Source organism: Dipodomys spectabilis, unplaced genomic scaffold (genome assembly GCF_019054845.1).
Source record: "Dipodomys spectabilis isolate Male_0828 unplaced genomic scaffold, ASM1905484v1 ptg000054l, whole genome shotgun sequence".
NCBI lineage: Eukaryota > Metazoa > Chordata > Mammalia > Rodentia > Heteromyidae > Dipodomys > Dipodomys spectabilis.
In genome coordinates this window covers 9,982,992-10,271,349 of record NW_024870731.1, presented here as the reverse complement: position 1 = coordinate 10,271,349, position 288,358 = coordinate 9,982,992, and the positions used below count along the sequence as shown (strand labels likewise).

Sequence of the window (288,358 nt, the reverse complement as noted above, 5' to 3'; positions counted from 1 at the left end):
GGTGAGTGCTCTACCACTTGAGCCATAGCGCCACTTCTGATTTTCTAGTGGTTTATTGGAGATAAAGAGTCTCATGGATTTTCCTGCCTGGACTGGCTTTGAACCGTGATCCTCAGATCTCAGTCTCCTAAGTAGCTAGGATTACAGGCATGAGACACCGGCACCCAGCCATGGGACTCTTTATCTCTAATAAACCACCAGAAAACTGGAAGTGGTGCTGTGCCTTGAGCTGAAGAGCTTGCAGACAGTGCCCAGGCCCAGAGTTCAAGCCCCATGACTCACAAAAAACAAAACCAAAAACAACTAGAAATGCATTAGGTAAGGTGAGTAAAACAACAATCAGGCTTTCCAAAAGCCTTGGGAATGCTGGTTCTTTGTCTGAGAGCTTTCATTGTCATTTTCTTCTGGAAATGTCACCTCCGGTTTGCTCTGTAAGGGAGAAAAGGTTGTGCAGTGACCCACATATGTGAGTCTCCCTCCTGTGGAACTGTCTGAGCCGCGATGGGCTTCCCCACAGAGCAGCGTTCTTTCTACCTGAGAGTCCAGTCCATGCTGCTACCCCTGCCTGACCTCACACACCATCACAAGACACTGACATCACAGACACTCCAGTGCCTCAGCCAGCTCCCTCCCCAGCCAGACCTGGAAATACTTGTGACTTTGCTCAAAAAGCATTCCAAGATGTTAATCAGGGAAACGTTAAAATCTATGTGACAAAACTCACAGTGAGTGAGCTGCTAAAATGGAAATAAACGCAGATGGTCTCTGATTGCTGTGTGGCTTCTAAAATGCACCCTACCCTCTCTGTGCACTCCTGCTTAGCTCTCCAGATACCTCTGTGTGCTTGCTTGCTCCCAGAATGCCCCAGGACCAAACTGTTCCAAGTGATGGTTCTAGAGCCACCACTGGAAAGAGATGGCACCTTTCACTTGGAAGCCTCACCTGGCATTCTTTGTCTAGGTTGGAGATTGCTCAAAGTGAAGCTCAAGGACTCAGCAGAAGGCACGTCCCCAGCAAGGTGAAAGAATGGTAAAGTAATACATGACTCATCTCCCCATGCTTCGGGAAGCTGGGCTCCCTCTTCATCCTCAAATAAGATGTCATCCACAAGAAAGTGGCAGACAGAGCCAGCCTTCAATGGCTCATGCCTGTAATCCAATCTACTCTAGAGTCTGAGATCTAGAAAACTGTGGTTCAAAGTCACCTTGGGGTTGGGGGAAAAAGACCCTGAGAGACTTCATTACCAAAAAATCCAGCAAAAAGCCAGGCTAGCCGGGTGCTGGTGGCTCATACCTGTCATCCTAGCTGCTCAGGAGGCTGAGAACTGAGGATCGCAGTTCCAAGCCAGCCATGGCAGGAAAGTCCATGAGACTCTTATCTCCAATTAACCACTAAAAAACCAGAAGTGCTGCTGTGGCTCAAGTGGTAGAGTGCTTTCCTTGAGCTAAAGAGCTCAGGACTAGCACCTAGGCCCAGAGTTCAAGTCACACAACCAACAAAAAAAGGCCAGGCTGGAGGCATGGTTCAAGTGGTAAAACACTAGCCAGGCAAGCTGAGTGAGCACAGGGCCCTAAGTTCAAAACCTGATACCTTAAAAAAAAGCGGAGGGGTGGGGGGAAGAAAACAGAGGAGAACCAACCATACTGGACATCTATTACATTGTCCACCACTGCCCTTACTTTTCTGGATTTTACTCTCCTGCACTCTAAAAACTAAGAGCCAGGGAGTGGCGTTATGGCTCAAATGGTAGAGCACTCTTGAGATGAAGAGCTCAGGGACAGTGCCCAGGCCCAGAGTTCAAGGTCCACAACCAAAAAAAAAAAAAGTAAAAACCAAGAGTTGGGGTTACTTTTTTTTTAATGTTTTTTATTGTAAAATTAGTGTACAGAGGGGTTACAATTACATGAGTAAGGTAATGAGTACATTTCCTATGGAGTATTGTTACCTCCACCTTTGTTTTTCCCCTACCATCCCTTCCCTCCCCACCTCCCCAATTTCCCCCTTCCCCACCCCCAAGAGCTGGTGTTTCTATAGGAGCATTCTGTAACACTGTCCAGTTGTCTAGCTATGCACCATCAACTTAGGAAACATCAGCTGAGCTTTATCCCCTAGAAGTGTGTGTGTGTGTGTGTGTGTGTGTGTGTGTGTGTGTGTGTGGTACTAGGGGTTGGAATTGGGACCTTGTGCTTGGCAGGCAATCACTGGCACTTGAACCACACCCCCAGCATTTTATGTTTCAGGTTATTTTTCAGATAAGGTCTCACATTTTGCCTGTCTTACCTACACTTCCCAAGCAGCTGGGATTACAGGCAAAAGTTACCATGCCCTGACCTTCCCCAAGATATTTTGACAATTTTCTACCTGGGCTGGTCTCTCACTTCAATCCTTTCTAGCTCAACCTCCACATAGTTAGGATGCCAGGCTTGGGCCATCAGCCCCTGGCTATGGATGGTATTCTTTATATGTTTACATTTTTACTGTGCAACTTCACTATGCAGGGGTCTATGCATGAGGTAAAATGAACCCCGCTGTTCTATCTGATCAAGGACATGAGTGGGAATGGCTTCTGCTGTTCTTTCAAGCAGTAGTTTTGTCTCTGTTCCTCCCAGCCCAGGAGCCTAGCGGCTTTCTTACAGATTACGTGGGAGCCTTGGGCTGTCCAGGTCTCCTCTCCCAGGGGCTAAAGGAAGACCAAGATTATCCACTCTGAACTCATTAAAGCCAAAGTTAGGCAGGGCCCCCAAGGGAAGGGGAAGCAGGGAAGTTTATTCTCTCCGGTGTAAGGGTTGCCTAAAGGAGACTTCCACGTGGTTCAGGCAGAAAAGAGTTTACGTGGGAGAGCTAAACTGCCAGGCAGGGTTCTAGAGTAGGGTGTAGCGTGTCGAGTGTAGCAGCTGGAACTAATGGTGGAGAGATTATATAGGGAGGAAAGAGGAGAAGGAAGTGTGAAAAGAGCAGATGAGGAAGTGACCTGAGAGGCTGGGAGATTGCCCACTGCCCCCAGGTGCACCACTTACCTGGGTTACAGGTGCTGGGCGGGGGGACTTCTAGAGAGGGGCACAGTGCAGTCTTGCACAAAGAGAGAACAAAGGGGAAAGGTCTGCTTGCGTGGAGAGAAAACAAAGAGAAAGGACCATCTTTGCCGGTTGGATCTAACAACTGTATTCTTCCTCTTACATCAAATGACTGGGCAAGACAACACTCTAGACCTGAGGGCCAAAGTAGCCCAGTAGATTACTTGTGGCTTCCTTCTTCCCTTCCAGCGAGCTGAAGAGTGTTGCCTGACCAGACATACTTTTGCAGTGAGAGATATAAGGGAGGCTTTCCTCTCTGGCCAGCACTCACAGCTTCTCCTCACAAGGTTTCAGGAGATGCTAATAAGCGCTATTCATTGGGGCCTAATTTGCATGCCTTATGTTTTATTTGTGCTTTGTATCTGTGAGAATCAAAGCTTGCCAGTACCACTCAGCCCTACCCATCCCTGCAGGGACTAAGATTACCCAATCTGCTCCTCTACGTTTAGGGAGCCTCGGGGGTAAAGGGTAACAGGTTTATATGATGCTGGGGCATCCCTGCCCCACCCCCAAGTCCTGCAGGACACAAAGAAAGGCCTTCCACAGTAAGTGCTAGGGAGGGCGGGGTACACTGAAGAGTCCACTGTGATTTAGTCAGTGGTGGGAGATTTCTGTTCCTCAGCCAGCAATCATAAACCAGCTGGCCTTAGAATTCTAAAGAGGGTTGGGTTTTGTTGTTGTTGTTGTTTGGGGGGCTGGTTACTGAAACCCTCAAGTACTTTGCATTTATCATTAGTCATAAACCCTGGGATATGCATGGCTTAATTCACATCTCTGCAGGAGCCCAGCCCCCTAGCTTACCCCTGGCTTGTTAATGAGGCCTGTAAAGACAGGCAGGCCTGATTGGCCTTGGCTTTGGCAAAAGCCTCCCAATCCTCTCTGCAACAAAGAAAACCCTCTTAATGTCTCGGCAGGCATTCTCCCTGTAGCCAGAGCCTCAGTTTTCCAACTGCCCTCGGCAAAGCTCACAGACTCAGGATGCACTTAGTGACTTTGAAGTGTTAGCGATAATGTTTGGGTCATGATTTATAAATCATACAGAGGAGATTACTACATTTGAGATTTGTCACAACTCTTGAGGAGGGACTGGATGGGGCCAGGAGCATTGGCTTTTATATGAAGAATGGGGTTAACCATTTGGAAAAGGGAAAGCCAGATCTGTTAGTATGGACACCCTGGCCCAAGGACATGTGCACATATGTCCCAAGTGTCCCCTAAAAGTGTGCTGTGCTGAAGAAACAGTCCAGGGAGTCCAGGCAGGGTTTTTGGGGGGAGGGAGGGAGGGGCATTGATAGGTTGAATTTCAGAAATGGAGGAGACACGATGCAGGCACATGGTAAAGGAAGGAGTCAGAAATCTCCAATGTCTGAGAGACAGACAGGCTCAGTAGGAAAGGATGGGATGTTGGAGGAAGACCAGAACTGCAGGCATTTAGAGAGAGTTGGGTGGGCTGTTGGAGACTTGTCTTTGCTTTGGCTTCTCAAAAAGGGACTCTTTTTGCCAACTAAACTGAACTTCAACTCCCGGGTAACTTCCCAGAAGTGTAGCAGGTGTTTCCCTGTGTCCACCCCCATTAAAACACTAGGCATGCCTAACTGTGCAGCTAGTGATAGCCCCACAGTGGATACTCCCATGTGTGACTAAAAGACATGTTGCATTACTTTCACTGGGACTAAACCACAAACGGGACACTATTCAGCAATAAGAACACAAACTACATTGAGTGCCCATGGCTCATACCTGTAATCTCAGCTGAGAGGCTAAGATCTGAGGATGGCAGTTCAAAGCCAGCAAGGGCAGGAAAGTCCATGAGCCTCTTATTTCCAATTAACCACCAAAAAGCCCAGGGACAGCTCCGAAGCCCTGAGTTCAAGCCCCCAAACTGGCATGCTCACACATACACACAAACACACATACACACAGAAAAAAAAACTACAACAAAATATGGATGAATCTTGACAATATAAAGTTGAGTAAGAGCTATATACCACTGAGAACATATTACATCATTCTATTTATATAAGAATAAAGTTGGCCCAAAGAAATCCATCTATTAGTCCATATTATGACTACAGAGGAGCAGTGGTATTGAGGGTTTCCTGGTAGCTGTCAGAATTCTGGTTTTTTATCTAAGGGGTAAACCTAAGAGTGCAGTACAGGAAAACTTACAGTTGTAATTTCTATATTTACTTCCTTGTGCGATTATTAGACTTCTTTAAACAGCATGTGTGTATGTGAGTGTGTGTGTGAGTGTATGTGTGTGCAAACACATTTGTACAAGGACTTGAACTCAGGACCTTGAGTTGGCTTTTGCAATCAAGGCTGGGCCTTTACCAATGGAGCTACATCTCTACTTCAGGCTTTTTGCTGGTTAGTTGAAGATAAGAGTCTCTTGGATGTATCTTGCTTGGACTGATTGAACTGCAATCCTCAGATTTCAGCCTCCTGAGTAGCTAGGATTACAGGTGTGAGCCACCAATGTCCCACAGCAAATAGATTTTTCATTCAGAAATTGGAGGAACAAGGTTGATTTTGCCTCCCTTGATCCTTGAGCCAGGCCTGGGATATGGTACCCTAGACAGAGAGCTGGGGTCTTTCAGCCACAGGCCATGGCTGTGAAAACTAAGAATCTTTCCTCTTAGGAAAGAATTCTAGAGAAGTTGTACATGAAGACTGTAACCTTGGGGTGGAAGTAGGGGAGGGGGTGGGAAAGCCAGGCATGGAGGCCAGATGGGATGTGCCTCCAAGCTAAATATGCTAACAGAGCTCCCCAAGCCCTAGGCTTCTAGGGGCCAGAGACTTAGAAGCATGTTGAAATCCTTTGAAAACCTCCAAGGGTTAAAAAAACTAAAAGTGTTGCCAGGCGTTGGTGGCTTACACTTGTAATCCTAGCTATTCTGGAGATCAAGATCTGAGGATCATGGTTTGAAACCAGCCTGGGCAGGAAAGCCTGGGAGCCTCTTATCTCCAATAAGTTACCAAAAAAGCCAGAAGGAAAGCTGTGGCTCAAGTGGTAGAATGCTAGCCTTGGGCAAAAGAAGATCAGGACAGAGCCCAGGCCCTGAGTTCAAGCCCTAGGATGTTAAAAAAAAAAAAAAGTGAAAATATAATGATTCTGAAATACAAAACAGAAGATTACATAATCAAAGTCAACAAAGGTTTCACTAAATGTTTACAAAATGTCAAGTACAGTGGGGGCAATCTACACATCTACCAAGTTTCCAGCTGATGCACATACTTCTTCTAGTCTATGGTCCTCCAATAGCAAAGAGTTAACTGAAACTCAACTTTTACAGTTATTCATGTAATATGTTCTGCATAACATTGCATAAATATTCTGCTTTTACAAAACTCAAGAATTTTATCATAGTAAAATCTGTATAATAAAAGTTATCATTTGAACCTTTTGTGTGTGTGTGTGTGTGTGTGTGTGTGTGTGTGTGTGTGTGTGTGTGTGTGTGTGTGTGTATAATGGTACCAGGGCCTGAACTAAGGGCCTTGCATTCTCAGTTGGCTTTTTCACTCATGTTTACACTCTACCACTTGGTCCATGCCTCCAGCCCAGTTTTTTGCTGGTTAATTGGAAATGAAGTCTAGTAGGCTTTTCTGCCTGAGCTGGCTTTGAACCATAATTGTCTAGGGCCTCCACCTCTAACTAGATTATAGGAGTGAGTCCCTTACTCTTGGCTCCCTTTGAATCATTTTTAAGTGTAAAGTGGGTTGATCCCATTCCCATGCTTGTGCAACCAACATTACTAGCCATCTTTCTGAGGGAAACTCTATCGCCATAAAAATCAGTTCCATTCCCTTCTCTCTTCAGTCCCTTGGAGCCAGTATTCCTGTCTCCATGATACTATTTGACTTCTCACATAACATATAATATTTATCCCTTTGTGTCAGGCTTATTTCACTTAGCTGAATGTCTTTCAAGTTCATTCATGTGGTTGTATGTGTCAGAATCCTGTTCATTTTTAAGACTGAATAATATTTCTCATTATGCACAATACTGCTGTGGTCTGAGCACTTGTATCCTCCACAGATTGAAATGCTAAATTCTAATACCCAAAGTGATAAATCAGTAGAAGGAGGGAGCTTAGGGAAGTGATTATCTCATAAGAGCCATGAGTTGAATTAGCGCCCTTATAAAAGACACCTTAGAGACTGCTCACCCCTATCCCATGTAAAGACACATTAAAATACAGAGAGTTCTCTTCAGCCACTCAATCTGCCAGTTCCTTGTTCTTGGACATGCCAGCCTCCAGAACTATGAAATAAACTTCTTCTGTGGTATTGTGTTATGGTCACCCAAACGGACTAAGACAATATCATACTTTGTTTATCCATTCACCCATCACTGGACACGTAGGTTGTTCTCCTGGAACATATACAACTTTGGCTATTGCCAAAGTTTCTATGAACATAGGTATGTCCCCCCCCCCCCTTTTAATTCCTTTGGGAATACACTGAGACTTGTTGAATGGTGTTGTGATTCTATTTTATTGAGTTAAATCACTGCATTCCCTGTGTTGGTCTCATCAGGCTTGCCACTGCTTTGACTAATGAAATATAGAGGAAGTGATACATTGCCCATTCCAATACTACCTCTTAATTGGCCTAGCAGCTTCTGTTTCCTCTTAAAATACTTCCCCTAAGAGTTCATTCCTGGAACACAGCCACTTTGGTGTGAGGCAGAGCAGACTCTGGACACCCAGACATTTCAACTCCAACTGGGTCCCTAGCCAAGCCTTCAGATGACTGCAGAGCCCATTGCCCCGGCTTCAAGCCGGAGATCCAACCCCATGAAAAACAATCCATTGTTATTTTAAGCCACATTGTGATTTTTGAGGCAATTGGTTACACAGCATTAGCTAACTGAAACAAACCCCTTTCAAACGTTTTACAGCAAGAGGAAAACACACGTGGGATGTGGAGATAACTTTACACTGAAGACTTGACTATCTCCGGATCTCCGTTTCAATGATGCAAGGTAGATGGTGGGAAATGGGCCTCAAATAACCCCAACTTCAAGCAGAAGCAACAATAGTAGGGTTTTTAACGATTATGGTGATGGTAGTTGTTTTGCTGGCCTAAAACTACATACTAGTTAGCTGTCACCATCCTGATACCAGAGCAGCAGGGGATTTTTCTACACAGGTGACTTGGCCATATGTCTTCTGAGGGATTCCAACTCTTAATTAGAAACTGCCTTTTACCCAGAAATAACTCTACAGCTGAGTGATAAGAATGAATTCAAGTCTGATCTCAGATTCCCACAGGCAAGGAGTTCATGGAGACTTAGAAGGGACAGCAGTTCACTCACAGTGCCTTAGTCCCCAGACTCTTCCTGCCAGACTGAGAAAACCAGTTCTGTCACCCTCTCATCTTCACTGATGGAGGCTCAGGGCCCACACCTGCTGGGACTGACCTGCCCTCAGACAGGAACACCAAAAGGCTCACAAGTTTCCACTGGCTCTCCTAATAGCCACTAAGCTGAAAAGCTGGGGTCATCAGAGAAGGTGGGTAGAGTTGCAGCCAGAAACGATGTAAACGGACATTTCATCCGGGTTCCTTACTCTGGATGAATGTGAAATAGCCAATGGGCATTTGGAAATCTTGAAAACAATACATTGGACCTTATTCCTGTTGTCACAACGTCCTAGCGGTTTGGTTGACTTGAAGACCTCCATCCAATGTGTTAGAATTCATGATCAAGTATTGCAAAGTCAGTGTCCATCCAGCCATCCAGGCAGCACCTAGCTGCCACATGTCAGCCAGCACTGAACTAGACCTGAGGGTATGAAGATGAACACAACATGGTCTCTGACCTCGAGTTGTATGTGTGTGTGCAGATGTGCATGTGTGTGCATCTGTGCGTGCATGTGTGTGACGCAATGAAGTTGCGGTAGAAACACACAGGTATATGCTCAAACTGAGTGAGCCAAAGTGGAGCCATGCTTAGTCAGGAGATGGGATGAGGACAGTTGGGTCTAGGGACAAGAAAGAGTGGGCCCAGGGGAGAAACAGCCTGAGTACCCAGACATCAGTGAGCTGCTCAGGCTGCTGTGGCTAAAAGGAAGGGCAAGGCAGAGGGAGAGGGTAGCCTGGCAGCAGTTAACAGCTTGCTACAATGCTGTCCCCAGTTCTAAAGATCAGATCCTTCTGTCCTCCCTGTCTTAATGACCCCCATCAAGACCTAGAAAGCTCTGGGATGCAAACTGGGGTCCAGATTTCTGAAGATGAGCAGGAACATTTTTGTTGCAATTGTTCATTTCTTCAGAAAGACTTTTTTTTCACTTTTGTTAGACAACCTAAAGCTCAGCGTTTTTCTCTTTTGCTTCTTGCCCGTAGGAACAGATAGATTGCTTTTTTTCAAAAATCAGCATATGTGTATTAACTTGGAGATGTTGCAAAGAGTCCAGGAAATTTCCACTATTCGGATAACTGGCAAAGATGACTCTACATAGTGGCTCTCTACATAGTGGCAATAATTTCAGCCCTACCAAAAATAGATATGAAGATGGAGAACCAATTAAGGAAGAGATCAGCTTTTAATGGCACCTGATTTTTTTTTTTTGGTTTATTAGAAACCCAAATTGTTTTCATTTGTTTTAATAAGGTTTGTTTGTTTATTTATTTATTTATTTATTTAGGTACTGGTTCTAGAGCTTGCACTCAGGGCCTGGGTGCATGCTATCCCTGGGCTTTTGTGCTCAAGGCTAACACTAGCACTCTACTACTTGAACCACAGCTCCACTTCTGGCTTTTTGGTAGTCAATTATAGATAAGAATCTCAAAGACTTTTCTGTCCAAGCTGACTTTGAACTACAATCTTTACATCTCAGCCACTTGCATAGCTAGGATCACAGGCATGAGCCACTAGTGCCCAACTAATGAAGTTTATTTTTTTTTTAATTTTTTATTGTGAAAATACTGTACAGAGGGGTTACAATTACATGGGCAAGGTAATGAGTACATTTCTTATCAAGCATTATTGCCTCCTCCTTTGTTTCCCCTTCCCATTCCTTCCCATCTCTCCCCCTCCCTCCCCCCCTCCTCGCCATGAAGTTTATTTTTAACTGATATATGCTAAGAGAAAAATTGTACCTATTAATGGGGTGCTATGTGATGCTTTGACATGTCCATATTATGGAATGCTTAAATTGAGTTAAACATATCTGTCTCCTCAAACATGTATTATTTCTGTTTTTAAATGGTATCTAAACGTAGATGATTACATATTTTGGGGGGAAACTACAGTGTTTCTCCAGAGTGCCTGTAGCTTGTGGTTTAGTTAATAGATAGTAGAAAAAGTACAAAGCAAACTATTCCTCATTCCAGTTTGGGCCAGCAGTGACATGTAAAAAACACTAAACACAAACAAACAACAAGAAACCTTAGGTCTGTATTATATCTATCTTGGGGGATATCTAGCCTGACAAGATATAACATATGATGATCTGATGGATAGATACTTTGTAATTTAAGTTCATAAATATTTCAGTGTGTAAAAAGTCTTTAGTTAAACTAGTTTTAAAATCAATAGGTTTAGGAATATAGAATATAGTTCAGTGAAAATGCTCGCTGAGCATGCCTAAAAATTCAATTACCAGCACTGAAAAACACATGCATTTTTTATGGTTTAAATATTAAAAACCCTTCTAGCTTTTTGGCATGTGCAGTAAATGATCATTTTCCATAGTCACCTTACTGTGCAATAGTCCACCAGAACTCCTTATTCCTATCCAAGTTAGTACCCATCCATCAGCCTTTCCCATCTCCTTCTTACCCCATCTCTCCTTAGTCTCTAGTAGTCACCATCCTAATCTCAACTTCTCTGAGATTCAACAGTCAGAAGAGTTTGTTTGTGATGGTTGTCTTTTTGTGGCTGACTTACTTCACTTAGCATAACATTCTCCACTTCACATAACGATCTCCATTTGTTGTAGCAAGTGATGGGATTCAGTTCTTTGTATGTCTGCATAGTATTCCATTGCCTATATGCACCAGATTTTTTAAAAATCTGCTCACCAGCTGATAGACCTGTAGGCTTGGACTAGGGCTGGTGTCTCTGCTCCCCTCTGAGACTGAGGTACCTGGCCTGGTTCTTTGGGATATGAGCTTAGCTATTGTGAATAGTGCTGTAATGAACCCAGGAGTGAAGATGTCTCTTTGGCATACTGAACTCATTTCCTTTCCATATACTCCCAACACTAGGATTGCTAGGTCATATGGTAGTCCTAGATTTAACTTTTTGAAGAACCTCAATACTAGTTTCCATAATGTCTGTACTCATTTATATTCCCATTGACCGTGTGCAATGGGTCTCCTTTTTCTACATCCTGCCAGCCCTTTTCTCTCTTTGCAATAACAATCTGACTACTGAGGTTTCATCTGCTTTGTTAACTAAAACACTTGACTAAATCAGGGCTGATGGTCCTATGAAACCTCAAAGAGAAGTTTGTAGAGAAGTTCAACTGCTTCCCAGGCTGCTTACAAGGGATAAACTAAATCTGCCCAGAAACAACTGTTCTGCAAACATTTGAACCTGTGCCTAGAGCCCACCATAGTTTCAAAACCTATCATGATAGATATACACACACTCATATCATGGGTGCTTAGAGACTTAGAGGTTAGGCACCTCTGATGTATGGAACGTCTGGAGCTAGGTGCTATTAAGTTTGAGATCCTGAGTTCAAACTCCAGTACCATCAAAAAGAAGAAGAAGAAGAAGGAGGAGGAGGAGGAGAAGGAGGAGGAGGAGGAGGAGGAGGAGGAGGAGGAGGAGAGGAGGAGGAGAGGAGGAGGAGGAGGAGGAGGAGGAGGAGGAGGAGGAGGAGGAGGAGGAGGAGGAGGAAGAAAAGAAAGTATAGGACTCTCAGTTAACTTTGAATTTCATGTAAACCATAATGTTTAGTATATTCCAACTACAGCATGGGATATACTTATGACACTTGGTCTCCAATTCAGATTTTTTCTCTTAGCATGTATTAATTATAAAAGGGTGTTTCCTTGTGATATGATTATGTTTTGATCAGCTTAATCCCTTTATTATTCTTTCTTGTCTCCTCCCTTTTATAATTTTAAATAGGTTTCAGTATTCTATTTTCACACATGCCTAGTAAATAATTCATATTCACTTCATATGCCATCACCCTCTCTTTTTGTCCTCTGTGTTCCTGCTGTTCTGGTTCTTCACCAACCATAAGACTCCCACTTTACATTTATGGTATTTTTTTTAGGTATAGAGTCCACATATGACAGAAAATGTGCAGTATTTGTCTTCTTGAGTCTCGCTTCTCTTGCTCAACATGATGATCTCCAGTTCCATCCATTTTCCTGTAAATGAAATAATTTTTTTTTAATGGCCAAGTAATACTCAGTTTTGTTTATAAACCACATTTCCTTTACTCAGTCATCAGTTAATGGCCATCTAGACAAATTGTATGGGCAAGTGTCTCCCTACAAAGCTTTATGATAATTCTATTTTTAGAGTTTTTTTTTTATTTTTTGTAAAAAGCAAAAAAGGGATCTCTCGCTCTGTGTGTGTGTGTGTGTGTGTGTGTGTGTGTGCGCGCGCGAGCGCGCCAGTACCAGGGCTTAAATTCAGTAACTTGCACTTTCCCTTGACTTTCTTACTTATAGCTGGCACTCTACTATTTGGGCCATACTTCCAGTCTGGCATTTTTCTGGATAATTAGCGATAAGGGCCTCTTAGATTTTCTGCTTGAACTGGTTTTTATTCTCGATCCTCATCTCTCAGCCTCTTAAACTGCAAGGATTATAGGTATGAGCTGCTATTTTTAGTTTAGTTTTTGTTTTTTGAGGAAACTCCATACTGATTCCCATAGTGGCTGCACTAATTTACATTCCCATCAATACTGTGTAAGGTTCCCTCCCTGCTCTCCATAATTTGTGGTTGTTTCTTGATGGTAGCTATTCTGACTGAGTGAAAAGGAATCTTTTAGTGTCAATTGTGTGTGGGGGGGGGTTAACAGTGATGGGGATTGAATTCAGGGTCTCTACCTGAGCTATACTCTACCACTGAGCTAGAATCCCAGCCTTTTTTTTTTTTATTGTGAAAATACTGTACAGAGGGGTTACAATTACATGGGCAAGGTAATGAGTACATTTCTTATCAAGCATTGTAGCCTCCTCCTTTGTTTCCCCTTCCCATCCCTTCCCATCCTCCCCGCCCCCACCAAAGTTGTAAAGTTTGTTTTCGACATAACAACTTGTACATCTCATTGTTGCAATGGGTCCACCTGTATCCCTATTTGTTTTTTCCCTTCCCCTCCACAAATTATAGTGAAAGCAGGGATTATACCGTGGGGGAGGGACATACATCCCAGCCCTTTTTGAGCTATGTATTTATATATTCTGGATATTAATCCTTTGCTCAATGACTAACTGGCAAAGATTTTTTTCCCCATTCTGTAGTCTACCTTATTGTGCAATTCTTTTCTGTGATGGGTAAAAGCCTGTTAATTTCTCAATTCTTGCTTTTATTTCCTGAGCTGTCTTACTCAGAAATATATGCCTATGCATATATTTCAAGTGTTTTCCCTATGTTCTTCTGTAGTAGTTTCAGAATTTCAGGTGTTACATTAAGACATTTGACCCATTTTTATACAGGATAATTGATAGGGATCTAGCTTCAATATTCCAGGTTTTCCAACACCACTACTTGTGGGTTTTTTTTCCTCTAATGTATGTTTCTGATATCTTTTTCAAAAATCAACTGGATGTCATTGTGTGGATTTATTTCTGGGTCTTCAGCTTATTTTCTGTTTATTTTTGCTAGTATCAGATACTGGATACATCCAATGTTTTGGACTTTTTTTCTTTTTGCTCAGGATTATGTTGGCTATTTCAGGTCTCTGTGCTCTGTGCTTCCATATGAATTTTAGGAATTGCTTTCTTATTTCTGTTAAAAATGACATTGAAGTATGGGGATTGCATTGAATCTAGATTGCTTTTGGTAGTATGGCCATTTTTACAATAATTCATTGTTACATAATTCTCTCCATGAACATGGGAGGTCTTTCCATTTTCTTATGTCTTCTTCAATTCCTTTCTTCAGTGTTTTATAGTTTTCATTCTAGAAGTCTTTCACCTCCTCAGTTAAATTTATCCTATGTGTTTTTTGGTGTTTGTTTGTTTGTTGGAGGCTATTGTGAATGAATTTGTTTTTATTTCTTTCTCAGTCTGTTCATTACTGGTGTATAGAAAAGCTACTTATTTATGTATGTGGATTTTGTATCCTGTTCTTTTGCTGAAGTATCAGATCTAACAGTGTCTCTGGTAGAGTCTGTAAAGTTTTTTAAAATCGTATCATCTTGCAAATGAGCATACTTTGACTTCTTTTCCTCCTGGTATTCTGGCACTACTCAGGAGTAGTGAAGGCTATGCTGCAGGAGGAGCACTCATGAAAGATCAGTTTGGTACATGTTGCGCCTTCTGCTCTAATCAAATTACACTTTATCACAAAGCTTTTTAAGGCCTCTATACTGGTGCTCCTAAATATTATGGCACCATATGGTAATTAGACATCCATGTGGTAGAATGCTCACCAAAATGATTGTAATTAGCATTACTTCTACACAGCCAAATCCAGTTAACTGTTGTTTTCCCATCATGTCGTATCTGTCCACATCCTCCACCTAGAGAGTTTTCTCCAACACTACCTATCACTCAATTATCCCCACACATGCAGACTAACAACAGAAAACAAAAATTTTAGAGAGTGCCATGCCTTAGTTGGGTGCTCTGCCCCTGCCCTGCTTTCCAGTATTTTCCATCTTCCAGGCTCTTAATGTGAAAGCTGCTGGAGGTTGGAGACCAAAATTCTTAGAATGATAGAATGCCAAGGAGAGTAGCCCAAAGGTGTCAGTATGTCCAAATGGTCTATGTCACCCTACTTCTCCCCTTACCAGCTGCAGGTTGCTTGGGGATAATTATAGTAGGAAATAAAGTCTTTGGGGTGGGGGTATTGGTACTGGGGCTTGAATGAAGAGCCTTATTATACTCTCTTTTCTACTCAAGGCTGACTCTCCATCACTTGAGACACACATGAACTTCCAGTCTAAGTCACCAGGATAGGCAGCCTGACTTCCTTGTATCTGTGCCTTTGTGCAGCCCTCAAGCCATTTGTACTCAGTGTGATAAAGGTTGCAAGCCAAGTTCTTGCTCTGTCAAGTCAGCAGCTCCCTACTGTAAAGGAGAAGAAAGGCCTACCTATTTCTTCCTGTTTGTTTCAATTTCTTTCTGTAGTCCTGGGGATCGAACCCAGAGTTTCATACATGCTGGGCACATGCTCTACCACTGGGCTATAAGCCAGCTCTGTATGCTTCTATTTCCAACTGTTCCTTTAAGCCTTAGTCAGCAGCAGCAGCAGCAGCAGCAACAGCAACGGTAGCAGCAACCATAGCAGCAGCAGCAGCATCTATAGCAACAGCTAGATCTACTTTGCTGTTTCTTCAACACTTGGAAAAGCAGCCTCAGATTGGTGTGTCACCTGAGCTACCAACTGAGTGGCTGTTCCTTCATGGTTTGGTCTCAACCCCTGACATCTTCCTCTGAATTTCTAAGTTCTCAGAATTGTAGCTGCTTCCTTATGGTCCTTGAGCCTAGGAATGGTGCTTCCTGAGAATTCCAGTTTGTATTTTCAGTTACTCCATTTATAATCATTTCTATTAAATATCCTTTGTTAAAAACTAACTGGTTCTGGGGGCTAGTGGCTCACATCTGTAATCCTAGCTACTCAGGAGGCTGAGATCTGAGGATTGTGCTTTAAAGCCAGCTGCAGCAGCCAGATCTGAAAATCTTATCTCTAATTAACCAACAAAAAGCTCGAAGTGAATATGTGTCTCAAGTGATAGAGAAGAGCCAGCCTTGAATGGAGAAGCAAAGCAAGAGCACTAGGCTCTGAGTTCAAGCCCCAATACTAGCACCAAAGGAGAAAAAAAACCAAATCAGTACAATTTATCTTCTGATTGAACCTTCCACTCCTGGCTAGGCTTGTCACCTCTGTGTTAACCCCCCCAAGGAGAGCTGCCACCTACACTTACGTATGATGGCACTCTCTTCCCTCCTGGGATCTAGGCTGTGACACTCATATCAAGCTCTTAATGGAATTAACTCTGCTTCAGATCCTTTGGGCCCATGAACAATCTTTTCTATGTCCCACCTCCATGCTAGGCAGTTAGGTCCCTTCTTCCTGGCCTCCATGTAGACTATCGAGGGAAATATTCCCCTGAATGGTTAGCCCGCGCAGGCCTTTACCTCACTTAGAGCCTGTGCACCACTATCAGCTATTGTAAACAACCAAAAACACTTATCTGGCCAGTTATTGCCAATCATTTATTTGCTGGCTGCCTGTCTTCCCACTCAAGTGTAGGGGATATGGTTTTGTTAATACCTATCTGTATGTATGGTGCAGTCTGCTGTGAACACTGATGATGTATTTGGAAAAGTCTGGTCTAGTGGGGAAATTGTATAAGTAGAAAAATAGTTACAACACAACATAGAAGTGCTATAATTGACATAGTTACTGAACTAGGTTTCCAGAGAAAAGTTTCAGAGGCTCATGATAAGGGAATGGCTCTCCGGGAGCAGCCCTGAAATGAACCAGTCCCAAAGTGGCCTGGGAAAGCAGGCAGGTGACAGCAAAATTCTCTAGGACGTTGAGGTAAGAAGACAATAAGACAGGGAGGCCATGCATGACCTGAGGCCCAGTACCAGTTTCCCTTCTGGAAACTCATTCCTCTGGATACTGGCTGGTGTTCACATGCAAAAACCTATGCACATGTGCTCACCCTGCATTGATAAAATGGCAGAAAACCTGAAGGAGGAAAAGAGATGAATAAAGAAAAGAACTTCCCTACTTCGAAAGACTTAAGATCAGACTCTATGTACCACTATGGAACAAAACACATGATATAATAGTCAATGAGAGAGATTATAGAACTGTAGGGACATGTTGGTACCCATGTTGTTCAAATGTACATGCACCTATGTGTACTTATACAAACAGGGACTATCACCAGAAAGAAACAGAATGGTTGAGGTGTTGAGAGGGGGTCTGTGGGATTGGAACAGACAAAGGGAGGCTTCACTTTGGGGTATTATATGCATTTGTTATAAGTAACAAGGGTTAACTTTCAAATGAAAGGAAAGAATCCAAGGGGCTATCATCATGGAGCATGAGGCAGGATAGGGTAAATCTGGGAAGGTCAGGATAATTGGTCAAAGCAAGTTACCAGAGTCCTTGTCTTGAATTAGCTTACCTTCTGGACTCCTGTCCCCAGCAGGGATTGGCTCTCCAAGGGCTAAGTGGTAGGGAGGGGCAGAAAGCTGATTCCAAGAGTGGCACTACTGACTCTTTGGCCTTCTAGCTTGGCCTACAGGCTTTAGAGCCATCTCAGTTACACTGTGACCACGGTGGAGACAGAAACGGCAGAGGTCAGGCAACAAGGAGCCAGAGCCTTCTAGTCCTCCCTCTATACCTTGCCTCTGCCTTTCCTCTCCAGCTCCTTTCAAAAACAAAGTCTTTGTTTCTTGCAAGTCCTTCCAGAGCCTTTATTTTTATTAATTTATTCATTCATTTATTTATTTTGATGCCAGGGCTTAAACTCAGGCCCTGGGCCCTCTCCCCAAGCTTCTTTTTGCTCAAGCTAGTGCCACTTGAACCACAGCTCCATTTCTGGCTTTTTAAGTAATTTACTGGAGATAAGAGTCTCATGGACTTTCCTGCCCAGATTGGCTTTGAATCACCATCCTTAGATCTCAGCCTTCTGAGTAGCTGAATAGTTTCCTCTCATAGTTTAGCAGGCTCCTCTCCTAGGCACACTAGCCCCATTTGGTAAAGGCAGTAAATAATCAGCCTACACCCCTTTTTACCTTGAAATGGTATTCCTTTGAGGGCAGTTACAACCATAGAAGGCAACAAGATCCCCTTAAAGTGACCTTCAGGTCTGGGCATCTGCAAGACCCCTTATTTGCTACTTGGGCAGCAGCCATAATTCCTAGCCCGCCATGATGAAGCCCCTGGTCCACATGTCCACACTGGGGTCTTTGCCTCCTAACTTTGTAGGTTATATAGGTCATCTCAGACAAAAGCTGACACTTCTCTCTTGTGAGAAGGGGATCTTGCTGGTCCCTTTGCTGGCAATAAACCTTTTCTTTGTTCTTTTTGCCTGGATGTCTGCGTGGTTTTCTGGCAAAGTCTAACAGCTAAGATTACAGGTGTGAGCCACCAGTGCCAAGCATTTTATTTTCTTTTAATTTTTCCTTCCAAGAGGAACCATATGCAGCATTTTCCAAAACTATTTCTCCTTAGATATTAGTTAATATAATCTAATTGCCATCAATTTTTTTTTGGGGTCCGGTCGTGGGGCCTGAACTCTGGGTCTGGGTGCTGTCCCTCAGCTCTTCAGCTCAAGGCTAGCGCTCTACCACTTGAGCCACAGCACTACTTCCGGCTTTTTTCTTTTTGCTTATGTGGTGCTGAGGAATCGAACCCAGGGCCTCGAGCATGCAAGGCAAGCGCTCTACCACTGAGCCACCTTCCCAGCCCCTTGCCATCAATTTTTAATTACACAAGGACTACATTGATGTTTTCCCCTTGAGAATAACTCCTGTGTGTCCTCTGTGTGTGGGGGGGGGGCGAGAAAGAGGGGGAGGGAGGGAAAGGTAGAGGGAGAGGGAAAAGGAGAGGGAGAGGGAGATAGAGAAGACCTAGAGAATGAGAAAGTATGTGAAGATTGACCGTGTGCAGAGACTGAGGCACCCCAGCCAATACATAGCCCCAAATGTCTAGCCTATGAATGAGGCCCAATGTGGTATTCCATGTGAACTTGAGTGATCTAGAAGGTTCATCAGGGAGCAGAGACAAGCCAGCCTCCTCTGAGCCTCACCTGAAGTCTTGACCCAGAGAATCCTGATCAATCACTGGTTTTATCTGAAATCACTAAATGTTGGAGTGGTTTGTGATAAAGCACTAGATAACTAATATATCACCTATCCCAACCCAGCCTCAGTCTCTCCTCCCAAGAAAATATTATCTTTCATTACTTTTCTTTTACTTTTCCCTCTCTCTTCTTTTTTATTCTTTTTCTTTATATGTGTGTGCACACATTTGCATGTTGGTCCCAGGGCTTGAATTCAGGGTTTCTTCCTTTGATCAGCTTTTACTATTAATGGCTGGCATTCTACCATTTTACTAAGCCTCCAGTCAGACGCTTTTGTTGGTTAATTGAAAATAAGAATCTTAGCCAGGTGATGGTGGCTCAGACCTGTAATCCTAACTACTCAGAAGGCTGAGATCTGAGGATCGCGGTTCAAAGTCAGCATGGGCAGGAAAGTTTGTGACACTCTTATCTCTAATAAACCACTCAGAAAACCGGAGGTAGCACTGTGGCTCAAGTGGTAGAGCACTAGCCTTGAGCTGAAGAGCTGAGGGACAGTGCCCAGGCCCAGAATTCAAGCCCCATGACTGACAAAAAAAAAAAGGAAAGAAAGAAAGAGAGAGAAAGGAAGGAAGGAAGGAAGGAAGGAAGAAAGAAAGAAAGAAAGAAAGAAAGAAAGAAAGAAAGAAAGAAAGAAAGAAAGAAAGAAAGAAAGAAAGAAAGAAAGAAAGAAAGGAAGGAAGAAAGAAAGAAAGAAAGGAAGAAAGAGAGAAAGAAAGAAAAGAAAAGAATCTTGAGGACTCTTCTGCTCAGGCTGGCTTCAAACCATGATCTTCAGATTTCAGCTGAGTAGCTGAGATTATAGATGAAAGCCACCAGTGCCTGGTTTGTCTATCAGTTTTAAACTCTATTTGTGAACATGTTTCTCAAGATTCAAACAATTCTTAGCATTTGTTTATGAGACACTTCATAAAATACATAAAAACTTTTAATAAATCCAGAAAAAAGACAATTTCAAAGAAAAATGGACCCAGAAATGTATGAGGTAAGCTAGGTACCAGTGGCTCATGCCTGTAATCCTAGCTACTCAGGAGGCTGAGATTTGAGGATTCCTGTTCAAAGTCAGCCGAGGAAGGAAAGTCCATAAGACTCTTATCTCCAACTAACCACCAGAAAACCAGAAGTAGCACTGTGGCTCAAAGTGGTAAAGCAGTAGCCTTGAACAAAAGAACCTCAGGCCCTGGGTTCAAGCCCCATGACCAACAAAAAACACCACCACCACCACCACTCCCCACCCCGCCCCACACACACACAAATTGAGAGACAAACCACACACTGAAAGGTACTAAAAAAAAAATGACAAATTACACAGGATCCATGATCTCTGGTCTGAAAATCCCAAAGGTCTGAGACTCAGTAGAACATAAGATGCCTTTTATACAAACCCACAGTTCAGAAGTACCTATTTCATATTTCCTTTACTACTGGGAGAAAAGGCATCTTCTACTGGAGAGATGGCCTCCTTTAGACTTTTCCTGGGCCTAGACCAGCAGATCACTGTCCTGCCCTACAGGGGCTGTATACAGCACTAAGGGAAAACAGACTCCTGGAGGCTCTGAGGAGTCACATTTCTTCCACTTAGGTGACTTGATAGGGCCATTATAGACTCAGATAAGACATTTGGGACTGCTTAATATCTGTCATATTCTGGTTCCTCTTCATTTATTAAAAGAAGATATCCATTATCAGGCATTATAGTATGTACTGTCAAGATGGGGGTTAAACTGTCCTCAATGGTTTAAGAAAAAAAATACTTTTTTCAAGAAAAAAAAAATTGTGTCATAAATTGCTCAGTGGGATAGGGCTTTTTCTCCGCCACAACCTTGCTAACCCTGCCCCCACTTCTATCCCCAAGAAATCAGACACTGCTCTTGCTGGTCGAGCATTTGTCCCTACCCCATGAGTCAGCTGTCACTCCAGTCTGTGGCCTCTCTAGTGGCAGGTCACTGTCCACAGGGAATAAATAAAAGCTCCTCAGGCTGTCCCAGTGAGGAACTAGCCCCACAACTAATTCTTCTTGCTCGGTCTCCATCCAAAGGAGGAAGTGGGCAGCGATGTCACTTCTCGCTTTGTAAACAATCTCATTTGAAGGGACTGCTGTTTTAGCACCAGGAAGCAAATTGCATTAGAGAAATTATCACCCTCCTGTAGCTCCAAAGTGAAACCACTGAAACTGATCTCCTTTCTGACCTTTCATTTGAAACACATGCTCTCTGAAAAATGCACAAGGGGTGGTTCAAAGGGGGTGGGGCAGTTGTTGTGGGGGTGGTGCTCTTGAGTCAAGCTTTCTGTGTAGCCTTAAAAAAAGAAATTAAAAAGCAAAGCACTTGAAGTTTAATTAGCGAATCTTCTACCCTTAAATCTGAGTCTATCTCCAGGTGTTATCTCCTCCCCCCCCCCCCCCACCAAGTGCTTATTTTAACAAGAATTCATAATTACCTCAGCTAAGATACCTTCAGCTGAAAGTAATAAAAAAATACCATTGGCTGTTGACTTGATCATGGCGTTTACTAAACAGTAAGTCTGAGGTGGGCAATTCCAAGCTTGGTTCAGTAGATCAGCAAAGGCCGCTGATGGTGTGGAGGTGGGGAGAGCACTGTCTGTCAGAGATCTCACTATGGCCACCCCAACCCCTGGATCCCATGCTCACCTGACAGGTTCATGTCTCTTTGGTTAAATTATCTATATTTAGGCAATTACTAACAGGAAACTCCATTTTGACTGCCTTATTCTAAAGGGGATTTATTAGTTCAGTTAACTGAAAAGGTCCAGATGCTAGGTATGTAGGCACCAGGTAATGATTCCATCAGCCTCCAACTCTGCCTTTCCATGACTTGCCTGTTCCCTCCTTTGGGGGATTAGCCACATTCTTAAGCTGATAGCAAGGTGACAGTAGCATTTCCTGACTTGACTTTGACTATTAAAACATTCCAGTAAAAGAGACTGTCTCATCCACTAATATCACTCGTGTGTGTGTGTGTGTGTGTGTGTGTGTGTGTGTGTGTGTGTATGTGTGTGTGTGTGTGTGTGTGTGCTGGTCCTGGTGCTTGAACTCAGGGCCTAAGTACTGTTCTTGAGCTGTTTTGCCACCTTAGCCACATCCCATTTTTTTGGTAGTTTAGTGGAGATAAGTGTCACAGACTTTCCTGTCCAAGCTGGCTTTGAACCATGCTCCTCAGATCTGAACCTTCTGGATAGCTAGGGTGACAATTATGAGGAGCCACCAGTGCCTGGAGTAACTTCACTCTTAAAGAGTAGGAGCACTCTTAATCGGATGCCAGTGGCTCACACCTGTCATCCTAGCTGTCTGGGAGGCAGGGAACAAGGAGGTCTCTGTTCCAGGCACAACTAGGCACAAGAGTCCATCTCAATGGAAAGAATCTAGTCATGGTGACACCTGCCATCTCAGCCACAGCAGGAAGCCTGAGATATAGACAGATGGAGGCCCAGGCAGAAGCCCAGGCAGGCAGATTCTACTCCAGAACAACCAGTGCAAAAAAGGGCTAGAATTGTGCAACAGCAGTACAGTGAACCTCTTTTTTTTTTTTTTTTTGGCCAGTCCTGAGGCTTGACCTCAAGTCCTGAGCACTGTCCTTCAGCTTCTTTTTTGCTCAAGGATAGCATTCTACCACACTTCCAGCTTTTTCGGTTTAGGTGGTACTGAGGAATCGAACCGAGCTTCCTGCATGCTAGGCAAGCACTCTACCACTAAGCCACATTCCCAGCCCTGAACTTCTTTTTGGAAACTCCTAATAAATACTTCCATTTCATTCAATTGGCCAGAATGGTCACAAATCCCTCCCAGAATCGATTCTGCAGGCCTGAGGAATGTCACTTAGTAAGTATCTAAGGTCTGGGTCTCTAAACTGAACTCTGGCAATGGAGTAGATTCTTCCCCATAGAAACAGGCTCTCTCTACATAGGCCCATCCTACTGCTGGAAGCAGGCCCAGCTTCCCTAAACTTCAGGTCTGCATGAGGTGCAGGTAGCCCTGGACAAAAATCAGAGTGCTGTAAGATGCTGAGTTGCTCTTTGAAGTTCATTCTGTACAAAACTGTAGAACGCACAACTTCATCTCAGAAGCCACTGAACAGGATGCAAGTAACGTCTGCTAACTGAAAATTAGAATGTTCACAAAGTCAGAGCCTCCCAGATCTTTATCTTACAGTCTAAGAATTTCCACAAGGAAATGAGAAACATGTAAACAATGACAGCTCTGCCAGGAGCTGTACCCCAGCATATGCAAAACCAATTGTCTCCATTGCACATGGTATACTAATCAGTTCAATTACATTATATGGAAAGAGAGGGGGAAAAAACCTTAAAAATAGACCATCTTTAAGTGGGAAAATGTTGGAAAGGGTCAATCTGAATCTGAAGTCAATCAGTCTTTAATTCCTACACTCACTTCAGGTGGGAAAGTAGGCATAAGCCTGAGTTGTAGAATTATAACTTCTTTGTACAACTACTTAATAACAAAATTTAAAGAAAAAATAGGCATGATATTGGGGAAAATATCATTTTTACTTTACTACTTTTTTTTTACTTGCTACTGTTAAGCAACAATTGGTAATAACTATTTTCATTCTGTCACCAAGTTCACCTTTAGATTTTACTTAATGTTTTCCAGTGGTATACTGACCAATTCTGTGGCCATGGTAGCTAGCCTGTCTACCCCTCCTAGCTTTGGGTTCAAACTGACATAGAAGTACAATTGACTCATTTCTACGGCATCTATTGAGGCCTCCGGGTTGCTGGCTCGCCTGCGCCTGTCACATGATCTCATGGTGAAGGTAGCCAGCTGCCTTCCTTCCCTTCTGGCAGGAGAGGGTGCCCTTGAGGCCATGTCCCTGGGGACCTTAGATCCTCCTTCCATGCAGCTGGGCCCCCGTCCGCTGACGTCAACTCAGATAGGTCACTGTACAAAAGGCTGTGTGGAGACGAAGCCACAGCTAGGTACAGTCATAGCTGGATTGTAGGAGCTTTGGAAGTCAGAGAGAGAATTAGACCAACAGCCCAGGAGAAAGATGCAAATGTCCCTCCCCAGCCCTCCAAAAGTTGCCTGTTGATGCCACCAATATGATGCATTGAGAAGAGGGAAGGGTTTGGTGTCAGATCAGGTACCAGTCACACAGCCCTGGGAAAATTACCTATCCTCTCTGAGCCTCAGTTTCCCATGTAAAAAAAGGATTAAGTCTGTATTCTCAAGTTGCACTGCCCATTGTGGCAGCCACTAGCTCATCCAGTGTCAAATGAGCTGTACATAGGAAATACTTGACTGGTTTGGGGACCCAAGTATTAAAAAAAAGAAAAGAAAAGAAAGGCTCATAATTTTATTCTTGGTGGTATTGAGGTACAAATTCAGGGCCCTGCATCTACTAGGCAGGCACTCTAGCAATGTTCTATCCCTTTTTGCTCTGGTTCTCTTTTGAATAGGGTCTCACTTTTTGCCTAGACCAGACTGGACCTTGATCCTCCTGTTTCTACTTCTCTTGAAGCTGGAATGAACAGCACTACCACCACACTCAGCTACTGGTTGAGATAGTGTCTTGAGAACTTTTTGCCTGAGCTGGCCTTGTACCTCCAGCCTACTGATCTCAGCCTCCCAAGTAGCTAGGATTACTAATAATTGGCAACTATGCCTATTCTTATAATTCTTTATAGTGATTTTATACTGGGATGACGGCATTCAATATATTGGGTTAAATAAAGTAATATGAAATCGAATTTCATTTATTTCTTTTTCCTTTGTTTCATACATCGCTATGAGAAAAGTTAAAATTACTTATCAGCCCCTGTTAGAGAAAGCAGAAAACAGTTCTTTTTCTATAATAGAAACTGAAAGGATTTATTCCCTACTGTCATTAACACCAGTATATGTGTGATTTTGTAATCACAGCCATAAGTTCCATCCATGATCTCACAATGGTTCTGGGCTGGGCTTGGCTCACTGGACATAAGGAAACCTGATACATGATGTCAATCTTGTCCATCGAGCCTGGGCTCTGCTGGCCATGAGAGCCTTGAGCAATCACCACGTGACTCAGTTCAAGCTTAGCCCACTGATAATAAAATGTACTTGGCCCCAGCTGATAGGGAGCTATCTAGTACCAGCTATGTAAATGAGGCGCTTCCAGACCATGTCAACCAAACTGTTCCCTCAACCCATAAAATCCTGAGAAATAATAACATTTAGTGTTTGATTGTGAATTTGGGGTGCCTGCGAGGCTGCCACTTCTGAGTGGTAGTAAAAATCACCTAGTCACCTGCACTCTTGTAGTTGTTTATTCGTATCTTTTTCTGAGGTTTAAACAGGGCTTTGAGTTTGCCGGGCAAGCACTGTACCACTTGAGTCATACTCCTAGTCCTTTTTGTTTTCAACAGTTATCAAGTAAGGTCTCATATTTTTGCCTCGGCTGGTCTGGGGCCTAGAGCTGTGATACTCCCAATCCCTGCTCTCAAGTAGGTGGGATTACAGGCATGAACCTGGCTTAATACGTCTTGATAAAGAACATGTACAATACCTATGGAGCCCTTGCTATTATGTGCATGACCTCACAAAACTGAAATGAAAGTGTCCTTCTTAGATGCATCAAGTAGGAAATGGTACAACTTCCTCTCAGGGCTGACTCAATCTTGAACTCAGAGCCTAGGTGCTATCCTTGTGTTTTTTTTTCTTCTCAACACTAGTACTCTACTACTTTAACCCATAGCTTCACTTCTATTTTTTAGGTGGTTAATTGGAGATAAGAGTCTCATGGGCTTTCCTGCCAGGGCTAACTTTGAGCTGTGATCCTCAGATCGCAGTATCCTGAGTAGCTAGGATTACAAGTGTGAGCTACCAGCACTCAATCTTAAAGGACAGATCAGAGTGATGACTAAATTCCTTTAGCCAAAGAACATTCCCTGTGACTGTGGGTTACCCTCGTGATCCAAAGATACCATGAGTTCAATAAGTATTCCAAATGAAATTGCCTGAATGAGTTTGAAAAATCGTTATTCTTTACAAAGATTTGGAGGTTGAGACAGATCAGACTTCTTTACCCTTCCCTCAGATCTAGTCCACAGCTGCGTGCAAACCATTCCAGGTTGGCCACAAAGAGACAGGTTCCAGGAGTCCACAGTGTCCCTCTATAGCCCAGCCTCCCAGTTCACAAGTGAGGAAGTGTGAGCACTGGGGGAGGAGTCAGATGGCACCTGCCACTTTGCTCCAACAAATAATCACACAATAAGGTGCTAAATGAATCCCCTCACATTTTGTTCACGCATATTTGACTGTGAGAAAGTCTATAAATGAAAATTTGTAACATGAAATTATGTTGATAATTTTAAATAATCTTTACCTTTAGCCAATTTTTCTTCCTCCCTCCCTCCCTCCCTCCCTCCCTCCTTCCCTCCCTCCCTCCCTCCCTTCCTTCCTTCCTTGCTTGCTTGCTTGCTTGCTTCCTTCCTTCCTTCCTTCCTTCTTTCCTTGCTTCCTTCCTTGCTTCCTTCCCTCTTTTCCTCCCTTCCTTTCCCTCTTTTCTTTCTTTTCTTTTGGGTAATATCAAGGCCTCATATTCTTATCAACTTACTTGCTCAGCTGGTGTTCTACCATTGGAGCTCTGACTTCAGTCTTAGCCAGGAGTTAATTTAGGTGCTTAAGTATCCAAGAATAACCACAATGTGCCACCTTAAAAACTGCTTCAAGCAGGTATGGTAGTGCACACTTTAATCCCAGCACTTTGGAAGCTGAGGCAAGAGGAGAGAATTTCAGGCCAGCCTGAGCTTGTCTAAAACAAACCAAAAAATCTCTGCTTCAATGTTTCAAGGGTTCCCCTAAGAGCAAATGTCCCAAAGATGGGGTGCAGGAACAGTAGCCTGTCACTCCTCTCCTCTAGTCAAATATGAAAACAGAGAACATTTTCCAACAGCACACCTTCATATTTGTTCATTGTTCTCTTGAAACTATGTGGTCTATGTTTATACATGGCATTCACTTTTTTTAAGCCACAAAACTTTTTAGTACTGGGGTTTGAACCCAGGGCTTGGCTTTTGCTTAACTTCCTTGCCCACAGCTGACACTCTACCATTTGAATTATGCCTCTAGCCTGACATTTTGCTGGTTATTTTGGAAATGGAATTTCACAGACTTGAATCCTCTAGATCTCAGCCTCCTGAGTAGCTGCGATTATAGGTATGAGCCATCAGTGCTCAGCTTTATGGAAAATTTTTTTTTGTTGGTTGGTTGTGGGACCTGAACTCTGGGCCTGGGCACTGTCCCCTCAGCTCTTCAGCTCAAGGCTAGTGCTCTACCACTTGAGCCACAGCGCCACTTCTGGCTTTTTCTGCTTATGTGGTGCTGAGGAATCGAACCCAGGGCCTCATGCATACAAGGCAAGCATTCTACCACTGAGCTACCTTCCCAGTCCTACAGAACTATTTTTAATTGTTAAAAATGAAATTGTTTTTCATAATAATATTGTTTCTAGGAAATGTATTATGCTTTTGCCTGCTTCAGAAATGGGGGAACTGGAAGACAGAGAGGGTATTGTGAAGTATTAGCACAACTAATCAGTTAAGAGCTCACTCAAGGCCTGCAGCTGCTTTAATCATGGCAAAAACAAACCACTGTTGTCCCATTCTCCATTCCCCATTCTGTTAACCCAATCCAGCATGCTTTGGTAAATGTTTAATAACCGGTCTCCAAGTGGAAAAGCTCTGATATAGAACACAATGTCCTACTTGCCCACCTCTTGTGGCTGATTTCCAGCTACCAAGTGATGAAATCCAGTACAGAGTTGGGACAAGATGTGAGTAATGCACTGCTTTTTGGAGGTTTACCATACAGGCACAACAGACATAGATAACCTCAAGAAAATGGTAGTAGGAAGTACAAGTGTGTCTCAAGGGGTAGATCACCAGCTATGAGCAAGAAAGCTAAGCACAGTCTCAAAGCTTTGAGTTCAAGCCCTGGTACTGCCTCTGTTTATTCCCCCAAATTAAAGTTAGTAGCCAGGCAGTGTCTCACACCTGGAATCTCACCAACTTGGGAGGCAAAGATCAGGAAGACTGAGGTTTTAATGCCATCCTGGGCAAAAAGTTAGTGAGACTCCCTCTCAACAAATAAAATGGGCATGGTGACATACATCTATAATCTCACTTACACATGAGGCACAAGCAGAAGGATCACAATCTGAGGTCAGTTTAAAGGGATGAGGGGAAATTAAGATTCTATCCAAAAAAATACCCTTGAGCAAAGAGGGCTAGATAATGGAGGTGTACCTGCCTGACAAATATAAGGCCCTAAATTCAAACTCTAGCCTTGCTACAGTTTGAGAAAAAAAAAAGTTAAAAACTAAAGATGCTTTGTTCCTTAATTATTTTACTTCACTTCACTTTATCTCTACCCTTGAGCTAATGTTCACGTCTTATCTGGTGGGGTAGGAACACTGTATAACCGGGTTTTTGTGTATCTTTCCCAGCACCATGCTCAGTGACACCATGCTACTGGCTGGAAACAAACTATGGTGAGACTATTCACTCCATGAAAATAAGTGAGTGTTGGTGGGGTGGGGGCGGTGGACAGAGGGTGTGTGTTGGACTGGGACCTGGGCACTGTCCTTGAGGATTTTTTCCCTCAAGGCTAGTTCTCTACTACTTGAGCCACAGCTCCCCTTCCTGCTTTTTGGTGGTTAATTGGAGATGAGAGTCTCACAGACTTGGCTAGCTTTGTACCACCATCCTCAGATTTCAGCCTCCTGAGTAGCTAGGATTATAGGCATGGGCCACCAGTGCCAACTCAGCAATTTCTACAAGTCAGGGCTCATCTACTTCTCAGGGAATCTTGTTAAACATCTACCACCACACCACAGTCCCCATACTACCCTGCAAGGAGCAACCTTTCTTTTGTAGGGCAGAAATCCCTCCAACTCCTGGGAGACTGTGGAGTCCTCTACACAGTGGAGTTAACTGAATTTCCCTTGCTTTCCCACCCATCTTTGATGGCATGCAGACAGCCAGGGCTCAGGGCCATCAATCAAATGGATTTCTACATCACAGGGATAGCCATTCCCCACTGGAGTGCCTCTTCCTCAGGGCTGTGCAGAGAAAATGTTTAAATGCATGAAAAAAAAAAAAAACCCACTGGTTATTTAACTGGATCCGCAGCTGAGCTAGTTGGGAACCATGTGTCTGGATTGGGAAGTGTGGCTGCCCAAGTTTAAAGAATTAGGTAAAGAGAATGGCAGGCCTGGAAAAGAGTAGGGTTGTTCCCAAGGAAAGATAGATTCCAGCTTCACCCTTTCCTGGTCCCTCCCCAACTCTCCCCACCTGAGTGCAGTATACTCTGGAGCTCAGGGAATACAAAGTCCCTTGTTTTTCAGCAAGCTGCTGCTTGGAAAACAGGAAGTAAGGCTTTTCTCCCCCAAGTAGGCAGATACTAGCCATGAAGGGCACCATGATTGCACCCCACTCTAGTCCTGAGAGAGAGGGGGAAGGTGCTTATCTACTCGTAACTCCATAAAGAGATTGACTTTTCGGTCCCCTCCTTCCTCCAAAGACAGCATACACCATAATGCTTTACCCCCTCCCCCCCCCTCCCTCAGTAGTTCTGAGGTTTGAATATTCAGGACCTCCTGGTTGCTAGGCAGACACTCTATCACTGGTACCACGCCCCCAACATCATAATGCAATGCCTTTTGAAGAGATGTACTCACTTGAAACCTAGCATTGTGGTATGTAGATTATTAAGTAATTCAACCTGTGCCATGTTTAGGATTTAATACCCGCCTCCCAGCTTATCAACAACCTGATGAGATAAATTCTTTTGATGCCCTTTAACAGATGAGTCAATAATGAGATGGGTGGGAAGGCACCAGCACTGGCCTGCCTAAATATTGGTTCTTTTCTCTCCTCCTCCCACTCTCTCTCTCTTCTTCCCTCCCTCCCTCCCCCTCTCCCTTCCACTCCCCTCCTCCCTCTCCTCTCATATGTTTACCTTGGGTTCCAGTACTGATGGGTGAACTGTGAGCCTCCCAGGACAGGTCACCCCTGCCTCATGGTGTGCTAAAGCTGCACCCCAGAGCAGGAATCATCCCATGGAGACTGGATTGCTCCCCAAAGCTGTGATAGCACTTAAAACTTCTGAACCCCTTGAAGAACTGGAACTGACAGAATGATCAGCCAGGCCACTGGCCTGACCAAAGATGCTGTTACAAAGCTCCTCTTAGCCCCCTGAAAAGATGAACTTAAGGTCTCTGGACCCCTTTATCTGTTCTTCCCAACATGACCGTTCACTACGATCCATCTCTTTAACTGATAATTGATACACGTGGCCAAGCCTAGTCTCTTAAGACTCCTGAAGCCTGGGCGTTTGCCCTAAAGCTCTAGTATCAAGATAAATGGACCAAGATCATTTTAGCTGAGACTGGATTTGAACCAATTTCTAATTCCAATACCAGGATTTCTATACATTTTGCTCCTTGCTGGTGATCCTGGCTCAGAGCAGGACCAAACAAGAGCTCCAAGCAGTTTCAGGCTTTTTAAATTTTTTTTAAAATTTTTTGTCGGTCGTGGGGCTTGAACTCTGGGCTTGGGCTTGGGCTTGGGCACTGTCCCTGCGCTCTTCAGCTCAAGGTGAGCGCTCTACCACTTGAGCCACAGCACCACTTCCGGTTTTCTAGTGGTTTTATTGGAGATAAGAGTCTCACGAACTTTCCTGCCTAAGCTGGCTTTGAACCGTAATCCTCAGACCTCAGCCTCCTGAGTAGCTAGGCATAAGCCATAGGTGCCCAGCCAGTTTCAGGCTTAATGGATGGCTCTCTCCTGAGGATAAATACATAGCCTGACAGGACAATGAGTTCCCTGATGGGGGATTGAGCAGAAGTTGAAAGAACATGGTAGGCTTCTTATGCTAAGGAGCATGGTGGTTCAAATCTGTTGCTTCTTCAAAATAATAATTCTTCACCAAAGAAATGGAGAACATTGTTCCCCAGAGCAAGTAAGGAAGAAGGCACAAGATGCAAAGATTTGGGCCATCATAAGGAAGAATTTTTTTCATTTATTTATTTTTTTTGTCGGTCGTGGGGCTTGAACTCTGGGCCTGGGCGCTGTCCCTCAGCTCTTCAGCTCAAGGCGAGCGCTCTACCACTTGAGCTACAGCGCCACTTCCAGTTTTCTGGTGGTTTATTGGAGATAAGAGTCTCACGGTCTCTCCTGCCCGGGCTGGCTTTGAACCGCGATCCTCAGATCTCAGCCTCCTGAGTAGCTAGGATTACAGGCATGAGCCACCAGCGCCCGGTTTCATTTATTTTTTAATTGACAATTGTATATACCAGCTATGGTGTACAACCAGATGTTCTGAAATAGGTAACATTATGGAGTGGCTAAACAGGATGAATTAACATACAATCTACCTTCCATGCTTAGCATTTTATGAGGCAAGAACCCTTAAAGTCTACTTTGTTAAAGACATGTCAAGAATACAACATACTGTTACTAGCTAAAGTCACCAAGTTGCACCTCAGGTCTTGTGAGCTTCTCCTAACTGCAATGTACCCTGGGAGCCACCACTGCCTGACCTCTGCTTTCCCACCCCAGGATCACCATTCTGCTCTCTGCTTCCACTTGTGAGTGAGATCATGCCATATTTTCTGTGCCTTATTTCACTTAACAGTACCATCCTCCAGATTCATCCATGTGGCCATAAATGTAGAATTTCTTTCTTTTCAAAGCTATATAATAGTCCACCCTTTCTTTATCCATTGATCCTGTGTTAGACACTGATGTTGACTTTATATCTTGGTTAGTTAGAATAATGCTGCAATGAATATGGGGTGCAGACATCTCTTTGCCAAATGGATTGTATTTCCTTAGACCCAGGAATGGGATTATCTGCTCATATGACAGTTCTGCTTTACTTTTAATTTTGGAAGGAACGTCTGTACTGTTTTCCACAGTAGCTGTAGTAAATCACATTTCCATCATCAGTGTTAAAGATTCTCCTCTCCCTACCTCCTTGCCAATACTTAGCTGGAATGTGTGTCCTGGGGTTGAACTCAGGGCCTGGGCACTGTCTCAGAGCTTTTGTGCTCAAGGATAGTGCTCTACCACTTGAGCCACAGCTCTATTTTCAGCCTCTGTGTGTGTGTGTGTGTGTGTGAGAGAGAGAGAGAGAGAGAGACTGGAATTAAGAGTCTCATAGACCTTCCTGCCTGGACTGGCTCTGAACCAGATCTCAGTCTCCCAAAGTAGTCTTTTGTCTTTTTAATGTCAGATTCAAAAAGGTATGAGGTGGTAGCTCACTGTGGCTTTAACTTATGGTTCTCTGATAATCAGTGATGTTGAGTATTTTGTTCCTTTACTCATTGGCCATTTATATGTCTATTTATATGTCTTATTTTGAGAAGAATCTGTTGAGGTCTTTTGCTCTTTAAAACAAAAACAAAAAGAATCCTTTTATTATTATTTTTAGTGGTACTGAGGTTTGAACTCTGTCTCAAGTATGCTCAGCGGGTACTTTATCTCTTGTGCCATGCTCCTGAATTTTGCTGCTTATTTTGCAGATAGGCTCTCTGTAATCTTTTTTTTAATGCTCAGGCTGGCCTTTTAATGTAGTCCTTCAGATCTCAGCCCCTGAGTAGTTAGGATTACAGGCAAGAGCCGCTGGCACTTGGTCTTTTTTTGCTCACTTTTAAATTGGATTGTTTTCTTGCTTTGATTTGTTTGAGTTCCTTACCCATATTGGGCATTAATGGGGCATTAGATTCCTCCCACCCCCCACATTCTGTTAGTCATCTCTTTACTTTGTTGCTGATTTCATTTACATAGAGAAGCACTTTACTTTGCTGTAATTTCATTTGACCATTTCCTTTTTGGGGTTCAGGAGGAAAGGCTGTTTACAATTAGCATGCTGTGGACCAGCCTCCTGTGGACCAGCCTCCTGTGGTGAGTTGAGTTCCCAGAGAAGGTGAATGAGGACAGAGACCAGAATGTGGGATTTATGGAGAGATTTGGGAGATAGATACCTATTAGAAGGTAGGGAAGGAGGCAGGATTAACTTCAGGGAGACGTTAGCTCCTAAATCATTGTAACAATGATTCAGGAAGCACGAGTTTCCTGCAACTGGTGTGTTCCCTACTCTCTGTAGACCATCATCAGATTCAAGATACCCTACAGAGCTGGCATGGACCAGGGCCAGGCATCCCCAAGTTTTCTTTATAGAGAAAGCAGGAATTCCAGAAGAGGAATCTTACTGCTAGTAAGGATCATCTGCAAGTAGCACTTTCTGGATCCAGGAGAACATGCTTTTCAGGAATGTAGACCAACTGGGGTGTCACATGGAGAAATGTGCATGGGGGACAGGAAAATACCTAGAACAGAGTGGAATGTGGAGGCAAACTAGGCACAGATGGGAATTGAAAAATAAAAGCCAAGCTGGTTAGTATTTCCAATTGGGGCAATTTTGAACAATACATGGAGAAAAAATAACCAATCAGAAAAGCCCATGACAAAGAAACAGCCAATCAGAAAAATCCCAAGTAATTTTACTCCAAGCCCATGTGGGTGCAGGAGCAACAGCAAAGCTATATTCCTTTGCCTAGTTGACCGCCCCTGTGTGTCTTTTGTACCAACACCCTAAAAATCTGTGTCCTCTTGCTCTCCTGTCTTCTTAAATTCCTTTTACCAATCCTCCAAAAATCCATAATACATGCCAGTAATCATTACGCTCCCCATACCAAGAGAGCATCACTGGCTCCTTAGGAAGAATTGCAAGGCTCTGCTGCACCTCCAACCATCCCCCACCCCAATGTTGTCTTCTCCTGCTTCTACCTAACACAGCCATGTGAAATTTCTCAAGGAATTCTTGAATGTGCAGCCATTGTCATTACTAAGATGTCCTTCCCTGCTATAGCACATCATCACAAAGCTGGTGGCTCTGTCTTGGCGGCTGGAAATCCAAAAACAGTTTCATTGAGCTAAAACTAAGGCCTCCGCAGGGCCTTGCTCCTTTCACAATCTCTCACAAAGAATTTCCTTTCCTTTCTCAACTTTTGGAACTGAATTCTTTGCATTCCTTGGCTCAGGGGCTCCTTCCCCATCTTCAAAGCCAGCCAGAGAGCCTCTGGCTTCACCATTATGTTCACTTCTGCTGCTGCTCCTGCTAACCCTACCTTTATGAGGATTTTTTGCCATTGCATTTAGGGTCCTCTTGGGTAATACTGATAATCTCTCTCTATCACAGTACATTAATCACATCTGTCAAATCTCTTTAGCCAAATATTCTCTGGCTCCTAAAATTAGGATGTGGGTATTTGGGGATGAGTGGGGGGGAGGGCATAATCACCTCCTCCCCGGACATCTCACCTTTAAGTCTCAGATGAATCTTGTGTGAAACTTTCCCTGACACTCCCAGGAGCCCAGTAGGACTGAGCCCCTTGTCACTTCCAGCACCAACTCCCTGTCTCTGTTCCTTGTGCCGTGCCTCATCTCTGGGACAGTGAGTTCATTCACTCACTCTGCTCTTTGTATGTGCCTGACACTGGTGTCAGTTCTTGGAGTTAGAGCAGTGAACAAATTGAACCAAAGCCCTACCCTTACCTCAGTGCTTTTTGTTTTGGTGTGTGTATGAGTGTGTGTTGGTACTAGGGCATGAACCAGGACCTGAGCACCGTCCCTTAGCTCTTTCTCTCAAAGCTGGCACTCCACCACTTGAGTCATATCTCCATTTCTGGCTTTTTGGTGGTTAAGTGCTTGGGTTGGTTTTGAACTGTGGTCCTCAGATTTCAGCCTCCTGACTAGCAAGGATTGTACTAGTGCCGAACTCTAACTTCAATTCTACTGAATAGACAAAATATATTTAAATGAGAAATAAATGCTCCATTGAAAAGAAAGCAGTGAATAGTGAAGCAAGTAGAGTAGGCATAGTTCAAGGAGGTAGCAGGAGAAGAGGGAGATCAGGATGGTCGGGAAAGGCCTGGATGAGATTAGATGAAGCCTTCAAGGAGATTAGGTTGGCTAACTGGTAAAGTACCTTTTAGAGAAAGGAAAGGAATGTCACTGCAAAGGCCCTGAGGTCCATATGTCAGAGACAGAAAGGGGATCTCCTGGGCAATTCAAGCAGAGCAATGACATGATCTGATTGGAAGGGCTCATTTTCCCAGGGTTCTCACATACAACCACGCAAAGTATGCATTCCATGACATAGCTTGAAGAGTTCCATTCTCATAGACTACACTGTGCAACAGTATACTCTACTGTCAATGAGGAAAATGGAGGCAAGGCCAGGGTGGAAGCAGGAAGAGCAGTTAAAAGGCCTTTATAGCAACCTAGGCAACCTGTCCAGCAGCACTCTGAAGCAACACCTGGCACATGGGTGGCTCACAGAGAATGAATGACTGCATTTTCCCACTGCAGCCTCTGTGAGACCTGAGAAACCAAACCTTTGCATTTCAGGGCATTGACCCATGACTCACTGGGTCATCGTTCATGGATGAAGGGGCAGAGGGATGGTTTTCTAATCTAAAATCCTGTCATCCCAACCTAATCTGGGCCTGTACAATAGCATCCACTGACCTCCCCAATATTACATGCTTAAAACTGCATTCATTTCTTTCTTTTTTTTTACATGGCTTCTCTTACCTGCTGATGAAGCAGTACTTGCCACTTATGTTGGGAATCTTCCCCCCCTCCCATTCTGGGTTTTGAATTCAGAGCCTCATCATGATTTTACTCAGCTTTCTTATAAGCTGGTGCTCTACCACTTGAGCAATATCTCCAGTCCAACTTTTTTGCTGGTTACCCCTGGGTGGCTTCAAACTTCCACCCTCACATCTCAGCCTCCTGTGTAGCTAAGATTACAGATGCAAGCCACTGGTACCCCATTGAACACTCATAATCGTCACCAATCTTGTCCCGCCTATGTGCTTGAGATACCTTCTCCTTTAATTCTACTGCCAAAAGTTGGCATTTTGACTTTCTCTACTGTTTTTATTACGTGTAGACAAATTGCTATTTCTAAATATACATTAGCAACACATTTTATCCAGACCACAACAGTCCAGATTAGAAAGTAAGCTTATGGGAAGCCTTTTCTTGGTAATTATTTCAAGTAATTGCATGACAGCCCTCCCTGGTGATTAAAATCACGTGGACAACTATTGGGACCAATACAGATTAAGTAAAACCATATTTAGAGGTGGAAATGTAGCTCAGTGGTAGAGCACCAGCCTAACAAAGCTTTATTCCATTCCCAGCCCCACAGAAACAGATAATTAAAAAGTAAACCTTACTTGAATATTTCTAAACACTCCACAGTTGAAGGGAATAGTATATGAACACCCATGTACCAGTTACCCACCTCTAGTAACAACTCTTGCTCAGTCTTGTTTTATTTGTTCTACCCTCTCAGCTTTTATTTCTGGAGTATTTTAAAGCAAATCTCCACTGTCATGTTGTTTGACTGATAAATAATTCAGCAGGTATCTCTGCTCTAAGAGCTTGTATTCACCAGTGCTCCATTAACAATACCACAGAGTGATGACTTGGGCCATAGAAATTTATTTTCTCATAGTTCCGGAGGCTCCTCCAGATCAAGAAGTAGCAGGGTTGGCCTCTCATCATCCTGCAGATAAATGGCTGTCTTTTGACTAGAACTTCACATGGCCTTTTCTCTGTGAGTGCCAACCTCCCTGTGGCCTTTCTCTTCTTATGAGGATACCAGACCTACAAGACTAGGGTATTCCCTTATAATCTCATGTTATATTAGTTACTTATTTACTTTTTTTTTTTTTTTGGTCCAAGACCAGGACTCAAACTCTGTACCTGATGCTTTTACTTATTGGCTAGCACTCTTATCAACTGAGCCATGCTCCCAACCCCAGTTACCTGGCTTACTATGGTTTGAAAAGGACCATGTGTTAGCCCTCGTCCTCAGAGTGGCACTACTGGCAAGGGGCTGAGGATCTTCTGGAGCTGGGACTTCTAATGGGAAGTTCTTGGATCATAGCCCCTGAAAGGAAGTCTGTCCTGATTCTCTGCTTCCTAGCTACTGAGATGGCTTCAACTTGTGTTCTTGCCATGATGGACTACACTTGCCAGAGGCCTAAATTATGAGGGCTGCCTGATTTTGGACTTGAACCTCCAGTCCCAGGAGCCAAAATAAATCTGTCTAATCTCATAAATAGCCTGTGTCAGGTATTTTGTTGTCATGATGCAAAGTTCAAACAAGACCTTCTCCAAACACAGTCACTTTGGCATGAAAGCATTCTTATATGGATTTGGGGAAAACAAATTTCAGTCTACAACAGGATTTCTTTTTCTGCTTATGTGGTGCTGAGGGACAGGATTTTTTTTTTAAATGACTGCTGGGCACTAGTGACTCATCTCTGTAATCCTAGCTATTTAAGAGGCTGAGAGCTGAGAATCATGACTCAAAGCCAGACCAGGCAGAAAAGTCTGTGAGACTCTTATTTCCAATGTACCAACAAAAAGCCAGAAATGGAGGTGTGACTTAAATGGTAAGAATGTTGGCCTTGAGCAAAAACCCTAAGACGCAGTGTTTAGGCCTGGGTTCAGGCCCTCGTACTGGTGCATGCACACACATAAGTACACACACACACACACACACACACACACACACACACACACACACACGCTCGTGTGCTTGCGCACGCGCGCGCGAGAGAGACTGAAATAATCTCATACTTAATCATCTGTGTGCAATTTTTTCTAGTTGTTCCCCAGCTTTTCATATTTGGTTTAGTGACTAGGGTTAAAAGGTGAAGCTCTTAAGTACAGATTTCTAAGTGCAGCACAGGTGGCAATTTAGTTTCTTGCTCTCTTCCGACAAACAGCCCCTTGGGGGCCACAGGAGGGTTCAGTGTTACTCTTCCCCAATGGGAATTCTGCTATAATCATTTCCTAGAATCATGCCAACACCAATAAATTACTATCAAGAAGATAGTCTCTAGAACAAATACCATTGAGGAAGAAGAGCACAGTTGGTTTCCAGTTTTCTATCATTTGTGTTCATTAATGTAGTGAAGTTATTTTCATTGGCATCAATTCTTTTTCCATTTAAATTTTACCACAAAAACTTGATTCGTTTTTCAAGCTTTAGTCTGTGACAAATTTGACCAATTACAACACCTGCTGTTGTAAGCTCTCTTTTGGGCCTATTTTGTCCATCATATCTAATTTTTTTTTCTTGATTCGATTTGGATTTCTCTGTTTTTTGGTTCAGGCAATTTTGCATCAATAACTATCCTTCCTTATATTCTTTAATACAATGAATCTTCTTATTTTCTGTTGACTATATCTACCAGTAATAGGCATTATTACTTTGATAAAAGGCTGAAAAGTGTGGATTTCTTTTTTCACGTATCCTTGAAAAACTGTTCAGTATCTAAGAGATGGCCAGGGAGGCACAGTGTGGGAGTGGCAGCATGACAATGGGGACATGGAAACAGACTGACAAAGAAGCCACAGCTGTCTTAGATGGTGTTTGCTAAACTCTCCAAGGGGCCAGATGTCTTAGGGAGTCAACCGGCAAGATTAAAACTATATGGTTGGTGAGAAGCACTGAACAAATAACTTAGGACTTTAAGTCCTGGGAAGTTAAACACACAGCTGTCATCTGGCCCCTCCTCCCCTGCTCCTCCTCCTTCCTCCTTCCCTTCTTGGCTCTTCATTTCCCTCCCATCCTTGCTCCTATCCATTCCCCTCCTTTCCCATGATCCATAAGATATCTGGCAGAGGTGATTCTGTGTCCTACATAGTGCCTTGCATTCAATGTGTGCTCATTAATTACTCGTAGTCCACTGGTTTATCTGAAAGAATCATATTTATTATTTAAACTTCACGGTAAGCAAAAGTTAGGCCTTGGTTAACAAATGAAAACAGATCAAACTTGACCTACTGCCTCCTGGTTGGAGGGGGGGGGGGGGAGTGGGTGGATGTAGCCAGATTCAGTGATTCTGAAGTGCTGAGAGGCCTCTCAATCTGTCTGTAGAATTGGAGCTTGGAAAGTTTTATTTTTTGCTGACTGTTCCCTAGCAAATGCCTGCCACACACCCACACACTTAGCCAGCAAGGGAAAAAAGAAGAACTGTGGGAAGAATTATTCCCTCTGGGGCCAATCATCACAGAAGCAGCCATCTCCAAAGCTCCCCATCGAACCTGGGTTCCTAGTTCCTCCAATCCTCACTCACAGTTGTCGAGGTTGAAGCAAGGAGGAGGGGGGCCTGGTAAGAAAGCTCAGAGAAGTGCTACAGATGATGGTCTGCCCCAGAGAGTGAGACCGCTGGGAGCTGACCCTGTGTTAGGGGAGTAGGACAGAGACCTAGCAAGGGACAAAGGGACCCTGCAGCTGGGTTAGACTAATGTCCTAGGTGGCAAGATGGCAGCACCCTGAGCACAATCTGTGTGGCTACCATGTTAAGACCTGAAGAACAGCAGAAAGAAAATGGAACAAGAGAAAGGTTTTGACCTTCAAGACAATGGAATCCACCAGGGAGAAAAAGGCTAGACCTAGTGTTTCCCTAATGTGGGTGCCAGTTGGTTCCAGCTAGGGTGCTTTAACACTGAAGTCTGGGTCCCCGCAGAGACTGATTGAGTTGGTATGGGGTGGGTTTGAATATTTTTTTAAGCTCCCTAGGGAGTTCTTTTTTTCTTTTTCTGTCAGTCATGGGGCTTGAACTCTGGGCCTGGGCGCTGTCCCTCAGCTCTTCAGCTCAAGGCGAGCGCTCTACTACTTGAGCTACAGCGTCACTTCCGGTTTTCTGGTGGTTTATTGGAGATAGGAGTCTCACGATCTTTCCTGCCCAGGCTGGCTTTGAACCACCAGTGCCCGGCCTCCCTAGGGAATTCTAATGCCCAGTAAGAGCCAAAAGTGATTGGGCTACATCATGGAAGATGAAAAAGGAAATGGTGCCCCAGACATGCGGAGTCTGACCGTGCTCTGGTGTTTCTGTGGCAAGTTGTGTGACTGGTGGGGGAGTTGGGTACATATGTATCTCAGGCCTGACTTCTAGTTTCAGACTGACTTTTTTTTTTTTTTTTTTTTTTGGGATCCAGTCGTGGGGCCTGAACTCTGGGCCTGGGTGCTGTCCCTCAGCTCTTCAGCTCAAGGCTAGCGCTCTACCACTTAAGCCACAGTGCCACTTCCGGCTTTTTTCTTTTTGCTTATGTGGTGCTAAGGAATCGAACCCAGGGCCTCAGGCATGCAAGGCAAGCCCTCTACCACTGAGCCAACTTCCCAGCCCTCAGACTGACTTTAACCCACTCAGTGAGCTTGGGACCTCTGGGCAGAGAAGGCCTGAATTTACTAGCTCACTTGGGCTACACTGGTCATTGTCTTTCTCTGTTTTCAATCCTCTTCCAAAAACTAATGGTGTTCATCTCCAGCTCTAAAACATGCCAGATCTCTACTTCCAATAAAATAGCCTAGTCACTTCTAGTTCAACAGATTTTTTTTTCATGAATTATTCAAACTTGAGAGTTGAATGTTGAGAGTTACATGTTCATGGTACCCTCATTAGGAAGCCTTAGAGAGCCTCTCCTTTCTTCCACCTTCTTCACAAAGCTCAATTTCTGCAATTTTGAGAGTAAAGGCAGTCAATCAGTTATCAAATCTTTAGAAAATGCCATGTGGAAATAAAGCAAACAGACCCACTTGATAGATAGTAGAATCAAGAGAGAAAGAAAGCCAGGATACTTGGAATTCTATCATCTGCAACAAGTCTCCTACCCAAATCTGCAGCTATCTATCCATGCCTACCTCCCACAAGGAGAACTAGGCAGACATTCTGACCCTGAGGAGCTAGATCTGGGGAATTGAAGCTGAGTACTGGTGGCTCATACCTTAATCCTAGCTACTTAGGAGGCTGGATCTGAAGATCGTGGTTCAAAGCCAGCAAGAGCAGACAAATCTGAATAATTAAATAAAATCCAACTAATCAGCAAGTCCCTAATTTCAAGCCCCAATACTGGAACCAATTTAAAAATCTGGGACACTCAAGCATACCCAAAACAATCAAAGACAACAGAGTATATGAACAAAAGGCTGAATATGATGCTTGACATTTTCCAAACAGGGAATTCAAAATGGGCAGAAGATGGGACAGAGTAAGGACCCTCTGAAGGGCCCAAGGACAACACAGGTCTGCACTGTGACTGTTTGTAGAGATGGGAGTATAAAAGTGTGGAACTCAGAACCTTGGGATTTTTGTCATTTGACTTAGAAATGCATTATAGCAAATAGCATTATAGCTCTACAGAAAGGTATTTGTAATGACTGCAAGTTAGAGAAGATTCTTTAGTGTGCAGTCTTTCTCCCATAGCTCTTCTTCATAATAAGCAATCACCATGCCAGGCAGTTTGGGAATCTATGCCTGGTGGCTGTGTTCTCTGCACCAACTGGAACACAGTAATATCTAGGAACTTTCACAATATGCACATCAGGGAGGTAAGGAATTTATTTATTTATTTACCTATCTATTTATTTATTTATTTTAATTTTTTGCCAGTCCTGGGGCTTGAACGCAGGGTCTGGGCACTGTCTCTGAGCTTCTTTTGCTCAAGGCTAGCACAGCGCTACTTCCAGCTTTTTCTGTTTATGCGGTACTGAGAAATCAAACCCAGGGCTTCATGTGTGCTAGGTAAGCACTCTACCACTAAGCAGCATTCCCAGCCAAGGTAAGGTATTCAAAAGGCTAACACAGGGCTGGGAAGGTGGCTCAGTGGTAGAGTGCTTGCCTTGCATGCATGAGGCCCTGGGTTCAATTCCTCAGCACCACATAAGCAAAAAGAAAAAAAAAAGCCGGAAGTGGCGCTGTGGCTCAAGTGGTAGAGTGCCAGCCTTGAGCTGAAGAGCTGAGGGACAGCGCCCAGGCCCAGAGTTCAGGCTCCACAACCGGACCCCAAAAGGCTAACACAGGCCAGGCACTCATGGCCCAGGTCTGTAATTCTAACTACTCAGGAAGCTGAGATCTGAGGATCTCAATTCAAAGTCAACCCAAGCAGGAAAGTCCCTGAGACTCTAATCTCACTTGAGCTGTGCAGCTCTAGTAGTAGAGCATGAATGTTAAGCAAAAGAAGCTCAGGCCCTGAGTTCAAGCCCCAGGATAGGCAAAAAAAAAAAAAAAAGGCTAAAACATCTGTGATTTCCTCTTACTTTCCACTGGAAAAGATAGTTATAAGCTGTTCTAGTGTGAACTAATCTTTCCCAAACTCTAGTATGAATAGGGTTTGCTCAAAGCCTTACTCCAAGGGTTTTAGGGTTCAAGGGTTCAGACTGGAGAAGACTAGGGTGGAGCTAGAGAATTTGCATCTCTAACAAGTTCCCAGGCTTGCTGATACTGCTGCTCAGGAACCACACTTGAAAACCAATGCTCCTAACACTTCATTTTCACTATTCTAAATACTGTTCATATAGCCTATACAGGGACACCTCCCTACCTCTTGGCTAAGTTTCCATCCAGTATCTGATCTGTTACCTAGGTAACTGGCTGACCTAGAAGCAGTCACCTTCCCCACCTGCTAGTCACATCTTGGGCTACCTCTGGACACAAGCCTTCTATCTGACCTTAGGAGGGTCCCAGACCATGAGGTCACATCCGGATCCAGTGTGGCCACACTTTTCCCCCACCTGGCCATACCTCTTCCTGTCCCTGGCCTAGGTAAGTCCTAGCCCAGGAGTGGATCGGCCCTTCCTTTACAGCCATGTCTCTCCACCAGCACCACGGGGGCAGCAGTTCGGTAAATAAACTTCTTTTCCTGCCTGAATAGGGCATAGTGTTCATCATCGGCTACCTAATGAAACCTACCTATTTAATATACCGTACACTGTTCAAAGCAGCTAATAAAGATAGTCAATGACTCAATGTCATGTCTCTCTGCTCTATAATATTATCTCTCCTTATCTATTTGTGTTCTTCCTTAGTAATATAATCAACAGTTTTGATCTGTGGCTGGTCAATTGTAGATTAAATGTCCCTCTCAGCCACCATCACCACCAATTATCATTAGCATGTAGAAGTTATTGCAAATTCTGAAATTTGGCAGATTCCTTTCCCCTCTAGTTTTGTCAAAAATAAATGAGATGATTGATTTGTGTGTGTGTGTGTGTGTGAGAAGCCGGGGGTGGGAGTGGGGAGAGAGAGAGGGCAGGGAAGTGAGGGAGAGGGAGAGAGAGAGCAAGAGCGAGCGAGCGAGCGAGAGAGAGAGAGAGAGAGAGAGAGAGAGAGAGAGAGAGAGAGAAAGAGAGAGTGTCCTGGGGCTTGACTCAGGGCCTGAGCACTGCCAGCACTCTATCACTTGAGACACACCTCAATTTCCAGTTTTGTTTTGTTTTGTTTTGTTTTTTGTGATTAATTAGAGGTAAGTCTCATGGACTTTCTTACTCCAGCTGGCTTTGAACCACAATCCTCAGATCTCAATCTAAGCTAGGATTACAGGCATGAGCTGCTGGTGCCTGGCATGAAGCAACAATTTTTAAAAGCACTGTCCATTAGTTTTGGGAGAAGGAAATAGTTTTTAGTGCATCTACTTATCTACTTGTAAGCTAAGTCTTACCCAAAGCCATTTGAGATGATTGTATTGTAAAGCTGGAGACACAAGAATCCACAGTGTTCAGGTGCCTTGGTAAGGTTTGAACTCTGAGTTGCCCTGGCTGTATTCGGATACCTCTGGCTTTCCTAGCATAAAGACAAAAGAAAGAGAATGTCAGGGAAAAGCTTCCTGGCACAGACTGCTCATCTGATTCCAAATACACTGACACTTGGGTGTCTGTACCCAAGGGGGAAGCTTTGGCTTTAGACACTCTTGTTTGCAGAGTCTACACACAGGAAAAGCAAATACAGGACCCAGAGGGCTAGCAAGAGCTAGGCCAAGCTTGGATAGTACAACTGTGAACACAGCAAAAATACAGGGAAAGGCAAAAGCATTTAAGAAAGACAATTAGCCATTTTCTTCTTGCTGGAAAGAGCAGCTTTGACCCTCTGTTTGAATAGGCTTTTAGTGTCCCTGCAAAAAGCCCTTCTATTTATAGTTCTTCTAATGACAAGGTCACAAGGTTCATAGAGATGATGGGAGGGAACTTCTCTATGACACTGCCAGGTCTTGCCAACCTTAACATCCAGTAATTCAAAAACCACAGGCTCGAGTGACACTCAGGCAGGAAAAAGGATCTCTGACCCAAATCTGACCACTGGTGCCAGGGAAGTGATAGCTATCAGCTACCATTTACTGAGGGTCCCATAGGGGCCATCTAGTTCTTCATAAGTAGTCTTCATATTTGTAGAGTCACAAAGCCCCACTCGGGAGGCCTCACAGGTTTCAGGAAGGTGACTTCTTGGAGAACTGAAGCCAGAAGTGTAAGAACAGGAATTCAAAAGGTATTTAAATGAATATTTTACCAGGAAGAGATCTGAGTAAGAGCCCATGGGCTGACTCAAAATTTAAGGGAATGATCTGGCCCAGTGTTTCTCAAACTTTGGGATTTTGTCTAGTTCAGATCTTGCTGCTGTAGATCTGGGATGGAACTGAGATTCTGCATTTCTCACAGCTCTGAGGTCCACTGATGTTGCTGTGTTCAATCACAGACTGAATCACAGACCAGGACCCAGAGATTTTTTTTCCCACGTGGAATCCTAAGTAAATTTGTGAGAACAGTTTTCAGATTTCCAAGCCCATTTATACTCTTTCCTACACAACTAAGACAGGTTTCCTATTATAGTGGATTTCCCTCCACTTTATTAGAAGAAAGGCCCAACTCTCTCCCATCTCAAATCTCACTATGGTGCTTTGTCTCGATACAAAAAAACCCAAGTAATACCAAATGCCAATGGCACATATCCATAATCCTAGCTACTCAGGAGGCTGAGATCTGAGGACAATGGTTTGAAGCTAGCCTGGATAAACAAAACCCTGAGACCCTAATTTCCAAATAACCAGCAAAAAGTTGAAGGTAGAGGTGTGGTTCAAGTAGTAGAGCAAACAGTTGAACAAGAATAAGAAGCCCTTAATTCAAGCCTCAGTATAGACCCAAACAACAAAACCAGGTGGAAGCGAGGCACTGATGGAGTAGGCCTGAAATCCTAGCTACTCAAGAGGCTGAGATATGAGGACCATTGTTTGAAGCCAGCTGGGGCAGAAAGGTCCCTGGGAAACTTTTATCTTCAATTAACCACTCAAAAACAAGAAGTGGAGCTAGGGCTCAAAGTGGTAGAGTGCTAGCCTTGAGCAAAAGAGCTCAAGGACAGTGCCCAGGCCAAGTTCTAGCCCCCGAACTAACTGAAAAAAAAATGAGCAAAAACAACAAAAAAAACAAGATAAAGTAAAAGAAAAACCAGGTGGAGCCCTCTGGCCTCTCAGCCATGATTTAAAATATTGATATTATTGTTGAGAAAGTGACTAACTCTAATCATTTGTTGCCAATATTTTCACAAATCAAATAGCATTGGTTCATTGCTGTTAACAAAGTTTTAAAAGATATTAATTATCTTCTAGGGGCTGGGAAGGTGGCTCAGCGGTAGAGTGCTTGCCTTGCATGCATGAGGCCCTGGGTTCGTTTCCTCAGCACCACATAAGCAAAAAGAAAAAAGCCGGGAAGTGGCACTGTGGCTCAAGTGGCAGAGTGTTAGCCTTGAGCTGAAGAGCTGAAGGACAGAGCCCAGGCCCAGAGTTCAGGCCCCACGACCGAACCCCCCCCCCCCCCAAAAAAAAATAAATTATCTTCTAGTGGCCATTTCAAAAAAAAATTTAGAAAAAAATCAAGATTCTTTTCACTTTTCAACTAAAAAGGAATTCAACGAACTAAATGGTATTTTGACAATAAACAGTCCCATTGATTAAATAGGAGCAGAATTTCTCAGCATTCACTTCTATTAAAACAGAAAGGAGAATATTGAAACTAAATCATATTGATTCTAGGAATAAGTAATCAACAATAAATATTATTTTTTAAAAAAAAAGAAAAAGTCTTACTATAGGACCATCTTCTAGTAAAAGCTGGGTTTAATAGCCAGTCATCAAACACATATTTATGTAGTTTTGACCAAATGTATACCAATAATTACTGTAATGAATTAATCCAGAAGACATGTTCTAACACCTTGAGCCACATGACTTTGAACTTTTATGCTTTTTTTTGTTGTTGTTACAGAGAACTTGGCATAAGAAAAAGTTTACATAGAAACTTACAGAAAGGATAAGGGTAAGAGAGTAGTATAAATATCTCAGCTGAAGAAAGAATGATATGAAATTTAAGAGGCTTTTTTCTATTTCTAAAAAAGGTTGATGGTATCTATCAAGTCACATGGAATACAGATTCCAATGGATTAGAAAATTATCTCAAAATCTCATTTAAAATGTCAATATTTCAAGAAGAGCTTGTTCTTGAAATTTTTAAAAAGATGACTATATATCAAATTATAAGACAGAGCCATTGGAAAGATTTGAAGAAGTATTTCACAGGTCTTTTTGAAACTGTCAGTATATGTAATAAACAGGAAATTGCATTCTTTAGGCATAAATTTTAGATCTCAAACAAAAATTGTGAGCAATACACAGCTTTGCAGTTTTCCTACAGGAGTTCACAACACAAATTTTGAAGATCACATGTCTGAAAGCTTCTCCTCTTTTATAAGACTCATCAGGACACAGAGCCACATTATCTGTGACACAGGCCTCTCTGATCTCTCACTGTCCCCCAACCTAATTATAACCTCACATCATTACCCTGCAGCTTTGCTTCCTCTCCTTGTCCACTCCAGCATCCTTGTTCTTGTCTTTAGACAAACTCAACAAATGCCAGAGGAAAGATGAAGAATGAATAGATGGATGGACCAATGGATAGATGCATGAAAGATTCTAGTATATTGGGCTGGGAAGGTGGCTCAGTGGTAGAGCGCTTGTCTTGCATGCATGAGGCCCTGGGTTCCATTCCTCAGCACCACATAAGCAGAAAAAAAAATCCAGAAGTGGCGCTGTGGCTCAAGTGGTAGAGCGCTAGCCTTGAGCTGAAGAGCTGAGGGACAGCGCCCAGGCCCAGAGTTCAGGCCCACGACCGGACCCCCAAAAAAAGAAAAAAAAAAGAAAGATTCCAATATATGTAAATAGCCCTCCTGACCTATTCTGGGAAAAATCATTTACTTCTGAGGTTATAGCACAAAGAATATTAAGAACCCCTCTTACAGATTTATCACCAGAATACTTCTCATGGACTACTCTTTTTTTTTTTTTTGCACTCATGATTTCATTGGTCAGCGCACTATTTTATTGTATAATGACAAGTGGCATAAGCAGATTTGAGAGCATAGCAAACTCACTTGAAGGCAGATAGCAGACCATGGCGAAGCAGAAGTGCTGGGCACAGACAGACTCAACCACCTGCCAGAAACTTTAGTGAGCTATGGATATCAAACCAAAGATGTTAAATAAAAAAACAAGACTTCTGCTAAATTGGCCAGTCTATTAAATGGAGCCAGTTGAATGAGCATAGCTTATAAATACTCCCTGCCCTTCAGATTATGTCTCATATACATAATTGGTTGAATTTAGCAATCTTGGATGTGATCATAATGCTCTCATCTCTTCCTGGGTTACACCTATATCTTAACCACCCAGTATCTTAAGCCACCTTTTTTTTTTTTTTTGGTCAGTTGTGGGGCTTGAACTCTGGGCCTGGGCGCTGTCCCTCAGCTCTTCAGCTCAAGGCAAGCGCTCTACCAGCTATAGTGCCACCTCTGGTTTTCTGAGTGGTTTATTGGAGATAAGAGTCTCACGGACTTTCCTGCCCGGGCTGGCTTTGAACCGTGAACCTCAGATCTCAGCCTCCTGAGTAGCTAGGATTACCGGTGTGAGCCACTGGCGCCCAGCTTAATCCACCATTTTTACCCACCATCTTAACTCCCCAAGCCAGAGAGCTTTCTTTCTAGCATATACATACTGCTTCCATAGATCTAAATTTGGGCTTGTTTTGTCATAGTCATGATGTGCCTCCTTCAGAGACTAAAGATCAAAGGAAACTGTATATATGAAACACTTTGTAAGCTACAAAGTCCTGACCTAAAGACAGTTAGGTTTTGTATATATTTAATCACACTTTTTCTTGAGAAAAAGAAGAAAATCCCAACTCTACCTATGTAGACAGTAAGCATGGTATTGAACATCCGGTGAGGATCTGGAGGACCGAGGAACTAACTGCATGGATATGTGCAAATATTCCAGGTCCTGTTCAAGGTAAAGCACACACGGGACAAAGGATCCATCTATCCTTCCTGTTCTGTGAATCCTGATCAAGAAATAATGGATGCTAAAGATCTTTCATGCTGATGGTAGTGGCTGTGAACCATCAGCAAAGATGATGGAAGGTGACACGGAGCACGAACGTGCTTATGTCTTGGAGAAGTAGTTGTTCCACAGAACCAGAGGTCATTTTTAAAATATATTTTCTCATAACCTTCCTATTCTGTGTGTGTATGCATGTGCATATGCACATGCATGTGTATGTGCCAGCACTGGGGCTTGAACTTAGGGCCTCACTTTCTTGCTTTTTTGCACAAGACTGGTACTTTACCACTAGAGCCACACCTCCACTTCCAGCTTTTTGGTAGTTAATTGGAGATAAGGATCTCAGCCAGCCAAGCTGACTTCAAACTGGGATACTCAGATCTCAGCCTTCTAAGTAGCTAGGATAATAGTCATGAGCCATTAGTGTTCCTGTCCCTATCTGGATCTTGAATGAAACAAACTGGAAAGAAAAAGAGGCAGAAAGAGATGACTACACTATGTGTGACACTTATGAGACAATTGTAGCTTTGAACACTGAGTGATATGCTATAACATTGACTATAGCTTTGTTGAGTAAACCAGATCATTTGTTCTGAAGAGCTTCCTACTGTATCAGCCTACTTGAACTGTCATAATAACACACAGAGTAACTTAAACAGCAGAATTTTCTTCTCACTGCTCATGAATGTGGAAGTCTAGTATCAAGATGCAAGCAGGGCTGGTTCCTAGTGATGCCTGTCTTCCTGACAACCACTTTCTCCCTTCATGTTCATATGGCCTTTTCTCTGTGGGTTCAGATCTCAACCTAAACACCTTCCATGAAGGTCCTATGGAGGTTAGGACTTCAAAATACAAATTTTGGGGGAACACAATGCAGTCCACAACCGTCAATTTCATTGATGACATTCCTGTGGTATTATCATTTTACATCCTTTATATTTTCTGTATCTTGATAGTTGCATCTGGAGGCTTGATGAGATTAAGATTTGATTTCTATAAGGTATTTCCATAACAGGACTATGTTCCTCCATCTGTAGTCTCAGGTAACAGTAGCGATTACCAATACTGCATACCACAAATTAGTCACTGTGTGTTCATTCTTCAGATTTCAGCAATCCTGTTAAGTAGGCATACTGTTTTGTAATTTTCCACTTTCTTTGCTTTACTTTTCTTTTTTAAAGGAGGGGATCTTGCTGTGTAGTCAAAATCACTTTGTATCTATGCTTTCTTAAAACTTGTAATCTTCCCTCTTTCCTTCCTTCCCTCCCTCCCTCCTTCCTTCCCTCCTTCTCTTTCTTCTTTCTTTCCTTCCTTCCTTCCTTCCTTTCCTTCCCTCTTCTTTCATTCCTTTTCTTTTTTTGTGCCAGTCCTGGAGCTTGAACTCAGGACTTAGGTGCTACCACGTGAGCCACAGATCTACTTCTAGCTTTTTTGGCAGTTTATTGGAGATTAAAACTTTCAGGGAAGCTGGGTGCTGGTGGCTCACACCTGTAATCCTAGCTACTCAAGTGGCTGAGATCTGAGGATCACAGTTCAAAACCAGCCCTGGCAGAAAAGTCGGTGAGACTCTTATCTCCAATAAATCATTAGAAAACCGGAAGTGACGCTGTGGCTCAAGTGGTAGAGCACTCGCCTTGAGCTGAAGAGCTGAGGGAGAGTGCCCAGGCCCAGAGTTCAAGCCCCATGACTGACAAAACAAAACAAAACAAAACTTGCATGGACTTTTCTACCTGGGCAGACTTCAAACCATGACCCTCAGATTTCAGTCTTCTAGTAGCTAGGATAACAGGCATGAGCCACCAATGCCTTGCCCTTGCTCTTTCTTTTTTAAAGATTGCTTTTATTAGTACATATTAGTTGTACAAGGGGATTTTATTGTGACACTTCCATGTATCTTAATATATCCAGATCAATTCCACCCTATTACTCTCCCTTCTTCCCCCTTCTCCACCTCTTAAAACAATTCTAATTGGTTTCAATGTTCTATTTTCATAAATACATATAAAGTATTCCCACTGTATTCACCCACAATCTCCCCTCCCCACTCCTGAATGATACATGCTTTCTAACAGAGTCAGCTTGGAAATTTTCCTAAGCTGACTTTTCTTTTCTTTTTGCGGGGGAGGGGGTGGTGGTCAGTTATGGGGTTTGAACTCAGGGCCTGGGTACTGTCCCTGAGCTCTTTTATTTAAGGACAGTACTCTACCACTTTGAGCCACAGTGTCACTTCCACTTTTTGAGTGGCTAATTGGAGATAAGACTCTCACAGGGCTCTGCACCTCTTTCTGCCCGTGCTAGCTTTGAACTGAGATCCTGAGATCCCAGCCTCCTGAGCAGCTGGGATTACAGGTATGAGCCACTGGCACCCAGCTAAGCTAACCTTATTTTTTTTTTAGGTATCTCAAATATTTATTTGAGCATCAAGTAGTCGGATTCTCTTTTGAAAACAATGTGACTTTAGTGAGGACTTTACTGGTGAGGTTCTTCCTGAGCAAGCTAGCACAGCTTGACAGGCGACATTCATCACCTTAATGACACCCAGTTTCACCAGAGCAGCCTGATTCAAGGTGAAACTGAATGCAAATAACCTGCAGATGGAGGCACCACCCCAACCCCACTCACAATGCAGATAGTTGATGTTTTTTAGTAAAATTCCTCACTTAGTTAGATAGTAGCCCTGCAAGGTTACTAAGTTTTGTTGGTAAATGAGTAATCATTTACCAAAATCTACCTTATGGATTGACTCACTTTGTCCTCACCACAATCCTGTGAGATAGGTACTATTATTCACCCCCACCTATATATAGGAAAATGAGGCTCCAAGAGGTTAAACAGTTTGTCTGAGGTCCTCTAGCAAGTGAGTGGCGGTGTCTAGAACTGGATCCCAGGTTCTGGCTCTAGCTTCTGCTCTCCCAATGTCAAAGGCTTTCTGTGGATAGAAACTTCTCTATGTATGGCCCTTAGGTTATAGAAGCTTCTGGTGACCCTGGTGACACAGGTCCTGTGAAACTGTCTCTAGCTCACTCATCATTGCCTCTCATAGCCTGAACTTCTGATCATCCCTCACTCAGGACTTGCCGTGCAAATCCTGAAAATTGGCTTCAACAACCAGCAAAACTGGTGTGCATAAACACCAGGGCCCACTTGTTGGCCTGTCTTCCTTTTTCCTCATTGCAGGGAAAAAGCCTCAGGGGGGAAAAGAACTTAAGGTCAGAAAGCTTAAAGCCAAGCAAATGAAATATCTAGACAGGCCTGGGAACAGCCCAATATATGGAACAGAAGTGGGTTGGAGAGCAAGATATGTCTAGAAATGCTGAGGGGTGCCAGGGGGAGTGATGGTGAAAAACAGGTATGTTCCTCCGCTGGTTGCTCCCTGTCCATGCACACATGCACGCATGCGTGCACACACACATGCTTGCACACATGCTCTCCATGTCTCTGTCTTGTTCTGTGTTCAGGGAGGCTAATCCAATGGACTCGTTTATCCAGCTCTGTTGCCAGCTGACTTCTGACTAGATTCAGCAATGAGACACACTGGCAGGGGACTACAAGGTAAAAGGAGAGATAATTCTGGATAGTTTCCCCCATCTCTCTGCTCTTTGCACAGCTATGTCCCTAGCTGCATCCTTCCACAGAAAGATCATCTCAGTGCCTCCAGCTCACACTGGCTCCAGCCACCCTTGTCTCCCTTCTCCTGACATCCTGTTTGCTCACTTGACCTAGATCAAATCTCTACAAGCAGTGCATTCAGTACAACCTCCTCACTTATACCATCTAGGGTAAACTTGGTTTCATGAGGGACTGTTATCTAAACACCAGAGTGATGCATGTTACTTGGAGAGATGGGGCAAGGGTGCACAGGAAGACCTCGTAAAGGACAAACTAGGATGGATTGTTTGGGGCTGGCCTGGTATCAAGTTTAAGTGTTCAGTTGTATTGCTGGCTATGTGCAACAGATGATTTTTGTTGTTGGTGGTGGTGGTCATGGGGCTTGAACTCAGGGATTGGATTCTGTCCCTGAGCCTTTTTGCTCAAAGCTACCACTCTACCCACTTGAGCCACAGTTCTACTTCCAGTTTTCTGGTGGTTAATTGGAGATAAGAGTCTCCTGGACTTTCCTGCCTGGGCTGGCTTTGAACCACGATCCTCAGATCTCAGCCTGCTGAGTAGCGAGGATTACAGGCATGAGCTACCAGCACATGATTCAACTGATAATTTTAAGCATTCTTATTCATCCTGCATCCCTTGGTAGCCTCCTCCCTCTATATGAGAATGACTGTCCCAAGAATCTTAAGGTCCTTATAGTGGCTAGCAAGGGCATCATCATTGTTCCAGGACAGGGATGGAAAAATCTTCACAAATGCTTTTGCTTTTGCAATGGCAACAAACATTACAAATCACCCTTTCCAATGAAAAAGTTTGAAGCTCTCTCAGTGCTAGAACCAGAGCACCTCAGTCAAACCCAGCTCTGCCCCTGATAAGCTCTGAGACTCAGAATATTGCTTTCCTTTACTACATTTTCCTTCCCAGTATAAATATTGACCTCTGGGGCTGGGAAGGTGGCTCAGCGGTAGAGTGCTTGCCTTGCAAGCATGAGGCCCTAGGTTCGATTCCTCAGCACCACATAAACAGAAAAAGCTGGAAGTGGCGCTGTGGCTCCAGTGGTAGAGCGCAATCCTTGAGCTGAAGAGCTGAGGGACAGCGCCCAGACCCAGAGTTCAGGCCCCATGACCGGCAAAAAAATAAAATAAATAAAATAAAAATAAACATTGACCTCTGGTCCAGGTTGCATCCTCTAGCTACTCATAACTCAATCTGTGTACCAATAGTGTTATCATCACCTGAAAATGTACCATCTTTGGTCCACACTCCCCTCCCCTGCCCACTGCACCTGAATATGCATTTAAATATGATCCTAGATTATATGTGTACTCAGTAAAACTTGAGTAACAACGTTTAAATTTTTCTGATCCTCATACCTAAAGCTGTGGTGAAGATTTAATGTCTTCATACTACCTGGCAATCAGTAAGAGCCAAATAATTACTACTAATCTCCTTACCCAGCATCTGGCATGGCTCACTCTGTCTGTACCCTTCTCTCTGGCTCAAGCTTCTGAATGCTGATCTTAACTTGCTTTCTTTGACTCCACTTGGCAAGTGTCCCAAGCCTCTGACCTCAGCTCCTTCCTGGGAGAGCCTGGAAGGCTCGAGGTGGCCTGTTGTACTCTTTTGCACTCCTGATGACATAAGTGTCACCAATCCCCACTTCTCTTGGCCTATCCCTTCTTGTGGACACTTAAGATCCCACACAGCAGCATTTATTTTGGTCACACTGCCATTGCCAAATGGCCTTGGAACTGCTCCTGGGATTCGCCTTTGCCAAGCCTCACACAGTGCCTGGCTCAGCAGAGACACTCAGGTAAGTTTTTTTTTTTTTTTTTTTTTTTTGTCGGTAATGGGGCTTGAACTCTGAGCTTGGGCGCTGTCCCTCAGCTCTTCAGCTCAAGGAGAGCACTCTACCACTTGAGCCACAGCGCCACTTCCAGTTTTCTGGTGGTTTATTGGAGATAAGAGTCTCACGGACTTTCCTGCCCAGGCTGGCTTTGAACTGTGATCCTCAGATCTCAGCCTCCTGAGTAGCTAGGATTACAGGTGTGAGCCATCAGCAACCGGCTCAGGTAAGTATTCTTTAGGGCAATGGGAGAAAGGACATACTATCTGCCTTTGAGGACTCTCTGCTTTTCCTTCTTCTCTTTGACATTCCAAAAGTGTGACACAGAAGGCTGAGATTTCACATTGACCTAAGAAGGAAGGGCCAGGGGGAATGAGGACCAGATCTTAAGCTTCTGGGTGAGAGAGCTTCTGTGGCCCCAGAGGGTCTAGCCCTGCTCACTATAACTTCACACTGAGGCGTGAGGCCAAAATGCCAGTAGGTGATAAAATATTTCTTGTTCTTCTAAACTTAGGTATCCTGTGCCAGTCTCCTTACTAACGGGCACACCCATCTCAGCTGGGGAGAGTGCCAGAGCCAAAAGCTTCTGCTGGATTCTGGCTCTTGAATGAGCAGCTAGAAAAGCTTGGGATGTGTCATACCCACTCTCACCTCTAGCAGCCGATGACTGACAGCAGCCCAGTGCAGTCCCCTTTCCTTAAAACAAGACAACACTCTAGTGCAGTCTGTGTTCTAAAGTCTTCATGGAGCAAGCCAAGGCTAGAATTTGCCTGGGACCACATTGCTCAGCTTCCCATCCCATCCTACACACCTAGCTGGTATCCTTCACTGCCACACAGCTCCCTTCCCTGAGTTCAAGCCCCATGATTAAAGTGTGTGTGTGTGTGTGTGTGTGTGTGTGCGTGTGCGCGTGCGTGCGACACACACACACACACAGAGGAAGGCTCATTTCAGCCTACAGTTTCATTCCATGGCTGGCTCCACATTGCTATTAGCAAAACAACATGGCAGCAGCAACGTGTGTAAGAAGAGGCCTCTCAGCTCGTGGCCTGCAATTAGAGGGAAAGATAGAGGGTAAAGGGAAGTGGAGGGGAAGGCACATCTCCAATTGATGTACATCCTCCAACTAGACCCCACCAATTAAAATTTTCACCTCCCAGAAACCTGGAAATCAGCCCATAGCCCTTGGCTTCTGGGAGCCTTTCTGATTCAAACCTTGACAATGAGGTGAATCACAAATGCTTTACCAGCATGGAGGCTGCTCAGCACCTGAAATGTGGCAGTGCAGTTGAAAGTTTCTTGTCATTGTCATTGATATTTTACATCAGATAACTCAGTTACTGTAAAATTTTCAAGTAAAGGGTGTAAATCTACTTTTTTCAATTGCAAATTTCACAAGATCTAATACACATCAAGAATTTCCAGTGGAATTTAGTGTATAGATTGAGACATGTTGTATATGTAAACACCATATAGTTAAATTCTAAAAAAAAAAAAAAAAAACAACACCCAAAAAACTTATAAAAACAAGTTAGGGCCGGGCACCAATGGCTCATGCCTGTAATCCTAGCTACTCAGGAGACTGAGATCTGAGGATCACAGTTCAAAGCCAGCCTGGGCAGGAAAGTCCATGAGACTCTTATCTCCAGTAAACCACTAGAAAACTGGAAGTGGCACTGTGGCTCAAGTGGTAGAGCACTCTCCTTGAGCTGAAGAGCTGAGGGACAGCACCCCAGACCCAGAGTTCATGACGGACAAAAAAAAACCCAAAAAACAACTTAGGACTGAAGGCATGGCTCAAGAGGTGTAGAACTTGCCTGGTAAGTATAAAGCCCTGAGTTCAAACCTTACTACTGCAAAAAAAAAAACAAAATCCAAAATACACAAAACAACAAAAAATCCAACCAGGAACTGATGGCTTGTGCTTGTAATGCTAGCTACTCAAGAGGCTGAGACCTGAGAATCAAGTTTCAAAACCAGCCCAGGCAGGAAAGTCCATAAGGCTCTTATCACCAATTAACAACCAAAAAGCTGGAAGGACAGCTGTGGCTCAAGTGGTAGAGTACTAGCCTTGAGTGAAAAAGTTTAGGGACAATGCCCAAGCCCTGGGTTCAAGCACAAAACAAAACAAAACCAAAACAAAAAAACCCAACAATTAAAAAATACCATTAATATTTAAAATACTAATTTTTACTGAAACAACAATACCTTCTTTTATTAAATAAAATGTTATAAAAATTGGGCTGGGAATGTGGGTTAGTGGTAGAATGCTTGCCTAGCATGCATGAAGCCCTGGGTTCCATTCCTCAGTACCATATAACAGAAAAAAACAGAAGTAGTGCTGTGGCTCAAGTGATAGAGTGCTATCCTTGTGCAAAAAGAAGCTCAGGACAGTGCCCGGGGCCTTGAGTTCAAGCCGTATGACTGGCAGGAAACAAAAATTAGGTAAGAACTTTACTAGAAAATGTAAAGTTACATATGTGGCTCACATTATTACATTTTTATTGGCAACTCTAGTGAAGAACTTTTTGAACAAACAGATGGAAGGAAAAAAGGTTTTTTTCTGACTCCAAGTACCCAACAGGTACCTTTCCTGACCCTTCACCCCAGTGGGTAAGGGAGAATCTTGTGATTCCTTAGCCAGTAAGGGCATTAAGACTGAGTTTTTGTGTAAATTTAACTCTAGCCACTCTTCAGTCAGTGGTTAGAAAAATCAGTATCCTTTTAGCATTATCAAGATTATTATACTGTCCCCAGTCAGTCATGGCTCCCAAGTGACACACCCTTTGGGATCAAACACCCTGGTCATCTACTCCCAATGAGTTTCCACTCAACAGTCTTACAGCTGCTAGCCACAGCTTGATCTCTCAGCCCCAGTCAAGGTGCCTCTGTAATGCCACAGGGAACAAAAATGAATCACCCCACTGAGTCCTGCCCAAATCATGAACATTTTGGCAAAGCAGCTGCACTGGGAGTCACTAAGATTTGATGTCACTTGTTACAGAGTAGTAGGTGAACGGGAACATTCAAGGTCATTAGGGCAAATTTCTGTATATGTTTCTGGAGATTTTCCACTTGACCTTTTTAAAACCTGATACATTCTTCAACTCAATGGTCTTTGAGAAGCTTCATTTTTAGCATCTCAGTATCCCCTACTAGTCACATAATATTTGCTGTTAATTCTGCATCCTTAGAACAAATCCAGTTTTCTATCAACCACTTCTGTTCACCACCACTGCAGGTATAAGGTTGAGACCTGTTGCACTGTGTTCCTGTCCTGCCCACTTCCCCTTTGCTTCTGCAAGTCACCTCAAATAATTACTTATTCTCACACTTTTTTTTGGACCCATAAAAGCTATGTGTCTTGGAGACACTATTTACAATATTTTTAGTCTTGCGACCCTTAAAAAAAATAAGTTTGCAACATGGTAGCTTTAGGAAGTTTGACTTTTGCATTTCTAAAAAGTTAGATATCACATTTTATGTAACTTGAAGACATTGACTCTTTTTTTTGGGGGGGGGGGGCGGTCCGGTCGTGGGGCCTGAACTCTGGGCCTAGGCGCTGTCCCTCAGCTCTTCAGCTCAAGGCTAGCACTCTATCACTTGAGCCACAGTGCCACTTCCGGCTTTTTTCTTTTTGCTTATGTGGTGCTGAGGAATCGAACCCAGGGCCTCAGGCATGCAAGGCAAGCGCTCTACCACTGAGCCACCTTCCCAGCCCCAAGACATTGACTCTTACTAGCTCCAATTTAGTATCTTTCTTTCCTAAGGTCTGTAAATGTCTTTATACTTTATTTCACTACCATAAACAGTTAAAAGTAAACATTAGAGAACAGATAACATGTTGTTTATCTTGTATTATCAGAAAAAAATTAGCAGAGAAACAAAGAGATTTGGGAGTGAAAGTCATTTCAGAGATTGATGATTAGGGATGGCAATCTTCAACACAGATGTCTCAGCTCCCCGACCTATGCCCATGTGGGACATCATCAATTAATCACTATAAACTTCTGCTGCTCAAATAAACTTCTGAGTTCTTAACTTTAGGCATTTTTCACTGATTTAGACAGAGCTCTTCAGTGACAAGTAACAGAAACCAAGCTGAGCCAGCTTGAGTAAATAAGGAATTTCAGACAAACATACCAGTGACCCAAAAAATCAAGCACAAGAATACAGCTGGGTCTCAGGAACCAGAAACCACAAAGCCATCAGCACTCTGCCCCCTGCCTCTGCATATGTATGCTTGTTTATTTCACTGTGTTTCCTCTGCCTGTAAGACATGCTTGGTGTCTTGTAGCTTCCCTTAGCACCCATGTTAATCTGTTCTGGTCACAGCCTATTCCAGAGCTTGTAACTGAATCTCAAGAGATTCCTGGGGGCGGGGGGGGGGGGGGGAACCTCTGATGGGCTATGCTTGGGTCAAGTGATCACTCCCATTCCAGTCAGCTCTAATCTAACAGGTTGTGTCAAACATTTAACATAGCTTCCTAGTATCCAACCTGTGAATTGGATTCGTTCTCAGAAAAGGCAATGGTGAGCCAGGCCCCAGTGACTCCTAGCTACTCACCAAGTTGAGACCTGAGGATTGTGGTTCTCCGCCAGCTCAGGCAGAAAAGTCCATGAGACTCTTATCTTCAATTAACCACCAAAAAGCCAGAAGTGAAGCTGTGGCTCAAGTGGTAGAGTGCCAGCCTTGAGAGAAAGAGCTAAGGGACGACACTCAGACCAGGTCCTGAGTTCAATCCCAAGGACTAGAAAGAAAGAATGAATGAAAGAAGGAAGGAAGGAGAGAGAGAAGGAGAGAGAGAGAGAGGGAGGGCTGGGAAGGTAGCTCAGTGGTAGAGTGCTTGCCTTACATGAGGCCTGAGGTTCCACCACATATGCAAAAAAGGCTGGAAGTGGTGCTGTGGTTCAAGTGGTAGAGTGCTAACCTTGAGCTAAAGAGCTGAGGGACAGCGCCCAGGCCCAGAGTTCAGGCCCTACAGCTAACCAAAAAAAAAATGTTTCCAGAGAGAAAGAGAGAGAGAGAGAGACAGAGAGAGACAGAGAGAGACAGAGACAGAGAGACAGAGACAGAGACAGAGACAGAGAAAGGGAGATAGGTGACGGAGGGAGGGCCAGAAGGGAAGGAAGGGAGGGAGAGATGATATATTAGAGTTGCCAAGCCAGAGCTCTTCATTCTTCCAACCAATATGTGGTGACAGAAGAGATACAACTTATTTTCTCTTCAGATCTACATCAAGGCAGAACATTATGGTATCCGCTATCCAATATGGTAGCCATTTACCATGTATGAGCTGTTGAGCATTTGAAATGTACCCAAGGAACTGATTTTTTAATATTTCTTTTAAATCAATTTAAATTTGAATAGCCATATGTAACAACTAGCTGACCTAATAGGCAAATCTAGGCCTTTCCAGCTTAAAGATAAGAAAACTGAGCTCCTAGATTGCACAGCTAGTCAATAACATAACAAAATTAAAAGTTTGATATCCTCTCCTTCCTATGCCTCTGCCATAGCTAGAATAACGTGTATGTGCCATCATGCTTGGCTTGTTTGTTGAGATGGAGTCTTCTTAAAAGTTTGCCCAGACTGATCTCAAACCACAGTCTTTCTGATCTTTGCTGAGATTATAGGTGAGAGTCATTATGCTAGTCCCCCTCTCCATCCTATTAAATGGAATTGAAGATTTCAATGTAACTGATTTCTAGATAAGTTAAACTGACAATTTTATTTTTAATTTTTGTTTATTATTATTATTGGTGGTGGTAGTACTTTTTTGAATCAGAGTCTCACTCTGACTAGTCCAGTCTCACTTACTAGTCCAGTCTAGCCCATAATTTGTAATCTTCCTACTTCAGGCTTCCCTGTGCTGAGATTACAGACATGTGCTACCGCAACTCATTCCAATTTGCATGCCTGTATATAATCATTCCTTGATGTTAAGTTTTCTAAAATGTACTGCATACTACCCTACATAAGAAAAAAGCCATGTGGTCATAATTATAGACATCTTAATAACCCCAAGTTACTACTGTCAACCTTCCTGGCTATTTTGGGTTATAATAGTAAAGCCTTGGAACAGGACCTAGTGAAGGTTACAGGCAAGTTCCCCTAATTCCATCTATGTAGCTGAAACACGTTTTGGGACTTCCTCTCTCCTTGTGACATCTGAGCTAAAGAGCTTCGACAGCATCCCTGCCCACTTCACTGACTCAGTTTTGAGCATGATGCAGGAATTCCATTCACCACTGGATTTTTATCTTACAATTCAATTTGTAAGACCTGCAGGCAGGGGCAAGTGTTCACTACCAAGTCAGGTATGGTTTTTCTGTAGCTTGCCACAATGCAAAAGCGTTTTCTTCTTCTTGTTTTAAAAATAGGTTTATAATGAATGTCGCAAGTCTCATAAAAAAGCTGATCACTGTGGCCGTAGTATTTAACTGTGCCACGTGGGACATGCCAATACTGAAGAGATGAGAGATGAGACTGGAAGTAGGTACAGACTGTCTTAAAGAGCTTCCTGGGCCATTTCTCCTGAGCATACTAACAGATCATGGAATATGAATAGATCATGAGTTTTTAGAAAACAATCAAAGCGAATTTTAAAATCTCCCCCAATAATCATAAAAAAAATTTTGTGTTCATAATTCCACTTAAAGGAGAGGCTTATAGTAATTATCTTTATCCAAAACAAATCCGAGTGCATGGGAGCAGAAAGGGCTCAATGCAAGGAAAGTGCTGTCAACAAGGCCAGGTCTTAGAGCCCCTGTCTGGGCCAAACAAAAGGAGACCCCGATGCCTTCATCAGGCTTCATGCCTGACAAGGTGGCAGGTGGCTGAGAAGGAAATTTCAATTATGCAACTGCATCCTGGGCTACCAAAAGCTGCAAAAATGACAAGGCCTTCTGTCTATCACCTCTGGGGAGAGCAGACTTCACCATTGTATATTTATGCAAAGGCACCACTGCCAAAGGTGTTCCTGTCTTTTTTTTTCCCCCTGGCCTTTTGGAAAAGCTCAAGGAAAGCACTTGTTTTGCCGATCCACCGCTTTAGAAAAGAACTTCACTAAACACTTTATTTTTAGTCAGGTCTGCTTATCCACGAGACAGGCTCCTGGCTCAGTTTTCGACCCTCTGTTTGTCTTTCTCACCTCCCACCAACACACTTGCTGTGCCTTGGAGAGACTTAGAATTTCCCCTGAGTCATAGCTCTTCTCCTTTCCAGCTCAGCCTCTGTGCTTCTCTCTCTGCTCCCCCCAAGATGTCTACCAACCAAAACAACAGTTACCTCCTCTTCCCGCCCTTCTCAAGAAGAAGGGTACGAGGTCGTTGGAGGTGGGGGTAGGAATGCCTCAGCTCTGCTATGAAATGAGACTGCCTCAAGCACAAACGCTGAGCTCAAGGGTCCTCTGAGGCTAGAGGCTAGGAAGGTGGGGGGGGGGGGGGAGAGTCACTAGTCAGCACAAGGCAGGAACATCCAATGCTTCTCATTACTTTTCACAGTTGTTTGAAGGGTTCTGTATTCCCCAGACACGTGACACACCCACCCCTGCTCAGACTCCAGATGAGCACAAGAACACGTTTCTGTTCTTCCTTCTCAGCAGAAATATTCCACTTCTGACTATCTGCCACAGTGGCAATGTCTCAGCCTTGTACTGAAGGATTTTTTCCAGGGCTCCGAATCTCCCAGGCAGAGCACTTCCAGGCTAGCTTAGAATCCTGGGCTCCAGCCTAAATATTTGGTTTAGTTTTTCTTTTTCTTTTTGGTCCTGGGGCTTGAATTCAGGCCTCACACTTACTAGACAGGCACTTTATCTCATTACACACACACACACACACACACACACACACACACACACACACACACACACACATACTTTTTGCTTTATTTTTCAGATAGGTCTTCTGTTTTTCCCTGTGATCAATCTTACCTATGCCTCCCATATAGTTTGGATCACAGGTACATACCACCATACCCACCTTGCTGTATGAGACGGTGTCTGTCCCTAACTTTTTGTTCAGGTTGAAATTCATTCCTTTGACAAATATTTATGGAGGGCAGCTAGAATGGGTGGACACAAGATGTAGCTACTGCCCTGAAAAACTTCACAGGGGGGCTGGGAAGATGGCTCAGTGGTAAAGTGCTTGCCTTGCATGCATGAGGCCCTGGGTTTGATTCCTCAGCACCACGTAAGCAGAAAAAGCCGGAAGTGGCGCTGTGGCGCAAGTGATAGAGCGCAAGCCTTGAGCTAAAATGCTGAGGGACAGCGCCCATGCCCATAGTTCAGGCCCTGTGACAGACAAAAACAAAAACCTCACAGGCCCCTGGAAGAAGCACTGTGACATGTTCTCCAGATCTTCGGAGCCCCTACAGCCATGGTCAACCCTCGTCTTTCCTCCTCCCTTTGTCTACTCCAGGTCAGGTGTCATTGTTCCCCTACCTGTGCTTGGGCCATGACTGACATACAGTCCTCCTGTCTGGAGCCTCTGGTTGCTCTACAGATCACAGTTACTTGAAGTATGACAGTTATTCCTGCTAATAAAGTTCTCTTTTGTACTGCAAAGTTATAAATACACATATCACTTGCATATTCAAGGAGGCATGTAGGAGGAAATGCTGAGCTGTGGGCTCTTCTAGAACAGAAGCCACTCCCTGACACCTGTACATACCTAACTTGCCAGAGAACCTCTAAGGCCTGTCACTCTATAGCAGGCTGACCTGAGACTCACTCACTTGATAGCCCAGGCTGGCCTTGAATTCCCAATTTTCTGCTGAGATTGCAGGCACATGCAATCAGTTCATATTACACAGGCACATTACACCCAGTTCAAGTTGTTTCTTCTAAAAGTTAGATACTTAAAAAAAAAAGGGGGGAGCTGGGAAGGTGGCTCAGTGGTAGAGTGCTTGCCTTGCATGCATGAGGCCCTGGGTTCAATTCCTCAGCACCACATAAGCAGGGGAAAAAAAGCCAGAAGTGGCGCTGTGGCTCAAGTGGTAAAGCGCTAGGCTTGAAGTGAAGAGCCGAGGGACAGTGCCCAGGTCCAGAGTTCAGGCCCCATGACTGTACCCCCCCCCAAAAAAAAAAAAAAGAATTTAAGGTTAAGTTTCCCAGGTACCGGTGGCTCATTCCTGCAATCCTAGCTACTCAGGAGACTGAAATGTGAGGATCACAGTTCAAAGCCAGCCTGGGCAGGAAAATTCATTAGACTCTTTAATCACAGAAAAAGATGGAAGTGTCACTGTGGTAGAGTGCCAACTTTGAGCAAAATGAGCTCAAGGACAGCATCTAGGACCAGAGTTCAAGCTACCAAGATTAGCAAAAACAAACTTAGGTTTGATCAATAAAATAAATAAATAATAAGACACTAGTGGCAAAACTAGACACCATCATCCTTAATAGTCCCCCTTGTCTAAATGGAGTTACAGTCATCAGCTTTCCTTTGCTGCTTGGGAAAACTGGTCCTGAAGTTTGTCAAGAAACTGGAATGGAATTAACTGGCATGTTCTGTGATTGTCAGATGGAAATCAGGAAGATCAGCAGCAGAGAAATGGGATGGCTAAACTTGTAAACTCGAGCCATGCAAATAATTCTAGGGCATGCTCAGGTGCTAGTAAGTCCAACATAGAAGTGGCAGACTAATAAATCTGTCCTGTTAATTGAAGAAGAGCTTCTGGACACATTGGCTGAAGGTGCTTTATTTACTGAATATAGTAACACTATGCATTACCAATCAGTTGACTGTAATTTTACAATTTAGCTTGAACTTTGAGTTGCTTTGTACGAAATTGTACCTTGCTGGTTATAACAGGTGTGCATGCCAAATGTTATACAGCATATTTCTTTAAAATATGTGGCTAGGTACTGTGGTAACAAATATGTTCATTTGCAAAGGAAATATTGATTATGGTGATACACACAATATGTAGGAGGCAGGACCGGTTGTTTAACCAATATCTTTGTGTGTGTGTGTGTGTGTGTGTGTGTGTGTGTGTGTGTGTGTGTGTGTGCGCGCGCGCCAGTCGTGGCTGGGGCTTGAGCTCAGGGCCTGGGCATTGTCTCTGAGCTTCTTTTGCTCAAGGCTAACGTTCCACAATTGAGCTCTATTTCTGACTATTTTGGGCGTAGTTTATTGGAAATAAGAATCTCACAAACATTCCTGCTCAGCTTGCTTGAAACTGTGAACCTCAGCTCTCAGCTTTCTGAGTAGCTAGGATCACAGGCACCCAGCTTCAACAACATTTGCTTCATTTCCTTTGCTAGGTGAAACATGATTTAGAAAGAGAGTAGATGATCTAGCTTTCATCTATGTTACACAAGTGAGTGACCACAGGCCACCTCATGATCAAGGCTTCAAGGTGGCTGGTTCTTTTTGCTAGTACTGGTTTAGGGGTGACATGATGGATTGCCTGCTGCCAGCATAGTACCACCAGTCTTCCTTCAGAGTCTAGAATTTTCTTTTTGTTTTTGTTTTTTGTCAGTCGTGGGACTTGAACTCTGGGCCTGGGTGCTGTTCCTCAGCTCTTCAGCTCAAGGCTAGCACTCTACCACTTGAGCTACAACGCCACTTCTGGCTTTTTCTGCTTATGGGGTGCTGAGGAATCAAACCCAGGGCTTCATGCATGCAAGGCAAGCACTCTACCACTGAGCCAACTTCCCAGCCCTAGAATTTTCTTTAGAATCTTCCCTTGTAAGATTTCTAGAACAGTAACCCCTGTCCTATTACAGATTATTACTCATTAGAGGAACTGAGACAGGATTTGGGAAGAGAAAGGCAGTATTTCTTTCTCTATGGATATAGATGGGTGAACACCTAGGTGTTTCAGGCTAAGATCTTTTAGAGTAAGCTCCTCTGATGAATGATAGTGGTTTTGAACTCTCGCCCTGCATTACGAGATTCACCCAGGACTATTTAAACCCTTTTTATCCAGAATGCACAGAATGACATTCGTTTTCCTCCCTGGACCCTGACCGATGCAGGGTTTTCCTGTGCAGTTCTGTTCAGTACCATCCGAGTGGAGATGGGCTGAAGGGGCTGCTTCTTTCTTACTCCTGAGGAGACTGGCAAAGCCAGTCCCTATCCAATTTGATGCCTGCCACAGCTTCAGGATTTGCTGCCACCTAAAGTACAGCCAGCATGCAAGTAGAAGGCAGAGCTTGGGAAATGCCCAGAAGAGGAGCTGGAGTCCTGAGGTTGCCTACACCTGTTGGCCTTCTCCACGGTACAGGCTAATGCTTCAAGAAAGTGGGTGTTTAGCCAGGCGCTGGTGGCTTACACTGGTAATCTTAGTTACTTAGGAGGCTGACGTCTGAGGACCATGGTTCAAAGCCAGCCCAGACAGGAAAGTCCTTGAGATTCTTATCTCCAATTAACCACCCAAAAAGCTGGAAGTAGAGCTATGGTTCAAGCAGTGCTAGCTTTGAGCAAAAGAAGCTCCAGGACAGTACCCAGGGTAGGGACCACAAAAAAAAAAAAAGAAAAGAAAAGAAAGAAAGAAAGAGAGAGAGAGAAAGAAAGAAAGCAAATGTGTAAGCTAGTCTGCTATTAGCTGCTGTACTTCTAGCTGAGACATTTTGTAGGGACTCATACCCTTCTCCAAATGAGTGCTCAGATCGCCTCTATCTCAAATGTACCACATACCATTGAAAGTAGCTATGGGAATTACTGCTTTGCATTGGCAGACATGTCTGTAGCTTTCATCATTTTTCAAACTCCAGGTAAGTGTAAAATATTAATTAATTAATTAAGCTAAAACATTAATTCCATTTCATTATTTTGAATTTTTCTTGTTTCACCAATAACCAAGCAGTCCTCACTCTGCATGGCAATGCCTAATCACAAAAATGGCTATGTAAACCAAAACTATGTGAAGTGATCTAGAGTTGATAATGGTCCATGCCTGTAATCTTAGTGCTCAGAGGTCGAGGCAGGAGGGCTACAAGTTCAAGGTTAGCCTGGACTATATGATGTTATCCTGCCACATGCATATATAATGACCCCTCAAAAGAGAGACAAAAAAGAGAGAGGAAGAGCCATAAAAAAGTTTACCAAAACATTAAAAAAAAACCTCTTATCTGTGGTTATAAATATGCAGGAATTAAAAAAAGTAAAATTAGTTAATCTGGTGCAGTTACTCATACTTGTAATCCCAGCTACTCAAAGGGCAGAGATCAGAATCACAGTTGGATGGAAGCCCGCCCAGGCAAAAAAATTAGTGAGACTTTCATATTAACCAACACGTTGGGCATGGTAGTTCATCTTATAATTCCAGCTATATGGAAGGTGTACACAGTAAGATCTCTGTCCATGGCTCACCCAGGCAAGAAGAGACCCTATATGAAAAATATCTAAAACATAATTTAAAAAAATTAAGAGGAAAAAAGAAAGAGCTATGTGTGGCTCAAGTGGTAAAGCAGGTATCTTGTCAAGCAAGGGCAAGGCTCTGAGTTCAAATTCCAGTACTTAATAAAAAGGAGGAGGGATGGAAGAAGAACAAAAATAAAAGTACAGCTAATATTTATTTAGGCAGATTGTGATTTAGAAAAATGAGAAACTAGTAAAACTCTTAGAAAAAGAGTTTAAATAGTGCCTGGAGGCATTGTCTCAGCCTTCCAAGTCTGGGTCAACTTCCAACATTTTATCCTGTGCATGTTCAATATCCTGAAATATCCTGGAGAGTTCCTTGAATGTGAAGTCCTTGTCACTGTCACAAGGGGCATCATCCCTTCTGTCACACACAAAGCCTTTTGGCTTCCTATTTGAGTGTCAGCAGTGTCAGCATTCCTGCCACAGAAATACATAGATGTGCACAAGAAATATGCGTGCACGCCAGGCGCCAGTGGCTCACACCTGTAATCCTAGCTACTCAGGAGGCTGAGATCTGAGGATGGAGGTTCAAAGCCAGCCCAGGCAGGAAAGTCTGTGAAACTCTTATCTCCAATAAACCACCAGAAAACCAGAAGTGGCACTGTAGCTCAAGTGGTAGAGCACTAGCCTTGAGCTGAAGAGCTGAGGGACAGTGTTCAGGCCCAGAGTTCATGCCCCACGACCAAAAAAAAAAGAAATATGCATGCACACATGCACATGCATGCACTCCTATGGACGTATGCAGGTATGGGTGCACATGCATAGTCACACATGCATGAGCACATAGGCACATGTATAGCAGTTTGGGCATGGAAGGCAGAAATAGGATGAGATACTCTCAGAGTTTTGTTTATCTTGTCAAACATTTATGATGTGTGTAGTATAATCTGGTTGCTGGTCTTCAAGGGTAAATAGGAGCCAGAAAATAATCTAGTGAATTAGTAACTTACAGTTTACCAGGAGTAACTGGCAAAGTCACTGGTAACACCAAATAAGTATCTGTCTCTATTTCCCCAGAGCCGTGGCCAGGCTTTGAGCAGCCCACTCCCCACCCTGCATTACCTTCTTCCTCCTTAACTGCCTTCCAAGTCACTAGAGGTGTCAGTGCGCTCCTGTGGCTTGACTCTTTAGAATTAATTCATTAGAATTAATGGAACAAATGAGGTGAATTCTTGGTTAGCATTATCAGGAGGGACTTGTGGGAGAATTCCTATATCTGCTTGTTATTGCTGCTTTAATGAATCACCAAATTTGCATAAATTTATTATAGAATTATAGATAAGTAGTTATGTTAAGCTGGTCAAAGGAGCAAGGCACCAGTGGCTCATGTCTGTAATCCTAGCTATTCAGTAGGTTGAGATCAGAGGATTTTAGTTCAAAGCCAGCCCAGCAGAAAAATCTGTCTTATCTCCAATTAACTACCCAAAAGCCAGAAGTAGAGATGTGGCTTAAGTGGTAGAGTACCAGCTTCGAATGGAAAAGCCAAGCAAGAGTATAAGAATCTGAGTTTAAGCTCCAGTAGCAACATACACATACTCAAAAAGAAGTGATCTCAGTCTTTTGGGCTACTATAACAAAATACCTTAGACTGTAATTGATATACAACAGCAATGTACTGCTCATGTTCTGGAGACTAGGAAGTCCAACATCAAAGCCTTAGCAGATTTAGTGTCTGGCAAGGCTCTCCTCTTCAAAAATGGTACCCTCTTATTGTGTCCTGTGGTGAAGCAGTGACCAAACTCTATTCCTATCATGAGGAAAGAGCCTGCATGACCTTAGCAACTCTCAGAGGTACTACCTCCTAATACTATGACATTGGAAACTAGTTTTCAACACAGTAAAACTTTCAGACCATAACATTCCAGCCGTGCCTCCTCTTCCATGGCTTTCTCATAGGGAAACTTCGCAATACTCTCTGAAGCCATGACACTCCAGCATCAACTCCAAAGTGTGAAGTTTGTGGTCTCATTTAAATATCTAAGTCAGATATGGGTGACACTTAGGGAATGGTTTATCACAAAGAAAAATTCCTATCCAGCTGTGACCTGTGAAGTCAAACAAATTCTGTGCTTTCAAACCATACTGGTGGACAGACCGAGGTCCATGCTCCCATTCCAAAAGAGAGAAATGGGAAGAAGCAAGAAGTAAACTGGTTCCAAATAAACCCAAAATCCACAAAGCACACATTATATCTGGAGGATAATTAAGCTGGCTGCCAGTGTCTCACACCTGTAATTCCAGTTTGAAGCCAGCCTGGGCAAGAAAGTTCATGAAACTGTTATCTCTAAGTAACCAGCAAAAAAGCCAGAAGTGGAGCTGTGTCTCAAGTGGTAGAGCACTAGCCTTGAGTGAAAAAGCTAAGGGAGAATGTGAGTACAAGGCCCTGAGTTCAAGCCTCCGTACCAATACAAAAAGAAAGGAAGGAAGGAAGGAAGGAAGGAACAGAAGAAGGGAAGGAGGGAGGGAGAAAAGGGAAGCAAAAAAATAAAAAAGCTTGAAGATTATTTTCTTTGACTTGCTATACACTCTCCAGATATGCTTGAGGGTGGATTTTTGGTCTCCAAGGCTCCAGATGACCCCACCTCCATGGCTTTACTAGACATAGCCCAAGGGACAGCTCTAATAAGATAAGAGTCAGGCTCTCTCAGGCTGGAGGGGCATGTTGGTGGATCTACATTTCTGGGGCTCTTTGGGTGATCCCATTCTCATGGCCCCATTAGGCAGTGCCCTGATGGGGAGTCTCTGAGATGGCCCCACCCCTATGGCAGTTCTTTGGGCTCCAGAACATAGCTGAAGCCCCCCTCCCACCCCTGCAGCCAGTGCTGGCACTTGTCTAGTCTTCAGAATTAGCACCACCAAGCTCTTCTCACTTGCATTTTGTGGAGGAGTGGTCCAAGCCATGTGTAGGCCCACTGGAACACAGATAGAGTTGATACTGTACTAGAATGTAAGAAAAAGAACCTTGAAATTGGTTTGTACTCCCAGGCTCTGGGATTCATCGTCTCTGATGGCCAAGGCAGCCCCAAAGATCTCCAACATACCTTTGGGATCTTTCTCTCCTTCTCTTAAGAAATCACTTCTGCCTTCCTTCAACCCAAACTCGATCAAGTGTTTGCATGAAGACATTCTTGGTATGCTCTCCTGAATAAATTCTCAAATTTTGTTCACAAACTGAGAATTAGTCTTTTAAGTTTTGCCTTTGTTTTTGTTTTTTTTTTTTTCTCGTTTTGCTGTTGTTGGGGCTGGTATCAGTCTGGTATCTGTCCCTTAGCTTTTTCACTCAGGGCTGGTATTCAACCACTGGTGCTATAGCTCCACTTCTTACATTTTGGTGGGTAATTGAAGAGTCTTAGGGACTTTCCTGTTCAAGCTAGCTTTGAACTGAGATCATCAGATCTCAGCTTCCTGAGTAGCTACAATTATAGGTGTGAGTCACTGGCACTCAGCTAGGTTTATTTCCTTTTTGATAGTAAATCCTATTTAAAATCATTTTCCTTGTGTTTTATTTGATACAGCCATAGGAAGTCATGCTAGACCCTCAACATTTTGCTTAGATAATTCTGCTAAATCTTATATTTAATCACTCAACAATTTTGCTTTCTACAGGACACTAGGACATAAACACAATGCAGTCAAGCTCCTTGTCATTTTGAAAGCAGGATACCCTTTCCTCCAATCTCTAATCACAAATTCCTCATTTCTGTCTGAGGACTCATCATCATGATTCTTACATCTTTATTTCTAGCAACATTCTGACCAAGCTGGGCACTGGTGGCTCACGCCTGTAATCCTAACTACTAAGAAGACTGAGATCTGAGAATCAAGGTTCAAAGCCAGCCCAGGCAGTAAAGTCTGTGAGACTCTTATCTCCAATAACCACCTGAAAACTGGAAGTGGTGCTGTGGCTCAAGTGGTAGAATACTGGCTGTGAGCTGACAAGCTCAGGGACAGTGCCCAGGCCCAGAGTTCAAGCCCCATGACCAACAGAAAAAACAAACAAACAAACATTCTACCATTTCCATTAGGAAACCTTGGAGAAGATTACAGCTTTCTCTGTAATAGTTCTCAGAGAAAGCTCCCCTCATTGGCATGTGGTCTGATCATGGCAATGTAGGCTATTTCTAGCACATATTCCAAAACTCGACAAGCTCTCCTTATCACCCACTTTCAAAGTGATTTCTACATTTTCAGGAATTGATATTGCAACACCATACTCCTTTCCCCAAACCTTTATTATTTATAGTTCTATGGATATTGAAGAAGCTAGCCAGATGATAGATAATAGGTAGATAATAGATATATTGATAATAGATAATAGATAGATAATAGATGGTAAACAGATGATGGGTAGATAAAAGGATAATTGACAGATGATTAGGAGATAGATAATCTATTACGGAAATTGGCTCAGATGAATTTGAAGTCTGAGAAGACCCAAAACATGCCATCCATAAGCTATAAAACCAAGGAAGCTGGTGGTATAGTTAGTCTAAGTCTGAAGGCCCCAGAGTAGAGGAGCTAATGATATAACTCTCAGTCCTAAAGCCTGATAGCAGGCACTAGTGGGAGTCCTGGAATCTGAAGGCTAGGAAACCTAGAGAGTTCTGATATCTAAGGCAATTCTTGTTTCAACTCCAGAAGAGTAAGAGAATTTGTTCTCTCTTTATCTTCTATGTGGACAGATTGGATAATACCTACCCACAATAAATGAGAGCAAATCTTACTCAGTGCACTGATTCAAATGGCAGTCTCTTCTGGAAACATCTTGACAGATATAACCAGAAATAATGCTGTACTAGCTGTCTGTATATACAGATACTGGGTACGGAATCCAGTCAAGTTGATATCTAAAATCAAGCATCACAGAAGTCTAAAATGGATTGTGGGCACAGTAACCTTTCTAAATGTTCTGGGGAAGAATATTTCCTTTCTCTACCCAGTGCCTAGAGGGTGCTTGCATTCCTTGGCTTGTGGTCTCATATCACTACAACCCCTGCTTCTGTCACAGAAGTCTTCCATGCTTCTTTTTAAGAAGATCCTTATGAACGCATTGGCCTACCCAGACCATGAAGCAGTCTCTCCATCTCAATATCTACCTTAATCAAACTGGTCTTTTTTTTTTTTTTTTTTCGGTCGTGAGGCCTGAACTCTGGGCCTGGGCCAGACCATGAAGCAGTCTCTCCATCTCAATATCTACCTTAATCAAACTGGTCTTTTTTTTTTTTTTTTTTTCGGTCGTGAGGCCTGAACTCTGGGCCTGGGCGCTGTCCATTAGCTCTTCAGCTCAAGGCTAGCACTCTACCACTTGAGCCTCAGCCCCATTTCTGGCTTTTTCTGCTTATGTGGTGCTGAGGAATTGAACCCAGGGCCTCATGCATGCAAGGCAAGCACTCTACCACTGAGCCAACTTCCCAGCCCTCAAACTGGTCTTGTAAGGAAACTTGTCCATAAATTCTGGACACAAATTCTTTGAAGGAGCCATAGTCTGCCTACCATAATTCTTTAAACAGAGGATAGACAACTAGACAAATGTTTTTGTCCATCCTCCTTCCTTCCTGGTGCAAGTATGTTTCCGCAGTCACCTTAGCCTCTCACATAACCTACAAATAGAAATCACACACTAAAAATGACAGATGAGAGATGGGAGCTATGCTCTTGACAGACTTGGAGTCATCACACCAGCCTAGGCTTTCCGTCCTTTGGGCTCTTCTTTAGGAAACAAAAACACCATCTCATTTATGCCACTGAATAGAAGCTACTTCTATTATTTAAAGACAAACTAAGCTGGACACATGAGGTATCATGGTAAATCTCATAAAAGAAAACTTCCCAATGAGTTCTAAATCACACGTAGTCACAGAATTTAAAGAGATCTGTATAGGATCCTTTGACCTTGCCAGTGGAAAAGTAGGAAAATGTGCTATGTAAATTTTATCATCCCGAGGAGTTTTAACTTCCTAAAATGCCACTTTTCCTTCCTCGGGTGCTGCATAAACTTTCTGGATTAATAGGAAAACTGACTTACCCTTCTGAGGAGAGGGGAGGAGGGGAGAAGATAGGAGGAGGAAGGAAAAGGAAGGGGAAAAAAGGAGAAAAGAGAGACTGGAGGAAGGGAGGAGCTAGAAAGAGGAAGAGGGAATGAGGGAGGGAAGGGGAAAGGGAAAAAGAGAATGAGAGGGAGAGGGAGGAGGAGGAAGAAGAGAGTAAAGGGAAGGGGGAATGGGAAGGGGAAGCAGAGGAAGGATCAGGTGGGGAAAGCAAAGTAAGGGAAGGTCAGGGAAGGAAGAGGAGAAAAGGGGAAGGGACGGGAAGAGGGAAAAAGAGGGGAGGAGAAAATGGGGCAGCTGAGGGAATGGAAGGAGGTTGAGAGAAGGAGGAAAGGAGAAGGGAGGGGAGGGAAGAAAGAAGGAGAAGATAGGAGGGGACAGGAGGAGAGGAAAAGACAGGAGAGAAGAGGACAGGAGGGGAATGGCAAGAGAATGACATGGAGGAAGCTTAGCTTGGTGACTATCATATTAAGCAACAAAGTTGTTGGGGGGGATAGTTGAGTAGAGCCTCTGATGGGTCATGTGACCACAGCTTCCTGGAGCACTATGTTCAAAAGTCCTTTGTGCAAGTATCTGGGCTCAGCAGAGAAAAGGCTGGAAGAAGCTGGTGAACCTATGTGCTCTACTTAGGCCCTGGCTGGCTAGGAGGCTGCTCTCTGCTGTTAGGGTCAGAGAACAGTTCTCCCAGCATGTTAAAGATAGACTTATGCTGGCTGGGAAGGTGGCTTAGTGGTAGAGCACTTGCCTTGCATCCCTGAGGCCCTGGGTTCGATTCCTCAGCACCACATAAGCAGAAAAAAAAAGCCAGAAGTGGCTCTGTGGCTCAAGTGGTAGAGCACTAGCCATGAGCTGAAGAGCTGAGGGACAGTGTGCCCAGGCCCTGATTCAGGCCCCACGACCGGACCCCTCCCCCCCCAAAAAAAGATAGACTTATGCTTAACTAATTCAGACAATGGTTTACAAATAAGGACAGCTTATTGATCTAAAGCCGAAATAAAAGCACAAAGGTGTGAGTGTATTCAGTGGAACTTACATGGTGTCTTTGGAATCCAGAAGATCTAGTTTTGCACCCTGACTCCATTCCTTGATAGCTTGCTTCTCAGAACGCATTGATGAGGGCATTCCTTCATGACTAGGTTTGGGATCAGCAGGAAAAAAACATCCTGATCAAAGAACTATATCTAAAATAGAGGAGGGAGTGTCTATTGTTGGGTAGTTATGGTCTACTTTTTACAAGTCAGTATATTTTCTCCCAATAGGAGAGCTTCTGTTACTAGAATTCAAAAAACTACTCTGAGGTGCAGAGTGCCAGTGGTTCACACCTGTAAATCCTAGCTACTCAGGAGGCTAGGATGGGAATTTGGAATCAGTCCAGGAAGAAAAATCTTTGAAACTCCATCTCCAATTAGCCAGTAAAATGATGGCCTGGAAAAGAGGCTCAGGTGGTAGAATACACATGACCAAATAAAGCTAAGCAAGAGCTAGAGGACCCGAGTTCAAGCTCTGGTACTGGGGGATACACACAGACACACAAACACACACACACACACACACACAACTAAAAGAAAATATAAACTGCTGTATGGGAATACAGAGGTAAAAGATGTTTGGTTTCTATGACTTATGTTATTGAGATATGTTCACAATATAGATGCAAGCGACTCAGGACTAAGACGTGGTGGCTTGCAATCCTGAAGTCCATTGACTTTCCCAGATCTGGAGAGGAAAATGGTCTTTTTTTTCCCCTCTAGCTCACTCTCTATGGTATATGCGCCTTCAAGAACAGTATTAAAGGTAGGACCCAACCCCTGTCTATTTTTAATATAATCCAAGCCATTGAACATCTGCTACATAGATTATTGAAAGTTTTCCAGGAACTACACGAGGAAAGTAACAAGAAGTGGACATCTTCACAAATGTTTTTATCACCCAGTATGCATTGTCCTATGGTGTCTCACTCTCAGAAAACAATTTTCCTACTCAGCCCTTGGCTCAGTGCTTCTAGGCTCAGATGTCTTTGTATGTCAGAGAAGGACACTAGAAACCTGGTCCTCACCATCGCAGCTCTGCTTTCGTCAGAATTCACCGCCTGCCATGTGGCAGTACCCAGTGGATGTTTTCTGTCTTCTTTGTGTAGCACTGGCTTTCCCATACCTCTACTCCCTTAGGCCCCCTTGCCAAGCGTCACAATTTTCTACCTTCCATTCTCTCAAATTTCCCTGCAATCAGCAAGTTTGTATTTTGGCTTGGATAAGAGACCACACTCCTTTCTCCTTCAACTGCATTTACAGAATCCTTACTAACATTTTCTAAACCAGTGGTTCTCAGACTTCCAGAGGACTTAGGAAACAGTAGGTCACTGATCCACCTCCAGAGTTGCAGTTGCAGTAAGTTTGCAGCAGAGCATCCAGCATCTGCATTAATTACTTGCAAGGGTGAGTCAGATGTTGCTGGTGTGTCTCCTGCTAAGAACAGAGCAACAGGCCCTTCCTCTGCCCTTTCAAAGCCCTTGATTATAGCTCTTTCAATCTATGTTAATCTATTTTGCAAAAAAACAAAAACAAAAACACCGGAGACAGGGTACTTTATAAAGAAAACAGGTTGATTTCATTCACAGTTCTAGAAATCCAAGAGTATGGCACTGGTGTCCTGGTGAGGGCCCAGTCACAACATGTAAGAGAAGCAGAAAAGGAACCAGCTGTGTGCAATATAGAAGCAAGCTTACAGTACATGAATCATTAGGGAACATACTCTTATTGTGTCCAAAGTACATCAGGGAATTCATGTTGACAGTTGTATGTAGCATAACTGCTGACCTTTTGGGCAGTAGCAGGCTTTCCTAACACCAACAGCTACCACAGTAGTCACTCATAAAAAAAAAAAAAATATTGCCAGGCATGTCTATATATACCTGTAATCTCAGCACCTGGGTACTGGAAAGACGGAGATAGGAGAACTACATAGACCATTTCCCTACCACCTGAAGAAAAATGATTTTGTGAATGAGTGTTACATATTTGAAAAATAAGAAGGGGACTAGCGGGACTATGTATACATTAATAAAAAACATGGACTAGGTATGCCAGGCTCCTGTGGCTGCCTATAATCTTAGCTACTTAGCAGGCTGAGATTGGGAGGATTGTGGTTTAAAGTCAGCCCAGGCAAAAAAGTTTTGAACATCCCTTTCTCAATCACAGCTGAACATAGTAGACCTGTAATCCTAGCTATACGGGAGGCTGAGATTGGGAGGATCAAGGTTCTGGTCCAGTTCCAGAAAAACAGTTCACAAACCTCTACTTCAATGTAGAGATACATTAGTGTATGTACCTGTGATCCTAGCAATGCCAGGAAGCCTGAATAGGAGCGTTCTGGTCCAGTGTACATATGTGGACAGAAAGTGAGACTCCATTTAAAAAAAATAGTAAGTTATAGTTCAGCAGTAATCACACACACACACACACACACACACACACACACACACACACACCAAAAAATGGTTGCTCTTCTGAAAAGATTTTATTTTGGTTGTACTTAGTTTTGAACTCAAGACCATGCACTTGTGCTAGGCAGGTGTTCTACCACTAGAGCCACATACTGAAACTATCCCCCCTCCATTTTTTTTGTCTGCTGGTCCTGGGGCTTGAACTCAGGGTTTGGGCATTGTCTCTGACCTTCTTTTGCTAAGGGCTAGTGTTCTACCATTTTGAGCCCCAACTCCACTTCCAGCTTTTTCTGTGATTAGTTGGAGACAAGAGTCTCATGAACTCTCCTGCCCAGGATGGATTTGAACCATGATCCTCAGATCTCAGATTCCTGGGTAGCTAGGATTACAGGCTTGAGCCGCCAGCACCTTGCTTCCCAACCTTTTTTTGTTTGGTTTGGTTTTTGTTTTGATTTTGCTATATTTTGAAAAGATTCTGCATTTTTGTCTGAGGCTGGCTTCAGACTAAAATCGTCCTAACCTATGCCACACATGTAGCTTGCACTATAAGTTCTGGACCACCATGCCTAGCTTGGTTTGAGGAAGGATCTCCCATTTATTTTCTTGATGGTGCTAAGGCTTGAACTCAGAGCCTCATACTTGCTAGGCAAGCAGTCTACCATTTGAGCCATACCCTTAGCCTTTTTTGCTTTTATTAGTTTTCAAACAGGGCCTCACTTTATGCCCAGGCAAGGTATGCTTCCCAGGTAGACATGCATTCACCATTACCCAGCTTTTTGTTGTTTGGGCCATGGGTAACTCAAACTGTTGTCTTGGCTGGCCTTGAATTTCAGTCCTCTTTCTCTCAAGTGGCTAAAATTACAGACTTGAGCTTCTACATGTGGCCTCACTATAATTTTGAAATCACTTACATGGTATCAATCACATAAGTTCTAAATACTCATCATGATTTTATAGGTACAACTTCCAATTGAGAGACATTGTTATGTGAATCAATGGCTAAAAATGGATTCAGTGCCCTTAAAACTCTAGGCCTCAGACACCTTCCATTTTTATTTTCACAATTTCTCTTGGAAAAATTTCAAATATATAAAAAAGTAAAGTGCTAAAAGAATGAACCTATATAATTCAGAGTCATGCATAACCAGATCCTGGCCACTCTTGTTTTATCTGTAACCTTATCCATTTCAATCTACCTAATTATTGTGGTTATTTTTCAAACATAGCCTCACATTTATATCTGGGCTGCCCTGGACTCTGATCCTCCAATGTAGGATATGTAGTTAAGATGACAAGGAATATGCGACCATTCCCAGGTTTTATTGACTGAGATGAGGGTCTCATAAACTTTTTGCCTAGAACCATGATTCTCCTTTCTTGAACTCATGATAGCTGGGATTGCATTTGTAAACTATCTTACTTGACTCCCATCTAGTTATTCTGAGACCAAACTCTCTCTCTTTTTAATGACATATTTTGTTTTGGAGAAACACAGCTTATCAAAAAGATACATGAAAGAAGGTGGAAGATGGTGGTGAAGCAACATGGAATTACCCTACCTCTCTAATCAAACAGTGATTTAGGGTCCTAACACGCTCTTCAACCCAAGCGACTGGCAACAAGAAAAAGATAAACAGAGAATCATAAGAACAAATAACTTATACCTTATACACTCAAGGATGGAAAACTGGGAAGTGCCTTCCATCCCTACATCCATGCCTGCAATGTGGCTAAGCTGTGAGAGTGGCCCCCCAGCAGCTGCACCAGGACCCAGAACAAAACACACAGCAGACCAGGTCAGCAACACGAGACTGCAGATCCAGGCATAGAAAACTTTCACAACACAGGGACTTGGACCAGCAAAGGCAGTGACATAAATCAACAGCATGAAACCATAGCATCCAGATGCAGAAAAACTCATAGCGTTGGAATCCCAACCAGAGCACACAGTGACACAGATCAGCAACACAAGACCACAGCATCCAGAGGCAGAAAATGTTTACAACACTACTACTTAGCTCAGAACTAATGCCAGGAACTGTGAGTACCATACCAGAGAGCAGCACTGGTGGTGACCCAAAGTGCTTGGCTAGGACCCTTCCTCCCACCCAAGAAAGGGCACCACACGAAGAGGGCAAAGTGGCCAGAACCTTTCCTCATCTCCCTCCACCCCGACCCCTAGTCTGCTTCCAGCAGAAGAGCACCAGGACCAATACTGGTTGGGCACTAGGACTCTGCATTCTTCACAGTCATGGCTGCCAGTAGAAAAACTTGATCTGCTAAAAGACAGTGGGGAAAATCTTGCACCCAGTGGAAACCACCCCTTCCAAAGCTTGCACCACTCTAGAGACCTGAATCTAGCCCCCTCAGCCCCTGCCAGATGTGACCAAGTGTGCACCACTCCACTGAGACTGTGCCAGCTGGAGCTGAGCACGGGCCAGTCCACCTAGTGCGAGTTAGCCTGGGGCTAAGCATGCCAGTCAACAGAAAGAGTGCCAGTCCACAGAGAGTATGCCACCTCGGGGCTGAGAGCAGGAGCACACACCAGCCTGCCAAACACCAGCCAGCCCAGGACCAAGCTCCCGCTAGTCAACATTTGGAGCCCCTCACCCCATGGAAAATAGATGCCAGTCCAGGACTTAGAAGGCACCAGCCTGGGATTCTAGTGGGGACAATCTTTTGCACCACCTGGTGGGAGCCTACCCCCCTCTGTGTCCCATGCCTGTCCCAATTCAGGACTAGGGTGGCTATGATAACCTCCCATTAAAGCATAGCTGGAACCTACCCCTCCCCTGCCCCAGAGTTCAAATGAGATCCAGGTGCTGGAATGCTGCTCCTGGTCCCTTTGGAAATAGATGCCAGGGTCTGGGAAGGTGGCTTAGTGGTAGAGCGCTTACCTTGCATGCATGAGGCCCTGCATTCGATTCCTCAGCACCACATAAGCAGAAAAAAAAAAAAAAAGCTGGAAATAGATGCCGGTCCAGGACTCTGGCCACAACTAACAGGAATCCACCTACACAGAATTAGGCCAGGACAGTAGAATGTTGTGTGCCATACAACAGTTAACATGCAACCTAGGCCAAAACACCAGGATGCCCTGCAGAACACAGAGCCCCAACAACTGACCAGGACTCTCCACTATCTGCACCACAAAGAGCTGAAGGTTACCAAACACAAAATCTGACAGCAAATCACACTTCACCACCACATTTCACTACAACCTGAACAACCTCAACAACCCCTGTACCCAAATGTGTAAATCACAACAAAAGATTACAAGATTAATGAACAATCAAGACAACAACAAACCAAATCCAAAGCCAACAACAATCCAAGGAAGGACCCTTGAGAGTGAAGAAGAGACGGAGGACAAAAGAGCCATCAAAAAAAAAAAAGTGCTGAGAGAATTGGCCAATGAAATAAAAGGGGATATCCAAAAACAAATAGAGGAATGAAAGGAGGAAATGATAAAGAAGATATAGGTTGCCCAAAAATATATGAAGAGAAAAATAGAAACACTATACACCTCATTAAAAGATGAAATTAACACCATTAGAACTGACCTCAACATAAAGCTTAGAAGCATAAAAGGTTCAATTTTCCTATTACAAATCAGAGTTGAATGCCTAACCAATAGAATATGTGAAATGGAAAACAGAGTATCAGGAGTTGAGGATAAAACAGAGGAATTAGAACAAAAAAAGATCAAAGACATGGGCAAAAAAGTCAAAATATTCCTAAGGGAAATCCAAGAATTGGCAGACTCAGCCAAAAGATCGATAGTCAGGATCAATGAGGGGGAAGAATTTAAAACAAAAGGCATTGAAAAACCTATTCAATAAAATAATAACAGAGAACTTCCACAATCTTTTTTTTTTTTTTCTGTCAGTCGTCAAGCTTGAACTCTGGGCTTGCGCTCTTCAGCTCAAGGTGAGTGCTCTACTGCTTGAGCCACAGCACCACTTCCATTTTTTTTTCTATTGGTTTACTGGAGATAAAGAGTCTCACAGACTTTCATGCCTGGGCTACATTTGAACCTTGATCCTCAGATCTCAGTCTCCTGAGTAGCTAGGATTACAGGAGTGAGCCACTGATGCCCGGCTTTCCCCAATCTTAAGAGAGAAAATCTCACCCATCTGACAGAGATATACAGAACTCCCAGTAGGCAGTATTCAAGAAGAAATATTTCTAGACTCATCATAGTGAAAATACAACTTAAAAAACAAGGGATTAATTTTAAATGCAGCAAAGTCAAAGAAGGAGGGAGCTACATTGCAATAGAAAGAAGATCAGAATCATTGCAGACCTCTCCACACAAAGTTACAATGGAAGGAGAGCCTGGAATGATATAACTCAAGTCCAGAAAATCAACAATTGCCAAGCCAAACTGGTGTACCCAGTGAAGCTATCATTCACAATTGATGGTGGATCTAAAACCTTCCATGACAAAATGAAAGGAATTCATGAACACTAACCCAGCATTATAAAGAATACCAAGGGAAGTGTACAATCTGAAGAAAATAATCAAGGTCAAGGAAAAACAGACACAAATCAGTAGAAAAATAGTTTAGCAAGCACAGGAAGAGGCAAGAAGCAAAATATAAGAAACCAAAAAAATGGCAGGAAACATGATATACCTCTTCATAATAATCTTAAACATTAGCAAACTCAACTCCCCAATCTCATAGTCAAAGATAAAGTCAAATTCCAAGTGAAGGGATGGAAAAAGATCTTTCATGCAAATGCATCCTGTAAGAAGGCATCTGATAAAATAAATTTGGTATCTGATAAAATAAATTTTTCATTAAAATCAGTATGAAGAAACAAAGAAGGTTATTACATACTAACAAAGGGAATGATCCTCGAAGAGGAAATCACAGTGGTCAATGCCAACTAAACAACAGAGCACTTAAATACATTAAGCAAACACTTTGGATTTACAGAACATGCTAGATCCCAATACAATAATAGTGGGAGATTTTAATACTCCGCTATCATCAAAGGACAAGTCAACCAAACAAAACTAATTAAGTGACACCATAACCCAAATGGACTTAACAGATATCTATAGAGTTTTCCACCCAACAACAACCCAATTCACATTCTTCTCAGCAGCCCATGGAACGTTCTCCAAATTTGAGCATATCATAGTACACACAAAGAATCTAAGCAAATCAAGAAGATTGAGATAATTCCTTGCATCCTATCTGACCACAAACTAGCTGAAACCAAACTAGCTCTCAACAGCAAAAGTTATTGCAGAAAACACTCAAACACATGGAGACTTAGTAACACACTACTGAATAACACATGGGTCACAGAAGAAATTAAGGAACAAATTAGAAAGTTCTCAGAATTCAATGAAAATGAAAACATATCACAATAGAACCTCTAGGATATAGCAAAAGCAGTGCTAAGAGGAAAGTTTATAACTCTAAGCACACACATAAAGAAAATAGAAACAGCTCAAGTAAATAACCTCATGATGCAACTAAAACTACTAGAAAAACAAGAACAAACCAAACCCCAAACTACTAGCAGGAGAGAGAGAGCAAAGACATGGGCAGAAATTAATGAAATACAAAGGTTAAAAAAATTATACATAAAATCAATGAAACAAAAGGTTAGTTCTTTGAAAAAATTAATAAAATTGAGAGACCACTAGCAAGATTGTCAAAAGAGGAGACAAGATTCAAATCAATAAAATACTAGCCAACAGAATCCAGAAACAAATTTAAAAAATTATACATAATCATTCATCCCACAGATGCAGGGCTGGTTTAACAAACACATATCAATAAATGTAATTCACCACATCAACAGAGCCAAAGACAAGAACCACACAATCTTCTCAATAGATGCAGAAAAAGCCTTCAGCAAAATACAAAATCCATTCATGGTAAAAGCTTTGAAGAGGAACATTCCTTAAAATTATAAAGGCTATATATGAGAGACCCACAGCTAACATCATACCAAATGGGGAAAAACTAAAACCATTTCCCCTAAAATCAGGAACAAGGCAAGGATGTCCACTCTCTCTACTCTTCTTCAGTATAGTTCTGGAATTCTTAGCCAGAGTAATAAGGCAAGAAGGGGGCATAAGAGGGATTCACATAGGGAAAGAAGAAATTAAACTATCCCTATTTTCAGATGACATGATAATATACCTAAAGGACCCAAAAAACTCACCCCAAGCTCCTAGAGCTGATCAACCACTTTGGCAAAGTAACAGGATTCAAAATTAACCCACAAACATCAGTAGCCTTTCATATGCCAAAAATATACAAGCAGAAAGGGGAATCATGAAAAAAAACCCTATTTGCAATAGCTTCCAAAATAAAAACAACAACTAGGAAATAACCTAACCAAAGATGTAAAAGATCTTTATAATGAAAACTATAAAAATCTGAAGAAAGAAATCAAAGAGGGCACCAGGAAAAGGAAAGACCCTCCATGTTCATGGATAGGTAGAAATGGCCATACTGCCAAAAATGATATACAAATTCAATACAATCCCTATCAAAATCCCAATGATGTCTATACCAAGAAAGAGAATACAATCCAAAAATGGGTATGGCACAACAAAAGATTTGGAATAGCCAAAGCAATTCAAGGCAAAGAAAGCAATGAAGGTGGTATCACAATACCAGACCTCAAACTCTACTACAGAGCTATACTAACAAAAACAGCTTGGTATTGGCACAAAAATAGACCTGAAGATCAATGGAACAGATTAGAAGACCCAGAAATAAAACCACATACTTACAGTCATTTAATATTAGACAAAGGAGCCAAAGACATACGGTGGAAAAAAACTAGCCTCTTCAATAATTGGTGTTGGGAAAACTGGGCATCCATATACAGAGGACTAAAAGTGGATTGTTGTTTGCCACCATGTATTAATATCAGTTCAAAGTGGATCAAAGACCTCAATGTCAAACTCCTTTGAAACTACTGCAAAAGAGATTAGGAGAAACTTTAGAACTTTTAGACAGAGGTAGAAACTTCTTGAATCGAGTCCCAGGGGCACAACAGATAAGAGAGACTTGACAGTGCACAGCTAAGGACATAATTACTAAACTAGAAAGACAGCCAACAAATTGGAAAAGATCTTTACCAGCAATATATCAAAGGCCTAATATCCAATATATACAACTAACTCAAGAAACTCACCCCTCCCAAACCTAATAAACCAATCACTAAATGGGCAAGGGAGCTAAGGAGAGACCTCTCAAAAGAAGAGCTAAGAATGGCAAAGAAATACATGAGGAAATGCTCATTATCTCTGGCCATAAAGGAAATACAAATCAAAACAACTCTGAGAGTCTATCTCACTCTAGTTAGACTGACCAACATTTTGAATATAAACAACAACAAATGGTGGCAGGGATGTGGATGAAAAGGAACCCTACAACACTGTTGGTGGGAATGTAAACTAGTACCACCACTCTAGACAACAGTCTGGAGGTTCCTCAACAAACTAAACATAGATCTTCCCTACAACCTAACTATACTACTCTTGGGTATCTAACTGAAATATCATGAGCCAGGATATGATAAAGACACCTGCACATCCATGTTCATTGCTGCACTATTTACAATAGCCAAGATGTGGAAATAGCCCAGATGCCCTACAACAGATAAGTGAGTCCAAAAAATGTGGTACCTATATACAATGTAATTTTACATAGCCATTAGAAAGAATAAAGAAGTATCATTTTCAGGGAAATGGATGAACTAGAAGAAATTATGTTAAGTGAAGTAAGCCAGGCTCAGAGAGACAAATGGCACATGTCTTCTCTGATATACAAAAATTACATCTAAAATACACTGGGATATGATAAATTATACAGGATTCTAGATATTCACACACAGCAATACCAAAAGAAGTTACTCTTAGGAGAGAAACATAAAGGTGCAATGACTAGGTGCCTGTTCATATTTATATAAAATAGTATACATACTGATATGAATTCTAAGATATGAAAACAAGAGGCCTTTTTCCCCTTTTTAGTTTTGGATGATTCTGTCTTCTTTATCTTATACATGGTATATTGAAGTGTACATCTTTGGAAGGGATGGGGGGAGGGCACAGAACTTAAGGGGAAAAGTGTGAAGAAGCGCGGCAGTGGAGCTCACTGGACACTGATGAAGGTGAACTATACAACTTGTGGGTGGAGATGAGAGGGAGGGACCGGGAGAGAATGAGGAAAGGTAAGACACTGTAAGAAAAGAAATGTACTCATGACCCAACTCATGTAGCTGTAATCCCTCTGTACATCATCTCTATTATAACAAGGAAGTAAATTAATAATTTTTTAAAGTACATGAACACATAGGCTGTTGTTCACTAATTTAAAACATACCCTCTGCCTTAAAATTTGACCTGTTAAGATATTTAAATTGGGGCTGGGAAGGTGGCTCAGTGGTAGAGCGCTTGCCTTGCATGCCTGAGGCCCTGGGTTCGATGCCTCAGCACCACATAAGCAAAAAGAAAAAAGCCAGAAGCAGTGCTGTGGCTCAAGTGGTAGAGTGCTAGCCTTGAGCTGAAGAGCTGAGGGACAGCGCCCAGGCCCAGAGTTCAGGCCCCGACTGGACCCTCCCCCCCCCAAAAAAATATATTTTAGTTTTCCTTCTATAATCCTGGCTAGTTGAAAATAAACAAATATCTGATGCTGGTAAACTAGTTGGGATATTTCAACTGTATGGAGAACTGTGTCAGTGGAGGAACATGTGAAATCCACCCAGAAGCTTCTGAGGAAATAACCAGCCTACTGCTCCTCGTGGCTCTTCTTTAGAGTGACAGAGGTGGCAGGAGGCTGCTTTCAACTCAATGGTGCCACAAAGTCACTTTAAGGAAACCCACCCACACCCAGATGGAATAATATACGACAACAAACAATCTCAACTGTTACTCATTGCTGGGAAAGTAGGTGGGCCGCTTAGAACAAATACAGCAGGGAACCCATACCCCTTTGAACACCATTCCTATGTCTATACCTTGGCACAAGCACCATGAATCACATAGATTAACAAATTATTATGTTGCTGAGCCATTCCACCATTTTCCAGGGGCTCAAGCGCAGGCCATGCTTGGCTACTTGCGAGGGTGGGAGGTGGGAGGGAGGGAGTCTTTCTTTCCCTGCTGATGTGAATGCTTGCTCCCAGGGATGATAGCACCTTAGCGTCTCCCAATCTCCTGCACAGGCTAAGTGCAAGGGCGTGTCACCCTCCATTCCTGGATGTTTGTGGCTGCTCCTTAGTAGAGGGGGGTGTGAAGCATCTTCAGGTTGCTTTTGTCCTTCCCCGGTGCCTGGTGGAGGCCTGGAGACAGTCCCTGGCGTCGCCCAGCAGGGCAGTGACCTCCCACCTATCTCTGTAGGCACCAAGCAGCCTGTGATTGACTCTTAGGTGAGCCCTTTCCCAGAATGCTCTTCGCCATCGCGTTGCTGGACACCGTGTGGCTGCCAGCCGGCGAGCAGCTGTTTGATTGGTGGTGTGCACGTGCACGCCCTTGCCCAGAATGGCCTTCAGGGTGACCGCGCTGGCAGGTGGAGGCGGCGATGGCAGCGGGGACCAGCCCGCGTTGTTGGCGTCCACCAGCACCCCCAGCTGCAGCTGATCCCTTCTAGTAGCCAGGGACCGCCAGCCAGGACTGTCAGCCGCCCGCCACAGGCCGGGTTGCCGACCTCGAGGCCGCGAGGAAACGCCAGCCCTTCACAGGGAGCTCGGCTGACTGCTGCCTTCTTTTCTGCTATCTTTGCATGGACAGAAGGTCCCTCCACTCTGGTATCATTCAATCTCTATGCCAAGCTCATACTCCAGTTCAACCTGGAATCTTACACACGAGAATTGCCCAGCGTTTTTACTTTCCAACATCTAGAGATACTCTTGGGGAAGATGTGCACAGTGGCTGGGCGTGGAGCTCACTAGGAACGCTGATGCTTAGTGTAGGCATCTGTGGGCTCAAGCCCCAACACTTCTCCATCCTCAGCTATCGAGGCTTAGCTGTTGCCCTGGAAATGCATGCCTCCCACACAGCATGGCTGCCCCATGGAAAGCTTCATGTGCAGCATAACAAGCACCTGTCAGGGGCTCTGGCCTATAAGGTTAACTACCTGGGAGGATGAGGATGGGAGGACCACCGTTAGAGACTAGCCCTGGCATACATGTAAGACCCCTTTCTCAACCCATGCTAGGTTTCACGGCATGGGGCAGTTGTCCTAAGTCATGCAGCAGGTGGGATCAAGCTTCCAGGTTAGCCCAGACAGAAAAATCCTGAAACTCCCTCTCCACAGAGCTACAGAGTAGCTTATGGTGGTAAAGGTATCATCTGGTCTGGAAGTGAGACCACATCTTAAAAGTAACTAGCACTCGCAAAGCCGGGCGCTGGTGGCTCACGCCCGTAATCCTAGCTACTCAGGAGGCTGAGATCTGAGGATCGCGGTTCAAAGCCAGCCCGGGCAGGAAAGACCGTGAGACTCCTATCTCCAATAAACCACCAGAAAGCCGGAAGTGGCGCTGTGGCTCAAGTGGTAGAGCACTCGGCTTGAGCTGAAGAGCTGAGGGACAGCGCCCAAGCCCAGAGTTCAAGCCCCACGACCGACAAAAAAAAAAAAAGTAACTAGCGAAAACAACTTGTGAGGATGGGTGAGAATGGGAGAGGGGAGAACATTGAAAGGTGATAGTAAGATGCACTGTACTTAATAAACTGGCATGTTGACTCAAAACCCCTCTATACAACTAAAGATTTTTTTTTAAAAGGTGCAATGAACTAAATAACCCCATGCTGCTGCTCACATGTATGGTATATATGTGTACACTGGTATATGTTATAGACCGTGATAGACAATTTGCTCCAGGAAAGTTAGAATGAGCTAGTGACTTTAAATGAACATCATTATTCCACAATACTGTGAAATTTGGGAAATTATGTAATCACTTAATCACACACACACACAAAAAAACACCAGAAAACTAGAAGTGGCGTGATGGCTCAAGTGGTAGAGCATGAGCCTTGAGCTGAATTGTTCAGGGACAGCTCCCAGGCCTAGAGCTCAAGCCCCACGACTAACAAAAAAAAAAAAGAGAGAGAGAGAGAGAGAGATCTTTCATGCGATTGTTTCTAACATATTTATAAGATTATGTCTTTGTTGCCTTGTATGTCCCTCCCCCATGGTACAACCCCTGCTTTCACTATATATGATGTGGGTATATGTGGAGGGAAAGGGAAAAAACAAATTGTTGAAACAGGGGTACAGGAGGACCCATTACCACAATGAGATGTACAAGTCGTTATGTCGAAAAATGAACTTTACAACTTTGGTGGGGGGGTGGGGGGGCAGGGGGGGGGGAGGATTCGAAGGGATGGGAAGGGGAAACAAAGCAGGAGGCTACAATGCTTGATAAGAAATATGCTCATTATCTTACCCATGTAATTGTAACCCCTCTGTACAGTATTTTCACAATAAAAAAATATTTTTTAAAAAAAGGTGCAATGAGCCTGAGCCCAGAGTTCAAACTCTAGTATCACCAAATAAACAAACAAAAACAAACTATCATTATCATACCAAAATAATTCCTGAACAGCATCAAATTTCCCACTATCCTGTTTTCGTTTACCCAAATTAGAATACAAATAGGATCATAAATTGCAAATGCTTTTAAAGTTTAAGTCCCTCTTTTTTTAACTTATTCCACCCATTGTCATTTTCTTTAAATTGTATTAGAAAAAAGTGTCATTTGTTCTATACTTGCTCATAGTATTGTGTTTACAGATCATATTCTCTTCATCCCCTTATAATCATTATTTTCATATTTGATGCTTTTGTTAAAGACTAAATTAAACAATAGTATACCATACCATACCATACATACTTTTCTCTGGCTTCCTGTTTTCATTCAATCCTAGCAATTCTGCAAGGTAGGCTATAGAATATTCATTTTTTTAATGTCTGTGTATTACTTCACCATATGGATATCTCACAGATTACCTAACCAGTCCCTTACTAGTAAACATTTGAAAGATACACAGTTGAGTTGCTTAAGTTCATTGTTATTACAAACAGTGCTACAAGGAAGAGCCAATATATATCCTTGTATTTCTGCCAGAGTATCCAGGAACACATTTCTAGAAGGGAAACTTTTGTTAACAAAGGATAATTGCTTTTGCAATTCTGCTAGAAGTTACAGATACTCCAGGCCCTTTTTTTTTTTTTTGGCTAGTTGGGGGCTTGAACTCGGGGCCTGGACTCTGTCCCTGAGCCTCTTTTTGCTCAAGGCTAGCAATATACCACTTGAGCCACAGTGCCACTTCTGTCTTTTTCTGGGTGGTTTATTGGAGATAAGAGTCTCATGGACTTTTCTGCCTGGGCTGGCTTTGAACCACAATCCTCAAATCTCAGCCTCCTGAGTAGTTAGCATTACAGGTGTGAACCACTGGCTCCCAGATGCTCCAAGCTTTTCTGAGAGAGGCTAACTTTTCATCTCAGGCTGACCTTGAGTTTGTTACTCTACTGTCTCAGCTTCCAGAGTGCTGGGATTACAGACATGTGCTATTATGCCCAGCCTCAGAAGCTCTGTTTCCAAAATACAATGTCTGGAAGTTCGGTTTTTAAGAGATAACATGCAACAGATCCTATTTTAGCTATCTACTGCTATATAACAAGTCGCCCCCAAAGTAGTATAAAACAAATTTATTATTTCTCAAGTTTGTGTAGTTTGGATGAGAGTCCTCAGGTATAGTTGTCTCTGTAAGGTTCGTGGGAAAGGAAACCACCACATGGTTTAGACAGAAAAAGTTTATTGGGGGTGAAGGGAGGGGAGACCAAACTTCGAACCCACAAGATATGTATGCATGCCGAGACCGTGGGAAAGGAAGAGTTGAGTCGGATTATATAGGGAAAGGTAGGAGGTGGGACCACAGTGGATGCAAAAGTGATTTCAGAGCCTGGGGAACCTCTCACTGTCTGAGGGAGGCGTGACCAAGGTGGCTCAGGAAATGACCTCAGTGGATGAGGAAGTGACCTCAGAGGATGAGGAAATGACTTCAGAGCCTGGGATCCTTTGTTGACTCACTCAGGTGATTGAGAGTCAGGTAATTAGTGGTCTTAGACAAGGGCGGTTTGGCAGACCAAACGGTTTCTGCTTCTTATAAAGAAGGCTGGCTGGAATTTAAGAAGTTCTGCACATTCCACGCATCACTTTCAGTGGATAGAATGATGACTGGACACTGGCTGGACTGCTCTTTCTTCCTGCAGTTTCACATCACCCCAAGTCCAAGCATCTTTGTTAAGTCTGCAGGGGAAAACAGAACCTCCCTCCTTCCTCTTCACCTGCCTGAAACCAGTATCACCTGTCAATCACCTGACTGCGTGTCAACAAAGGATCCCAGACTCTGAGGTCACTTCCTCATCCCCGAGGTCATTTCCTGAAACGTCCTGGTCCTGCCTCCCTTGGACATGAGAGGTTCCCCAGGCTCTGAGATCACTTGTGCATTTGCTGTAGTCCCACCTCCCTGCCTTTCCCTATATATAATCCAGCTCAACACGAGTCCCCTCCTCTTTCTCCTTTTTCTCTTTCTCCTGCAGGCTGGCAGTTTGCTCTCCCCACAATAAACTCTTTTCTGAATGAACTATGTGGCAGGTTTCCTTTCTGGCGAACCTTACAATCTTAAACATGGTACTTTTATCATTAGTGTAAAACCTGAAGTTCTTCCATCTCTTAAGACCCAGACCCCAAATGACAAAATATTATTTCTTAGCATTCTGTTCTCAAAAGTAGTTACAAGGTCATCCAGACTCAAGGGGATGGAAAATGTACTCCATTTCTTTAGGGGGGGGCGGGGGTGGAGGGAGGTTGCAATGTCAATGTGTACATATGGATATGAAATAAATCATCGAGAATCAAAACCAAACAGAAACAAAAGGGTGTTTCATTTCTTTTTTCTGTTGCTTGCTTTCCTTCTTTCTTTCTTTCCCTCCCTCCCTTTCTTTTTCTTTCCCTCTTTCTTTCCGTTTCTTTCTTTCCCTTCCTTCCTTCCTTCCTTTCTTTCTTTTTCTTTCTTTCTTCATAATAATAAACATGATACAGAGTCCTAAGTCTTGTGGTACTTATATTCCAAATGGGAAACTTCTGAACATGATAAGGAATACCAAGAGATAGAGGAATATCCTGTTCTAGAGGAAGTTACAATGTTGTTAAATGGGGGATGGTAAGCAACTATGATCTAGCTAAATCCAAGTGAAAGGAATGGAAAGACAAGTACAACTTTGTATAAGGAAGAGAAACAGAGCATCTGCTGTATCTACAACAAAGGGAGGAACTTCTGTGGAGGAACAGACAATACTGAGGAGTACAAGATTTTGGAGAAAAAGGAATAATTTTAGCCTGGAGATGTGAGGAAACACTTATGGTAGGAGAGAGGAATCTTTCCCAGTTTATCTAACGGCAAATTTGAAGTCCCAGGGCCGGCTGTGGGGTTAGTGCTTCTTATTAAGATAGCTTCTTTCCAAGATGATCTCTTAATACTTTTGGAGGGAGGAAGACAAAATGGAGATTTAAAATGGATTGATTTTACTTAGAAAGTAATATAGTTCTACATAAAACAATGTATTATTCAAAGACAAAAACTGGAGCCCTATGCTCAAGACAGATATTCAATACTTAGTCTGTAGTGAACGTATCTCTATACCATCTCCTTTGGTGAGCTCAGTCTTACTTACAGCTTTACATAGAATCTAAATGCTAATGACTCATAAAACGCTTTCTTCATCTCTTGACATCTTGCTGTACTCATATGTCAACCGTTTGGTTTACATTTCTACTTGGAGGTCTACTAGGCACTGTAAGATTCACATGGCTTTAATCAAATTTTTAATTATTCCCCAGAAAAACTCATTTTATCACTCTTTACCTATTATTTAGCAATGTAAAATGTGAAATGAGAAACAGAACAAAATTACTGATTATTAAAAATGGGGCCAAAAAATAAAAATAAAAATGGGGCCAAATATTAAAGGTAGAACCCCTTGTACAGAAAAACTTCAGGTCAAATGGCCAGTAGTCAGTCTAAGGCTTTCCCAGACTTACTAAAAAGCAAAAGACCATCTTTCCCTCAAGTTTACCGAGCTAGCAGCTTTGCAGTTTACCACAAGCTTTGCTGAAGGCCACTGACAATCTTGGGGCTTATCATCAGCTGTACTGAGTTGCTGTGTTAGTCAGAAGCTTATAACAAAAAATAATTTCTGTAAAATAGACTACCCCTCCCGATTATGTTTTGACTTTTTTTGTAATCCAAATATACGTTTGACTTTTTGTAATCAAGTATCAATAGCATTGATAATATGTCATGCTGACCAAGTCAAGATTATGTTTTGCCTATACTTTTTGCAACTCAAGGGCTATGTTTTGCTTCTGTAACCTTGCTTGGTTGCTTTGGCAAACATCACCTACGTGTAACCCCTTCCTATAAAAATCCCCCATGAAAAGCAAATGGGACTATTCTCCAAAGCTCTGCCAGCTGGAGAGAGTCGCCAATTGGCTAATAAAAGGTTTCCAGCCAGATTGACTGAGGGTTGGGGACTCCTTTTGCTGATTGTGAGTTCAAGTCTCACCGGCCCAGGGAAGTTGGGATACTTCAAGCAACACCACCAAATTCCACCAAATTACTCAGGACAAACCACTGAGTCCGTCCTTCTTTCCTTCCTTCCTTCCTTCCTTCCTTCCTTCCTTCCTTCCTTCCTTCTTCCCCTCCCTCCTTCCCTTCCTTCCTTCCTTCCTCCCTTCCTTCCTTCCTTCCTTCTTCCCCTCCCTCCTTCCCTTCCTTCCTTCCTTCCTCCCTTCTTTCCTTCTTCCCTTACTCCCCCTTCTTTTCTTCCTTCCTTCATTATATAGTCTAGGCTAGCCTGGAACTTCTGGTACTCCTGCCTCTGCCTGTCATGTGCAGGACTTACAAATGTGTTATCATACCCAGCAGTGATCTAATTTTTAATCCAAGCATGCGTTTATCTTTACAGAGAAACTAACTACATTATCTCTGGATCTTTCTCCCCGTCCTCCCCTCCCCCCCATCCTACATCCATTCAATCAGTTAGTCCTGTCATCTTTGCTTCAGAATTCAACTATTTCTCAATACCCAGCACCAGGCCACCAGCATTCTCTCCTTTCAACTGATCTCTTGCTTTTTCTCATATTCTCCTTTGTCTATTCCCTTCACAACTGCCAGAGTAAATTTTTGGAAGGCTTCAGATAGCTCTAAGGGCTTTATCTTGCCTTACTCGACCTTCCAGGGACTAGAATATTCTAGTCCCTGATCATTGCTCAAACCTCACTTTAGGTTACACTTTCTTTTCCTTACAACTCTCTGGCTACATTGGTTCTCTCTCTCCTCTCTCTGACTGTACTTGGGTTTGAACTCAGGGATCAGGTGTTCTACCACTTGAGCCACATGGCTTGCTTTATGTTTCTTAAACATGTCTGACCTCATTGCTTCCCCTGGATGCCTCTTCCAAGATCTTTGTCTGCACACTCATCATCCTTGTCCTTCTCAGCTCCACAGCACTATACAGTCACCTTTGCTGACAGACCTACCTAAAGAAGCACACAATTAAATTTACTAGCCAAGTACATTGATAAATAACAGGCACAGTCCTGGCTCTTATGCTATTTATATTCTGAATGGTAGAAGATAGAATGTAGTAAAAGATCTCGCTACTGTTTTATACTCTTCATAACACTGATCTTACTACTGAGGATATAGCTCAGTGGTAAGGTGATTGTCTAGCATGGATGAGGTTCTAGGTTTGATGTATAGTGACACGAAGCAAGGAAGTAATTATGTTCTAAAAAGCATGGGTTCATTTTCTTGTTAATGTCTAAATACACAACAGCAAAGAAAGCTAGGACAGAGACATAGACTATCATGCTTTCTACAGTCCTCTCAGCTCTTACAATGGTGCTTAGCATATGGCTGGATCTTAATGAACTGGCCAAATATATGAATATGCTTGCATGGATTATATAACATCACAGTTAGAAAGGAAAATTTTGTTAGAGGAAAAAAACTTATAATGTCTCCTCAGATGAATAATACCCTTCCAAATCTGGATCTCTAACTCAGCTTGGCAACTTTATACTAACATAAGGGTTATTGGACTCACTCTTGGTGTTACTATGTTAGCTGGTCAAAACAGTTGAGAGTGCCGGGGCCAGGAGCTCATGCCCATAATCCTAGCTACCCTGGAAGCTGAGATCTTAGAATCGCAGTTTGAATCCAGCTCTATCAGGACATTAGACTCTTATCTCCAATTAACTACCAATAAAAGCCGGAAGTAGAGCTAATGCTTAAGTGGTAGACCACTGCCTTAAGCACATAAAGGTCAGGGAAACTGAGGCCCAGAGTTCAAGCCCCAGACCTTTGTATACACACACACACACACACACACACACACACACACACACACACACACTCATTTTGAGAGAGCAATTTAAAGGAAGGAATTATTATTGTTGTTATTATTTTTGTTGGTCATAGGGCTTGAACTCTGAGCCTGGGAGCTGTCTCTGAGCTCTTCAGCTCAAGGCTAGCGCTCTACCACGTGAGCCACAGTGCCGCTTCTGGGTTTCTGGTGGTTTATGGAAAATAAGAGTCTCAGAGACTTTCCTGCCCAGACTGGCTTTGAATAGCAATCCTCAGATCTCAGCCTCCTGAGCAACTAGGATTACAGGCGTGAGCCACTGGCACCTGGCAGGAAGGAATTATTTATTAGGGCTTAGTTTCAGAGGTCTCAATCCATCATAGTTGGGAGGGGTATGGCAGAGTAGAGCCCCTCACATCATGGCATCCAGGAGGCAGAATGGAGCAGGAACAGGAAGGGGCTAAGGCAACTAATAACCCCAAGGACACATGCCCAGTAGCCTCTTTCCACCTTCCACAGTCCACATTTCCTCCAAATTAATTGTCTATTCAAATTTTGAATCCATCATTAAAATCTAAATTGTCTCATGAAATTCCCTGAGGTATGTCTGTATGTATCTTTCAACCAAATCAAGTTGACAACCATAATTAACTAACATAGTTAGCTACTAGGGAAATGCAGTCAGACTAATTATAGTAGAACAATATATATTTCCTGAAGGACAACATACCTTGACTTCCTACAAAAATGTTCTTGCAAAGTTTTGTTAAACATTGTGTTTGGTTTATGGTTTTGATGGTATTTCCTTTGTTCCTTTGACACAAATAATCACGAGCTAGCTAGAACCAAATAGAGATAAAGGAAAGACAAACACAACTTTGTGAAAGCAGATGGAAACAAACACAGATTAGAGCCCAGTTCAGTACCCTAATATAAACTAGGTTGAACCTCACTTCTTATCTTCGTGCTAGAAAAACTGCAGAGTCCTTCATGGTTCACTTTCTTCCTCTTGCAAATCTGGATAATTAAGTGTATCCTTCCTAAATCCCTGTGAAATAGATATCACTTTATGTCACAGAATTATGGGATGGCAGGCCCCTAGGCACCTTGGGAATCATCTAATCTATATCCAGTGTAGAACACTACTGAGTGTGATTATCCATACGGACAGTTTATGATTGCCAAGATTTGAACTAGAATTTGGTTATCCTTAGGCTAGTGTTCTTTCTGCCTCACTATACTGTAACATTTTGTTCTGTTGCTTAGCTTTTAGTGGAGAGGGGCAGATGCGTTATCTTCTATTATCTCATATGATCTGTGAGGATATGGTCATAATTTGCTTCTTCCACAGTGTTCAATTGGTTGTTAGTAAATATACTTTTTCAATGAAGGACTGACCTGCCTACCTCTTTTTCCTATTGTAAGCATTTTCTAAACTCCACTCATTCATGAAAACGCACCACTGTTTTCTTCTCTTCTGTGATTCTTTATTCTTAGACTTTCCATAGCTGATCTCTAGCATCTGACATCCTGTCTAGTCAGTTTCCTGACCTTCTGTTGAGAAGTGATTTTTCCCTACCCACCCCATGCCCCATCATATACCATAACCCAAATCTTGACTCTAAACTTCCATTATTTGATGACCACCTCCTGTCTTCCTACTTGACTTATGTTCCCCCTCCTACCATTCTCATCAGAAACTTGGATTTTTTGGCACTATCCATCTCCATCCCCTCCCTACCCCGCCCCCGGGCTTCCTCTTCTTACTCTCCATCTAGATGGACTCCAGGGTTCCATCATGTTATTTCTTTGTGTTCACCTGTATTTCCCTTGCCCCTGCCTTCCTCCACCACTTGCCTGGAAAAATGCCAATATTAGTTAAAGCCAACTCTCTGCCTGTTCTTTTCCCATTCTCAACAAATGAAAAAAAAAACCTGATTAAAATAGTCACAGCTGTGTCAATCACAAATGATGGCAAGGCCTTCAGCTAGTGCCCAACAACCATACTTTCTCAAGTCATTCCTCTCATACACTTCTTAGCAATGTGATCTCTCTAAATTCTGCACTCTTGATGCCCAGTCCTCATTCTTACCTGATCTTTTGCCTCTTGATTCACTGGGGAAAAAAAGTAAAATTAAGCAAGAAAGAACTACTACCATCATCTCTAATAATCAATTCTCTCAATTCCCCACAACTTTTATTCTTTAAAATGAATGAAGAGTTCTTACTGTTACTTAGGTTAATTTCTTAATCTCTCTCTCCTCCTAGTGTCTCTCTCTCTGACTCTCTGTCTCTGTCTCTCTCTGTCTCTCTGTCTCTGTCTCTCTCTCTCTCCATGTATCCTATGGCCCAGTTGTAAACTTGTGACCCTCCTGCCTTAGCCTTGTAAATGCTGAGCATGCACTACTACAACTGGTTAAATCCTTATTGGGAGACAATTCTCCATGTGTTTTAGACATTTATTTCAGAATATGATGTTAAGATATTTTCCTAAGCTGGGCACCAGTGGTTCACGCCTGTTATCCTAGCTACTCAAGAGGCTGAGATCTGAGGATCGCAGTTCAAAGCCAGCCCAGGCAGGAAAGTCTGTGAGACTCTTATCTCCAAGTAACCACCAGAAAACCAGAAGTGGCACTATGGCTCAGGTGATAGAGTGCTAGCCTTGAGCTGAAGAGCACAGAGACAGTGCCCAAGCCAAGTTCAAGCCCCATGACTGACAAAAAAGAAAGAAAGAAAGAAAGAAAGAAAGAAAGAAAGAAAGAAAGAAAGAAAGAAAGAAAGAAAGAAAGAAAGAAAGAAAGAAAGAAAGAGGGCTGGGAAGGTGGCTCAGTGGTAGAGCGCTTGCCTTGCATGCATGAGGCCCTGGGTTCGATTCCTCAGCACCACATAAGCAGAAAGAAAAAAGCCAGAAGTGGCGCTGTGGCTCAAGTGGTAGAGCACTAGCCTTGAGCTGAAGAGCTGAGGGACAGCACCCAGGCCCAGAGTTCAGGCCCACGACCAGACCCCCCCTCCCCCAAAGAAAAAGAAAGAAAGAAAGAAAGAAGCTATTTGTTTAATGAACAGCCTTGAAAAACTCTGGAAAATACTGTCTCTGGATCAAACAGTGAAAAGACTTCCCAGTATAATAAACATAATGTTTCTCTTTAGAGAAAAATATGCATCTTTATCACCAAGTCTAAAAGACTCAGGTTCTTATAGCTCAAAATTCCTTACTTAAAACTTACTGCATGTACAATGAGTCACCTTGCCTTCTTCACATTGCTTTGTGGAAATTGAGACTAGAGACTAGAGTTGTGAGAACCAAATCCTTTGTCTCTAACTCAGGAATCTCATGTTTATTAAGCATCCATGCAACTGGCTGTCTAACTTACTAGTTTGCAAGGAGGATAAAATCCAAGGCCATTTAGTTCTTGCTATGCTTTCTATCTGAACAGTATCTCCTTTCTTCCTGCCTTCTCTAGGACTCAGCTCCTCAGTGCATCTACTTTCCCTTTTGTATAACCATACCCTTTCCCTTTCCCTTTCAACTGTTCCTACATCTGTATACATGATGCAGTACCTACTGCCTGTAGTACAGGACCAAGTTCCCCTAAGTTTCTCATTCTTCTCTACCTACTACTGTTGGGTCTCTGCGGTCCTTTGAATCAAGATGACTTGGAAGACTTGTGTTCCTCTTTTCTACTTCTCTCTTAACTTGTTTTAATTACATTTTTACTTATAATGTTTTCTGTAAACTAGAAGCCTTTGAATAGTCTAATCCAGTGGCCAGGACTCAGTTTCTTTTTGTTGGTGTTAGCAGCATTCACCCATTGAATGTTCCTTTTTCTTGACTTTCTGTCACAGTTTCTGGTTTGGCTTCTCCAAGTTTCATTGCTAGCTCTCCCTACTCTATTGAGATCATGTTTCTATATTTTTTTCTCTTTATTCCACTAATCTATATATTAAATTTGATGTTTTTCAGATACTAAATTAACCTTACATTCCTGAAATAAATCCCGCTTGGTCATTAGTACATATGTATGTGTACATATATATTATATATAATTTTATTCTTATTAAGGTGTTATGGGGGGGAGGTTGGGAAGGGATGGGAAGGGTAAACAAAGGAGGAGGCTGCAATGCTTGATAAGAAATGTACGCATTATCCTGCCCATGTAATTGTAATCCCTCGGTACAGTATGTTCACAAAAAATAAAATAAAATATATAAAAGAAAAGAAAAGAAAAGGTGTTATACAGAAAGAGTTACCATTTCACAATTAAAGTAATACATACATTTCTCTTTTGGACAATGCCACCCCTTCCTTAGCTTTCCCCCTCCCATTCTTGCTCACAAGTTGCATAGTTCATTTCCACATAGTATACATACTGAATATTATGAAATACATATTGCTTTTACATTGCTGAATTCAGTTTGACAAGAGAAAAAATGGTGTATAGTTTTCTCATATATATTTGTGTGGCTTTGCTATCAGGTTATTAAAAGGGTAATACTAGCCTCAGAAAATAAGATGGGCAGTGTTTTCCAAAAGTTTATAAAGTATTGTCCTTTTTGTTTTTATAAATCCCCAGTCAAGTCATCTGATCCTGAACTTTTCCTTGTGAGATTTTAAATTATCAATTCAGTATCTTTATGTGTAATAGGCTTATTCCAATATTTTGCTTCTTCTCTAGTCAGTTTGGTTATTTGTGTAAATCTAGAAATGTATCTACTTTAATTTTTTTTCAACTTGTTGACATTGATTTATACATAATATTTCCTTATAGTCACAACTTTTGTAGAGTTGGTAGCAATATTCTTCTTTCATTCTTGAATTTAGTAATTAGTTCTGTTTCTCTTTTCTTGCCCATCTAGAAAAAGTATGTCTATTTTGTAAATCTTTTTAAAAAGATCAATCTTTGGAAGTTATTTTTTCCTCGCTACTATTTTTCTGCTCTGTTGTTTACTATTTCATTCCTTCTGCTTGCTTTGGGTTCACCTTTGTCTTTGACTTCTGGTTTCTTAAGGCAGACACTAACTAAGGATCTTAATTTAAGACCTTGTTTCTTTTCCAATATAGGCAACTAGCTTTATATTTCTCTCTAACATTGCTTTACTTACATCCTATAAATTTTCATGATGTTTTTATTTTCATTCAGTCCAATTTATTTAATTCATCTTATGATTTCTTCAACTTATAGGTTATTTAGATGTGTTTTAAATTTTCTAAATATTTCTTTCTGTTCTAGACCTCTAACATAGTTGCATTGTAATCAGATAATGTGATCCATATAGTCTCAATCTTTTTATTGTATTGAGGCTTATTTCAGCATATGGTCTATTTTTGAAATTTTTCTCTGTATACTTGAAAACATGTGCTGTTAGGTCATTTGGTGGAGTAGTCTGTAATATTGGTTGTCAAGTTAAGTTTATAGTGGAATATTGAAACCTCACTTTTTTGGGGGTTTTTTGGGGTCGGTCGTGGGGCTTGAACTCTGGGCTTGGGCACTTTCCCTCAGCTCTTCAGCTCAAGGCGAATGCTCTACTGCTTGAGCCACAGCACCATTTCCGGTTTACTAGTGGTTTATTGGAGATGAGAGTCCCATGGACTTTCCTGCCTGGGCTGGCTTTGAACCATGATTCTCAGATCTCAGCCTCCTGTGTAGCTAGGGTTACAGGCGTGAGCCACTGGTGCCTGGCTCCCCTTTTTTTTTTTTCTGGTGGTCTTAAGGCTTGAACTCAGGACCTGGGCACTGTATCTGGACTTTTTGTTCAAGGCTAGTACTCTGCAACTTGAGTCAAAGCTCCACTTCTGGCAGTTAACTAGAGAAAAGAGTCTTACAGACTTTCCTGCCGGGGCTAGCTTCGAACTGATATACTCAGATTTCAGTTTACTGAGTAGCTAGGATTAGAAGTGTGAGCTACCAGTACCCAACAACATCTGCTTTTTAATTGAGGGGTATTGAGTTTATTCATATTTGCTTTCCTTTTGCCATAATTTATTGCCATTTAATTAATTAACTAGTTAATTAATGTGGTCTCACACATGCTAAGCACTACCACTGAGCCCATCCTTTCTTTTGCCATTTGGACAACTGTTTGCTGTGAATATTTTTTATTTCAATGAGGTAGCTGAGGAAAATTTTTTTTTTTTTTTTTTTGGGTCCGGTTGTGGGGCCTGAACTCTGGGCCTGGGCGTTGTCCCTCAGCTCTTCAGCTCAAGGCTAGCGCTCTACCACTGGAGCCACAGCGCCACTTCCGGCTTTTTTCTTTTTGCTTATGTGGTGCTGAGGAATCGAACCCAGGGCCTCTAGGCTTACAAGGCAAGCGCTCTACCACTGAGCCACCTTCCCAGCCCTGCTGAGGAAAAATTTTAAGCATATGTAAAATGCTAATGATTTAAGTGATATCTCACTGAAAGAAATATGTAAAAATACAGAAAAAGACTATATTACATTTCTGTCATTCAAACATAGCTTCTTTTAATATTATTATATACTTTCTTCCAGGATTTTTCTAGTTATTTTTTCCTATTCATAGATGTTTAGTTGTTTTTTGTTTTGTTTTGTTTTTTGTTTTCTGGGTGGGGCCTGAACTCTGGGCCTGGGCACTGTCCCTCAGCTCTTCAGCTCAAGGCTAACTCTATCACTTGAGCCACAGAGCCACTTCCGGCTTTTTCTGCTTATGTAGTGCTGAGGAATTGAACCCAGGGCCTCATGCATGCAAGGCAAGCACTCTACCACTGAGCCACCTTTCCAGCCTCTACTTGTTGGTTTTTAAGTTTATATTATATACATATATATTGCATATCTTTTTCTAATTCAGTTTATTATATACATTTTCTATGTGTTTCAACCACAGAAGTACCATCACAGAGATACTTGCAAGAATTAGGTAAAGAAGCACCCAGAAGGCTTCTAAATAAATGAAACAATTCTGAATAGCCCTATTGTTGAAATAACTGCATTTGTCAAAAAGTTGGACATGAGAGGGTTGGGATGGAACAAGGTATTTTAGAAACATCTGTTGTACCATGAGTCTTGGTGCTGTTAATTTGGTTTTACTTCTCTACTGACTTTGTGAAATAAAACAAAGGAAAGGCATTTGCTCTCATTTTTGTAGATCTCTCCTTTAAAATGACTAGACTTAATTATTTGGGACAATGAAGCACATTTTTTAGACTACTGATTATATATGTGCATATGCATATAGTCTCACATGCTATCAATGTTGTATGAAATGTTCCTTCAAAAGTTCATGTGTTGGAAGTTTGATCCCTAGCTGGTAGAGCTACTAACAGGTGATCAGATCCTGAGGCCTCTGACCTAATCAATTTAATCCATTGGTGGATTTATAATCCATTGGGAGGTAGGGCCTGGCTGGGGAAGTAGATCACTGGGAGCATGTCTTTGAAGGGTGTATCTTGTTCTGTACCCTTTCTAGTCATTCTCTCTTTTCTGGCCACCATGAGGTAAGTAGTTTTCCTCCGTTCCAGGCCCTTCCACCAAGATGTTCTGCCTCACCAGAGCCCAGAAACAGTGTAGCCCAGCTGAATATGCACTGGAACCTTTGAAATCATGAGACAAAATAAATCTTTATGTTGTTCTTCAGGTGCTGGTCAAAATGATGAAAAGTCTGACTAATACACTAAAGCTTACCAATTTTATAGTATTTAACACTTTTGTTAGCTTATGTTTCTGATGATGCCTTTTTTCTGTAAGAAAAAGTTTATTTAGGTGATTAAATGCATACAAGTTCATTACTATATATCTTAATTGATAGTTCCTTTTACAATAATGACATTGTCCTTGAGCAGCAGCTTTTTCTTCTTTTTCTTCTTCTTCTTCCTCTTCCTCCTCCTCCTCCTCCTCCCCCTCCCCCTCCTCCCCCTCCTCCTCCTCCTCCTCCTCCTCTTCTTCTTCTTTTGTTGTTGTTGTCATGGGGCTTGAACTCTAGGCCTGGGCGCTATCCCTCAGCTCTTCAGCTCAAGGTAAGTGCTCTACTGCTTGAGCTGCAGCGCCACTTCCAGTTTTCTTGTGGTTTATTGGAGATAAGAGTCTCATGGACTTTCCTGTTGGGGCTGGCTTTGAACCATGATCCTCAAATCTCAGCCTCTGGAGTAGCTAGGATTACAAGTATGAGCCTTGAGCTTCTTTTGTTCTATCATTTGAGCCACAGCTCCACTTGCAGCTTTTTCTGGGTATGCTAGACAAGCACTCTAACACTAAGCCACATTCCTAGCCCCTATCTGTTTATTCCTACCAATCTCTTTTACCTTAAATTCTTTTAGCTAATGTTAATGTTACTAGATGAGCATGATTAGTATTTTCTTGGCATATAGTTCCTTTTAAAATTCTTTCCCCCTTGGAAGTGGCGCTGTAGCTCAAGTGGTAGAGCACTAGCCTTGAGCTGAAGAGCTGAGGGACAGCGTTCAGGCCCAGAGTTCAAGCCCCATGACCGACAAAAAAAAATAAAAAAAATAAAATAAAATAAAATTCTTTCCCCACAAGTTATGATAATGTGTTGTTTTAACCATATAGCTTGCAAAAAGCACATTGCTATTCTAAAAACTTCTAGTATATTGTTGTTGTCATCTTTTTTTTTTTTTTTGTGGTTGGTCATGGGGCTTAAACTCTGGGCTTGGGACCTGTCCTTCAGCTCTTCAGCACAAGGCAAGTGCTCTACCACTTGAGCCACAGAGCCACTTCCGGTTTTCTATTTGTTTATTGGAGATAAGAGTCTCATGGACTTTCGTGCCCAGGCTGGCTTTGAACTGCGATCCTCAGATTTCAGCCTCCTGAGTAGCTAGGTTTATAGGTATGAGCCACTGGCACCAGGCTTTGTTGTCGTCACTTTTGTATAGACAGGTCTAACCCATTTACATTTATTGCGATGAACAATATACTTGGGTTTCTTCCCATAATCCTATTTGAGTTACCTATTTACTATCTTGTTAATTCTTCTTTTCTTTTTGCCAACAACTAGGTTTTTCTAGGCCATTGTTTTTCTCTCTATACATTTGGAAGCTACATTTTATCTCTTACTTTGGTAAATAAATGTTTCACATGCATATTAGAAAGAAGACTTTGTTATATTTAAGGCAGCTATAATCTTTTAGACAATATTTCTATTATAGGAGAATTCTCTGGTTATAAATCTCATATTCTTGGAATAGGGTTTAGAATTTACAACCATAATGCAATCCTGTGCCATAGGCTCATGCTAAGTAGCAGTGCCTATAGAAATGTGAGGGAGGTGAGGACACAAGCTCTCTGCAGCTTCCACTTTCCTGCTTTCAAGATCAAGTTTCTGACACAGAATTGGCATTGATGCTGACAGCAGGGGCAAATTAAGAAAAGTTGAGCTCCTGGCACTTGGTACTTGATGGAAACAGCAACAGTTTATCATGTCAGTTCTGTTTCACATTTTATATCACTTTTTCAAGAAGATTAGCCCCAGTTTGTTTTGCTAGCTCTTCCAATGACTATGAGAGCTGTTATCTTTTTCTTTTTCTTTTTTTTGGGGTCTGGTCGTGGGGCCTGAACTCTGGGCCTGGGCGCTGTTCCTCAGCTCTTCAGCACCACTTCCGGCTTTTTTCTTTTTGCATATGTGGTGCTGAGGAATCGAACCTAGGGCCTCAGGCATGCAAGGAAAGCGTTCTACCACTGAGCTACCTTCTCAGCCCAAGAGAGCTGTTATCTTTTTAAGAAACCCCTGCATGGATTCTGTGCTTTTCAACAAAGAAACTTAACCAATATAATAACTTGTCAAAATCCAAAGTTAAGGAATATTTCACTTCTGAATAAAGTTAAGTCTAGCTACTTTAACTCTGAATTCCTCCTACTATAATAATCTACTATATTTCTAAGACCAATATTTAAATTTTCCCTTTTTAAGAATTCTAAAATGTTAACACCTAAAATAAGATACTATGGACTTAGTATGATGAAGATATTTGATTATTCATTTGCTTAGCCATCTCACTTTATTATTTTTAATTCAGCTTTTTTCTTGTTGGGATTTATTTATTCCTTAGGATTTCTTTCAGTGGGCATCTATGAGCCTACTTGAAAGATAGTTTAGGCAGGCACAGAACTCTAGTTTCTCAGTTAGGTCTCTTAATAGAGATGTTTTCTGCCATCTCCCATTACCTATTATTAATGACAAATTTGCTGACAAGATGACTGTCATGCCTTTTTTGCTAATCTGACTTTTCCCAGAGGAAGATTTTAACATTTTTCTTATTGTGTTTGATATTCTGTAATTTCACTACTACTTGTAGGCCCCACTTAAAAAAATCCTATTCAAACTTGTTTCTTTCTTTGATATGATCACTCATTTTTCCTCTTGAAATATAATCACAGCAGGGCCGGTGGCTCATGCCTGTAATCCTAATTACTCAGGAGGCTAAGATCTGAGGATCGCAGTTCAAAGCCAGCCCAGGCAAGAAAAGCCGTGAAACTCTTATCTCCAATAAACCACCAGAAAACTGGAAGTGGTGCTGTGGCTCAAGTAGTAGAGTGCTAGCCTTGAGCTGAAGAGCTGAGTGACAGTGACCAGGCCCAGAGTTCAAGCCCCATGACTGACAAAAAAATAAAAAATAAATATATATGTAAATATATAATCACAGACATTCTTATCTGTATATTCTATTTCTCTATCAATAAAATGTCTTAGATTTATACTGAATGTTCTGATGATACTATCTAGGGCTCTGAACTTTGCTGTATTGGCAGTCAATTGTAGTCATTCTCTATTTCAGGCTCTTCATCAAAATCATTTTTATAAGACAGGGATTTCTAGCTCAAAACCCTCTCTGGAGTTGTCATTTCCAACCACATAACTGCTTTTCTGGCTTTGGAGGACGGCATGCATCCAAGCTTCACCATTGATTAGTCATCAGTGAAACTATTTGGTTAACTCTAGGCATACTTAGCTCCTTTGAGCCCTTTTCCCACATAAAGAGGTTAATGAAGGGGCTGGGAAGGTGGCTCAGTGGTAGAGTGCTTGCCTTGCATGCATGAGGCCCTGGGTTCGATTCTTCAGCACTACATAAGCAGAAAAAGCTGGAAGTGGTGCTGTGGCTCCAGTGGTAGAGCGCTAGCCTTGAGCTGAAGAGCTGAGGGACAGCGTCCAGGCCCACAGTTCAGGCCCCATGACTGGCAAAAAAAAAAAGAGGTTAATGAAAAACTTACATGAGGTAAAGCATACCACGTAACAGTAAGTAACCAACATGCAGTAGCACTGTAAATAAAATTTGCCTAGTTCAAGGCAGTTGCTTTGCTGGTCATATCTGGATGTTTCAGACATGAATTCTGAATAGAGGCTATCATCACTTCTCTGATTTGGCAATAATGAATGGCTGAGGCATGGATGCATGAGGCTACAACAAACAATCCGTCATTTCTGGAGATTTGTTAGGACTACTAGCTGCTTTATTATTACTGAGTATTTAATATGTGAACAGAGCTGCAGGCTGTAGTAAAGGAGAATAAAAGGAAAGAGAGAAAAGTGGGAAAAAGAGATGACTGAGAGCCTTTAGGTACCTGGGCCCCACTGGCTTCCACAATGTGAGACTCTTTGGATTACAGATTCATTCAATATTTGAATATTTTATAATAAAAATAATCTATAACAGTTAAAATATTACCAGAAATTGAACATAAATCTTATTTTACTTTATTGCTCAATGAAGTATTTTTTTATTTCCAATTATTCAAAGTATTAGTCTGACCAGCTGCAGAAATGTAGTTTTTATATTAATATTAAATTTGAAGGGTTCTTCAGCTTTCCCACAGCCTTTCATATCATTATCTGGTTGGGTAGGGTGAGATGTGTAGGCCAGGTAATGTTAAGTTTTTTAGTTTTTTAAACAAATGGTGAAACTGAGACTCAGATGATGCTCAAGGTGAAAATCCAGCTAGTTCTAAAGCATCCTCTATTAAGAGAGCTCATAGCCTACTATATAATACAGAGATTGCACACTACAAAACAATAAATTATTGTTAAGTAGGAAATTTCAGAAGAGCCCTGCAAAGTTTTATTAGCTCAGTCATGTATAGTCCATAATTTAAATTCAAACACTTAAAAACACTTTGCCGTTTTCCTAATCAAGTTCCTGTTGTGTCTTTAAATTCTAGAACGCTAACCTAAAGGAGAGATTACTGGAAGGGAGAGTGTATATGAACTCTAGACTAAACAACTGCAGTGTTGAACAATCATACTTATGAATGATTTTTACACCCATTCAATAAGGCAGATAAAGCATTTGGTGGCTAGTAATCACATTCTAGTAAGAGTAACATAACAGCTTTGTTTTGGAGAACTCAAATGCTTTCACAACATTAACATTCACCTTCACTGAACTGATTGAGAGGTTGGGTAACAGTGTCCCTATTTATCTGATGGTGTGGAAGAGGTAAAAGAGCCAGGAGTTAAGTACTGGAGACCAAGCAAAAGCATCTGACTTCCTTTTTGGCCTCATCAGAACAGTTACATCGAAGTTAGAATTCCTCCATTTTAAGTAGCAAATATCATTTATGAGGAATGTAATTTTAGATAAGAAATTGTTTCAACAGAATTATGACAAAGAACACAGGACCAGACTATTTGGTAATCAGCAGTGTTTTTGAGCTTGTATTTGGATATTTTCATTTTTTTTATGGTCCTAAAGATAAGTTTTCTTTTGTTGTTGTTTTTTTTTTTTTTTTGCTTTAAGGTCAGCATGATGATAAAACAGTCAGTACTGGAATAGATTCCTGTTTCTTTAGACTGCCATTAGTTTCAAATCGATCCTCTAAATAAAGTCTGTCCCAAGAGACACAAGTGAATGTAGGGAAAGGGGGAATTTTAAAATACAAGCACGACGTCATAAATTTGTGTCCTAACCATCTGTACCTTTTATTAACCAGGGGCTGTAGCCGCCTGGGTGAACAGACAGGCATACAACCAATCTTCTCCCACACAAGCCTGGAATGGTAACAGTGTGCGGCTGCCTAAGAAAGAAAAGCCGTTTCAAGAGCTGTGGGGTGGGCGTGGGGGTGTGTGGCAGGGTGAGGGAGTCGTTTCTCTCCTCCATCCCAGGATGCTATATTATTGGAAATTGTGCACATCTTTTTTTTTTTTTAATTGATTCTTCTCAAGTGGGAGGTAAAATCCTTCGGATACAAAAGAAGAAAGGAAAAAAGATCTGCAAGATTGGCAAGGGGAGCTTTCGGGAATGGGAACCGCATGCAGCTTTGACAGCCTGGGATTAGGACAGTGGGCAGTCAAAGGCTCATCCACAACCTGTGTGGCTGCAAAGACGACGCCCTTCCGTCCAGCGTGCCAGCATCACCACCCCCCTAAGCGGTGCACATCGCCCAGGACAAGGCAGTACCCCCTCGTGGCCACCGCTCACCCCACTCGCTGGGCTCATTCATCCTTCCCAACCAATTGGTGCATTCTCAATCTCCACGTGCAAGTCCAGTCCACCCGTCTCCCCGCCCCAGCCGCTCCCAGAAAGGCAGCGCTCCCAGATCTCCTCTCTCACACCCCTTCCGGCCTCTTTCACCCGGCCTCTCAAACCCTCCCCAGCTTTTGGGGAGCGCCTGCACTCTGCCTCCACGTGGGAATCCTAGCCCGTGGGCCACCCTTCCCCCTCCGTTCTTTCTCCCCTCCCCTCCCCTCCCCACAGCGTTCCGGTTCCCCACCTCCAGCCTCGGGCTCCACCCACCGTGCCTGGGGCGCGCGCCCAGCCCAGATACCTGGCTGCCCCTCCCCCGGCCCGCTCCCCGCCCGGAGCGCGCGCGCGCGCCGCCGATCGGCGCCCACCCCTCTGGGCTTTCTTCTCCCGCCCCGCCCGCCGCAGGGGAGGGAGGAGCGAGCGAGCGAGGCGGCGTAGCCAATGGGCGTTCGGCTTACTCTAGCCTCTCCCCCGCGCGGCCGCCAATCACGGCGGGCGGTGGTGGTAATATTGTGGAGTGGAGTTTGGATGCCGCCGCTCCGCGGGCTGGAGCGGCGCGGCGGTGGCGGCGGCGGCAGCGGCGGGGGCTGCCGGGGTATTTCGGGAAGGGGCGTGAGGAGAAGGAGACGGCGGCAGCGGCGAAGAGGGCTACGCGAGGAAGCAGCCGAGGAAAAAAGAAAGGAAGAAAGAGGGCGGGGAGTCCTCCGTGGAGGAGGCGGGACCGGCCAAGCTCCTCACCTCTCGGCGGCGGCGGGCGGGCGGGGAGGCGGTGCCGCCCCCTGCCCGCGTTGTCTTCAGCGAAGCCGGCCGCCGACCCGCTGGCCCCGGGCAGCGGCCCAAGCTGTTGGGGCGGGATCGGTGGGTCGGGTGGCAGCAGCGGCGACCGTCATGGCGTTCCTCAAACTCCGCGACCAGGTAGGTGAGGGGCGGCAGGGCGGGATCACGCCGCCGGGGGGAGGGGGGAAAGGGCGGACCGGCGGTGGGCCCCCCGCTCGGCCGGGTGGCTCAGCTGCGGGGGACCGAGGCCGAGGTCGAGGCCCGGGCTAGGGCTGGCGCCGGCGCGTGACGGGGTTCTAATGACCGCGGGAGCCCCTCATGTCAGAGCCGCCCGGGCCCCGGGAAGCCCACGTGCCGCCAGGGGGCTTGCGGCCGCAGCCGGAGGGGCGGGTTCGGCGCTGGCTGCCTCAGGTCGGGCGCGCGGCCGGCCCGGCGCCTCCTCTTTCTCGTCAGGTGAGGCTGGGGCCTAACAGGTGGCTTTCTGCCGCAGGGCGGGAGCCCTGCTGGCAGCCGTGACCTCGGGTCACGACCTTGTGCTTGGGTTTGCTTCGCGGAATCGTTCGCGGCACCCACTCTCCTCTCTCCCGGAAACAACAAACAAAAACTGGTTGATTTCTTCTTGGAACTAGTTGTTACTCTGTGGTGCAAGTTTCCAGACTTGTTTGCTTTTTTGACATTTTGTACACCATCTTGGTTACTTTTCTTGTCTTAGGAAGAATACCTGAAGTGCCACACACACACACACACACACACACACACACACACAAAGACGTTGACACGCTGGAATTAGAAAAAAAATACTTTGGGTCTAGAAATGGAATCACTACTAAATCTGAACGATTCATATATCTAAAAATGTTGGAAGAAGAGTACTAAGGCTTTCAGGCAATGCATACGCTTCAGAAATTTTCTAGCTCTTCTTTAAGGTTTGAGAAATGAACGTGTGATCTTTACCAAGTCGCGGAAACTTTAGTGCTGAATGCTTATTTTTGTCATTTGTTTTTCTGAACAGAAGATACTGAACAGATTTGAAAGGAAAGTAACTTGCATACATTGGGAAACTATTCCGAAAGTGAGTACCCCTTTTACAAAGACAATGGGGAAAAACTTGAGATGCAATTTTTATATTATTCCTTTGCAAATATTAGACCTCAAATCCAGTCTGCTTAATATGAATTTTCATTTCATAGATAATATTAGTGTTCATAGCCCTACCTTATGTATCATTTGGTACCAGGAAGGAGCTCATGTTACTATCAGGGTTTTGAAAAACACTTGTTTTTTTTTTTTTAGTTTATACTTTGTATTTTAAATTACTTGTGGAACTTAACTAGCTTGATAGCCACTAGCCACCTATGGAAACTTTAATTAAAATGAAATAAACTCACTTCTTTAGTCTTGCTAACCATATTTGAAGTGCTCAGTAGTCACAACTGTTGCTTACTGTATGGAACAGGACAGATAGAGAACACATCACAGAGTTCTAGCAGACAATGCTGTTAATAACAGGTAAAGCATAAATCACATGTAATTATTGTACAGTTAGGAGCATGAAGACCAATATCTAGGTTTGATACTAATCTTCTCATCTGGGAATACTTTGTGCTTCCATTTTTTGTTTCTAGTCCTACACTTTAGAAAAAAAGTTATTTTGTGACTTAGATCATTGTGTGAATTAGGAATTTGGTAAAACTTTATGAAAACACCCAACTCATCAAGTTTAAGCAGAAGCAGAATTACTTTAGTTGGAAATAAAATCTAGTTGCTCCTTTGCACTGGATTTAGGAATTGGAATTATGAAGCAGTTGTGACCCTCCTGTAATATTAGTAACCATTGATACTTTATGGTGATAATGATTTTTATTTACTTATTATTTTTATTTTTTATTTTTTTGGGTCCAGTCGTGTGGCCTGAACTCTGGGCCTGGGTGCTGTCCCTCAGCTCTTCAGCTCAAAGCTAGCGCTCTACCATTTGAGCCACAGCACCACTTCCGGCTTTTTTCTTTTTGCTTATGTGGTGCTGGGGAATCGAACCCAGCCTCAGGCATGCAAGGCAAGCGCTCTACCACTGAGCCATCTTCCCAGCCCGGTGATAATGATTTTTAAAACGTCACTTGTACACATGAGAATACTTGGACAAGTTAATGAGGTGGCATGCTTGGGGAAACATTAAGATGAATCTCTCTATACTACTTACTGGCCTGTCTAGTTTCTTTTTTCAAAGACTTTGAGATGAGTTTATTTTGCCTAATTTAAAGAGAATTGCTGTTTTTAGAAGTTATCTTATATATTGACATTTTATTAGCTAGTAGAAGTGATGATAAAGATGAAATGGAATGCAAATATTCTTAACTTTTCCCATCTGCAGGAAAAGCAGTTCAGCTAGATGAATTACTTTATTTGGAGGAAAGGATGAGAAGATGTGGATAAGTATCCAGAATTTAAAAGCTGGCAGGTATTTGATATAGCTTCTAACTCAAAAGCCTTATATACATTTGTAATAGGAAATACTTTAATTTTTTTCTAGTGTTGCAAAAATATAGTTTAATACATACAATCCTCAAGTGAATAAGGGTTGACTGTGTTTAAGGCATTAGGAAGGTCTTCAGTGGTTTAAATATAAAATCAGTGTGTAAATAAAGCAATTTATTCTCATCCAGTCTATCTGAATAAGATATCATTCTCTCATTTTGTGCCAACACATAATTATGGAGATAATAATTACTGCATTACTTTCTGTGAAATGAAACTTATTTTTAATTGCAAATAAAAATGAAAATAATTTGTTTCCTGTTAATAAAAGTAGACATAAGCATTTTCTCCCTGAATGTCTTCACCTTTGTTTATATAGCACAAATCTTTAAGAATTGTACATTTTTTCAACAAGTGTCACTGTGATTATTTTTATATTTGTTAGTAAAATTATTCTCATTAATTATATTTGAATTTATCAGTAGTACACTCTAAAAACATAAAGATAGAGGCCTGTTTAGGTTATAGATCACAAACTCCATGACTGCAAAGCTACTGACAACCAACACTTAGCTTCGGTGATTAGAAAACAATAAGAGTGGTAAAGAAGAGTGAAGTCATTGGATCAGGTGTGTTAGTTGCAGCTCAGTTCTAACCATTGTTGATGTGTGGGTGTGCCTGCACATCCATCTTTTTTTTTTTTTTAAAGGCAGAAATCCAGATTGTTGCCAGGTGTAGGTAGCTCATGCTTATAATCCTAGCTATTCTGGAGGCTAAGATCTGAGGGTCTAGGTTCAAACCAGCCTGGCAGGAAACTCCAGGAGACTTTTATCTCCAATTAGCACCACAGTCAGCTTTTTAGGTAGTTATCAGTCAAGTGGTAGAGTGGTAGCAAAACCTCAAGGATAGCATCTAGGCCCTGAATTTTACAAAATGCGTATTTATGAGTGCTGGCAAGTTAGCAACTAGTGACAGTGCTGAAATTCTGAAAAAGGGCTAGTAAGGATCTACCTTGTAACTGCTAAATTTTATCAGTTGAAAAAAGCAAACTAGAGCATAAGATTGCTTAATAATTTTTTTTTTCTGGTCCTCTGGACCTGGGCACTGTCAGCTCATCAGCTCAAGGCTAGTGCTCTACCACTTGAGCCACAGTACTACTTCCTGCTTTTTCTGCTTTATGTGGTGCTGAGGAATCAAACCCAGGGCTTCATGTATGCAAGGCAAGTACTCTACCACTGAGCCACCTTCCCAGCCAATAATTTTTTTTTCTTTAGAAGATACAATAACTAAAGTAAAAAAAACTGTATGTTTGCACCTGGAGATTGAATCCAGGACCTCATATATGGTAAGCATACACTCTAATGCTGATATGCACCCTCATCCTGGTAATAAGCTTTAGAATTGAAGATAAAATTCACTTTCTTACAAAGTACAATTCAGTGGTTTTTATTATATGTGTAAAACTACAATATTATTCCTACTTCCAGAACTTTTTCATTACTCCAGAAGGAAACTTTTGCTCATTTGCAGTCACTTTCCATTTTCCCTTATTCCTAGCTCATGTCAGCCACTAATTTACTTTTTTTTGTTTTTGCTGATCCTGGGGCTTTTAACTGTCCAGGCCAGTCAGGGCCTGGACACTGCCCCCAAGCCTCTTTGTGCACAAGGCTAGCACTACCACTTGAGTCACAGCATCACTTCTGAGTAGTTTATTGGAGATAAGAGTCTCATGCACTTGTCTGCCCAGGTTAGCTTTGAACCATGATCCTCAGATCTCAGCCTGCTGAGTAGCTAGGATTACAGGTGTGAGCCACTTGCTTTCAGCCCTAATCTCCTTTGTTTTAGTTTTTAAAACTATTTCAACGTAACTGCTTACAGAAATACACTTATATCAGCTAATACAGTTTAACTTACCCTACACAATTTCAGCCAAAAAATTGGTTTATAATTTTAAAAAAATTGGTTTACAATTTTTAAAAAAATTGTGGTTTTTTTTTTTCATCTACAAATGTATAAAAAGATCCTCCATCAAATACTGCTAAAGAAAGCACCATGAACCTCGAGAAATACCTTTGGTTTGCCTCAGAAAAATAACAAGTATTGCACTGTAAAGTTTATAAAATTGGTGCAATAAACTACAATGCCAGTTTACCAAGTTCAGTAACTACTGAATGTAGGAGGGAGTCTAGGTACACATAGGAACTGTAAGAGCTATCTGATGTAGTTAATATTGCAAGTACATTGTATATTCAGACCAAGATTCAGATAGTTTCTTAAATCTGAATTAACACTATCAGCTAGCTCACTTCATCTGCTAAGAGGTGAACAAGGACACTACACACAATAGCTGTAAGTTTTTCTGACTTATGCAAGGAAGAAAATTATGTTTCTTCCTCAGTTACTAGTCCAGAATAATAGCATACTAAAGGCAAGTATTCTTTCCATTGTCAACATTCAATGGAATATGATGCAGGCTGAGGTCAACTTGGGTTTTAATTTTATCAGCACTCATATGCAAAACAGCCCCCAAAGTTAATGACCGCATAACTTTAGAAATGACTCTTAAAAAGTAAAATGGTCCCTTGAGGAAGACATCCAGCCATAGTTATAGGACACCTTTTCCGACAACTTAACCCCTTAGGAATTACACCTCAATTAAAAAAAATAGCCCCAGGTCTGGGAAGGTAGCTCAGTGGTAGAGCACTTGCCTTGCATGCATGAAGCCCTGGGTTCGATTCCTTAGCCCTATATAAGCAAAAAGAAAAAAGCCAGAAGTGGCGCAGTGGCTCAAGTGGTAGAGTGCTAGCCTTGAGCTGAAGAGCTGAGGGACGGTGCCCAGGCCCAGAGTTCAGGCCTCAGGACCCGACCCTCCCCCCTCCCCCCCCAAAAAAAAATAGTCTCAAGGTTAGAAGCAGCTCTGGAAAAAAACACATAACTTAAAATATCTTGAAAAACAATGAATAGTTAAAAATAATTGTGATATTTCATAAGACTGTACCTAGGATTAAGTTTATAATTAAGTTTATAATCTAGCATTTCAAGTTTATCAATCACTACTTACTATATAGGAATATACAAAATAACATGCTCTTGTTCTCTTCCTTTATCAAAAGGGAAAAAATTCTAGCTTCAATTTAGTACTAAGGGGAGACTAACAAGATTTAAACTGTTTCATGCAAGTATCACATATCTGATCTACTCTTTAATATATGAATTTGCCTATTCTGGATATTTCATATAAGCAAAATCATAAGACAGCTTTTTGTCTTCCTTAGCATAACTTTTTTTTAGTATATCCATCTTGTATCAAGAATCTGTTGGTCATCAACTTGATTATTTTTGGTGCTGGAGATCAGATCTAAGTCTCAAACTAGGCAAGTGTTACCTCTCAGCTGCAGTCATAACTTTTTTTTTTGTCCTGGGGCTTGAACTCTGGGCCTGGATGCTGTATCTGAGCTCTTCAGCTCAAGGCTAGGGTTCTACCACTTGAGTCACAGTGCCTCTTCTGGTTTTCTGGTGATTAGTTGGAGGTTAGAGTTCTCATAGACTTTCCTGTCAGCTGGCTTTGATCCTCATGCCTACAGGAGTGAGCCACCAGCGCCTGGTTGCAGTCAGAACTTCTAAATCATGTTTAAGAGTTGTTTTTAAAAAATTGTTCAGGCTGGGTACATAAATGGCTCACACCTCTGTCTGATTTTAGGTATTTGGGAGGCAGGATCACGAGAATCAAGGCCAGCATGAGAATCAAGGCCAGCAGGGGCAAAAAGTTAGCAAGAATACATCTTGACAAAGATGAATATAGTAGGTAGAATATGTCTGTAGTCCAAGATACAAGGGAGGCATATGTAGGAGGATTGCTGTCCATAGCTAGCCTGAGCAAAAATTGAGGAACCTAGAGCAGGTTGAAGGTGGTTTATACCTGTAATTGTAGCTACTCAGGAGGCTGAGATCTGAGGATCAAGGTTTGAAGTCAGCTAGAAAAACATCTCCAATTAACCACCAAAAAGCTGGAAATTGAGCTCTGTCTCAAGTGTTAGAACTCTAGCCTTGAGCAGAAAAGCTCAGGGATAGCATCCAAGCCTTGAGTTTAGGCCCCAGGACCAGCCAAAAATTTTTTTTAAAAATTTTTGAGGAAGTAGGAAAAAATAAAGCAAACAGGCCCAAGGGCATGTCTTGTGGTATAGAGTGCTTCTCTAGCAAGTGTAAGTATTACCTACAGGTTTATGCATGTAATCGTAGCAGTTCAGGAGACTGAATCCTCTATCAGAGAATTGAAGCTAACTTGGCAGAAAAGTCTAGGAGAAATTTCTTCTGCAAAATAACCGGCATAAAGCTGCCAGCTGAACAGGCATGTTTAAACAGGCTCAGACCCTGAGTTCAAATTCCTCATACTGGGGGCTGGGAAGGTGGCTCAGTGGTAGAGTGCTTGCCTTGTACGCATGAAGCCCTGGGTTCGATTCCTCAGCACCACATAAAGCAGAGAAAGCCAGAAGTGGCGCTGTGGCTCTTAAGTGGTAGAGCACTAGCCTTGAGTTGAGGAGCTGAGGGACAGCACCCAGGCCCAGAGTTCAGGTTCCATAACCAACCAAAAAAAAAAAAAAAATTCCTCATACTGGCAAAAAAAAGTCCATAAGATTTACTGAAACATAACATGAAAATGAAAATGTTAAATAATAAAAGAATGATTTAAAGTATGTATACCCAAGGGACTGGGAATGTGGCTTAGTAGTAGAGTGCTTGCGAAGCATGCATGAAGCTCTGGGTTCAATTCCTCAGTACCACATACACAGAAAAAGGTGGAATTGGTGCTGTGGCTCAAGTGGTAGAGTGCTACCCTTAAGCAAAGAACAAAGCTCTAGGACAGTGCCCAGGCCAAGAGTTCAAACCCCAGGACTGGCCAAGATAGATAGATAGATAGATAGATAGATAGATAGATAGATAGATAGATAGATAGATAGATAGATACACACACACCCTTTAATGTTAGTATGTCTAGAAAAACATGGTTTCTACATAATAAAAAAAAAAAAGACAAACCTTCACATTCTTTATGCCATTTCACTTCCACTTGTAGCTTTTATATGTATAATATGGAATAGTATTTCTATTTTCAGGATTTATTTTATAACAGAAGTTAAATTTTGTAGGAGTACTAAAAGACAGTAGCTTTTATATTTACATTTTTATTTTCATTTGTATACTGTATGCAGTTTCCTTGGAATCTTACTTTTTCCCCCACTTAAAAATATTTTTTGAAAAGTAGTCATATAAATTACATGTTTATGGGGTATAGTATCTTATACATTTTATATATTTATATATCTTATACATTATACATTATGCAAAGGTCAGGTCAGAGTGGCTGGTATATCCATCACCTATCATTTCTTGGTATTGGGAACATTAAAAAATTCTACTATTACTTGTAGAAATACACAGTTATATATTTTATTTTGCTGTGGAAAAGTACATGCAAGCAATTGTTAACTATAGTTATCCTATTACATATAAAAATTATTCCTTCTGTCCAGCTATACCCCTGGACCTATTAACAATTCTCTCTTTGCCACTGGGAGCTACTGTTCTGCTCTACACTTGTATTTTTTAAGCTTTTACATACTAGTGAGAACATGCAATAATTGTTTTTCATTTGGATTCTTTTTGTGTAAGAGTCATCTTTGTGTGCCCCTGTTGAGGTTAATGGTGATTAGAGTGAGGGTCTTTGAATAGTGAAAAGTTCTTACTTGATCTTCCTACAAAAAAGTAGGGCATTGTTTGATCAAGGTAACCCTTGAGAAATTTTATGATTAGGGCTCCAGAACACGAATATTGAAGGACAGTAATGCCCATATATTCATCAAATAATGCAATGTTAGATGTTCTGCTTTCTGCTGATGACTAAACAGGACACAAGAATATAGTACTTACCATCTATGTTACAAGGATAATATTACCTAGAGTACAATGTGATATACTTCTTTGCAGAAGTTAAAGGAAAACACATTACTTGAAACTATAACTAACATAAGTGCTTTCTATGTTTCTTGATTTCTAGATACCTTGGATAATAAAAATTAGAATCTGATGAACTTATTAGTGGATGAAGATAACATTTCAGAATTGGGAAATGATCAGATTATAGGTATAGGAAAACCCTTTAGCAAGGGAGAGGTATTTTAGGTCACTGGATTTCTCAGTGCTACAAGCAAACAATTGTGTTTGAAAGAAGGGAAGCCAAGGATGTTAAGATAATGAGGACTTAGACTTGATTGGTGTGTAGAGTTGAAGAGGATGAGAGTTAGGTTAGATAAATTAATTGTGATCACTTTATAAAGTGCTTGCAATACTAGGTTCAGATTTTGGGGGTGGAAAGTAATGGGTAGATTTTCTTAAAATAATCAACAAGAGAGAGAGAGAGAAAGAGAGAGAGAGAGAGAGAGAGAGAGAGTGTGTGTGTGTGTATACATGTGTGTACTTTGATCCTCAGAAGGGCCCATGACACTGAAAATTGAAGTAACCACTACAAGTTTTAGAAGGATAGATACAAAAAGGCAAAGAAGAGCATTCAATACCAGTTAGGTACCTGCTGCAGTAATTCAGAAAATTTATAACATTTTTTTTGTGTAAGTAGAACGTCAAATACTAAGCAGAAATTGGATATTTTTGTATGCATTTATATTCACTTTGTTAGCATACATTGGTTGTATAAGAAGGGTTTCATTGCAGCATTTCCAAGTACATTGTATCCTGATCAGACTCACCCAATCTCGCTCTTATTTAAAAAAAGTTTTATTTTGGGGTTGGGAAGGTGGCTCAGTGGTAGAGTGCTTGCCTCATATGCATGAGGCCCTGGGGTTCAATTCCTTAGCACCACATAAACAGAAAAGGCTGGAAGAAGCACTGTGGCTCAAGTGGTAGAGCACTAGCCTTGAGCTGAAGTGCTGAGAGACAGCACCCAGGCCCATGTTCTTTGTCACTCTATGACCAAAAAAATAAAAAGTTTTATTTTTCTGTTTCCGTATATGTATGCAGTATATTTTTATTAGTATATAATAATCGGATGAAAAAATGGGTATATTGTGACAATTTTTTTCACACATGCATCTAACATATTATCCCATTGATCCACCCATTACCCTTTCCTGCCCCTATCTCAAGGACTCTTTTCAACTCCTCCCTCCTTTTGTGTCTTTATGTTTAAAGCTGGATGCCACATAGAGAAAATGTGCTATTTCGATGTCTAAGTCTGGTTTATTTTGCTTAACATGATGATCTCCATTCTGCAAATAATATTTCCTCCTCCTTTTTTTTTTTTTTTTTTTGCTTGGTTGTGGGGCATGAACTCTGGGCCTGGGTGCTGTCCCTCAGCTTTTCAGCTGAAGGCTAGCGCTCTACACAGCGCCACTTTTGGCTTTTTCTGCTTTCTGCTTTATGTGGTGCTGAGGAATCGAACCCAGGGCCTCATGCGTGTAAGGCAAGCACTCCACCGCTGAGCCACCTTCCCAGCCCCCATCTACTTTGCTCTGTATGTGTCCCACTTTTTCTTCATTCATCTGTTGTTAGACACCTAGACCTCTTGTATGAGTTGACTGTTGGGGTTAATTAATTCTTCAAAAACCATGGGTCTGAATGTATGTGTTCTATATGCTCCATTCAAGTATATTCCTAGAAATGGTTCAGCTGGATCATAATGGTATTTCTAATTTTAGGTGTTGCTTTTGTTGTTTTGTTTTGTTTTTTGCTACTGGTCTAGGGCTTGAGCTCAGAACTTCGTTGCAGTCTCTTGAGTTTTTTGTTCAAGGCTAGTGCTCTTACACTTGAGACAGAGCTTCATTTTTGTCTTTTTGGTAGCTGAGTCTCAAGGACTTTCTGCTTGGGCTATCTTCTATCCTCGATCCTCAGATCTCAATCTCCTGGGTAGATAGGATTACTGGTGCGACCCACAGATGCCCAGCTCCAATTTTAGTTTTTCAAAGAACTTCCATATGGATTTCCATAGTGGTTAGACTAATACACATTCCCACAAAGAGTACATAAAGAATTCTCTTTCTGCTGCATCCTCACCAGCATTATTTGTGTTTGTTTGTACTGGGACCTCAGTGCAGGACCTAGAACTCTGAATGGGTTTTGTCTTCTATTACTTGAGCCATGCTTCTAGTCCAGCTTTTTTGCTAGTTAATTAAAGATAAGAGTCTCATAGACTTTCTAGCTTTGAACTTAGACCCTCAGATCTCAGAGTCTTCTGAGTACCTAGGATTACAGGTGTGAGTCACTGCCATTTGGTTCATTTTTTATTGAGATGGAATCTCCATGTAGTTTAAATTTGCACTTTTTTTTTTTTTTTTTTGGGTCCGGCTGTGGGCCTTGAACTCTGGGCCTGGGCGCTGTCCTTCAGCTCTTCAGCTCAAGGCTAGCGCTCTACCACTTGAGCCACAGTGCCACTTCCGGCTTTTTTCTTTTTGCTTATGTGGTGCTGAGGGATCAAACTCAGGGCCTCAGGCATGCAAGGCAAGCGCTCTACCACTGAGCCACCTTCCCAGCCCCAAATTTGCACTTTTTTGATGACTAAAAATTTGCATGTTTTTCATCTAATGGCCATTAGTACTTTTGGGAGGGTGTCAGTTGTGGGGCTTAAACTCTGGAGCTTTTTTTTTTGTTGTTGCTCATGGGACTTGAACTCTAGGCCTGGGCGCTGTCCCTCAGCTCTTCAGCTCAAGGCTAGCACTCTACCACTTGAGCCACAACACCACTTCCAGTTTTCTGGTCGTTTATTGGAGATCAGAGTCTCAAAGACTTTCCTGCCCGGGCTGGCTTTGAACCGCAATCTTCAGATCTCAGCCTATTGAGTTGCTAGGATTACAAGCATAAGCCACTGGCACCTGGCCTGTTCCTGAGGATTTTTTGCTCAAGGCTAGTGCTCCACTACTTTGAGCTATAGCTCCACTTTTGGGTTTTGCATGGTTAATTGGAATTGAGTCTCCCAGGGCTTTTCTGCTTTGGCTGGCTTCAAACCTCCATCAGAACTCAAACTCCTGAGTAGCTAGGATTACAGGTGTGAGCCACAAGTGCCTGGCCATTAGTACTTCTTGCAAGAATTATCTGTTGTTTATTTGCCCATTATTGACTGAAAATTTTTGTGTTTAATTTTAAAAATTAAATATTTTAGGTAATGCTTGTCAGATGAATAACTGGCAAACATTTTCTCTCATTCTTGTAGTCTCTTTATTAGTTTCTTTGGCTGTGCAGAAACTTTTATTTGATGCAGTCTCCTCTGTCAACTCTTGTTATTTCCTGAGCTACTATTCAGAAAATCATTTACTATAGCTATATCCTGAAGTGTTTTTCTGTCTTGTAGTCACAAAGTTTTAGCTTGTATTTTAAGGTCCTTGATCACTTAGGAATTGATTTTTGTTCAGGGTCAGAGATCAGACTAGTTTCAGTCTTCTTCATACCCAACTTTCCCAGCACCATTTGTTAGAGACAATCTTTTCTACTTTGTATGCTTTTTATACCTTTATTAATAACCAGATGGTGGTAGTTGCATGAATTTATTTCTGGGTCCTCTATTCTGTTTCATTAGTCTGTGTCTATTTTTGTGTTGGTATCATACAGTTTTTCTTACTATGGTTCTGTAGTATAATTTGAAATCAGTGTTGTGATACCACCAGTATTGCTCTTTTTGCTCAGGATTGCTCTGGAAGTTCAGGATCTTTTTGTGTTTCCATATGAATATGAGGATTGTTTTTCCTAGTTCTATAAAGAATATTGAAATTTTGATGGGGATTGCATTGAATCTGTGGGTGGCTTTCAGCAATATGGCCATTTTCACAATATTCTGCTGATCCATGAATGTGGGAGGTGTTTCTTTTAATGTCTTAGGCAGTTTTTTCTTTGTTCAGTGTCATAATTTTTATTGTAGAGATTTTTCATCTCATTAGTTATAAATGCAGTTTAGTATAATAGTCTTGGTTGTTGTTAGCCTTTATTATGCTTACATAAGATAGAGCCTTTATTATGCTTAGATAAAATCTTTCCATTCCTAGTTTCAATAGAGTATTATGAAGAGATGTTAAATTTTGTCAAATGCTTTTTTTATTGAGATGGTCATGTGTTTTTTTTGGGTACGTGTATGTTTCATTATGTCTATTTGTTTGGTATACTGAGTATTCCTAAAATGAAACTGACTTGATCATGGTATATAGTTTCATAATATTTGTTTAATTTGGTTTACAAGTTTTTGAGGATCTTTGTGCCTGTGTTCATCAAGGAACTTGGTCTGTAGTTTTTGGGGGGTTTTGAGTGTGTGCCAGCATTGGGCTTGGTCTCAGGATTTGTAGCTCAGCTTTTAGCTCAAGACTTTAACTAGACCAGTGCAGCCACACCTCCAGTCTGACATTATGCTGGTTAATTGGAGATAGAATCCAAACTTCCTGCCAATCGGGATCCTCTACTGATTTCTGATTAGCTAGAATTATAAGGCTTGAGCCACTGGCACTGGCTTAGTTTCTTTCTGTGTCTTTATCCAGTTTTGGGAATAATAATGGTTGCATAGAGTGAGTTTGGAGTATCCTTCCCTTTGATTTGATGTACTACTATGATGAACATTGCTGTTCTTTAAAGGTCTAGTAGAATTTGGTAATGAAACCATCCAGTTGTGAGTATTTCTTGTTGGGAGATTTTTTTTTTTTGTCGGTCGTGGGGCTTGAACTCTGGGCCTGGGCGCTGTCCTCAGCTCTTCAGTTCAAGGCGAGCACTCTACCACTTGAGCTACAGTGCCACTTCCGGTTTTCTGGTGGTTTATTGGAGATAGGAGTGTCACGGTCTCTCCTGCCCGGGCTGGCTTTGAACCGCGATCCTCAGATCTCAGCCTCCTGAGTAGCTAGGATTACAGGCGTGAGCCACCAGCGCCCGGCTTTGTTGGAGATTTTATTACTGCTTCAATTATTATTGCTAGTTGCTCATATATTTTGTTTTTTTTTTATATCCTTTTGGTTCAGTTTGATGGGTCACATGTATCTAGAAATTCATTTCTTCTGGATTTTCCAATTTTATAGTATTTTTAAAAAATATTCCATATTCTTGATTTCCCTCTTTGTAACATCCCTCTTCTCTAATTAATTTGAATCTTTGTAGTTTGACTAAGGTTTTGCTAATCTTGTTTCTCTTTTCAAAGAAACACTTGGATTTTTTTCCTTTTTGGTAGTACTACGATTTGAACTCAGGGTTCTCCTCTTACTAGTCAGATTTTTACTACCATAGTCATGTCTCTGCCTTTTTTTGCTTTAATTTCTTTACAGATAGGGTCTTCTTTGCCCAGAGATGGCCTGGACTGCAATCTTCCTGCTTACGACTTTGTACATGCCTGGCTTGTTTATGGAGATATGGGGTCTAATTTTTTTTGCCCAAGCTGACTACTATTCTTTTGATCTCTACCTCCTGGGCAGCTGGGATTTTAGCCATAAGCCACTGTGCTAGCCTTCATTGATCTTTTATATTGTTCTTTTACTCCCCATTTATTTCCCCCTGGTAATTCTTATTACTAATTTTGGATTTGGCATGCTTTTAAGATCTTGAGCTGCATCATCAAATTATTTGAGGGCTTTCTGATTTTTTTTTAAGATGCAGGCATTTATAGCCAGGCATTTCCTTCTTAAATGTAAGATGACATGGAAATTAAACATTACTTTTGAAAAGTGTTCATTGAAGAAACCATGGGAAAATTATAAAACAAAACTCTTAGAATCAAATGAAAATGAAAACACAATGGAACCTGCAAAATACAGTAAAGGCAGTATTGCTTCCAGTAGTTTCATTCTTCTTTATGGCTGAAGAATATAATTCCATTGTATCCATATACTATATTTTCTTTACTCATTCATTGGTTGATGTGGGTATTCAAGAGTTCGCTTATTCTGAATAGTGATGTTATAAACAAGGATATGTAGGTATCTATTGTACAGTGACATTTCTTTGAATATGTTTTGAGTGAGTTATACAGTAGTTCTCTTTATGTGGGGGAGCAATAACTTGAATTTGAACTCTGCCTTGAGCTTGTGAGGATGACATTCTACTAGTTGGGCCACTTTGCTGGGTTATTTTTTTGAGATAGAGTCTTAACTTTATGTTCTAGCCAACCTTGACTGTGATCTTCCTGCGTGCTTTCCTGAGTTGATGGGAATGACAGGGGCATACCAACATGCCCAACTGTTGGTCAGAATGGGATCTGATAATTTTTTTTCCTGGGATGGCCTCAACTCCTCCATCACTGTCTCCCAGGTTGCCAGGATTACAAGATACAGTCACTATGCCAAGGCTGGTTTTAGTTTTTGGTGGAACCTCTATACTATTGTTTCCCTAGAGTAGTTTCAAAGCTTTAGGTCTGATATTAAGAACTGTGATCCAGCTTTTAATTGATTTTTGTATAGGGTAAGAGATAACAGTCTATTTTTAGTCTTCTACATGTGGGTATTCAATTTTGCGAACAACATTTTCATAGTGGCTGCACTTATTTACATTCACAGGAACATTCACATTCTCATCAACATTTCTGGATTTTTTTTTGTTTGTATTTGTCATTCCAACTGGGTAAGACATCTCATTGTTAATTTTATTTCTATTTTCTTTATGGCTTGATATTGAATACTTATGTATTTACTATCCATTTGTACCTCTTTTGATGATTGCTTAATTCATTTGCCTATTTATTGGATTGTTGTTTTGGTTTTTACATTTTATATTTCTTTATGTATTCTGGTTATTCTTTCTTTTTGGGGGGGCGGGGTCTGGTCATGAGGCCTGAACTCTGGGCTTTAGTGCTGTCCCTCAGCTCCTTAGCTCAAGGCTAGTGCTCTACCACTTGAGCCACAGCGCCACTTCTGTCTTTTTTTTCTTTTTGCTTATGTGGTGCTGAGGAATCGAACCCAGGGCCTCATGCATGCAAGGTAAGCGCTCTACCACTGAGCCATCTTCCCAGCCCCTGGTTGTTCTTTATCTGATACTTGATGTGCAGAAGCTTTTTAATTTGCTGCAGTCCTATTTGTCAACTCTTACTCTTATTACAGAGTATTGAAGTCCTATTCAAAGATTGCTTACTATGCCAATATCTCTCAAGTACTTTGCTATAGTAGTTTCAAAGGTTTAGGTTTTACATTAAACCAAATGATCCATTTTGAATTGAGTATCATGCAGTGAGAGCTAGGGATGGAGTTTTAATCTTCTACAACTGGATATCTAAATTTTCCGACATCATTTCTTTTAAAGTCCAGTTTTTCTCCAATATATGTTTTTGGCACCTTTGTCAAAAAATAGTTGTTGCTGTGTGGGATTATTTCTAGATCTGCAATTCTGTTCCATTTTGTCTCATGTCTATTTCTGTGCTTGTACTATGCTGTTTTTGTTACTGTAGCTCCATTGCATAATTTGAAATCATTTATTGTAATACCTCTAGCTTTGCTTTTGTTCAGGATTGCTTTGGCTATTTGAAGTCTTTACTTCCATATGAATTCTAGGACTAATTTTTCTTTGAAAAATTTTGTGAAAATGACATTGGAATTTTGATGGAGTTTGAATCTAATATGTAGATTGCTTTTGGCTATATACCTATTTTCACAGTATTCTTCTGATCCATGAACATAGGAGAGGTTTTCCATCGTGTGTGTGTGTGTGTGTGTGTGTGTGTGTGTGTGAGAGAGAGAGAGAGAGAGAGAGAGATAGAGCGAGCGAGAGAGAGAGAGAGCGAGAGAGAGAAAATGGAGGACATGACCTTTGCTTTAAAAATTTTTTTTTTTACATAAGTCAGGTTCCATCTTCTATGGTTGCTTTTAATTTCTTCCTTCATATTCCTTTATATTTTTCATTGTAGAGGTTTTTCACCTCCTTAGTTTTTTCCTAGGTATTCAGTTTTGTTGAGGCTTTTGTGAATGGGGTGGTGTTTCCCTCATTTCTTTCTGTCTATATTACTAGAATATAGAAAAGCTGCTGATTTTTGTAAGCTGGTTTTCTGTCATGCTACCATGCTAAAGTGTTTATTAGATAAAAGAATTTTTGGGGGGAACCTTAGGATCATGTCTGCTAAGGAGGATAACCTACCTCTTCTTTCCTGTTTGTACCTGTTACTTCCTATCTCTCATCTTAACTGCTCTGGCTAAGTAAGAACTACATTGAATAGGAGTTAAAAGAGAGAAACAGTCTTGTTCTTAGTTCTCTGTTAAATATGGTGTGGCTATCATCAGCTTATCATATGTAGCCTTTATTATGTTGAGGTAAAGTCTTTCTCTAGTTTCTTTGGGCATTTATTAGGATATTGGTTGTTTGTTTGTTTTCCCCCTCTACTGGGATTTGAATTCAGGCCTTTCCACTTGCTAGACAAGCTTTCTACTGATTGAACTCAATTTCTTTAGCCCCTTTTTGCTGGGATTATTTTTGAGTTTAAGTGTGTTGCGTTTTGCTTGGGCCAACCTGAATCACAATTTTCCTGTCTGTGTTTCCCTTCATAGCTATCACATTCATTTTTTTCAGTTAAGATAAGTTCTTGTTTTTTTTTTTTTTTTGCTTGTATTGGCTTTGAGCCACAATCTTCCTGATCTCAGCTTCCCAATTAGCTAGTACAAATATGAACTACTACACCTGGCTTTTAGTTATTTTTTTTTTAATTTATTTTTGTCGGTCGTGGGGCTTGAACTCTGGGCTTGAGCGCTGTCCCTCAGCTCTTCAGCTCAAGGCTAGTGCTCTACCACTTGAAATACAGCGCCACTTCCAGTTTTCTGGTGGTTTATTGGAGATAAGAGTTTCACAGACTGTCCTGCCCGGGCTGGCTTTGAACCGCCATCCCCAGATCTCAGCCTCCTGAGTAGTTAGGATTACAGGCGTGGGCCACTGGTGCCCGGCAGTTATTTTTTTTAATAACTGCTATACCCAGCCTAGACCATGATCTTCCTATTAAGCTGCTTATGTAGCTGGGATGACAGGCATTCACCCCCTCAACCCCCCACACTTAGCTTTTAGTGGTTGAGATTGGGGGGTCATGTGAATATTGGTTGGTTGGGAGGATTAGAATGGCTTCAAATCATGATCTCTTCTCAGAGGCCAGGATTATATGTTTGACTATTGTATCCAGCTTCTGTGGTCATTTTTTTGAAACTAGATTTTCTTTTGACATATTAACCATTTCATTGTCTTTGAATTTAATTAGTGAATACTTTTGAACTTTTGGAGAAGTCATGTTATGTTGTCTTGCTTTGTCATATTTCTTTGTCTATTGCATTTGTACATCTGCTTCGATATCTTTACCAGTTTTATGTGAAGATCTTCCTGATGACCCACTTCTCTTGTGGGCTTAATCCTCAGTGTGCACAGAAAAGATAAAACTGATTCTAGCAACAAAACCAAAACAAACCAGAGACAGAAACCAATTAAAGACAACTGTTATGTCTCCACTAACCCTAGAAAAGAGCAAAAGCAATGTAGAATGAACTATGAAGTTAAAAATCAATAGAGGTAGAAATAATAAGCCAGGCACCGGTTGGCTCATACCTGTAATGCTAGCTACTCAGGAGGCTGAGATCTGAGGATCGCAGTTCAAAGCCAGTCTATGCAGGAAACTCTGTGAGACTCTCTTCTCAATAAACCACTCAGAAAACTGGAAGTGGCACTGTGGCTCAAGTGGTAGAGCGTTCGCCTTGAGCTAAAGAGCTGAGAGAAGTGCCCAGGTCCAGAGTTCAAGCTCCATGGCTGACAAAAACAAAACAAAAAAAGTGGAAATAATAAAAGAATATAATAAAAAGAGAGGTGAGGAAAAGATAAAAAGAAAGAAGCTTAAAAAGAGACCTGGTGCTAGTAACTTAAACCTGTAGTCCTGGTTGCTAATGAGGCTGAGAGTTGAGGATTGAGATTTGAAGCTAACTTTGGCAAGAAAAATCTATGAGATTCTTATCTCCCAATTGAAACGCCAGAAAAACTGAAAGTAGATCGGTGACTCAAGTGGTAGAGTGCTAGTGTTGAGCACAAATGCTTAGGAATAGCACCCAGACCCCAAGTTCAAGCCACAGAACCAGCACCAAAAATAAAAAGATGTGAAAATAGACAAATCCTGAGATTTAAAAACCCAATTTGAAAATAAGAGATACATGAATAATATAAATACATTTATGGGAAGTAGAGATTGGAGGATTGTGGTTTGGTTTGAGTCTAGTACTGACACAAAATTGGGGAGACCCTCATCTTAATTAAGTCAGGTGCTGTGGTTCACTGTTGTCCCAGCTACTTGGGAAACTGGTAGGATTGAAATCTGAGGTCCACCCAGGGCAAAAGTGTGAGTTCCTATCTGAAAAATAACGTAAAGCCAAAAGGTTAAGAGATGAGTTCAGATGATAGAGTACATATATAGCAATATCAGGACCCTGAGCTCAAACCCCAGGTCCTGATTTCAAACCCCAATACTGACAAAAGAAAGAAAAAATGAATTGAAGAAAGCTGCTGTTCAGGTCCTCTGTTGAAAATGTACTAGGTCTCCGGGAGAGTAGTGGATTACAGCTTGTGACTACTGTTAACTATTGGTGATGTATGCAGACCTTCTGAATAGATCAGAAGGATATGTTGTCAGCGACAAACCTGCATTCACTTTAGAGGCTTCCTTTTTTTTACTTCTCAGTAAGAAATGAGCTTTGTAATTTGTAGGCTAGGCAGTTTCCTATTATCTCCAGAGGAGCACCTAGGGGTGGCAGAAGTGTTTCCTGAGTACAGAAGGAAATAAAACAGGTGGCTTAAGGGAACTGGACCATTTGTGACCAGGTCTTAGCACTTTTAGTCCATGCCTAGCAGTAAATCACCCTGTGAGAAGGGAAGCTATGGAAATTGAGGGATCCGCAGGACCTGGGCTCAGGGCTCTCAGTTCTTCTTGGCATGTGCCAGGGAGGCAGCTTCAGAGGCTAAACAGTCCTCAGGCCATGGTTGCAGTCAGAACTCCACAATAACACTTAAAGTGATATAATAAGTTCCTCACCACAATACAGGGCCTCTATAGCTTCCAGTCACTGCTGTCTAAATGTCTTGGCCATCCACACCCTTACCTCTTCCCCCTCAGTTGCTTCTCCTGGCTGTCATCTATGTAGATGTGGCAAGGTGTCCTTAGGTTCCCTGACAAGTGTTTTTAGGTCCTCAGAGGAGCTCAGTGTGGAACAGTAGGCCCCTGTCAAGAGAGTGCTTTATTATAATGCTGATAAATATGGGCAGGAGCGAAATGGATTTCTTCCACATAAAATTTATTGTCACACCAAATCCCCATGCTTAGCTTAAGGCCAAACTGTAGGTCTCTCCTGCTGCTAGGACTCTGCTTGCTAGTAGGTTGTCACGAGGCCCACCTTGTGTTTGTGGCTTAGGGTTCCAACCTAGGGAGCCTGGGCTGAAGTTGCTGTTTTCCTATTTTTTTCCTCTACTTCTCTGTTTTTCCATGTTTATTAGTTGTTCTGCACCCTTTCTTTATTCCTGATGCTTTTTCTCTCCTCTGATTGGAACTTCTCTTCTGTTACCTTCTCATTCATGCATGCATAGAAGCTTCTAATCTAGCTTGAATGTGTCTTGAAGGATTCCTCTTTTGCAAATGCGTATGTCTTATTAGAGTCATATAATGCCTATTTTTTCTTACATACTTTGATTAGGGTAAATAAAACTTGAAAAGTAATTGAACATCAGTTATAGTGGCAGCCAAAAAGGACAGATAGATAATCCATGTGGATTTGCTTTGCTTTAAGATTTTCAGTATTTTGTATTTTTGTTTAATATAATTTAAAATTTATATTCAATTAATGCATTCTACTTGTGCTGAAGTAATAAGATGTTTGTGAAAAATGTTGTATGCCTGAAGAAAATTGTTCAGATTTAAGTTTTTTGTTCTGGACCATGTATCTGATAGACAGTTTGCCTCAAACATTAATGAAATCCCCAGTTGTTCATACCTATAATTTTTTAAATTAATAGTGCTAATACTGGGGCTTGAACTTTGAGGCTTGAACTGAGAGCCTTGCACTCTTGCTCAGCACTTTTGCTCAAGGCTTGTGCTGTATCACGTGAGCCACACCTCCACTTCCTACAATTTTTTTGGAGTGATGTAGGCAATGAATCCAGGGCCTTGAGCGTGTAAAATGCTGTATCACTAGGAGCTATGTCCCTAGTCATTAATCCTATATTTTCAGTTGGCACTGGGATATTGTACGCAAAATAAAGTTGAAATGATTGAAGCTCTCAGATACTTTAGCTTTAATTTCCACTACCAATCCTCTATCTTGATTTTAATTGTACAGTACAGCCATATCACAGATTGTGCAGGTTTAGAGTTCCACGGTGCTCCAGTAAAGTGAACAGTACAACCAGCTAAGTCGTGTGAAGATTTTGGTTTCTCTGCACACATTAAAGTTATGTATGTTTATACTACAGTCTAGTTAAAGTGTGTAATCCCATTGTGGTAGAAAAATACATACTGAAATCACTTTTTTTGTTGTTTTTGTTTTTAAATCAGCTGCTTGAATTTAGGGTCTAGATGTAAGTCTCACAGACTTTCCTGCCCCAGCTGGCTTCAAACTGCAAAAACTTCAGATTCCAGCCTTCAGAGTAGCTAGGGTTACAGGCATGAGCCATCAGTGCCCAGTGAAATAAAAAAATGAATACTTTATGTTCAAAGATGCTAATGATCCTTTGTGCTATTAAAAATGTGCTGCTAGATTTTCTCAAGGCCAGACTGCCACAGATCTATAATGTTTAGAAGGCACAGTAAAATGAGGTATGTATGTGGCATTGAATGATAACGTGCACCTCCTTATGTGATGTTTATTTTTTAAAATGTTTTGAGATTTTATTTTCCTTTTTTGATGGTGTTAAGGTTTGAACTCAGGACTTCCATTTGCTAGGCAGGTGATCTAGATCTACTTTTTGTGCCATGCCTCTAGCCCTTTTTGCCCTGGTTGCTTTTTGTAAAGCTGGCCTGCATCATGATTTTCTGTTTGTTTCCTGTTCTAGCTTGATTTACAGCTATGAGTCCACATATTGTACCTTTTCCATTGAGATGAGGTCTGAGACTTTTTTGACCTGGCTGGCCTGGAACTGCAGTCCTCCCTATTTCAACCTCCCAAATATCTAGATGATATATGAGTGCCACTGTGATCAGTTATTTAAATGGGAGGGAAGAGATGTCTCATGAACTTTTTGTCCAGGCTGGCCTTGATCTCAGCCTCCCAAGTAGCTGGAATTACAGGCTTGAGCCACTGGCACACAGTACCGGGATGCTCCTGAGTGTATGTAATCTTACTGACTTACACAGAGCAACATCTGGATAGAATTATTTTACAACTTTAGTAAAAGGCCACATTTGTCTAATAAGTTTAAACTTTTTGTTTTTGGTGGAATGTGGTTTGTTCTCAGGGCCTTATATTTTCTAGGTAGGCATTCTGTCCATCCCTTTCTACTTTTTCAGGTAGAGTTTTGTGTTTATTGCCTAGACTGGCCTGGACTAGATTTTTCTAGTCAAACCTCTCCTGTAGCTGAGCTAACTGTCACATGTCTCCACACTCAGCTTTTTTAATTTCAGAGAGGTAGTTGTTTTGTTTTTTGTTCTTTGTTGGTTGTAGGGCTTGAACTCAGGGCCTGGGGGCTGTCCCTGAACTTTTTCAGCTAAAGGCTAGTGTTCTACCACTTTGAACCACTGCACCAACTTTCAGTTTTCTGGTGGTTAATTGGAGAGAAGAGTCTCATGGAATTTCCTGTCCCGGCTGGCTTCAAACTGCAATCTTCAGATCTCAGCCTCCTGAGTAGCTAGGATTATAGGTGTAAGCCATCAGCTCTGGGCTTGGAGAAGTAGTTTTGATCATGTTTTTGCCTAGGCTGGCCTAAACCAGTGATTTTCTTAATCTCTACCTATTCATTAGCTAGGTTCACCAGTGTGAGCCACTCTGCCTGGCCTAATTTCAAATTTTTAATTGAGAAAGAGTTTACTTATCTAAATTTACTTGTTATGAACTTAAAGACCCAGCATTTCTTTTCAATTATTTTGAAACAGAATCTTTCTGTGTAGCACAGACTGGTCAAAATAATTCTTCCTGCCTGGGCTGGCTTTGAACTGTGATCCTCAGATCTCAGCCTCCTGAGTATCTAGGATTACAGGCGTGAGCCACTGGTCCCCGGCATAGCCTTTACTTTTGCAGCAATATCTGGATTAAAAAGCTTTTTCTATATAAAATAGCTTTATTGAAATATTATTCTAAAACATATTTACATGGTACAACTTGGAAATTTTTTGTATGTTCATAGGTCTGTGTTTTACAGTAATCAATCAATCTTGAGAACATTTTATGCCACAAAGAAGCCTTTCTTACTCTTTTTTTGTTGTTGTTGTTGGTCGTGGGGTTGAACTGTGGGGCTTGGGTGCTTGTCCCTGCGCTCTTCAGCTCAAGGTGAGCGCTCTACCACTTAAGCCCGAGCACTGCTTCCAGTTTTCTGGTGGTCAATTGGAGATAAGAGTCTCACGGACTTTCCGGCCTGGGCTGGTTTTGAACCATGATCCTCAGATCTCAGCCTCCTGAGTAGCTAGGGTTACAGCCCAGCTATTTCTTACTCTTAAAATGTTATTCTAAATCTCCATTCTATGGCTTCACCACACACCTGTTTCAAATGTATTTATGTATACTTTGTGTGCGTGTGTGTGCACACACACGGGCCAGCCCTGGGGCTTGCACTTAGGGCCTGGGTGCTGTCCCTGAGCTGCTTTGGTCAAGGCTAGCACTCTATCACTTGATCAGCAGCTTCACATCCACCTTTTTTGGTAGTTTAGTGGAGATAGATAGAAGTTTCACAGACTATCCTGCCTGAGGCTGGCTTCTCTCAGCTTTCTGAGTAGCTAGGATTACAGGTGTGCTCCACCAATGCTTGACTCTCTTAGTATATTTTTAAGGTTCATTCATACTGTAACAAGTGTCAGTATTTTTATTGCTGAGTAATATTCTACTGTATGGATATATATCTCATCAGATGGTAGTTACTTGAGAGGCTGACTTTGGCAATTATGAATAATGTTGCTTTGAACATGTGTACAAGTTTTATGTGAATGTAAGATTTTTTAATTCTCTGAGTTCTATATTTAGGGATGAAATAGTGGAATAATTTAATAACTCAGTATTTAGTCTTTTGAGGAACTACCATTCTGTCTAAATTCTAGAGTGATGGCATCATTTTGTAGTGTACATGGCAGCATACAAGAGCTCCAGTTTCTTTACCTCCTCCACACCACTTTTTTAAAAATTTCCATTTCCTGAAGTTCATTTTGATAAATACTAAATATTATTTTATATGCTCAGAGGCACATAGGCATTGAGCCTTTGTCTTCCTCCCCTAAGAGTGTTCTCCTTTGGTCTCATTACATGTAGTGCGAAGAGTCCTATATATTTATCATGTCCTGGGATATTTTAGATCTAGTTTCTGCATATGAGAGAAAACATGTGCTGTTTGTTTTCTTTGAGCTTGATTTGTTCTGGGTTCATTCATTTCCCTGAAAATGTTGTAATGCTCTTTCTAAGGGCAGTCCATATTACTTCTTAATGTCTTTTTTTTTTTTAAGTTACAGCATTCTAATGTGTATGAAGTAGTATCTTAATTGTGGTTTTGATTTGTGTTTCCTTGATGGCTAGTGGAATCAAACTTCCCTTCATGTGCTTGTTGGCCATTTGGCCATTTGAAGAGTACTTAGGTCCTTTGTCTTGTTTTTAATGAGCTGTAGGAATTGAACTTAGGAACTTTGACATTATAGGCAAGCACCTTACCACTGAGCTACATTCTGGCCCTTGAGTTTTTTTTGTTTTTTTTTGGGGGGGGGTCCGGTCGTGGGGCCTGAACTCTGGGCCTGGATGCTGTCCCTCAGCTCTTCAGCTCAAGGCTAGCGCTCTACCACTTGAGCCACAGCACCACTTCCGGCTTTTTTCTTTTTGCCTATGTGGTGCTGAGGAATCGAACCCAGGGCCTCAGGCATGCAAGGCAAGCGCTCTACCACTGAGCTACCTTCCCAGCCCTCTGGCCTATGAGTTTTGTTTTTTTTTAATTTTTTATTGTAAAGATACTATACAGAGGGTTACAGTTACATGAGCAAGCTAATGAGTACACTTCCTATTGAGTATTGTTACCCTCTCCATTGTTTTCCCCCTACCATCCCTTTCCTCCCTGCCTTCCCCGAGGTTCTTTTTTTTAATTGTGATTAAGTGATTACATAATTTCCCAAGTTTCACAGTATTGTGGAATAATGATGCTCATTTAAAGTCACAAGTTCATTCTAACTTTCCTGGAGCAAATTGTCTATCACAGTCTATAACATATAACGGTGTACACATATATACTATACATGTGATCAGCAGCATAGGGATATTTAGTAGTGGTTCGACCAGATGAGTGGGAGTTCTTTGTTTCTTAAGTCCTGTTAATTTTGTCGTATCACCTAACATTTTGGATTTAGCATCCACTTATCAGGGAGACCATGTACCGTTGTCTCTTTGCTCTTGGCTTACCTCTCTCAACATGATTCCTTCTAGCTCCATCCATTTCCCTGCAAATGCCATTATTTTGTCATTTCTAATGGCTGCATAATATTCTATTGTGTATAGATACCACAATTTTTGGATCCATTCATCTGTGGTGGGGCATCTGGGTTGTTTCCATATCCTAGCTATTGTGAACAGTGCTGCAATAAAACAGTGCATGTGTCCTTGTATATTGGTTCCTGTTGTTCAGGGTAGATGCCTAGAAGTGGTATGACTGGGTCGTAAGGGAGGTCAATCTTTAGCTTTCTGAGGACCCTCCAGACTGCTTTCCAAAGTGGTTGTTTAAGTGTACATTCCCACCAGCAGTGCAATAGGATTCCTCTTTCTCCACATCCCCTCCAGCATTTGTCGTTGGCTGATTTGTCGATGTGGGACTTTCTGACTGGGGTAAGGTGGTATCTCAGGGTTGTCTTTATTTGCATTTCCTTCACCACCAGGGATGATGAACATTTCCTCATGTGTTTCTTTGCCATTTTTATTTCTTCATCTGAGAAGTCCCTCTTTAGTTCCCTTGCCCGTTTAGTAATTGTTTTTTTAGGTTTGGGAGGGATTAGTTTCTTGAGTTCTCTGTATATACTGGATGTTAACCACTTGTCTGATATATTGCAGGTAAATATTTTTTCCCAATTAGTTGGTTGTCTTTCTAGCTTGGTTGCGATAGATTTAGCTGTGCAGAAGCTTTTTATTTTAAGGTAGTCCCATTTGTCTAGTCTCTCTCCAATTTGTTGTGACCTTGGGACTCTGTTCAGGAAGTTCCTTCCTGTGCCTATCAGTTCAAGTGTCTCTCCTACTCTGTCCTGCAGTAGTTTCAGAGATTAAGGTCTTTAATCCATTTTGAGTTGATGTTGGTCATGGTGATATAGGCTGGGGTCCACTTTTAGTTTTCTGCATGTTAGCCCTTGAGTTTTTGAGACAGGGGGTCTTGTTATTTTGAGACAGGGGGTCTTGTTATATAGCTCAAACTAGTCTTCAGCTCTCTAAGTAGCTGGATGGCTTCAAGCTTGTGATTCTGCTGTCTCAGTCTCCTGTGTACTAGGATTACAGCTATGTACCAATTGTCTTTTTATTATAAAGATATAAGAAAGCACACCTATTTTGTCCCGCGTCCATTACCACTTGTGTCATATTTCAGGCCATTTCTTTCCCCCTCCAAACCAAACAATTCTTCAGTGGGTTCTTCAGTGGACACCAGTAAGATGGCTTCTTGTTCAATTCCCTTTTGTTATTTCTATCTGGAAATAATGTCAGATCCCATAGGTCAATGGCTAACTCCCACAGGACTCCCCAATTTCATATGCAAGTCACAAGTTCATGTTGTGCTCCTGGCTAGAGCAGCAGGATTTAATAGAGGATACAGATGGAAAGCCAGATAGAATGAATGTATAACACGAGAGGGCCACAGTATGAAGTACCCTAATTGATTCTGCCATTCCTTTAGGAACCTCTAAGAATCTAGCTCTGGAAGCCTCATTCTGTAGGCATTATTGATGATGATTGATGCTTTGATTTTTCTTTGGAGCAGTTAGCTGTAAAGATACTCTTATCATGCCTGATCTTTACAAAAGTTTTAGGATCTGTATGATTGGAAATGAACAGAAGAAAGTTTTTGAGTTTTAAGAGGTTGTTATAAATGACTTACAAGATTTTTTTCTTCCATTGTATGGGTTGACTTGACTTCCCTTCCCTTTTTATTTTGGTGTTGGAGCTTGAACTCCAGGCCTCATGCTCTCATTTAGCTCTTTCCATTCAAAATTGGGACTCAACCACTCCAACCACATCTCTACTCTGACCTTTTATTTTTCTTGAGGGTATTCTTTAAGCACACAAATCTTAATTTAGTATTGTCCAGTTTATTTTTGTGTGTGAGGGGGAGGTAACTTTTGCTTTTTTGTTTAAGGATTTATCTCCTAGTCCAAAGTTAGAAAGATCTATATTTTCTTCTCAGAGTGTAGTGGATTGAATTGGTAGCCCCCTAAAAGTATGCCTCGGCCCTAATTTCTGGGGAAAATGCCCTTTCTTGTGCAAGGATCTTGAAATTAGATCATCCTGGTTTAGGGTGAGCCCTAAATCCAAATGGTGAATCTCCTTTTAACAAGCTGAAAAAAAGACAAGGTAAATAGAAGGTCATGTGAAAATGGAGTCAGAGTTTAGATCTAGCAATTCTAAACCAAGGAAAGCCTAGAGGTACTGGAATCTAGAAAAGACAGGAAAGATTTTTCTTCAAAAAGGTAGATTGATTTCAGACTCCTAACCCCCACCAATGTATGAGAATAGTTTCTATTGCTTTATTTCTTTACTGTCAATTTCTGCTACAAATAGTTGGAATTGGTGTAGGTATTGGACTTAATCTGTAGTCCTTTGGGAAGTATTACCATTTTACTGTTAAGTTTATGAACCAGGAATGTTTTCTTCTATTTATTTTTTTATTTTTTATTTTTTTGTCAGTTTGGGGGTTGAACTTGGGGCCTGGATACTGTCCGTGAGCCCGACTAGTGCTCTACCACTTGAGCCACAGTGGGTGTTTTTTGTTTTTGTTTTTGAGGGTTAATTGCAGATAAGAGACTCAGGAGGACTTTTGTGCCCAGTCTGGCTTTAAACTGTAATCCTCAGATCTTAGCCTTCTGAGTAGCTAGGATTTCAGGTGTGAGCTACCAGTGCATGGCTTATTAACATTAATTCTTGATTTCTTTCAACAACAACTTGTATAGAGTGCAGGTGTTATTTTTTTTTGTTTTTTGCCAGTCCTGGGGCTTGAACTCAGGGCCTGGCATTGTCCCTGAACCTTTTGCTCAAGGCTAGTGCTCTACCACTTGAGCCACAGCGCCACTTCCAGCTTTTTCTGTTTATGTGGAACTGAAGAATTAAACCCAGGGCTTCATGTACACTAGGAGAGTACAAGTTTTGAATTTCTTGTAAATTAATTGGTAAGGTTTTTAAATGCTTATTGCAATATTTTTTCTTTATTTTCAGTGTTGCTTGCTAATGAACAGAAATGCAGTTCCCTTTATGTGTTGTGCTTTGGCCCTACAACTTTGTTGGACTCATCTGTTTGTACTAATAGATTTTTATTGGTTTTTTGAGGCTTTTTTGTACATAAGTATATTGATTGTGACTAAGATAATTTCACATTTTTCCTGAGTAGAACCTCCAGTATAATGTGAATCGAAGTGGTGAGAGTGGAAATAGTTACCTTGTTCATAATTTGTTTTTCTTTTGGCAGTGCTGGGGCTTGAACTCAGGGGCTCCTACTTGCTAGGCAAATAGGCACAAATGACTGTCAGTCTTTCATTAAGTATGATGTTAACTGATAGCTTTTATTAGGTTTAGGAAGCTTTTCATGGGTTTCCTTTTAGTCCGTAGTTTCAGTTAAGTTTTGTTTTGTTAATACTGGGGTTTGGACTCAGGGCCACTCTCTACCTTTTTTTCCTCTTAGGGTTAAAGCTGTAACATTTAAGCCAGCTTAGATACTTTGCTATTTTTTTTGGGGGGGGGTGTTACTTAGGTAGGCTTGCCTTTTTTTCCCCCCCATCTTTGGTACTGGGGCTCGAACTCAGGACCTGAATGCGCTGTGTCTAAGCTTTTTGGCTTGAGGTTATTGCTCTGCCAATTGAGCCATATGGCTCTACTTGCAGCTCTTTTGATGGTTAATTGAAGATGAAAGCTTCACAGACTTTCATGCCTGGGCTAACCTTGAACTGTCCTCAGGTCTCAGCCTCCTGAGTAGCTAGGATTACAGACATGAAGCACTAATAGCCAGTATAAAAACACTCCTTACTTCACTGTAAAACAGTAAATCAAAGCATTTGCATTGAATTTCTTTGATTAATGAAACCATTTCTTTTCCATTATTGTATGTCAAGGTTGAATATAAGCAATCATTTTTAAGGTGTTTTTTTTTTTTTTTTTTAAACTAATCGTTTCTTATAGTTCTTTTGTTATTATTCCTGGAGTCAGAAATCTGACCTGGTCTTCAGGTCACCTGTGTCACCCATATGGATTTTGAGATTGCAGAGTTTATGTAGTTTACACATTCTGTGTACCTAACCTATATTTCAGAAAATCTTCTTGTGTCTTACTTAGTGTTCTTCAACTACAGTTCAGTCTTTTTCTGTAGTTGTCTAACTAAACCATATAGCCAGTCAGTTTTTCAGATTGGGTTGAGAGACCTGGTGATTGATTAGACCAGTAGGCTTTTTTTCCCCAACAGTTGGTTCAAGTATGATCTATATAAAATTAACCTATTACAAGACTATAATTTGGTTGAGTGTGCGTGTGTGAGACTCAAAGAGTAGCAGAGGCTAGATGTTGTACTTGGGAAGTAGAGTAAGGAGATTCACAATTTCAGATCCAGCCCAGTGCATCATGTATTTTGGTTTGTTATATGCTCCATTGGATTGATATAAAATGCCCTTTCTTAATATTAATTTATTATTCTAGATGTGTGATGTACCTAGGGATTACAATTACATGAGTCAGGTAATGAGTATACTTCCTTTTGTACAATGTCTTCTGTTCCCTCATTCTCTCCCAGTCCCTCCCTGCCATCTCTACCCATTCACTTTCATCAGTGACTGGTGAGATCCACTGCTGTACTTTTACATCTTTGCTCTCAGGTTCTGTACCCTGCCCCCAACCCTTCTGAAGGTGTGCACTTGAATACACCATACAGAATCATCAAAAACTAAAAGAAAGAAGAAAGAAAAAAGAAACCTGTTTCTATACCTTGGAGTTCATTTCAGTATTTATATTGTTTTAGATAAATAGGAAAAGGCAGTTAGGCATTGTGACTTTGTGTTTCTCTCCTAAGAGTATCCTCTTTTGGTGTCAGTGTGTGAATTATCTAGAATCCTGTGTAATTTGTCATATCGTAGTGTATTTTAAATCTGATTTCTGCATATCAGAACATGTGTCATTTGGCTCTCTGAGCTTGGCTTACCTCACTTAACATGATTTGTTCTAGTTCTATCCATTTCCCTGCAAATGTAAAATGTCTTTTTTTTGTCTAAAATTAGAATTTTTTATTTAAAGTCTGCTTTGTGAGGTATTAGTGTATCTACTAAATCTCTTTATATTGGTGTATCCTCTTGTATCCCTTTTTTCTGTTTATGTCTTTGAATATGCAGTCTGGAGCTGAGGACCAAATTCAAATTGTAGTTGCCAAGAAAAGCTCTCTTCTACTGAGTTAAATCCCCAACCTCTGAATCTTCAGTCTTTCTACACATCATATATTTGGGTACTGCCTTTTAAAATCCAGTCTAACAATAAATTTTTTTCTTTTCTTTTTTTAAAAATTTCTTTGAGACGAGTTGTTACTATGTATCCTAGACTAATGTTAAACTTTGAATCTTCCTGACTTATCCCAACTGATGGGATAAGCAGGTCTTTTTAATGGGGTGTTCATTTATTTCTTTTATATTTTAATACTACTGTGCTTTTCATTTGCTATTTGTATTCTGCGTATCTCTTGCCGCTCTTGTTTCTCTGTTCCTCTCTTAGCATCTTTAAAATTTTTTTTCATGTAATTCCCTTGTTTTTAAAAAATGTTTTTCTTAGCCTTTGTTATGAGTTATAGTTTGCATCTGATATATTTTAGTATAGACTAATATTAATAATGTTTCAGTGTAGTTACATTTTCTTTTTTAATATTTTCTTTCCTCACTTTTGTGTTATTAGTTACATTTACATATGTTGATAGGTATCAATCTCAATAATAGTGTTTTAGTTAATTGCTTTGTATAATATATGTCATTTTTTAAGTAGAAGACAAAAATTTATATTCACCTATATAGTCAACATTTTCAATACTCGATTTCATCTGTTACTGCCTGGTTTCAATTCTTCCCCTTAATGTGGCTGTATTTCCTCCTTCATTTTTTGTGTTATTTTTGTGAGAGTTTGCCAAAAGCAGTTACATTTATGATGTGGTTTATCACTGTCCAACAATACAATTTGTGATTATTTTATACAATTAGCTTATAAGTTGGGAGGAGAAAAGTAAACACTTATTTTTATTTTACTTTTTTGGAGGGGGGAGGGGGTCAGGCATGGGGCTTGAACTCTAGGCCTGTGCGCTGTCCCTCAGCTCTTCAGTTCAAGGCAAGCCCTCTACCACTTGAGCCACAGTGCATTTCCAGTTTTCCTGTGGTTTATTGGAGATAAGAGTCTCATGGACTTCGCTGCGTGGGCTGGCTTTGAACCACGATCCTCAGATCTCAGCCTCCTGCGTCGCTAGGATCACAGGCGTGAGCCACCAGCACCTGGCTTTTATTTTACTTTCATGCGGGTCCTGGGGCTTGAATTTGGGACCTGGGCACTGTTCTTGAGCTTTTGTGCTCAACGCTAGCATTACTCTACCACTTGAGTCACAGCTTCACTTCAAGTTTTTTGATAGTTAATTGGACATAAGAACCTCACAGTCTTTCCTGCCTGGGCTGGCTTTGAACTTTGATACTTAGATCTCAGACTCCTGAATAGCTAGGATTATAGGCATGAGGGCCCAGAATTAGACATCTTTATGTAGTCACTTTTTCTTTACTTGTAATTACCAGTGAGTTTCTTCCCCCCCCCCTCCACCCCCCCCCCCCTTCATGTGGATTCTAGTTACTATTTGATGTTTTTCTTTCATCCTGAAGAATTTCCATTAGCATTTGACTTAGGTCATATCCTCTGAGGAAAACATGTTAGAATTATCTTCCCATCTTCCCAATTGTGGGTGATATGGCTTATGATCTTATGCATATTGTTGGCTGAATAGGATCAAGAAGTATGGCAACAAAGGAATCAGGGAGAATGAATGAAAGGTTCAGTTCTACCCTATGGGACTCAAGCTTTGCTCTTGTACCTATCACTGTGTTCTGTCAGTAGATTTGAGCCTGGAAGAAAGGACTTTGTCTGAGTTGGTTTCTGAATGCTTATTTGGAGATAGCAGAGATAAACCATGGAAGATTTTTTTCTTTCTCTGTAATTTCTTCCCTATTCTTTTGGGGAATTAAAAGCTACTCCTATCCAAGTATCCAAGTAGCTACCTTTTTGCAGGCATAAAATATTTACAGATTTGAAGCAGAGTGCTATATAATTTGTAGAGGGAATTAAATGTGGGGAATAGTTACTATAGGATGGACAGATTGCATATTTTTGTATAAAATGGAATGGGTAGCTTGCATTGAAAGACTAGATAAACATCTTTTGGCTTTTGATTATCTTTTGGCTTTTGATCCTTTCTTCCTTCCTCACTCCTCCCTCCCCTCAGCCCCTTTTTTTGTAATCTTGACATTAACAAAAAAGTGTTTGGTCTTATTTTATTTTATTTATTTGGGATGCATATTATTGTTATTTTCTTTTGTGTCAGTCCTGGGACTTGAACTTGGGGGCTGGACACTGTCCCTGTTCATTTGTGTTCAAGGCAAGTAGCTCTCTACCACTTACGCTACAGCTCCACTTCCAGCTTTTTTGGTGCTTAATTAGAGATAAAAGTCTCTTGACTTTTCTGTCTTACTAGCTTAGAACCATGATCCTCAAACCTCAGCAGCTAGGACTACAAGCATGAACCACTGGCACCTGGCTTATAATTAATTTTAATAATAGAAATGATATATAAGATGCTTTGATTTTGCTTATAAAGTCCCAAGAGCATAACATTTATTCTTATTTTTTGCTGCTTCTTCTACAGAGTGTAAAATGAAATGCAAAAAGTGTTACTTCTTCCAGACTTGACAGATTCTGTTGTAAACAGTTCTTATCAGTGGTACTTTTTCCCCCTTTGATTGGCTTCTGTAGAAGTGCTTGTTCTTGTATTACTCTTATTGCCTACTGCCTTTAGAATTGCAGGAGCTCTTTTCATTCTTAGTCATAAAAATCAGTAAGTTTCTCTTTTGAAGAGTTCGGCATAGGATCTTGAACCTAATACAAGTTAGATTTGAACAGTAGGGGAATTTACTTATTTAGTCCTGAGCTTAAAATTTACCAGAGTTGGAGGTCCCAGTTTTTGCCAAACATATAAAAAGAATGTTTGGATGTATGCACATAATTATGTCATGATCTTTCTTTGTAGTAAACTGTATAAATGCACATTGTCACTTAACCACATTTAGTACTTTGAAAATATATAACTGACAGTATTGAGAAAGTAGGGAAATTGGTTTGATTTTTCTGTTTTATTTCTGGATAACTACCTGAAGTGACTGTTGGTCACATGTGTATGGTCTGTCTCCCTCTACTGGTATGTGTGAGCTTTTAGATAGTGCTTTACATATAAGGGCATTAAAACAATTTTGGAGCCGGGTCCTGGTGCCTCACTCCTGTAATCCTAGCTACTCAGAGGCTGAGATATGAGGATCTCGGTTTGAAGCCAGCTCTGGCAGGAAAGTCTGTGAGACATCTATCTCCAGTAAGCTCAGAAACAGCCAGAAATGGTGCTATGGCTCTAGTGGTAGGGAACTAGCTTTGTTCAAAGAAGTTCAGGGACAGTGCCCAGGTCCCGAGTTGAAGCCTCAGGACCAGCATCAAAACCAACAACAACAAAAAACTAAAACAATTTTGGTATGAATAATGAATCCTGATAAGGTGTATCTGAGATGGAACCTAATTACCTATATGTAAACAGTTAAAGTACTTTGATTTATTTGCTTGTCTCTGTTCCCTTCGTGGCATACTGTGGTGTGCAAATGATACATATTGCATCCTTTCGAAAGATGATTGTTAGAAGCTTTTCCTACTTTTGAACTTGACTGAGTTCTCTAGAAGGAAGAGTTCATTTTACTACCAAACTATAAACTATTGTTTGTCAGTTGGATTCCAAATGTAAATTTTTTTTCTATAACCAGATAATTAAATCTGGAAAGGGCTAAATTTAAGATAGGGTTAAAATTGGGGCTGGGAAGGTGGCTCAGTGGTAGAGCACTTGCCTTGCATGCCTGCGGCCCTGGGTTCGATTCCTCAGCACCACATAAGCAAAGAGAAAAAAAAAGCCAGAAGTGGCGCTGTGGCTCAAGTGGTAGAGCGCTAGCCTTGAGCTGAAGAGCTGAGGGACAGCGCCCAGGCCCAGAGTTCAGGCCCCAGGACCGGACCCCCCCCCCCCCCAAAAAAAAAAGATAGGGCTAAAATTGAGTATTTACTATTTATTCATGCCAGTACCGGGGCTTGAACTTGGAGCCTCATTCCCTTTACTTTTTCACTTAAGGCTGGCACTCTTATTGAGTCACACCTCTACTTTTGGCTTTTTGCTGGTTAATTGGAAATAAGAGTCTGATGGACTTTTCTGCCCAGACTCTTTGAACCACACAATTCTCAGATCTCAGCCAACTGAGTAGCTAGGAATTTCAAGTGTGAGTCACTGGCGCCCATCAAGTGTTTATTTTTTGTTAACCCAAAATCAGACTTCTTAAATAGTTTTCTTCAAAAATAGTAATTCTTAATCTTGGAGTTCTCCCCAGGATAGTTTCTGACCATGCTTAGAGACTTTGTTGATACAGGATCTCACTGTGTTGCCCAGGCTAACTTTGAACTTGAGATCCTACTGCCTCAGTGTCCTAGTTCTAGGATTACAGGTGTTTGCTGCTATGGATCTGGCTTGGAGACCTTTTTGATTGTTACAGTTGGGGAAAGGGAAAAGATGCTATTGGTTATCTGTTGGGTAGAACCCAAGATGCTTCTAAGTCCTGCAGTGAACAAGACAAATATATTAGTATTACAGAGATTGAGAAAACCTGCTCTAAAACAAGCTTTGTGGAGAATGGGCTGATTGTGTTGTGTGACTTGGGTGGTTCAAATCTATGTATACCATGGGCTTGGCATACATACAAATACAAATTATTTTTTAACCCCGGGGAAACCAGTATTTTATGTAGAAGAACTTACATTTGGTGGATACTATTGGAAGGACTCACTAAAGAACTTAAATATGTGGCATGATTTATTACATTAAAAAATGATCATTAAGGAAGTGGCGCTGTGGCTCAAGTGGTAGAGTGCTTATCTTGAGCTGAAGAGCTCAGACAGTACCCAAGCCAAGTTCAAGCCTCACGACCAACAGAAGAAGAAAGACCATTAATACTAGCAATGGATGAAATTTCAGTTGTCATTTTTTTCAGTGAGGTTGTATAAACAGTGCTTAGTTCTCTCAGCAGTGATGTAGGGAAAAACTTATAATATTGCCAGTCATTGGTGTCCACCTGAGTTTTTGTTACTGAGTTTTTTTTGAGGGTTCAAATACATAGGGGTAACCAACCACACTTGTGGCTAATAATCTTAATGAGGTAAAGCTGACTGCTACATGGCCCAGCAAAAGTTACATTGTTAAGGCTGGTGTATAACTCAACATTTCCCCCTACACCCCTCAACAAAATACATATATCAAGAAACACATTTCAAGGGTTTAGAATTTAGCTTTGAGATTAGGGAGGGCACGTTTTCTTTGGCTAAAGCTAATTCTTTTTTTTTTTTTGGATCGTGGGGCTTGAACTCAGGGCCTGAGCACTGTCCCTCAGCTCTTCAGCTCAAGGCGAGCGCTCTACCACTTGAGCTACAGTGCCACTTCCGGTTTCCTGGTGGTTTATTGGAGATAAGAGTTTCACGGACTTTCCTGGACTTTCCTGCTGGGGCTGGGTTTGAACCGAGATCCTCAGATCTCAGCCTCCTGAGTAGCTAGGATTATAGGTGTGAGCCACCGGCACCGCCTTAAAGCTAATTCTTTCCCGCAGCTTTCATTGTTTCTTTTTTTTTTTTTCCTGCCCCTTTTGGAAACATAATTACCTAAGTATTTCTTAGTAGTTTAAGATGTTCTGTTACTGAATATGGAAAACCAGTAGTTTATATTAAATAGAGACTTAAAAAAATGTGTAAACCAGTGGTTTCCAAAGCATAATGAGCCCCCTATGTAACCTCTTCCCCCACACCATGACTTTGTCCTGAGGTAAAAGCGTATAGTCATTGTAATTAAGTACTACGGTGATATAAACTGGTGGGGGAGGAGGTGTGTGTGTGTGTCTGTGTGTGTGTGTATGTGTGTGTGTGTGTGTGTGTGTTGCTAGTGATTGAACTTGGCAAGGCAAGTGTGTGTGTGTGTGTGTGTGTGTGTGTGTGTGTGTGTTGCTAGTGATTGAACTTGGCAAGGCAAGTGCTTTACCACCTGAGCCATGCTACCAGTTTTTTTGCTTAGTTAGTTTTCAGATATGGTCTTCAGTTTTTACCTAGGCTGGTCTGGCAATCTTCCTTCTACACCTGCTGGGATTTGAGGCATGTACCACCATGTGCAGCTTATTGATTGAGATAGGTTCTCATTGACTATCTCTGGGCTGGCCTTTAACAGATCCTTTCCATCTCCGCTTCTTGAGTAGCTTATGACTACAGGCATGAGCCACAGCACTCGGCCTTAAGTATAAATCGCTTTATTTTATTTAATCTTAAGTTATATGTGTGATAAAATGAAATGCTGCACAGGAAAAATGCTTGTATGATTGAGTTACTGTTTGGATTAAACTTTATAGTTGCTTAAGGAAAGCAACTGTGAATATTTGTCACTGTAAAATTTGAGACTTTAAACAATTATAATTTGAAAAAAATCTATATCTTGAGCATAGTTTTACAGTATTTAAATACTTTTCTGATGAATGGTATGAATGTCATTTTTGATACTATATGTAATGAAATGTGTCAGTAATTACAAGACCATAATTCAGTGAACCAGTATTTTTTAATGACCGATACATGATGTATGATGTTATAAAAACCATCACATGGGTAAAAGTTCCATGCAAAGTGAATGTGATTTCCTCGACTTCCCTCCCTTTCTGTCCCATCCCCCTTACTCTCCTGTGCTTTCCCTTTTTTTTTTTTTTTTTTGTTGGTCGTGGGTTCTGAACTCTGGGCGTGGGCGCTGTCCCTCAACTCTTCAACTCAAGGCTAGCACTCTACCACATGAGCCACTGCGCCACTTCCGGTTTTATGAGTGGTTTATTGGAGATAAGAGTTTCCTGGACTTTCCTGCCGGCTGGCTTTGAATCGAGATCCTTAGATCTCAGCCTCCTGAGTAGCTAGGATTACAGGCTTAAGCCACTGGTTCCCAGCTTTCCTTTCTTTTTCTTACACACTATATTACACAGTGTTGGGGCAAATCAGGACCTTGAGCGTGTCCTAGGCATGCAATCTACCATGCCACTCCCCACTTTGTGGATTTTAAATGAAGTATGAAAAAATTAACTGATAATGTTCTCATTGTAACTAGCCTTTAAAAAAATTATTTAAGTTTTGATCTAGTACCAGAGAAAAATGCCCACAACTACCTGAAAAAGTGTTTAAAATTTGCTCCCATTTTGTGTGTGTGTGTGTGTGTGTGTGGTTATGGGTACAGATTTTCTTTACACACACACATATTTTTTGGGGGGATGGGTTGGTCATGGGGCCTGAACTCTGGGCCTGGGCACTGTCCCTCAGCTCTTCAGCTCAAGGCTAATGCTCTACCACTTGAGCCTCAGCTCCACTTCCAGCTTTTTCTGCTTATGTGGTGCTGAGGAATCAAACCCAGGGCCTCATGCATGCAAGGCAAGCACTCTACCACTGAGCCACCTTCCCAGCCCTTTCTTTATATATTATTATATATATTATATATGTTATATATTATGTTATTATATGTTTATTGCAGTTGATTGAATACAGAAGCAGCTATGAGACTAGCTGTTCTTTTTTTTTTGGGGGGGGTCCGGTTGTGGGGCCTGAACTCTGGGCCTGGGCACTGTCCCTCAGCTCTTCAGCTCAAGGCTAGTGCTCTACCACTTGAGCCACAGTGCCACTTCCGGTTGTTTTCTTTTTGCTTATGTGGTGCTGAGGAATGGAACCCAGGGCCTCATGCATGCAAGGCAAGTGCTTTACCACTGAGCCACCTTCCCAGCCTAGCTGTTCTTTTTCTTGTTAGTTGTGGGGCTTGAACTCTGGGCCTGGGCACTGTCCCTCAGCTCTTCAGCTCAAGGCAAGCGCCATACCAATTGAGCCACAGTGTCACTTCCAGTTTTCTGAGTGGTTTATTGGAGATGAGTCTCACTGAGTTTCCTGCCCTGGATGTCTTTGAACTGTGATCCTCAGATCTCAGCCTCCTGAGTAGCTAGGATTATAGGCATGAGCCACCGATGCCAAGCTGACTAGCTGTTCTTGTTAATCCAGACATTAGTTTTATAAAAATGTAATGCTGAGTGCTAGTGACTCTTGCCTATAATCCTACTCAGATGGCTGGGATCTGAGGATCACAGTTCAAAGCCAGCCTGGGCGGAAAAGTCCCTGTGAGATTCTCAAAATCCACTGAAAGACCGGAGGTGGAGCTGTGGCTCAAACTAGTAGACAAAAAAAGTAAAACCTTGACAATCACCTCCCAATTTTAAATAAAGCAATTGTTTTCATAGTTAGCATATTTAAGGTTTCTTATGTTGTATTTTCAATATTAGTGATTTTTTCAGACTTCCTTAAAAAAATCCTACTGGTTTCATTTGATTGAATATAGCTTTAAGGGTATACCAGTATTTTATGATACAGCATAGGTATTCTGGTTGAGTGATTTTTTTTTTTTTTTCTTTTTCGCCCTTTTTTACCCCCAGTTTCTTGACTTCTACCCAAAGGACCATCACATAATGTAGAAATGCTTTTTAACCTGTTGAGGTCAACTTTTCTGTATTGATTCTTAAAGACAAAAAACACTCTTCTCTGGGGTAGAATGGAGGAAAGGAAGGGAAAAACAAATTTTTTTTTTTTTGGGTCCAGTCGTGGGGCCTGAACTCTGGGCCTGGGCGCTGTCCCTCAGCTCTTCAGCTCAAGGCTAGTGCTCTACCATTTGAGCCACAGAGCCACTTCCGGCTTTTTTCTTTTTGCTTATGTGGTGTTGAGGAATCAAACCCAGGGCCTCATGCATGCAAGGCAAGCGCTCTACCACTGAGGCACCTTCCCAGCCCCGACAAACAAAATATTTTAAGTGTATTGAGTGCTTTGAGGTAAGTGGCATCATTCTTAATAGAATTAAGGAGATTCGGCCTTAGAGATCAAGTGACTTTATTTACCAGAGTCACAAGACTAACCCTAGATCTGCACTAACCCTAAAATACACATTTCTTATAAATACTCAAAGAGCAGTTATCTATGCAGTTTATATATGCAATATAAAAGAATAACTTATGGAGTTGCACCTCAATTTATCTAATATAAGACAAACGTTCCTAAAAACACTTTGTTGCTCAGGCTGGCCTCTAACTCATTATCCTTCTATCTCAGCCTTTCTAGTGCTAGGATAACAGGCATGGACCATCATTCCTAGCTAATACACTATTGCTTCTAACTGAAATTCTTCATATTCTTTGACCAACTTCTCCACAGTCCCTCTATTGAATCTTCAAGACTAGTGGAACTCATGCCCTGAGCCAATCCTTTAAGAACCTCGTACACTTTTTTTACTTTTAAAATTCATTCATATTTTTAGGAGCCCCTATGTATTTCAAAATGTTACCACAATTTTTTGAGAATAAGTTCCACATCGGTCTCTCTGGTGCCAAAAATGACATCAAAATGGGCTTTTGTTTCCATGACAACAAGTTGTGTGTAGTAAGTAAGTAGGTTAAAATGCCACAGCTTTCTTTTACCAAAGTTCACCAAGCTTTTTCCTTCCTCAAGTATTCTCCTGGTCATTGTAAGGTTTTGCTTTCATTCTCAGTTATGAAAGTGTTGATTCTGATAGTTTTCACCACCTCATTTATCATGTTGGAGGCATGGCATTTGAGTTCTCTGCCCTTCCATATATTTGGATGTCAGTCTCACATTTTTGAATGAGCTAAATGTAAATTGATAAATCCTTAAAGTTTACCTTGGTTAACATACTGTGTTTAAGAGTGATATACATATTATATTTTTACAAGGTCAAACTTTCAAATAATTTGAGTACAGTGTTATTAATGTTGAGATAATATCTTTTGACTATTGACAACTAGTCTAATGCTTTATAGAAGTGGTTTTTGCCAAGTTTTGAGAAATATAACTATTAAAATACATTTTCTTTTTATAATAAGCTACCTTTCTTAAGAAACCATTAATTCATTATTTCTCAACTGTGGGCACTATTGCTAGGTACCTTCTAATAATGTCTAGAGATAATTTTACTCCTCAGATTTGGGAATTGGGCTAGGTGTAATAGCACATACTTGTAATCCCAGCTACTCAGGAAGATGACTGCCCAAAGCCAGCCTGAGCAAGAAGGTTAGCAAGACTCCCATCTCAACAAACGTTGAGGTATGATGGGTCACACCTAAGATCCCAACTACATAGGAGGCCTAGGTAGAAGGATTGTAATTCAGTCAGGCCAGGCAAAAAGTACAGGATCCTATCCTAAAAATAATCAAAAAGTGCTGGTCTTTAATCAAGTTGGAGGCTTGTGTCCACACCCCAGTAATGCCAAACAAACAAACAAGCAAACAAAATCAAAATCCCATAGGAATGGGATATGCAATTGACTTTGTGTAGAATTCATGGGTTCTGCTTACCATTTTATGTAAAATGAGTAGGGTAAGATTATACAACAGAATTCAGTTGTGATGCCTAGTACTGTTGGTATTCATCTGATTGATTTGGGTAACTTGTAAAGTTTAATTTCAGTAATGTTATACTTCATATTTAAAAGGAATAAAAGAAAAAACTGTAAAAATCTTCTTAACTGATTATCCTCATCATCTGTTTCCTTTTATTATAGCCAATCAGTTTTATTTTGTTTATACCTCAAAATTTTACAACTATATAAGCCAATTTCTCTGTTACTGATAATCCATTTATTTTGCCACTATTCCTTTGAAAAAATTATTCTTTGTTGAATTATCTTTCCATTTTGGTCAAAAGACAGTCCAATCTGTATGAATGTAGTTCTGAATTTTTCCACCCATCAACTTCCTCTAGCTTTCTAGTAATGTGAGTCTTCCAACTTCATTGTTTTGGGTCTTATAGTTCTTTGAGTTTCATTTTGTTATTGTTGTTCAAAAACAAAACTTATTTGGAAATAGTATGAGTTATGGTAAGAGGGTTGGAGCGAAGGTTGGAGATTTTGTTTTTATTAGCATACATTAGTCCTACAAGTGAGTTTGATAGTTACATTTCCACACATGTGTACAATGTATCCTGATCTCCCTCACCCTCTATAATTCTCTTATCCCACATCCACTTCTTAAAACAATTTCAGTAGGTTTTATATTCATACATGCAAATAAGCTACAGTGATCCTATTCATTTATATTCACCCTCTTCATGAGCCCTTCTCCCTCCTGCTGGTACCCAGTCCCTATCCAGGTTGTATTGAGTTCTTGTCATCTTTTCCCCCGACTCTCCCCCCCCCCCCCCTTTCTTTTAACAGTATGTATTAATCGAATTAAGGGTTTTTCATTATGGTATTTCAGACATATATGCATCTTGTGTTTTCCTTAGAATAACCCTCTTTATTGGTTTCCAATGCTTCCCCAATTCACCAACAGCTTTCATTGAAGTTCCTTATGCCATTTTCTGTATTTTAAGTTATTCACTCTCCCATCTTCCTTTTTTCCTCCCTCTTCCTCTTACCTTTCTACATAATAGCAATAGTGAGAACCACATTCTGTGAGTGTGTGCATATATTTATACATATATAGGTATATATATATATATATGTATACATTTATGAATGTGTCTTTTAGGTCTAATACCCACACAAGAGTGAAAACATTTGGCTTCTAGGGCTTGGTTTATCTTACTATGATATTATCTGTAAATTACATGATTTCAGTTTTTTTTTTCTTTTTGCTTATGTGGTGCTGAGGAATCGAACCCAGGGCCTCAGGCATGCAAGGCAAGCGCTCTACCACTGAGCTACCTTCCCAGCCCTAATGAGTACATTTCTTTATTGGGGGGGGGGGGGGGTCTGGTCGTGGGGCCTGAACTCTGGGCCTGGGCACTGTCCCTCAGCTCTTCAGCTCAAGGCTAGCGCTCTACCACTTGAGCCACAGCGCCACTTGCGGCTTTTTTCTTTTTTGCTTATGTGGTGCTGAGGAATCGAACCCAGGGCCTCAGGCATGCAAGGCAAGCGCTCTACCACTGAGCCACCTTCCCAGCCCATGATTTCAGTTTTTTATGGCTGTGTAATGTTTCATATACCACACATTCTTTATTCATCGTTCACCACTTGATCATTTATTTATTAGTTGTTGGACACCTTGCCCGATTCCTCTGTTTGGCTTTTGAAACAGTATTATAGAGAAATATGTAAGGCTTATAAGTAGGAGCCAGATTGTTGTGTAGGAAGAGTTGGAGAGAGAAACAAATTAACTAAATATATAATCCTGATTTTGTGTGTGTGTGTGTGTGTGTGTGTGTGTGTGTGTGTGTGTGTGTGTGTGTTGCGTTCCAGTACTATGGCTTGAACTTAGGGCCTCTCACAAGGCTTCCTGTGGTGCTCTACCACTTGATCCACACCTCCAGTCTGGCATTTTGCTAGTTAATTGGAGATGGAATCTTGCAGGCTTTCTACTCAGAGTTAGCTTTGGATTGAGATCCTCCAGGTTTCAACCTCCTGAGTAGGATTATAGATGTGAGCCACTCTCACCTGGCAATTTTGATTTAAAATTTAAAAGTATATATGTAGGAAGTGGTGCTGAAGCTCAAGTGGTAGAGCGCTCGCTTTGAGCTGAAGAGCTAAGGGACAGCGCCCAAGCACAGAGTTAGCCCCACGACCGACCAAAAAAAAAAAAAAGTACATATGTAGAAAATAATTTGTATTGTGAGAGGTATTATGGCAATTTATTAATTTACGTATTTAGAAAACATTTTTCATATGCAAAGATTATGTAGACTGAATAGTTTGTTTTATAGGCAGTTTGATCCTATAGATGAATTATCCCATGTATGAATTATTAATGAGTAGTTGGGTATGTTACTAATGAATGTATTTTAACAAATTTGTATATGTGTTTAAAGTTTCAGAGGACAACTTGTTAGGAATTCTAAAGAACAGATCTCACTTTGGGGGTTCCAAGAATCATGTAAGGGTTTGTTCATATGTTAAGAAAGCCTTTAAAAATTATTTGTTGATATGTTAAGAAAGCCTTTAAAGATTATTTTCTTATGTAGATTAGTAATTTATGACCCCTCTCTCCCTTTCTTATGGTGCTGGTGATTGAACCCACAACCTTAGGCAGGTACTACATCAGTGAGAAATATTCCTAGCCTCTATTTTTTTCAAGGTAAAATGCAAAGTATCGTTTTACATTGCATCTTTAAGTAATTCTTATCTTCAAGTACATAGCTCTTCATTTCTAGAGGTAGCATATTCTTGTTATTGATACCTGTTTTCTGCCACAGGCTTGTGATTGGGATTGAAACAATACAACTCCTGCTTCACCAGAGGAAAATAGTATGGGAATTCCTTTTATGGTAGGTTATTTTCTAGTGGTCTCTTGGCAGTAACATAAAACAGCTCTTGTAATGAGTTAGTTTGTTACTACTTAGTTATGTGTCCTCTTATAAGTTAAATGTATACATAATTATAAGCTAGGCACAATGGCACACATATACTAGCTTCTGAGGAGGATGAGATCTGACCTTCTCCAGTAAACTACCAAAAAGCAGAAGTAGAGCCAGCCTTGATGAAAAAGCCAAGGGACCAGCACTCAGGCCCCGAGTGCAAGCCCCACTGCTCGCAAAGAAAAAACACCAAAGTACATAATTTTAAATGAATAAGTATTTAGTGTCAACCAAAATTATTTATCTGAGACACTTTATACATAGTAGTGGATCCTGTGTTAGTGGAGAACTTAGTATCTTGTAACATAATACTTCAAATAATACTTTAGCAGGAAGTGGCTTATAAATCTAAATTCATTGAGTTGTAACTTAGAGAAAGAAACATTAAGTAACTGAAAATAGTGAACAATAATGCAACTAGATTTGTCTTGGAAAACTAATAAATGTTTCTATTCACTCATGCAGCTGATCCTTTGCTTACATATTAAACATCAGTCATGTAGTTAGTCACCAGGTCCTTATTTATGTGAATGACTCCTGTAATTTTAGTGAAAGTTTTTAAAAATCAAAACTTCTGAAGTGTTAGACTTCTGGACACTAGTAAAGACATCTTACCACTTGTAGACTTCTTACTTGAAATTGAAACACGCTCAAGAGATTTATAGTATAATTAGAAGGAAGAATCTCTCTCCCTCCATCCCATCCTCCCTCCCTCCGTCCCTTTCTTTTTCCTCTGTGCTGGGATATTAACTCATGGTCTTGTAAGTTTTAGGTATATACACCACCAAGCTACATCCCCAGCCAACTTCCCTTCCCCTCTTAAACAGAATGACTCATTTATTGTTACCTTGGATGTCAGGTGATGAGAAGAATTGTACTGGAAATTGACCCCTCACACACTTTATTATTATTATTGTTGAGACAAAGACTGTTACTATGTAATATAAACTAGACTGTGGTTACCCTCAACAAAAACCTCCAAATGACTTCAGATTTCTACAGTGAGGTTAAGGCTTGATTGGAAAAAGGATAACAAATAGACATTGTTGATATCATTTTAGCCCATTTACTTTTCCTTTACTGCTAAATATGTTGGAGACAGTGCAGAGCTTAACTCTTTTTTTAACTGCTATTGCTGTGATTGCTGCTTAAGTTGCATTTACTGTCTTTTGCCACTGGATGGTGCTTTAGCAGTGGTTAATGCAACAGTTTACTAAACTTACATAAGGGAACCACTAGAAAATTCATCTTACTGAAATTGTAGTACTAGTATATAGCTAGTCATATAGATGAGTGAAACAGTTATCTCTTGTGATACAGTGGTTGTGAATTAGTGTTGTCATATAATACATATTTATCATAAATAAAAGATATGCTTTGTATGAGTGAAGTAAAGAACTTAACCATATTTCCAAATATAATCTTTGATCATCACCTTAAAAGATAGTTGATTTCTTAAGTGATTATTGTATTATTTTTATTGTACTGGGGATCAAACTAAGGGCCAAGTACATACCAGAGAGATTTTCTATTACTGAGTTACACAGTTGATACTACAAATGGTTTCTATGTAAACTACCCTCTTCAAATTTGTAATATCTTCTAAAAGCAGAAGTTGTTCTGGTTTTGAAAACTGCCCTTTGTGGATATTTTGTATTTTTCTTCTAATGTGTAGATGTTCAAATATTTTTCATTGAACCTTTTTATTACATAGATAATTATTATCAAGGTGATGTACAATTGATTACAATTGCATGAGTGAGGTAATGAGTACATTTCCTTTTGTACAGTCTCTTGCTTTCCTTCACACTCTCCCAGTTCCTCTCTCCCATCTCACAGGTTGTATAGTTCACTTTCATCAGTGTCCTGGAGCTCCACTGCGGAACTTTTTCACTCTCTTTTCTCTCCCCAGAAGATATACACATGAATATACATCTATAAAGAGGCATTTAGGCATTGTGACTCTGTTTCTGTCCTAAGAATAGCCTCTTTTTGTCTTGTGTGTGTGTGTGTGTGTGTGTGTGTGTGTGTGTGTGTGTGTGTGTGTGTGTGTGTGTGTGTGTGTGTGTGTGTGTGTGTGTTCGTTCCTATGTAATTCATCATATCCCCTTTTTTTCTTGTGTGTGTGTGTTCCTATGTAATTCATCATTGTGTGTGTGTGTGTGTTCATTCCTATGTAATTCATCATATCCCCTTTTTGTCTTGTGTGTGTGTGTTCCTATGTAATTCATCATATCCCAGAGTATTTTAGATCTAATTTCTACATATCGGAGAAAACATGCTCTGTTTGTCTCATTGAGCTTGGCTTACCCCCTTAATGTGATTTGTTCTAGTTTCATCCATTTCTCTGAAAATGACATTATTCTTCCTAATTGTTCTGTAAAATTCCATTGTGTATACTACCACATTTTTTGGATTCTGTTGTGGGGCATCTGGGCTGTTTCCATATCTTTGCTGTTATGAATAGTGCAGCAATGAACATAGATGTGCCAGGTGTCTTTATGGTATCCTGGCTTGTGATATTCGATGTCCAGGAGTGGTATGGTTGGTTCGTAGGGAGATCTATATTCAGTTTTTTGAGGAATGTCCAGACTGTTGTCCAGTGTGGTTGTAGTACTTTACATTCCACCAACAGTGTAATAGGGTTCCTTTTTTCCCCACATCCCTGCCAACATTTCTTGTTCGAATTCACAGTGTTGCCCAATCTAGTTGGAGTGAAATAGGATCTCAGAGCTGTTTTATTTTTAGTGTTTTTTTGGGGGGAGGGGGGGTCCTTGAACTCAGGGCCTTGGTGCTGTCCTTGAGCTTTGCTGCTCAAGGTTAGCACTCTACCACTTTGAGCCACAGCTCCACTTGGCTAACTGGAGATAAGAGTCTCATGATTTTCCTTCTGTGTCTTGCTTCAAACTGCGATCCTTGTATCTCAGCCTCCTGAGTAGCGGATTGTAAACATGAGCCACCAGTGTCCAGCTTCAGAGTTGTTTTGATTTGCATTTCGTTTAAGGCCAAAGAAGATGAGCATTTCCTTATTTGTTTCTTTGCCATTCTTACCTCTTTTTCTGAGAAGTCTTTTCTTAGCTCCCCTGCCTGTTTGGTTTATTAGGTTTGGGAGGGGCTAGTTTCTTGAGCTCCTTGCATATATTGGATATTAGGCCTTTAAAATCACCCCTTCTTGTTGCCTCCTTATATTTGCTGTTTAATAGTTTCTGAGGATTAAATTTAGAGGTTTATGTAGCCCAGCAAGTTTGGTTTTGGTCTGGCTTTAAGGCTTCTATGGTATGTTCCAGCCCATAGGAGCCCTGTGTGTTTCTTTCTTAGCAGTCCAGGCAGTTCTTAAACTTTGGTAAGGTGAGCTTTTGTCATTTAATCCCCCATGCCTCATTTTTCCTCACTGCAAGATAGTGATTAAGTTTAGCAAATAAGGATCATGACTAAGGAATAATGTTACCCAGAAAAACAAATATGTAAACATCTTACAGAGATAATAAATTACCTATAATCCTACCACTGGGCCTAAGTGATCTGTTGTTGCTTTAAATAAAAACCTCTTCTGGGCTGGGATTATAACTCAATAGTGGGACATTTTTGTTATTAAGTATGTATAAACTCCTGGATTTGATCTCTAGCTCTGCAAACAAACAACCTCTTCTGTGATCTAACATAATTAAGATTATTTTGTGTATAGTATTTTAGTTCCATATAAAATTTTTATGTTATTATTTCATGTTTTTAGAAACCCTTTACAATTTTGGTTTCTAGGAGCTAGGAATGTAAATCAGTGGTAGAAAACTTGTTTAACATTTGAGGCTCTGGGGGTTTGAGCCTCAGCACTGCAAAAACATGTTTCCAAATATTATAATACTTTCAATCATACTTTTACTTTTCAACATTCAGATTTTTCATGTTATAAATGATGTTTAGTAAAATCTTACTTTCTCTTATTTTCTTTCTTTTTCTCCCTCTCCTCCCCCCCCCTCCCCTTTCTGTGCCAGTGGCAGGGAAAGAGCTCAGGACCTGGAGCTTAAACTTTTTTTTCCTGTGTAATTATAATCTCTTTCCATCAGATTGCATAATCATTGAGGTTTGGTACTTGGCCTATAATAAGAGTTGAATAAAGGATAGTTGAATAAATAAAATGTTGTAAGGGGAAAATTTGAAAATACAGATATGTTTGGCATTAAAACAAAATGAAAAGGTCATCCTGGTCCTTTTTTCTTTGAGGTAGAATGTTAGAGGTTATTGTCATTCCAAATTAAAGCATTGCTGTGAAGAACTAATAGGACAACAGGAGTGAATTAGAACATACTGATACAAATAGAAGAGATTAAAACTTTTCTTTTTTGCATAATAATTTTGAACAGTGCTTGTTAGGTTCTCACAGCTTAAAAATCACATTTGTAGGGGCTGGGAAGGTGGCTTAGTGGTAGAGTACTTGCCTTGCATGTATGAGGCCCTGGGTTCAATTCTTTGGCACCACATAAACAGAAAAAGCTGGAAGTAGTGCTGTGGCTCAAGTGGTAGAGTGCTAGCCTTGAACTGAAGAGCTGAGGGACAGCGCCCAGGCCCAGAGTTCAGGCCTACTATTGACTCCCCCCCCCCCCTAAAAAAAAAAATCCCATTTGTTTCTTTAACAAGTGTGAATTTCACTTACCTTAGCAAGTAATGTGGGAGAAAAGCTAGGATTTTGGGATGAGTCAGTCTTTGTTAGAATCCAGCTTTCCCTCCTTCCTAACCTTGTGATCCCAGTATTTAACTTGTCCCATTTAGGTTTTTAATTGATGAATTTTTTGGGGGGGGGGGGGGAAGTCTGGTCGTGGGGCCTGAACTCTGGGCCTGGGCTCTGTCCCTCAGCTCTTCAGCTCAAGGCTGGCGCTCTACCACTTGAGCCACAGCGCCGCTTCTGGCTTTTTTCTTTTTGCTTATGTGGTGCTGAGGAATCGAACCCAGGGCTTCATGCATGCAAGGCAAGCTCTACCACTGAGCCTCCTTCCCAGCCTTTAATCGATGAATTTTTTTAAAGCGTGTATTACAGGCATGTTGTTATAATTTAGTGAGTGCCCATTACTTACCTGGGAAGTTCATCCTTGGAAGAGCTGACTTTCTTGCATCTTGAGTTGTAAAAACAAAAGCTAGACAAAAGTATATTGACGCCTCAGTAACTCTTTAATTCTGGCTACTCAAGAGGCTGAGATTTGAGGATTGTAGTTTGAAACCAGTCTGGGCAGGAAAGTCCATGAGATTCTTCACTCCAGTGGACCACCAGAAAGCCAGAAGTAGAGCCATGGCTCAAGTTGTAGAGAGCTAACTGAGCAGAAAAATCTAGGTACAGCACTGAGGCTCTGAGTTCAAGCCCCAGTACCAACCAGCATTCTCCCTACCTCCTCCAAAAAAAAATTGAACAAGATTTGAATTTACTATTTGATCCTAGAATTTACTATCTGATCTATAGAATGATGCAGTTTGGTACTTCTGTATATCAGCACTTAATATATTTTAAAGCAGCACATCTTCATGACTTCTAGATTCATCTCTGATAAATGGTATCTAGTAAATTACCTTGCTTTTCTATGAAAAGTGAGTAATAGGAAACATTTAGAGATAAAACTTTGATTAATTTGTGAAAATTAACATGTAATTTTCCTATTTCATGTTCTAAAGTATACTGGTGCCTTAAATTTGACATTTTCCTTTTATCAGTGGCACTAATAATAAAAAGTTCTTTTAGTTTTAAGATGAATTATTGGTTACTAATTTTTCCCCTTGAAAAGCAACTTCTAGATCCCTCAGAGTGTCTTCCAATATTAGTGTTTTGTGGTTTATTCATATTGATTGAAAATTTACTAGAAAAAAATGCCAAGATTTAATTTTTCTATGTAATACATAACACATTGTTGCTTAGGACCTGAAAGGATCCTTCAGAACCCTCCGAGGGGACCATGCAGAGGTAGATAGGCACAGGAGAAACATCACTATAAGGCTTCTTATTAGAGGGGCCATATCTCCCTGGGATAGGAAACACTTGGCATCTGCCCCCATCCAAGTCCCAAGTCCAATTTCCACGGCAGAAGTGAAGTAAATGCATGAGGGTGTGGGTCTGGGAGGCGAGAGGGAGTGGCCAGCTGTACAGCAGAACTGCAGAGCAGGGAGGAGCTCAGGTCTGGGTGGAGCTGAGTAACATAGGTGGGGATAATACTAACAGGACCAAGTAGAGATAGTCACTGGAGTAGAGGCTATTAAATTGTTAACTATCATGTTCAAAATATCATCAGCTGGGTGACTGAGACAAATATGATCCAGAGTACTTATGTAGTAAATAAGAGAAGTTTAGGCAACAAGAAGTAGAAGGGTCTCTTCATCAGACAGTACATGCCTGGAGAGGAACATGTACACTGGTAACATTTCAAAACTAAAATAGAGACTACAATATTGCCTTTGCCTTTTTCCTCCTAACACAAACACAATCATTTCTGAGTTACTGGATGTGAAAATGAGCAGCTAACAATTGAGAAGACGTCTAGAAAAACCATACAGTTTAAGAGAACAGTGAGTTTCAGTTAGACCAGAAAGTGAAATACCCTATGGAAAGGAATAAATTTAACTACTGTGCATAAGGACTTAAGGCCTTACACAGTTTTGCCAGATTTCAGTCTTATGTAATTCTTTTCAAAAGAATATAAACAGAAAATTTAAGAAGCCAAACAAAGGAAGGTAGCTTATCTAGAATATGCCTAATACACCAAAAGTAAAGGAGAAAGGGGGAAAACTATTCTGTAAGCAAGTACTGTAATTAAGTAATACTTTCAAAAGTTAGATTTTTTTTTCATAATTTTGACTTTGCCTGGGCTCTGTCCCTGAGTTTTTGTGCTCAAGACGAGCCTTCTACCACTTTAGCCATAGCTCCATTTGCAACTGTTTTGAGTGGTTAATTGGAGATGAGTCTCATGGATGGACTTTCCTGTCTAGGCTGGCTTCAAAGTACAGTCCTCAGATCTCAATCTGCTAGGTAGCTAGGAGGCTGAGATGGTAATCAGTAATTTTGAGATACTAATCAATTTTGATTTTTAAGAATCAGTTTGAAATTAAGCAAAAGCACTCACTAATACGGAATTGAAGGATAAGTTGAATTAGAGGTGGGTTTTTCCCCCACCATGTGCTGGTCTGGGGCTTGAATTCAGGGCCTTGCTGCCCTGAGGTTTTTTTGCTTAAGGCTAGCGTTTTACCAGTTGATCCACAGCTCTGCTTCCAGATTTTGGTGTTAATGGGTCTCACAGACTTCCCTGCCTGTGGCTGGTTTTGGACTGCAATTCTCAGATCTTAGCCTCCTAGTAGCGAGGATTACAGGCATGAGCCTGGAGAGGCTTTCTTTTTTTTAAGGTGTATTGTGTCCATGTAGCATAGTTGGTCTATAGTATAACTTTTTTAACTAGGTTTATGTGATTAGCAACCACCCTAGCACGTTAGGTGGTATTGGGTCTAAGATAAACATATTCTCTGAGACCTAATTACAGTTTGTTTTTGTCGGTTGTAGGGCTTGAACTCTGGGCCTGGGCACTGTCCCTGAGCTCTTCAGTTCAAGTCTAGAGCTCTACCACTTGAGCCATAGTGCCACTTCCAGTTTTCTAGTGGTTTATTCGAGATTAGAGTTTTACCGACTTTCCTGCCTGGGCTGGCTTTGAACCGTGATCCTCAGATCTCAGCCTCCTGAGTAGCTAGGATTACAGGTGTGAGCCACAAGCCCCTCTAATTACAGTTTCTTTGCATAATTATCTTTAACTTCATCAGATAAAACTTAGCCCAAATATTTCAAATCAGATTTTACAATTATATTAAACAAATAGAACTCTCATCCTCCTTTTAAAAAGATTGAGGATTACTTGGTATTCATTCTGGTTTCTTCAGTGTATAATATCCAGTTAACTTACATTAAAAACTGGAGGGGAAACTTTTTTTCCACTTAAAAATAAGTTGCTATAGCTACCAGTATTTACCCTTAAAAGCAATAATTACACCAGGCATCCAAGGAATTTCCACAAGTACAGAAAGATCAGCAGCTGAATGTACACACTGGTTATTTCACTCTCAAATTGGAACATATAAATCACTTCCATTCCAAATTGCTGTCATTTGGGAAATACTAAAAAAAAAATGACTCATCTTAAAGTATAAAAGGGTGAAGACAAAAAGACTGAATATGCTATTTTAAAATTCAAGTAATGACTCAGTTTAGAACACTTTGCATAATTTTTAGTTCCCTGTACCAGAGTGTTACAGTTTATATAGCATCTTCTATTGTTGAAAGAAGAAAAGTGTGTTTCTAATGGCCTCGCACTTGCTAGGGGAGATGCCCGACTACTTGAGCCACACCCTCATTCCATTTTCCATTACTTTTCAGGTAATATGTTGTTTGTTCGTTTTGCCTAGGCTAGCCTCTTATGCTTCCAACACAGCTGAGGTGACAAACAGAAACAACCATCTCAATTTGTTATTGTTATTGTTGTTAAGATGGGAGTCTCATTAACTTTTTATTTTTCAGGCTGGCCTCAAACTATCTTTCAAATCTTCACCTCAAGTAGCTGGGATTACAGAAGTGAACCACTGCTTTTGTTTCTTATTTTTTAAATAAAAAATTATTTTGCCCTTAATAAACTTATAAAATACCATGCTTATAACTTGAGTCAGACTTTATAGTTAATTTTAAACTTCTTAAAGAGAAAAGATGTCCTTGTCAGATTTGGTAATTACTCCATTCTTCAGTAACTAGTTGTGAAAATTACATGAATTACTGTAGATTTTTGACTGTTTTGTGTTCAGAATTCACTATTACAAGAGGGCTGGGAAATTGGCTCAGTGGTAGAGTGCTTGCCTTGCATGAATGAAGTTGGCTTAGTGGTAGAGTGCTTGCCTTGCATGAATGAAGCCCTGGGTTCGATTCCTTAGCACCACATAAGCAGAAAAAGCTGGAAGTGGCGCTGTGGCTCAAGTGGTAGAGTGCTAGCCTTGAGCTGAAGAGCTGAGGGACAGCGCCCAGGCCCAGAGTTCAGGCTCCACAACCGACAAACGAAAAGAATTCACTATTGCAAGAATACTTAAGAAATTGTTGACCTAGTGTAATTCTGATTGACCTTAAATTATAAGGCTCATAATTGCATCTTAATGGGTTCTATAACGTTTATACTTTTCTACTAAAAGAATATTATATGTGGTTCTTTAATATTAGGGCTATTCTAAACTGAAAATACCTTACAAAGTAGAATGTCACACTTGGGCAGCTTAAACAATAAAGGGACTTAACATAAAAGGCAGAATTGAATAAGGTAGGCATTAGGATGACTAGTTCAGTTGTAATGCTATCACCTAGGAGTTGGTTTCCTTTCATCTGTTAAGAGTCAGCATGGACCTTAGTCTAAACTCCCTTCACAGTCACAAGATACCACCATACTATCAATTATACTTTGGGCATCACTGGCAAACATATTGACCACAAGGAGAGGAGATCTTCTGTAACTCACTTTTTAGATACAAGGAAGATTTTCTTAAAAGCCCCACAGCTGACTTTCCATGACATGATGGGCCAGGCTGGTCCAAATCACATGTTCCTTCTCACTTGAGTCACTTCTAAGTAGAATAGAATAGGATGATCATCTTAGGCTATTCAAGAATTTTCCAGGTATGTGGGATATAAGAGGTGGACATCTGAGCAAAACTGAGGGTTTTATGAAAGTGTATTAATGAAGGCCAGTAAGTAAATAGCGAACAATAACATGTTAAGTATAATAGCAAAGTTAAACGTTGGCATTTTCTTCAAGTAGTTTAAATTTACCAACATTATTAGTTACAGCAAGTTGATACCAGAAGGAAGAAACTCTGGGTTTCCAGAAATTTTTAAAAGGAAAAAAGAAATAGTACTTCATCTTAAAGTGTACTAACAAAACTCATTTTATATATAAATGCTACTGACAAGAATGTAAAGTAGGTCTGAGAATGTAACTTAGTGGTAGAGTACTTCCCTAGCATGCATGAAGTCCTGGGTTCCATTCCTCAGTACCACCACAAAAACAGAAAAAGCCAGAAGTGCTGCTACAGCTCAAGTGACAGAATGCTGACCTTGAGCAAAAGAAGTTCAGGGTGCCCAGTCCCTGAGTTCAACCCCCAGGTGTGGCCAAAAAAAAAAAGTAAAGTATATGGTAGCAGTGTACTTTGGAACATGAAATAATAAAATTACACATTAATTTTGACCAAAAACATTAAAGTTTTATTTGCAAATATTTCCTATTAATCTTCCTTATGAAAAGCACACCTCTTTACTGCATCTTTGTGATTTTTCCTTCCATCACTTATTTTCTTTTGTCCTGTCTTCATTTCTAGCATATATTAATTGTATAGAATAATAGCTTTTATTATGACATTTTCTACATGTATATAATATACTTTGATTGTGTTTGCTTTGATCATATTTGTTCTCTCATTTGTCCTCCCCCTTATCTTCTCTTTTCAAATAGTTCCCCTCGGGGCTGGAAGGTGGCTCAGTGGTAGAGTGCTTTCCTCGCATGCATGAGGCCAATTCCTCAGCACCACATACAGAAAAAGCTGGAAGTGGTGTGGTTCAAGTGGTAGAGTGTTAGCCTTGAGCTGATGAACTCAGGGATAGCATCCAGGACCAGAGTCAAGACCCATGACCCACCCAAAAAAAAAAGAAAATAGTTCCTCTTATATATTTACATTTGTTTGTTGCGGCTACTGGACCTTTGAACTCAGAACCTCCTGTTTTTGCTTAGCTCTGTATCACTTGTGACTACCTCTGGCTTTTTGCTGGTTAATTGGAACTAAGAGTCTCAGGGACTTTTCTGCCCAGTCTGGTTTCAAACCGTGATCCTGAGTAGTAGATTGGATTACAGGCATGAGCCACTGGAGCGAGTTTTTTGTTGTTGTTTTGTTTTTTGGGGGGAAGGGGGTTGGTTTCATTTGGTTTTTGAGTTGTTTTGTTTTTTTTAATAGCATTTCAGTATGGAACCCAGGCTGGCTGTGATCTCATGATGCTTCTTCCTCATCCTTCCGATTATTGAAACCAAAGGCATGCTCCACCATGCCCAGTTTCATTTCTTTTTGTCTGAAGCTAAATTCCACATAAGAAAGCAAGCATAGGGGCTGGGAAGGTGGCTCAGTGGTAGAACGCTTGCCTTGCATGCATGAGGCCCTGGATTCGATTCCTCAGCACCACATGAGCAAAAAGAAAAAAAGCCGGAAGTGGCGCTATGGTTCAAGTGGTAGAGCGCTAGCCTTGACCTGAAGAGCTAAGGGACAGTGCCTGGGCCCAGAGTTCAGGCCCACGACCGGACCCCCCCCCCCCCCCCCAAAAAAAAGAAAGAAAGCATACATACTATATTTGTGTACTGTATTTGTGTTTCTGAGCCTGGTTAATTTTGTGTAACATGATCTCCAGTTCCATGTATTTTTCTGCAAACAACATGATTTCATTCATTCTTATTTATGGATGAGCAATACTCCCATTATGTATATGGAAATCATCTGTTAATGGGCACTTAGGCTGATCTTATTGTGAATAGATCTACCATGGATATGGTGGCTTTGTATATCAGAATCAAATAGCTGTATATAGCTGGATCATATTGGTAATTTGGATCTAGATCATAATCTACCATGTGTAGACTTCCTATTATAGCTAGGACAATGTGTGTGTCATGGAACCATAATCCTCCCAATCTCAACCTTCCCTGCAGCTGAGATACCAGACATATGCCACTGAACCTAGCTTTAAACATAGGGTTGGCCTATAACTGCCAGTCCTCAAGTTCCTAGCTTCACAAGTAGGATTATAGATATGAGCCCCCATATTTACTAGACTAATTTATATTCCCATCAATAGTGTATAAGGGTTTCTCCCTTTACCTCAGTTCCCACCAGCATTTATTGTTTTTTGTTTCCCTGGGTGCCACTCAGACTAGAGTAAGTAGAATTTCAATGTCTTGGAGAGAGTGAGTGTGTGATTTGTAGTACTTGCTTGGTATTTGAGCACAGGGCCTTGCTCTTGTCAATCAGACACTCTACCACTTGACCCATGTGGCTGAAGTAATCTTTTAAAAAAAAAAAAGTGCTCATCTTAAGTTTTAAAATTACCTTTTAAAATTTTTCTTTTGGCATGTCTGTAATCCAAGCTATATTTGGGAAACTGAGATGGAGAAAGTTATGTTTAAGGCCTATCTCAGCAAAAAGTTAGCCAGCTCAGACTTGATGCTGCGTAAGGTAACATGTACCTGTGATACAGGAGGCAGGGCTAGGCAGGGCTCAAATGGAGATATGCCATATGTGTGAAATGCACAACAAATTTAAATCTTTGTAAAAGCTGTAAACTCTTTGGCTAGCTTTCTGTGTTGGCAAGTTGAAACAGTATTTTGGATATGTTGCATTACATAAAATATTGTTAAAAATAGGTACTAGTTTTACCTTTTTAAAATGTGATAACTAAAACATGTAAATATGTGATTCCCTTTATGCTCCTATTAGACAATACTGCTCCAGCCTTTGAAAAGCTAACAATTATTCATGCATTATAAATGATTATTTTAACATTTCAATTATTCTGGAAAGTGATTGTTGGGTTTTTATATTAAATGTTTTAGCTAGTGGACCATTATTTAAGAAAGTACTTTTCCAGTAAGTAAATGAGGAAATACTAACAGTAATGTAATGAATAGTTTTACCATTCACTTTTGTAAGAGAATGTACAATTCGAATATAGTTTTAGAAATTGATTACCGCTAATAAATTCATATACTGCTTTTTTCTCATTTAGAATTAATGGCACAGATGGATTTTCTGTTATATTTAGGCCTTCAATATATATCTTTTGTGTTCTTACCTGTACTGGTTCATTTTTCTCATATGATATAGCACTCTACAAAAGTTTTCTTTTTTTTTTTTTTTTTGCCAGTCGTGGGGCTTGAACTCTGGGCCTGGTCGCAGTCCCTCAGCTCTTACAAAAAGTCTTTTTAAAGGTGAAGTTAAAGAATGGATATGACATACAGGTCTTTGCAAAGAACATATAATAATGTTAATATGTTGCATATAATAATAATGGTAGGGTCAACAGTTTGTTACTACCATTGTTTCATAGCAAAGGATTAAATAAATCACTTGGTATCTTCAGATGGTATTAATTAAACATTTTTATGGTATGTCTTTGTAAACTTTTTTGTTAAAAAAAAAAGACTGTCCAGGTGCCAGTGTATCAAGCCTATAATCGTAGATACTCAGGAAGCTAAGATCTTAAGGGTAACAGTTCAAAGCCAACCCAGGGCAGGAAAGTCCATGAGACTCTTAGTCTAGTTCACCACAAAAAGCAAGACTTGGAGCTATAGCTTAAGTTGATAGAGCTCTAATCTTGTGCACAAAAGCTCAGAAATAGTGCTCAGACCCTGAGTTCAAGCCCCAGGATATTACCCCCCCCCCCCCCCCCATGCACGCTTTGGTCATAACTGGATTACATGAAAAGCTAATATTATTTTAAGGGGGCTGGGAAGTTGGCTCAGTGGTAGAGTGCTTGCCTCTCATGCATGAGGCCCTGGATTCAATTCCTCAGCGCCACATAAGCAAAACAAACAAACAAAAAAAAGTTGAAAGTGGCGCTGCGGCACAAGAGGTAGAGCACTTGCCTTGAGCTGAAGAGCTGGCCCCACAACTGTCAAAAAAATAAACTTCTAAAAAAATATTATTTTAAGGGTTTAGAATTGATCATGTTTTAAATACATAATGACTTTTTTTTTATAAGTGGCTCTACTAATTGGATAGTTGTAGTAACCTAGAAAGCACAGGACTTATTTTCTTGTCTTCTTGGGGGGTTAGGGAGTTGTGAATGGAAGTCCCTGCACTTGCTAGGCAAATTGCTTTACCACTTGAGCCACACCCTAGTCCTTTTGCTTTTAGTTTATTTTTCAATAGGGTCTTGTACTTTTTTCCATTCTGGCCTTCAACCCTTACCTCAAGTAGCTGGGATTGAAGGCCTACACCACCAAATTCAGTTTGGTTTTTTGAGTTTGTTTTTGTTTTTTGTTTGTAGGGCTTGAATTCTAGGCCTGGACGCTGTCCCTCAGCTCTTCAGCTCAAGGCTAGGGCTCTACCTTTTGAGCCACTGCACCACTTCCGGTTTTATGAGTGGCTTATTGGAGTTAAGAGCCTCACGGACTTTCCTGCCCAGGCTGGCTTTGAATCGTGTTCCTCAGATCTTAGCCTCCTGAGTAGCTAGGCTTATTGGCGTGAGCCACTGGCGCCCAGCTCCAGTTTGTTTTTGACATAAGGTCTCAATTACTTTTTCCTAGGCTGTCCTTGAACCTTGGAGCCCTCCTAGGGCCCTCCTAGCTTTGATTATAGATCTGTACTGTCATGCCTGGCCTTCATAAGATTTTTCCGGTAGTCCATAATATAAGAAGACTATTTAATGAAACATGATTTTAGCATACTTGCTTACCATGTTTGACTACAAGTTTTATTTGTTTATTGAGTTGGGGTAGAGTTTGTTATTTGAGTTGTGATGGGAGATTGGTTCTAGGACCCCCTATGGAAACAAATACGGAGGATGCCCAAGTCTCTTCTTAAAATGGTGTAGAATTTGCATGCTACTATCCTTCAGCATACATTAATTATATCATCTCTGGATTGCTTATAATGTGTAATCTCTTGATTATGCTCTGTAGGTTAGGGAATAATGATGGAGAAATGCCTTTACATGTTCACTGTAGACAGAATCTGCTTCTCTCCATGAATATTTTTGGTCTGTACTTGATTGAATCTGCAGGTGTGAGACTTAAGAATGCCAAGAGCCAACTGTACTGATAAACTAGCATGCTACTTGGCACTGACATGGCACTCAAAAAGTTTATATTTTGGAGCATTTCAAAATTCGGACTTTTTATATTTGGGTTGCTTAACTAGTAAAATCTCTGTCAATAGTTTAAAATCCAATAAGCTTCAAAATTTGAAATAGGTCTAGTCCCAAAGATTTTGAATAAGGAATACTTTATTTCTTTTTTTGGGGGGGGGCGGGGGAGGTCCGGTCGCGGGGCCTGAACTCTGGGTCTGGGTGCTGTCCCTTAGCTCTTCAGCTCAAGGCTAGCACTCTACCACTTGAGCCACAGCGCCACTTCCGGCTTTTTTCTTTTTTGCTTATGTGGTGCTGAGGAATCGAACCCAGGGCCTCAGGTATGCAAGGCAAGCGCTCTACCACTGAGCGGCACCTTCCCAGCCCAAGGAATACTTTATTTCACAATAACTAATATTCACAATGTTTAGTAAGTTAAGATCTGCATTGCCCCTCAGTGCAGAAAGGAAAAATCTAAAAAGAAATTCTGATACAACAAAATTAGGAACCTGAAAATAACCCTTTAGAACCTTAAGCTTTTACTAAAAAGGTGAAGTGTTTCCACTTTATATGGTAGAATTCCAGCAGAGCAAGTTCGTGGCTCTGAGTTCAGACAATTCCCTGGTACCAAGAGGGGGAAAAGGTTATAGATTCTTTCTTAATACTCTATACCTTTCAATGGTTTTTGTTCTTAAGTTCTGGCATACCTCTGTTCTAAATTGTGTTGAATGTTTTTAATGTTTTGATGAATAAACTCGCTAAAACACATAATTTAAAATTAAGTCTAAATACTCATTTTAAAATAACTTGAAGTATAGTGATACCAGCATTCCTAGCATGTGGAAAACTGAAATAGAAGGATCTTGAGTTTGAGGCTATGTAAAGAGGAGACAGTCTCTAAATCAGTTGATCAGCTCCTCTTTCTCACTTGGGAATATTATTGCAATAGACAATATCTTCTTCTAACCTAAGCTTTAGCAGCTACTATAGTTTACCTTTTTTTTCAGGATCACTTTCCAAACAGTATTATGGGTAGCAAAGATTCTATTGGGAGGGAGGAATATACGGTGATTCCTCTCCTATTACGGGAGTTACGTTCCAGAAACTCCTATGATAGGTGAAAATCTGCAAAGTAGCAGCAATTATATTATTTATATTTTAAAGCCTTATAAACCCCACTCTCCTATAAACCTTTCCTACTCTTATTAACCTTTTCCACACTCTTACAAACATTTCATATTCTCTTAAACATTTTCTACACTCTTAAACCTACGTAATTTTAATAACATACAAAATTCTATATGGGTACTCAACAGTGAAGTATACTACAACCTGAATTATGTAGCTGTGCAGTACTGATGACAATGAAGGTGATGACTACGAGATCAATGTAATGCACAGCCAAGAAGGGCTTCATTAGGTAGTACAGTATCTTCACCCTGGGCTGTAACTTCTACTAAAGGCATAGGTGTAAGTGATCTCTTAATTCAAATGATGAATATAGTTAGAGGGAGTTGCTTTGAGTGAGAAGCTTTTTATAAACTGACTGCCACTCTTGATTGTATTTACAAAGTGCAACCAATGAAGCATCTGGGGGTCCCCTTCTTCAGCTACTCACTGAAGTTCTTCGGGCAGTTTCACCTTGGTTGCAAGATGATCAAGTGTTAGGCCAACTTCCTCCTCTTCTCCAACCCATAGTTCAAATTGTTCCCCATCCTTTTCACTTGCTGACTTCATGTCGTCCATCTTAAAAACTTGTTCAGGCTTATAGTCCCTTTCCTTGATGATGGATTTGAACATGTCATTATGTGGTCCTTAGCTCCAGCTTTATCTGCAGAGGCAGCTTCTCCATGCAGAGAAATGCTCTTGAGTCCAAAGCATCTTTGAAATTTATCAAACCAGCCCTTGCAGGCTCTGAATGGGGTTGTTCTGGTGAGAGAAGCACTTGACGGCCCTGTTTCTACATTGTTGTCCTTGTCTTCATCCTCATCACTGTTGTGAAAGTCCATGCTTTCTGCAAAACTGCCATGTTTTTTGGCCTTTGTCCAGATGGTGATGGTATCCAATGAGATATTATTAGTTCTGCAGTCATTTATCCCCAGGGCCAATGCATGCTTCATTCTCACAATGACCTTATTGTGGGAAGTGGTCACCCTCTTTGTAGTCTTGGTTAAAAGTCATAGTTGCTCCCTGGGTGCTGGTGGCTCAAGCCTATAATCCTAGCTACTCAGGAGGCTGAGATCTGAGGATCATGATTCAAAGCCAGTCCAGGCAGGAAAGTCTGTGAGACTTTATCGCCAATAAACCACTAGAAAACCAGAAGTGGAGCTGTGGCTCAAGTGGTAGAGCCCTAGCCTTGAGCTGAAGAGCTGAGGGAGAGTGCCCAGGCCCAGAGTTCAAGCCCCACGACCAACCAAAAAAAGAAAAAAGGAAAAGTTATTGTTGCTGAAGACATATTCTTCTCATTTCTTTTTGTAGCCAACAGTAGATAATGGCAGCCTACAGCTGCATAGCTTTTGCCTTCCTTTAACATGTCAAGATTCTTTGATGGTAAGCGTTTTCCTCTGGTGCTTGGGTTCACTGCCAAAAGCCTTAGAAGGTGCAGAATGTTTGCGTGGCATCGTAGGGCTTGAAATGAATTCAAACTTCTACGTAAATTTCACAAAAATACAACACTGTAGAGCAACACTACATGCATCGATCACATGTTGATGTGAAATGGACAAGGAGACATGCTGAATGTTATGGGCACAGTGTGAGGAGAGCAGACAGGTGCTATGTTACTGAGCCAATCAGTGTCCAGGATACAGAACACAGTGCTGTGGTTGGTCACCTTCCAATCCATCAGCCAATAGAGTGCTGTGTACAAACTTGTACAAGCAGTAGTAGCATACTGTGCATTTCCATTGTGTTCAGTATGGTATTCATCTGCTGAAGAAATACATACTGTATTATATTTGGATTTAATATTTTAATGTTTGAATTAACATTTTTATTTGTAAGTTTGGGTTTTCCTCTATAATATGAGAATATAGCCATTTATATATACTGTCTGTATTAAATGGGAATATATAGAATCAAGCACCTCACAGAAAGTAGAGAGGTAATGAGATATTAATGAGAATCCTAGTGGATAGAATTAAAAAACAGATTGAAGAGAGACTATGGTATTTTCTTTATAGTTTTCCTGTTGAGAAATAATCCTATTGTGTGGTAAACAAATGGTGGGGGGATGTGAAGTACAAAATAATGTGCTTTGTGCAATTTGGAGAACTGCATCCAGGTTTCTGGTATGTGTTTGTTCACTGGGTTCTTCCTTCTACTGTTGGGAAAATTATTTTCTGGGAAAGATCAAAAAAAAAATTCAATACATAGTGCCATTGTGCCCTTTTTCTTTTCTTTTTTTTTTTATTGGTCATGGGGCTTGAACTCTGGCTGTGCGCTCTGTCCCTCAGCTCTTCAGCTCAAGGGGGACACTCTAGCACTTGAGCCACAACAACACTTCGGTTTTCAGGTGCTTAGAGGTAAGAATCTTAGGAAATCCAGGCAGAAGCCTGGTGGCCTGTGAGACCCTTATCTCCAACTAACTACCAGAAAAGTGGTAGAGTGCTGGCCTTGAACTGAAGAGCTGAGGGACAGCTCCCAGACCCAGAGTTCAAGCCCCACAACCAAACCAAGAAAAAAGAATCTCAAGGACTTTCCTGCCCAGCCTAGCTTTGAACCCCATCCTCAGATCTCAGCCTCCTGAGTAGCTAGGATTAGGCGTTAGCCACAGCCACCTGGCCCTTGTGCCCTTTTGACATATAGATACTTCAGGACAAGGACTAAACAGTTTTTTGTTTTTTTTTTCTTAAGTTTTAAATGGCTATAAAAATGGGTTTTCATTGAGCATAAATAGTTCTTTCATATAGCTTCTTAACAGATTTTTAAAAATTTATAGCCTTTCTAGATAGGAAGATAGGATTACTTAATTTCTTCAGTGAAAATTGATTTCTACTTCTATGAAGCATTTTCACCTTAAAATATGAAGCAAAAAAGAAAAATTTGAATGAGTAGTGAATAAATTTGGCAACTTAGAAATTGTTAATATTTTAAAAGATTTTTATTGTTATTATAAAGGTGATGTACAGAAGGGTTAGTTATATTTATGTAAGTAAGGAATACCTTGGACAATGTCACCCCTTCCCTTGCTCTCTCCTAATTTGCAATTTTAAAATTTGTTTAAATTTCTTTACATTCTAGAAAATATATCTGTGTAGTCTTGGCAGAAAACAGTAAACAGTACCTTAAGTTTTAAAGTCTCAAAAAATACTTCACCTTCCTTTTTAAATCTCTTAGGAGTATACTGCAGACATTTTTTTTTTTAATTGCAGCCTCATTATAGGGTTAAACATTTGCTGTATTGTGGCATACGAAAGCAGTTAAGCTGTTTGGAATTGTTTACTTGCTAAAACCAGTGTTAGTCAGAAGGAGCAGTACACCAGATTTCCTTGTGGCTTTTAGTGGAAAATGTTAAAAGCACACTCATTTTTCAGTTACAGAAATTTTCAGTTTGATCTGGATTAGTCACAGAACTGGCATGAACCTTCTAATTGTGAAGGCTGTCCAAATGCACTATTTTTTTTCTCCTGTGAGAGGAAGTCACATCCTGAGCAGTAGCTCAGCTCTCTGGTAAGTGTAGCATGTGAGCATTACTAAGGCATTTCATCCTGCGGGTCTGCAGTTTCTGCTCTTCGGACTGTTGCTCTGTTGGAATGCTTCTGTGGGGCTAATTCTGAAGCTCTATAGATATTTTTTTAAGGACCTACTCATTTGAGGATGTCAGCGGCATTTTGCAAGATCTTTTGAGGAACAGGAAAGCATCTGAAATCAACCGAACAAGATAACTGTGACGGTTTTTCATTGTGGAAGGAAACTATATTGGCACGGAGGTAGCTGATTGAATAAAGTTGTTGGCTCAAAGAAGATGCACAGTCTGCTGTTTTTTCCCTCTGAATGAAGACTATTTAATGGAAGCTGTATTCATGTGGCGATCAAAGGAAATATTGGAATGATAAACTGCTGGGATTTTTTTTCCCTTTCCTTTTTAATACAAAAACTCTGAAGCTGTAATTTGAGCTCAAAGGTCTAATTCCTTCGCAGCCTGCTTGTTCTATTAGGATTCTCCAGTATCACCATTTTTGCCTGTTATCTGTGCCTTTTTGTTGGAGCAGCCACAGACAACTGCCTGATGGAGAAAGAATGAAAACTCCGCCTTGCTTATATTACCTATTGGAATAAAGCAGTTTGTATTTCTTCTATTATAGGGGAAATCTGGATTAATCAAGCTATATTCTTGTGCCAAGAGTCCTATTGTCTCTTGTGGTCTGACTCATCACATGTAAATGTACTGCAGCTTTGCTATTAATGCAGAGTGGCTTTTTTCCCCCCTTTTCTCTTTTCCCAAACACAGAAGGAATTGTCTGTCAACCTCTGAGCTTTATTTTCAGGATTTGTGCTGAGCTCTCTTTTTGCCTGTTTGTTTCCTGAATAATGTCTTCATTAAATCAGTGAAGCTGAAGAAATAAAGACAAGTTAGAAGTCGAAGCAGAATAGTGAGATTTTATTTTTTATTTTCAATTATAAAAGGAAGTCAGCCTACTGGTAACTGTATGACCTTGCAGTCAAATGTTGGGGATAGCTGTGATCATCTCTTATCATAGCAGTCATTTCATTCTTTATCTCATGGTGGTGTGTTACCCCAAACAATGATTGTTTTGTACTAGTAAATTTTACAGTGCAATATGACTGTTTTGGTAGGAAAAAAATATTTTAAAGTGAGCTTATCCTGAACTGTTTTAATGATTGACATATTGATGTGTAGTATTTTTTTATATATTGCAGCAACCCAACATCAAAGAGTAGAATTTTGTTAATTTTTAGGAATTTTAGAAATTACATATCATAATTTTAAACTTGGTTTCTCTGATAGCACTTAATACTATAAGTGTACTATTCAGAGAATGTTTGTAAGTGTTGTACAGAAGAGGAAGAAAAATTACTTGTACCCTTCCAACTGTCACATAGCTTGGAATTTAATGTTTTAAAAGAGCGAATGAGTCGAGTGTGTATTGTTGTCTTGGAGGAGGTTGAAGATGATTCTCCTGAGTTCATTTCTAAATTGCCACAGGAAAATAAATCCCTACATTCTTCACCTTCTGGAAATGTATTGGTAAGATTTGAGAATTTGTGTTTCCTATATTCTACTGACCTACTAGTAGTGTAAATTTTAGTTTTTAAGAATGGAGTTGGTTTCCACTAGTTTCATTAAAAACTTATACTAATATTGGTGTCAATATGTTGCTGTATTATATATAAAATAAACACATTTCTGGTTTTTACTTTTTCAAATGCTTAGGTAACATTTCAGAATTAAATCTCTTTAAAAAAGACTTAAGAAAAGCATTATGACACTTTTTCATTTTGGGTTTTTGAACTGATATAACAAAAGTCAGGAACTGCATATGTTAGGAAAGGTTAACTATTACCAGCAACATCCAAAACCTAGCCTTTCCCTTAAAGGATTTTATGTATTTATGTGTGTAAGAGCATGTATGAAAAAGAATCACACACTGTATCTTTAACCTTATTTTTAATACTGTTGACAACTGGCTCCTTATTTAACTAGTATAATATGATACCTTACAGAAGTGGTGGTGTTGATTAGTAAATTATATTTAGACATGCATATGATTTTCTTTTCATGTTATTCAAGTATACAGTATTTTTGGTTTTTGAGTAGCAGTTCATGATCTGCCAACTTTACTTACGTGGGATTTGTATCTTTATGCATATAATGCTAATTGGTACATGTTATTTTCATCCCTTAAACAGACCTTTTCAAAAGGATCTCCTATCATGCGCCTCAGCATGGCTGGAAATTGCTTGTTCAGTATGTTCTGTTTCACAACTAGATGTTGAGAGACTTATATCTGTAAGTCTTTTCATCATATAGAAACAAAATATTTCCACTTATAAGAAATAAAATCTGATTGTGTTTATTATACTAATTAATTTTTGTCAAACTGAACATATATACATTTATAAATTAAGTTCTCCTCTCCGAATTCCCTGACAAAGATGTACTTGGATATCATTTGGTTTCATGAAATGTAAAAAAAATTAATGATACGGAGGAGAAAAATACCCTAAAGTTGTATGGAAATGTTTTTAGAATTACTTAAGTAGTATGACTAACATTTATATAATTATTTTATATTTTAGCCATCATTGGTGCAGGCTATATTTAATGGAGATCCAGATGAAGTTCGAGCACTGATATTTAAGAAAGAAGATGTCAACTTTCAGGTAAAAACAGTTAATTCATTGATCCCACTCTTTAAACTTACTTTTTAATACTCTTTTCCTAGAACTGTGATTTTTTTGTTGTTGTTGTTTAAAATCATAATTCTATACTAGTCGTTTTAAATGAGGGCAGAAGAGTCTTTGGTTGAAAAGAGATGTACTGGACATACATTCAGAGTAATAATTGAAAGTACATGAACACTAAAACAATTGAGTACTTGTTCTTCCAGCTTTTTTCTTTGAAAATTCTCAAACACAGAAACAATACTCTCCACAAAGGTTGTGAGAGTATTCTGAAGTGTTCGACATTGATAACCTTTTGCCATATTTACCTCGTTACATGAACAGAGATTATGTATGTAGTAATATACATACAAAACAAAACAAAACATGTATAATATATTAATAATGCAATGTATGTATTACATATATTTTGTGTTCGTATATGATTTATATTTTATGTATGCACGCAGATTCACACTTTTTCTTGTTTTACTGAACTTCATTTGAAATTAAGTTTCAGAAATCATGGCACTTTCTATATACATTTCAAGTGAGGGTTCTTTTTGGTGAACTGAAATAAAAGATTTCTGTAAAGTTTGTAATATGTCTAACTTCATTATAATACAAGACTTATTTTCTTAATTGTACTGAGTTTTACGAAGACTTTTTTGTCTTTATTATTTTCAATAAGTGATACTCATTGTTTAAAAATCTTTCAAACTGGGCTGGAAAGGTGGCTCAGTGGTAGAATGCTTGCCTTGCATGCATGAGGCCCTGGATTCAATTACTTAGCACCACATAAGTAGAAAAAGCTGGAAGTGGCGTGGGTCAAGTGGTAGAGCACTAGCTTGGAGCTAAAGAGCCTCTGAGGGACAGAGTTCAGACCCTACACCTGACCAAAATTAAAAAACAAACAAAATCTTTTCAAACTTGCAGATAAAGTTAGTCTTATACTCAGAACTGACTTTTGCAGGGTAGTTTAAAAAGAGTAGAAGTAAGGCATTTGATTCTTTATAAATTTTTTGAGTGGCCAGTTTTTTTCTCTCCTTGATAAACAGTTTCATTACATAGCCCAGGCTGCTGTCAGGGTCATAATACTTTTTATTAACATACTAAATTGTAGATAAGATCAGCTTCATTAATTTAATGTAGATAGCTCTGAGTTAAAGTGAGGAGTAAAGATTCATAACATTTCTGTAGCATCACAAGAACGTGTTCTAGAAGTTTTTGGTAGTTCATAGAAAATATATACTACAAGATTATTTTGAACTCTGATTTTTTTTTCTGTCATATAGTACTGTGGCCTCTTAATGATACAAAAAGTTCTTCCCTTATTTTAAAATTTGGATTATTTGAATGGATTTGAACCATCATTGACTCTATCATTAAATGTTGATCAGAATTTGCCATTATATTTTTTCTTAAGTCTTTTCTAAGTGGATTGCTTCTAGGTTTACATTTAGTTACATACATCAAATTCAGCATTTATTTTAAATGGAGTGTCTTTACCTAATTAGTGTGTCCCAATAAGTCTGCTTTTCTTAGAACAAAAGAATAGCTTTAGGGGTATAAACTTAGAACAAGAGGAAAACAAGCTGTGTTCTGGGGCGTTTGTGCTTGTTTAACAACACAAATCTTACCTTCATGATCAATAACTTTAAGCCATGTCTCACCTGCAGCTTTTTTTTTTTTTTTGTTGGTCGTGAGGCCTGAACTCTGGGCCTGGGTACTGAACCTCAGCTCTTCAGCTCAAGGCTAGCGCTCTGCCAGTTGAGCCATAAGCACCACTTCTGGCTTTTTCTGCTTATGTGGTGCTGAGGAATCGAACCCAGGGCCTCATGCATGCAAGGCAAGCGCTCTACCACTGAGCCACCTTCCCAGCCCGACTTGCAGCTTTTTCACAATTACAGACCTTGTTAGAGCTGGCATTGCTTTTTTTGCAGTATTTAACTAAAGCATTTTTATATTTTAAAAACTTGCTGAGTCATTATTTTGAGCATTTGTTTACTCCTCAGTGCCTTTCCCCTTTTTGCCATGTTGGGGTTTGAACTGGGCCTTGGACCCAATGCCTCTCCCACTCTTAGCTAGCCCTCTCCCACTTCCTTTTTGTTTGTATACGTTTTTTTGTTTTTTGGGGTTTTTTTTTTTGTCTGTATTGAGCAGACGGCCTGGGTGCTGTCCCTCAACTCCTTTGTATAATCATTAAAAGAATTCAGTTTACTATGTTACATGAAATGCTTAGCAAAATAGATGTGTGTTCAGTAGATTATTAGTTTTGTTATCAGGATATTACTTTGGGCGATTCACAAAAAGTAGTAAACCTAATAAGTAAGTTTCCATGGATTCTTTGAGTGCCACTTACTTCTAGGCTTCACATAGTATTTTCTTGTCTTTTCTGGAAATAAGGAATAAGTTCTCTAGTCTTCAATAAATTTTTCCTGGAAGCCACACATCATTTCTGCTGGTTGTCAGTACAGCAGACTATAGATTTTTCCAAGCTTTAAAACCTCTTCACTCATTACTTGAGGTCATTTGCAATGTCTTCTAAAACTTACTTTAAGTAATTGCTTACAGCCGGATTACAAAGATACTCCCGGGAGTATCTTTGCCCAGCTTCCACCTAGCTTGTATGGAACATAGAATGGAGGAGGACTGTGGGAGAACCACCAACTCAGCTGTCATTCCAGAGGAGAATTTCTTGGTGGTTTTTTCATGCCTAGAAATAACATTTTCCCACAACTGTAGTGAGTGCCTCTGGATTCCAGTTTCAAATTAAAAAAAAAAAATTTATGGGAGGGGGAGTGTAGTTGTGGAGGTGGGAGGGAAGGAATGGTAGGGGAAAAACAAAGGAGGAGGCAACAATACTTGATAAGAAATGTACTCATTACCTTGCTCGTGTAACTGTAACCCCTCTGTACAGTATTTTCACAATAAAAAACATTAAAATACTTACTAATCATAAATGTGTATATACATAATAACTAAGCCTCAAAAGATGTGATATAAAATAAAATGATACCATTAAAAAAAATGTTAACAAGTGTTCAGATTTCCCCCCCAAGCTCCAATTAGCATGTGTCTTCTGTCCTTGTGACTAGGTAGCTTTTATGGTGGTGCTGATATAAAAAAGATACTGTACAATAGACAGTACTTTTTATAATCTGGAGCTATGAATTACATACTTTTGTAATGTCATATGTTTATTTTTAGTAACCTTATGGTATATATAGTTATATACCTTTTTTTTTTTTTGGTCGTTTGTAGGGCCTGAACTCTGGCCTGGGCACTGTCCCTTGGCTCTTCAGCTCAGGGCTAGCACTTTACCACTAGAGTCATAGCTCCACTTCTGGCTTTTTCTGCTTATGTGGTGCTGAGGAATCGAACCCAGGGCCTCATGTATGCAAGGCAAGCATTCTACCACTGAGCCACCTTCCCAGCCTATTCATATACTTTTTATATTATTTATTTATTTATTTTTGCCAATCCTGGGGCTTGAACTCAGCATCTGGGCACTATCCCTAAGCTGCTTTTGTTCAAAGCTAACACTCTACCACTTGAGCTACAACACCACTTCTAGCTTTTTCTGTATATGTGGTACTGAGAAATTGAACCCAGGGTTTCAGCGCTAGGCAAGCACTTTACCACTAAGCCACATTCCCAGCCTGAGAGTCTTATTTTTTATATCTGTATAGTATTTGGTATAGTATTCATTCCATAATTTATTCAATCAGATTCCTTTTATTTAGGGTATCTTGTTACTAATTTTATTCATTGGTAATAAGTGGAGTCTTTTCATCAAGTGGACAGAAATTCTGCATCAGTAGACCAGTAATACTTGTATATGGAGCTTGGTTTTAGTATTGTATTTAAAAAGTCTCTATCCCATAGTCAGGTAGTTTTTCTTTTGTCTTCTGGAAGTTTAATAGTTTTTAAGTTTTACATTTAAATTTACAACCTATTTTGACTATATTGTATATGATACAAGCTATATTTCAAAGTTTTTAAACACAGATATATCTAGTTGTTAGAATATCATTTGTTGGGGGGAAAGGGTACTTTCTCCAATGAACTGTCTTTGCATATTTTCCAAATTTCTGGTGTTCACCTATATTTGGGTTCATTTCTGGACTCTGTATTTGTGTATCTTGATGCCAATTCCACACAATTTGATCATGTAAGTCTTGAAAGCAACTTTTAGTGGGTTTTAGTGGTACATGTCTGCTTAGCATTAGGCCCTGGGTTTGATTCTTCAGAACCATAAAGTCACCAGCCTCATTTTTACTCAAAATTCTTTTAACTATTCTAGGACCTTTAAACGCTGTCCATGTAAATTTTATTTTTTTGTTTTTTTTTTGTCGGTCGCGAGGCTTGAACTCTGGGCCTGGGCGCTGTCCCTCAGCTCTTCAGCTGAAGGCAAGTGCTCTACCACTTGAGCTACAGCGCCACTTCTGGTTTTCTGGTGGTTTATTGGAGATAGGAGTCTCACGGTCTTTCCTGCCCGGGCTGGCTTTGAACCGCGATCCTCAGATCTCAGCCTCCTGAGTAGCTAGGATTACAGGCGTGAGCCACCAGCGCCCGGCTCCATGTAAATTTTAGAATCAGCTTCTCAATTAATTCTAAAGAAGGTGGTGGGGTGAGGGGGGGAGGGGGAAGAATGAGCCTTTTAAAATTTATGGATCAGTTTGCCAAGAATTAACCAATACTTCATCCCCAGGTTTGAATTCAAGGCCGTGTGCTACTTGTTCAACATTTTGGGTTTGGGTTTTGGTTTTATGGTCAATCTTGGAGCTTGAACTTAAGCCCTGGGCACTGCCTTTTTGCTTCTTTGCTCAAAGCTAATGCTGTACCACTTGAGCCACAGTTTCGTTTCAGGCTTTTTTGGTGGTTTAACTTTTCTACCTGGTCTGGCTCCAAATTGCAATCCTTAGATCTCAGCCTCCTGCATGAGCCACCAGCACCAATAAATTGTGCTTTTGATATTGCATCTAAGAACTCTGTGCAAGGCTTATTCTTTTATATTTAACACATCTATCAATGCCTTCTGAACTATATTTGTTTAGGTGTTAGGTATAAGTTAGAGACCATGTAACATTCAGTGTCACTTCTTCAGAAGTGATATATTTCTACATTGAACACATATATTTCTATATTGAATTGCCTTTGTATTTTTTGTCAAAAATCAAACAATTATGGATCATTTAAGAAAGAACGTGTCTTCTGAGAAATGCATGGCCTGGACCATAGAGTGAAATTACATGAACTAAGATTGCTAGGGTCAGTAGGCAATATAATCTTTTTTTTTTTTTTTTTTTTTTTTTTTTTTTTTTCTTGTGTGTTTGTGTGTGTGTATGTGTGTGTTGCTACTGATGCTTGAACTCAGAGACCGTGGGGGAGGGGGGGCGCTACTGAGGCTTGAACTCAGACTGGTGTGTGTGTGTGTGTGTGTGTGTGTGTGTGTGTGTGTGTGTGTGTGTGTGTGTGTGTGTGTGTGTGTGTGTGTGTGTGTGTGTTGCTACTGAGGTTTGAACTCAGACTGTGTATGTATGTGTGTGTTGCTACTGAGGCTTGAACTCAGACTGTGTGTATATGTATGTATGTGTGTGTGTTGCTACTGAGGCTTGAATTCAGACTGTGTATGTGTGCATGTGTGTTGCTACTGAGGCTTGAACTCAGAGACTGTGTGCGTGCGTGCATGCACATGCATGCCTGAGCGCGTGTGGTGTGCTGCGTGCTGCTACTGAGGCGGCAATATAATCTTACAAGACCACTATCATCATAGTCAATGGTTGACTGAAACATTTGTTAATGTGGCAACATGACTGTATTTATGTGGGCTTATTTCTGGGCTTTTACTTTGGAAATGTCTTTTTTCTCCTACCATGCTGCCCCAATTACTTCAGTTTTATATTAATTATTGAAATAATATGGTACAGGGTTCAAAGCCTTTTTCTGTTCTAAGTTGTTTTGGTGGTCTACTTTTCTTTGCATTTCCACATAAAATTGTATAAATTTAAATTCACTGTGGATTTGTTTCTTTGTTAATAAAGGGCATTAGTCTGTATTTTATTTTTCTTATATCTCTCAAGTTAAAGAAGTGTCCTATTCTTTCTTTGCTGGGGTTAGAATGGCTCAAAAATCATGAATAGATACTGAGTTATAAATAATAACTAATATTATATATTTTTATGCTGTTAATATATTAAATTGCAGCAATTAATTAAAGTTGAATGAAATGAGATTTCAGAATAAATCTCACTAGTTGTGATGTTTTTTCAGGTATTGCTGAATCCAGTTTGCTAATACTTAGTTGAGAATATATATCTTTATTAGTAAGGGGTGTTAATCTGTATTGTCCTCGTAATATTCATGTTTGGTTTTGGTATTAGGATAATAGTGCTGACTTCATTGATGGAAGGATCTGCAAAATAGATGTTATGTCTTTTTTATAAGCTTAGTAGCTTTCACCATTGAAATTATCTAGGTTCAGAGTTTTGTTGGAAATAGAACTATATAAATTTCATGTCTGTTATCACCCTAAAATTACTCAGATTAGATTTTTTCTTCAGTAATTTTTGTGTGTTGTAAGAAATTGTTCTTTTTCATCCAAATAATTTAATTTATATGCATAGAATTATTTGCGATAGTCCTTTAATCTGTTTTATGTATAGGGGTTTTACTGAAATGCCCTATTTCATGCCTGATACTGGTTTTATTTTCTTTATTCTTCTGCTATATTACTACCAACTCTATGGGTCTTTTTAAAGAACCAGCTTTTGTATTCATTAATTTTCTCCATTGTTTTTCTGGGCTTCTCCACTTATTTCTCTTTTTTATCTTTTATCTTTTTTTTTTCTTTTTTTCTGTGATTATAGGGCTTGAACCTCAGGGTCTGGGTGCTGTCCTTGAGCTCTTCTGCTCAAGGCTAATGCTCTACCACTTTTTAAGCCCCAGCATCACTTCTGGGTTTTGAGTGGTTGATTGAAGGTAAGAGTCTCACAGGGACTTCACCTCCTGCACTGGCTTCTAGCTGCGATTCTTAGATATCAGCCTCCTGAGTAGCTAGGATTACAGGCATGATCCACCAGCACTCAGCATCTTTTATCATTTCTATCCTTCTGCTAGCTTGGTGATTATTTTACTATCTTCTAGTTTCCTTAGTGAAAGCTTATGTTATTGGTTTGAGATTATCTTTTCTGATAATAACATTTACTAGATTAATTGCCCTCTAAAACTTTTAATTTTAAATTTTAATGTATTTTTATTTCCTTCAGAATATTTTTCCAGTCTTCCTTAATACTTCCTCTTTATACCATTGTTTTAATTTACTAACAATTTAACTTTGTTAAGGTGAGAGTACATGCTTTTGTATTCTTTTCCTTTTAGTCTACGCAACTTCCTTTACAATATACAGGGTGAATAGCTTGTAGATGAACAGTGGTTTCCCTAGACTTGGTTTTAGTGCAGTACAATACTTGGACTATAGAACTTCGGTTTTCATCAGTTTTTGTAGGAACTCTATCAGAAGGAAATGTGTGGTGTGGTAATGGTGGTAGTCCTGTAGTATATCACTGATATCTTAGTATATATGTAGTTTTATATATTTAAGGTGCAGAACCATTTTATTACCACAAAGGAATTCCCTGTTTCATCTACTTGACAATATTTGACCCAGTATACACCTATGAACCTATTCCATAGTACTTAGTCATCATTTGTCTCATTTATTTAGTTATCTTCTGCCTTCAAAATAACCATTTAACAATGACTAAAACTTTCTTGCCTATTTTTATTTAGGGAAATTAGGTAGTTGCATGTTTTAGTCTTAATTGTATGCACAAAGTATCTTTATGGCATTTATGTAAGAAGTATTAAGGAAAATACATGATTTGAATACATAGGCTTGAAATTAATCATTCTAGTAGGGATTATTTTATACTATATTGAATGTAATGGTTTATTTATTTTTTAAAATAAATTTTTATTGAGATTCAGTGATTACATAAATTTCAAAAATTTTACAGTATTGTGGGTTAGTTATACTTGAAGTCATAAACACATTTTAACCTTCACAAGACAAATAGTCATTATCATGTTCTATAAAGTTTGTGAATTCGATGCGTTTTGACAATACAACTATTTCTTCCATATCAGGTGATATGTACATTCTTTCCTTTTGCTTAGTGTAAGCTGTTCCCTTGAATGTAATGGTTTCTAAAAACTGATTTACTGAGAAACTTATAGTCATTTGTTAACCAGTCCTTGTGAAATGTTTGAGAAGAATTCATGTTAGTTATTCTTTAATGGTTTTGTACAATTCTGAGTTTCCTTATCCATTGTTCTCCTTAGATTTTCTGTTTCTTTATAGTTCCCTTTTTTGGTAGATTATATATGTCTAGTATTCATTTCTAGGTTTTCCAACCCGTGGTAATTTGTTAGACAAAACTCTTAGCATACACACACACGCACGCACGCACGCACGCACGCACGCAAATTTTTGTATCTCACACTGCCCTCAAACTCCCAATTTTTCTGTATTAACCTTCTGAGTACTAGGATTAGGTTTGTACCACCACACCCTGCTCCTACAGAGATGTATGCATGCATACATGTATGTATGTATGTACATGCGAATATGCATGTTTTGGTTTTGAGTTTTGAGTTTGTTTTTTTTTTTTTTGTTTTTTGTGGGGGGGTCTGGTCGTGAGGCCTGAACTCTGGGCCTGGGCGTTGTCCCTCAGCTCTTCAGCTTAAGGCTAGCACTCTACCACTTGAGACACAGTGCCACTTCTGGCTTTTTTCTTATGTGGTGCTAAGGAATTGAACCCAGGGCCTCGAGCATGCAAGGCAAGTGCTCTACCACTGAGCCACCTTCCCAGCCCGAGTTTGGGGTTTTATGGATGGTGTACTAGCCTGTTGGTTCTCTGGCTCAGTATGGTCTCTATAGTTTTTTCAACTATAGTTCTTGTCTGTATTTTGTCAGTACCCTATATTGTAGATGGTAGGTGTGAATATTGTTATGGCTGTTTTGTTGGGAAAAGTATTACTGCCTATATGACTGGAAGGCTAGGCTTGGTGGTGGTAACTTTTTGCTCTGCAAATTTGCCTATTTCCTTGGTGAAATATGTATAGATTTAGAAGTCTGACTGGTTTTTTTGGTTTGTTTGTTTTTGTTTTTTGTTTTTTGGTCGGTCATGGGGCTTGAACTCTGGGGTTGGGCGCTGTCCTTGTGCTCTGCAGCTCAAGGCGAGCGCTCTACCGCTTGAGCCACAGCCCCACTTCTGGATTTCTAGTGTTTCATTTTTTTGTTTTTTGTTTTTTTCAATTGGAGATAAGAGTCTCACAGACTTTCCTGCCCGGGCTGGCTTTCAGCTGTGATCCTCAGATCTCAGTCTTCTGAGTAGCTAGGATTACAGGCGTGAGCCACCAGTGCCTGGCTATGACTCTGGGTTTTTTTTACTGAGCCTAGCTAGGGTCTGTGTAGCTACCCAATGTGAACAAAGAGGAATGATGACCATCCATATGATAGGGGTATGCTGTGTCTCCTAGCCCCCAGGAGGATTGTACTCTAGCAATAGGTCCAGTTTTATGATAGTACCAGGCCATAGCAGCTTAGATCATGGGTGAAGGGATGTGTATCATGGTCTTCTACTCGGTTAAGTAACAAGTTTTTAAACTGTTCAGGGCTTAGGAAGTCCCCTTACTTCCACACACCTCCCCACCTCCTTTTTTTTTTTTGATAAGAGTCTTTTGTGTAGTCCTCTACAGTAACGCCTAGGGACAGTTGGAGACTCCAGCTTACTATTCCCTCCCTAAGGAGAAATCCATTTTGGCTGCCAGCCAATCTTGGCAAGGCATTGGTTCAGGGCAGAGGGAAGTGTTTTATACTTTGCTCTGTGGTGCTGTGGTATCTTAGCCTTTCATGTTCCACAGGAATCTCATCACTTCCTTGCTACTCCACAATGCATTTCTTTATTGTTCCAGTTGGAATTTAGTGCTATTTAAAAAAATCTTCGTTGTAGTGTTGGGTTTTTTGGTTGTTTGTTTTTTCAGTTTTTGGGGGGAGAGGTATAGGTGAACAACTGTCATTTTGCTAACATCCTTATTTTTACTTTTTGAAACATGTAGATGGTTAACAACTTCAAATTACTGAAAAGTAACTCATATTTCAAACCCTATTCTTTTTCCTTTCTTCCTCAGAATCACTCACTGTATTTTTTTCTGGGTGGGGGGGGAGGTTGGTCATAGGGCTTGAACTCTGGGCCTTGGCACTGTCCCTTCGCTCTTCCACTCAAGGTGAGCACTCTCCCACTTGAACCACAGTGCCACTTCCAGTTTTCTGGTGGTTTATTGGAGATAAGAGTCTCATGGACTTTACTGCCCAGGCTGGCTTTGAACCGCGATCCTCAGATCTCAGCCTCGTGGGTAGCTAGGATTTACAGGCATGAGCCACCAGCGCCCAGCTATTCCCAGAAATACTTAATACATATTTATGTTTACTATGTAAAACATTTTGTACACAATGACTCTGAGCCTCTTCATTTAATGCTGTATATTAGAAATTTTTTCATTGATAAGGAAAAGACCATTGAGATCTGTTCCTTGTTCTAAATTGGAAGATAGTATTTCATTGAAACTTGAATGTACAAGTATCAAATAACTCATTTGATATGTTAATAAATAATAGTTGGGAATCACAAAAAGTGATCTCTGAATGTTTGAGTGAGACAGCATGTATTACCAGCTGAATGTTAGCATTATCCCCATCTCTGGTCCTCAGCTCTACCCATCCTCTCCCTTCCCTAGAGTTCCCACCATATAGCTGACCACTCTGTCTCTGCCCAGATCTATCTACACACTGACCTGGCAACTAGACCCAGAGCTACCCACCTGGATAGGGGCAGATGCCATATGCTCCCTCACCCTGGGAAGATCTGGCTCCTCTAATAAACCTTATAATCTTTCTCCTGTGCCTGCCTGCCTCTGCATGGTCGCCTTGGATGGTTATGATGGATCCTAACGTTTGGTGCCAAAACCCAGGGCTTGAGCTTTTTGTTGATTATTATGTAGAGTACACTGGTAGTTAATATGTTCTTCCTTTCTTAGCCTATACCCACATTACATTATCTTATGTTCAAGTTTGAGTTTAAATAGTGTGAAAAATTAGGCCTTTAAAAAACATTTAGACCAGACATAGGATTACATGCTTGCAATTCCAGTACTATGAAGGCAAAGGCAGGAAAACTGTGTTTGAGGCCAGCCTAGCTACATAGGCAAACCCTATCTCCCCAGTCCACCCGCTTCCAACCAAAGTAAAGCAAACCAAAGGGTTTTACTCTGTTCTTTGCCTTAGTATTTTACTTAGCTCAGCTGTGTTTAATTCAGTAACTGTGGGGGGAGGAGGTAACTTGCTTTTATTCAACCTATTCTTTTTATTGTGAAAATGCTGTACAGAGGGGTTACAATTACATGGACAATGTAATGAGTACATTTCTTATCAAGCATTGTTGCCTCCTCCTTTGTTTCCCCTTCCCATTCCTTCCCATCTCCCCGCCCCCCCCCCCCCCAAAGTTGTAAAGTTTATTTTTCAACATAACGTCTTGTACATCTCATTGTTGCATTGGGTCCACCTGTATCCCTATTTAAAACAATTTGTTTTTTCCCTTCCCCTCCACAAATTATACCAACATCAAATACAGTGAAAACAGGGGTTATGGATTCCCTTATTTGCAAAACTAGTATATGTCTGAGACAAGCAGAAAGGGTCAGATAAGTTGATGTTAGGCGGAATGAACCCCAAGATAAGGACTCAAATGGTTTTTCTTTCTTGCTATTGTTTCTAACATATTTATAAGATGATTTCTTTGTTGCTTTGTATATCCCTCCCCCCACAGTTTATTCAGTCTTTCTATAGTATTTAGCCTATCAGTCATTCCTATTTCATTAGGTTAAATGCTACTTAATTAAATAAATAAAAAGTTAAAATACAAAGCATCATTAACACAAAAGTTATGGTCACAAATACTCCATCATATGGGGAAAATTGTGTGGGTTAGTAGAAGGCTACTCATCAAAATAGTTAATGTACCAAAATCATTATTCATTTTACTCAGAACACCAAGAATCCTGATTAATCATCTGAATCCGTTAAAGAATGATAAGGAGGGCTGAGAAGGTGGCTGTGGTAGAGTGCTTACCTTACATTCATGAGGCCCTGGGTTCAATTCCTCAGCACCACATAAGCAGAAAAAGCTGGAAGTGGCGCTGTGGCTCAAGTGGTAGAGCACTAGCCTTGAGCTGAAGAGCTGAGGGACAGCTCCCAGGCCTAGAGATCAGGCCCCACGACCAACAAAAAGAAAAAAAAGCTGCAGGTGAGATATGGCTCAAAGTTATTGATCATGAAGGTAAGATTTGTGCTGTTAAACAAGCACAAACACCCCAGAAATTTAAAAAAAAAGGAATGATAAGGAGCTTCTTGTATTTCATACTTTTAGCTATTTGGGGTCCTCAAAATTATTTGTAACATTTTATTCCCCACAGTTATTCAATAAATGTATGTAATACATATGCAACCATTTATACTGTGCACATGTAGGCATTTGTTCAACTAAAAATATTACTTGAAATTGGATTGTTTAAAAGGGTATTCATTTAATGGAGTAGTCATAAAATATTAATATTTTGCTGGAGGAAGTCAAATATTATTGCTTAATTTTCAGAGTATATAGTAAAATACTTATAATTATTTTTCTTTCAAATTTAACCAGTTATCCTTTTTTCCTTGTGAATAAGACTTGTGAATAAGAAAATTATGTTCATATGAGTCACAAAAGTATTGAATCATAGAGTTCCAGACATCTCTCACATACAAGTGACTCATTTTCTATATTCTGTATGGGGTTTTTCTTGGGCTTATTATCTTGTAGCTTAATTTGATTAGATCTGATCATATTGAAAGAGAAGATTGTTTTGTTAATGAGTAACACTCAGCCCAGACAAAAAAAGCATTCTTTTCAAAATGACATTAGTTGAATGAAATATAGCCAAAATAAACTACCTTAGTTGAATAAATCCTATGTTTTAGTGTTGCCTGGGTATTTCCATGTTAGCTTTTCTATAACAGCTGTTTTGACTTAATTTCTATGCATTGCATTCTGTTTCCTAGGAGCACATATTTAAGTGAAAAGAAGAGACAATTTATCAGAAGTAACACTATACTGACTTCCCTTTTAATATTTCTTTAACTGTATTTTTTTTGTCTTTTTTGGTACTGGGGATCAAACCCAGGACGTTACACTTGCTAGGCAAGCGCTTTGCCACTGAGCTACATCCCAGCCACCCTTTTAGTATTTCTATATGCTATCATTAAGACTTTTGGGATTATCTATGAATATTTAAACCTTCTTTTGCCTACCAGGGATTCTCAAAACCAGAAAATTATTATACAGTGTAGTAAAGTTTTCATTCCCTAAAATATTGAGAACTGTAATAATCTAAAATGGTAAGAGACCTCAATTTACTTCATTTTAAAGCTTGTTTCTCTTTTAACAATGTGGAAGTCAGTGGTCCAAACAGTTTGTCAGTAAGGAAACTAACTGTTCTATAACAGCATTCAGAAACTTACTTGACAATCTGCAAGGATGTCAGCCAACAGGCATACTTTTACATCTATTTTGTAGCCTGTGGGGAAATACTTTTCCAGTTCTAGGGAAGTTGCCTCCTTCCCTTTACAAAAAAAAAATCTTGCTATGTACCCCAAGCTGACCTAGAACTCACTGTGTAGCCCCAGGATGGCCTTGAATTTAGAATTTTCTTCAGCCTCTCAAAGGCTGGAATTATAAGCATTACCATGGCTCTTGACTTGTATTTGGCTTTTTTTAGATGACCTGACGATTAAACATACTAAATTTCACTTATCCTGCCATTGATCCACACAATTATAACAACTTCAAAGTTGTCTGAGGATATAGACTCTTTGTGTGAATTTTAAAATAAATACTTCTGGCTGCGTACTGATAGCTTAAAGTCAAGCAATTTAGAAGGCTGAGATTTGGAGGATCAGAGTTTAAAACCAGCTCAGGTAGAAAAGTCCATGAGACTCCATCTCTAAAATAACCAGCAAAAAGTAGGATATGACATGTGGCTCATGTGGTAGAGTATCAGCTGAAAATGACCCTGAGTTCAAACTTGAATACTATCAATAAACAGATAACAAGTTTTTTTTTTAATGGTAGATTAAAGAAAAAGGGAGATAGAACAGTGAGCTAGAACAAGGCTCTATAAACAATAATTTTTCAAATACAGCCAAGTCAGTACTACTCTCTCCCCTGTGATTTCAGATGGGTTATAATAAATAAAAATCCCTAAAAGTGCCAGTGGCTCTCACCTGTAATCACAGCTGCTTGGGAGGCTGTAAGAATGGGAAGGTCTTGTTTCTATCGCAATTATAAGATTATTTCTTTGTTGCTTTGTATGTCCCTCCCCCACAGTATAACCCCTGCTTTCACTGTATTTGATGTGGGTATAATTTGTGGAGGGGAAGGGGAAAAACAAGTCCTTTAAATAAGGATACAGGTGGACCTGTTGCAACAATGAGAAGTACAAGTTGTCATGTTGAAAACAAACTTTACAACTTGGGGGTGAGATCGTGGGGGGGGGGAGGATGGGAAGGGTAAACAGAGGAGGAGGCTACAATGCTTGATAAGAAATGTACTCACTATCTTGCCCATGTAATTGTAACCCCTCTGTACAGTATTTTCACAATAATAAAAAAAAAGAATGGGAAGGTCACTGTTTTCAGGCCAGTTAGGGCAAAACAGTTCAAGAGACCACTTCTTAGTACATAGCTTGATGCAGTGGTACATTCCTGTCACCCTAGCTGCATGCAGAGCTAAATTTGGGAGTATCACTATAACAGGCCATCCCAGAGAGAACAATCATTTCCATAGAGTGAGGTGGTTATTGCATGGTTCACTCCTGTGATCCTAGTGACACTGGAAAGCCTGTAGAGTAAGTAGATTGTGGTGAGGCCTTTGCTCCTTTGGAAAGTGAGAGCCTCACTATCTGAAGAATAACCAGTGGTTGCCCATGTAATTGTAACCCCTCTGTATGGTATTTTCACACACACACACAATTAACCAGTGGAAAACAGAGCTAGAAGCATCACTTAGCAGCATTTTGTCAGCCAAGCATGAGACCATGAGTTTGAACCCCAGTACTGCTTCCCAGCCTCCCCAAATAAATAATAATAATCCCTGGATGTGACATTACTTTAAAATCTTGCTTATCAAACTGGAGAACACTTGTTTGGGAACAGAAGATTCAGAAAGCAATAATACATTAAATATAGTTTCCCTTCCTGAAGAAAGAGTTGAGAGAATATGTACTATTTTTATATATATATATATATTGTGAAAATACCGTACAGAGGGGTTACAATTACATGGGCAAGGTAATGAGTACATTTCTTAGCAAGCATTATTGCCTCCTCCTTTGTTTCCTCTTTCCATCCCTTCCCCTCTCCCCCCTCACGCCAAAGTTGTAAAGTTCATTTTCAACATAACATCTTGTACATCTCATTGTTGCAATAGGTCCACCTATATCCCCTATTTAAACAATTTGTTTTTTCCCTTCCCCTCCACAAATTATACCAACACCAAATACAGTGAAAACAGAGGTTATACCATGGGGGAGGGACATACAAAGCAACAAAGAAATCATCTTAAAATATGTTAGAAACAATAGCAAGAAAGAAAAGCGACTTGAGGGGCTGGGAAGGTGGCTCAGTGGTAGAGTGCTTGTCTTGCATGCCTGAGGCCCTGGGTTCGATTCCTCAGCACCACATAAGCAAAAAGAAAAAAGCCAGAAGTGGCGCTGTGGCTCAAGTGGTAGAGCGCTAGCCTTGAGCTGAAGAGCTGAGGGACAGCGCCCAGGCCCAGAGTTCAGGCCCCACGACCGGACGCCAAAAAAAAAAAAAAACTGATTTGAGTCCTTATCTTGGGGTTCATTTTGCCTAACATCAACTTATCTGACCCTTTCTGCTTGTCTCAGACATATACTAGTTATTGCAAATAAGGGAAACTATGGGACCTATGTTTCTTTGGGCCTGGCTTACTTCACTTAATATAATTTTTTCCAAGTCTTTCCATTTCCTAACAAATGGGGCATTGTCATTCTTTCTGATGGAGGCATAGAATTCCATTGTGTATATGAGCTTTAAGAGCTTTCTAATAGATCCATTATTTATTGTTACCCAACATTAGAAAAAAATGTATAATTCAGTAGTAAAATACAAGTCCTTTTCATGACTACTTAAATTCCTTGTTTTTTTTAAAGACACTTGTTTTCATCTAAAAAAGTAGGCCTGTCTATTTTCTTCATGTGATTTTGATGATTGAAGGTGCTTAATGAGAAGTCAAAATCTATTAGTAGTTCTTTGCAATCAATTTTCACTTTTTCTTCTTGGAGAATATAATGATCAAAGCAATAGTTCAGAATCAGCAAGCAATAGTTCAGAATCATGCTTCCAGTGCAAGTGGATCACCAGTAGATAATCCTCAATACCAGTTTCCACAAAGTTTTCTCACAGATACAATTGGCCTGCCTTCTCTAGCTGCTTTCCTAGCCTGGACCTATTCCTTCATTATAGAGGAAAAGTGTGATTCAAATGATTTCAGTCAGATCTGTTACTAAAATTATCAAGGATTTAGATTCTTGTCTGTAATTTGGTCAAAGCTATGTCTCTTTATGTAGGCTACTAAAAATGTATTTACTAATTTCAAGTAAACACGTAAATTCGATTTCCATCTCTTTTAAAAAATAAAATTTTGTTTGCTCTATAAAAAAAAAAAAAGAATTCCATTGTGTATATATACCACATATTCTTGATCTATTCATCTACTGAAGGGCATCTGGGTTGGTTCCATATCTTAGCTATGTAAATCATGCTGCAATAAACATAGTTCTGGTAACTTTAGTATGGTCTTGTTTGTGATCATTCAGGTAAATGCCCAAAAGTAGTATTGCTGGGTCATAGGGGAGCTCTATGTGGAATCTTTTGAGGAACCTCCATACTACTTTCCAAAGTGGTTGAACAAATTTACACTCCCACCAACAGTGCAGTAAGGTTCCCTTCTGTCCACATCCCCTCCAGCATCTGTTGTTATTAGATTTCTTGATTATAGCCATTCTAACTGGGGTGAGGTGGTAATACGTACTTTTTAAATATTAAAACAGACACTGGCTGATTACTTATGATTCATGACTATAATCCTAGCTACTCTGGAAGCTGAGATCTGAGGATTGTTGTTCCAAGCCAGCTCAGGCAGGAGAAAGTCCATGAGACTCTAATCTCAAATTAACTACCAGAAAAACTAAAGTGTGTCTGACTTGGTAGAGGCTGATAGCCTTGAGCAAAATAGCTCAGGTATAGTGTCCCCCTCCTCAGTGGAGGTGGGGTGGGTGGGAATTGGTTGACTATGAAAACAGAACCAGCAGGAACATAAAGAAAAACCTTAAGATTGTTTGAAAGGAAAGGATGCTTCCAAATCCTCATTTTCCTTAATGCCATTATGAGTACTTCTTTTTTTTTTTTTTTTTTTTTTTTGCGGGAGCGGGGGGTAGTCTGGTCGTGGGGCCTGAACTCTGGGCCTGGGCGCTGTCCCTCAGCTCTTCAGCTCAAGGCTAGCACTCTACCACTTGAGCCACAGCGCCACTTCCGGCTTTTTTTCTTTTTGTTTATGTGGTGCTGAGGAATCAAACCCAGGGCCTCAGGCATGCAAGGCAAGCGCTCTACCACTGAGCCACCTTCCCAGCCCCCATTATGAGTACTTCTTGTAAACATTTTTATAAGCAAATCTTTGAGGTTAAGTTTGTGTTTATTTAAGTCTACAGTTGTAAACTGTAAAATTGTAATATACTGGCAAAAAAGAAAAGACTGGTATGCGAAAGAATCAACAGTTATTGTTCAAAGAAAGTAAGAGACTTCCTTTGTCATCTAATTACTCTTTCATACACATTATACATGTTGAGTATCCTTTACCCAAATGCTTGGGAGCAGATTGTTCCAGATTTCAGATTTTGAATATTTACATATGAGATTTCTTGAGTATGAGCCCTAAGTCTGACCATGAGATTTATTTTTATTTAATATGTTCTTTTTACACATAGGCTTCCAAAGGTAATTTTACAAGATATTTTAAAATAATTTTTGGGACATGAAGCAAGATTTTTTGATAGGGAATTTTCTGCTGTGGTGTCACGTCAGCACTCAAAAGCTTTTCACATTTAGCATATTTCAGATTTTAAAAATAGACATGCTCAACCAAAGCCATTGTTAAGTTCTTCCACCCTCACCTCCCCATACTTGTAGAGGTTTTCATTTACTTGGCAAGAGAATAGTCTGTGTTTTATTAATTGAGTTGTGGAAATAACGTTGTAAAAACTTTTTTTCTTCACTTAATGTATTAAAATTAGCTTTATTTTTAAAATGATTTTCTATCTTTCCTTGTTATCACAGGACAATGAAAAGAGAACACCATTACATGCTGCTGCCTATCTTGGAGATGCAGAAATCATTGAACTGCTTATTTTATCTGGTATGGTAATATGTATACTTTATCACAATATTTCAAGCATAATTGGCTTTTCCTATAAAATTTGGTTCTTAATAATTGTTTTGTAAGCTATATGTTTATTTACTCTAAAATTCTGACCAAATGGCCTATTCTGAGTTTTTAGACTACAGAACAGACAATTGCTTCCCATGTATAGGTCATACTATAATAAACAGGCAGTGAATGCAAATTATGTTCAAAGATGGTAAGTGCTATGGAAAAGGAGATCAACATAATAGGAGTGAATAAGTGTTACAAAAGACATTACATAGAGAATTAGTAGGAGAGTTACTAGGAGATGATTGCATTTCTTCAAAGGAAGGGGAAAGGATGGCTCAGACCAAATGCAGCTGGATAGGTGGTAACAGTCTCTACAGACATATTTTTAAGGCAGTGTTGTCAGGATTCATGGCTTTTTAAGGGTCTGTAAAATTGCTTTTAAATAAGTTTGCTTTATTTTTAATTCTTTCTAAATTATTCAAGTTTTATGATTTGAATACTAAACATCTCTTTTACCGAGTAGCTCCTGTTATGATCAGAGTGCTCATTGTCCTAAAATAAGCAATCAAACAGACCTTAGAAATATTCTTGTTATTGTCAGGTTAATAATGATTTTCAGGAAAGCTTACACATAGTTAAGTTGATATTGTTTTCTTTTTTCATCACTGGATATTGAAGCTACTGCCTCACCCATGCTAGGCAAGCCTCCACCAATTGAGCCATGCTCCTTGACTCTTTTGTTTCGAGTCTGAATCTCCCTAACTTTGTCCAGACTTGCCTTCAACTTAAAATTCTTCTACCTTCACCTCCTGCCATCACCTTGCAAGTAGCTGGGGTAATAGGTGTGCACGTCTACACCTGACTTAATTTTGTATTGCCAGATTGCACAGATATATGCATAGGGAAATTGGAGTAATATCATTCTTTTGACATTTTGTTAGGCACAGAAGAGCTGAAATTTTCTATGGAGATAGTATACTTAAGAATTTTACATTGGGGGCTGGGAAGGTGGCTCAGTGGTAGAGCACTTGCCTTGCGTGCCTGAGGCCCTGGTGATTCCTCAGCACCGCATAAGCAAAAAGAAAAAAGCCGGAAGTGGCGCTGTGGCGCAAGTTGTAGAGCACTAGCCTTGAGCTGAAGAGCTCAGGGACAGCACACCCAGGCCCAGAGTTCAGGCCCCACGACCAGACCCGCCCCCCCCCCCCCCCCAAAATAATAATTTTACATTGGAAGTGGCGCTGTAGCTCAAGTGGTAGAGCGCTTTCCTTGAGCTGAAGAGCTGAGTGACAGCACCCAGGCCCAGAGTTCAAGCCCCACAACTGACAAAAAAAAAAAGAATTTTACATTGTAAATTCATAAAATTTTTCATACCTGGTTTTTATTTCAAATTTCATGATCATATAGAATTAAATATATTTAGATATGGATCCAATTAATTTTGTTAATTTTCTTTATGAATTACTTATTCCCTGACACACTTCCTTAAAGGTCACTTGCTGAAATTTAGTAAAGAACCAAGAAAATTCAAGGATAAAAACTGTTTTTCTTTTTTGTCGGTTCTGGGGGTTAAACTCAGGGTCTATACACTGTCCCTGCCTGAGCTTTTTGGCTCAAGGCTAGCACTCTACTACTTTGAGACACAGCACCATTTCCTGTTTTCTGGTGGTTAATTGGAGATAAAAGTCTCATGGTCTTTCCTGTCCTGGCTGGCTTTGAACCACAATCCTCAGATCTCAGCTTCCTGAGTAGCTAGGATTATAGGTATCAGCCACCAGTTCCTGGCTCCTTTTCCTTTTAATTAGGCATCTTTATAATCATTTTAAGTTGATAGTTACAATTTATATATGGAATTTTTGTCACAAACATCATCTAAGGAATTTTCTGTGCTAGAAACTTGCCTCTGAAAAGTATGTTCCTTCCCCCCTCCCCTTTTTGTGCTGGTACCTGGGCTTGAATTCAAGGTCTCAGACAAGAGCTCAATTTTTCTGGTTCATTGTTGGTGCTCTACCACTTGAGCCAACACTTCTACTCTGAGTTTTTTTTGACCTTTGCTATCACCTCTTATTCTCAAGTTAATTTATTGGGGGAAGGAATCATAAAGGTAAAACTACAAAATAATGTGAACCTATTTTTGGGCCAGGGATATCTCATTTAACAAAAACTAAATTATTACCACTTTAGGGTTGTCTGTTTAAACTCTCTGAGGTCTGACTTGTGACTTTGCCCTGTTATACTCACAGGGTTTCTCAGCTATCTTAGTTCTCTGATGTAAGTGGAGGTTTGACTCCAGGTTAAAAGTCTTTACACATATATTACATTTTTTGGGGGGGGAGGCAGTCCGGTCGTGGGGCCTGAACTCTGGGCCTGGGTGCTGTCCCTCAGCTCTTCAGCTCAAGGCTAGCGCTCTACCACTTGAGCCATAGTGCCACTTGCGGCTTTTTTCTTATGTGGTGCTGAGGAATCAAACCCAGGGCCTTAGGCATGCAAGGCAAGCGCTCTACCACTGAGCCACCTTCCCAGCCCAGCACATATATTACATTTTTATAATTTCTTATTTTTGATGTACAGTGACAGATGACTTATGGTTGAAAGTTTCTCTACATTTTTTACATTAATAGTTTCTCATTTGTATGAGTTTTCTGATGTTGAGGTTTTTCTTTCAGTAAAAGGTTTTTCCACATACATTATACTATAGAGTTTCCCACCTATGTGAGTTCTCTGATGTCTAAGAAGGTGTGACTTGCTTGAAAGTTTTCCTGATCTTTTCATTTATAAGCTTTATAAATTCTCTGATATACTAGGAGAGATGAGATATATTTGAAATTTTATACTTATTTGGGTATATGGAGGTTTAACTTGTTAAAGAAATATTGTTTTCACAGTTTACCACTTGGGTAAATTCTCTGTATTTTGCAGTTTGATATCTTGCTAAAAAAAAAAAAACCCCACTTTTACCACATATATTATACAGTTTCTCTCATGGTTTCTCTGGTGAATTTAGTTTTGACTTCTGACAAAATGATTTCTCAAGTTCACCACATCAGTAAGGCTTTCACCCCCTCTCCCCACATGCATTCTCTGAGATATTTTGAAAAATGCAATATCTTTGTCTTTGCTTTTTTGTCTGATGTGGGGCTTGAACTCAGGGCCTATGCCTGAGATTTTTTTGCTCAAGGCTATTCTTCTACCACTTTAATCCACAGTGCTACTTCCAGTTTTCTGGTGGTTAATTGGAGATAAGAGGCTCACGGACTTTCCTGCCCAGGCTAGCTTTGAACTGCAATCCTCAGATTTCAGCCTCCTGAGTAGCTAGGATTACAGGTGTGAGCCACCTGGGCTCATTGGAATGTAATTTCTTAATGAAGGTTGATTTAAAATTACCATTGTGACACATCTCTCCTTCAAGTTCATGTTTAGTGAGTATAGATGTTGTACAGAACATTTTATCACATATTCAAAAACTTTCTCCCTCCTTTTCTTTTTGGGCAATAAAAGATACCTTATCAAAGGCTTTCTCATATTCACTGACTTCATTGTGGAGGTATCATAAAATGTCTATGGGTCCACAAGCTTTCATACTGACGACTTTTTCCTGTCCACAATACTGAATTTGTGGTTGCTCACTTTGAATCTTCTTACTAAACTAAACTAAAAGGCTCAAAATGTCTGAGGAGGGCTTCCTGGTTACATTGAGACTTAAAAGGTTTCTCTCTAGCCTGCATCTCATAAAGCTCACAAAGGTAAAGCACATTGTGCTATCCATTAAATCCCTTGGGACTCATTCCTTGAGATTTAATTTTCTGTGGCTTGAACTCCCATTAAATATTTTCCCAAACTCAACCCTTTCTTTAGTTGATATGCTGCTATTGATAATTATAAGGTGCCACCAATGTCTCCTAATTTTCATTCAAGTCAATATTCTGGACACCTTGAATTTTGTTAGGCACAGTAAGATGCTCAGAATATCTGAGGGCCTTCGAGTTGGATTAAGACTATCAAGTTCCTCTCCAGCTTTCATCTCACCAGACTCAGTAGAGAGATGCATCTTCTGCCATACATTAAGTGCCTTGGGCTTCATTTCTGAAGACTTTTTATTCTTTAAGATACACTGCAAACATGATTTGGGCTCACATTAAATATGTTTCTGAATCTAACTTTTTCACTTGATGTGCTGTTACCATAAACTTCTCTCTGATTTTCATGACTGGTCTCATTCAGGTCATTCTCTTTTTGGACATCTGGGTAGCTCCAGTTTGCCGCTGCTTATACTATCATGGCCCACAACTTTGCTACAACCTGAAGATCATGTCAGGTTTGATAACACAATGACCCAAGGACACCAGGCCTTCTGTACTGTAGAACTCCAGCATCACATCCCTGTAGATTTTATCTGAGCATCATCTAAGTTCTCTACTCCTCCCAAGTGAAATCCACAGACACATCCTCAAATGACACAAGCCCCATATCTGGTTCCGAGTTTCCCGGTGTACTCCTCATGACTCTTGAGAACTGATAAGCAACCAGTCAAACATGAGTAACTCACACATATCTACAACAGTCTCAATATGACAAGCTTCACTCTAGCATCTTACTAGTTAGAGATAGGGGTCTCACAGATTTGTCTGCCTGGGGCTGGCTTTGAACTGTAGTCCTTAAATCTCATACTCCTTAGGATTTTGGATTGCAGAAACAAGCTACCACCACCAAACTTGTTGTACTGGTTTTTTTTTTTTTCATTTTTGGTGCCAGTACTGGGACTTGAACTCAGGGTCTAGACACTGTCCCTTAGCTTTTTGACTCAAGGTTGGCACTTCACCCCTTGAGCCACAGCTCCACTCTGGTGAATTTTACAATCTGGCTGGCTTAAAACCTTGATTCTTAGATTTCAGCTTCCTGAGTATATTATAGGTAAGAACCACCAATGCCAGATCATTACCATTTTCATTGAGAATATCTTTCTTTGCAAAGGAACAACTTGTAAGTTGCTGTTGTTCTCAGAATAAAAAAATTGTTTTACATTGGCCTAAAGGCTGTATTAACAACATTTCTCAACCCCAAATTTCTTCTGCTCTTTACCTTTCTTGTGGTTCTGTCTGACCTGCTGGTCGCCTTCCCTACACTTCTTAGCCTTAGACTTCCTTTGTCAGAAAGCCACATGACTGACTTCACTTCCTCACCTTGTGTTTTTGCTAAAATGACACCTTGTTAAGTTCTCTGACTATTTCTATCAGCTTTACTATGCTTGTGTTTTTTCTCCTGGTGCTTTTTCATCATTGCCATTCTTGCCCTGCTAAAATGTAAACATCAAGATGGCAGAGAATTGCTCTACCTCCCTGGTATTCACAGTACTAAAATAATAGTACTAATAAATAATAAAGTAATAAAAATAATAGAATAGTACTAGTACAGGGCTAAATATGTAATAGACGCCAAATGAATGCAAGTATCTCTGTATGCACAAGAGGATTGCTTCCTAAGACACTTTGAATTCCTGCTGTGGAGACCTAAATCTTCAGGTGTTCAAGTCCCCTATGTACATATGTTTACATATAACCTAATAATAGCCTCTCGTGTACTTGAAATAATCCCTATAATTCTAAAAACCTAATACAGTGTAAAAGTTAAGTAAATAGCCATTATCAGTACTTTGTAAGGAATGATGGGTTTTGTGTGTACAAACAGATGCAAACATGAAATATTTTTAATATTAAAATGTTAGCTAAATCTGCAAATAGGAAACCTGCCATATTGTGGCTCAGCAATATCTTCCTGAATGTATGGCTTCTCTCTCTTTCAGAAGTTTGTTTAAATATCAGTCTCAGTTTCACAAATCTTTATTGAAAATCAGAGTGGAAGAAATGGAGTAGTAGAGTAAGAGTATAGGACTGAAGGAGTCTCATAATTGGAAGGGAGAAAGCAAATGATTTGGGTTTTCTCATTTTTTTAATTTTTTATATAAAACTACAACTCATTTTCTTTCCTAGACTTGCTTTCTCGTCAGTTGCCAGTTGGGTTCTGATTAAGAAAACAAAAACATTGTATTTCACACATGAAATTTTCTATCAATCTAGATTTTTAACAAATAAAAGTGAGATTTTTCTCTTTTTTGTTATAGAGACAAGCTTATTTACCTGTAATTGTACTTGAGAACAGAAATCTCCAGTCATTTAACATACCTACATCAGCTACCTACTTTACATTTGACTATAAAAAATTAGAAGTAGCCGGGTGCCAGTGGCTCACACCTGTAAACCTAGCTACTCAGGAGGCTGAGATCTGAGGATCGCGGTTCAAAGCCAGCCAGGGCAGGAAAGTCTGTGAGACTCTTATCTCCAATAAACCACTAGAAAACCGGAAGTGGTGCTGTGGCTCAAGCAGTAGAGCACTTGCCTTGAGCTGAAGAGCACAAGGACAGTGTCTAAGCCCAGAGTTCAAGTCCCATGACCGACAAAAAAAAAAAAAAATAGAAGTGTAGGTAGTATAAATTACGATGCTATAACTAAAAAAACACATTGTATTTCATCAGTATAAAAAATGTAAAATCTATCAATAATGTCTATATTGATTACTTAATATTTGAATACATTGGCTTTAAATATGCTATTCATGTTATTCTTTATTCTTTTTATACCATGACTAGTAGCAAATTTAAAATTTCTCAGATAATAAATACATAAAATGACCCCAAAAAACCTATCACTTGAGTTTGATACTTATAAGTTCAAAAATAAACTAGGCTTTCCCTTACCATGAGAAACACTATATATATGGTACAAAGAGCACAGGGTCTCTAGCCAGATAGAATTGAATGCAAGTCCTGTTAGCACCTTTATAATCTTTGGGAATTTGCTCAGGCTCTGATTTTACCCAACCTCCTCTTCTGAAGAATGGTTAAAATGTAAGTTTTATGGGCTTTGAAGAAGCAAAGGGGATGATTCAACTAAGATAATTTGGAAGTGTAACTAGCATAATTCATACTCAAAACATGCCGATTATTTTTACGCTGTTTTTTTCCAACACTTTTGAACTTGCTGAAGAAATACACTTAATAAATGTACTAATACAGCTGGGAATTTGGTTTAGTGGTAGAGTGCTTGCCTAGCATGCGTGAAGCCCTGAGTTTGATTCCTCAGTACCACATAAAGAGAAAAAGCTGGAACTGGCACTGTAGCTCAAGTGGTAGAGTTTTTTACTTGAGCTTTTGTGCTCAAGGCTAGTACTCTACTATTTGAGCCACAGCTCCACTTCCAGCTTTTTGGTGGTTAACTGGAGATTAAAATCTCTTAGACTTTGCTGCCTGGATTGGCTTTAAACCACAATCCTTACATCACAACCTCCCTAGTAGCTAGGATTCCAAGTTTGAGCACCACTACCTGGCTTTCCTACCAGTTTTGAAATCAGATTACATTCTAAAACAATAGAGACTTGTTCACAGGAAAGAAACAAAATAATTCATTTTTAAGATCTAGAAAGATAAAGCTGAAGAAAAGTAATTACATATACTTTATAAAGCAAAACAGTATATTCTCATTCAACAAATTCTAGAATCAAAAAAACAGACTTTAAAGCTTTGTATAATACCTTACTGGACATGATCAGAGCATGAGACAAAACTCACATAATTAGACAACAGATAGAACGAAAGAAGACAGGTAATAATATGTTTACTAACCTTTAGAGTTAAAGTTAGTAAACCACTTCTAATAAAACTATGAGTGGTTTTATTATAAACCTAGTATTATCAACCAGTATAGCCTAAATTATAAATTCTGCGTTATATAGTAGAAATAGATTACCAGAATAGCAAGGGGGGGAAAAGATTAAATATTCTTTTTTTAAAAATTTTTTATTTTTATTGTTACTATAAAGGTGATGTATAGAGCTACACACCGTCAATTCATACCTAATAATCCTACTACTCAGAAGACTAAGATCTGAGGATAGCAGTTCAAAGCCAGCCCAAGCATCAAAGTCTCCATGAGATTCTTGTCTCCAGTTAACCACCAGAAAGTGATGTACAGAATAGTTACAATTACATAACACAAGTCATTGTTACCTTCATTGCATATTCTTAGTCCTAAAATCTGAAATTTGAATGCTCCAAACGAAGCTTTTGAAAAATTTTAGGCTAGGGATTATGTCACATGCCTGTAAGCTAAGCTACATGGGAGGTAGAGGTAGGAGGATCATGATTCAAGGTCGGTCCCTGGCAAAAGTAAAAATATCCTGCTAGGATATGGAACCAACCCCAAAATCCCTCAGTAGATGGATGGGATCAAGAAACTGTGACACTAGGGCTGGGAAGTTGGCTCAGTGGTAGAAGCGCTTGCCTTGCATGCCTGAGGCCCTGGGTTCGATTCCTCAGCACCACATAAGCAAAAGGAAAAAAGCCGGAAGTGGTGCTGTGGCTCAAGTGGTGGAGCGCTAGCCTTGAGCTGAAGAGCTGAGGGACAGTGCCCAGGCCCAGAGTTCAGGCCCCACGACCGGACCCAAAAAAAAAAAAAAAAAAAAAAAAGAAACTGTGACACACACACACACACACACTGGAATTCTATGCCACACACACACACACACACACACTGGAATTCTATGCCTCAGTAGATGGATGGATCTAGAAACTGTGACACTGACACACACACGCACACACTGGAATTCTATGCCTCCATCAGAAAGAATGACACTGCCCCATTTGTTAGGAAATGGAAAGACTTGGGAAAAATTATATTAAGTGAAGTAAATAGACCCAAAGAAACATAGGTCCCATGGTTTTCCTTATTTGCAATAACTAGCATATATCTAGGATAATCTTACCAGACAAGCCAAAAGGCCAAAAGCTATGTACATACAACCATAGAAGATGATGCTAATATGACCATAGAAGATGATGCTAAGCTAAATGAACCCATGATAGGGACACGAGAGGTTTTTTTTTTTCTTTGTATGTAATTTTTTTGTTTCTTTTGTATGTTCTTACCCCTATGGTATAACCCCTGCTGTCACTATTTGATTCTGGTGCCCTGTATCTAGTATATACATTTTTTTAATTTGGGGAGGAGAAGGGAAATAACAAAATGCTGAAACAAGTATACAGGTTGACCCATTGTAACAATGAGATGTACAAGACAAGACACTATTTTGAAAATGAACTTTACAATTTGGCAGGAGGTGGGAGTTGGGGAAGTGGGGAGGGAAGGGATAGTAGGGGAAAAACAAAGGAGGGGGTAACAATGCTCAATAGGAAGTGTACTCATTACCTTATTGATGTAACTGTAAACCCTCTATACAGTGTCCTTACAGTAAAAAAATGTTTAAAAATAATAATAAACTCCAAAAAAGGGAGGAAAATCCTATCTGAAAAATAAAATAAAAAAGGGCTGGGAGTCTGAGAATCACAGCTTGAAGCCAGCTTGGGCAGAAAAGTCTGTGAGACTATTCTCTTGAATTAACCTCTCAAAAACTGGAAGTGAAGTTATGACTCAACAGTCATTCACTAGCCTTGAGCAAAAGAGCTCAGGAACAGCACCCAGGCCTAGAGTTCAAGCCCAACAACAAACCAAAAAATAAAAGGTGGTGGGGCAGTTTGGAGCATGGTTCAAGTATTACCTCAGTGCTTCACAATATAAAAAGTTTTTTTCAGATTAGAAATGCTCAGCCTATAAAGTCTCTGCAAATATTCATACTTTAAAATACTTTTGGTTCCAATCATTGATGCTCAGCCTACCTAAACAAACAAGTTTAATCTGAAGTTTTAATAGTACAGCAGTCTATTCTTAGTTGTGGAGGTTATATTCTGAGAGTCGATAGTGAATGCCTGAAACCACAAATAGTGCTGAGCTCTACATCTGTGAATGTCTCTCTTTTCCATCATTGTAGCAAATACCTGAGAGAAACAAAGGGAGTAATTACTTATTGTGACTCATAAAGTCCTTGACTCTGTTGATTCTGTGCCTGTAATATTGTAACGGTTGGAGCACATGCAGGTTTCCTCTATTGATATACTATAAGTAGTTGGGGTGGCTTGGCAGCCCTTTGGGTTAGTAGTAGACTTTAAGGCCGTGATCTATTAGTGATGGTCTGTTACACTTCTTCATCTTTACCCTTGTCAAAAATAAGGAAGTTGTTTGCCTGTCCCTTTATTGGCTATCTCACTTTGTTTTCTTCCATGGTGAGTTTACTAGATAGTCCGTGGTGATCCAAAAAATTACCAGGGACTTAAGAGCACATAGACATATACATGATTGTGCCCTTCTGTGAATAAACTTCACTTAATTCTGTTGTTCCTCATTTTGATTGGTAGCAAATCTTTGTATTTTGGGTGTGACTTGTTGAATTGAAGATGACATCCGTCTTGTTTTATATTTTGATGAATTGTCTTAGAAACACCTTTTATCTATATATGGTGCAACCTCAAGAATTGTGGACAGAGGAGTAATGTTTTTCACATGGTGCATGTAATCAAATAAGTGAATTACTTATTCTCATAGAATTTATAGTTAAGATAGTACCTACTTCAATTAACAATTGTTATTGAATGGGCTAAAATAATAGCAAGCAATGAGTACTCTATGTCAACTACTACGCTAAAACTAGTCTTTCATCCTCAACTTTGAAAGTATTGTAGATAAGAAAACTAGTTACATGCCTTTTACTTTGAGCTGAAAGTTGAAGCTTTCAGAAGTATACCATTGTAGATGAAATTGTACTGCTAATAAAAAGTAGAATCAGAAGTTTGACCTAACAATCTCTATGTTAGAATCGATGTTCATTCTGCTATTAACTGAATCTCCTTTTCTGTGTCTATTATACTGTATCTCCACCATAGCTTATTATCATTTTGTAAAATTTTCATTCACAGACACTGTCATTGAAGATGTTTTAAGGACTAAATTTTCTAGCTGTCCAGGAATAGATACATTGTTTGGAAGCTGTAAATTTAATGCTTTTCCTTCAAAATTATTGCAGACTTAGATTGCTTCCTGGATTTATTAGGTCACTAAATGACTGACCTATGAATGCCTTTAGTCAAAAACTCACTTGATTGACCTTTTATAAACAGTAATTCTTAATAATGAAACAGGAACCTGATGATTCTAGCATCAGGAATTAGACTTAGTGTGGTTCCTTGAAAACCTATAACTGTAGTGTCATAATGTGGCTAGGGATACCTGGTACCACAAACTGGGTATTTAACTTTCTTATAGTTCTGGAGGCTAGAAGTCTGAGATCAAGGTGAGAGCAGTATTGTTTCCTTCTGAAGGCCATTTAGGGAAGGATCTGTCTATGCCTCTTTCCTTGGCTTATAAATTGCTGACTTCTTTGTTTTCACTGTGTCTAGATTTCTTGTTCTTATAAGGACATTAGACATACTAGAATTGAACCCACTCTATGACATTCTTTTAAGTTAATTACCTTAAAAGTAATTAATTTAAAGATCCTATCTCCAAATAAGACCATATTTTGAGGTGCTGTTGAGTATTAGAACTTCATTATCTGAATTAAGGAGGAGTTTTAATTTCATTCCACTGTAGCTTTGTCCATAATAACACTGTTAACTATAAAATAGCAGCTGTTGTTTTTTTCAGTTTTGTAGATGGACACACAGAACTATTTTTTGCTTGTTCTACTTCCAACCTCAAGACAGAATCAGAAAGTTTTGGCAGTGCTTTTGATAGGCAGCAAGGAAAGCGTTGTTTTTAGTTTGGGAACTGGGATGAAGATACTTGACTTTTGTTGGATGTGACTTAAACCCAAAACAGAAAACAATTCTTTGAAAGTACAAGTTTTAGCTGGGTGTCCATCGCTCATGCTTATAATCCTAGCTACTCAGGAGGCTGAGATCTGAGGATTGTAGTTTAAAGGCAGCCTGTGCAAGAAAAGTCCATGAGACTCTTCAAGTAACTACTAAAAAGCTGGAAATGGTGCTGTGGATCAAAGTGGTAGAGCACTAGCCTTGAATACAAAAAAACAAAAAAAACTCCCGACAGTGCCCAGGCAAAAACTGAAGCCCCAGGATTGGTACCAAAAAAAAAAGTTTTAAAAAAAATTATTAGTGAGACTTGTTATAATTCCTTAACATATATGTAAATAGAAATAATCTTAGTACTACCTACTACCCAAGTGCTTAGCCTAGTTCAGAGTCTGTCAAACTTCTGTAAAAGGCTAGGTAGTATTTTTAGATACTATTTGCAAGCTCTGACAACTATGTAAAAGCTACATTCTTTTAATACCTACATGAATAAACACAGCTATGTTCCAATAAAAAAAAATTTACAAATTTGGAAGCTGGCAGCCTTTGGGCAACAGTTTTGAAGACCCTTGGCACTGATTATAAAAACTACTTCATCTGTATGGTATTAAAGCAGAGCAAGGTATCCATTCCAGCTATGACAGCTTGTAACTAACAAATTTATTTCTCTCACCGTTTTTTCAGGGTGGGAGTTGAAGTATTACTGGTTCTGGGGCTTGAACTCAGAGCCTAGTTCTGTCCCTGAACTTTTTTTTTTTGCTCAAGGCAACACTCTACCACTTAAACTCTGTTTTGGTTTTCTTGGTGGTTAATGGAGGAGACTAGAGTCTTGCCTGAGCTGGCTTAGGACCATGATCCTCAGATCTCAGCCTTCTGAGTAGCTAGGATTGCAGGTGTTAACCACCAGCACCCATCCTTCTCTCACTTTTGAAGTCTGGGTTCATAATAACCAGTAAACTTGGTAATTGGGCAGTATGAAATTTACTGGGTGCCAGTGGTTCACACCTATAATCTTAGCTATTCGGGAGATCTGAGATGATAGCTCAAAGTTAGCTGAGGCAAATCCAAAAGATTCCAGTTAATCAGCAAAAAGCTAGAAATGGAGTTATGGCTCAAGTGTCAGAGTGCCAGCTTTGAGCAAAAAAGCCAAGTGAAAGGACATAGCTTTGAGTTCAAGTCCCGGCACCAGCACCAAAAATTAAAATAAGAAGGGAAGGGCTGGGAATGTAGCTTAGTGGTAGAATACTTGCCTAGCATGGAAGCCCTGGGTTCAATTCCTCAGTACCACATAAAGAAAAAAAGCCAGATGTGACACTGTGGTTCAAGTGGTAGAGTTCTAGCCTTGAGCAAAAAAGAAGCTCAGGGACAGTGCCCAGGCCCTGACTTCAAGACCCAGGACTGGCCAAAAAAGCGGGGAGGGGATTTTTATTCTGCGAACTTGAAAAGAAGATAGAATGATAATGAATCTGTTTTGGGCAGTACTTGGTGACTGAATAGGGACAGAAGGAATAATTAGCTGAATGAGACCTGAAGTTAACAGAATATCCTAATAGGAGTTAATAGAATACCCTAATAGGGGTTTCTGACTTTAGAAATCTCTTCACATAAATGGTTTCTATTTAAACCACTGTAGGAGGCAGGACAGGCAGGACACGATTAACAAAATGAATGTCCAGGCTCCAACTGCAGACGTCTCTAAAAGTTGCAATGCTGTGTGAAACCCAAAATAGAATGAGTAAATCCTTTTTATTCTTTTTTAAATTACTTTATTGCTATCATCCAGCTGCTAGATATTCTAGAGATTTCATGTCAAGTAACTTTTCCTTAAAACAACAACAATAACAAACAAACAATTCCCCAAAAGTGCTGTTAACCATGCCTGGAATTCCACTACTTGGGAGGAAGAGGTGAGATCTCCAGATTGAGGCTAGCCTGGACCTATATAGCAAAACCTACCCCCAAACAAAAACCACTACCAAAACAAAATAAAAAGCCATTGTTTCATAGTATACTTTTATATGAGTGGATTATTCAGTGTAATGTTGGGTGAGATGAAGCTGATACGATGAAATTTTCTGCATAACTTAACCATGGGGACAGACTTATTTAAGGTGATTCTGCAGTTGTTTTTCATTTAATAAAATGTTATTTCATTTAATAAATCAAATACATCTCCAACCTAGAAAGGTTAATGTCAAATTTAGATATTTATGGGTAAGAAAAGGCTTTGGTTACTTTGTTAAGGAAAAGGTTTATTGATACACATGAACTTTGCGTGGGGAAAGTATGTAGGGTGTTACTGATTTATAATAGTTATCAGTAATATTCTTAAATACTCCCTACTTGATAGTGAGGACTGAATTCAAGGCCTCATGCTTCCTAGATTAGCACTCTACGGTCTATCTCTTTTGCTTTTTTTTTTTCCCCCTTTCCCTGTTGTGGAGCTTAACCTCAGGGACTGGGTGCCATCTCTGAGCTTTTTTGCTCAAGGCTAGCACCACTTTGAGCCACAACTCTACTTCCAGCATTTTCTTTGGAGATAAGATTCTCACAGACTTTCCTGCCCATGCTGGCTTTGAACTATGATCCTCACATCTGAGTAAGGTAATGAGTACATTTCCTATGGAGCATTGTTACCCTCTCCTTTCTTTTTCCCCTATTATCCTTTCTCTCCCCACTTTCCTAGCTCCACCTACACACACACACACACACACACACACACACACACACACACACACACACACACACACACACACACACACACACACACACACACACACACACACACACACAAAAAGTTGTAAAGTTCATTTTCAACATAGTGTCTTGTACATCGCATTGTTACAGTGGGTCAACCTGTATCCTTGTTTTTCAGCATTTTGTTATTTCCTTCCCCTCCTCAAATTAGAAAAATGTATATACTAGATGCAGGGCACCAGAATCAAATACAGTGACAACAGGGATTATACCATAGGGGGAAGAACATACAAAAGAAACAAAATCACATAGTACATTAAAAATAACAGCGACAAAGCATATTATTTTTATAGCAATTACTTGTATCCTCACAGAGCCTTAAAAAAAATCATTATCTTTAAGTAGTTATACAAAGGAGATGCCATTTAACAAAGCACTTTTGTGAATACAACGCATTTTGATCAGTGTCACCCCTCAACATTCTCATCCCCCTGTTACCCACCCATTCCTTTACTTTTCTAAATTTTGTGGTATGTGCAATGAATTTTTTTTTTTTTTTGGTTGGTCATGTCAGTCACGGGGCTTGAACTCTGGGCCTGAGCGTTGTCCCACAGCCCTTCAGCTCAACCTAGCGCTCTACCACTTGACCTATAGCACCACTTCCGGTTTTCTGGTGGTTTATTGGAGATAAGAATTTCACAGACTTTCTTGCCTGGACTGGCTTTGAACCGTGAGCCTCAGATCTCAGCCTCTTGAGTAGCTAGGATTACAGGAATGAGCCCACAGCTCCCGGCTTGTGCAATTCTTTCTTTTTTCTTTTCTGTTTTTTTTTTTTTTTTTGGGGGGGGTGGGGTCCAGTCATGGGGCTTGAACTCTGGGCCTGGGCGCTGTCCCTCAGCTCTTCAGCTCAAGGCTAGCACTCTACCACTTGAGCCACAACACCACTTCCGGCTTTTTTCTTTTTGCTTATGTGGTACTGAGGAATCGAACCCAGGGCCTCATGCACGCAAGGCAAGTACTCTACCATTGAGCCACCTTCCCAGCCCATTGTGCAATGAATTCTTGACTGCATTCTCCCTGCTTCCCCCTTGATGTGTCTACCCTCCTCCCCTGGATCCCATCCCCCTCCTCTTGCATGTACCCATTTCTCTGTGCTGATTTTGTTGGGCTTTGACCTAGTCTTCTTAAAGCATTATACATTTGAGCTCTCCATAGAGTCTATTATACTTCATTCATTTGTAACACTTGCATACTACCCAACATGTTTTCTTACAGATGTATAGGTGGATTCTCTTTACCACAAATGAGGGAAACTGTGCTACCTTTGTTTCTCTGAGTCTGGCTTACTTCACTTAATATAATGTTTTCCAAGTCTTTTCATTTTTTTACAAATGGCATAGTATTATTCTTCTGGATGAGTAAAATTACATTATGTACATGTACCACATTTTCTTGATCCATTTGTCCATTGAGGGACATCTCGGCTGATTCTGTATCTTGGCTATGTTGAATAATGCTGTAGTGCACATGGTTGTGCTAGCGGCTTTACTGTAACCTTGTTCTATTGAATAAGTGCCCAGGAGTAGAATTATTGTGTCTGAGTCAGGAAAACAGGCCCATCACAAGTACAAAATTGAATTGGCAATAAAAGACCTCCCTTCCAAGAAAAGGCCAGGACCTGATGGCTTCCCAGCCAAATTCTGTAAGACCTTTAGAGGAAAACTAATACCAGTGGTCTTCAAACTCTTCAATTAAATAGAAAGTGAGGGGTTACCACCACATTATCCCAAAACCAGATAAGGACACATCAAGAACAGAGAATTATAGACTTATCTCCTTAATGAATATAGATGCAAAACTTCTCAGCAAAATATTGGTCAACTGAATCCAACAACTAATCAAAGAAATCATGGTATGGTTAAACAGGATTTATCCCAGGAATGAAAAGCTGGGGAGTTTCTTTTGTTTGTTTTCTACTTCTGGGGTTTGATCCCAGGGCTTGGGCACTGTCCCTGAGCTGTTTTTGCTCAAGGATAGTGCTCTACCACTTGGCCTATACCTTCACTTCCTTGGGGTGGGGTGGGGGACGGGATTGGGAGGGGTTGATGATTTTATTCATAAGAATCTTAAAACCTTTCCTGCCCAGGCTGGCTTTGAACTATGATTTTTAGATCTCAGTCTCCTGAGTAGCTAGGATTAAAGGCATGAGCCACTGGTGCCCAGTGTAAAGCTGGTTTAACATACGTAAATCAATAAATGTAATATAACACATTAACAAAAACAAGGACAAGAACTAACACGATCATCTCAGTAAATAGAGAAAAAGCTGTTGAAAAGATCCAATACTCCTTTATGATAAAAGCTCTGGAAAATCTGGGAATATATGGAACATTCCTCAGTATAACAAAGACTTATATATATGACAAACCAACAGCCAACTTTATACTTAATGGTGAAAATCTAAAACCATTTTCCCTAAAATTAGGAATGAGACAAGGATGTCCACTCACTCTGCTCATCTTCATCATAGTGCTGGAATTCATAGCAAGAGCAATAAGGCAAGAGAAAAACATAAAGGTGATCCAAATAGGGAGGTAAGAAGCAAAACACTCCCTTTTTGCAGATGGCATGATTCTGTACATAAAGGACCCTATAGACTCTCCCAAGCAACTAGGGCTGATTTAAAACTGGCAAAGTAACAGGGTATAAAATCAACCCATAAAACTGTTAGCTTTTCTATATGCCAACAATGAAAAGGAGACTGAAATCAGGAAAGCCCAAATGATGACAACAAAAAATGATTTGGAGGGCTGGGAAGGTGGCTCAGTGGTAGAGAGCTTGTCTTGCATGCCTGAGGCCCTGGGTTCGATTCCTTAGCATCACATAAGCAAAAAGCCGGAAGTGGTGCTGTGGCTCAAGTGGTAGAGTGCTAGCCTTGAGCTGAAGAGCTGAGGGACAACGCCCAGGCCCAGAGTTCAGGCCCTATGACCAGACCCCACAAAAAAAAAAAAAATGATTTGGAGTGGCCTCAAAACTGTTTTTTAAACAACCATATTCTATTTTTTTCAATTAATATTTCAAAACAGACTTTTGAAAGGCCCTTATGAGACCTCATTCTTTACCTTTGTTAATGTAGGATAGTTTCTTCTAGGTGTCTATCCATACTCCTCTGTGTAATAGATACATAAGTATAAAAATGTAGGAAAGGGCATAGGTATTAGAACCATTCCATTCCTTAAATAAGAGAATGATCCTAGTTTCTGTATTGGTCTTCACTTTTTCTAGAGATTCAGCCTTCCAAAAAGTGAGAAGTTAGCATCTTTCTACTATCTACATTTTGCCTTGTACCTAAAACTTTCAGGCTGTTATAACTAGGCTTTTTCTTCACCATGCCTAGCAGGTAGTTGCCAGACATTTATTATATGAGTATGTATTTGTCTGTGGTGTGGCTCATGAGACATTAAATAAGATTCCTAACAACACAAAATAAAATTTAAGGGATGGGAACTGGGGCTTAGTTGGCAGAGTGCTTGCCTAGCATGCACAAAGACAGAAAACAGAAGAAAAAAAAAAGGAAACAGAAAAAGCCAGAAGTGGCTCTGTGGCTTAAGTGGTAGAGAGCTAGCCTTGAGCAAAAAGAAGCTTGGGGATGGTGCTCAGGCCCTGGGTTCAAGCCCCAGGACTGTCAAAAGTAAAATAAAATTTTAAGCCAAGTTCCAGTGACATTGTAGTCCTACCTGCTTGAAAGGTAGATATTGACTGGGAAGATCACGGTTTGAATCCAGTTCAAGCAAAAGGTTAGTGAGATTCCATTCCAACCAGTAAATGGGACAGTGGTGCACACCTGTCATCCTAGTTGTATGGGAGGCTAGGAGGCTAAGATGAGGTGTTAGGCTAGGCCCAGCAAAAATGTTTAAAAAAACCTATTAACAGAAAAGGCTGGATGTTGCAGGGTAAACCTGTCTTCCCAGTGCTGTCTAGCTAAGCAATGAGTTTAAAGCTTACCGAGTTCAAACTCTACTACAACCCCCCCCCCCCCAAAAAAAAAAAAATGTAGAGCTGGGTATTAGTTGGTACATAGCTTATAATGAGATCAACTTGTAATATATAACAAGACTTTGTCTGGCGGGGGGGGGGGGGGGGGGGGGGGGGGGGAGGGGGGGAGCATGATAAGTAAATACTTCTCTGGCTGGTTCTTTTTGGCCGGGCCCTTTCCTTCTCTTTATTCCAAGTTGTTGAAAGTGTTTCTATTCACTCTTATTTTTTCAGTGTTCTCACTGTCATTGCCACAAGAACTCAACTACTCAGAATTTTAACTGCTTCATTTGTAGACATTTTACTTTATTTTTTCATATTCAAAGTTTTTAAATGTGTTCCGGATATATTGTTCTTTGTGAACTATATTTTATGTTGATCTTTGTACTGAGTTTTTATAAAAAGAGATATATAAGATGATTTATAGGACAGGACCTATCTGCCAAATTCAAGGGCCAGAACTGGTTTCTTCTTTATTTAATAACAGAATGATCCTGTTTTGTGCCATTTCTATTTGCTTGATTTCTACCCTGATTATGTAATACATTTCTTGTGTTACTAAGTGTATTTGCATTTAGTTATTTTAAGATTTTTTTATCTGTCAAGTTTTTATTTTTTTGCTGGTACTAGGGTATAAACTTCAGGCCTCAGGCTGGCTCAGCTTGCTTATTCAGCTGGTGCTTTAGCACTTGCACCACAAATCCAGCCCAGCTTTTTACTGGTTCTTTTAGAGATAAGAATCTTGCAAACTTTCCTTCTCCTACTAGTTTTGTTATTCTTGTTTGAATTTCAGCCTCCAGAGTAACTGGAATTACAAGCCACTGGCTACTGAACCACCAACATTCAGTGATAATGATTTTGAAGTAATTACATATACTTGAATTTTAAAAGTTCCTTCTTTAAATCTTGAATGTAACCAAGAAAGATATGTAGGTTCATCCCATTTCTCACCATTTATCCTAAGTTGATACCTATAGTATTAAGTGGTTTTAATTATAGCTATAGAACTATTTTGGCATTATATTACTTCATTGCATGCTCATTCATTAATAAAGAAATACCTGTCAGGAGACTGAGATCTAATGATCTCAGTTAAAAGCCACCCCAGGCAGAAAAGTTCATGAGACTCTTACCTCCACTAAAATCTATAGATGGAGATATTTTGCAAGTTATTGAGTGCCAGCCTTGAACAGGAAAGAAAAGAAAAATTACAGGCACCAAAAGAAAAATGTAATAAAGACTTCTAAATAATCTACAATTTATCTTTGAGTAGTTTTGTATTTACTTAACTATTTTAACCCTTATTATAAAGTGGGGTATGATTTTACCTTGATTACGCTCTGTATAAAGGTGGCTTTTCTACCTTAAATATAAGGTGATATTTTATAGTTAATAAAAAGAGCTAAATTCTTATTGGACAATTACATCATTTAAAAGGATAATTTTGTTTGATAACTTAAGTGTAAATTATTGCAAAAAGCATAAAATTATTTTTCAGTTGTTAATCCAATTTGGTCCCACATATAAATTAGTACTTCAAAAGATTTATTTAAAATATTTTATGTAAAATATTTCAATTTTATTTTCTTTCTTTTTGTTGCAGGAGCTAGAGTTAATGCCAAAGACAGCAAATGGTTGACACCTTTACACAGAGCAGTTGCATCTTGTAGTGAGGTATGACATTTCTTATAGTAAATTTATTGCATATAAAAAATAAGAGAATAGCTTTTGTGAGTCCAAATTTAAATTCTGTATTTTCAGAAGAAGAAAAAATTATTGAAATATTTAGATATTTCATTTCAGAATTTGTATAAACAAGGTCATTGTAACTGTCTCATTTCGTCTGAAGAATCTCTTGAAGAGTATGAAGTAAATGACAGTAGAAACCCTTATTTCCATCCCTTTATATGAGAAATTATTCTTCTTACAGTTTTCAGTGAGGCTTTCTCTATTGGTTCTTACTAGCTAACTGCCAAGGTTCTGATGATTGTCATCAAGTCATCATCTTATTTTAAAATAGTTGAAAACAAGTTTCAAAAATATTACTTCTTTTAGCAGTTGGATATGTAAAACTTATTTATAGCCCTTTATGTATTTGTTCAACTGGCATTTTTAGAGAACATGATATCTTTTATTAGTGATAGGTATTTTGAAGCAACTAGAAACCACTCACTGTTAAACAATGATGGATGAAACTCCTGGATTGTCTTTTTCTGTATTTTGCTGCTTTGTAAAGTACATTATTAGGCATACACCTTTCACCTAACTCTACAAAATAATGGATTTCTTTCTTTCTTTCTTTCTTTCTCTCTCTCTCCTTCCTTCCTTCCTTCCTTCCTTCCTTCCTTCCTTCCTTCCTTCCTTCCTTCCTTCCTTCCTTCCTTCCTTCCTTCCTTCCTTCCTTCCTTCCTTCCTTCCTTCCTTCCTTCCTTCCTTCCTTCCTTCCTTCCTTCCTTCCTTCCTTCCTTCCTTCCTTCCTTCCTTCCTTCCTGTATTGGGGCCAGAACTCGGCCTGGGCACTGTCCCTCAGCTCTTCAGCTCACGGCTAGCACTCTAGCCACAGTGCCCCTTCCAGCTTTTTCTGCTTATGTGGTGCTGAGGAATCAAACCCAGGGCCTCATGCATGCAGGGCAAGCACTCTACCACTGAGCCACCTTCCTAGCCCCAAGATTTCTTGATTTTTAAAATGGTTTGTTTGTTTAGGGTACTGGTCCTGGAGCTTGATCTCAGAGCCTGGCTTCTGTCTCTGAGCTTCTTTTTGCTTAAGGCTAGCCTTCTACCACTTGAACCACAGCTCCCACTTCCAGCTTTTTGGTAGTTCATTGGAGATCAGAGTCTCACAGACTTTCTTGCGCAGGCTGGCATCAAACTATGATGTCCTTGTGAAAATTTAGAAAATAGACTGCAGTAAAGGTTTTATGTCTCTCACACTATCTCAGCATAATCTAAAACTTATTTCAAATTTGACCTTTGAAAAGTTCATCTCCTTACATACCCCTCTGGGGTCATGGATGTTTTCTGTTAAAGAAAATAAGGAGTAGGGAGCCAGTGGCTCATACCTATAATCCTAGCTACTCAGAAGGCTAAGATATGAGGATTCCATTCAAAGCTAGCCTGGGCAGGAAGTCATGAGACTTTTATCTCCAGTTAACCACCAGAAAACTGGAAGTGGCAAGTGGCCCTGTGGCTCAAGTGGTAGACCCTAGCCTTGAGCTGAAGAGCTGAGGGACAGCGTCCAGGCCCACAACCAACCAAAACAAAAAGAAAAGGATTGCTCGCTTTGTCTTCATGATGAATCAGTTTTAATAAAAACAAGTGGTGGGATTGATTTAGAAAACCTTGAGTACATTTTCTATCAGTTGTGATAGATTCAAGGATATCTCAAATAGTATAATTCCTTAGAGAGGCAAAATCAAAGTTCAATAAACTAAGCCATCAGGAAGTAGGTACTCAAAAGGAGGGGGATTAGGAGGAGGAGTCAAGGGGAAAAGGGCTGATGAATGAAGAGAAGAGGAAAGAAATACAAATAAGAATCCAAGGTATATCTTACAAAATTAAGAGTGAAGAAGTGGGGGGAGTGAGATAAGGGAAGGATGGGCAAGAATGTTGAAAGGGGCAACATTGATCAAGATATATTGTATTCAAGCTAAGCACCGGTGGCTCTTGCCTGTAATCCTAGCTACTCAGGAGGCTGAGATCTGAGGATCACAGTTCAAAGCTAGCCTGGGCAGAAAAGTCCCTGTGAGAGTCTTATTTTCAATTAACCACTCAAAAACTGGAAGTGGAGCTGTGGCACAAAAGTGGTACAGAACTAGCCATGAGCAAAAGAGTTCAGAGACCGTTCCTAGGCATTGATTTCAAGCCCCACAACTGACAAAAAAAAGATATATTTATATCTGCTTTGTTAAATGGTAACTCCCTTGTACAACTTCTTAAGATTTTTTTAAAAGTTAAAAATAACACCAGTGATGATTTAAAAATATATATGGTTAGTATTGTTTTTCTCCTGTAGAGTTTGTGCAAATACCTGTGCTTTCTTAATAAAACATACACACATTTGTGTGTGTTCTGTCTTTTCTGCTTGTCTGTCTCTGAACTGCAGTCTTCTAGATCTCAGCTTCCTGGGTAGCTAAATGTTATAGGCATGAACCACCACAGCCATCTGTTGTTTCTGAGGGGTTTTTTGTTTTGTTTTTTACCTAGGAATAAGCTGCTGTGAGCATTCATGGAGAGATCTGTTTTTATTTCTCTTGAGTAAATACCTAGAGTGGAATTATGAAGGCATAGACCTCCACATATCTTTGATTGACTAACTGACTTCTTTTCCTCCTCCTTTCACCACCCTGTTAACTCCTTGTGCTCTTTCCCATATATCAGACAGTTGTGATTACTTTTTGTTTTAAAGGCTTAACATGCTTTGATGATTTAGGAGTATTTGGTTACTATTTTTTGATGTTTTACATATTTGTAACTAGTAGTTTGTAACACTCTAAATATATGTTAGTTCATTGTACCTTATAGTAAACTTGAGAAAAGCAAGCAGTATCCCTTCTCCCTGGCCTTACAGATTATAAAAATCCGCAAGGGTCAGTTTTACCAGACTTGAATAGTATGCTTTGTAAACAAGAAAATTTGACAGTAGAGTTCTGTTCTGGTCTTTTTTATTTTCATATGTAACTTGTCATTATCTACCAAAGATAGAATTATGTTCAATGTACAGAGAAAAATTTTTGCTAGATTCTATTTGTGATATTGCTTAATGGTAGTGATGTACTAAATTCTTGGGATCCTGCCATTAGTTCAATGTACAACTACGGTGTTGAGAGGTTTTCTTCACTTCTGATAGATACATCACATTGTTCACTAAACTCTTGCCTTAACTCTAGTATTTCAACGAAAGACTGTATATTTCTTTTTATTTTTACATGTCCCATTATAAAGCAGCAGATCTCCTTAAATATGTTCAACATACAAGTATTTTAGGCCTGTGCTTGCCAAGGCAGGTGCTTTACTACTTGAACCCAGCCCCATTCTAATTCCTATATTTTGGATAGGGAGAGAATGTTTCAGGATTATACATCTATTTCTGTCTATGAGTAGTTTTTTGTTGTTGTTGTTTTAATTTTTGGTCGGTCGTGGGTCTTGAACTCTGGGCCTGGGTGCTGTCCCTCAGCTCTTGCTCAAGTCTAGGGCTCTACCACTTGAGCCACAGTGCCACTTCTGGTTTTCTGGTAGTTAATTGGAGATAAGAGTCTCACAGACTTTCCTCCCTGGGCTAGCTTTGAACTTTGAGTCTCAGATCTCAGCCTCCTGAATAGCTAGGATTACAGGCATGAGCCACCGGCGCCCAGCTTATGAGTAGTTTTTTAATTAAAAATATTTTGTTTTCTTTAATGAATTCCTTTTTTTTCCTTTATAGAACCATTTTTGTAAATAACTTCCAAAGCCATTTACTCACTTGTCTTTTATTTATCTTGGGTATTTTAGGAAGCAGTTCAGGTACTTTTGAAGCATTCTGCAGATGTGAATGCTCGAGACAAGAATTGGCAAACTCCTTTACACATAGCTGCGGCTAATAAAGCTGTGAAGTGTGCAGAAGCTTTGGTGCCTCTCCTAAGCAATGTAAATGTATCTGACCGAGCAGGAAGAACTGCATTACATCATGCTGCTTTCAGTGGACATGCAGAGGTGGGTGCATTCAGTTACACAGAGTTTACCTTCCCTACCACCCCTGCTTATTAATGAGCTTGCCTTTTTTTGACCATTCACTCTATAATGAAAGCAAACAAAACTATCTTGCTTATTTTCATCAAATTTTGCCTTTAATGAGCCATCAATATTTTTTCCTGACAAATCTTTCAAACTTAGAGATATGTTTAGTACATTCTGATTATACCCTTGAATTCCAGAGTAAACATAGAATGATGAAAATTTTATCCAACTATAAGCAACATGAAAGAGGTATTATATCACTGAAAAAAAATCTAGGGAGAAAGCAGTTTTACTATTCTCTTGAAAGGATAGCAAAGAAAGGCAGTTTAGAAATAATTTGCTTGTGTTATATATTTGGCAGTATGAAATTTGGGCTTGCACTTGCATTTTGAGCCTGATCTCTGGCCCCTTTTGCTTTTGGATTATTTTTTAGATAGAATATTGGGATGTTTGTCTGTTTTGCTTGTCTAGTTTTGCCCATGGTTCATATGGATCATTATCTTCTTGTATATATCTGGAACCATAGATGTGTATCTGGAAGCCCATCATTTTGGTTGAGATGGGAGTCTCTATTTAATTTTTTACCTAGGCTGGCTTTGAGCTAGTCTTCCCAATCTCTCCCACCCAAATAGCTGGGATTATAAACATGAGCCATCACATTTGACTAAAAAATACACTTTCATACAGTTTATTATACTCAACATTTAGCAGAACTCTTTGATGACAGATTGATCAAAAAAAAATCCAGTTATCTTTCAAAGTATCACTTCTACTAGTTGAATTAGACAAAGTTAGATGAACATTTGAGGCTAACTTGTCCAGTATTTCTGTTGTTGTTATTGGGTGGTTGTTTTTGTTTTGTTTTGTTTTTGTTTTGTTTTTGGGTTCGGTCGTGGGGCCTGAACTCTGGGCCTGGGCGCTGTCCCTCAGCTCTTCAGCTCAAGGCTAGCGCTCTACCACTTGAGCCACAGCGCCACTTCCGGCTTTTTTCTTTTTTGCTTTATGTGGTGCTGAGGAATCGAACTCAGGGCCTCATGCATGCAAGGCAAGCACTCTACCACTGAGCCACCTTCCCAGCCCCTGTTTTGTTAGTTTTTGAGAAGAGATTTTTCCCATGTTCATCTCAAAACCAAGGTCATGTTACCCTCAGCCCACTAAATAGCTAAGACTACAGGTATTCCCTTCAGTAATTGACTCCTACTCCTTTTTTTTTTACAAACACAGAATTGCAAAGAGATAGGTAACATTCTTAGCACAGAGCTAATGGCCTCAGTGTTCTTTTCATGGTACTACTCTGATTTTCCAGTGTGAGGATCCTTGTCTAACTGCAGTTAATGTCACAAGATGAAGTCTGCAGTGTCCTTCAACAGAGAAAGAATTGTAAATACAATTAGATATAATTATTATTATTGGTATTGGTACATTATGCAGTAAGTAGATTATGCAGCAACCTTCAGCCTTAACCATATTGTAGAGACTACATTTGTGCTTGAATTAAATTTAAGAAATTTCTGGGATGAGATTGGACTTTGCATTCTAATAATACTTTGGGCTATGAGTAAGAATAAAACCTGTTTAAATATCCTTTCGATGTCCAGATGTATACTTAGTTTCCATAAATACCAGGATACAGAGTAGTAATTGAAAAGATACTGTTGTCTGACTTCAACTCATACAGGTGAACCCTTTTTATCTTTTTCAATATTTTATCCTGTTACTATTTCTACTAATATAAAAATTAAATACCAGAGAAACTGCTATGAGTACCCAAGGCATATCTATGAAGTTCTGCTTCTGAATTTCTGTGAAACTATTTACTTTTATTACAGATGGTCAAACTGCTCTTATCCAGAGGTGCCAATATTAATGCTTTTGACAAGAAAGATAGGCGTGCTATCCATTGGGCGGCATATATGGGTATGTGATTTTTAAATTTACTTTTTAACATCTGTATTTAAGAAAAGCTGTACATTTTAGTTCTTACCAGTTGGATAACATTTCTTGCAGTATAGTGAAAAATTACTGTATTTGAGTTGACTGATCTGTGGAACCAGCTTGGGAATGGGAGGTTTTCTATGACAAAAGTACACTGGATCCACTTTATCTAAAAGCTGGTATTGCTTTTTTTTTTTTTTTTTTAAATATCTTTAAGTAGCTTTAGGTAGTTGTACAAAGCTTCTTATGAATACAGTGTATCTTGATCAGTGACAACCCCCTTCAACATTCTTACCCCTTAAAACCCATTCCTTCCATTACTTTATAAATTTTGTGTATATACAATGCATAATCACCTCTTTTTCTCTTTAGTATACCCTCTCCCCTTGGTCCTACCCCCTCTCCTATTGCATACACCCATTTCCTGGTGCTGATTTTGTTGAGCTTTGACCTAGTCTTTCTAAAAGATTATACTATTTGGGTTCTCTGTAGTCGGTTACACTTAAAGAGATACCTCAGACTTGGTACTTTGATGTTTAATTTAGGATTAGAATTTCCTAAAAGTGGGGCTGGGAATGTGGCTCAGTGGTAGAGCGCTTGCCTTGCATGCCTGAGGCCCTGGGTTTGATTCCTCAGCACCATATAAGCAAAAAGAAAAAAAGCCAGAAGTGGCTCTGTGGCTCAAGTGGTAGAGCGCTAGCCTTGAGCTGAAGAGCTAAGGGACAGCGCCCAGGCCCAGAGTTCAGGCCCCACAACCGGACCCAAAAATAAATAAATAAATAAAAGAATTTCCTAAATGTGTCCTTTCTCATATCCATCCTGTTTTTATTGGAATGTTGAGATAAAATAATAAGATGTATTAATAAGCCTGTTATTTTGAATGCTACATTAAACCTGCATCATATTTGCCTTCAGTTACAGTAGAAATTTGAAAGAAACTGAATTTTAAAGGCATCGTTGCTGTATTAGGTGTTTTTGAAAAATCTTATGATTGTACTTGAAAACTAATGTAACTTCTGAGAAAAATGGACCTAGGATACACACCTAAAAACCTGTCTTTGTGATCAGAACATTAACAAAACCATTCATTGGTGCTCATGATAACTTGGTGAGCCAGAGAGGCAAATCAAAGTCTGTGTTAGAAAATTTTAAAGTATACAGAAATAGTAGCATAGAAATGTTCTTTGCAAGCCAGGCACCGTGGCTCATGACTATAATCCTAGATATTCAGGATGCGGAGACATGCAGAATTGAAGTTGAAAGCCAATGTGGTCAAAAAAGTTCATGAGATTTTTATTTATTTATTTTTGGTTGGTCATAGGGTTTGAACTCTGGGCTTGGGTGCTCTCCCTGCACTCTTCAGCTCAAAGCGAGCACTCTACCGCTTGAGCCACAGCGCCACTTTCGGTTTTCAAGTGGTTTATTAGAGATGAGTCTCACGGACTTCCTGCCCAGGCTGGCTTTGAACCACAATCCTCAGATCTCAGATTCCTGAGTAGCTAGGATTATAGGCGTGAGCCACTGGACACTCAGAAGTTCATGAGATTTTATTTCCAGTTAACCAGCAAAAAACCAGCTCAAGAGGTAGAATACTGGCCGTGAGGGGAGAAAGGTCAGCAAGAGCACAGAGCCCTGAGTTCAAGCCCCAGCACTAGCACAGTAAACAAAACTAAATATTGTACAAAGACCATATAGATGAAAATAATAAACAAGGAGGAAATAGATTCTGCCATGGGCTTTTTTTTTCCCTTTTTTAATTTTTTTTTTTTTTTTTTTTTTGGGTCTGGTCGTGGGGCCTGAACTCTGGGCCTGGGCGCTGTCCCTTAGCTCTTCAGCTCAAGGCTAGCGTTTTACCACTTGAGCCACAGCGCCACTTCCGGCTTTTTTCTTTTTGCTTATGTGGTGCTGAGGAATCCAACCCAGGGCCTCATGCATGCAAGGCAAGCGCTCTACCACTGAGCCACCTTCCCAGTCCATTGCCATGGGCTTTTGAAGTGCTATAATTCTGGAATTGTGCCTTTTGGAGGAAGCCTTTTTTTGGGAGGGTAAGTTTGAGTTTCAACTGATGCCTTAAACTGGAATTTGAAGTCAATCAAAGCCTCCAACTTGCTATGCAGGTACTCTACCAGAGATACACCTCCAGCCCTTTTTTGTGCTAGTTATTTTTTGTAGTTATAGGCTTGCTTACTTGCCTGCCTGCCTGCCTACCTGCCAGTACTGGAGATTGAACTCATGAGCCTCCTGTTGGTTGGACTTCTTTTGCTCATGGCTAACACTCTGTTATTTGCGCCACTCCTCGATCTATCCTGTTTTTGTTTGTTTGTTTGTTTGGTGGTTAATTGGAGATATGGAGTCTTAGGGACCATGGTCCTTCAGGTCTCAGCCTCTTGAGTCTTGCATGTATGCCTGGACTGGCCTGAAACTGCACTCTTCCAATCTCAGCCTCCCAAGAAGCTAGCATTATGAACTTTGAGCTACCAACACCTGGCTGAACAATTCACTTTTTAATATTGTTAAAAAGAACTCTAGAATGGAGATTTTCAGTGGTAGAACACTTATTTTTAGCATGTGAAAGACTCTGAATTCAATGTCAGGACCATGAGAGAGAGGACAGGCAGAAATCCCTTCCTTTGTAGCTGTGGAGTTCAAGACTTGTTCTCCTGTTAAAAGTTGTAACTTTGTGATTCTATTATGTTGATTCCTTTGTCTAGTAAAAGTTACATATGAATTGGGATGTCTTCTGTGATACTAGAATGATTTTGAGATGTACCAGTAGAACTACCTGATTTCAGAGACATCTAGTTAGCTACTCCAGTAGGCATAGATTATCTTCAGTGTTTTCTAGTGTTGATTTTATTGGTTTTGTCATCCCCCCCCCCCCCCATTTTTCATGTAAAAATAAAAGATGAAAGCTAGGTGCCAGTGGCTCATGCTTATAATCCTGACTACTCAAGAGGTGAGGTCTGAGGATCACAGTTCAAAGCCAGCCGAGAAAGGAAAGTCCAGGTGACCCATTTTTTTTTTTTTCTTTTTGTCGGTCATGGGACCTGAACTCTGGGCCTGGGTGCTGTCCCTCAGCGCTTCAGCTGTACCAGCGCTCTACCACTTGAGCCTTAACCCCACTTCCGGCTTTTTCTGCTTATGTGGTGCTGAGGTATCGAACCTAGGGATTCATGCATGCAAGGCAAGCACTCTACCACTGAGCCACCTTCCCAGCCCCCAGGAGACTCTTATCTCCAGTTAACTACCCAAAAGGTTAGAAGTGGAGCTGTGACTCAAGTGGTAGAGGTCTAGGACTAGCCTTGAGCTCAGAAGCTCTCATGGATAGCACCCAGGTCCTGAGCTTAAGCTACATCAATAGAAGATTATTAACTTTGAATAGCAGTGGATCTAGGAGTGGTAGAATATTTATCTAACATGTACGAAGTTGTGAGTTCATTCTCTAGCTTGAGAAAGAGAAGGAGGAGGGGAGGACAGGGATTAAAACAACCTGTGGGAGGTAGAAAAGAAAATTCTAGGCAAAAGGAAGATTATAGATTAAAAGTTACTGTTTAACAAAACAAGTGTGTTGTTTTAAGTTATTGTCATTAAGTTCTTAGTTATCTAATATTTATCAAAGTTATTCTTACATTTTTCTGTCCTTTCAATTTTAACATGATTTATTGGTTATTTTTATGTATTATGGGATTGTTGTGCATTTTTTCTATTCTTGAAAAGCATTCAGATTATATTTAATATTTTATATATTTTCATCTTTTTGTTTTTTCCTCATAAACTTGTTTTCAGGTCATATAGAAGTAGTGAAATTACTAGTAGCACATGGAGCTGAAGTGACATGTAAGGACAAGAAATCTTACACACCTCTTCATGCAGCAGCCTCTAGTGGAATGATCAGTGTAGTCAAGTATCTTCTGGATCTTGGAGTTGATGTAGGTATATAATGGAACATTTTTTATTTTTGTTAATATATTGATGGCAGAAGTTATTTCAGGTTTAAAGTATTATTTCATACAGTAATATTTTGTCTTTTAACCAGATATTTGTAGTTCTTTACCTAGTATACTGATTTATGATCCAGATATGTAATTAGTCAAAGAATATTAAGAGTTAAAATATATTTTTCTCATCATATTTCAAGTTCTGTAACTTTTCTGTCTCTGGGAGATTCAGCAGATCAGACATGTGAGTTAGATGACTGTGTTCTTATTAACCTTTTTATTGATTTATTTTCATTAATTTTTATCAATTACATTTGTTATGCAGAGGGAATTTCATTGGTACAATTCCACACAGTTTTTAAAGTATAGTCCAATTTATTGTTAATCTTCTTAGTCTGATAAACATTATAACTTTTAATGAGAAAAGCTAAACAAGAACACAAAAGACTTTGTGCTAAATTAGCATATGTCTTCTGTTGGGAAGGGATGCTTCTGTATCTGGATTTATTTGATTCCTGAGTTGATACAACAATTTTCACAGAACTCACGTTTCCCCTGCTGTTACTATATTTACTCTCTTGTAAGAAAGATAGGATTCTTTGGGATACAGCCTTGCTAGGTAGCCTGGCTTGTCTAGAATTCACAGTCCTCCTAACTAAGCTGAGTACTAAGAGTACAGTTTTCTGCCACCATATTTGAGAAACATTTGGGACAAACTTGTTAGTTCTTCAAAGCAGTAAATTAGAAGGAAAGAAGGCAAGGCTCTGCCAGAAAGAGGCAAACAATTAGTTTCAAAAAAGCCAGATACCAGTGATTCATACCTATAATTCTAGCTACTTAGCAAGATGTGATCTGAGGACCACAGATCAAAGTCATTCAGGGCGGAAAAGTCAGAGGTAGAGCTGTAGCTCAGTGGCAGAACACTAGCCTTGAGTAAAAAAATCTCAGGGATAGCACCCAGGCCCTGAGTTCAAACCCTAAGACCAACAGCATTAAAAAAAAAAAATGTAGATGGTGGTCTGATTAGACAAAAATATACATGATAGTTGTTGAGCTGGATAGACTATCATATAAATGTAAGTACCTAAAGAACACTGCTGAAAATAAGCAGACAATGAAACTGGGAGAATTACAAGAAGTTGCAAGCCTTAATAAATTGTGTGGGATCTAGTCAGATACAAAACATAAACGTTTCATTTTATCTCAGAGTTTTGTATAATTCTCAACATGGTAACATAAAGTCTTCAGAATTCCTGATGTGGACAAATGAGACAATTTTGTATCTGACAGTGGTTTTAAATCTTTTTGCTGCCATTTTAAAACTTAACCTGGAATGATGGTGCACGCTCCTGTAATCCCAGAACTTAAAAGGCTAAAGCTATTGGATCATGAGTTTGAAGCCACCCTGGGCTACATAATAAGAAACTGTCTCAAAAACAAAAACTTAATGAATAGTAAAATAACACCATTTTTATTAGAAATGGAAAGGGAGGGGAAAGCCTTGCATATTGAGAATATTCTTTGGTCTTTTGATAAGACAAAAACACAGGTGGCAGTGTTTTTATCACCTAAAACTCTTTTAATCACATCTGACCTCTGCCTACATCTTGCTTTCTGTTTTTAAAGTTTCCTAGGGATACTATTACAAATTGCCATAAACTAGGTGTCTTAAAGCCACAGCCATTTACTCTTACCAGTTTTGCACTGTAGAAAGTCTAAATGAAGGTTTTAACAAAGTTGGTTCCTTCCAGGGGCTGTGCTTTGAGAGAGAATTTTCTGGTAATGACATCTATAAGCTTTCAATATTTTTTTTACATTTAACACTATTATCTATATTCTAAGAAAAGATTGAAGTTGCGATAAGCTGAAGCCACTACAACTGTAGTGTTCCTCCAACAAGACTACCCTCGTTTTTGTGTGCCAGTAGTGAGGCTTGAACTCAGGGCCTGGGTGCTGTACCATAGCTTTTTCAATCAAGACTAATGCTCTACCACATAGCCATAGCTCCACTTTTCAGCTTTTTGCTGGTTAATTGGAGATAAGAACCTCATAGACTTTCCTCCCTGGATGACTTTAAACCACAGTCCTCAGATCTCAGCTTCATTGTAGCCAGGATTACAGGAGTGCTTTATCCTCACCTGTGAACAATTATGTATAGAAGGGCTTCAAGCTTCAGGTTTGATGATTCATTAGGAGGACTCACATAACTCACTGAAAGCGGTTAGCATTCACAGTTATGGTTTATTACAAGGGGAAAGTACAAATTAAGATCTGTTGAAGGAAAGGAAACAGATAGGATAGAGCCCCAGGCATATTCTTAAAGTTTCTATCATTCTCTTCTCATGGAGACAGGACCCACTAACTTTTCTAGTATTAATATGTGACAGTATGCACAATGCAATGCCAACTGAGAATGATCATCTTAGCTTCATTTGTACAGTTTTTTTTTAACTTGGGTTCCAATTACATAGGTGTGATTGGTTGACCATTGATGGTTTAGTCTCCAAGCTTGCTTACAAAACTCCCATCTTAAATTCCATGGTTGGTTTAAATCTGGCACAGTTGGTCTTCATTCTAAGATAAGCAGATATGATCAATCTAATTCTAAGGTCCAATGAGTGAACACCCTCAACAAGGACACTGCTATCAGGTATATTTTAGGTTACCTCCTTGAAGCCAAAAGCTAAGTCCACATCCCTTTGGGCAAGGTAAAATTCTTTATTATAGTAGTTGTTGCTGATGCTGATAGTGGTGATGGTGGTACTGTGGTTTGAACTGTGAGCCTTATGCTTGCTAGGCAAACACTACCAATTGAGACATATCACCCCCAGTCCCCCAGACTTTTTTCTTTATTTTTCAGAGAAGGTTACAAACTTTTTTGCCTTGCCCTAGTCATGAATTCTACCATCTACCATCTCTTCCTCCTATGTAGTTGGGATTATAGATATGACTTACCTTGTGGCCTTGTGTATTGAGAATGTGGTCTTACTGACTTTTTGCCTAGGCTAGCTTCCAGCCATAATCTTCCCAGATACTGGGATTACAGGTGTAAGCCATGATGCTAAATCCAAGGTATAGTTTTTTGCCATGTAAGACTTATGTAGCCAGGCACCGGTGGCTCATGCCTGTAATTCTAGTTACTCAGGAGGCTGAGATCTGAGGATCGCGGTTCAAAAGTCCCTGAGACTTATCTCCAATAAACCACCAGAAACCAGCGCTGTGGCTCAAGCAGTAGAGAGCTCACCTTTAGCTGAAGAGCTGAGGGATAGTGCCCAAGCCCAGAGTTCAAGCCCCACAACTGACCCAAAAAAAAAAAAAAAATCATGTAAACTTTAAAGTATTATACTATATTTATTAGAAATGGAAAGGGACGGGGCTGGGAAGGTGGCTCAGAGGTAGAGTGGTTGCCTTGCAGGCATAAGGCCCTGGGTTTGATTCCTCAGCAGCTCATAAGCAGAAAAAGCCAAAAGTGGTGCTGTGGCTCAACTAGTAGAGCACTAGCCTTGAGCTGAAGGGTTGAGGGACAGCACGCAGGCCCAGAGTTCAGGCCGCACGACTGGCCAAAAAAAGAAAGAAATGGAAAGGAAGGGAGAAAGCCTGAATTGCATTATTATTGAGCATATTCTTTTGTCTTTTGATAAGATTTCAACATGTAAAGCTAGGAAAAATTTACAAGTTTTTGACAAATAATTTTTAATAGAAAAATATGCAAAATATGTCATGTAGTTTTAAGAAAAACTCCGAATCTCTAACTTACTAACTTTGTTATTATAAAAGAAAATGCTAAAAACATACATTTTACTGAATATATTCAATCTTCAGTCTTGTTCTTTATTCATAATTCTTAGAGTTAATTATATGGTAAATCTCTTTTTTCTAAGAGACTTTAAAAATGTTTTTTTAATTTTCATATTCTAGAATCATCATTTGGTTGTGTCATTAGTACACATTCTATTTGAATTATATTCTCTAAATATACACAACTGTTTTAGCACCAAGTACTTATGTTAATTATTTAAAAGAACTTTAGTGTTATAAGCCTCATCCGTGTTTTTGTCCCTTTTTTTCTCTCACTTTATTAATTTGATTGCAACCACGTGCTTCCTAAAATAGCTTGCAGTAATAATTATTAGCAAAGTTACTGTAACATTGACACTTTTTCACCCTTCCAATAGATGAATGAACCAAATGCCTATGGGAACACACCTCTTCACGTGGCCTGCTATAATGGACAAGATGTTGTTGTGAATGAGCTCATAGACTGTGGTGCTAATGTAAATCAAAAGAATGAAAAAGGATTCACTCCTTTGCACTTTGCCGCTGCATCAACGCATGGAGCACTGTGTTTAGAACTTCTAGTTGGCCATGGGGCTGATGTCAATATGAAGGTATAGAACAATTAGAATCTATATTTTAAATATTTAGCTATTTAAAACAATATCCAAATGAATATAATAATTTTATAATAAGAAAGTACTAATAAACTTTTAAGTGCAACGGCAAATCTATGTGGTGAGCAAGAGAATATATGCACTCATTTCTGATTTAGGTAAGGTTCTACAACAGATGAAATTCCATTTTTATGGGATTCTAGAATCTAGCTAAAGAATCAGAACAGTTGTCATCTCTGGAAGCAAGGACTGTCCAGGAAAGAGGCATGAGAAAATTTTATAGGGTAATGATAATGTTTTGTAGTTTATCATTTATACTTGTTTATATTAAGCATTTTTTAACTCAAAGGGAATACTTTACAGATTTGAACATGGCTATATAGTTGTCTAACTCTTCAAATTTGGAATTGAGACTCAGGTCTGTCTATAAGTGGTTCACTTACAAAACGCGCAAACTAGTGGGCCTATTTGAAGCTAAGTTCTCAGTGATTCAATCATGTATTTTATGTTCAATAAAGGATTTTTTTCTTTCAGCAAAGACATTAGTATGTAATATCTTAATAGATGTGAAGGCAACAGACAGTAAGAAATGGATTTCATGTAGGTTGCTTTAATCTTGCCTAAGATGTGTGACATTCTGCTTATATGCAGTTTATATAGCTGTATTTTTGGTAGAGCTAGGGATTGATGCTTATTAGGCACACATTTTATCACTTTAGCCATTCTGTAAGGCCCTTTTTACATTAGTGGATTAGAGGGGTGTGTATGTGTGTGTGTGTGCGCGCGTGTGCGTACATGATTAGTCTTGGCCTTGAACGCTTACGGCTAGTGCTCTACTACTTGAGCTATAGCTCCACTTCTGGTTTTTTGATGCATAATTGGAGATGAAAGTGTTAGAGACTTTCCTGCCAGAGCTGACATTGAACCAAAATCCTCAGATCTCAGCCTCCTGGAGATGGCAAGGCACCAAGGCCTCATCCCACTCTAGTTATTTTTTAGGTGAGGTCTCACTTGATGCCTGGGCTGACCTAGGCTGCCATCTTATTTATGTTTTTCTGTGTCTCTGGATGGCACGCTTAGCCCACCATGCCAAGCCATTAGTCAAGATGGAGTCTCACAAACTTTTATGCCTCTTCTCGCCTAGAACCTCAATTAACTCAATCTCTGCCTCCCAATTAGCAGATTAAAGGCTTGAGCCACTGCATCTAGCCAAAAAGATAAATCTGTCCTCTTTGTTTTTTCATTAATTTACTACCAAGTTTCATTGAAACATACCTCATGTTCATTTCTAAGGTTTCTTAGATCTCTGAAACTTGCAAAAGTTGTAGATTTTAATAAGCAAAGTCTGTATATTAACTCCTACCACTTGGATTTGTCATATGTGTTTAAGTTGTTTGGCTGATGGGCTAGGTCCTTACTTAACATTTTCCCTGTTAACAAGGCAATTAAATTTGCTAGTGTTCATGTTCTTTGTTTTATATTCATTCTTGCTGCTTTTCTTTCTACCTTGTTCTTCCTTTTGTTTTATCTCCTTAGTTATCTTGATTACTAGAAATTAGATTGTGAATTTTTTTTGTTAAAATGCTATTATGGTTTTGTTTCTAGTTGAAAGAATGCATACTAGTGTATTTTTAAAGCATCAAATAAAAACACTGGCTTACATTATAACAGACCTTTATTTATTAGATGTTCTACAAATATTATTATATTTACACTGTAAAACAGACTTATGAATTAGAGATGGTATACATTTTTAGTTGAGAAAGTAAAGGTTCCAATAAGTTAGGCAGCTTGCCCAAAATCTTGCTGTGGTTAAGTAGCACTCAGCTCTCTACTGGTTAAGTGGTGGCGCTCAGCTCTACTACCAGAACCCATGTAGGCATGCATTTGCTCTCATCCCTTCTCACACACCCTTCAAAGGATTAGAAATTCCTCATGATTTCCTGGATGGCTTGTTTGCTAAAAATTAAGGTATGCTGCTGGTGGCTGATGGCTAAAATCCTAGCCACTCAGGAGGTTGAGATTTGAGGCTCAAGATTCGAAGCTGGCTAGTGCAGAAAAGTCCGTGAGACTCTTATCTCCAGTAAACGACACAGAAAAAGCCAAAGTGACACTGTGGCTCAAGTGGTAGAGTACTAACCTTGAGCAAAAGATGCTCAGGAATCAGCTTCCAGGCCCTGAAATCAAGCCCTAGAATCACATTCCCCCCACTCTCCCAAAGTTCATATGAAGCACTGGGTACAGTGATTTACATCTGTGGTTCCTGCTATTGTGGATACAGAACCTGGGAGTATTGTGGTTCTAGGCCAGCTTTAGCAAAAAGTTGAGAGCTTACTATGTCAACCAACAGCCACACATAGTAGTTCACACCAGTGGCTCTAGCTACATTCTCCTGTGTAGGAGGCATAGATAGGAAGATTACAGTCTGAAGTGAAGAACTCTGAAAACAAAATATATAATCATAAACCTAGGTAAGTTCTTAGGATTTATTTTAATACTTTATATGACACAAGGATTTCTTAAGTAATTTTTTTTTGCATTACTTGGGTTTGAACTCATGCTAGTGTGGTGCTCTACTCCTTGAGTCATGCTCCCAACCTGTTTTTTATTAGTTATTTTGGAGATGGAGTCTCAGAATTTTCTGCCCAGCTTTGCCTCTAGAAGAGCTTTACTCATCTAGATCTCAGTCTCTAGATCTCATAGCCTCAGTAGCTGTGATTACAGCTTTAAGACACTGGTGCCCTCACGTTCGTTAAGTAATTTGAGAAAACAATACGGTATTCATTATGGTTATAAATTCGTATTTAGTTTTAAAATTATTTGTAACAACTACAGTTCTTATTCATAGTTGCCTAGGAGCAATGTGAAATACTAAGTCTTGAACTTTGAGACACACATCAAAACTGTACCACTCTTTTATACTTTAGTTTCCTCACTGATAGAATAAAAATGATACTAAGATTATATCTTAAAATACCATCCATCCAAAGCTGTTTTTGTGTGTGTGTGACAATCCTGGGACTTGAACTCAGGTCCTGGGTGCTGTCCTTGAGCTGCTTTTGCTCAAAGCTAGCACTCTACTACTTGAGCCACACCTACACTTCTTGCTTTTTCTAAGTAGTTTATTAAGATAAAAGTCTCAAGGAGGGGCCGGTAAGGTGGCTCAGTGGAAGAGCACTTGCCTTGCATGCATGAGGCCCTGGGTTTGATTCCTCAGCACCACATAAGCAAAAAGAAAAAAGAAGCCGGAAATGGTGCTGTGGCTCAAGTGGTAGAGTGCTAGCCTTGAGCTGAAGACCTGAGGGACAGCACCCAAGCCCAGAGTTCAGGCCCCACGACCGGACCCTCCTCCCCCCCCCAAAAAAAAGTCTCAAGGACTTTCTTGCTGTGACTGGCTTCAAAGTTCAGTCCTCACATCTTAGCCACTTCAGTGGCTAGAATTATAGGTATGAGTCCTCAGCATTCAGCTTCATCCAGAGCTTTTTAGTAATCTACAAGCAAGGAGTCAGTCTTGAGAATTATATTATCGATATAACAAAATAATTTTTTTTTTTATTATTTCAGAGTAAAGATGGGAAAACCCCACTGCATATGACTGCCCTCCACGGTAGATTCTCCAGATCACAAACCATTATCCAGAGTGGTAAAAAGTATTTCTGTTTGTTTTTTTTATTTCTTAAATGTAATAAAAGTCATCCACTGCCGGGCGCTGGTGGCTCACGCATGTAATCCTAGCTACTCAGGAGGCTTAGATCTGAGGATCGTGGTTCAAAGCCAGCCCGGGCAGGAGAAACCGTGAGACTCCTATCTCCAATAAACCACCAGAAAACGGAAGTGGCACTGTAGCTCAAGTGGTAGAGCGCTTGCCTTGAGCTGAAGAGCTGAGGGACAGCGCCCAGGCCCAGAGTTCAAGCCCCACGGCCGACCAAAAATAAAATAAAATAAAATAAAAAAATAAAAATCATCCACAAAATGAGTGATATTGAGAATTGCCATGGCTATCTGTATGACTTCAGAGCTCTTGAAAATCAACAATGAGAGTATAAAATGCCATGTACAATTCATCCCCTTCCCCCCCTCCCCCTATTTTTATGAATCTCATATTTTCTGGGTTATTGAGGTACTATGTAGCTTAGACTAACCATGAAGTTTTTTATTATTATTATTACTGGGTTTTGAACTCAGAGCTTAGCACTTGCTAGGCAGGTATTCTGTGATGGGGAGCTACTTCCAGCCCCCCCTTTTTTTAAAAAATGTTTTATTGTTGTTATAAAGGTGTTGTACCAGAGGGGTTATATTCACATAAGTTGGATAATTAATGAGTACATTTCTTTTTGGAAATGTTGCTTTCCCAGTTTTTCCCTCCCATCCCCACACACAAGTTGTATAGTTCATTTTCGACGTGTGTCTGATAAGGATCACTGCTGCATTTGTTCACTCTTTGTCCCTCCATTTCTGTGCCCCCCTTATTCTCCCGAAGACAGATTAAACAAGACAAAAAGAAAACAGAAAAAAATATTATTTTATATGATCAGAGGCACTTAGGCATTGTACATTTCTGTTCCTCCCCTAAGAGGAGGTCTTACTTTGGTCTCACTGTGTGTGACTGCCTAGAGTCCTAGATAATTTATCATGTCCCAGGTATTTTAGACGTAGCTTCTGCATGTAAGAGAAAACATGCACTGTTTGTCTCTCTGAGCTTGGCTTACCTCACTTAACATGGTTTATTCTAAGTCCTTCCACTTCCCTGCAAATGACAACATTATTCTTTTTCGTGGCTGTGTAATATTTCTTCAGCTTCTTTCCTTAGTGATTTTTCAGATAAGAACTCATGCTTTTGCCTGGAAATGGGATATACCTCCATACCCAGCTTATTGGTTGACATCTCACTAAATTTTTATTGGCAAGACTGGCCTCAAACTATGATCCTCCTGATCTCAAAAGTAGCTGGGGTTACAGACATATGCCACCCAGCCCTTTAAAACTCTTGTTCCTCTGCTTCTGCTTCCTATATATTAGGTTATAGACAGGTGCCACCACACAATAAGTTTTATTTATTTAATAGTAAGTTATGCCTTTTTTTCCCCCTAATATTGCTAACTAGAAATTCTTTACTGTATGTTTTATTTTATTTATTTATTTATTTTGGTCGGTCGTGGGGCTTGAACTTAGCCTAGGCACTATCCCTCAGCTCTTCAAGCTCAAGGTGAGCGCTCTCCCTCTTGAGCCACAGCACCACTTCCAGTTTTCTGGTAGTTTATTGGAGATAAGAGTCTTACGAACTTTCCTCCCCAGGCTGGCTTTGAACTGTGATCCTCAGATCTCAGCCTCCTGAATAGCTAGGATTATAGGCATGAGCCGCCACCACCTGGCTTGTTTTACATATTTATATGTACTGTTGGATTTATTTTTTCCTTTTATGAATTTCCCTTTTTGAAGTACTCTTAGTTTATTTTCTGTTTTTGTTTTTTGTGCTGGCTTGAACTCAGTGCTGTGGTGTTACCCTGAATCTTTTTTGCTCAAGGTTATTACTCTACCTCTTAAGCCACAGCTTCATTTCCTTTTTGTGTTCCTATTAGTACATATGAGGAAAGCCAAGTTTCAAAATAGAAAAAAAAAATTACACTAATCTTTAAACCTGTATTTCTCAAACCATGTCCTAGGGAACTGTTTAGTAACTTCTAAGTATAATAGTTGCTCTAGGTTTGGGTAGGGGGCAGTAGGAGGTACTATAGCAGGTAGTAAGAAAAAAAAAACATATAGGACTAAGTGACTCTTTTTTCTTGTGCTGATCCTGGGGCTTGAAGTCAGGTTCTGGGCACTGTCCCTGAAATTTTTGCATTTTGCTTTTTTTGCTTATAGCTAATGCTCTACCACTTGAGCCACAACCCTACTTTTGTATTTTTGGGTGGTTAACCAGTGATAATAGTTTCACAGCCTGTCCGGCCCAGGCTGGCTTTGAACCACCATCTCAGTTCTCAGTATCCTGAGTAGCTAGGATTACAGGCATGAGCCACAGCACTTGGCCAATGAAATGATTTTTAAAGCCAGTGTGCCCACACATTAAAGATCTGAAATATTTGCTCTAAAGAAATGTGTTTAGGGGCTGGGAAGGTGGCTCAGTGGTAGAGCGCTTGCCTTACATGCATGAGTCCCTGGGTTCTATTCCTCAGCACTACATACGCAAAGAGAAAGCCAGAAGTGGCGCTGTGGCTCAAGTGGTAGAGCGCTAGCCTTGAGCTGAAGAGCTGAGGGACAGTGCCCAGGCCCAGAGTTCAGGCCCCACGACCGGACCCAAAAAAAAAAAATGTGTTTAATGTTAACACATTGGTTACTGAACTTACTAGACCCAGAACCCCTTTGGCAATTTTATATGTTCTTAAATTTAGGCTTACTTCACAAAACTGTTAAGCATAAAATCTGACCCCAAGAACCTGGCCCAAGCAATACAATATGTGCATATTTTATTCTTGAACAGCATTTTTTCATTGCATTTAAAAATTTGACTTGTTCTTTCTTCATCTAGTCTAACACTGTGTTGTTAACTGCAGGAGCTATAATAGACTGTGAGGACAAGAATGGAAACACCCCTTTGCACATAGCAGCAAGGTATGGCCATGAGCTGCTAATCAACACTCTCATTACGAGTGGTGCTGACACTGCAAAGTAAGTACTTCATAAGTGTTAATAGCTATCACAGAAAGCTCAGGACACTGAGCAACAGGATCTAGATAGATCAGATGGAAATGGAAGTTTTATTTTCAACATTTTAGCATTTAAGCTTTTTTCTTTTTGTATTCAGAATTTGGTTGATTAAAAATGTTTTAAGTAATAATTTTGATTAACCAATTTGTTCAGTTTTTTCATCTCACAACAGTTTTTTCTTTAGCATGAGTAATGCAGTTTTGATCAGAAATTTGGGTTTCTTTTCATCCCTCTGTTTTGATTTAGGTTTTTGGTGATAAAGTATTGAGGTTCAAACTCGGGACTCTAACTTAAGCTACACTTATAGTCCAGTAATGCCTTTATTTTTAATCTAGAAGTACTTCTTGGGCCGGGGGGGGGGGGGGGGGTGCTCCGGTCATGGGGCCTGAACTCTGGGTCTGGGTGCTGTCCCTCAGCCCTTCAGCTCAAGGCTAGCACTCTACCACTTGAGCTACAGTGCCACTTCTGGCTTTTTTCTCTTTGCTTATATGGTACTGAGGAATTGAACCCAGGGCCTCATGTATGCAAGGCAAGCACTCTACCACTGAGCCACCTTCCCAGCCCCTAGACGTACTTTAAAGTCACAAAGTTCTCCACTCCAGATGCTTTTCCTTTACTTTATGTAAAGAATGACTTAAAAATTTCTCTGTAAAATTTTGTTTAGAAAATGAATTCTGCTGCCTATGTTGGACAGAAGAAAGACTGTATTTAAATTGCTGTTTATTACTTCTGTGTACTAAATTTGTACATGTCCATTAACAAATTTTAAGCTCTTTAGACATTCATAAATAGTATGTTAATGTACATACTGTTTTGCAACTTAAAAAATTACATTAACTTAGGGGTTGGGAAGGTAGTTCAGTGGTAGAATACTTGCCTTGCATGCATGAGTCCCTGGGTTCGATTCCTCAGCACCATATAAACAGAAAAAGCCGGAAGTGGACCTGTGGTAGAAAGCTAGCCTTGAGCTGAAGAGCTGAAGGACAGCACCCAGGCCCCATGACCAGAAAAAAAAAAATTACTTTAACCATATAGAAAATGTATTTGGGGCTTTTCAAATCTCTACAAGTAAATATAGTTTGTTTTTCTTATAGAATTTAATTATTTATTTGCACAGTTCATTTATAGGCATAAGTTGCTCCCTCGTTTTTCACCTTTACAGAACTACTATTGTGAACATTCTTGAACATGTTGCCTTATGGGAATGGCTTAAAATAGTGGGCAATATGAAGGTGAAATTAGCTCCCTTAATCAACAGTGCTCCTGAAATAAACAGTGCTCTCTAAATAAACAGATACTCGTTGGGTTGGGGAGGAAGGTGTTGATGATGTATCTAGTAAGTATAACCCAGAGATGCTGCTTAACATCTTACATAGACAATATAGACTTCCCACATGCACATAAAGTCCATAATGACATGGTTGTGATGGGGGGAAAAACCTAAACTTAAAAAATAGCTCAGTAAGCCAGGCACCAGTGGCTCACGCCTGTAATTCTAGCTACTCAGAAGGCTGAGATTTGAGGATCACGGTTCAAAGCCAGTCCAGGCAGGAACAGCCATGAGACTGTTATCTCCAGTTAACCACCAGAAAACCAGAAATGGCACTATGGCTCAAGTGGTAGAGGACTAGCCTTGAACTGAAGAGCTGAGGGACCGCACTCAGGCCCAGAATTCAAGCACTATGATAGACCAAAACAAAAAAAAAAAAAGCTGAGTAAATAAGTCATGCCTACCCACCCTCCAAACTACTCCAGAGCACTACAAAGTTACCTCCTTTAGTAATTTCTCACTTAAGAATTCTCCTTGTAATGAGTTGAAAGGACTGTATTTTTTTGGGTGTTATAATGAAGGTTCTATACTGTCATCTTTAGGCGTGGCATCCATGGAATGTTCCCCCTTCATTTGGCAGCCTTAAGTGGTTTTTCGGATTGCTGCAGGAAACTTCTTTCTTTAGGTAAGTAGAACCTTCACAGACCAGTGTTAGTCAGTCTTTACTCTCTTTGCCAACTACCTTGTTTCTCCCTTTTGCTTTCTTTTCTCCCTTTTCCTTCAGTTATATGAGAATCTGTGTTTTTCAAAATTTTGCAATCTTAAGTATACGTCATATATTTACTCTTCTTAGAAGATAATGAGATCTCTTTGAGTTTTAAGACTTTAATTTTTCATTAGCTCATTTTTCTAATGTCTTTCTCTCCTTTATTGTTTGAGACGTAAAATATGGAATATTTCTAGATCATCATGTATTATTGCATGGTAATTTTGGACTTTGAAACAGAGTATTTTTGTTTATATGTCTTACTGGTCTTGGCCTTCATGTAAGAGTTGAGACCCATTCTGTGGTATTTTCTAAATCTGTAAAACTAAGTATGCAATATCTAATAAGTAGTTTATTTTTATTCTCTTCCCCTTCCCTTTCTAATAAGTAGTTTAAAATGTTGTAATTCCTTTGGTTTGAAATGGAGTTCTATAAATACTACTATGTGATTAGTTACCAAATAAGATTAAATTGATTTTAAATTATATGTATTTCTTCTATATATTCTCAGTTTAAAATGGTTGAATAAATGTTGTGCATTACTGAAAGATCCGTGTGTTTACCCAAGGATTATGAGGAAGTGTCAGTGAAGATTATAAACCCAGGCATGTTTGTATATGCCTAGAATCCCCAGCACTTGAAGGCTAAAGCAAGAGGATCTCGAGTTCAAGATCATCAAGGTTCCAAAGCAGCCTAAGCTACACAGTTGAGACCTTGTCTTGAGGGAAAACAAAAGAATTTTTTAACATTATCAAACAAAAACTTGGGTTTTTCTTAATATTTAAATTACATTTCTTCTTTTTTTTTTTTTTTTTCAGTGCTGGGATTTGAACTCATGGTCTCCTGCTTGCTAGGCAAGTGCTCTACCCCTTGAGCCACAGCCTAAGCCTAGCTCTAATTCTCTTTTTTTTTTAAAGTACATATGTCTTTCTATAAGTATTTACATACTCATTTTCCATGAATAGGAGTACTAAACAGAATGCCTATATTTGTTTTATTTTAAATAAATTATACTATGTAGTATGGGCAAAGTCCTTCTGCCTCTACCTCCTAATTGCTGGAATTACATGCATGTGTCACCAGATTTGGCAGATCAGCTTTATTCATATATAATTCACATTCTGTACAATTCATAGTTAAAATGCATAATTCAGTAGTTTTAATATGTTTGTAAGGGTGCTGTAACCATCATTACAGTCCATTTTAAGTCTTTGTTTCCTGTCAAAGAAATGTGATTCGCAATTAATGAACACTGTCTGTCTCCCCCATCCCTAAGCATCTACTCATCTACTTTCTGTCTATAAACTTGCCTATTCTGAATAGTTCATAGTAATGGAATCATCTAGCATGTAATCTTTTTTTTTTAACTGGCTTTTTTCACTTAGAGTAATGTTTTTGATTCATCTTCATATTAATATTAATATTTCTTTTTGTTGTTGAATAATGATCCATAGTATTGTATAGTCTTTTAGAAGGTGGAAGAGTTTGTTATGAATTTTGCTGTGTTGCCTATGAGCAATCCTTTTGCCATAACCTCCCCAGTAGCTGGGACTATGAGACTAAAGATGTCACCAACCATGTCTATTGTATATAACCTTTTTTTGCGGGGGGCCTTGAACTCTGGATGCTTTCCTTCAGCTCTTCAGCTCAAGGTTGGTGCAATACCACTTGAGCCATAGCACCACTTCTGGTTTTCTAGTGGTTTATTGGTGATAAATAGTCTCATGGACTTTCCTGCCCCTCCTGGCTTTGAATAGGGTTCTCAGATTTCAGCCTCCTGAGTAGGTAGGGTCATAGGCATAAGCCACCAGTGCCTGGCTATATATAACCTTTTAAACAAGCACTGTAGCACTGTTTTAAAGCCACCAATTCATTAGTGGTCTTTTTTTTGTAATATTTTACATTAATATTTTCCTCAGTTTTTTTCAGGCTTAAAAGAATATGATACTTGAAATTTCTTAACCAATGGCAACCAATACATTTATATGATAGATAAGATATTCATTCCCACAGGATTTGATATAGATACCCCAGATGATTTTGGCAGGACCTGTCTACATGCAGCTGCAGCTGGAGGGTATGTTAATAGTATTTTTATTTATTTTAAATGGGGAAGGGACAGAGAACAGCTACAACGCAGCTTGGTTATAGAACATGTGCATATGAGCATCTCTTAAATCCTGAGCTCTATCCCTAACTCCAAAAGATGGATGGCCAGGTTCCAGTGGCTCAGGCCTAGAATCCTAGCTGTCAGGAAGATGAGATCTATGGATCACAGATCGAAGCAAGTTGGGGCAGGAAAGTCCATGAGACTCTTAACTCCGTTTAACCACCAGAAAGTCAGAAGTGGATCTTTGGCCTCAAATGGTAAAGTGCTACCTTTGAGCAGTAAAGCTCAGTGACAGCATTTAGCCCCTGAGTTCAAGCCCCAGGACATCACAAAAAAAAAAAAAAAAAAAAAGGATGGATAGGAACAGAAAGTTAATATAAAAGTTTTATCTCGGGCTGGGAAGGTGGCTCAGTAGTAGAGCGCTTGCCTTGCATGCCTGAGGCCCTGGGTTCAATTCCTTAGCACCACATAAGCAAAAAGAAAAAAAGCCAGAAGTGGCGCTGTGGCTCAAGTGGTAGAGCACTAGCCTTGAGCTGAAGAGCTGAGTGACAGTGCCCAGCCCAGAGTTCAGGCCCCACAACTGGACCCCCCCAAAAAAAAAAGTTTTATCTCTGTTGCTCTTTTTTTAGTCTGGGCCATTATAAAATAGAAAACCAAATATAGTAAGTAATAGCAAAAATGGCTCTGTTTTCATGTTTCATCACGTAAGTTATAGATTATAACTTAGAGAAAAAAGAATGGCCTACAAAAAGAATACTACATTTTGTAAAAAATAATTTCTGGACAAATAAAAAAACTAATAAGGTCAATTTCTAAAGTAAAAAATACATATCCTCAAATAAGAACATTAAAATACTGAAAATGTTCTAAATAGTACTGGTAATAACCTTTTAAAAGTTATTTTAGAATATGTATCTTCTGGGGAAAAGATTGCCTCTACTATTAAGAGGAAATGTTGAAAGGGATTGTTAGACAATCACATGCAGCAGTGCACTGCTGCCATTCCTGGCGAGGGCAAAGTTACTCAGAGAAGAGCCATTTTGAGTGTAATTACCAAGACAGAAGTAAGGATGGTATAGTTTTAGACGGGGCACTAAAAGTTAAAAAAAAGAGATTGTTAGAATGTTAGAAGGTACTTAAGTTTTTTGTATGTTGTTTATGCTTTTTTGACACAAGTTCTTACTATATAGTCAAGGCTAGCCTCAACCTTGAAATTTTCCTGCCTCATCCTCCTGAGTTCTGGGATTACAAGCATACACCACCAGCTGATATTAAGTTTTAAATAGCCCTAAGGAGGGAAACTTAAGCAGTTGGTCTTCCTGAATGATAATAATCCTTGTTGTCTGTGAAAGCATAATACCAATTTAATACTTCTGGTAATTTAATCTGTGACAAACCATTTAATTCATGGTTATCAAAATGACATTTTATGAAAGCTATTACCAATAATTCCTTAAAATTTACCTAACATGAATTATGCAACTTGTGGATAAGGATGGGAGGGAAAAATGGAGTGAGATAGGGTGACATTGTCCAAAAAGAAATGTACTCATGGGGCTGGGAAGGTGGCTCAGTGGTAGAGTGCTTGCCTTGCATGCATGAGGCCCTGGGTTCGATTCTTCAGCACCACATAAGCAAAAAGAAAAAAGCTGGAAGTGGCGCTGTGGCTCAAGTAGTAGAGTGCTAGCCTTGAGCTAAAGAGCTGAGTGACAGCGCCCAGGCCTAGTGTTCAGGCCCCAGGACCGGACCCCCCCCCAAAAAAATAAAAAAATAAATGTACTCATTACCTGACTTATAAAAGTGTAGCCCATCTCTATATCACCTTTATAATAATTTTTAAAATGTATTTAAAAATTCATGATTTCAGAGGATAGGGGTGCCTATGAATAATATCCTGCCAAATTACAGAAGTTGATTGTGAGCATGTGACATTCCCTAATTCCAAGATCACCAAAGAATGTTACATTTCAAACTTAATTTTCCTGAAACTTGCCTACAGAGAGAAATACACAGACTTTGAGTATTTGGCCATTTGGCAGTGATAGTTCAAGCTTATAAAAATTAAATTACAAGAACAGTTGTTTTGTAATGTGGGCTCCTAATCTATCTATATTTATTTGGCACTGGAGTTTTGAGTTCAGGACCTTGAACTTGCTAGGCAGGCATTCTTTCTCTTGAACAATGCCCCTAGCTCTTTTTACTTTTTCAAATGGAGTCTCAAGTTTATGCCCAGGTAGGCCTGGACCATAATTCTCCTATTTACAATTTCCAACTAACTGGAATAACCTGGGCCCACCATCATCATCCCACTTACTGGCTGAAACGTTTTGTCTGGGCTGATCTTGAACCATGATTCTCTCAATCATTGCCTCCCAAGTAACAGATTATAAGTATGATCCACCATTGCCCAGCTTTCCAGCAAGTTTCCAGTAATCATAGTAATCAGAGCAGATAAGGGAAAGCTGTGCTTTCAAGGAGCTTTTGGGTCTTTTATACCCATAGATTTGATACTAAAAAACATGTACTTATAGTCATAATTGTTTCCTACAAATTACTCATAATCTCTTATAAATGTCTTTCTTTAATAGAGGCAGGATTTATTCATTTACAATCATTGTAGTATTATGATCATAACTTTAAGTACTAGATGAGTTTTGATATTTTTTTCTTCATGGAAATAAATACCATTTTATTTACATTTACTCTCATTAACATTTTTTATGTTTATTTAAACCTACCAGTTTTATTATGTTTTCTAACTCTCTTCTTTGCCTAGGAATTTGGAGTGCCTAAACCTCCTGCTCAATACTGGTGCAGACTTCAACAGAAAAGACAAATTTGGGAGGTAGGTTATGATACAGTTCCTCTATTGAGTCTAACTGTTTTTACTTAATGATTTGATTGACCTTCCAATTGACATCTGAAAATTAACTGAACAATTTAGCATCTTTTAAAATGTGGTCATGATTCACTAAAAGTCCCATGCCAAATGCGTGGCTCAACTGGCAGAGGGCCTGTCATGAGCAAGTAAGCTGAGCAAAAGTGCCAGGCCCCTGAAGTCAGTCCTTGGTATTGGGACAGAGAGGAAAAGAAGCACAAATCATTGAGAGTCCCAGGTAAGACTGGAGATGTTGCTCAGTAGTAGAGTATTTGCTTCACACAAAGCTCTGGCATCAGTCTCCCAGCTTTATTATAAGTATCTCTATGCTTCATATTTTTCTCCTCACATCATCATGGCCTCGATACCTGTGTGCTTTTCAGATTGGTATAGTAAGCTGGCTACTCAGGAGGTTGAGATCTGAGGATTGAGGTTCAAAAGCCAGCCCAGGCAGAAAAGTCTGAGACAGTCTTATCTCCACTTAACCAGCAAAAAACTTCAGTGGTAGACCACCAGTTGTGAGTAAAAGCTGAATGAGAGCATGAGGCCCTAGTTCAAGGCCTTGTACCAGCACACTCGCACACATATGTACAGAAAGCGGGTAGGAAGAAACAAACATCCACAGAAACATGGTTTCACTCAAGTCATTCTTTGGGTGAAAATTCTCACAATTTGGTTTTACTTAGATATATACACTATTCATTTTATGTCCCAATGTTAAAGAGGGAGGATATAGATTATAACAATATCTTCGGTTTTTACTTTTTTTCCTCTATATATCTGACATATATACCATTGAGTATAGTATATAAGAAAACAGCTATGAAATGACAGGATCTCTATAATTAGTATTATCTTTAACTGTTCAGCACCAGTTGTCTCGTGGCAGCATTTGAAACTACTTATTATCTATTCCCTGCTTATACAGATTACATTAGAACCATTCAGGAAAGAATTAAAAGCAGTTTGAATGTTTTTGAAAGAGGGAGATGAGGAGATAAGTAAAATTGTCATTAATGAAAATTACATGTATCAAAATGTGTGACAGGAATGGTATATAACAGAAGGAAATACGTAAATGTATATTAGTACATTTGGGCCAGTGTAGGAGAGAGGTGAAAAATGGTAGGAAATTAGAAATGAGTTGAACAACTATTTGATCCTATATACTTTGAAGAATAGAGTCAGCTCATAAGTTACTAGTGAAAGTAACCAATAAGTCACAAAATAAAAAATCACTGATTGGCTTTTACAGTTTCTTCCAGAAATTTAATGGGATTTTATTATTTGTTCTTAATCTTTATATAAAAATGTTGAAATTTAACATGTCTGTTTGTGGGTAGATGCATCTTGATCAGTCTTACCATCTAGCATGGCCCAAGTTAAGGATAAATTAGTTGCTTTGTTTATACTTACTGGAACTTGAACTCAGGGCTTTGTGTTCTTGGCTTTTGTTCAAGGCTTGTGGTATGCCACTTGAACCAGTCCTTCCCTTCTAGCTTTTTGCTAGAAGGCTAATTAGAGATAGAAGTCTCACAGACTTTTTTGCCTGGACTGGCTTTGAACCTCAATTTTAAGATCTCAGCCTCTGCGTAGCGAGGACTACAGACGTGAGCCACCAATGCCCTACTTAGTTTTTATAATTATATCGGGTTTAATTTGTATCAAAGCATTCTATACCTTCTGTAGCATATTCTAAGTTTAGTAGCTTTAAAGGGATGCAAAGTTAACTGAACTTTTGGGAAAAAATTCTATATTATCCAATAATGCAAAAATGTTCCATCATTTTATTAGGCTTAAATGTCTTAGAAAAGTTACACTGTGAAGCACTCTAGACTGAATTTATCATCATTTTTTGTTTGTTTTTACATTGAAGTAATAGAATCATCATGGATACATAATCCCAAAGTAGTTACTCCTAAATTTAATAACATCCTGTTATTAAATAACATTCTGTTATTTCACTAACCTGGAGGAAACGACAAATGCCTAGTTTTTAGAAATTAAAACAGTACTCTAGCTTTTCAGAATACTGAATAGTCTTTTTAATACTATGCCTTTATTGGTTGCAAATTTTTATATGATTATTCACATCTATTGTGCGGCCAATATAACTGAACATTCTTTTTATTCTGGAGTGGAGGGTAGAGACAGTGTCTTCCAAATACTAGGGTTACAGGCATGTATCACCACACCCAGCTCCCATTCTTTTAAAATTCTTTTTTAACTTCCTCTTACACTTTATTTTTCTATTAAGATAGGAACAAGAAGTTGCTCTGTTCTGTGGGAAGCTTTGTCAAAATGAAAGTTTTCATCTTTCTGAGCAGAATGTAACATGGTTTATAATTCTCTCAAGGGACTAGATTGCAACTGTTTGGGGACTAGTAAATAATTTAAAACTGTTTCTCCTTTATTTCTTAAACTTAAATGCTCCAAAAGGTTCTTTAAACAGCTGTTATTCTCCCAGCTTTGTGTCCAGCCTTCCAAAAGACTTTGGTAGATGATAAAAGTAAATGTAAGGCTTATTGTAAATAGTGTTTGAAAATTGATAGAATATGAGTCAGCTGTACTCTTGTTTATTAGTGTATGAATTGGCTTCTTTCTTCTATTAACTTTGGTACAAAAGATCACCACTGCACTATGCTGCTGCCAACTGCAATTACCAGTGCCTGTTTGCTCTTGTGGGATCAGGAGCAAGTGTAAATGACCTTGATGAAAGAGGCTGCACACCCCTGCACTATGCAGCTACATCAGACACAGATGGCAAGTAAGTACCACATAGGTGAGAACAAATAATTACTTCTATAAACTGGCATTTTCCATGTCAATGACTGCTTTTATTGCACATCTATGTTTTCTTTTACATGTTTATCACTATGTTTCCCTGTGTCTTTAGTAGATTGCCATGTGTAGCAAATGACTTCGAACCATTTATTACTATAAACCTGACAGTAGTCGCTGTAGATCATACTTTCCTGCTTTAGAAAGCCAACATGAACTTATTTTGCTTTCCTTAAATAAATCTTTTCTTCCATACTCATGTATCAGGGAGTCATCTTAAAATAGTTTGTTCCTCTGGGAGAATTTGCTTTACTCAGGTATCAGTAAGGGAGAACCATTTCTGCTGTATAAAAGATTTTTTTAACTGCCTATGAGTGAAATGTTTGTGCCTGTAAAGCTCCTGCTCTAAAGACTTGTTTTTTCTACATTTCAATGAGTACTAACCTGAACTGGGCACCTGTGAAGTCTTAAGAACAAACAGCTTACATGTTGTCTGAAACATTACTCTTGAGAAAATACTAGCCTTTGTGTTTGAGCCATATAAGGTTTGGGGGTTTTAAATATTATAATGATACCCACTTTTAATTATGATACCCTATTAACATGCTTGACTTGAACATTTTATTTAGCTCTGCCTAAGTAGCAAAATCCATCAAAGGTATGAATAATTGCTACCTTTGGGGGGGACTATAATAAAAAGTACTTCATTAAGTGATTTTTAAAGGGTTTTATCCCTTAGGGTAATAAAGGTTAGCATTGGGTACAATGGCATGTGTCTACCAACATATTATAGAGCTACCATATATGATAGAGCTTTTGCAATATGCATTGCTTTAGACTTCTTTTTAATTTATTTTTATATAATGACAGTGTAATTTTGGAAATTTAGATTTTTTTTTTTGTAATTAATAAAATTTGTCGGTGGCTCTTGCCTATACTAGCTACCAGGAAGCTGAGATCTGAGGATCAGGTTTGAAGCCAGCCCCAACAAGAAAGTCCTTGAAACTTTTCTTCAGTTAACCAACAAAAAGCCAGAAGTAGAGTTGTGGCCCAAATGGCACAGCACTAGCCTTAGCAAAAAAAAGCTAAGGGATAGTACTCAAGACCTAAGTTTAAGCCCCAGTACTGGTATACACACTAACTTTGGATTCTTTTTTTTTTTTTGTCGATTTGGGGCTTGAACTCTGGGCCTGAGCACTGTCCCTCAGCTCTTCAGCTCAAGGCAAGTACTGCAAGCACTCTACCGCTTGAGCTACAGTGCCACTTCCAGTTTTCTAGTTGTTTGTTGGAGATAACAGTCTCATGGATGTTCCTGCCTGGGCTGGCTTTGAACGGTGATCCTCAAATCTCAGCCTCCTGAGTAGCTAGGATTACAGGTGTGAGTCACTGGCAACTGGCTTAACTTTGGATTCTTAAAGAGGAATATTTTATATAATCATTTTTGCCCTTGGCATAATTAACATTGGTGATTGGTAGTGGTGGTAATGGGAGGGGTATATTGGCATACTAGACAAATTATCACTGAATAATTACAGACTTGTAATTTAAACATGACTGGACTTCAGATTATTGAGATGGCTTCTCTATCCCTTGAATAGAGAGATTATTTCACTGTAAAAGTGAAATTATTTGTCCAAAATCACTGATGCCAAATTGGCTTTAGAGGCAGATATTTGCATTTCAAATTCACTGCCTTTGTCTTTGCTATAGTAACAGTATTTATATAATAGATTAAAAATTATTTTTCACATATTTTAATAGTGTGGAAATTAAATGAAGTATCTCCTATGTGAAAGGATTTCTTTTGACTTCCATATGCTTTTACTGTCTGTCCACCTCTGTCTCCCAATTTAATACCATTGAATTCTGACCTTGGTTTCTTGGAGCAGGCATGACAGCCTTTCTTGAGCTTTCACATGAGAAATTGTACCCTATGTTCTACTAGATAATCAGTAATATCTCCAACATTGTATGTTTACCATCACTAAGGTTTATCCTATCACATATTGCTTTGTAGATTGACTGGTACCAGGACAGTGTCTATTTGAAAAAAAAGAACCTTTAGGTATATTAAACCTAGTATCAAACTTTGGAGTTACCTAGTTTCAATAAAGAAGATTTCTCTTAACATTTCATTATTTTCTGGTATTCAGTTTCAATTGATTTTTATTTTGTTTTGTTTTTCACTTGTGGGGTGTGAACTCAGGACTTGGGAACTGTCCTTGAGCTTTTTTTTGCTCAAGGCTAATACTCTACCATTTTAAGCCCAAGACCTACTTCTGGTTTTCTGGTGGTTAATTGGAGATAAGAGTCTCATGGACTTTCCTGCTTTGGCTAGCTTTGAACCTTGATTCTCAGATCTCAGCCTTTTGAGTAGGATTACCAGCATGAGCCCTCAATGCCCCAGTTTGTTTTGTTTCTTTGGTACTGGTCCTAAGTCTTGAACTCAGGACCTGGGTGCTGTCCTTGAGCTTTTGTGCTCAAGGCTAGTGCTCTTGATCCACAGCTCTACTTCCAGTATTTTTCGTAGTTAATTTGAGATGAGAGTCTCAGACTTTTTCCCCAGGCTGGCTTTTCATAGTTTGTCTCTGTTTTTATCAATGGTAAAAAAAATGTAGGATTCTGAATTCTCAGTATATTATTACTGTATATAGGTGCCTGGAATACTTACTAAGAAATGATGCAAATCCAGGGATCCGGGACAAGCAAGGATACAATGCAGTTCATTACTCAGCTGCTTATGGTCACCGTCTATGTCTTCAGCTGGTAAGATTTCTAAATTCTTAGGAAAGAACTAATGTAAGGGCTGGGAAGATGGCTCAGTGGTAGAGAGCTTGCCTTGCGTGCCTGAGGCCCTGGGTTCAATTCCTCAGCACCACATAAGCAAAAAGAAAAAAGCCGGAAGTGGCTCTGTGGCTCAAGTGGTAGAGCACTAGCCTTGAGCTGAAGAGCTGAGGGACAGCGCCCAGGCCCAGAGTTCAGGCCCACGACCGGACCCAAAAAAAAAAAAAAAAAGAACTAATGTGAGTTTATAGTTTAGTAATATGATAAAGGCACTTAGAGTTCAAACCCCACTACATAAAAAAGAAAAAGAAAAAAACAAATTCTGTTTTGTATTTTAACATCTTCAGTCTCCTTATACTTCTTAAATTCATTACTTTAGTACGATAGTATTTGTTCCTTTGGAGAAAGGAAAAAACTAAATCTCTGAGCTCAGCATGGTGGTACACACTTGGGATGATGAGTTCAGTACAGCCTAGACTAAGGTCCTATCTTAAAAAAAATCTCTAAAGATAGCCGGGGAGGGGGGGACTGCGCTGGTGGCTCACCCCTGTAATTCTAGTACTCAGGAGACTGAGATCTGAGGATCGAAATTCAAAGCCAGTCCGGGCAGGAAAGTCCAAGAGACTCTTATCTCCAATAAACCACTCGAAAAGTGGTGCTGTGGCTCAAGGGGTAGAGCTCTTGCCTTGAGCTGAAGAGCGCAGGGACAGCGCCCAAGTCCAGAGTTCAAGCCCCATCTATAGATGCCAGGCTCACGCTGAAATCTGAGGATCACAAAGCCAGCCTGGGCAGGAAAGTCTATGAAACTCTTATCTCCAATAAGCCACTCAGAAAACGGGAAGTGGTGCTGTGGCTCAAGTAGTGGAGAGCTGAGGGACAGCACCCAGGCCCAAAGTTCAAGCCCCATGACTGACCAAAAAAAAAAAAAAGAAGAGGAGGAAGTCATTTTGGCACTTAAAGTTCTTGCTACTAAAGAAGATGATTTGAGCTAGAAGCTTGGGCAATAATAGTGAAACTCCTGTTTAAAAAATAACAAAAACCAAAAATAAATAAATCTCTGAAAAAAGGGCTATATATTACATCCTTATTCTACATTGTCCTACATCTGGGTCTGTAAAATTTACTTTTACTGCCCCTTTTACTGAATCTTTTCCATAAATTTCTGAAAACTTTTCATATATCTTACATGAGAAATAAAAGCTCCTGTGAAAGGCAGATTGCTCCTGTATACTTAGGATATCCTGAAAAGTCTTTTAATGGAGAATCTACTTCTGCAAAGGAAGTTTTATTTCAACTGTGGTGTCATCCTGATATATACATATTATTCAATCCACTTTGCCAAACCAGAAAGAAAATAAGAGATATGTTAAAATATACTCCTTTGGAGCAGGTACCTCAGTTTTTTAAAGATTTCTTTATATAGGCATGGTACAAATTTCACTTTATTTCCTTTCAAGGTGAAATAAAATTCCAGGAAAGTGGATATAAAAGAAAAAGTTAACATTTACTACAACATTTACAAGTTGCTACAAAATATTGCTCATATTTTCTTAGGATATTTTGGGTCTTTAGCTTAAAATCTTAGACCTATGTATATAGATTTGTGGTCTGTTACTTTGTATAATTGCTTCTGAAGCCTTAGTTTTTTCTGAGGCAATAGAAATGCATATTCAGAATAAAAATTAGGAAAAAGACTTAATACTTACTAAACTATTTTTGTTTTTAATCTTTCAGATTGCAAGTGAAACTCCTTTAGATGTTGTAAGTATTAGTCAATTTGCCTATAATGTTATATCTTCCTTGTTCTCCTTGAAACTGAAGCTTTGGATATTTCCCACTTATCTTGAAGAGCAAAGATGATGACAGAAATTTTGTAGGGAGAAGTTTACATGGTCATAACTGTGCTGTCATTCTGTGTTCCTTGGCACATGCATCTTTGAGATGATCCTGTTCTGGAAGGTTGTTGAGTTATCTACCTGGTATACCTTGAAATGACTTGAAGAAAGAAAAGAGAGGAATAACCATTATGGTATCTACATGTACAGATCATTTCTTATATTTAAAATACCTCTTCTTTTTCAGTTAATGGAAACCTCGGGGACAGACATGTTGAATGATTCAGATAATAGAGCAACAGTAAGCCCTTTACACCTAGCTGTGAGTACTGCCTTCATAGCCATATTGGTGGCTGATTTGCTGAAAATATCAAGTTTCTGTTCTATCCCTGAACTTTTGGTCTGTGTAATTAAAATTTTAAGAATTTCTAAAATCCAGAGGCCTCTTTAGTGCCCTGTTCTTTTGTTTTCTTTTTTTATTTTATGTGCTGTTACTGAGGCTTGAACTCAGCCTGGGCACTGAGCTCTTATACTCATGGGGCTTTACCATTTGAACTCACTTCTGGCTTTTGGTGATTAATTAGAGGTAAGATCTCACAGACTTTTCTGCCTAGGCTACTGGCCTAGAACCTCAGATCTCAGCCTCCTGAGAGGCATGAGCCACCATCACCTGGCTTTGGATGTTATTTTTTCAAGTGTATGGCCATGGCTTCTTCCAAGGCCTACTTAAAGAAGAGACTATATCTCTCATCAGACTTAAAATATACTGTCCAGGTTGAAAGACTGTAAGTTCTATGAGGTATAATTGTTAAGCACACAATTTCTATGCTATCTCTTCAGTTTTTTGCTTGGTGATACAGAGTGCTATGTGTGTTTATGCTACTTCAGTTTATGTTTTTGTTGTTGTTGTTATTGTTGTTTTTTAAGTTGGTCGTAGGGCTTGAACTCAGGGCCTGGGCACTGTCCCTCAGCTTTTTCTCTCAAGGATAACATTCTCTCATTTTGAGCCACAGTGCCACTTACGGTTTTCTGGTAGTTAATTGGAGATAAGAGTCTCATGGACTTTTCTGCCCAGGTTGGCTTTGAACCATGATCCTCAAATCTCAGCCTCCTGAACTAGGATTACAGGTGTAAGCCACCAGCACCCAGCTTTTGCTAAGAATTTCAACTGCATGATAGTAACATTCCTTCCTCTTTAAGATTTCTCTGAATTTTTCTTCTAAGAGAAGATTGTAGAGAGAGTATGATAATTCTTTAAATCAATATGGTAATAAATTACCTCATAAAATTTTATATAGAACACGGTCTAACTTTTTCTACAGAGGAAGAATTTATTTTTAAACAAAGCATGTTGAATGGGGCAACTTAAAAGAAATCATGGGGGCTGGGAAGGTGGCTCAGTGGTAGAGCACTTGCCTTGCATGCATGAAGCCCTGGGTTCGATTCCTGAGCACCACATAAGCAGGGGGAAAAAGCTGGAAGTGGTGCTATGGCTCAAGTGGTAGCGTGCTACTCTTGAGCTGAAGAGCTAAGGGACAGCGCCCAGGCCCAGAGTTCAGGCCCCACAACCGGACTCAAAAAAAAAAAAAAAAAAAAATGAAAATACTGATGCTGTGAGACTTCTGTTAATAACTATAGTAAAATATAGGATGTATAACTTAATGAGGATTACTAGAAATTCAGTTCTTTTAATATTTTTCTTGCATATACTCAACTGGATCTGTTCTTTCTTTCCCTTGCTTCCCATAATAATGTCTTTCATGGTCTAAATAACTACAAAGGCATGGTTAAACATTGTGCTTCTGTGCTCTTTGAATCCATGGAAACATTTTCGCCCTCTAAAAGTCTTGAATAAAGTAAATAAGAAGTCTGAAAATCCAGTATGAAGAAATAGCTATTTTGGTATTAGCAGCAAGAAATGAACTCTGAGCATATGGCAAGGCAATCCTTGTATCATCATCTTCATTCTCAAAATATAACAGCACTGTCATTTCCTGAACATTTACTAGTGCCAGCCTCTTTCCCTGTAGACAGATCAGAAGCATATTAAGAGTTCTCCAAACAGTCATTCTGTTACATTCTCTACAGACTTACATTTCTAACCTAATAGTGTTTCTTTAGAAATTTCATGTTCTTGTGAACTCTCTGACCCTCTACTTGGCAAATTTCCTCTTCTCTTTGCCACTTCTCCTTGTGGGATATTATCTTGTTATACAACCCAGGCTGACTTTGAACTCTTAGCCCTCCTGTCTCCCCAGTACTAGAATTACAAGTATGTGCCACCACACTGGGCCTGCAAGTTTCTCTTTTTGTGTTTACAGGTTAATAATATGTTCTTTGTTATATTGTAGGTGATCTTTAGTTCTATTCCCTCTTGCCCTTTCCTTTTTAAAATCATAGCTACTCAGAGGGCTAAGATCTGTGGTCTCAGTTTGGAGCAAGCCCAGGCAGACAAATCCAAGAGACTGGTTATCTCCAGTTAGCCAACAAAATGTCAGAAGTAGAGACATGGCCCAAGTGGTAGAGCACCAGCTATGAGTGGTGGGGAAAAACATGAGCAAAAGGTGCTGAATTTAAGCCCCAGTATCAACACACACACACACATACACACACACACACACACACACACAGTTGTCCCAAGGTATATTGTATGACACACACACACACACACACACAGTTGTCCCAAGGTATATTGTATGTAGTGGTTTAAAAAAAAAAAAAAAGCAAAGCTTGGTGTTAAGTGGCTCACCACTGTAATCCTAGCTACTCAGAAGGCTGATGTCTGGCATATAGTACAATGTAAATAATACATGTTCTATTGACATTCTATATAAAGATGGGGCTTTATTCACTTCTGACAGATCATATAGTCTTATCTATAGTCATATAGCTAGGAAATGCAACACATGGTATCTGTTGAAGCAGACCCCAGGTAAGTATTTTAGGTAAAGGAAATGTTTATTTTTATTGTACTTATTTCTTATTTATTATACTGCTACTAGGGCTAAAATTCAAGGCCTGAATGATGTCCCTTACTTAGCATTTTTGCACAAGGCTAGCTTTTTTGTTCAAGGTTGATAGTAGTGCTATGCTATTTCTGGCTTTATTGCTGATTGATTGAAGATAGGGATTTGAACTGTGATCCTTAGATCTTAGACTCCTGAGTAGCTAGGATTACAGATGCGAGCCACTGGCTGACATGTTTATTCTTAAGTTCTGGTATATTAAAATACTCAACCACACGAAGAGACAAACGGTACATGGTCTCCCTCATAAGTGGATGCTAAATCCAAAAGGTTAGGTGATACGACAAAACTAACAGGACTTAAGAAACAAAGAACTCCCGCTCATCTGGTTGAACCACTACTAAATATCCTCATGCTGCTGATCACAAATATGGTATATAACATGTGAACACTGTTATATATTACAGACTGTGGTAGACAATTTGCTCCAGGGAAGTTAGAATGAACTTGTGACTTTGAAATTATGTAATCATTTAATCACAATCAAAAAAAAAAAAAAAAAAAAAAAAAAGAACCTCGGGGAAGGGAGGGAGGGGGAGGGGATGGTAGGGGGAAAACAATGGAGGGGGTAACAATGTTCAAGAGGAAGTGTACTCATAACCTCACTCATGTAACTGTAACCCTCTGTATAGTAGCTTTACAATAAAAAAAAAATAAAATAAAATAAAATAAAATACTCAACCACCAACTCAAGTTACATAGCTATCCCTATGATTAAAGTGTAATAGAATTCTGTCAATTAATATTGAGCACCAAACTGTGATAAAGAACACAGGCTTTGTAATCAAAGACTCAAAATCAGATTTTAGTGAATACATGTCACATGCATTCAATGTTCATTGTGAACTGGCATCACCTGTTATGGTAGCCTTTCCCTAATATGGTAGCCTGCTATATTTATTAGAAAAAATAAAGTTCTGTATTCTGCTGTAGAAGTTTGTATTATATGAAACATTATGATGATGTGAGGATAATTGATGAGCTGGAAGTATAAATCTATGTTAAAGTACTTGCCTAGTATGCAAAAGCCCTAGGTTCAAGCCCCATCACCATAAATAGGGGGTGGCAATGGGAAAGGAAGGAAAAAGAAGAGGACAGAGAAGGAAGAAAATAAAGGAAGACAAGAAAGAAATAAAAGTGAGTATTTTGGAAGTCAGTATAATAAATGTGTATTTTTAAATTTATATATATTTTTTACTTCTAGGCCTATCATGGTCACCATCAAGCACTGGAAGTGTTGGTACAGTCTTTGTTAGATCTGGATGTGAGAAACAGTAGTGGAAGAACACCTTTAGATCTTGCAGCATTTAAGGGCCATGTTGAATGTGTGGATGTACTCATTAATCAGGGAGCTTCGATCTTAGTAAAAGATTACATTTTGAAGAGAACACCTATCCATGCAGCAGGTATGCCAAATATTACTTGCTACTTGCCATTGAATTTCCTTTTTAAATTTCTGGTATATAATACTGCTGGTGATTACCTTTTTTTTTTTTTTTTTTTTTTTTTTTAGTTTTAAGTTATCAGATGGATATATTCTCATAGGGAAAACCAACAGCAAGAGATAATCACTTTTTAAAATTGATTTATGTCCTAAGTATTTACATTATCATGAATTCAGACAGTATTGTTTTTGGTGGTTTTTTTATGTTGGTACTTGTGCTTGAACAGGGCCTGAGCACTGTTTCTTAGCTCTGTCACTCAAGGCGAGTGTTCTGCCACTTGAGCCATACCTCTAGTTTTGGCTTTTTGCTGGTTATTTGGAGAAAAAAATCCCACATACTTTCCTGCCCTGGCTGGCTTCAAACTGCTCCTCAGATTTCAGCCTTCTGAGTAGCCCTTTTTTAAATGGAAGTTACTTTTGCTTGGTATGTACTTTCATTTAACAATTGATCATTTTCACTCATGAAGTATTAGGTTATACAAAATGTGTAGAGTACCTACTTTATGTGTGAGAACTACTACATGTTGTGATTATTTGATGTCACAATTATATGAAAAATGAAAAGATCTTTAACAAAAAGTTATTGAAATGACTTGCTACCAACTCTTGTCATTAGGACATGCAGGTTGCATAACTCTACAGGAATGACAACTACAAGTTAGTATTCTTTCTTTTATCTTTATTCTTTATTTGGTGCCAGCCTAATACTTTTAACTCAGAGCCTGAGTGCTATCCCTGAGCTTCTTTTGCTCAAAGCTATTAGTCTACCACTTTAGCCACAACTCCACTCCTGGTTTTTTTTTTGGGGGGGGGGGGTGTTTTTTGTTTTTTTTTGTTTTGTTTTGTTTTGTTTTTTGTTTATTTTGGTTGGTTGTGGGGCTTGAACTCTGGGCTTGGGCACTCACTGTCTGTGTGTTCTTTAGCTCAAGGCAAGCGCTCTACTGCTGGAGCCACAGTACCACTTCTGGTCTTCTAGTGGTTTAATGGAGATGAGTCTCATGGACTTTCCTGCCCAGGCTGGCTTTGAACCATGATCCTCAGATCTCAGCCTCCTGAGTAGCTAGGATTACAAGCATGAGCCACAGAGCCCGGCTTCTCCTGGTTTTTTGTTTGTTTTTTTAGTAGTTTATTAGAGATAAGAGTGCCACCAACTTTCTGCTCCTGCTGGCTTTGAACCTTAATCCTCAGATCTCCGCCTCCTAAGTAATTAGGATTACATGAATCAGCCACCAATTTATGGCAGCAGTGTTCATTTTAAATAACCAAGACTAGTACTCTTAGCCAAGTGTTTTTCTTAGTCTCATTTGACTATTTATATTCATGTCATTAGTCTGTTTATAGACTAATCCTTTTTTAAGATTGTTTTTATATTTTGCTATTGTTATAAAGATGATGAACAGAAGGGTAATAGTTACATAAGGTAAAGAATACATTTCTTTTTGGACACCCCTTCCCTTGCCCTCTCTGTTTTCCCTCCCATCCCACTATAGACTAATTCTTTTTTCTTTTTTTTTTTTTTTAAGACTAATTCTTAAGAATGCATTTTAGAACTGGGTGCCAGTGACTCACATCTGTAATCCTAGCTATTCAGGAGGCTGAGATCTGAAGATTGCAGTTCAAAGCCAACCAGGGCAGGAAAGTCCATGAGACCCTTATCTCCAACTAACCACCAGAAAGCTGGAAGTGGCACTGTGGCTCAAGTGGTAGAGCACTACCCTTAAGCTGAAGAGCTTAGGGACAACATCCAGGCCCATAGTATAAGCCCCACCACTGACCCAAAAAATAGGAATGGGGGCTACAACTAAATACAAGCCTTGATTCTATGCTCCCTGCCAAGGAGTCATCTCACTGCATGTATGTTATAGAGAAAACTACCAAGGATTTTTTTCTGGAAGCTAATCGTTCTTTCCCCACAGTTCGATATTTTGTATAGTACCTGACACATGAAATGTGTATGAATAATTGGTTAAAAAATGAATCCTGAGGGCTGGGAAGGTGGCTTAGTGGTAGAGCACTTGCCTTGCATGCATAAGGCCCTGGGTTCGATTCCTCAGCACCACATAAGCCGGGAAAAAAAAGCCAGAAGTGGCACTGTGCCTCAAGTGGTAGAGCATTATCCTTGAGCTGAAGAGCTGAGGGACAGTGCCCAGGCCCAGAGTTCAGGCCCTGTACCGGACCCAAAAAAAAAAATAAATAAATGAATCCTGAGCTGGGCGCCAGTGGCTCACACCTGTAGTCCTAGCTAGTCAAGAGGCTGAGATCTGAAGATTGCACTTCAAAGCCAGCCTGGGCAGGAAAGTCCATGAGACTTTTTTCTCCAGTTAACTACCAGAAAACCAGAAGTGGCAAAATGCCACTTGAGCTGAAGCGCTCAGAGACAGCACCCAGACCCAGAGTTCAATGCCCACAACTAACAAAAAATGCCTGTAATACTTGCTACTCAGAAGACTGAGATCTAAGGATTGTAGTTCAAAGCCAGCTAGGCAGGAAAGTCTTTAAGACACTATCTCCAATTAACCACCAAAAAACTAGTGGCTCAAGTGGTATAGTGCTAGCCTTGAGGGGGAAAAAAAAAGCTTGGGGATAGCGCTCATGCCTTGAGTTCAAGCCCCAGGACTGGCATACATGCAAAAAATGATGGGTCAAATCTCTCCTTGAAGCATCCCTGAGAATAATGATACTGTGCTTTATTACCAATCAAAGACAGCTGCTAGCAGAGAGCAGCAAACCAATTGACTGGGGGTAGGAGTGGTACTAAGCTTTACATCTTACAACTATTAGAATTTCAGATAGCAGTTAGAAGTACTATAGAATATTATAAGTACATAGCTTCATTTTTCATTAAAAAAATTTTTTAGGAGGGCTAGTAAAAGACATCCCTCTCAGCATCACTTTGTGGCTTACATATTTCTTTAAAATATATAGGCAGACCTGAATTTCACAGATTTACTTTAAAAGCTTTGTCTTGAAGGGCACTTTTACTTTTCTTGCACTGGAACATATAAAACATTCTATATATATATGTCATTTGTATTTTTATATATGAAAAATACAGATATATATCTATGAAAACTGATCTTCATTAATCCTTATTTTATATTTATTTATTTACATATACTTAATATTGAGAATTTTTCAGCTTTAAGTTTACTCTCAACAGGATACCAGTGGCTCACACCTGTAATCCTAACCTGAGGATTAAGGTTCAAAGTTACCCAGGCAGGAAGTCCATGAGACTCCTATAGCCAGTAAACTACCAAGAAGTGGTGCTTTGACTTAAAGTGGTAGGGTGCTAACCTTGAGCAAAAGAAGCTCAGGGACAGCATGCAGGCCCTGAGTTCCAGCCTAGGACCAGCACAAAAAAAAAAAAAACAATAAGAGTAACCTTGCTGAAGTTGTTTTAAGTGATAAGAATTTAGACTCCTGCCGTATGCCAGTGGCTCATGCCTATAATCCTTAGCTACTCAGGAGGCTGAAATCTGAGGATCACCTTTCAAAGCCAACCCCAGCAAGGAAAGTCCATGAGACTCTTATCTCCAATAAACCACCCAAAAAACCGCAAGTGTCACTGTGGCTCAAGTAGTAGAGAGCTTGCCTTGAGCTGAAGAGCTGGACAGTGCCCAGGCCCAGAGTTCAAGCCTCACAACAGATAGAAAAGACAAGAATTTAGACTCCTGTAAAATGTCCATAGGCAAATGCATTTCCAGGGTTGGTTGATTCCACAGTGATGTTAGGACCTAATCAGATTCTCTACTGCTTTCTTTCCCTTGGGTTTATGTACAGGACAGTTGATGTTTCTTTATAGGATGGTATCTAAAATGAGGATAGAAGAGGATGTTTCACTATCTAGGTTAAAAAATAATTACCAAAAGCTCTTAGACTTCTCAACATCTCATTGGTCAGAGGTGGACCTTGTGATCACCATTGATCACTATCAAAGGAGAATGAGTTATTGTAACTGGGCCTAATGTGAACAACTTGGTTTTATCCCTTGTATAGAAGCAGATTACTCTCCCTAACCAAGAGCTGAATAAAATGAGGATTCTACTTGCTTGGCCTCTGATGAGGGCTAAGTGACCGATATGCAGCCTGTTTACAGTGATTTACCATAGGGAATTCATAGTTATTTAACTCTAACAACAAATTCGTAGATAACTTACCTTGTATTTGAGATTTCTTTCTTATGTACTAAATCCAGTGAGATTATTTTTTTGGGGGGAGGTGGGGGGGAGGTTTCCTGGTCATGGGCCTGAACTCTGGGCCTGGGTGCTATTCCTCAGCTCAAGGCTCAAGGCTAGCAGTCTACCACTTGCCACAGCACCACTTCCAGCTTTTTTTTTCTGCTTATGTGGTGCTGAGGAATCGAATCCAGGGCCTCATGCATGCAAGGCAAGTGCTCTACCACTGAGCCAACTTCCCAGCCCCAGATTATTTCAAAATTATATTCTGGAAGGTGTTTCTCTAAGATGGATATTTTATTATTGCATGTAATTGAAATTTAAAATTATTACTTTACAGCAACAAATGGTCATTCCGAATGTTTACGGCTGTTAATAGGAAATGCAGAACCACAGAATGCAGTAGATATTCAAGATGGAAATGGACAGTAAGTTTTAATAATTTTTACGTAACTTCTTTTGGTCTTTTTGAAATAACATTTCACAACTGGCCTCAAGTCCCTTATCTTCCCACCTCAGCCACTCTACTGCTTGAAATCACAAGCACATACCACCCATTATTAAGTCACATTTAAGATGACTGATTATGTACATGGCCCCCTATTATAATTATAATACTCTGTCATAGTATGTCACTGAGAAACATCAAATACAGGTTTTTTTTAATTTAAATAAATATCACAAAAAAGCATTTTTGTAAGCTATCACATTGCTTTCTGTTTAGAGTATGTTCTTTTAAATGATAGCACTAAACCTATTTCTGTTGTTACTAGGACACCTCTTATGCTGTCTGTTCTCAATGGTCACACGGACTGTGTATACTCACTGTTAAACAAAGGAGCAAACGTAGATGCCAAAGATAAATGGGGACGGACAGCGTTGCATAGAGGGGTAAGCCAAAATAACTTATTAGCAGAAAGCTTTTAGGATAGGACTTCATTACTTACAGCTGAGCTGGACTGTTTATCTTTCTTCATTAAATTTCTACAATAATTGTTATTGAATTTTTATTTTCTAGCATCTTGGCTTTGAATGGTGATATTGAATAGTTCCAATACATAACTTAAGCCAGGGAACAATAATATTGGCACAAAATTGTAAATCCCTAAAACCTCAAGTACAATTTTATCAATTTAACTTTTTTCTACTATTGTAACATACATTTTTATGTTTTTCTTTTGAAATACTTTTAGTGAATTAGAAGTATCTCCTTGTTTTCCATATTAGTTATACTTTGACACCATTGCTGCGGCAACTGAATTTTTTGTTATTGTAGGTTGTGAGGCTTGAACTCTGGGCCTGGGCACTGTTCATCACTCTTCAGCTTAAGGCTAGCACTCTACCACTTGAACCACAGCGCTGCTTCTGGTTTTCTGGTGGTTAATTAGAGATCAGAGTCTCATGGACTTTCCTGCCTGGGCTGGCTTCAAACCTTGATCCTCATATCTCAGCTTCCTGAGTAGCTAGATTACAGACATGAGCCACTAGCTCCTGGCTGTCAACCAAATTTTTAAACCACTAGCAATAAAAATTAACTAAGCTGGAACATATTATTCAACATATTTATTTTTCTTTCAGGCGGTTACAGGCCATGAAGAATGTATAGATGCATTACTTCAACATGGTGCTAAATGCCTACTCCGGGATAGTAGGGGACGGACACCTATACACCTGTCAGCTGCCTGCGGACACATTGGTGTTCTGGGAGCCCTTTTACAGTCAGCAGCATCTATGGATGCAAATCCAGCCATAGCAGACAATCATGGATATACAGCACTTCATTGGGCTTGCTATAATGGTTAAGTATACAGATAAAAACCTACATTGAGGCCAGGCCCTATTATGTATCAAGTAGATACAATGAAGAATAACATTCTGGTAATAACAAGAATCATGTGTATATGGCAGACTAAAAATGTAAGATCAGTAGGAAGTCTACTGTATAATTACATCTTTTGTTATGCTAAAAGGAAGGCTCTAGTTGTCTGAGGTATATGAAATAAGCCATTTTATTTTTTGAAGTTTTACTCAGATTTTCAGTGTTTTGCATTTTCGGGGGGTGGTTAATGCTTCCCCGTTGTCTTTAAAAATGGAATACTTGTATTTTAGTTTCTTAATGCTCTTACATTAGAAAGAAATAACCAGGGGCTGGGAAGGTGGCTTAGTGGTAGAGCGCTTGCCTTGCATGCATAAGGTCCTGGGTTCGATTTCTCAGCATCACATAAGCAAAAAGAAAAAAGCCGGAAGTGGTGCTGTGGCTCAAGTGGTACAGCACTAGCCTTGAGCTGAAGAACTGAGGGACAGCACCCAGGCCCAGAGTTCAGGCCCCACGACTGGACCCAAAAAAAAAAGAAAGAACCAAAGTGGAAGAAACAATGAAATGCATTGCCTTGGAAACTGAAATGTGTATATTCTGAGCATATCACAAGATGAGATCCTTATATCACCATTAACATGTGTGCTTTTTGTTCTAAAGGAATTGGAACCCTACTAGGTATAACCTACTTTTAGTTTCTTAGAGGCTTACAATTGTTATAGCCCTTTCATATATAGGCTCATAAAAGGTCTTTTAAGGAAGGCAGAAATACTATTTTGTAAGGTAAATAGATGTAAAAATGAAGTTAGGTTTATGAACTGTCACTAAAATAATTTGCATAATGTGAAGCCTTTTTTTCTATGCAATCTGTAGGCTTAAATCATCTTAGAAAATACTCAGATGAATTGCTGTGTGCAGTGTCAGCATGAATCCTATCAGAGTTTGAAGTTTCAGCTTTAGCATGCAAACTGAAGTTTTAAAATGTTATTTTAAGGCCAGATGCCTGTGGCTCACACCTATAATCCTAGCTGTGTAGGAGGCTGAGATCTGAGGATCATAGTTCGAAGCCAGCCTGGGCAGGAAAGTCCCCATGAGACTCTTATCTCCAATTAACTACTCAAAAACCAGAAGTGGGGCTGTGGCTCAAAGTGGTAGAGCACTAGCCATGAGCAAAAACCAGTGCCCAGATCCTAAGTTTAAGCCCCACAAGACAAAAAAAAAAATGTATTTCAGGTTTTCTTGTAACATTGAAATTCAATTAATGTTAATATGACAGCACATCCACAAAGCTACATATCCACCAAGCTGTAGTTGAAGCAGAGCATCTGTTCTGTAATCTTTTGCATCATGATTCTTCCATTGGGAGCCATTATGAGAATGCTGTTTGAATCATGTTGAGAAGGAGACGTCTGAGCTAGGTGTCAGTGGCTCATGCCTGTAATCCTAGCTACTCAGGAGGCTGAGATCTTAGGATCACAGTTCAAAGCCAGTCTGGGCAGAAAAGTACGTCAGACTCTTATCTCCAATAAGCCACCAGAAAACCAGAAGTGGTGCTGTGGCTAGAGAGCAGTAGAGAGCTTGCCTTGAGCTGAAGAGCTGAGGGATAGTACCCAGGCTAAGTTCAAGCCTCACAACCGACCCAAAAAAAAAGACATCTGAATCTTATAAAATTACATTATAATCAAATATATCTAAAATACTTTCTTTTATGATGTTTGAATTTTCAACTAATTCTTTTGTAGCTTTTTTTTTCCAGGGCTGAGGACCGAACCCAGGGCCTTGTGCGCACCAGGCGGGCGCCCTTCTGCTGGGCTAAACCCCCAGCCCCCCAACTAATTCTTAAAGCTTGAGTGTTTGAACTCAGTGTTTTGTGCTTGCTAAGCATGGAATCCTACTACACTCCAGCCATTTCTGTTTTTGTTTTGTTTTGTACTGGGTCTTGAACTCAGGGCCTGGGTGCAGTCCCTGAGCCTCTTTGTGCTCAAAGCTAGCACTCACCACTTGAGCCACAGTGCCACTTCAGGCTTTTTTGAGTAGTTTATTGGAGATAAGAATCTCACAGGGACTTTGTTGCCCAGACTGGCTTTGAACCATGATCCTTGGATCTCAGCCTCCTGAGTTGCTAGGATTACAAGTGTGAGTTACCACTCCTCAGGCCCTTTTTAGCCATAGTTAATTTTCAAGAGTCTCGATCTTTTGCGTGGGGCCAGCCCCGAGGTAAAATTAGCCTTTATTATCTTAGGACAAATGGTTAGGCGGAGCCAGTGGCTCGTGCTTGTAAGCCAAGTTACTAAGGAGGCTGAGATCTGAGGATCTCAGTTCCAAGCCAGCCCAGGCAGGAATGTCTGTGAGACCCTTATCTCCAATTAACCAGCAGAAAACCAGAAGTAGCCTCTGGCTCAAGTGATAGAGCACTTGCTTTGAGCTGAAGAGCTCAGGGACAGCACCCAGGCCCAGAGTTCAAGCCCCATGACCGACTAGATAGATAGATAAGACAGACAGACAGATAGATGGCAAGAAGATATTCTGTATTTAGCCACTGAAATTTGACTTAGTTTTATAATAGGATTTGTGATACCTGGGAACATGAGAAAAACCCAAACTATGAAATAGAGTGGAAAAGCATCCACAAATGTCAATTTTGCTAATGTAAAATGTCACTGAGGCAAGGCATGGTGGCTAAGACCTGTAATCACAGAATTTAAGAAGCTGAAATAGAATTTTGAGTCCAGTGCTACCTAGGCTACAGGGAGACTCTCTTTAAAAAAGAAAAGAAAAGAAAAATCCGTGCAATAAAACCATTTAAAGCAAAGACTTTCTTTAAAAAAATTTTTTTGAGATTGATTACATAAATTTCACAAATTTCACAGTATTGTGGGAAAGTAATATTTAAAGTCATAAACATATTTTAATTTTTACAAGGCAAATTGTCATTTTCATGGTCTATAAAGTTTGTGAATTCTGTGAGCTTTGACAATACAACTATTTCTTCCACATCGGGTGATATGTGCGTTTTTTTCTAAAGCAAAGGCTTTTATAACAACAGTCAACTATTGGAGAAAAATATTGTACAGTAAGAAATTTCTTCTCAGGTAGAGCATTTTGTTATCTGTCATTTGGAGAATTACTCTCCTATAACATTACTTGGTTTGTGTATGGAGCACTGTTATTCTATTGCTATTGACTTAGACTCTCTAAGAACATTTTGTATGAGAAATAGAATTTTGTACAAATGACATGCCTGGGTACCACAACAGATGTGTCTTAATTTTCAGACTGCAGCAAAACTAGAATGAGTGAACTGAGGGAAGAAAAAAATACATGCTATAAGAGACCCTACGACGGGCTTGGAAGGTAGCTTAGTGGTACAGTGTTTGCCTAGCATGCATGAAGCTCTGGGTTTGATTCCTCAGTACCACATACACAGATGAATCCAGCAGTGGAACTGTGGCTCAAGTGGTAGAATTCTAGCCAGAAGCAAAAGAAGCTCAGGGACAGTGCCCAGGCCGTGAGGTCAAGCCCCAGGACTGGCCAAAAAAAAAAACCTAGCAAATCACCTCAAATCCATGAGAGAAGTTAATTCAGAAGCTCTGAAACTAGAGCTCTTTGGACATTGAGAGTAACATAGCTGTAATCCTAGCTACTCGGGAGGCTGAGATCCAAGGTTCACAGTTTGAAACCAGCCCAGGCAGGAAGTCACCTACCAAAAGAAGCCAGAAGTGGAGCTGTAGCTTAATTGGTGAAGTGCCAGCCTTAATCAAAAAAGCTCAGAGCAGCTCTCAAACCTTGAGTTTAGACCCTAGGACTGACACAGGAAAAAAAAATGCTCTCATGAAAGGCTGTATTCAACTTATTAATAAGTAAAAAGCAAATTTCAAAATATCTATATTCTAAAAGTGGAAAAAACAATGGTTAGAGCCTAAACTGAATCTGAGTGGTAAGACAGAGGTGGAGGGACTTGTGTTTGTTTCCTTACAGATAGTTCTGTATATTTGAGATTTTTGGCAGTATTTGTCTTACAATTGTTTTGATTAGCATACATTAGTTGCATGAGGATTTCATTGAACTCTCTCCATAGATGCCTACATGTATCTCATCAACTTAACTATCACTCTTTCACTCCATTATCAGTCTTCTTAAAATAATTCATTGGGTTTCATCATTCTGCTTTCGTATATTTATATAAAGTATTTCAACAATATTTACCTTTATTGGATTTTAATATCCGGTCTTCCTTGCCTATTTAGGTCATGACACATGTGTAGAACTTCTTTTAGAACAGGAAGTTTTCCAGAAAATAGAAGGAAATGCTTTCAGTCCATTGCACTGTGCCGTGTAAGTAAAAGCTAAATGAATGAATTTACTTTGAGTATTTTAGGAAATACATCATTGCTGTGAAAGTGATCACCTTGTTACCTTACACAGGATAAATGACAATGAAGGTGCTGCAGAGATGTTAATTGATACACTAGGTGCCAGCATTGTGAATGCCACAGATTCAAAAGGAAGGTAAGAATGCAACTATGGTGAATACAGTATTACTTTCAGAAGGAAAAGAAATTTTAACTGTTAATCTGGTATGACAATTTGCAAATATCCTGTGATTAACTAAGAAGTAAATTGTACATTTACAAGCATAAATTGTTAAAGTACTAGTTTTATAGGGCTTCTATCCCCTGATCTTTTTTTTTTTTTTTAATGTTTTTTTGGTTAGTCGTGAGGCTTGAACTTTGGGCCTGGGCGCTGTCCCTCAGCTCTTTAGGTCAAGGCTAGAGCTTGAGCCACTGTGCCACTTCTGGTTTTCTGAGTGTTTTTTTTTGGAGATAAGAGTCTCATGGACTTTCCTTGCCAGGGCTGGCTTTGAACCTCGATCCTCAGATCTCAGCCTCCTGAGTACCTAGGATAATAGGCCTGAGCCACCGGTCCCCAGCTTGAAGCTATTTTGAAATGTAAAGGTTTCCCTCTGTTTTTTACGCAAAGATTATATTGTAATGCCAACAAAAATTTTCAAAATAAGAGCAATTGGAAAAGGAATCCAGCAATTTAACAGGTAATTGAGAGTCAGGATTTGTTTGTTTTTTTTTTAAGTTTTCTTTAGTATGTTATTTTAGTAGTTTTGTGATTGTTTTACTTTAGACTATTTATAGTTTAAGGCCTCTTGTTATCAATAGTATAAGTTTATGTGGTAAGAATTCATAAGCTTCCTTGAGCCGGTTTGTATTTAGGCATTGCTTTCATAGCCTAATATGTAAATTACCATGTCATAAATTAGGGATTTTTTTTCCAGATGTATGTGTCATTCAAATGTAGTAATATATTCCAACTTTTCTGTCACAGAACTTCTCTCCATGCAGCTGCTTTCACAGACCATGTAGAATGTTTACAGCTGCTGCTCAGCCATAATGCTCAAGTCAATTCTGTGGACTCCTCTGGGAAAACACCCCTCATGATGGCTGCAGAAAATGGACAAACAAATACAGTTGGTAAAGAAATCATTTAGAGCCAAGTGCTATGTGTACTTGTAATCCTAGCTATTCAGGAGGCTGTAGCAGGAGAATCTTCAGCTCAGGCTGACCTTGAATTTCAGAGTGAAACTACAGAAAGGGTGGAGGGGGCAACTTAAGATTCTATTCTTCTAAGTGTACATTTGTTGCTTGTATATACATACCTTAGATCCCAAAACTTCTTCTGGCTTCTATTATTTAATCTCACTGCTCCTAAAATTTAAAACCTTTGCCTGCTGTGACCTACATTGTCCCCTTAGGAAAGTATAGTGTTTTAATTTGCCCTTGCTGTTTGAAGAGATTACATTAACATGGTCGTGTACCTTAATTAAGAAACTGGTCCTAGAGTCAGATCCCTGAATGTGAGTCCTAGGTCTAGCTAAGTGACCTTTTATCTTTTTACGTTTACAAAATGAGCAAAGTAACCACACCTAGTTCATAGAGTTTTTGTGAAAGTTAGTTTAAATCTAGAATGCATAAAAAGACTGGAATTTTATAATAAGCACTCACAAAATAAATGCTGATTATTTTTGCTAGCATCTAATTTATGTAAGAATATGAAAGTCATACAATTATGTGACAATGTATTATGTATACTATGTACTAAATCTTTTTCTTGCACTTTGCAAGAGGGATATTTTTTGCTTTATGTCTTCATTTCTCTGCAGTGAGTTATTGGTATCTAAGAAACATGTTCATAAACATAAGACTTGATGCACTTTTTCCTCCCAGAGATGCTGGTTAGCAGTGCTAGTGCTGATCTGACTTTACAAGATAACTGTAAAAACACCGCCCTCCATTTGGCTTGTGGCAAGGTATGTACACATTTTCATTGTTAGCTTCAACAGAGACATAATAGTTTTTCTAAAGCCGGGCATTGGTGGCTCATGCCTATAATCCTAGCTACTCAGGATGCTGAGATCTCAGTATTATGGTTCAAAATCAGCCTTTGGCAAGAAAGTCTGTGAGACTCTGATCTCCAATAAACAACTCAGAAAACCGTAAGTGGTGCTGTGGCTCCAGTGGTGGAGTGCTAGCCTTGAGCTATAGAGCTCAGGGACAGCGCTCAGGCCCAGAGTTCAAGCCCTACAACCAAAAAAGAAAAAAAAGTTTTCTATATCACTTAAATGAAAAGAGAAAAGAACCAAACCCTTCTTGTTTGGTCATATAGTTATGACAGTAGCTGGGAAATTTATGGGATAGTGTTGAATTTGTTTGTATGTATGAGTTTGTGTGTAAATAGATTTGGGGACTACTTGGGCTTATAAATTAATTTTAATGATGGCCAAGTTTTAAGAGCAGTTATTTGCCACCATTTTAGGGTCATGAAACTAGTGCCTTGTTAATACTGGAAAAGATTACAGATAGAAACCTCATCAATGCAACCAATGCAGCCTTGCAAACGTGAGTACTTTCACTATCAAGTATAAGCTTTTGATCTTTATAATTATAAAAAAATAAAGGACTAATGGGATAGGTCTCTGACATAAAGCAGTTTAAAAAGTCCAGACAACAGCCAATATGGTAGCATACATCTGTGGTCTTAGCACCACAGAGGCTGAGGAAGTAGGATTATGAGTTCAAAGCTAGCTTGAGCTATGTAGTGAGACCTTATTTCAGGAAAAAATAAATTAGGTGATGGCTCAGGTCTGCAATTGTAGCTAGCTACTCAGGAGGCTGAGATCTGAAGATCATGGTTCATAACCAGTCCAGGCAGGAAAGTCCAAAAAGCTGGAAGGGGAACAGTTGCTCAACGGGTAGAGCACTAGCTATCAGCAAAAAAGCTCAGAGACAGTGCCCAGGCCTTGAGGTCAAACCTGAGGACAAGCACCAAAAAAAAAAGTAAAGCCCTCACTATAATTGAAAACCCTTACTAAACATTAAATTAAAAAAGAAAAAGAATGTTGTTTGTTGTTATTGATTTTGTATGTGTTACCACTACTGGGGCTTGATGTTAAGGCCTTGAACTCTCCTCACTCTGCTTTTTTATTCACTGTTCTTTAGTAATTGAGCCACACTTCCACTTCTGGCTTTTTACTGATTAATTGGAATTAGAGTCTCACAGATGTGTATGCCCAGCCTGGTTTCCAATCATCTCAGCTTCCTGAGTAACTAGAATTACTTTTTATCTGATTTTTTTTCTCAATGACTTCCTTCACACTTTCTGAAAAAAATGTACTATTTATTTGATGAAATTCAACTGTATGTATGCTACTTAACACTGCAGTAAAGGAGGTAAGAAGCCTTGTATGTATCTGTAAACTGAAAATGTTTTTGAAATAAAAAATTGCTTAATGAGTAGGAAACTTTTGGATTGACTGACATGATCTTAGATCCATGTTTCTCATTGATCCTCACACTTAGATTCATTCTACCAATTTCCAGTTACTATTCTACTTTGAAATTTTGTTAAGAAAAAGCTTAGAAGACTGGCTAGAATTCTTGGATTAGTCACGCCCCATTAGTTACAGGGCCTGTTTTAGTCTGTTTTTAGAGGTGGTTAGAATTTGTGCTGTTCTAATTTACAGTTTTTATTATTGTCAGACTCACTTTTAAAACAACTTAAGAATTACTGTTGTTTGATTAAATCTTTTTAAACATAAATCTTAGAAGAAAAACAGTAAGTGGGATTTTTTGACAGTGGAAACTACCAGTGGTTCCCATATAGCAGAATTTATATAGATGCTGTCACGTCCAACATTTTACAGAGGTTCTATTGTCCCCCCTCCACCTTTTATGAATGTCTCGGGGTTGTATGTCTAAGTCTTCAGAACTTGGCCAGAATGTTCTTTGACAGCCAGGTGTATGCCTGTGTACAGGTACTGTATATATATATATATATATGTATGTATTCAATTTTCTCCCCTCAGACCTTTGCATGTTGCTGCCCGAAATGGGCTAACAATGGTGGTTCAAGAACTTTTGGGAAAAGGAGCAAGTGTTCTCGCAGTAGATGAAAATGGTAAGTAGGTATGGATTTTCTTCCCTAGAAGCCTTTATTTTGTTTTTGAAGGTCCATATTTGCAGTAAAATAAACTTGGGCACAGAGTGAAACTCTGTGGCAAAAAAATAGGATGAGAACAATCTAGTAGATTAATGCCTTAATTCTCATGTCATGTATAAACCAAAGTTAGTGTTTACCACCATTTTTCATCTTCTACCCTGAGTGCAAATATTTAGCAACTCCTTACTTGTGTATCCTCTGTAAAGCTAGGCTTTCCATTTATGGACTAGATGTGTGCCTTGTTGCCTACTAGAGAATGTCACTTTAACAGTTCTTTTGTATCCTGCAGTGACAATGTTTTATCCCTTTTCTAGGTTATTTTCTCTTTTGTGCGCACGTGTGTGTGTGTGTGTGTGTGTGTGTGTGTGTGTGTGTGTGTGTGTGTGTGTGTGTGTTGCTGGGACACTGTGCAAATCCTATAAATATATAAACATCAATTTTGTCACCTTAAAAATACCTCTTTTAGGGCTGGGAAGGTGGCTCGGTGATAGAGCACTTGCCTGCATGCATGAGGCCCTGGGTTCGATTCCTCAGCACCACATAAGCAAAAAGAAAAAAAGCCAGAAGTGGCGCTGTTGCTCAAGTGGTAGAGCGCTAGCCTTGAGTTGAAGAGCTGAGGGACAGCACCCAGGCCCAGAGTTCAGGCTCCAGGACCGGACCCAAAAGAAAAAAATTTTTAGCTGGGCACAGGTGGCTCACACCTGTAATCCTAGCTACTCAGGAGGCTGAGATCTGAGGATCGCAGTTCAAAGCCAGCAGTTCAAAGCCTGTGAGACACTTATCTCCAATAAAGCATTAGAAAACCGGAAGTGGCGCTGTGACTCAAGCAGTAGAGCTCCCTCCTTGATATGAGGAGCTGAGGGAGAGCACCCAGGCCCAGAGTTCAAGCCCCACGACCAACAAAAAGAAAAAAAGTCTTTTATTAATTTCACTCTTGGTACTAGTTGCTGCCTAGTTCTGCATTTCTTGTTCCAACAAAACTGTTCAAGAATTGGCTTTCTTCAGTCAGACCTTTGTCCCACCACACTGCAGAGCTTAACAAGATCACTGTTGTTTTCTAAAATGTTACATAGTTCTTAGTTCTCATTTCACTTGTCAGGTCACCTTTTGGCAAAAGTTTTTAACTGTTTTCCTATAGAAAACGTTCTTTACTTGGCTTTTAGAACCCACACACTTTCTTATATCTCCCGCTGCCCCCTGTCTCTATTACTAGTTACCCTTTTTCCAGTGTTTTACAAAATGTCACACTCTTCCTAATTTGTTAATATTTGGGGGGGAGGGTGCTCCAGGACTTTGCCTTTGGATCTTTTTTGTTTTTCCTGTCTACCATTCTTCCAGATGATCAGATCTAGTCCTTGGTTCTAAAAAGTACTTGTATGCTGAGAATTCCCACATTTATGTTGCCAGCCCAGATTTCTCACATGAATATCTTCATAAACCTCTCAAACCATTCCAGATCTAAACTTCCAGTTCTTTTTCTCTTCCTCCACTAAATCTGTTCTTCCCACAACCATCCTGATCTCAGTTGAATACTCATAGCAAGTATTTGAGCTGTTCTTGATTATTCTCTCCCTGTCTCTCTCTGTCTCTCTTCTCTCTCCTCTGCCCCCACCCCCCCATCTCTCTTTCTGGTCCAGTGTACCTTTCCTTCAACATACAGTGTTGCTCCTACCTTGAAAGTATATCCAGAATCTGCCAACTTCTTTCTTTACCACCACTACCTCAGTGCATCCTTTGAAAACATGAGAACAGAACAATTAGGCAGGACACAGGGAAAGAGAAAGCAATAGAAAGGATTATTCTGATGCACATCTAAAATACCATGTTGAAGCCTCTCAGCACAGTTAATACACACTTGAAAAAATAAATGACAGGGGGCCGGGAAGGTGGCTCAGTGGTAGAGTGCTTGCCTTGCATGTTTGAGGCCCTGGGTTCGATTCCTCAGCACCACATAAGCAAAGAGAAAAAAGCCGGAAGTGGTGCTGTGGCTCAAGTGGTAGAGCACTAGCTTTGAGCTGAAGAGCTGAGGGACAGCGCCCAGGCCCAGAGTCCAGGCCCCACAACCGGACCCAAAAAAAAAGACAGGAAAGTAAAGACAGGCTATGTTGAGCCCATAGGTATTAATAGGAAGTAGAGGATAAATGGACAGGGTGAATGAGGATAAATATGATCAAAGTAATTTGGAAATAGAAGAATGAAATTATTTTAGAAGAAAGGAAGAGAAAGTGTTAGGGGAGAATTTAACTGGAGTATATTATATGCATGGACTCTCTCCTTTGTACAACTAATATATGCTAAAAACAGGGAAAGTATGTTGCTCTTGAATTTCAGTTAATACATAGCTCTTAAAACAACCTACAAAATCCTCTACCTAATTACCTTTCTGATCTCATTTCCTACTCTTCTCCAGCTTAATTTATTCTGTCACCCTCTCTTCTCTGTCACTGGTTTGTACATGCATTGTGATCTTTGTTCTGTCCAGAACAAACACTCTGCCCTCCAAACATTCTTTGACTAAATCCTTCACCTGTTTCAAGTCTTAGTTCAAATTCCATCTTCTAAATGAAGCCTAATTTGACCATTTGTACTACAACTTGCTACATGTTCTTATTCGCACACTCAGTCCTTGTTAACATCTCCTTTTCTGTAGAGCTTATCTTCTGTCTGATTTACTTTATACTGATGTATTTTTTTCTCTCTCTCAGAATGAACATAAGCTTATTAAAGCAGGGAATCTTAAGTATTAGAAGCAGCCCACAGACAAGACAATAGGAGTTCGGTGGAGTTTGTTGCATGACAGTTCTACCAAGCACGTCTAAGTTCTGAGGACACATTGTGAAGTGAGACAGGTCTACTTCTTCGATAGAAGCAGAGTATAAACAGGCTGCTCCACTGCACATTCTTGGGAACAAGTTTTTCCCTTTGACCCTGGACAAAAATGGCTTTTTTTTTTTTTGTCAAGTTGTGGGGCTTGAACTCAGGAGCTGTTCCTGAGCCTCTTTGTGCTCAAGGCTAGCACCCTACCACTTTAGACACAGTGTTTTGTTTTGGTTTTTGGTTTTTTTTTTGGGTCCAGTCGTGGGGCCTGAACTCTGGGCCTGGGCGCTGTCCCTCAGCTCTTCAGCTCAAGGCTAGCGCTCTACCACTTGAGCCACAGCACCACTTCTGATTTTTTTCTTTTTGCTTATGTGGTGTTGGGGAATCGAACCCAGGCCCTCAAGCATGCAAGGCAAGTGCTCTACCACTGAGCCAACTTCCTAGCCCCTAGCCACAGTGTTTTTGAGTGGTTAATTGGAGATGAAAGTCTCACATCCCAGGGTGGCTTTGAAGCGCAGTCCTCAGATCTCAGCCTCCTGGGTAGCTAGGATTAAAGGTGTGAGTCACAGCTCCCAGCTCAAAAATGGCAGGTTTTTTTTGTTTTGTTTTTTTTTTGGGGGGGGGGGGGTCCAGTCATGGGGCCTGAACTCTGGGCCTGGGCGCTGTCCCTCAGCTCTTCAGCTCAAGGATAGTGCTCTAATACTTGAGTCACAGCACCACTTCCGGCTTTTTTCTTTTTGCTTATGTGGTGCTGAGGAATCAAACCCAGGGCCTTATGCATGCAAGGCAAGGGCTCTACCACTGAGCCACCTTCCCAGCCCCAAAAATGGGAGTTTTTTTAAAGGAGAAAATTTATGTTTTCTGAATCAGTGGTCGTATACCATGAATGAAAATAACACAGAAGTGGAAATAGCCAAATGCTTCATAGTTACAATGTATATAAACTATTGTAGTATGATCACATGAAAAAATACTACATATTAGTGAAAATGAACTGACTACAGTTAGATAGAACAATCTTAAGTCTCTCATAATGTTAAAAGAATCCTCATATAAAATAATACATAGTGTATTATTCCATCTAGGCTAAAAAAATCTGTACTGTTTATGACCATATATAGCAAGGAAGTATTTATCGTAAAAGTTGGAATGGTAGTGACAATTGTTGAAAGAGGCAAGAAAGTATGTTTAGGTAGGGGATATGGGATGCTTCTGGCATGCTGGTAATGTTGTCTTTCTTTTTTTTTAATTTTTATTTTTATTGTGAAAATACTGTACAGAGGGGTTACAATTACCTGGGCAAGATAATGAGTACATTTCTTATCAAGCATTGTAGCCTCCTCCTTTGTTTCCCCTTCCCATCCCTTCCCATCCTCCCCCGCCCCCCTGTTGTCTTTCTTGACCTGGGTGATGGCTGTATGAATCTTCATTTGGCAGTTTTCTGTTATTTTGAAAATAAGTGTGACTTTTCAAATATATATATATATATATAAATATATAAACATGAAGGCTAAAATGTAAGTACAGTAGTAGGATAAACAGTAGATTTGCAACAATAAATGAAGCTATAGACAACAATTTTAAGATATTTTCTGATATTAAATATCTGGCTTAAAACAGTTCTCCGTGGAATAATTGAAACTTGAATACACAGTATGTTCTTACCATCTCCTCTCCTACACATTCCTCAAAATTGGGTGGATCTTGCACCAATCAGGGTACCGATATTTTCCTCCTCAGCTTGTTGTATGAATACTTGCTCTTTTGTATTGTAGGGCCTCATGACTTTTGCTAGAAAAGGAAGCTGTATAATGCAAACATTTGTCTTACAGTAGCAGGCTTTAAAATTCACTTGTTCTTCAGTGAGAAAAAACAAATGTCATTCCATATAGAATGACAAGTATCATCTTTACCACATGATTAGTGCTTCATTCATGAATCTTTATAGTTCCTTATGTTTAGACTGTATTTGTATTGCTTTTATCCTTTTCTATTTAATGGAAAGTTTGGAATTATTCTCCTTAATTTATTACTAAAGCCAAAGAGATTTACCTCTTTATTATATTTGGTGAAGTCTCAAGGTTGTTAATTTTAAATTTTTATTTTCTAGGCTATACCCCAGCTTTGGCATGTGCTCCCAATAAGGATGTAGCTGATTGCCTGGCTCTCATTTTGGCCACCATGATGCCTGTCTCATCAACTAGCCCTTTGTCCTCCCTGACATTCAATGCCATTAACCGTTATACCAACACCTCAAAAACAGTGAGCTTTGAAGCCTTGCCTATCATGAGGAATGAACCCAGTTCCTATTGCAGTTTCAACAATATTACTGGGGAACAGGAGTACTTATATACTGATGTGGACGAGCTCAATGACTCTGATTCTGAGACCTACTGAGAGGCTGAGCCAGAGGTCTAAAGTTTTGACACTAAAGCTTCAAACTGTGCTTTTTCAGGAAAAAAAGAAAAGCACTTTCTTATTAAAGATACAAGTTGAACCTAAGAAGAAAGAGTTCAAACAGTGAAAGCGTGTAACACATTGGATGCCATTAGGAAGAAGAATTCTAAAGGCAAGTTTTGCAAAAGGAACCTCTGGAATCTTGATACTGACTTGACCAGAGGAAAACACATTGATGTCAAAGTGCTTTATGGAATTGTTTGATTTGGCTTTACAGTGCCAGAAATAATTTTGTTGGGACACTGTGCTCCCTAATCTGCTTACACAGCAACACTACTGTAAGAGAAGAGGACACTAGATTTAAATTTTATCAATAAAATTACAACTAATTTTAAAGGCAATAAAAGTTTGGTACAGTAGACATTATGGCACATCAAATTGCCAAAGGACCAAATGACTTAAAGATTTTTATAATAGAAGGCCATTTTGTGGAAACTGGAATAGGTGAAATGGGACATTTACTAAACCAAACTTCACTATTTGCAAAGGAGGCTGAGATTTGATTTAAATATTGATTTTTATAAAGAAAACATCTGAAAGCCTTCCAATACTGTATTAAACCATGAAAGAAAGCAGGTGTATTTTTACATTTTTTTTTCTTTTACATAAAAAATTTTGAAGTTCCAGTTTTTATAATAGAATTGAAAACCAGCTGACTGGCGCAGTATGGGTGAAAATACTTGTGACAAAGATAGATTGAGATCAGGCTCTTGCCCATGTTTGAATGGTTTGGGTTTAAAATCGAACTATTTTTGTTTACGAAGGTAAAGAATTTAATACACATAAATTTGTGAAATCGAAAACTCAGTTATTTCACCCTATTGCAGCTAAGTGGTCCTGGGAGTGGAATTTTCGGGCTCACTACTTCAGATGGTACACCCATGTCACTCAGTTACTTAGTGCCTCCTCACTAGGTTGGGGGATTTTTGTTGTTGTCACTTTAATTTTTGAGTTTTAAAAAAGTGAAATATCAAAAAATTCCTTGTTATTCTTAAGCTAAACATCTTCAAGTCTCTTGGAAGGCATTTCTGTGTTAAATGAGATTAAAAATGCTCAAGCCTTTAGGTCTTACTCAGATTTCGAGTAGCATGTTTGGAACTGGTCACTATTTGGAAAGAGAAAGCAATTGCCTGCCAAATTGAAGACTACTTTTTAAGTAATAAAAGAGAAAAAGCTGACATGTAAACTTTTAAATAACACTTTCTGTGGTTCTGTTTTTTACTGTAACTGTCACTTTCCCAGTAAAAATGACTTCACTTATATAGGCAGTCTTACAGGTCTGGCTAAAGTTCCATAAATTACATGAAACCCAATTTTATTTTATCCTTTTGTATTGTGAAACTGGAAACTTGATGACATTGTAAATTATCAGCTGGTTTTTCTGAATATAAAGTGTGAAAACACAGAACAGTATTTTGATCTATTTGATAATTTTGTGGGGTTTTTGAAGAATTAATGAGCATGTACATAGAAATAGTGACTGCTTGAATACTGTATTTACTTGCACTCTTTCAGTACATCAAGATTCCTGTATATTTTAGAGTATAATAAAACACAGATGTGAGTTGTATTTAATAAATAATGTATTTGTATCTGTGCATATTATCTAAAAAAACTATAAAGTTTCTAGGGCATTGACTACTAGATTTTACGCAGTTTTTCTAAAATATTTACAAAACTTATAATCTCCATCTTTTCTTTATAATATAAAGAACTCATAATGAACCCTTCCTAATTATTAGTGGTTGGATGGGTAAATATGCATTTTAAAGACAATAGACTACATTTTCTATTGTACCTTTTGAAAAAAATGAAAACTCAAGAGGATTCTAAAAGTATACCATATGTGTGCTTTCTCTTTCCTTTTAGGAATTCTCTTCTGAATTCCCTGAGGGAATTTTCTAGAATCTCAGAATTGAAAGAGACCTGAGGTTCATCCGGTCTAACCTCTTAACAAATGCAGGAGTCCCTTCTACAAGGGTGATCTTTCCACCTTGAATTCTTCCAGTGATTCTACCTCACCAAGCAGTCCATTCAGTTGTTGAGCAGCTCTAATGTTAGAAAGGTCTTCCTTAGATGGAGTTGAAGCCTCCCTCCTGGTAACTTCTGTCTTTGGGCCCAGGTCTGTCCTCTTGAAAGAATATTGGAAGGATGAATCTCTTGCCCTCTGCCATGTCTTCTCTCTTGCAGGCTGTTGACTCCTTTGCTGAAATGACCTCCATAAGAACTCATTAGACTCTGTTAGATTGACCACATCTAATGAAGTGTAAGGTGTAGCTATAAAGTAACAAGCTCTTTTAAATTTGTTTCCACACATACCAGAACTAAGATCCTGCATCACTTTATGTAAATTGATGCTGTTACTGAAAACATTCGTTTCCAGCCTAATAGGAAAGCTATTCCATTGCTTTGTAATCGCATGTGTGCCTGTCTGTCCCCCAGCTTGAGCAACCCACTTCCTTGGTATGCACCTGATGAGGGGAATTCCAAAGTACTCACCCAGATTCACCCAGATAGTATTGAACGACATCAGTATTTGGATAAGTATGTGGACTACTTGAATGAATGGACACAACACCACAGTGAGTTCCTTTATAGTTACACCTTGTGTGTCAACCATTCAGGTCCTGTTCTGTAGTGCTTTTATCCTCACACTGAAGGATAAAGCCTGTTTCTTGAACAGCTTTCTTTAACTTTTCTGCATGAAAGGTGACATCTGAAATAGCTGATGTGTATTATAATAATACCAGTTTCTACTCAGAAACAACTTTGGGAAAACAGTGGTAATAGCAATGACTTCTTTTACCGAAGATTCAACTTAAACAGTGCCATTTTGTTAGGAGATCTCTAAATGTAGCTGTAAATTGGGGGTTTCAGTGGCTTCTATTGAACCTTTTAAATGAAATAAAGTTTTTTAATACAAAAAGTCAAGTGTCTTTCCTTTTTACATGTAAATAGCTTTTTTCTTAAAATGTCTCCAATTATACTGTGTTTTTTTGTTTTTGTGTTGAGCCTGAGGCTGGAACTTGGGGCCTAGGCACTGTCCTTTAGCGTTTGTGCTCAAGGCTTGCACTCTACCGCTGAAGCTACAGCTCCACTTCTGACTTTTTGGTGGTTAATTGAGAGATGAGAGTCTGATGGGCTTTCTTGCCCTGGCTGGCTTCAAACCATGATCCTCAGATCTCAGCTTCCTGACTAGGATTACAGGCATGAGCCACTGGCCTCTGCTACGACAAGCTTTTAATCTTTAAAAATGAACTGGCTTTGGAGATGGGAGAGAGGGACTGGGAAAGAGTGAGAGAACAGAAGACACTACGAAAGGCAATGTACTCATTACCTGACTCACATTCATTGTAATTGCTCTCTATATCACCTTTATAACAATAAATTTAAAAAATGAATTGGCTTCTAAATGGGGTGGTTTAGCAAGTATTTGTTGCTTGCCTTCTGTATACTGAAGCAAGGAGGGGAGGGAGAGGCATAGTATTCTTTAAGAGCAGTTTCATCATAGGTTTAAGTAAAAAGGCTGGAGGCATGGCTCAAGTAGCAGAGCACCAGTTTGGCAAATGCAGGGTTCTGAGTTCAATGCTTAGTAAGTAGATCCAAAAGAAAGAAGGAAAGGAAAGGGTGATTTGAGATGGAAGCAAATTGCTATGAAACAGAGAACAAGTTTATGTTGGAAGAGAAGAGAGGAACAAACTTGCCAGGAAGGTGGCACTGTGGAGGAACAAATAGAATTTGAACAGGTGGAGATGAGCACATGACATCCTGGATAAGAACAACAGCAAGTCTTTAAAGACTGTTGGAGGGTGAATGGGGCGGAATATGTATCAGCACTTAGCATTCCTGAGCATAAAGAGATCAGGAAAACCTAGAAGAGATGAGTATAATAAATACAGACATTAGTTAACAGAAGTAAAAAGGTGAGTGGAAGGGCAGGGTGAAGAAGACATTTAAAGTCTCCTAAAATTATCTCTGTGGAGGTAACATTAATAGAAAATGCCTATGCAGCATTAACTGTACCAAGCAAGGTTGAAAGTGCCTGAAGTATATTTGTAATCCACACAACTGTCCTGTGAAGTAGAGACAGACTATTAATAGCAGAACTATTAATAACATGTTAAAATGCAGGAGAGAGATGAAATAACTTTTATCCAAGGTCACCTGGCTGGCAATTTGTGAAATCTGGGTTCAAACCCAGGTAGTTATTTCCATAATCTGTACATAAGTTCTGTAATTGACTCTTAGCGTGCTTTCTGGTCATTGTTAAAATTTGGAATTTTGGCCAGGCACTGGTGACTCATACCTGTAATCTTACCTACTCAGGGGGGTGAGGTCTGAGGGCTACAAATTGAAAGATAGCCTGCATAGACAAATCTCCAGCTAACCAGCAAAAATTTTGCCTAAAGACCCTGAGTTCAGCACAGTGGGGTGGCGGGAAATTGAGTTTGAGGTTGATGTTTTGCTCTTAGTTTATGATTTTTAGAAAAAACACAAACCCGTCCTCGACAGATGTTTTTGTTTTGTTTTTGTCAGTCGTGGGGCTTAAACTCTGGGCTTGGGGGCTGTCCCTGTGCTCTTCAGCCCAAGGTAAGCCTCTACCACTTGAGCCACAGCGCCACTTCCGGTTTTCTAGTGGTTTATTGGAGATAAGAGTCTCATGGACTTTCCTGCCCGGGCTGGCTTTGAACCTCGATCCTCAGATCTCAGCCTCCTGAGTAGCTAGGATTACAGGCATGGCCACCGGCGCCCAGCGGCATCTTGGAAGTCTTTATGCCACCTATTCCTCACCTGGATGTGTATGTATGTTTGTGTGGATGGGGGTGCTGCTGTTGCTGGGGCATTTGCTTGCTAGACATTCTAGACTGATCCTCAGCCTTTGTTTTTTAAGATGGGATCTTACTATGTGAGCTGGCCTCAAATTTGAAATCTTCTTGCCGGGGGTCTCCAGAGTACTGGAATTAACCCACTTTATACTCCCACCACACCCAGCATATACTGCCATTCTAGTGTGGGCATTTCAAATATAAAACTGGGCAGCAGCCGAGCGCTGGTGGCTCACGCCTGTAATCCTAGCTACTCAGGAGGCTGAGATCTGAGGATCACAGTTCAAAGCCAGCCAAGGCAGGAGAGACCGTGAGACTCCTATCTCCAATAAACCACCAGAAAACCGGAAGTGGCGCTGTAGCTCAAGTGGTAGAGCGCTCGCCTTGAGCTGAAGAGCTGAGGGACAGCGCCCAGGCCCAGAGTTCAAGCCCCACGACCGACATAAAAAAAACAAACTGGGCAGCAAAAATTTTTTTGAGTTGTAAAAGTAGAAAAACCTTGTCCATTTCAGTGTTGAGAAGAACAGAGCATCAGACTCCTCGCTAATGTCTTATTGTGGTCCTCCTGGTATAAAGGACAGTGGTGGCCAGTTACCATCCTTATGACAAAGAAGAAATGCTGATGTGCATGCAGTACTATCCACTTAGTTCTCTGTGTCTACTCATTGGTACTTCTTTTTCCTTTGGTTATCACACACTTTGCATTCTGCCTACTATCTGTAATAGAATTGAAATAAAAAGGATCAATTCAGGGAGTCGATATTTCCTCCTTCACACTTGAAACATGAATTTTATTTTCTGATTTTTTTTTAATTTAATTTTTTTTGTGAACATACTGTACAGAGGGGTTACAATTACATGGGCAGGATAATGTGTACATTTCTTATCAAGCATTGCAGCCTCCTCCTTTGTTTACCCTTCACATCCCTTCCCTACCTCCCCCCTCCCCCCCACCTGATCTTCCCCCTCCCCCCGCACCAACGTTGTAAAGCTCGTTTTCGACATGACAACTTGTACTTCTTCTCATTGTTGCAACAAGTCCACCTGTATCCTTAAACGACTTGTTTTTCCCCATCTCCACAAGTTATACTGGCATCAAATATAGTGAAAGCAGGGCTGATTTTTTTTTTTTTAGTGGTACTTACTGAGATTTGAACTCAGGGCCTTCTACTTGTGAGGCAAGTGCTTTATCACTTGAGCCTCCTTCCCAGATTTTAATTTTTAAGTCATGTTTTCTATTCAGCAAATACTTCTAAAGTGCTTTCTCTATGAGTCTTAAATAATAGAGGTACTCTAAGACATCACAGTGAACCATATAAAAGATGAAATTTCATAAAGACAGGAAACAGGTTTTGATTAGGGAGACATTCTAGCTGATTCCTTGGCAGATTTGAGCAGGACTGAGTAACTGAGCTCTGCTGTGATTGAGGTCTTGAGTAAAGATTGCTGAATAGAAAAGGGAGCTGGTTTATTGAAGGAGAGATGTGTTTAGTTTTATTGGTATTTAGTTTTGATTTTGCAGTACCTCGGTTTGAACTGGACCTCATGCTTACTCAGCCTGCTCACCCAATGGCACTCCTAAACCCTGCGTTTGCGGAAAGACAAACTTTGTTGAGGGACAGTCCTGTGGCTTGAAATCAGGGCCTGGGTGCCATCCCTGAGCTTTTGTGCTCAAGGCTAGCACTCTACCACTTGAGCCACAGCTCTACTTCCAGCTTTTTGGTGGTTAATTGGAGATAAGAGTGTCATGGACTTTGATGCCTGGGTTGATGCTGAACCTCAATCCTCAGTTCTCAGCTTACTGAGTAGCTAGGATTACAGATGTGAGCCGCTGGAAAAACTTTCAGAGGCCCTTCCTCTCATTTTCAGACTTTATGTGGCCAAAGCTTTTTGACTATTTACAGTGTCCCTGGTCTTGTTTCTCATGCTAACTGAACTTCAGGTTCTATTTTTCTAACCTGTTAACTGCACTGCCTGCTCAGCTTCAAGGAGATAAAGCTCTACCCAGCATGCATCCTTTCCTTGAATTGTCTCATTCATTCTCTGCTTTGATTGAGGCATTTCCTGTCTGGAGGAGAGTAAACACTGAAACCATGGTAACTTGACATTTGTGGGTCTTGCTGCCTCAGACAGAGATGAAGGCTCATACCAGGTTGCAAAAGAAGCAGGAGGTTACGTGAAAGATACACATCAATAGGAAATATTGATTTTTTCTACTAGAGCTGAGCCAGGATTTTTCACAGTATCTTCTGTTACTTTGGGTATCAGATTAAGAGCCAATTTACCACATTGTACCTACTTTATCAGCATGAAGCTCATATTTAAGGGCATAATGCTACCCTGCTCACTAAAAGTATATATTGTGCCATCTTCATTCAAAATGATGAGCCAGACACTGGTGGTTCGTGCTTGTAATCCTACTCAGAAGGCTGAGATCTGAAGATTATGGTTTGAAGCCAGCCCAGACAGAATAGCCAGTTAGACACACCAATAAACTACTAGGAAAAAGCCAGAAGTGGTGCTGTGGCTCAAGTGGTAGAGAGCTCTAGCCTTTAGTGTAAAGAGGCTCAGGGACAACACCCAGTCCCTAAGTTCAAGCCCCAAGACCAGGGGTGAAGGGGGAAACTGGATGGACAGCCAACTGACTAGAAGGAGCTCTTTACCAGCTATATGTCCAACAATGGCCCAATAAATGAATGAGGGAGCTGAATAGACTTCTCAGAAGAGGTAGTAAAAATGGCCAGTAAATACATGAGAAAATACTCATCATCACTGGCCATAAAGGAAATGTAGATCAAAACACTGAGATTTCATCTCACCCCAGAAAGATTGACCAGCATCAGGAATTTGAACAATAACAAATGCTGTCAAAGAAGGGAAAAAGAACCCTATTGCACTGTTGGTGTTGGTGGGAATGTAAACTAGTATAACCACTCTGGAAGGTGGTTTGGAGGTTCCTAAAAAAATAAACAACTTCCCTATGACCCAGCCGTACCACTCTTGGGCATCTACCCAGAGCATTACAAGTCAGTATACACTTGCACATCCATGTTCACTGATGCACTATTCACAATAGCCACGTTATGGGAACAGCCCAGTTGCCCTACACAGATAAGCAGATCAATACAATGTGGTACCTATACCCATTAGAATAATATGTAATTTGTAGGAAAATGGGTAGGCCTAGAAAAAAATCATGTTAAGCCAGGCACAGACACTGCATATTTTCTTTCATATGTGGAAGCTAGATCTAAAATATAACTATGCATGATAACATACTGGGCTTAATGCATTTACACACACACTGATAGTATACTTAGGGGAGAAGTCCAAAGATGTAACTCTTCTAAACAACTAAAGTACTGTTTATAAAAATAAGCCAGGCACCTGTAATCCTAGCTATTCAGGAGGCTGAAATCTGAGGATTGAGGCTCACAGGCAGCCTGGGCAGGGAAGTTGGTGAGTTAACTCCCAAAAAAAGATGTGGAGGGGCTGGGAAGTTGGCTTAGTGGTAAAGCGCTTGCCTTGCATGCATGAGGCCCTGGGTTCGATTCCTCAGCACCACATAAGCAAAAAAGAAAAAAAGCCGGAAGTGGCACTGTGGCTCAAGTGGTAAAGTGCTAGCCTTGAGCTGAAGAGCTGAGGGACAGCGCCCAGGCCCAGAGTTCAGGCCCCACAACCGGGCCCCCCCCCCAAAAAAAAATGATGTGGAGCTCTGTTCAAGTGGTAGAGCACTAGCTTTCAGCACAAAAGCTCAGGGACAGCTCCCAGGCCCTAAATTCAAGCCTCAGGAAACACCCAAAAAAGTACCAGGTAGTGGAAACATGTTTTGGCATATGGGAAAGGGAGTCACAGGAATGGAAGGAGGAAAAGTAAACAAATATCATTATATTCTATGTTCATAATGTTAACGGACTATGTAATTTGAGTCGGGAAAATAAGGGCAAAAAAAGAGGTGACTTTACTCAGGAAGCATAATCGGACAACTCCTTTGAACTTAATTTTTTTTTTTTTTAAGCCAGTGCTGGGGCTTGAAGCTAGGGCCTGGGCTCTGTTTCTGAGCCTCTCTGTGCTCAATGCTAGTGCTCTACACTTGAGCTACAGTGCCACCTCCAACCTTTACTGTTTATGTGATACTGAGGAATTGAACCCAGGGCTTCATGCAAGCACTTTTACCACTAAGGCAAATTCCCAGCCCCTAAACTTAATGATTTTTTAAAGGACTGATGCAGGGAGTTTGTGGCTCATGCCTGTAATTATGGCTACTCTGAGATCTGGAGGATCAGGGTTTGAAGCCAGCCTAAGCCAAAAAAACAAAACAAAACAAAAGACTAGCCAGGCACTTGTGGCTCACACCTGTACCCTTAACTACTCAGGAGGCTGAGATCTGAGGATCACTGTTTAAAGCCAGCCCATGCTGAAAAGTCCCTAGGAGACTCATCTCCAATTAATCACCAGAAAATCAGAAGTGGAGCTGTGGCTCAAGTGGTGGAGTATTAGCCTTGAGCAAAAGAGTTAAAGGACAGTGCCCAGGCTCTGAGTTCAAGACCCATGACCACCAAACAAAAAAACCTGGTGTGGCTTATGGTAGGCTGCCAACCATGAGCAGAAAAGAGAAACCTAGTGAGCAAAAAACACTAAATTCAAGCCCCAGTACTGGCACGCACACACCCAAAAAAACAATATGTATGTCTAGATTGTACAGACTTAACAGATTTTTAACAACAAAATACACTATGCACAAACATTAAGCATCCATGGTGCATCGCAGCTTCCTTGTGTTCCATTTTAGGATGGATGCACAGGCCACTGTGTTTTATGTGAGCTGATAGGATGGGAAAGCAGAAAGCCCTATGGCTCAGAAGCAAGATTGGAACCACACCTGGGCAGGGGCTAGGGCAAGGGCCAAGGGATTCTCCTAGGAGTGCCTTATTGAAGAGCCAGCAGTACCCTCCTGCAAATCACTTTCCAAGTGCCCCAACAGTATTGCTATGACTGGGAGGTGAGAACAACTCTGGTTCTGCAACCACCTGCCTTAACCCTTAGTTTTCTTGGCTGTGAAACAGTAATGTTTTGCAATACAGTTTGGAAACAATAATCGTGCTGATTGTGAGGCTGCAGTGGGGATTAAATGGGAATATATAGAAGGGGACTGTGTCTAAATGCAGTCAGTAAACAGCTATTATTCTCACATACTCCATTTGTTTTCGGGAAGAGTTAAATTAGATTATGAACAACCTAGAACCTGAACCATGCCACTTTCTGACTGATTTTTGGGTAAGTAACTTAACCTCGATGAGTATCACATGTCCTTTGGGAAATGCAAGCCATCCTGATCTCTCTGGCTGCTGGGAAATGATAAGAAGGCTTCATGTAAAGCCTAGAGAAGGTCTTGCTGCCAGCACATTGTGTTCCCTAATGAACACAGGCCCTTCTTTGAGGGAATAGCAGCAAAGCCATTAATGCGAAGTAATCGAAGATTAGCGTATCTGCTGTGTTCATCTGCATCCTCTAAGATATCAAGCTAGCATTGATTGTGCATGGATCCCACCAAACAAAATGTTCATGTGAAGGAAATGGGGAAGGTGGCTCAGGGAGGCTGGGAAGCTGGCAAACCCACCATGCAGTTCTAACCTCTGAGGTGGGGTTGGGAGCATATTACCTGCCAGGACTAATGAAGGTTTCATAAAGTACTTGGGAGTCCTTGGGCCAGAGGCAACCACTGACCTATCACCCTCTCCTTCTTAGGAGTGTCTCTTGCCTTAGTGTCCCCAGCACTCTTGGTCCCTGTGGAGTTGATACCTCATTGCAAGCATAGGGCTGGATCTTAAACAGCAGCAGTGGGGCCCTGGTCGGTGATGCTTGCTAGGTTGGGAAAGGTGAGTGGCCCTGCCGCTTAACTCTGAGCTAGGAGTCTTGAGCCATACAGCCCTGGAGATGCCCTGAATACAGAGAGGATTGCATTTTGTATTGTTCCTAGCAAGGTCAGAGAAGGCTAACGGCATGTTATATGTTCCATGAGTTGTTAGGCAGCTTGGGATCCAACAGCTTGTTTTCCATAATATGTGATCTGAATATCTGGCGAAGAGGCGATGGCTGATGTTGCTCAAGCAAAACAGACATGAGTCGTATGCTGCCTGGGGGCTTGCAGGACAGGCTGGGTGATGGTCACTGTGGCACCCAGGGACCCATTGTTCTCTCTGTGGGGCATCCCTTGCATAGCAGGTGCTGGGGGAAGACACTTGCTTATTAACCAGGTGAGAGCCATTCTGGGGGCTGCCACACATGTTCATGCCAACCAGAGCTTTGCTAGATGTCACAAATCCACAGACATGGGTTCTCACTGAAATACTGTTCTCAACTGTGTCCTAAAGTAGAAATTAGGTCCTACATTTCTGATACTCTTTTTTTGGGGGGGAGGAGAAAGGAGGGGAGTCCGGTCGTGGTGCCTGAACTCTGGACCTGGGCGCTGTCCCTCAGCTCTTAAGCTCAAGACTAGCGCTCTACCACTTGAGCCATAGCACTACTTCCGACTTTTTTTTCTGCTTATGTGGTGCTGAGGAATCGAACCCAGGGCCTCGTGCATGCAAGGCAAGCACTCTACCACTGAGCCACCTTCCCAGCCCTCCTGATACTCTTTTTTTTTGGGGGGGGGGGATTTTTGTTATTCTTTTTTTGGGAGGGGAGGGGAGGAGTTGGTCATTCATGGGGCTTGAACTCAGGGGTTGAGCACTGTTCCTGAGCTTTTGCTCTCAAGGCTAGCTCTCTACTACTTTGAGCCACAGTTCCACTTTGGGTTTTTATGTGGCTCATTGGAGATGAGTCTCACAGACTTTCCTACCCAGGCTAGCTTTGAACCTTGATCCTCAGATCTCAGCCTCCTGATTATTAGGATTACAGGCGTGAGCTACCAACTCCTGGCTGGCACTCATGTTTTTAAAGCTGTTTGAAGATCTCTAGATTATTTGTATGACTCAGGCCTTGAGAATCTGAGGAATTGCTCAGAAAAGTGCCTTTCAGCTGGCCTTCCCAGCAACACAGTGGGGACTTCCTCACTTAAGAAGAATGCTTGCCGGGCGCCTACGGCTCACGCCTATAATCCTAGCTACTGAGGAGGCTGAGATCTGAGGATCACGGTTCAAAGCCAGCTCGGGCAGAAAAGTCCGTGAGACTCTTATCTCCAATTAACCACTAGAAAACCGGAAGTGGTGCTGTGGCTCAAGCAGTAGAGCACTCGCCTTGAGCTGAAGAGCGCAGGGATAGCGCCCAGGCCCAGAGTTCAAGCCCCACGACTGACAAAAAAAAAAAAAAAAAGAGTGCTTTCCTGGAGCAGAGAACAGTTACCTGCTTGCAGAGTACATTAATGTGCCCCACCATTGCTGTTAATAATTATGTGGGTTTATAATAAACACCTTAGTTAATTATGTACTCATGCGTAGACTGTACCCAGGTTTAAAACCTAGCTTAGTTACAGCTTAATGACCATTGCCCAGTTGTTGAGCCTGTCTCAAATTTTCCTCATCAATTAAGATAAAGGGATAATAAAAATATAAGGGTATTGGAAATATTAAATGAGTTAATGGTGCTTGGCAGTAACAGTAAGAATTCAGTAAATAAAATCCGATACTGGTAGCGCGGCTTGCTTTGAGGTAGATTTAAAATAGCTGCCAGATCTTTCACATTCCTCCCACTGACAGATGGGGCTTGTTTCTCTTACCCTTGAGTCTGGGAGGGTTCTGTAGCACCTTTACTGACAGACTAGGACAGAAGAGGCACTGTGCCACCTTAAGAAATTGACAGTCCTCCGCTTCTTCCAGTGTCCCACAGGAACCCTGAAAGAATCTAAAAGCCCAGGTGTGGGACTCAGCCCAGGCCGTCTCCAGCTGGAAGGAGATGAGCGACACACCTGGACCCTGAACTGTCCCATAATCACAACGCTGATCATGAAAATCTAAATTATGACACAGATGAATGAGTTGGGAGAGAGTGGGTAGCCTTCAGCCCTGGGGAGAGATGATTCATGTAACAAATTGAGTCTTTGTTTTTGTTTGTTTTACCAAGTACTCTATAATAAGCTTCTCAGTCTTGTGTAGACGCACTGTTTACTCCTTATTTACTATTAGAGCCCAGGGAAAAGAATGAACATCTGAAGCTGTTTGAGCTGGGATCTTCTGGTTTACTGCCTTTTCCAAAGACGGGACCTAGGCCCCATGGAGGAGACAGAGCATGCGTGTGCCCAGCACCACACACAATAAGGAAGCCAGGCCTCCCAGGGCAGCATCCTGAAAATCTGGGTGTATTATTTCATTTATTTATTTATTTTGAAACGTTACTATGAAGAAACAAATATGGATTGTGAGGGCCTTTATCCATTTTCCATGGTCAACATTCCTTTCCTTGGAAAGATCTGACATGGAATTTTCAGAGGTTTATAGAACAGGAGGATCACATGGTAGTGTATTAATTACAAAAGAACAAAAACCTTTTTTTACCTTTTGCAAGGCCAAAATAGTGGCTTTCATCTAACATAAGCTTCATCTTTATATTTCCTCAATTCAATAATTTTCCTCACCTATGTCAAAGTCCTGGCACAGTTTGCCTCCCATAAGCCACAGTTGAGCTATTGCAATTCAGGGGACACAACCTGCTTTGTGCTTTTAGTCGTTGCTGAAAATTTGGATTGTAACCATCTCTGAAAATTGGAATTTTTGTGAAAACAAATGCTTTCCTGTTATATGTGCACTGAGGGATTATTGTTTTCTCCTGGTTTGATGTCAGGTTTTTTTTTTGGGGGGGGGGGTGGGTCTTAAGTCTTGAACGCTGGGCCTGGGTGCTGTCCCTGAGCTCTTCAGCTCAAGGTGAGTGCTCTACCACTTGAGCCACAGCACCCCTTCCGGTTTTCTGGTGGTTAATTGGAGATAAGGGTCTCACAGACATTCCTGCCTGGGCTGGCTCGTAACTAAGATCCTCAGATCTCAGCCTCCTGAGTAGCTAGGATTACAGGCATGAGCAACTAGCCCCGGCTTGATATGGTTCTAATACACCTTTAAAAATTGGTGCAAAAAAAATTGGTGCAAGAGGGGCTGGGAAGATGGCTCGGTGGTAGAGCACTTGCCTTGCATGCCTGAGGCCCTGGGTTCGATTCCTCAGCACCACATAAGCAAAAAAAAGAAAAAAGCCAGAAGTGGCGCTGTGGCTCAAGTGGTAGAGCGCTAGCCTTGAGCTGAAGAGCTGAGGGACAGCGCCCAGGCCCAGAGTTCAGGCCCCACGACCGGACCCCCCCCCAAAAAAAAAAATTGGTGCAAGAGCTGGGGGCTAGTGGCTCACACCTGTAATCTTAGCTATGCAGGAGACGGAGATCTGAGGATTGTTTGAAGCCAGCTCGGGCAAGAAAGTCTAAAAGACTCTTATCTCTACTTACACACCAGAAAACTGCAAGTGGCACTGTGGCTTAAAGTGGTAGAGCACTAACCTTGAATAGAAAGAGCTCAGGGACAGTGCCCAGGCCCTGAGGTCAAGCCCTATATCTGAGAAAAAATTATACTGAAAATTATTCAAAGAACCATTTTCTTTTTTGCCCTGATACTTGGTAAAAATTTTGGCAATTGAGCCAGGCACCAGTGGCTCACACCTGTAATGTTAGCTACTCAGAGATCTGAACAGAGATCTGAAGATCACAGTTCAAAGCCAGCTCAGTCAACACTGTGTGAGAGACACTTATTTCCAGTTAACTAGCAAGAAGTCAGAGTGGAGGTGTGGCTCAAGTAAAACACCAGACTTAAACAAAAGGCCAGGCAAGAGTGTGTGACCCTGAATTTAAGCTCCAATACTGGTGTACATGTGCACGCCCGCATGTGTGATCGCACGCGCGCGCACACGCGCACACACACACACACACACACACACACACACACACACACGGCTATGAGCATACCACCTATCTAGGGGGCTGGCAGGTGCTGAGCCTGGACTGTCTGGGAGGAGAGGGAGTTTACCTTCTCTAGAAACACATCTTTGCAGTCTCTCACTTCCTTTGTGAGAAAAGCCACAGCTGGGCACAGCTGTATGTGGGAAGCCACATAGATCACACTGCTTCCCCCAAGTCTACCTCAACCAAAAATACTCTTGGTTTCCTGCCTTGGGGTATTGCAAGATTGTCATTTCTTTCCTGAACTTCAAGATCACAGTTTTCAAAAGCCTCTTGCAATCATTAGTCATCCTTCTGTTTTGTTCCCTAAAAATAATTTTTATTCATTTTTCCACCCTTTATTTTCTACTGCTATCTGGCAACTACTTTTAGCTGTAAATGTCACTTTGTTTTACCACCATTGTTCGCTTTTCCCTTTATTTTTGCGTCAGGAACGATTCATTCTAATTCTCAGTAAGAAGTAACTCAGAAAACTTCATGGGCTCTGCCTGGCAGGCAGAGTGTGGGCCCAGAAGGCGCTGACTTGCATGTTAGGTGAAGTAGTTCCACCATGTCTGGATTTAGAACTGGGTTTTCTGTTTCTCAGACTAATTTGAGTCATCTTGGCATCCCCAATGGTATGCTGTTTTAAGATGCTTTCTATGTCTCTGGGGTCTGGGCAGGGAAGCAGGATGGGCTGTGGACAGCCACATCTGGAGCCACACCCAGCCTGCCAGCCCACTTCTGGAGGGACTCATCTGGTGGGAGAGGTCCTGCTCCCGTTCCAGGGGGACTTCCCAGGGCGCTGGAATCCCAAGGCTTCCTGTGGGATTCTGAGGGGCTCCTACGTATTTCCCGGAGATGTGACTCATCCCAGGCCTCTGTGAGGGAGCCGTGAGTCAGGAGGCTGTGAAGCTTTGCTTCTTTCCCTCTTGGCACAGTCCACATGTATGCCCCAGAGGGGGAAATGGAGCACAGAAGGTTGAAATCCACTAGCAAGGCCTACCCAGTGCAGAGGGAACTTTGAAGCTGTGCTTGTACCCTGTCATTCTGGCTCCAGAATCCATGCTCTTTTAATTATCCCAGAAAAAGGAGGGTCTGGAAAGCTATGCTGCCAGGAAATGAGGAGAGAAGTTCATACTAGTCTGAGGAGGAAGTGGGGTTTAGCAATGTACTGTTCTGAAAAACTAATTTTAAAAAGGAGTTAATGAACTTTACAACTTTGGGGAGTGGGGAGGAATGAGGGAGGTGGGGGAGGGGAGGGAGAGTGGGAGAAAAAAAAGTGGGTAATAAAGTTGGACAAGAAATGTACTCATTTCCTTACTCATGTAACTGCGCCCCCTCTGTACAGCATCTTTACAATAAAATAACATTTAAAAGAAAAAGGAGTTAAAACTAAATAAAACACCTAAGAGGCAAACCACAACTACTCTGTGCTTTAAAAAATATCTAGGCCTGGCCCTGAGTTCAAGCTCCAGGACTGGCAAAAAAAACATTAACTAAAAATAAAAGTATCTACAAGTTATTAAGCATAAGCTTAAAATTAATTTTTAATGCCATTAAAACACCAGATACAATTTATATAGAAATCCATGGCCTAAAAATGTCTTCATACTCATTATGACGTGGCATTTGGAATCATCTTGTGGAAAGCCTCTGTTCTGTATTTTCCTGAGCACTCAGAAAACAACTGCTCAGGAATTTCAGTAATGCATGACCAAAGTGTGCCCTCCACGGCAGCTCTTGCAACTTGTCTCTAGACTTGCAGGGCCTCCTTGCAACAGGATTGCTGCTCAGTGGTCCTGCAAACTGAATTATGCCTGTGTTACTCCATCCCGCACAGTTGGGCAACTTGTCCAAAGTTAGTATGACTTATTAAGGTTCCTGGAATCCCAGGATGAAAGAATTATATTACCCCTCTTTAGCTGCCCCTCTCTGTCCAACAATCTCCACCTCAGAGCATAGCCTTCTCTTTTCCCACTTATTCCAAGTCCTGCCTACACATTCCACAGACCCACAGGCAGATGTGAGCAAAACCTTTCTATTTTTAAAAGGGTGTTTCCAGGTCTGTTGTTTCTATTTTGCAGGTGGCTCTGGTGTTGCTATGTTCACTGCAGAGTTCTCATGGGCCAGATGGAACACAGCACAGCTTTTGCTTTGATAATTTGTTTCTTAGAAAATGTATGAG

General features: G+C 40.2%; 1 protein-coding gene across 5 annotated transcripts; it reads left to right on the top strand.

Moving 5' to 3' along the window:
• Nucleotides 1-106,988: 106,988 nt before the first annotated feature.
• Nucleotides 106,989-273,029, top strand: Ankrd28 (ankyrin repeat domain 28). Of its 5 annotated transcripts, XM_042679785.1 has the most exons (30): nt 107,319-107,375; nt 150,617-150,688; nt 171,820-171,861; nt 172,914-172,997; nt 191,512-191,590; nt 211,690-211,760; nt 215,574-215,774; nt 217,628-217,715; nt 221,520-221,662; nt 225,847-226,059; nt 229,627-229,705; nt 232,614-232,728; nt 234,640-234,722; nt 236,817-236,880; nt 239,690-239,758; nt 242,418-242,558; nt 245,227-245,338; nt 247,091-247,117; nt 247,439-247,513; nt 251,422-251,623; nt 256,180-256,267; nt 256,613-256,730; nt 257,418-257,637; nt 261,903-261,990; nt 262,081-262,164; nt 262,993-263,138; nt 263,892-263,974; nt 264,481-264,563; nt 266,030-266,121; nt 271,091-273,029. In XM_042679785.1, the coding sequence occupies exons 2-30, from the start codon at nt 150,671-150,673 to the stop codon at nt 271,375-271,377; spliced, it is 3,195 nt and encodes a 1,064-aa protein (XP_042535719.1). In that variant the 5' UTR covers nt 107,319-107,375; nt 150,617-150,670; the 3' UTR covers nt 271,378-273,029. The 5 variants fall into 5 exon arrangements, with proteins under 5 accessions (XP_042535721.1, XP_042535717.1, XP_042535719.1 ...); XM_042679786.1 differs by lacking the exon at nt 171,820-171,861; XM_042679783.1 differs by lacking the exons at nt 150,617-150,688; nt 171,820-171,861 and having other exon boundaries at nt 106,995-107,375.
• The last annotated feature ends 15,329 nt before the right edge of the window (nt 273,030-288,358 follow it).

Bases quoted from the DNA above. Each gene is read 5' to 3' on its own strand.
- Ankrd28 (XM_042679784.1), top strand. From the start codon at position 171,745: ATGAGTCGAGTGTGTATTGTTGTCTTGGAGGAGGTTGAAGATGATTCT. The intron at 226,060-229,626 runs GTATAGAACAAT...TTATTATTTCAG, and splicing joins GGGCTGATGTCAATATGAAG to AGTAAAGATGGGAAAACCCC. The intron at 263,975-264,480 runs GTATGTACACAT...CCACCATTTTAG, and splicing joins TCCATTTGGCTTGTGGCAAG to GGTCATGAAACTAGTGCCTT.